At 41.3% G+C, this 288358-nt stretch overlaps 2 protein-coding genes and 1 long non-coding RNA gene across 14 annotated transcripts; 1 reads left to right on the top strand and 2 right to left on the bottom strand.

The window, feature by feature from the left end:
* Nucleotides 1-67313: 67313 nt before the first annotated feature.
* Nucleotides 67314-72493, bottom strand: RAP2C (RAP2C, member of RAS oncogene family). 3 transcript variants are annotated; one of them, XM_081793336.1, is made up of 3 exons: nt 72381-72493; nt 70052-70830; nt 67314-67624 (listed from the first exon to the last, which is right to left on the bottom strand). In XM_081793336.1, exons 2-3 carry the CDS (start codon nt 70322-70324, stop codon nt 67346-67348), a joined length of 552 nt encoding a protein of 183 aa, XP_081649462.1. In that variant the 5' UTR covers nt 70325-70830; nt 72381-72493; the 3' UTR covers nt 67314-67345. The 3 variants fall into 3 exon arrangements, with proteins under 3 accessions (XP_081649462.1, XP_081649463.1, XP_081649461.1); XM_081793337.1 differs by lacking the exon at nt 72381-72493 and adding an exon at nt 71145-71241; XM_081793335.1 differs by lacking the exon at nt 72381-72493 and adding an exon at nt 70929-71130.
* Nucleotides 72494-100751: 28258 nt separating this feature from the next.
* On the top strand, nt 100752-172526 carry LOC145713630 (uncharacterized). 2 transcript variants are annotated; one of them, XR_014136664.1, is made up of 5 exons: nt 100752-100896; nt 106327-106508; nt 160691-160770; nt 162198-162287; nt 172097-172526. It is a non-coding gene; the product is annotated as an uncharacterized LOC145713630 (long non-coding RNA). The 2 variants fall into 2 exon arrangements; XR_014136663.1 differs by having other exon boundaries at nt 106327-106558.
* Nucleotides 172527-175336: 2810 nt separating this feature from the next.
* On the bottom strand, nt 175337-288148 carry MBNL3 (muscleblind like splicing regulator 3). Of its 9 annotated transcripts, none has more exons than XM_081792513.1 (10): nt 287741-288148; nt 243760-244631; nt 207555-207719; nt 194780-194971; nt 193476-193712; nt 189952-190102; nt 188257-188292; nt 185247-185341; nt 184211-184284; nt 175337-182564 (listed from the first exon to the last, which is right to left on the bottom strand). In XM_081792513.1, exons 2-9 carry the CDS (start codon nt 243934-243936, stop codon nt 184228-184230), a joined length of 1110 nt encoding a protein of 369 aa, XP_081648639.1. In that variant the 5' UTR covers nt 243937-244631; nt 287741-288148; the 3' UTR covers nt 175337-182564; nt 184211-184227. The 9 variants fall into 9 exon arrangements, with proteins under 9 accessions (XP_081648639.1, XP_081648638.1, XP_081648640.1 ...); XM_081792512.1 differs by lacking the exon at nt 287741-288148 and adding an exon at nt 286793-287110; XM_081792514.1 differs by lacking the exon at nt 287741-288148 and adding an exon at nt 279302-279725.
* Nucleotides 288149-288358: the final 210 nt, after the last annotated feature.

The following is a 288358-nucleotide window of genomic DNA, read 5'->3' as shown; positions in this document are numbered from 1 at the left end:
CAGCAGAGAAGGAGGAAGTGGGTAAAGAAGAGAGGGAATGAAGAAAAGGGGGCTGGAATAAGACCCTGTGGGGGTCAGTAATTGCAGCTTTTGCAGAGCAGCTGTGTTTCGAAAAGACAAGTTATACATCAGGGAGTTCCACGGCCCCCAGAGAAGTGCCCCCCACCCCCCGAATGCCTGTCACCTTCCATTCTTCCTCAGCTTTGCAGCCTTCTTCTGCAGATCTTCCCTGTGGTGCCTTGCGGAGGCATTCCATTGGCCAACTCCCCGTTACCTCCTGAGGTGCAAATGATCTACTGAGTACTGAGGGTGGATCTCCCAGCAGAAGAACTGGTCTCGCAGTTCTGACAGTCTGGCACGAAACTGCTTAGTGGCACCTCGTATCACAAAGGCTGGTCCTCCCCTCAACTGCTGGGATGGCAAACTCCAGGTCCTTTTAGGAAATTGCTGGCTCAGTCGCCGCCTCCCAGGTGGTTCTGCCCCTCAGGCCACCCCCTTTTGGTCCCCAGACGACATTCAGCTCAGTCAGTTTGATGAATTTCTCAGTCTCCAAGTTGCGGTTGACAACGGCATTGTCTTAAAGCACAAGCGAAAACCAAGCTCTTATTTGTGTAATATGTTTGTACTTGTGACGGGACAATGATGCAAATACGGGGTAAAGGGCATTTGAAAGAAAGAGAGAAAATCCTATAGAATTCAGAGGAATCTTGCCCTTTGGCCGGTTTCATGGGGAGAAGCCCTACAGAGGGCTGTAGCTCCACTGCGAAGCCTCAGCTAGTCCTCCCCAGGCCTGGGCTGATGGCGGGCCGCGCACCATGATGAAAGGTGAAGGGGTGGCAAAGCCCCAACCCACTGAAACCCTTTGCAGAGATTCCCACGAGTGCAGACTTGAACAAACACCCAACCACCACCCACCCAGCTCCGAAGACGGTTCCCAGTCCCCGCCCCCAGCATCCCCAATGCTCTGGAGTGCAGGTTCCCTCCTCCTCGCAGCTGCAGGGGTGGGGAGAGAAGAGGCAGAGGAGGAGCAGGGGCGGGGGTAGGGGGGAGGGTGGGAAGGCTTGAGTCTGGGCCTCTCCTCTGAGATGGAGCATCCGGAGGGCGGCCTGGCAGCCGGGTGACAGCAGAAGGTGCGGGGCCCCTAAAGGGGCGGGACTAGCACACTTGGCCTGCAGCTCAGCCTGGCCCCGGGCCAGACAAAGCACAAGCACTTCCTTTCTTTTTCAGTTCAATTTATTCTCTGAATCAACAAACCTTAGGCTATGAAGGGCAAAGCAAACTCAGTAGTTTAAACAAAGGCATTCATCAGGCAGCTGGGGCCCCCTGCAATGACAGATCAATTCCCACCCCCCCCACCCCCACCCCGGCCAAGAACCAGCCAACCTCCGCTGGGCTGGGACCCTAGGATTCCAGGATGATTTTTCTGACGTGGTTTCGAAGCTCCTTCTCTTGGACTTCTTTGTACAGGCAAGGGGTGGTGATGAGGTGATAGGGGCAGTGTGTCAGCCAACGCTAACGGAGCATCTAGTGTGGGGCAGGCTGCTTGGAACTAGAGGGAGGGTACATCACGAGGTCTCCGAAAACCAGGAAGCTTCGCCACCCGCACAGAGACCCCACTTGAGCCATAAACCTACCAAGTAACCAGTTACCAGCCAAGGTTTTAAAGCTACACAGACTAGGGCTCGAACCCCGGCCAACTCATTAACTTAAATAGCAACCTGACCTGGGGTACGTGGACCTCTCTGCACCTCAGTTTCCGTGCTGGTGAAATAGAAAAATAATATACCAGGCCTCATCCTTATTCCAGGCCTTATTGCCGCTTGGACACAAGTATCAGTACGTGTGTTCACCAACTACATTTGAAGCCAGGTTCCATAAGGCATTGGTGTGGCAAACACTGGCTCCCGTTCTAAGTGTTTTACATATTCATTTACATGTTCATATTTGCTTATTACATGTTCATTTACCTATTCATTTAACCTTTGTAGCAATCCTATGGAGTGGGTGCTAATGTTATCCCCATTTAACAGATGAGAAAACCCACCGCACAGAGAGCTTCTGTAACTCCCCTAGGCAGTGATACTTCTTCGATTTGTGTGAATGTGACACCTGTAACATAGGCCGTCCATAAATACGATCTGTGATTATTAGTCAGTAGTACTGTTATCATTACTATTAACTATGTTAGCATAACTATGAGTGGTTACCGTGGACTAAATTAAAATGTAGGTAAACACAAAGGGTTTGGCTATTTCCATCTGCTTCCTTAAAGGAAGCCCAGCATTATTTTAGGTAACTCTAGACAGTTATAATGGACCCTCCCAGGATTAATGGCTCCAGGGGGAAAGAGCAAATCCCCTGGGGCTACTGACTAAGCAAAGGGCAAACCGCTAGAAAGCCACGATGAATTAACCCTGAGAAGCCCTGAAGGAGGAAGCACAGACCAAGGCAAACAGCTCTGTTGCCTGGCGGTTGGCGGCAAAATCAAGACTTATCCAAAGAGACTCCAAGTCGAGGGTGAAAGACATTCTGTGTCGGTTTGCAAAGTGTAGAAGTAAAGAGGTCTGCAAGCAAGGGAGAGGGGAATTAACATACCTTGACTACCTTCTTTGGGTCAGGAATCGGGTAATTCATTTATCTTCATAGCGACTTCATGAGCTAGGTACTATGATTATCCCGATTTTAGTGATAAGGGCACAGACTCAGAGAAGTGAAGTGACCCACCTGACATCCCATGGCTCAAGACTGCTAGAGCTGGGACTAGAACTCTTTCCACAACCCCATTTTATAAATCCAAACAGAACTCATTATTGCCCTCCCTAAACATGCTCCTTTTATTCTATTCTCTGTCTTGGTGAATGGGGGCCACCATCCAAGCAGTCACCCAAGACAGAAATTTGAAGCTCATTCCCATATCCAGACCAGCATCAATTGCTTCTAGAAACTCTACCTCATTAACATCTCTTGTATCCACCCTTCCTGTCTGCCTCCACCATTCCCTATCGGGCTGGAATATTGATACTGGGGAAGGTATGTTAGGACATAGGCTGCCTGTCTAACACTGGAACCACTGAACTTGAAGATATCATCCAGATTCTGCCTGGTATCTCCAGCACTTAAAACACGTATTTCATGAAATATTGGCTGACTGAGTGGATGGATGCATAAATTAATGAGTAAGCAGATGCTAATATTCCAACTTTGAGATTCTTTGTTTTAATAATTGTTGTAAAGTTCACGTAATTTGAGAGAGAGAAAGAAAAGGCACGAGTGGGGGAGGCGCAGAGAGAGAGGGAGAGAGAGAATCCCAAGCAGGCTCATTGCTGTCAGCACAGAGCCCAACTCGCGGGGTTTGAACACAGGGCTCAAACTCACGAACCGTGAGATACTGACCTGAGCCAAAATCAAGAGTCAGCCACTTAACCGAATGAGCCACCCATATGCCCCCCACTTTGAGCTTCTTAAACTCCTCAGTGATTGTCCACCACCTTCAGGATAGAGCCCCAAATTTACATATAGACTAGTTGGCTTCAACGATCTAGCTGCCGACTCCCTCTGCTTCAGCTTAATTCTCAGATTAATTTTTTTTCTTTCCCATAAAAGAGCCACATTCTCTTTTGCATTTTGGCCTTCAGTCTTTCATTTGTGTGGACCACCGCACATCCTCCCCACACTAGCTCCCACTCTTCACCTCCTTAGCTCATGCTCAGCAACATAAATGGTTTATTCTTTGGAAAGTTTTTCCCGACACCCCAAATCCAAGTTTTCGGAGTTGCCACAACTCAGTCTCAGATTGGCCAAGTGACTTGCCCAAGGCCACACAGCTTGTAAGCATCAGGGTCCAATTTTCCCTGCTTTATGAGATTCCAAATGCACGTTATATCATTTGCATTACTCCTCAACAACTCAGGGGGCTAAGGGGTTAAGTGACTGGCCCAAGATTACACACCTAAAGAGATGCAATTTTGTAGCCCTAAATCCAGCTGCATTGTGCTATACCAGATCAATTCCATCTCATTGGAGTTGAAAAAACTTTGCGTTATGAAGGGGTAGGGTATCGATTTCACTACTGACAGAGGTACAAAAGATCCCTCATCATTATAAATTGACAAACCAGCTCCTAGACAAACATCCCAAGGGTACATACCACTACCAATACAAAAATCCCTGGACAGTTCTTTGCTTTCTTGTTTAGCTTGAATAGTGCTCCATCTTGGCACTGTCCCCTCTCTGCGTCTGTCAGAAAATGAGGCACGGTGGCCTTTATGATGGGTTCCCAAGGGAATGAAGTGAGCTGACTCACTACATTCTCTCACTGGGTAAGCCACTGGGTACCCACTGCAGTGGCCAATACCTTCACTTAGCAATCAGGTAAGTGTAAGACTTGAAACGACTCAAACCTCTAGGGGTGCCTGGGTGGCTCAGTCAGTTAAGCATCCAACTTCGGCTCAGGTCATGATCTCACAGTTCATGGGTTCAAGCCCTGCGTGGGCTCTGTGCTGACAGCTCAGAGCCTGGAGCCTGCTTCAGATTCTTTGTCTCCTTCTCTGTCTCTGCCCCTCCCGTGCTTGCACTTTGTCTCTCTCTCTTTCTCTCTCTCTCTCTCTTTCTCTCAAATAAATAAACATTAAAAAATTTAAAAAAAAATAAATGATTTAAACCTCTTCATTTGACTTTAGGCTCTAGAAACCATCGAAAAGAAGTGTGCTTTTGGAAATTCACAAACAGCAGATTTTCTTCCCTTCCATCATATGCTTCTATAAAGACAGAATTGCATCAGGCGGGGAGGATATCAGACAGGACTGTGTCAGATATGGTGCTGAGATTATTATTAGCCTTGAAATTCTCCATCTAACCCGGAGATAAACAGTTCAGGCTTAAAAGAAGGTCACCCTACAATGACACTACTGCTCCTGGTACCTGTAGGTGTTGGGAGGATTCATCCTCAAGCTGGACGCCTGACGTCCCCTACTCTTTTTGAGAGCTCAGAAGCCTCCAGCTTCGGTCTCATCCTCCCTTTTTCTGTTAAGAAAAGTCCTGGTCCTGGGGCACCTGGGTGGCTCAGTCGGTTAAACGTCCACTCCTTGTTTCGGCTCAGCTCATGATCTCATGGTTGGTGAGTTCGAGCCCAGCATGGGACTCTGTGCTGTGTCAGCTCAGAGCCTGCTTGGGATTCTCTCTCCCTCTCTCTCTCTCTCTCTCCCTCCCCCACGTGCTCTCTCTCCCTCTCTCAAAATAAATAAATAAACTTAAATTTTTTTTAAATGTCCTCATCCTCAGGTTGAAGAGGCACAACTGAATTTATTCTAAAATCTGCCGTTATTTAAAAAAGTAATTGCCTCATTTCCTTTCTCCTCCTGCCTGTCCAGTCTCATCATCATTCTGTAGAGTCCTTCTTTATTGCTGAAGGACGCAGCCCATGATCAGTGCAACACTAAGAGTGGTGTTGATATTTGACCATGATCAATTTTATTAAATAAATATGACAGCTTGAAAAGTACGATGAGGTTTTCACTAAAACACATTTTCCTCATTGGATTACATTTCAGTAGGCACATTCCAGCAAGTCTGCAGTCCCATATCTATCCTGCATCCCCCAAATACTCTTGGGAGTGCGTAAAGGAAAAGGCTGGCTAACAGCCTCAGAAAGTCCATCTATAAAATCAAGGCATAGGGCCTCGGAGTAGAGATATGCAAAGAAACCTCAAAGATCCAAGATGTCTCCGGGGCCAACCACTTTTCCCAGCAAGCTAACTGACAGCATTAACAAGTCAAAGACAGGTCAATAACCCAGGAAGTTTGTCAATCTTGCAAGGGGAGTGAAAGGAATCTCTGAAGCCAAAACTGGTAGCACTGTCCAGGGGAGAGTGTGACCTTGTTCAAGAACTTTACCTACCCGTATGGTACGGTCTACTGTATCCAGAACAGAGACTATAAGACATTAAGACCTCAGGAATAATTTGTTAATGAAATTACTCAAATGAATGAGTGGGTGCCTTAAAGGTCTCAGTGACAGGGCATTTGTGGAAATGTCTGCATTAGCAGCCCATCGAATATTAGCATCGTGGGTCTGATTCCTTTAAATCTGACTCTTCTGACACATGGTATCCAATGTAACTGATTGAGAGGACCCTAGTGTCCCAAGTCCCACCGTAAATGGTGCCACTGGCATCCCCATTGTAAATATCATCTCTGACTTCTGTTCTTGTGCAGTGCTGACAAATCACGCTTCTGAGTCTGGAGCCCTAAGCCAGATCTCGGACACCAGCAAATTCATCAAGATAATGTTACCGGGGGTGGAGTAAACACAAAGGGTTCTGGATGTCAATTAGTCTTACCCAGGAGACATTATCTGATCATGGGTCCTTTTTGTATTTCTACTACTTCACTTTCTGTAAAATCAACACCAATGCCCAAGACTCCATTATTTTTCCCCATGCAGCCAATTATTTTCTTAAATTTTATCTTAAAGAACAATTCTCCCTGGGACTGATCCATGCCTCTTGAGACTTCAGTCAATTTTGGTATCCAAAGCCCCTCTGTGCGACTCTCTTTAGCTGCTAATGGTTCTTTCCACTATGGTTCCAAGTATTTCTTCATCCTGTTTAAGAAATTAGCACTAATGGAAGAGAATATGTTTAGGTTGCTTTTTTTCCTATCCCCAACCAAAGTCCCTGAGGGTATGGTGCTGGGGTGCATTTTAAGGAATTATTAACAGGGCTGAGGGACCTTTTTTAAATATTTATTTTTAAGTAATCTCTACACCCAGCATGGGGCTCAAACTCACAACCCCAAGTCACATGCTCCACCGACTGAGCCAGCCAGGTGCCCCCTGAGGGACCTTTTAAAGCTTTCGAATTAATGAAAAAATTCAGACCATGGTGTCCTTGACCTCTAGAAACCACTTTCTCAGGTAAGGAAGGAAGGATCTACTAATTGGCTTACAATAGTCGTCGAAGGCTCACTGTATACCAAATTCTATGGCCTTTGATGGCAACAGAAAATAAATAATGTGCATGAGCCATATGACAGGACTAGAAGGCTACTGACAGATGAGTCTTCTGGATTCGATTGTACATGGAGTAGTGGAGAGACTTCTGCATTGGAAGTCCCAACTCTGCATTTACCTGCTGCATAATCTTGCACGAATCACTTAAGCACCCTGAACCCCTACCTCTTAATTGGCAAAACGGGGAAAGATGAGCCTTTCCCCTACCTTCGCTCACAGGGCGGAATGCAGGATCAAACGAATGAATGGACGTAAGATTGCTTTGTAAATTTTAAGGTGCGGTCCATTGGTGACTCACTACTATCACCATCATCATCATCATCATCATCATCACCCCTCCTCCTCCTCATCAGTCTACTGTTGTTAAGGAGAAAAGATCCTGTTGGATGAATGGATGCTAGCCTAAGGTTCCACTCCCCTCGGAACACAGCTGCTCATGGGACTGCAGTCAGTGCGCTTGCCACTCTTGGTGACACCACGATTGCTACTTACAGAGCAGCCTTCCCAGGGCAAAAGGGATCAGATGCTGTGACACCCGAATTGCTGGGTATCAAATCTCTCCCATTGTCTTCCAAAGGAACACAATGTGTTGCAGCTGGAAAGAGACAAACCGATCTGAAGCGAAATCATGCTGCCTCCAAGTTGCTGGAGTCAGCTCCTCAGAAGGTGAATGTTACAAAGCTACGGTACTCTGCCCTCCCCACCCCCCCACCCCCGCCCCATTTAATTGGGTCTGAATTTAAGCTACACATTGAGAAAGCTCTTCTGTCACTTTTTGTCAAAGAATTCTCTTTGAGTTGCTTGGAATATCTATAAAAAATGTAGCCTAAAGCAGTGTCTTTTGAATACCCAGCTCGCTAATTCGGGTCCTGGAACACTGTGAGCAAACACCACCGGCCTGCGATGGATAAACTACCAAAAAGACATTTTCCGCCATTCAAATAGCGTTCCAAGAAAGAATAGGAAATGCCTCATGCCTCTAATGGAGGCTATTTGCTGCAAAAACAAGTCATTCGGGTCTGTGGACCTAGAAATGCCTTTTGCAAATAAAAGCGAAAGGAAGAGAGAGCAAAACAGCCACTGAAGCCATGAAGTCATCACCCACAAAGCACATGATTCAAATAAAAATGAAATACTCATTTGAAAAGCGGGTTACCCACACACCCAACAGCAGTTGTTAGTTTATGTGTAAAAGAAAACAACCAGCATTTTGTACGGATCTCAAAGAAAATGAACAACTTGTTCCTTGTTAGTGGCTAATGTAAATATCAGAGCAAATAGCATCTTTTGTTCAAATAAAATCATAGAACATTTCAAAATGCTCCTACATAAATCCTTACATCAAAATGTACATATCTTAAGATTCTGGAAGCTGAGCCCCAAATGATGTGCTTAATACATTTGTTCTTCCTTCAAGAGATGAGGTATAATTGTACGCAATCATCTCGTAGCTAGGAATTATATTAAGAACCCTGAACTGTAAGTACTAAATCAAACTAAATAGTCTCTTATCCTATTTTTCTCTTCATACTTGTCATTACTTCCTGAAGTTCTCATTACCGCTGCATAAATTCTACCCCCTTCCGTAGGTTTCCTTCAGAAAAGGAGGGTAGCCTTCCCCCTTCTCCTTTCCCTCAGAACCACGGTTTTCTCTGCACAAATGTTCCTGAGGTGAGGCTCACAGATTATTTCAATGCTCACTAATACCTTTCCGGGTTCGATGAATCAGTTCTTGCTGCTTTGTCTTTTTACAAATATTTAGCGTCTCTTCCAAACTCGCTTTTGCTGTCCCTTGAGAAAAGAGAACCTGTTCTAGAAGAAAGGTTAATGGGAAAACACGAGCTACACTGTGATGTTCAATACAGGCTTCTTTTTCCAAAGCTAAAAACCACAGTCCTCCTTCATTCGGTCCTACAGAAGACCTAACATCGCCGGCTAATGGGCTGCCCACAAATGACCACTATTGAATGAATAATAAAGGAATAATAGCAATGTGATTTCCACTTACATCAACCACAAAAATCTTCTGGGAATCATCCAAAAACTGCACTTTTAAATGTAGCATTCTTGGAGAGGCCGTTGGGCTGCAAGCGGGCTCCGAGTGCTGTGGGAGCTGTAGACAGGAAGAGGGGTTTTCTCCAGCTGCATGCGGTGAGCTGGGGGTGGGGTGGGGGGAGTGCACCCCCACCCAGGCGCCCCCCCCCCCCCTCAGCAGGGCATACTTCGGTTTGCTCCAAGTGATGCACACCCAAGGGCGTTTGTGCTGCGCGGCGCTGGCGATCAATTTGGTCAACGTCAAATCCAAGTGGACTCTCTCTAGCCCTCTTGAACTAGTTCCTTTCTTCAAGGGAAAAGAGAAAGAGGGAAAGCACTCGCAAGCCCTGGGGATTTTCTGTATTTCACAAAAGCACCATGTGAAAACCCTAGGTGAAGCTTCGATAAACCGGAGAACAGCCCTGTCTCCAAAGTAAAGGGATTAGAGTTGGTCTCAGGTTGTACTAGAAATTTCGTGGCCAAACTAGGAGGCTTTGTACATAACGATTTTAATTGCTTGAATTTCCATGACTTCAAAATGAAAACTGTGTTAAAAGGAATATACAGAAAGGCTTTCACTCCCACTCCTGCCCCCTCTCTTCTGGGCAGAATAGTGCCCGGCGAATAGTGTCACGGGTTGCTGATAGTACACGTCTAGCAGTAACCAACTGTATTAGGGTTTTGCTGTTGTTATTTAGCTTGCAGTGTGTCTTTAAGCAAATACCGTACAAGCAAGTACGAAAGTATTTCTTATATGTAGGTAGCGTGCTGTTGCACTGGTCCCTGCCTTCCTTTTCTTACTTCGCATATCATTGTGTTCTCCCTTTAGCTGTGCCTGGAGCGCTTCCTCGCTTCTTTTGACAGCCATATGATTTTGCATGCCGTAGGTAAAACAGCTTACTCAAACGGTTCCCTATTGGTGGACATGGGTTGTTTCCAACCTTTGGCTATCGTAAACAAGGCTGAGCTGAATATCTTCAAATGTATGTCATTTTATATGTGTGCAGGTATAGCTGTAGGACAGGTTTCCAGAAGTAGGATTGCCGGTCAAGGATTACAGATTGGTAATTTTGATAGCTATTTCAAAATTTTCCTCCATGAAGTTTGTCACGGGTTGAATTGTGTCCCCCCAACATTCGTGTGTTTAAGTCACAGCCCCCAGTTTCCTGGAATGTGGCTGTATTTGGAGACAGGGTCTATAAAGAGAGAATTAAATTGAAATGAGGCCATCGGTGTGGGCCCTAGTTCAGTATGATGGATGTCCCTGTAAGTAAAGAAGATGAAGGCACAGACACGCTCAAGGGAAAGACCGTGTAAAGGCACAGGGAAGAGAAGACGGCCACCTACGAGCCAAGGAAAGAGGCCTCAGAAGGAAACGACCCTGCCAGTGCCTTGATCTCAGACTTGAGGCCTCCCGGAAATTGTGAAAAAATCAATTTCTGTTCTTACAAGCCACCCTGTCTCCGGCACTTTGTTACGGGAGACCTGCCAAACTAGTACGAGGGTTGTCCCAGTGTGCAGTCCCACTGGCAAAGTGTGAGAGTGCCTCTTTTCTCCAGGCTCACTGACAGAGCATGGTGTCAAACTTTGGGGTTCCTGCCAAATTGACACGTGAGAAAAAGAATCTCAGTGCAGTTTTTTTTTATTGTTTTATTTATTTTTATTTAGAGAGAGACAGAGAGAAAGACCATGCGTGCGCAGGGGAGAAGGGCAGGGGAAGAGAGAGAGAGAGACGATCCTCAGGGCAGAGCCCAACGTGGGGCTCCACCTCACGACCCTAGGATCACGACCTGAGCCCAAATCGAGAGTTGGTCGCTCAGCCGACTGGGCCACCCAGGCACCCCATCCGTGCAGTTGTAAATCTGAATTTTATTGTTCATTTTATGAGGGAAGTTGAGCATCTTTTCAGATGCTTAAGGGCCGTTTAGAGTTGTTTTTCTGTGAACTATCTGTTCATGTAGTTCCACAGCCCCTCTTTAAAATATTGGCTATTGCCCTTTTCTCTTCAATCTGGAGGAACTAGTTCAACGTTAGCTTTGTCTGTGATATGAGGTACAAATATTTCCTCCCATTTGTCCTTTGCCTTTCGACTTTGCTTATGGTGTCTGTGTGTTGTTGTTTACCATGGGAAGTTTTTGATTCTGGCGTTGTGAAATTTGAGTCATAGTTAGAAACGTCTTCTTCACTTCAAAGTTTTCTTTTAGTACTTTTATGGTATTGTTTTTTTTAATTTAAATCTTTATCTATTTGGATTTTATCTTCATCTATGATGTGAAGTGTGGATCAAATTTCATCTGTTTCCAAATGGATACCTAATGGTCCCTATGTCATTGATTAGAAAGTTCCTTTCTACTCCCATCGATTTGAGAAGCTGCCTTTATCATATATATAAAATTGCCATCGTCTGTTTGGTGATTTTTATGCTCTTCTATTCATGTTCCAATTCCACACTGTTTTAATTTTTTTCACACTGTTTTAATTTTTGAGGCTCTAGAGTATGTTTTTTTTCCCCTAAATTCATTTATTTTTTAAAGTAATCTCTATACCCAATGTGGGGCTCAAACTCATGACCCCAAGATCAAGACTCAAGCACACTACTGACTGAACCAGCCAGGCACCCCCCTAGGGTATGGCTGCTCCATACCACATTGCTTTTCATTTAGAGTTTTCCTGGCTTTTCTTGTTTACTTATTTTTCTAGACAAGCTTGTGAAAAATATGTTAAAATGATAAATTTACTTGTGGAAAGTTGCTATGTCTCCGATGGTGATTCTTCTTTTTCATGAGGCATGTATGTCAGTTTGCTCAGATATACTTTTATGTCCTCTTCTGGAAAGTTGTACTTATAAACATTTTCAACCATATGCAAAACCAAAGAGTTTAGTACAATAAACTCCCATACACTCATCGTACAGGTTAAATAGTGTTATGAGCTGAATTATATTCTCTCATAATTTATATTTTAAAGCCCCAACCCCTGGGCCCTCAGAATGTGTCTATATTTGGAGATAGGGCCTTTAAAGAGATAGTGAAGTTAAGTGGGGTCTATGGGTGGGCCCTAATCCAATCAGACTGGTGTCCTTATAAGTAAAGGAAATTTGTCCATACAGATACCAGAGATGTCCATGCACTGAAGAAAGAGCACTTGAGGACATATGGAGAGGGCAGCCATCTGCAAGCCAAAGAGACAGGCCTCAGAAGAAATCAAACTTCCTGAAACCTTGATCTTGGATTTCTAGCCTCAAGAACTATAAGAAATAAATTTCCGTTGTTTATGCACATAGTTTGCGGTATTTTGTTGTGGCAGTCCTAGAAAACTACTACAAATAGTATTAAGATTCTGCCATTTTTTCTCTCTTTCTCTCTTTCTTTTTCTCTCTACCTCCCAGGAATTATTCTAAAGCAAATCCCAGACATCATGTCATTTCACTCCCTTCATACACTTACTATTCATCTCTTAAAGATATGGGCATTTTGGGGCGCCTGGGTGGCTCAGTCGGTTGAGAGTCCAACTTCGGCTCAGGGCATGATCTCACGGTTGGTGAGTTCGAGCCCTGCTTCAGGCTCTGTGCTGTCAGTGCAGAGCCCGCTCTGGATCCTCTGTGCCCCTCTCTCTCTGCACCTTCTCCACTCATGCCCTTTCTCAAAAATAAATAAACGTTCAAAAAATACATGGGCATTTTTTTTGTATAACCCCAAGACCATAATCACAACTAAAAAAATTCTTGTTATCGTATTATACACAGTCCATATTCAAATTTCCCTAATTGTTTTTTTTAACAGTTGGTTGTTTGAATCAGGATCCAAACAAGTTCCATATGTTGCATTTACTTGTTACGTCTATTAATTTTCTTTTAACCTATAGCAGTACCCTTCCTCCCGTGCCTTTGATGTAATGCCTTTGATTAAAGCAACTTGGCCAATTGTCCTACAGAGCGTTCCACATTCTGGATCTGTCTGCCTGCCTCATTGCGTTGTCATTGTATTTGTTATCCTGCTCCTCATATTTCTCGTAAATGGAAGATAGCTATAAATGCTTGATGAGATTCACATTCAACTTTTTTGGTAAGGAGACTTCATAGTTGATGCTTTGTGCTTCATATTCCATCACATCAAGAGGCTTATGTCTGGTCGTGTCTAGTGAGACGAGGATTGATTAATGGGTTTAGGTTATGCACATCAAAGTATTTGAAAGTATTCCTCATATGGGCTCTGTGCATTTCTTACACATGCACTCCTAGGTATTTACACTGTGTGGCTGCTTTTTTCAATGGGAGGGGGTTCTTCTCTTCCATTAAATCTTCTAAGTAGAAACTGTTTGCATATATGAAGGATATTCTTATATATTAGTATTCTATCTTGCTAACATACTGAACTTTCTTTTTTTAAAAAAAAAATTTTTTTAACGTTTATTTATTTTTGAGACAGAGAGAGACAGAGCATGAACAGAGGAGGGGCAGAGAGAGAGGGAGACACAGAATCTGAAGCAGGCTCCAGGCTCTGAGCTGTCAGCACAGAGCCCGACGCGGGGCTCGAACTCACGGACCGCGAGATCGTGACCTGAGCCGAAGTCGGCCGCTTAACCGACTGAGCCACCCAGGCGCCCCCATACTGAACTTTCTTAAATGTTTGTGGTAGTTTTTCATTTGATTCTTGAGTTTTCGGGTATAAGACCATTATATTACATGTGAATAGAAATGGTTTATCTCTTCTCATACAATGGTAATTTCTTTCTTTTGTCTAATTGGATTGGCTAATAGCTCCAATGAAAGGTGAAATCCTAGTGGCAATTGTGGGCATCCTTTTCTTTCTCCTGAGTTTAGTGAGAATGATCCCGGTGTCTCTCCATTCAGTAAAACATTGGTTTTTGAAAGAGACATTTAAAAAAACACATTTATGGGGTTCCTTGGTGGCTGAGTCAGTTAAGCGTCTGACTCTTGATCTCCGCTCAGATCATGATCTCTTGGTTTGTGAGATCGAGCCCGGAGACGGGCTCTGCACTGACAGAGAGGAGCCTGTTGGGATTCTCTCTCCCTCTCTCTTTCTGCCCCTCCTTCATTCACACAAGGGGACGTTTCTCTCTCTCTCTCTTTTAACCTGAAAAAAAAGTACACGTAAACCTGATTGGGCAAGAAGCCCAAAACACCACCCTTTGTCTATATTGAATTAACTTATTCTATGTCACTAAGTAAATAGGCTGGTAAAATTAGACCAATCAAATGCCGGCATCTGATGGACAAGCGTGCATACCTTTGCTAATATTTTGACAGTTCACAGTACAGTCTCCACAACAACTCCAAGTGGGGAGGCAGCTGCGAGGCTGGTGGAAAAAGCAGTAGCTCTGGTGACCAAAGAATCTATTTTAAATCTTACCAGCAATGTGACCTGAGGCAGGTCACATCAAACTCCCGTGCCTCAGTTTCCTAACCTATAAAGCAAGGTGACAGTTCTAATCCATAAGGTCTTGTGCAAGTGCACACAGTTGGCACTCAACAAATGTTTGCTGGATGGGTGAATATTAAGGAAATAAATATGAATAAGTCACTCTTTGCTGAAGTTTAGAGTGGTAAAAGAAGAAGGAGTTCTCTCTTTTCCTCTCTTTTTCCACCTAGACTTTATTCCTTTAGTTATTACTGGCAATGTGTTACTAATAGACTGTGATCCAAAACAGGAAACTGTCCTAAAGGAAATTTTCATATTCTACTTTAAAGTAAAAATCCAAAGTTGAGCTCACCCTTGGAAAACTTAGGCTGGCTGGTCTGTCTTCACTTAGTTCCTCCACACACAGGGAGGCGGAGAGGGAGAGCTGGGCAGGAGGCCAGAGTAGGAGCGAATGGGGAGTGAATTCCAGAGTTTGTGAGCTAGGATGGAAATAGAGGACTATAGAATGTAGCTTTTACCATTATCGTTTAGAAACGAATAGAATCAACCTAAACCAAAAATAAAAAGCACCACACCATTGTTTTTTCCTGAGATCCAAACAGTGATCTGTGGCAAGACTTAAGGGATAGAAGTAAAGAATTCTGACCAAAATTATGACCCCAGTTCCTGTCATTTCATCATTCATGCCTTATTTTGGAGGGGTTAAAGTTATTCTTTTCCAGGAGTCCCTTATTTTTTACCAGCTTTATCGAAATACAATTGACATATAATATTGTGTAAGTTTAAGGTGTACAACGTGTTGATTTGATATACTTATATATTGTGAAATGATGACCTCAGTAGGGTTATTAACACATTCATTACCTCATCTAATAACCATTTAATTTTTGTAACGAGAACATTTAAGATCTACTCTACTAGTAACTTTCAAGTATACAACATAGTATTGTTAACTATAATCATCATGCTGTACATTGGCTTTCTAGAACTTATTCATTTTCTTTTTTCTTAAGGATTTTATTTTATTTTATGTTTAAATTTATTTATTTATTTTGAGGGGGGAGGAACAGAGAGAGACAGGGAGAGAGAGAATCCCGAGCAGATTCCACAATGTCAGCTCAACACTTAATCAACTGAGCCACCCAGGTGCCCCTAGAACTTAACTCATTTTCTAATTGAAAGTTTGTATGCTTTGACCAACATTTCTCCATTTCACCCACCTCCCAGCCCCTTGCAACTACCATTCTATTCTGTTTCTGTGATTTGGCTCTTTTAGATTCTACATATAAGCAATATCATACAGTACTTGTCTTTCTGGCTTATCTCACTGAGCATAATGCCCTCAAGGTCTATCCCAGTTGTTGCAAATGGCAAGATTTCCTTCTTTCTCACAGCTAAATAATATTCCATTGTGTATATATGCCACATCTTCTTTACCCATCCATCTGTAGACTGGCACAGCCATATCGTGGCCATTGTGAGTAATGCTGCAACGAATGTGGGGATACAGTGTCTCTTTGAGATCTTACTTTCATTTCCTTTTGATACATACCCAGAGGTAGAGTTGCTGGACAATACAGTAGTTATACTTTTAAGTTCTTGAGGACATACCATACTGTTTTCCATAGTGGTTGCACCAATTTACATTGCCACCAGCAGTGCACCACGATTCTCTTTTCTCCACATTTTTGCCAACACTCGTTATCTCTTGTCTTTTTGATAATAGCCATTCTAAAAGTGTGAGATAATATCTCATTGTGGTTTTGATGTACATTTCCCTGATGATGAATGATATTAAGCATATTTTCATGTACCTGTTGACCCTTTGTATATCTGATTTGGAAATATGTCTATTCAATTACTCTGCCCATTTTTAAAAAAAAAAAAATTTAACGTTTATTTATTTTTGAGACAGAGAGAGACAGAGCATGAACGGGGGAGGGTCAGAGAGAGAGGGAGACACAGAATCGGAAGCAGGCTCCAGGCTCTGAGCTGTCAGCACAGAGCCCGACGCGGGGCTCGAACTCACAGACCGTGAGATCATGACCCGAGCTGAAGTCGGACGCTCAACCGACTGAGCCACCCAGGCGGCCCTCTCTGCCCACTTTTTAATTAAATTGTTTTGTTGGTGTGTGTGTGTGTGTGTGTGTGTGTGTAGGAGAGGTTTTGCTATTGAGTTGTATGAATTCCTTATATACTTTGTATATTAACCCCTTATCAGATACATGATTTGTAAATATTTTCTTCCATTCCATAGGTTGCTTGTTTGTTTTGTTAATTATTTCTTTTGCTGTGTGAAAACTTTCTAGCTTGATGTAGTCTCACTTATTTATTTTTGCGTTCGTTGTTTGTGCTTTTGGTGTCATATGCAAAAATATATTCTTAAGACTATTGTCAAATAGCTTTTTCCCTACGCTTTCTTCTAGGAGTTTTATGGTTTCAGTTTTATCTTTAATTCCTGAATCCATTTAAAGTTAATTTTCATAAGTGGTGTGAGATAAAGATCTATTTCATTCTTGTGCATGTGATTATGCTATTTTCTCAACACCATTGGAGAGGGTATCCTGTCCTATTGAGTATTCTTTTTTTTTTAACTTTTTTTAATGTTTATTTTTTGAGAGACTGAGACAGAGTGTGAGGGAGAGTCAGAGAGAGAAGGAGACACAGAATCCAAAGCAGGCTACAGGCTCTGAGCTGTCAGCACAGAGCCTGATATGGGTTTAAACTCATGCACTGTGAGATCATGACCTGAGCCAAAGTCGGATGCTCAACTGATTGAGCCACCCAGGCATCCCCCTATTTAGTATTCTTAACTCCCTGGTCAAATATCAGTTGACTGTGTAGACAAGGAATTATTTCTGGGCTTTTGATTCTGTTTTAGTGGTTTATGTATCTGTTTTTAGGGCAGTATCATCCTGTTTTGATTACTATAGCTTTGTAGTATAGTTTGAAGTCAAGAATTGGGATGCTTCCTGCTTTGGGCTTTCTCAGGATTACTTTGGTTACTCAGGGCCTTTTGTAGTTCCATATAAATTTTTGGATTTTTTTTTTCTCTTCCTGGGAAAAAATATCATTGGAATTTTAATAGGGATTGCATAGAATCTATAGATGGCTTTGGGTAATATGGACACTTTAACAATATTAATTCTTCTAATCCATGGACATGGGATAAGTTTCTATTTGTTTGTGTCCTCTTCAATTTTTTTATTCAATGTCTTATGGTTTTAAGTTTACAGAGCATTCACCTCTGTTAAATTTATTCCTATGTATTGTATTGGTTTTGATGCTATTGTGAATGTGACTGTTTTCTTTACTTCTTTTTTAGGTATTTTATTGTTAGTGTATCAAAATGTAACTGGTTTCTGTATGTTGATTTTGTATTCTGCAACTTCACTGAATTTGTTGATTAGTTCTAATAGATTTTTGGTGGAGTCTTTAGGATTTCTTTATATAAGATTATATCATCTGCAAACAGTGACAATTTTACTTTATCCATTGTGATTTGGATGTTTTATTCCTTTTTCTTACCTGATTGCTCTGGTTGGGACTTCTAGTACTGTGCTGACTAGGACTGATGAGAGTGGGCCCCTTGTCCTGTTCCTGATCTTAAAGGAAAAGCTTTCAAACGTTCACCATTGAGTATGATGCTAGCTGTGGGCTTGTCATATATGGCCTTTAATATGTTCTTATGGTCCTTCTATACATAATTTGTTGAGAGTTCTTACCATGAAAGGATGATCTATTTTGTCAAATGCTTTTTCTGCATCGATTGAGATGATCAGATAATTACCTTTCCTTCTATTAATCAGTGTGTATCACATTTATTGATTTGTATATGTTGAATCATCCTTGCATTCCAGAGATAAATTCCGCTTGTTCATGGTGTATGATCCTTATATTGTGCTGTTGAATTCATTTTGCTAACACTTTACTGAGACTTTTTGCAGCTATATTCATCAGGGATATTAGCCTGTAGTTTGGTATCAGAGTAATGTTAGCTTTGTAAAATGAGTTTGGGAGTGTTCTCTCCTCTTCAATTTTGGAGAAGTGTTTAGGAGGATGAAGTTTTATTACATATTTTTTACATTTGGTAAATTTCCTGGGAAACCCACTGCTCCTGGGTTTTTGTTGGGAGATTTTTGATTACTGATTGAATCTTGTTACTTGTTATTGGTCTGTTCATATTTTCTATTTCTTCATGATTTCGTCTCAGGAGGTTGGATGTTTCTAAGAATTAACCATTCCTTCAAGGTTATCCTATTGGTTGTTGTATAATTATTCAGTAGTCTTCTGTGATCCATTGTATTTCTGTGCAATGTCTCCACTTTTACTTCTGATTTTATTTTTTGAGTCTTCTCTCTTTTCTTATTTAGTCTAGCTAAGGTTTGTCAATTTTGTTTATATTTTTTAAAAGAGCTTTTAAGTTTCATCTTTTCTATTCTTTTTCTGGTCTCTTTCATTTTTTTCTGCTATGGTCTTTAATTTCCTTCATTCTACTAAATCTGGGCTTAGTTTGTTCTTTTCCTAATTTTTTGAGGTGTAAAGTTAGGTTGTTTGAGATCTTTCTTTTTTTTAATGTAGGTATTTATTGCTATAAACTCTCTCTTAGAAGCGTTTTTGTAGCATCTGATAAATTTTGGTATGTAATGATTTCATTTTTGTTTGTTTCAAAGTATTTTAAAATTTCTTTTGATTTCTTCTTTGACCCATTGATTGTTCAGGAGTGCGTTGTTTAATTTCCACATGGTTGGAAAATATAGTTGGTATGATTTCAATCTTTGTAAATTTGCTAAGACTTATTTTGTGCCCTATCATATGATCTGTTCTGGAGATTATTCCACATGAACTGGAGAAGAATGTACTGGTGCTGTTGGATGGAATGTTCTGTATGTCTTTTAGGTCCATTTGGTCTAGAGTACAGTTTAAGTCCAACATTTCCTTACTGGTTTTCTATCTGGGTGATCTATTGTTGAAAGTGGAGTACTGAAATCCTCCATCATTGTTGCATTTCTGTCTATTTCTCCCTTCAGATTGGTTAGTATTTGCTTAATATATTTAGGTGCTCTGAGGTTGAGTGCGTATGTATTTATAATTGTTATATCCTCTTCATGAATTGACCCTTTTATCAATTATATAGTGATATCACTGTTATATAGTGACCTTCTTTGTCTCGTTATAGATTTTTGCTAGAAGTCTATTTTATCTGGTGTAAATAAATATAGCCATCCCTGTTCTCTTTTGATTTCCATTTGCATGGAATGTCTTTTTCCATCCCTTCGCTTTGAGCCAATGTGTGTCCTTATAGCTGAAGTGAGTTTCTTGTAGGCAGCATATTGTTGGGTCTTTTTTTTTTTTTTTTTTTTTTTTTAATCCATTCAGTCACTCTATAGCTTTTTAATGGAGAACTTAATCCATTTACATTTAGGGTAATGATTTATAGGTAAGGACTTACTAATGCCATCTTGTTAGTTGTTTTACAGCTGTTTTGTATTTCCCTGTTCAGGAGTCCCTTATAAAAATGCCAGTAGTCTTTGATGTTAATCCACGTTATTACAATGGATTTAATAGAATTTCAGAGCTGAAAGGAACTTTCTTAAGTGTATTGACTTATTCATTTCCTATATCTCCCATGGAAATAGTTTTTTATGAACATATAAAAAAATAAATGTTAATTTGTTTCAAAGTTAAGCAACATAAACAAGGAAGGAATTTGAGTCACCTGAATTTAATTAAACAAACCTCAGATAATCACCATTGACATATTAGTAACCATCTTTAAAAAAATTATGGTACTGGTACTATGATTTGCCAAGTGGGTAACTTTTGATATTCTCTGCACCTGTTCCCTCACCTATAAAATAGGAATAACACACATTTGGTAGCAAACGTTGTCAGTGTGTCAGTCCTTTGCACAGATCCCGTCAGATCTTTTACTACTTTTGTGTACCCATCTTCCTAGCTTCTATGTACTTTGCCTTTATTTTATTCTATTTTTAAATTTTTTTTTCAACGTTTTTTATTTATTTTTGGGACAGAGAGAGACAGAGCATGAACGAGGGAGGGGCAGAGAGAGAGGGAGACACAGAATCGGAAACAGGCTCCAGGCTCCGAGCCATCAGCCCAGAGCCTGACGCGGGGCTCGAACTCACGGACCGCGAGATCGTGACCTGGTTGAGGTCGGACGCTTAACCGACTGCGCCGCCCAGGCGCCCCTGTACTTTGCCTTTAAAGGCCAGCACTTCCAACTCTTTTTAAGAGGATGACCCTTCAGTGACTAGAACCACTTTCCCTAAAAGTGCAGAAAATGAGAAAAGCCTGGGAGGTTACATCCCCCCCGGGGCAGCCCTTATCCAAAGACTAATGCAGAAATATCAAAGTCCAGCTCTGATGTGTAATTTACATGCCAGAGGTTCCCTGAAGGACAAAACTAAGGCTGGGGTTAATGCAAACTTGCACCATTTTTGGCTTCTTCTGTATCCCATTTCCTCCATCCTTTCTGGTTCTTATAGGAGCAATTGCTTAATAAACTACGTGCATGTGAAACTTCATCTCAGTGTCTGCTTGTGGCAAAATCAGCCTCAAACCCTCCAGTTGCTTATCTCAGAGGTTGTTGTCAACAGAACTCAAGAAAGTGAAAGTGACCACCCTTGCTAGGTCATAGATGCACCCATGGCTATCCTTTCTGCTTTCCTCTTCATGGATGAATTCTACATACGACTCTCAGTACCCATGCAGAACCACCTCTCTAGAAGTGAGTCTCTGCCCCTGCTTAGAATTGAAGAAACTGCCACTTTTTCTAGCCCATTCTTTCTTTCCAGGCATTTTAATCCCAAGAATACTAATGGTTAGAGCTACCACGTACTGAGCTCTTACCGTATTCAGAAGGTTTGAATATGTTATCACATTTTATCCTCACAGCAGCCTCTGAAATAGGAATTCTTTTTATTTCCATTTTATAGATGAGAAAATGGAGGTTCAGAAAAAAGAAATGTCAGCAAATACCAATACTGGGATGTTGACTCAGGTCACACATTCATGACTTCAGTGCCCAACTCTTGATCGCTACACATACAGTCTCTCGTTTTTCACCTACCTTTCTCTCAGGGAACTCAGGACTCCTGGTTTTTCTCCCCATGTGCCCATCAGAATCTCATCACTTAAAATATGCTTCCATTAGATCCTGACATTCTCCCCTGATCAAGTCTCTGAATTTCTGTAATGTCCATCCTTGATCTTTGCTTTGAGATTTCTGTATAAAATAGTTTATCTGTTTTTTTTTTCTTTTGAGAGAGAGAGAGAGAGAGAACAAGCGGGGGAGGGACAGAGACAGAGGGACACAGAGTGTCCGAAGCAGGCTTTGAGCTGACAGCAGAGAGCCCGATGTAGGGCTCGAACTGACGAACTATGGATCACGACCTGAGCCGAAGTTGGATGCTTAACAGACCGAGCCACCCAGGCACACCTAAAACAGTTTATCTTTGAATGATTGTTTTGAGACTTCTGGGAAAATGAGCTTTTCTTGAGTGTTCATTATGAGTTAGGTACTTTGCTAATCAGCTAATCAGCTCATTTAATTTCCACACAAACCTATCATGTGGGTACTATTTTTATCAGATAAGGAATAAAGATTGTTTTGCAAATGAAAAAGTTTGAATTTGTTTTTTTTTTCCATCAGGTTGCCTGTTAACTTTATTTGTCCTAATCTCAAATTTAACTCGTTGGCTCCAGAGCTGAGCATGTGACCTCACCTCTTACTGATGTGCTATCATTGAGGAGGGTGGCACACACTTGGGGTACATACTTGTGTTTCACCAGGTGCTCCGTCTGATTTTTTCAGGCTGTCATTTGCCTATAGGGTTTCGAGAAGGGAGGAAGGGAGTGAGGAGGCCAAAGTCATGCCATCTTGTGTCTTTTTGCTCCCATTATACACCTAACCGTCCTGGAGAAAAATAGCAAGAGGGATGACAAGGTAGGTGGGTGACAAAGGAGGACATGTTTCTTACCCCAGCTGGAAGTTCTTATTCTCACACCAACATGTCACTCAATTTCTTGCAGGTGTTAGTTAGGTAAGAGGCACTAAGATTTTTGTCAGGTGCCTATTATGTGCCAGCCTTCTTCATATGCTATCCACCCATCATTCATTCAAGAATACCTGTTGAGCCTTGTTAATGTAAGGGATTGTTGTAGATATTGGAGATGCATCATTGAACAAGTTAGGCAAAAACATCTGCGATTGTAGAGCGTATATTCCAGTGGGAACCAAACAGAATCTTGCTTTCCTATCCCCTGCCTCCAGCCCCAGCTCGAACCCCTGCATCTTTGCTTTCATTTATTTAATACATAGGGGTTCCGAGTGAGAGTTCAAGTGAAAAAAGGACCTTGCTGCCTAGACAAAAGTGAAGTTTGAGAAAGACCACTCTAAACAAGTCAGATAATTGAAGCTAAAGTAGATCTATCATTTAAACACAGTCCTTTAGATCTTTAGAAACTCCTTTTTTTGGAAGCAAAATGGGTGCTTGTTTTTCAGAGAACGTCATTCCAAGTCTGAATCAGTTCTGAGTAAAGGCTTTTGTCTCAGCAAGTAAAAGATTTGAACACTTTTATTGTCAGAACTGCAACAAAACCTCAAATAAATTATCATGCTGTATTTTAAAATTACCAAGTGAGGGGTAATTACAGCAACATTGCTCTGTCATTTCATTTTCATTGCAACTGAGTAAAGTAGCTGCTATGATTACCGCATTTAGCAGATAAGGAAACTAAAGCTCGGAGAGATTGAGTTACTTGCTGCCAGGAAGCAGCGGTAACAGCGTGTGCTTAGAGATGTGTCTGTGTTTCATCTACACAGCCCAGATGTGGAAGAGCTGGGATTTGATTCTCAGTGTTTAACTGCAAATCCCAGACATGTTTCACTTGAGTAGACACTCTCCTTTAAGACCGAATGCTCCTGTGTTTCTGCTCCCAACACTGACGCTGATGAAAGACGGTGTTGAAGAGACTTCACTAAAGCTTTGGCTAAGAAACAGGAAGAGCGGTGTTGATGCCACAGCATGTGTCTCAGCTGCACGTCTGGGGGTCATTTGGCCCGAGGTCCCTAGGATTGACCATGCCTGTGTTTGAAGGAAGGTCATCTTGCCTCCTGTCAGGTTCCAGGGATTGAATTTCAATCAGCTATGGAGGAAAGGACAGCCATTAATTAGTTCCCTTCCACGCCTTGAAAATTTCCTGTGATCCCTGCAAAGGCAATCCAGGTTCACGGAAGCGCAATGAAACTCTTCAAGAGAAGGGACATGGGGGCATATTGTGTTGCTGAGAAAAGCCAAGCAAGCAGTATGTATCCCACTGACTGTGTGCCAAGGTTTCAGCTTAGAAGCATGAAGCATACTACATTCTTCCTTATCTGCCCCTCAACTCTGGCTTCCTCAAACACCAATCCCAGAGTCAGTGTACAGCTGAAATATTCAGCACGAAATGGATGCCCTCAACTGGCAGAACACAGCCAGGTCTTTGAGAGCAGATACAGTGAAATCCACCAGATGGTGATGTTTCCAAACAAGGTGATGTGGAGCGTGACTTGGAGCAGCCTGGGAGGTCTGAAGTGTTTACCAATGCCAAACTAAAAGACCGCTTCACATGTTGCTCCAAAGTCAAAGGGCATCTCTAAAAACTATGAAGATGATGGGTCTACGCAGAGGGAAAAAACAACTTAGGGCAGGCTGCTTGGGGCCAGAAATCAATCATTCCTCCTCTAGACAGACAAGGAACTCTTTAGCTTACCGGGGAATAAGCTTGCCCCCGCCCCCACTCCAAGGCCCCCAGGACTCTATGCCTTGGAGAAAGAGATACATGACTAAAAATCAAGGCTGATGTCAGACATTTCGGCAAGAAAGCAAGTTCCAACATACTGTCCTAAGATCAGCCCAGATGAGGCCCCATGTCCCACATGATCTATATCAGTGGTTGGCAAACTTTCAGAAAGGGCAGGCCACAGCTTTATTTAGCCCCTCTAATTTAAGGTTGTGCATGCCAGGAATACATTCGAACATTTGAGGTCTCTTGACTCAACCCTTCACATATGTACAGTAAATATGATTTCTCAAGTGTTCGAGGACCTTCTTTTAAACTTCGGCTGCAAAGGCCTTTTGGCCACTTTTGTACTATTCCCTGCCTTGACTTTTCCTTGCAGAACCTCATCTTGGATGCTTTAATCTACCTTGACAGAACGTAGCACCCCACAGTCACCTCTCCCCCGGCCCTCGGCCTGTGCCCCTCTGCCTTGCAGTTTCCCTCAAGGATTAGAGGATTCGTTTCCAAATCGCAAGCGACCAGTACTGTTTCCCCTGGCCCTCCAGACCGTTCTCTCTCAGTTGTGGAACACATGCAGTGTTCTTTCCTACACTTTCCCTGTAGGCCGCCTCGATTCCTGCTAGGAATGTTGTCCAGGCTGAGCACTCTAGACCTACCAGAGACCACCGCAGCATCCTGGGTCCTCCCACACTCCTCCTCTTTCTCTTAGTTCTCTTCCCAGGCCAGTTCACCCATTCTCCATGCCACTGCTTAAATGTCACTGCTGCGGCAGGGATGTCTTGCCTGATTAGCTGGACCACAGTAGATTTCCCTCCTAAACGCTCATAAGACCCTCTGTAGCAATAACCACAACTCTCAATTAAAAATTATTTAAATACGGTGTAATGTCTGTCTTCCATACTGGACCGTATGATCCTTGAGGACAGGGGAAGTATGTGTTTTGTTCACCGTTATACCCCTACTAGGTACTAAAGTTTATAATCATAACATTTGCTAATAACAAGCACTTACATGCTGCAGACACCGTTCTATGTGCTCATGTGTGTGCTGTGCGTATACTGATTCAATTATTCCTCGCAACAATCTTATAAGGTGCTCCCTGTTATTACCACTATTTGAGAGGTGAGGAAATTGAAGCATTCAGAAGTTAAATAGCTTGCCTAAGGTCTGGTGGCTGGGATGTTATAGAGCTGGCATTTAAACTCAAATAATAAGGCTGCAGAGTCCACATTCTTTACTGTTACACTCTAGTGTCTGTCCCTGAGACTAATACATGAATGGAAATGAGTGAAATGAAATGCTCCACCTTAACATACTCCCAAGTTATGATCAAAAAGCACTGCTCTTCGCAGACCTCAGAAATGGCCTTTTGCGTTTGAAACTGGAAGCCATATGGAAGTAAGCACACGTTTGTTCCAATCTCTGTTTAGAGGAGTCCATCCAAGTAGAATTGTCCTCTGCCAGGCTTGCAAGAGAACCCTTTGGGCTCAGTGCACTTTATACCACACATTGAAAACTACATTTCTGAAAATCCAACAGAGATGTAGGAAGGCCTTATCTTTAAGACGAGACAGAGAAAGGCTGAATAACTGTATTTATTGGGATTAAATTTAGTTGTGAGCAAGAGAAAAATCCTCAAATAACAGAAACTTATCTCTCTTTCTTGTTCAATAAATCCCAAGGTCATCAGTCCAGGACTGGGGCATGGTGTTTCATGGAGACAGGGGCTGTGGATGGAAATGTAAATCAGGAAGCAAGAAATAAAAGACTGGCATGCAAGGCAGATGTCTGGGCTAGTTATACCGAATGGAAAGTCATCATCATAGAGATGGTAACCGAAATCCTAGCAGCCGGAGTCCAAGTTCCTTCTTGTCACAAAGACAAACTATCCTCAACTTCTCAGAGTTATCTTATGGTCCAAGATGACAGAGCTCCAGCCACCATTTCCTGCTCTGAGCAGTAAGAAAGAGAAGAAAAGAAGAATGGCATGCCCTTTAATCTTTTTACCTTTAACGACACCTCCCAGAAGTTTCATGGTCACTTTTGCCTGTATCTCATTGACCAAATGGGCCAAATCTATCTGCGAGGGACGCTAGGAAATGTAGCCTTTATTTCAGATGGCCATGTGCCCAGCTTAAAACTGCAGTTTTACTGTTAAGGAATGAGAGGATGCCTGATATCATGCAATAAGTCATGGTCTCAACCACAAATACAATACTTTCTATACAAACAGAGACCCAAGGAGTCTAAAGGAGCAAAGGACACATATGGTGAAGGGATCAGGAAAAACTCGATGGACAAGTAGATGATTGAAATGGGTTTAAAACATGGGACGAATTTTGTTGGGGTAGATGTGTTGTAGGAAAGGAATTTTGGATAGAGAGAAGAGTAAGGGCAAAGGCATGGAGACTGAAACGAGCAGAATCAGTTGTTTTGTTTGTCGCTTAAGGTCCAAGTTGGGGAGCAGTGGAAGGTGAGGCTGTCATGGAAAGATGGGATACTTTGGGGAAGGCTTTAGATCAGTTGGAGCAAAGAGTCTGTGTTTAATTTGCTGGCCAAAGGGGAATAACTAAAGGCTTTTGTGCAGAGCAGTAATGTATTCTGAATGCCACCACAGCAATAGTGTTGCAACTTTTGAGCAGAGGAGGGATGGGATCTGAAGACTAGAGCAGCAAAAATATGGAATTTGGAATAGAGGAAGCAGAAATACAGTGAGGCTATTGTAATAGTCAAAGCAAATGGTAACATGAGCCTGAATCAAGCAGGAATCGTGGGGGTGCAGAGAAGGAAACACGTACATGGGCAATGGAGAGAGGGAATCTCCTGAAATTTACTATTGATTGTGGAATGGAAGATGTGAGTGAAAGATAATGCTGAGATTTCAAATAAAATTGGGTGGAAGAAAATAGAACCATTCATCGAGTAGAGCACACACAAAAAGAAGAGGTTGGGGGGGGGGCACAAAAGGAAGATGGTGAGGTCCGTTTGAAGCATGTTGAGTTTGAGGCACCTTTGGGATACCTATATGAACATGTGTATCAGGAAGTAAGTGACAAGCATCTACAGCCCGGGAGAGAGGGCTGGACTTCAGCTACAGATTCGAAAGTCTTCGTCATGGAAGCGATTAACAGAAGCCCTTGGAAGGATAAGATTTCAGAATTTGAAAGTATGAAGAGAGAAGAAACTAGGCCAATGCCATGAGGTTGCCAAAATAAGAGCGAGTTTGGAGAAGGAGAAGGAAGATGGATAATGTCAGGGGCTGTAGATAATGTGCAGGCTGTAGACCATGCATTAAGTCTTTGATGTGTGAGTGAAGGTGGGCAGCAGATAGGCTCACTTTCAAGAAAAGCATGGGCTGTCAGAACCGGAAGCACCCTTAGAAACTTCATCTAATCCCCAACTGAGTGGTATTAAGAACAAAATCTGGGGGCACCTGGGCGGTTCAGTCGGATAAGCGTCCAACTCTTGATTTTGGCTCAGGCCGTGATCTCACAGTTCGTGAGACTGAGCCCTGCATTGGGCTGCATGCTGAGTGTGGAGACTGCTTGGGATTCTCTCCATCCCTCTCTCACTCCGCCACCCCCCACTCACAATCCCATGCTCTCTCACTCTCTGTCTTAAAAAAAATTAATAAATAAACTTTAAAAACAAAAAGAACAAAATCTACGTCCACAGAGGAAAACCTAACTGCTTCTGCCCTGGGCTTTTACTAACCAAGGGGATAGCCTTTCCTTGACTCCCTAGGAACCCATGTGAACAAGACCTGAAAAACTATCCTCAATCTCATTTAACAATGTAGGAATTATTTCCAAAGATTCAAAGTCTCATATCAGGGAATGAATTGTCAGTCTTCTCCGTGGTGATACAATATCCCCTGTGGGGACACCTATAGAGAAACATGTTCCAATTACTAATTTGGGACCAGAAAACATTATAGTCAGGCAGAATTTTTGGAGCCCTAGCATCCTTGAAAACTAGAAAGTGGGCCCAGCTCACTCACTACGACTTACCACAAGGCTCACTCAGATCCATCCTCAGGTATCAGCGAGGCAGTCAAGGATGGAAACGTCCGTGGGTTTCCAGAAAACACTTCCATCTAGTTCATGGTGAAGGACCCAGACAACAGACAAGAGCGTTGTTCTTTACATATGTTTCTTGTAGAGAGCAGACTGAGGGTTGATGGGGGAGTGGGGGAGGGGTGAAATGGGTGATGGGCATTGAGGAGAGCACTTGCTGGGATGAGCACTGGGTGTTGTATGTAAGCGATGAACCATGGGAATCTACCCCCAAAACCAAGAACACACTGTACACGCTGTGTGTTAGCTAACTTGACAATAACTTATGTGTACATATAAAAGAGAAATTGCAAAGAAAGAATCAGACCTCAAGGCCCAGCAGACCCTGATAAAAGGCCATGTGTGCTCTTACAGGGTGAAATAAGGGCCACACACAAAGAGCAATGTAATTCTTTTTTTAATTCAGAAGATTTCCACTCACCTGATTTTCTTTTATAATTTAGAAGGGTAAACATAAAACTTCTATCCAATAAGTTAAAAAACAACAAAAAGCATACCTTAAGCGACCCCAAACAGAACCTCTGTACCCATTAAACAATAACATCCTGTTGGCCCCTCACGTCAGCCCTGTTAACCTCTAATCTACTTTCCATCTCTGTAAATTCGCCCATGCTAGATATTTCATATAAACGGCATCACATGTTATGGGGCCTTTTGTGTCTAGGTTATTTCATCCACCATCATGTTTTCGAGGTTCAGATGAGGGGAAGTAAGTGAAATATGGTATGGGAGTAGGGGGTCACGGAGTGAGAGAAAGGACACACAAGACCTTTGTGTCCTTTGATAAAAAGAGAGAGATGGAGACAGATTTTACTAAACAAAGACAGGCAAAGAGGAGACCGGAGAGAATTCCATCTTGGAGTTGTGGGAGGATCTGCGGAGTGGGTGGCTCAAGGTAAGCGCTAGTCCCAGAGTTAGCAAAGATGTGTCAGAGTAATCACCTGACCTCTGAAATACCCACAGGCTCCACAACATTTCAGGAACCATCCTGTTCCCACTGGGAGCATATTACTGTACTTAGTCTCAAACTGAAGGTTTATATTTGAAATAAAGCCGCATTTATCCATGGAATGCTGAAAGTTTCACATATTTATGTAAGAATGACTCAGACCGTAGAAATCTCCTTTAGAATCTTAGAGGTGTTCGGGCGCCTGGGAGGTTCAGTCAGTTGAGCGACTGACTCTTGATTTCGGCTCAGGTCATGATCTCCCGGTTTGTGGGTTTGAGCCCACGTTGGGCTCTGTGTGGAGCGTGCTTGGGAGTCTGTCACCCTCTCTCTCTGCCCCTACCCCACTGGCTCTCTATTTCTCTCTCTTTCTTGAAAATAAATCAATAAATAATTTAAAAAGTTCTAGAATCTTAGAGGTGTCAATTTCTAGATTTAGTCTCGAGAGAGAGAGAGAGACAGAGAGCGAGGGAGAGGGGCAGAGAGAGACAGATTATCACAAGCCGGCTCCCCATGCCCAGCACAGAGCCCAACTTGGGGCTTGATCTCACAACCCTGAGATCATGACCTGAACCAAAATCAAGAGTTGGATGCTTAACCAACTGAGCCACTCAGGCGCCCCTCTAGCTTTAATCTTAAATTATGTTTTCCTGAAAAGTTGATTTCCTAAAACAATAATGAGATACCCCTACGCACCTATTACAGTGGCTAATATTCAAAACACTGACAGCACCAAATGCTGGTGAGGATGTGGAGCAACGGGAACTCTCACTCACTGCTGATAGGAATGCAGAATTGTACAAGCCACTTTGGAAGATAGTCTGTATTTTTCTTCTCAAACAAAACATAGTTTTACCATACTGTCCAGCAATTACACGCCATGGTATTTACCTCGACGAGTCGAAAAGCTCCATCTACACAAAAGCCTACACACAAATGTTTACAGCAGCTTTATTTATAACTATCCAAACTGAGAAGTAACCAAGATATCCTTTGATAGGTGGATGGATAAACACACTGTGGCACATTCAAACAATAGAGTATTATTCAGCACAAATTAGAAATGAGCGATTGAGCTACAAAAAGGCGTGGAGGAAACTTAAACACATTGCTTCATGAAAGAAGCCAATTTGGAAAGGCTACATACTGTATGACTCCAGCCATATGATATTCTGGAAAAGGAAAGACTACAGAAACAATAAAAATGGCATTTGTTGCCAGGGTTCTGGGGGGGAGAGGCATAAATAGGTGGAGCACAGGGGATTTTTAGGGCAGTGAAATTATTTCTTATGATACCATAATGGTGGACATATGACATTACCCATTTCTTAAAACCTATAAGATTGCGCAACACATAGTGAGCCCTAATATAAACTGTAGACTTCGGTGAATAATATAGTGCTCTTGGTTCATCATTGGTAACAAATGCAACATACTAACATAAGCCGTTAATAATAGGGAAAGCGGGGGGGGGGGTAGTGGAGAGAGTGAGTACATGGGAACTCTACTTTCTGTTCACTTTTTCTATAAACCTAAAAGTATCAATCTGTTAATGTAAATTAATTAATTTACATTAATTAATTAACTTACATTAATCTAAGTCTATTAATGTAAAAAGAAAGGCAAATGAAAAGGCCATTCACCCCTCCCAAAAATTTACTTCCCCTTTACATATTTTGTGGTTGTTGCTATTCATTATCTCTCCAAGGATACTACCTCGACCAAAAGTCTGGATTTGATTTGTGAAAAACTACCTACCACAAGGACACAAATTTTGATTTTCAGTTCAACCTTTAGGAATGATGAGGTAGCTTCAGTCTCTCTAAGGGCAAAGACCATCTAAAATTCTTGGAATGGCACCCAGACTTTCATCTTGTTTCACAGCTTGTCAATTCTTCTATCAAGTAGTCAGAGGTGTGGGTCTGAATGGGATCTTTAGAGCAACCCCTCTTATGAGGGTTTATTGTCTTGACTGGAAGCTTGTCCCTGGAGCAATGGGATTCTTTCACACTTGCTAACTGTATTTGTTTCTGAGGGCTGCCCTGACAAATTACCACAAACTGTGTGGCATAAAACAACAGAAATTGATTCTCTCTTAGTTCTGGAGGCCAGCAATCTGAAATCAATGTGTCAGCGTGGCTTATCCTCCCCTGAGTCTCTGGGTAGAATCCTTCTTTGACTCTTCCTAGCTTCTGGTGGTGGCCACCAATCCTTGGTGTCCTTGAAATAAAGCTGCATCATCTGAACTCTGCCTCTGTCATCTCATGGCAGGCTCTTCTCCTGTTAAAAGGACACTAGTCATATTGGACTAAGGGCCTACCCTACTCCTATGACCTCATCTTAAGTTGATTACATGAGCAACAACCCTATTTCCAAATAGGGCCACATTCTGAGATACCGGGGGTAGGACTTCAATATATCTTTATGGGAAACACAGTTTAACTCATAACACTAACAGAATCATGAGGTCAAGTTGTGAACAGGTTTTGGCCTTTGGCCTGAAGCAAAGCCTCCTTCGGAAATGACACCTTTTACTTAGAATAGCCCTAGACTCTAGATAGACCAAAAACTCAACTGTCACTATCATGTCCAGTCATGTTTCCTCAGACATGAGGCTGAACATTCATTCAGAGATTCCGCCTAGGCCAGGAGCTCTGAAGAGGCTCTTCTTCTCAGCTTCACTGGGCAGGACTATACAGCTCCTTCAGGCCATACAGACTGACAGGTCACACCACATAGGTAGCACCATCCGAAATAGGCCTCTAACTCTCTAAATTATTTACAGCCTTTGTTCTGAACTTCCTACCCTAGACATTCTTCTCTACTTGTTTCTGGTTCTTTCAGCTTCTGATCTCATGGTGGCTCTCACTGATTATGGTGATACTTGTCACCATTACTCTGGCTTTGACCAATATTTTTCCCCCGGTGTCCCAATTTGAACTTACCAAAGACCATATTGTCATCACGCATGGTGGGCCAATTCTCTACAATGTCCGTCCATACGCTGACACAGTCATCCACAGACAGTGCTCCCAATGGACCATAACACCTTCATGAATCAGAGCCAAACATCAAGCCATGACCTCTAAGGTTCTAGGCCACCCCTCATGCTGCCATGAGAAAGTTGACCTTCTGTGACCCAGACAGGACCATCCTTTTTCCCACTGGGAACACATTTGTACACTTATTTTTAAAACTGAATGTATGGGGCACCTGGGTGGCTCAGTCGGTTAAGTGTCTGACTTGGGCACAGGTCATGATCTCATGGTTTGTGAGTTTGAGCCCTGTGTTGGGCTCTGTACTGACAGCTCAGAGCCTCGAGCCTGCTTCAGATTCTGTGTCTCCCTCTCTCTTTGTCCATCCCTGGCTGATATGCACTCTCTCTCTCTCTCTCTCTCTCTCTCTCTCTCTCTCAAAAATAAATAAACTTAAAAAAATAAAACTGAAAGTATATTTTTGAAATATTTATTTGCCCACGGAACTCTGAAGGTTTTACATAGTTATGAAGGAATATCTTAAGACATAGACATGTCCTTCGCAAGCAGTCTTCTGCCCTCATACCTGCCCTGGAACAACCCAAGAAAGATTGCCAATAGCCTCCTAATTACTGCATTCAATTGATTTTTTTTAGCCTTCACCCCTCTTGAATTCACAGTGCCTTTTGACACTATTGACCACTCCCAGTTCTGAAAAATCTGCTCTCTTGACTTAAGAGATGTAATCGCTGCTGTTTTCTCCAACTTCAGTGACCACTCCTCACAGTCGCCTTGACTCTCTCCTCTTCCTCAGACCAGGCTCTCTCCTTGACTTTGTCCTTGTGCTACACCCTCTGTGGCTAATCCCATTTATTATCACTGTTCCAGTTTTACATTAATGATTACCAAATCTATATCTCCTGCCCCAGCTTGTTTTCTGAGCTTCAGACCTGTGTTTCCAATCACTGACTGGACACCTCTACTAGGATAATTTACAGGCACCCTCAGATTGACGTGTCCGACCAAACCTCACTCACAGCTTGTATTGCCCACCTCAGTGAAGGTACCACCAGCCTCAATTTGGCCCCCTCTGACACTCCTTACAGCAAATCCACAAGTTCTGCTTCTCTTACTTGACCCTTTCTCTCTTTGGACTCAATGCCTTCACCCTAGTTTCAGCCTTTATTATGCTTTGTCTGGACTATTATAATAGCCTCTTGCGTGGTTTGTCTCTCACTCTGAACCATTCTCCCCCTGACATTCAGAGTGAAGATGCCACAGCACGAAACTCTGCTGTTGTTTCCTTAGCGAGGCATTCAAGAGGTGGCCTTTTGCCCTCTGAACCTCATCTTTTGATTTCTATACCTCCTCCCCAAAGCTTCAGTCATCTCAAACTACTTATAGAATCCCAACGTGTGTTATTTTTTATGCCTTTACCTAAACTTCTCTCTCTCTCTGCCTGGAAGGCTTCCCCTTCTCCATCCCTGACCACTTAGAAAAAGCTCAGGGCCAGATCCGCTGTCTGAAGATGAGATCAGAAAGGTGACCTATGTGAGAGCTGAGCCCTGCGGGAAGTTCCAGCGGACACTCTGTTGGGCAATCGCTCCCTTCGCATCTGGGCCCTGGAGCACTACAGCACAGTGACCCTGGATCCCTGCCAGAGGCTGCAGGGCAAAGACAACGTCTGTGGTGGACCCTTCCGGATGTGTGTCAGTTCCGGGTGAGGCTTTGAGGCTGCCAACTTCTCAGGCTGGATCTCCTGTTGGCAGACTGACAGTTTCTCCACGCCCCGGGTGCCAGCACTGTGAAGGTTTCTGCCACGGTCTTCCAGTCTTCCCCAGTTCCACACAACAGCTAGACCTACCTTTGTCTCAGGGCCCGACTCAAAAGCAGATGGGCGAATGGGACTGTTATCCCCCTTGGCTTTTGGGCTGCCTTGTGGCTGGCGCATGGTATTTAATCTGCAAGGGGCTTCTTTCTCTAACTTATAAGATGGCTCCCCTCTCTCTTGTCCCTCTTCCTCTCCCTTCCTCTCTCTCTCTCTCTCTCTCTCTCTCTCTCTCTGTCTCAGCATTGATTCCAGCAACCAATATTTACTGTCTGAGAACTATACACAAAGCACTCTACTAAATACCAAGAACACAGGAATGTACAACACACACACACACACACACACACACACAAAATCACTGCCTTTGAGCTTACAGTCAGTGTGGGAGACAGATATTAAATACAAAGAAAGACATACAAAGATTTCCTTACTACCAGTAGTGAAGGAAAGAGTACACTGAAGGGAGAGCACAGGTTCCATGAAGGAACCTTTGCCAGCCCGATAGGTTGGAGAAACGAGGTTCCTCAAATGATACAAAGCAATTGCCTTTTGTGCTCGCTTCGGCAGCACATATACTAAAGCAATTGCCTTTTAAGGCAATTAAGTTTTAAGTTTGTGTTCTCTATTTGTATGAGATCTGAATACATTAAAGCTATGAACCTCTTGTCTATCATATTTGTCACAATCATTTTCCAAGTTCAGTAAATCTGAAAACCTGATACACTTGAATATTACAGGCCAGTTGTGTGGATGTCCCCCCATCTGAGTTTGTCTAATGTTTCCTCATAATTAGCTTCCATTTATGCATTTGGGTCACAGTTACCGCACAAGGGGACACATGATTTCAATGTCTCCTCTTATTGGTCATGTTCACCTTGATCACTTGGTGAAGGTGTTTCTGCCAAGGCTTTTCCACCATGAAGTCACTCCTTACCCCTTTGTCTTGCTATCTTGTGGACCCCTTCCTCACCCTGCATGGATGCCAACACCCCACACCAGGAATGGATGACGTCCTCACCGTTTGGGCTCCGACACCCCACGCCAAGCCTTCCCTCATGTGGATGCCCGTTCTTACCCTGCTTTGGCCCTGACACTGGGTTTTCCCCCTTCATAGATTTCCTTGGCACCCATTTGCGTCCAGCATCCCATGGCAGGTGCCCAGCTCACGGATGGACGCCCTCCGTCTGGGCCTCACGCCGCATCCTTCCCCTGCCTGGACCCCGCCCACCCTGCTCAGACAGACTGACACTCTACCTCTGCTTGGCGTCTGACTGCACGGATGCTGGGGCTCCGCAGGAACAGTCTTCTTGCCGTTCTCTGGCTCTGCCTCCTCACTCTAAGCCGCCTCGACACACCTCGCTCCATCCGTTTTAATGGCATGGGGACTGAATTGCTCAGGAAGGGAGGCAAAAGGAAGGAAAGAGAAGTAGAGTTCTCCCCACTTAACTCTTCCCACTCTGTTATCCTCAGAGCCTAAAGGCACTGTCACCTCTCACCCTCCACCTTTTTAAAGGGTTCACTTAGATGGCACCTCTTCACGAGGCATTTCTTATCAATTCATCCAACTACATGTGATCTTCCTCTTAGAACCTTCTGAACTCCCACAAACACTTCCATTCATTCAAAAAAGCATTTATGGGGCCCCAACTCTGGTGCCAGGCACTGTGCTGGACGTGGAAGATACTTTGGCTAGTGAGAGCCCCACGCCATGGAGTTTACGGTGTAGTTAAGAACCCAGGCAAGCGAAAGGGAAATAAATGCTAAGCAACTGATGACAGAAATGCAGTCTGTGGTGCATGAAGGGGGAGCAGAGAAGTGAAGACTGAAGAGGTAGGCGAGGCCCGATCACATAGGGCCTTTTCAGCTACTCATCCAACATACACTGACCTGGGATTTCTTAAGTGCGGCCATGGTTCTGGGCACTGGGAACCCAGTTATCTGAAACAAAACGAAACAAGTGAATTGTATAGGATATCACTTGGTTTTAAGCACTAGGGAGAAAAATAAAGCAGGGAAGGAGATAGTGTGAGTGTGGAGCCGGGGAAATGAGCAGGTGGCAGGTGGTTACAACTTAAGTAGGGCCAGCAGGATAGGCCTCACTGATAAGAAGGTATTTTGCTTCCTTTATTGAAGTAAGTGCAGGGCTAAGCCATGCTTATATGGGAGGCAGGCATTTCCACCAGAGGGAAGAGCAAGCATAAAAGCCATGAGGCAGAAGTGAGAAAGAACAAGGCTACCATGTTGGAACAGAGCAAGGAGAGGCAGGGGGGAATAGGGCAGCAACTCATAGGAAGCCAGGACCCTTAGGGCTTTGTAGGTCAACAATAAGTCTCTGGATTTTAGTTCATTCTGAATAGTCATTGGAGAGTTTGGAGAAGAGTGGCGAGCTCTGGCTTCGATTTTGCAAGAACCGGAAGAGCAGCTGTGTCGAGAATAGACCATGGACGTGGGGGCGGGGGGTGTGTGGATGGAGGCAAGGAGACTGGTTGGGAGTCTATTGCAGTAATCGAGGTGAGAAGTGATGGTCGCTTTCTGCTCTGGAGGGAATACAGAAGGTGGTTTTTCTTTCTCTGTTCCTCTTTCCTACATGGGTTCATAACCTGCATTCCAAAGATGGGCTTCAAGAATCCTCTGGCCTGTATCAAAATTTTCCATATATGTATATATGTATGTCTGTGCATTTATCTAGATAGAGAGTCCATTGCGTTTACACTTCCAAAAGAATTTGACACCTTAAAAAAAAAAGTTTAGGGTAGCACCTGGGTGGCTCAGTTGGTTAAACATGTCTGACTCTTGGTTTTGGCTCCCGTCATGATCTCACGGTTCATGGGATTGAGGCCTGAGTCAAGCTCCATGCTGACAGCACGGAGCCTGCATGGGAATCTCTCTCTGTCTCTCTGTCTCTCTCTCTCTGTCTCTCCTTCTGCCCTTCCCCTGCTCGTGCGTGCACTCTCTCTCTCTCTCTCTCTCTCTCACTCTCTGGCTGTCTCTCAAAATAAATAAATAAACTTAAAAAGAACTTTAGGAGGTGCGCCTAGGTGGCTCAGTCGGTTAAGCAACCGACTTCCGCTCAGGTCATGATCTTGTGGTTCGTGAGTTCAAGCCCCACATTGGGCTCTGTGCTGACAGCTCAGAGCCTGGAGCCTACTTCAGATCTGTGTCTCCCTCTCTCTCTGCCCCTCCCCTGCTCATGCTCTGTCTCTCTCTCTCTTTCAAAAATAAAGAAACATTAAAAATTAAAAAAAAAAAAGGACTTTGGGAATGATGGCACTAAATGATACTCACAAATATGAAAAACAAATAGCAATAATGAATCCGATAATAATAACTCATGTTATGAGAGCTCAGCTGGTTCCTTAATGTCACTTAAGTGATGCTTTTCACACTTCACTCCCATTAAAAGTTCAGGGGTAGGAGAAATTTGAGGGCAAAAATACTCACAAAATGATATTTGGGGTTGATTCTTTCATTTATAGATGCTTCTCAAGGCATATTAGATATTCATCTAGGCAGGGTAGAACAGAAAGAGCATGAAATCAGGAGGCCCAAGGTCTAGTTCCATCTCTGCCTAAAACTAGTAGTGTGTATTTGGGTAAACCACCTAACCATCTCTAAGCCTCAGTTTACTCATCTGTAAATAGAGATAATAATACCTCTCAAAGTTTTTTAAGGGTCAAAATGGTAACCGACATATTTAAATGCATTTTGCACATATCTAAACTACAAACCTCATGTTGAAAATGAGAAATAGCTAAATTTTCAAAAGTGTGGCATTTCCTCCTTTGAAACAAATTGAGAGGAAGGGTCACCAGGGCAAACGCCTGGAAGCAATATGAAGTGGACAGAGAATTCATAATTAGCAATTGATTCAGTGTGTTTTGCTGTGAACACGCTCCTGGAGATATTTTGAAAATCTGCAGCTCTAAATCTCTAGGCACTGAGCTAAGCCAAATAGGGAGGGGTTCTCCTTGGGTGGATGATGAAATCCAGGATGTCTTTCTTGGCCCCCATCACCCATTTCCACCCCCACACACCATCCCTGCCCCAGGGTCCCCTGCCGGCAGTCAGAAAGTATCTCGCTCTGCAGAAATGTGGGAACAGGAACAGCCTGAGGGCAGAAAGGGGCCGAGAGAAGACAACTAAGCATTCCTGCTAATTTGCCCTCCCTTTGCCTCTTGCCCCAAAGAAGTCCTGTCTCCCCCTGGATCTCTCCCTCCCTGTCAACTTCCCTTCTACCAGGGAGGTTTACAGTTTCTTAAGAACTCGAAGACCCCTAATTTTTCCAGACCCCAGTGAAGGAATTTTTCATGATGTCGTTCTAGGCACTGCGACAAGCATTGGAAGCAATACTTTCTCCGCACATTGAAAATCCAGCCCGATATTTGCCTGCCGGTCTTCCTGCTCTGATGATCAGCCTTGGTGACAGAAAACAGAGCTACAAGTATTGAAAGTTCTAGTCGAACCATTTCTCAGAATCATGAGTCACTAGGGTGGTTGGCTTGGCTAATGAATAAATGTTGAAGCATTGGCTTCTTGTTGAATCCTTGTGGTTGATAATTCTTCAAAAACAGATAATCCTAAATAGTCCATATATCAAATATCATTGAGATTGTGGCGTAGCACAGTGGGGCTCAATGCAGGGTGCACACTGGAACCTCCTGAGGGAGGGGATTATTGGAACCAACCAGGACCCAACCCCAGAGAGTATGATTCATTTGGTCAGAAGGTGAGGGATGGGTGGAGTGGGCAGGGCATTAATGTATTCTAAAAACTCCCCAGGTAAAATAGTCTAGCAGGTCCTTAAATGATCAAACACAGAGTTACCGTATGACCCAGCAATTCCCCTCTTAGACACATAGGCAAGAGAAGTGAAAACATATATCCACACAAACACTTGTACATGAACGGTTTATAGCTGTATTATTCATAATAGCCAAAAGGTGGAAACCAGCCAGATGTCTATCGATGGATGAAGAGGTAAACAAACTGCTATATTCATACAACGAAATATTATTCGGCCATAAAAAACGGAATGAAGGACAGACACACGCTACAATTCGGCTGAACTGTGAAAACGTGCTGCTCAGTGCAAGGAGCCAGTCACAGAAGTCCTAATATTATATGATTCCTTTCATATGAAAGACAGGAAGAGGAAAATCTATAAAGACAGCAGGTAGATTAGTGGTTGCATAGGGCTGGGGGCGGGGAATGGGGGGGGATAACAGGGTGATAGCTAATGGGTATGGGATTTATTTAAAATATTATTATTGAAGTATAATTGGCATACAATGTTACATTAGTAATTACATTACATATAATGTAATATTAGTTATATTAGTATATTAGTACAGCATAGTGATTCAACAATTCTATACATTACTCAGTGCTCTCCAGAGGTGTAGTCACCACCCTAAGTGTTGCAGTATCATTGACTATCTTCCCTATGTTGTGCTTTTCATCTCCTTGACTTATTTATTTTATAACTGGAAGTTTGTGCGTCTTGATCCCCTTCACCTGTTTCACCCATCCTGCCAACCACCTCCCTTCTGGCAACTACCAGTTTGCTCTCTGTATTTAATAATCTCTTTGGTTTTTTGTGCATTTGTTCACTTATTTGGTTTTTTAGATTCCACATATAAGTGAAATCATACAGCATTTGTCTTTCTCTGTCTGACTTATTTCACTTAGCACAATACCCTCTAGGTCCATCTATGCTGTCGCAAAAAGCAAGAGCTCATTCTTTTTCACAGCTGAGTAATATTCGTGTGTGTGTGTGTGTGTGTGTGTGTGTGTGTGCGTGTGCGTGTATGCATGCACGTATACCACACCTTTTTATGCATTCATCTAACAATGGGCACTTGGATTGCTTCCATATCTTGGCTATTATAAATAATGCTGCAGTAAACATAGGGGTGCGTGTATGTTTTTCTTTTTTTAAGTTTATTTGCTTATTCTTGTGTGAGAGAGAGAGAGAGAAAGAGGCAGAGAGAGGCAGAGAGAGGCAGAGAGAGGCAGAGAATCCCAAACAGGCTCCGCGCTGCCAGTGCAAAACTTGACACAGGGCTCAATCTCATGAACCGTGAAACCATGACCTGAGCCGAAACCAAGAGTTGGATGCTCAACCAACTGAACCACACAGGGACACCATGTATCTTTTTCAATTAGTGTTTTTGTTTTCTCTGGGTAAATATCCAGTAGTGGAATTACTGCATCATGTGGAATTTCTGTTTTTATTTGTTTGAGGAAACTCCATACTGTTTTGTTGTTTTTTTTTTTTACAATCGTTGCACTAATTTGCATTCCCAGCAACACTGCACTGTGGTTCCCTTTTCTCCACATCCTCACCAACACTTCTGATTCTTTGTATATTTGATATCAGCCACCCTGACAGATGTGAGATGACGTCTCATGGTTTTGATCTGCATTTCCTTGCGTCTTTTCATAGGTCTGTTGGCCTTCTGTATGTCTTTGGGAAAATGTCTGTTCAGATCCTTTGCCCATTTTTTAAATCAAATTGGTTGTTTTTGGTGTTGAGTTTTACAAGTTCTTCATATATTTTGGATGTTAACCCTTTATCAGGTATATCATCTGTAAGTATCTTCTTCCATTCACTTGATTGTGGTTTTATTTTGTTGATGGGTTTCTTCGCTGTGCAAAAGCTTTTTATTTTGGTGTGGTCCCGATACTTTTGTTTCCCTTGCCCTGAGGAGGCATATCCATAAATAGGTTGCTAAGGCCTATGACCAAGAGATGGCTGCCTGTGTTTTCTTTCAGGACTTTTACGGCTTCAGGTCTCACATTGAGGTCTTTAATTCACGTGAGTTTATTTTTGTGCACAGTATAAGAAAGTGGTCTAGTTGCATGCTTTTGCATACGGCTGCCCAGTTTTCCCAACACCACTCATTGAAAAGACCGTGTTTTCCACATTGTAGATTCTTGCTTCCTTGGTCATAGATTAATTGACCACACAGGTGTGAGTTTATTTCTGGGTCTGGGATTTCTTTTGGGGATGATGAAAATGTTCTAAAATTGACTGTGGTGATGGTTGCACATGTCTGTGGATAGATTAAAGTCAATGCAATGGGTGAATTGTATGGTGTGAATTACATGTAAATAAAGCTTTTTGAGAGAGAGAGAGAGAGAGAGAGAGAGAGAGGAGATACTCCCTAGGTTATTTTAACGTGCAGCTGAGGTTGAGAACCACTGATATGGTTGAAGGCACATGCACTTGAAGTTAGACAGACTGAAACCAAGCGACTGTGTCATTAGGTGACCCAGCTGTGGCTGTCTCTGAGCCTCATTTTCCTCATCTGGAGGATGAAGATAATAATTTCTGTCTCATAAGCTTGGAAAGAGGATTTAGTGTGGAAAACAAATGGAAGTGTGTGTAGACTCTGACACTCAGCAAGCCAGCACTCCATTCCAGGAAGCTATTGCCAGCATTGTTTCTCTTTCCTGCCTGAGGGCTCAGAAGGCCAGCATTGGAAATATCAGTTCTCACTGTGCAGGCTGGGTGAAGGCGATCTGAAGAGTGGAGGGGGACCTAGCCAAATGCACTATCTGAACGTAGACTCCATAAATGTCCTCTGTGCTGGTAATAATGTTTTTGGCCCCATCACAAAGCCCACATTCTTGCCATGAGTAAGACTGCAGTGTCATTGTTCACGAAGATGTGTTGCTTCTTTTGTGCCTTTGAAGCTTATGAAAGACCAACAAACACAGGCCCACAGTGGGACCTACTGGTATTCCCTTGCCTTTCATAATACATTTGCTATCAAATTCTGTCCAAGCTCCGGCTGGAATATGCCTCCCAGATCCGCTCACATCCATGGCCGCTGCCACTCCCCTAGACCAGACCTCTAACACCTCTTGCATAATGATTGCAACAGCCTCCTTAACCACCTCCACCCATTTGACCCCAGCTCCTCCACACCACAGCCAGAACGATCTTTGCAACATGCCCTTCTGATGGGATCTGGTTTGTTTAAAGAATTTTGGTGGCTTAAAGCCTTTCCATGCTTCCCTGTCACTCCACAATCCACCCTCTGTCTAACCCTCCAGCCTTATCTCTCGCTACTGGCTGCGTCCTAAATCTCTTTTACAATTGTCCATTTCTCACCAAGCCCAGTCTGCCACCATGTTTAATCTGGGCTCTTGCACAGCCTCCGAATGGCTTTTGGCTTCAGTCATGCCCCCTTTCAATCCACCTTCCACACAGCAGCTTGTGTGACTCCTTAGCCTAAGACCCTTTTGGGCTTTCCGAGTTTCCTAAAGGTAAAGAGGAAGCTTCCTAACAGAGCTACAAGACCCTTCGTGTCACTTCCCCGTAGACGCCTGAATTCCTGCTGTTTTCCATATACATCACTCTGTCCTAACCTTGGACCTCCAGTCGTGAGCATTCCTGCCTTCTCCTGGAATTTCCTGCCTCTGTCCTTGTATGTCCAAACCCCCAGAGCCTACAAGGCCCAGTTGAAATTATACCTCATTGAGAACCTCTCCCCTAACTCACGCCAGGGCAGTGCTATCTGGCTTTTTAGAACCAGCATTCTACAGCATTTCTGTCTTTCTCTTGTTTAATGTATCATCATGTCTAGGAGGCGTCTGTCTAACTCAGCCAAAGAGTTGCTAATTGAGGCACAAACAAGAAAGGAAGAGGACCGGAATGATCCCTGGACATGCTTGGATGGGATGGCTGTGCCTGGTGTGAGGGGTGACGCACGAGCTTAGATGTAGGGATTCTGTGGATTCCTGAGGTGATCAGAGTCGTCCCTGCTAGCGGGCCCACAAATGAATTTTGACCGGGTGAGTTAGTCAAAAGGACAGGAGCTGTGACAGACTTGAAGAATGGGATCAAGATTCTTGGCAAGGGACCAGCCCTGATTAGACGTGTGTTAGAAAGGGGTGCTGGGGATGCACGATGCACATGCGTCTGTCAATGCAGCGTGAGTGCGTATTTTCTACAGACATGAGTGATCACCTGTGAGCTAGTGTGTGAATGTGTACGTCTGTGTGAACGGACGTGTATGCACCTAGGGACGATTGTGAGTACCTTATGTGGGGTTATCTGTGTGTGCATAGTTGGGGGATAGGGAGGGTCTTAGCTGGAGCCTAAACTGTGTCAGTCGCTGGCATTCACACATGCCTGGGCATGGCTAGGAAACTGGTGGGGTGAACCCGTCAGAAATGTATTTGTACCGATGGACTAAGGAGCCTCTTGGGAGAGAATTTATTCTAGGGAGAGAGTCAGGTATACAAAGTTGCCCCAGTAAGAAAGCTTTAGTCACAAGAGGGGAGGGACGATTCTGAATAGAGCACAGTGATTGTCACTTGAATTTGTCTCTAGGCCTACCTCCAGGGATTCAACATCTGAGCCTTATGGGAATGCAGGAAGGTGCAGTCGATAAAAATGCAACGTGCGATTTTACAATAACAGTTTGCTATTAGGGCACAAGTATGACTGCTTTGGGACTCCAGTAATTCACTCACGGATCCAGCCAACAAGTATTTACCTAACACCTGCTCTGTGCCAGATAGTGTGCTGGGTGTTGGGGTGATAGCGGTTAACAGAGCAGATAGAACTTACATTCAAGTGTAGCCTGGAAAGGAGAGAGACATTTTCTACCAAATATACCAAATAGCATATACTTTGACATTTTCTAAAATATTTATTTATTTTGAAACGGAGAGAGAGAGAGGGAGAGAGGGAGGGGAAGAGCAAGAGAGACAGAGAGAGAGAGAGAGAGAGAGAGAATCCCAAGCAGGCCTTGCACTGTCAGCCAAGAGTCTGATGCGGGGCTCGATCTCACGAACTGTGAGATATATCATGTATATATCTCATATATATATATCATGTATATCATGACCTGAGCCAAACTCAAGAGTCAGACGCTTGACGGACTCGACCACCGAGGCGCGCCTATGTTGACATCTGTAGGCAGAGTTGCAGCTCATCTATGTTGTATCTTTGTCTGAATTAGAAAATGGCACCTGCTCTAGGCAGCCCTGAAGCTTGCCCTCTCTGAGCAGGTGAATTAGAAATAGGCAGCCACCCCCTTTCTCTGGGATAGATTCAACAACACAGGCATACTGTATGGCAGGGGAACACAGATTGGATTTTAGACTCCTCCTTGGTCTTAGTCATCTCTTGTGCAGTGTGCAACATGTACAACTGTCCACGGTGGCCTTGCTGCACGGCTCCAAGTTGTCAACAGTTGCTCTGGGCTCAAGATAGTGGTACCCAGCACTAATTTTGGTGGTATCTAAGGAAAGCTACGACCAGGAGAAATTATTACCCCATGAAAGTAGCAGCTGTCCCCAGTGTGAATTGTGGAAGCCAGTGGAGGCAGCTGGTACCCGGTGGATGTGGTACAGTACTTTCCAAATGCAGCATTATATAGCATAAGTGTCAGCTCTGCAAAGAAAATATAGTGATGCTTAGATCACACAAGAGTACCCAGAGGATATACGCTGGAGCAGAAGAATAGGAAAAAGAAAACACAAAAGTCACGTTGAAACTGACAGTATTTATTCATGAGCACATATGTGATTCTCCCTGAAGACATCTAAAAAAATGTATGGTGGTAGGAACCCTTCATGGGGCTGAAAAGGCAAGAGCTAGGAAAATGTGTGTGCATGTGTGTATGCTCAAGTGCATGTGTGCACACGCAGACCAGGAGCTCATATCTACATCTCATAAAAGGCACAGAGCTCAAGATATGTACCCATAGCTTTCCTGCCTCTCCAAGAGGCGGGGTGGTTTCCCCTCCAGTAAAAGAAAATCCATTTGTTCAGCAAGGCAGAAAGGGTTTTCTTCAATATTGGTTGGACCATTGAATTTAGGTCCACAAAACTCAAAGTGCTATTGACAGCAACATAAGGACATCTTTATATCTGGAGTCTTAGGGCTTTTCTTAGATTTATGTCAGTTCTTTGTATAAGAAGAGTATCAATCATTTAAAGAGCTGCTGTAAATATTCACAGTTTATCCTAATTTGCTGCTTTTTAAAGAACTTTTTTCTGATTATGAAAGATATATGCTAGCCTAAAGAATATATAAATTTCAAAAATTCATAAAGAAAAAAATTAGTTACAATCCCCATTATATATATAGCTAATTTATATATATATATATGTATATATATATTCATATATATCCGTTAATGTTTTGATATGTTTATATGTATATGGACACATGCATATACATATATAATAGGATTATAGTGTTGTATACAATTTGATGGTCTCATTTTATCACTTATATCAAGAACATTTCCCCATGTCATTATATATTCTATAAAATATATTTACTAATAAATGACTGCATAATATTTCATTTTATGGATATGCCATAAGGGTTTTTTTTTTTACTATCATAAATAACATTTCAATAAACATCCACAAATATACAATTTTGTGTGCCTCTTTGCTTATTTACTATTATGTATTATTGCAAGTGGAATTATTTGGTGAAGCTTATTTAAAAGATTCTAGATACATATTACTAAACAGCCCTTAAATAATGAGCTAATTTACATGTACAGTCCTACCACTGCTATGTGAGTACTCTTTTCACCACATGGTTGCTAACAATGAGGATGATCTTTTTTTTATGTTTATTTTGAGAGACAGAGCACGTGCAGGTGTGAGCGGGAAAGGAGCAGAGAGAGAGGGAGAGAGAGAATCCCAGGCAGGTTCCACACTCAGCACAGAGCCCGACACGGGGCTCAATCCCAGGAACAGTGAGATCATGACCTGAGCCAAAATCAAGAGGCGGATGCTCAACCGACTGAGCCACCCAGGTGCCCCAGGATTATCTTTTTAGAAAGTTCTTTGTTAATTTCATTTATAATAAAATACATATTTTTGTTTCCAATAATATAGCTGTCTAGGTATTCTGCAATTAGAAAACAAAACTGCTGGATAAAGTAAATACATATATATAAAATATATATAATTATATTATATTATTATATTATACATATACATATACATATACATATACATATACATATATCTTCTTAAAAGCATCAAAATGTTGGTAAGATAGTAAGGAATTATCAGGCCCAAATCTAAGTGAAGGCAATAACCCAAACAAGTAAGCTGAGCACTGAAGCTAAGTTTTGGTAAATAGCATTTGCCAAACAAGTCCAACTTGAGATTTGCCTTGTGTGTGTGTATGATTTCTCCAGATAGAAGGACAGACTATAAGGCTTAGGGCTCTGCCAAGATAGGGAGTCTAGTTAGGAGTACTTGCCCCCAGAAACCTAGTGTCCCAAAGGGTTACATCCTCAGTGTAATGGTGAACCACAAATGAACACCTATCCTCAGAATATGTATGCAAAGTTGCTTTGCCTATCACACCCAGTTGTTAGGGAAGATGTGGTTTATATATACAATGGAATACTATTTGGCAATGAGAAAGAATGAAATCATGCCAGTTGCAGCAACATGGATGGAAATGGAAGGTATTATGCTAAGTGAAATAAGTCAGTCAGAGAAAGACAGATATCATATGTCTTTCACTCATATGTGGAGCTTGAGAAAACTTAACAGAAGACCATGGGGGAAGGGAAGGAGAAAAGAAATAGTTACAAACAAAGAGGGAGGGAAGCAAACCATAAGAGACTCTTAAATACAGAGAACAATCTGAGGGTTGATGGGCACGTCCATACAGTGTAATATTACTCAGCCTGAACTAAGACAATATGTAAACATTTGTTTCTATTATAGAGTGTATACAAAGCCTAATAAGAAAATCTTTGTATGTTTGTTTCTTTTTTTAAAATTAAGAATACAGGGGTGCCTTGGTGGCTCAGTGGGCTAAGCGTTCAACTTCAGCTCAGGTCACGATCTGGTGGTCTGTCAGTTCAGGCCCTGTGTCAGACTCTGTGCTGACAGCTGACAGCAGGGGTTTCGGATTCTGTGTCTCCCTCTCTGCCCCTACCCCACTCATGTGCTGTCTCTGTCTCTCAAAATTAAATAAACATAAAAAACTTAAAAAAATAAAATTAAGAATACATTTGGAAAATGCAAGGAAGAATTACAGGAAAGTCAGATCCTTCATTAGCAGAATGTTTGTTTTGTCCCTGTCCAAAATAGCACCTTGACTCCATCCATAATACCTGCTATTATGTGCTATCCCAACTCAGTCTAATCGGCAAGCAAGGAAGATGAGCAGCCTAGTATGATTTAGAAGAAATAAATCCATCTTGTTAAAAAAAAAAATGTATCTTTATCCAAGGCCACAAATAATTTTCCAAGGACCGTGAGCAGCTAAGAGCCAAAAATAAGCACACACACAATGAAACAAGATACCATGAGTGAGAAACAGGCAAGAGGAATAGAGTCATGAAAACTTTAGATACTGGGATTATCAGATACAAGTTATAAAATAATTCCATTTAATATGTTTAAAGAAACAAAATACAAATGTTAAAATATCTTCCTACAACAAGAAACTATTAAAAATAGCTAACAAATATGAAAAAGAACCACACAGAACTTCTAGAAATCAAAATAAGAGTAATGATTAAAATTTTAAAAATCAACTTATGATGTTAACAACAGACTAAAAACATATTAGCTTTGTAGGAGAGACAGAATGATAGTTGACTTTTCAATAGTAATGAGAGAACCCAGAAGACTCTGGAATGGTATGTTTGATTACATTTAGTAGAGTATACAATTCTCAAATCACTATGTTGTGCACCTGAAATTAATATAACATTTGTATGTTACCTATACTTCAATTTAAAAAAAAAAAAAAGATTTTCTGGGGCACCTGGGTGGCTCAGTCAGTTAAGTCTCTGACATCTGCCTAGGTCTTTATCTTGTGGTTCATGAGTTCGAGCCCCACGTCGGGTTCTGTGCTGACAGCTCAGAGCCTGGAGCCTGCTTCAGATTCTGCGTCTCCCTCTCTCTCTGCCCCTCTCCACCCCCCTCTCAAAACTAAACATTAAAACAATTAAAAAAAAAGATTTTCCTTCTGAGGGGAGCTGATGAATAGTCGTCTTGGTTTTTTTTTCTATTATTGTTATTCAGTTTTATATTTCTTTTTATTTTCTTCTGGGTTTTCCATTGGTATATGTTATGAGGTGAAGCTATAAGTGACTGCCCAATCGTTATCTAATTACTCGGCCGCATTTGTTGTATAATTTTTCACTTCCTCTTGTATTTCTACTTATTTTTTATTTAAAAATTTTTTTACTGTTTTTACTTATTTTTGAAGGAGAGAGACAGAGCATGAGCTGGGGAGGGACAGAGAGAGAGGGAGACACAGAACCCGAAGCAGGCTCCAGGCTCCGAGCTGTCACCACAGAGCCCCACACGGGGCTCAAACCCACAAACCGCAAGTTCGTGACCTGAGCTGAAGTGGGATGCTTAACCGACTGAGCCACCAAGGCGCCCCACTTCCTCATGTATTTTTTAAATTTTTTTTTTTTTTAACGTTTATTTACTTTTGAAACAGAGAGAGACAGAGCATGAACGGGGGAGGGTCAGAGAGAGAGGGAGACACAGAATCCGAAACAGGCTCCAGGCTCTGAGCTGTCAGCACAGGGCCCGACGCAGGGCTCGAACTCACGGACCGCAAGATCATGACCTGAGCCGAAGTCGGACACTCAACTGACTGAGCCACCCAGGCGCCCCTCCTCATGTATTTTTAAACACTTTCCTATAAATATTAAGTTATATGGACAAGGGATCTTTTTGGGCGGTGGTCCTTGTATTTCACTGATCTGTTTATTCTTATGTTGTATTGAACTGGTTGAAGTACTATAGCTTTGTAGTATATTTTCATGAATGCTAATGTCAAGGCTTCTGCTTCCCATTACTCTTTTTTTGTTCCAAATAATGTTAAAATAACAAGGAACAGCAAATCGGTTTCCTGAAGTACATTGATTGATTTGACCTTGAGGCCATGTGATTTAACTTTCATAGATCAGCAAGGAGATAGGTTACAAGGTGATTAGCATGTCTTCACAGAGTATGACAGAATCAGAATAAAACATTCGATCCAATCTACCTGTTGTAGAATACCCAGAAGAACATGAGATTTGGGGGAAAGAGACATGGCCTTTCCTTCCTTGTGCTAACTTTTAGGATCTTGTGCAAGTATGACAGAAACAGACCTGCTGTAGTGAAGGGTGTCCGTGACCCTGAAAGTGGAGAGGCCTGATGCCTGTTCCGGTAGTCAAAGAAGGCCTTTTAGGAGTAGTTGCCTTGTCTTGTCTATGACATATTTCTACAATGTCATTCACTGGGTCTCCTAATTAGACACATTTAGAGAACAGTACACAATAGGATGAAATCCTGAGCTACACAGCACAGATGTGTTCTATAGAATGACTGTCCTCTACAGGGTGAGTAAGCTCTACACTTGATTTGGTAACACTGCTCTGTATTATTTTCGAGTAGCAAATAAACAAACACATCAGAACACGAATTCTTTGCCAAAGGCATTGGATATATTTGTTTCTAATGCCTCCATGGAAACCTTAATAGGAAGCCGAAGCCTTTAACTCGGCATACGTCAATGAAAGATACATGGCTGCTGATGTGGGCACCCACATAAAAGATGGGAAAGTACCCATCCACTCCATAACAGACTAAGAAGCGTCTTGATTTGGGGGAGTGAGGTGGATGTTTACTCATACAATCTGCAAGGGTTGCAGGGATCACAAAGCTTGAGTCTGGCTAAAACCACACTTCAGGCTGATGGAAGAAAACAAGTCCTTATCCTCCTGTTTCAATCCCCACTTTCAGGCACAGAGCCAGAGGCAGAGAGGACTAGAAATTTGACTTGGCTGACCTTTCTGCATTGGGTGTGGATTTGGTATTGATGGAAGTCGGAGGCTGACATCACCCTGCTTAAATAGAAACAGTGGTTGGATCTGCTTTAAGAGTGTCACTCCAGGAATGGGCACAAGACGTAGGCCTGGCCTTAGAGATAATCCTGGACACTGCCCCCTGTACGTCCCCACCTGTATATCTTCCGGCATGTGCCATTCCACATGCCCCGGGCTGAAATCACATCCCCCGTGGCCCGCAATCCCATCTACCCCACAACCTCTTCCTGCCCCTGACACATCTTTACTGATCATCTGCTTTGGGAGAGGTACTGAGGTAACTGGGAAATGAGCCATAATCCTTTCCTTTTTAGAGCTCACCTCCTAGAAAAGGGAGACAAGCAAGCAGTTTCAATGCACGAGTAGGAGATCTGCAGTGAAGAAGAGGGAAGGAATTTCAGATGGAAGAAAGAATGAGCAAAAGCGTGGGAGCGTCCGCCAGAAAGCACAAAGCCATTAGATATCCAAGGGAAAGATGGAGGGAAACAAGGATGAACCAGCAGGCGGGGGCCAGGCCAAGCTGCGAAGTCTGGACTAAATGTGATGGTGATTAGGAGCCATTGCAGAGCTTCAGGCTGGGGGCGAATCCAGATTATATCTGCATTTGTTAAAGATGGCTCTGGCTGCTTCATAAAGGAATGGTTAGGTGGGTCCGGAGTGGGGCAGGGGAACCTCCGTGCAAACTAGATCATGTAGGACTGTCCAACTGGACAGCTTTTATTTCCCCCTCTTCATCATAACCAATAATCATATTAAGTCCTGCCAGTTCTACCACCAAAACTCAATCACTCAGCGTTTATTGAACCCTTGTATGCATCGAATGCTGTGCTTGGGGAAAAAGAATCCACTTCTCTTCTATCAGGAACTGATTGCCTTGGTGGGGAGACAGATACATAAATAGATAATTTTGAAATAATTATCTTGATAATTGCGAAGTGTTCACTGGGTGCTATCTGAGAGAGAGAGAGAGAGAGAGAGAGAGAGAGAGACTGAGAGAGAGAGGATGAATCTCTGCCTGAGGGCAATGAGAGAGAAATCAGGGATCCATGGAGATGACATATGAGTTATATCTTGCAGGACGAGTGAGAATTTCCTGGAGGAAGGAGGCTGGGGAGAGGGTATCACACACGTGATGGAAACAGCTCCTGCAAGGGCATGGAGATGTCACCGAATAGGGCCTGTTCAGGAACCAGCAGGAGTTTTGGGGTCACTGGGACTGGAGCTTATGAAGAGAGGCACAGAAACAGATGAGGTTGCAGAGGTGGCCCTTGTTTAATGCACTGGGTGCTGGAGCATCAGGAGAGTTTAAACTGAAGAATATGATCCGATCATTTTTACGACTCGGGTCCATGTATTGGACCACTTTATCCCCATCATTTCATTCTCTCAGGCTTTGCCCCATTAAGGTGCTTGCTCTTTCTCATTCCTATAGGATTACAGTGGTCTCCTGACAGGCCTTCTGGCCCCGGGCAAATTCCCTCCAACTTCCCTTCCATTTTGGGATCTTTCTAAAACACCTGTGGGTTCCTGCCATGCTCCTGCTTCATCCTGCCCCGCGGCTGCCTGGAAAAATCCTCACACCCTCAGTGTGACAGTCAAGCAAATTCCTGCTTTCCAGGCCTCATCTCCCAACCCTCCTTCCCCCTCTGATTCCCGCCGGCCCCTTTGGCTATCCTTGCTGTCACAAGGTCCCCGGGCCTGCCAGGCGCTTTCAGGGTTACTCGCCTCTGCTCAGTGCCCTCCTTCGGAGTCTACCTGAAACGTCCCTACCGCAAGTTTCTCCTCGGTCTCCAAGAACCAACTCACAAGGCAAGTTCCTCCGACCTTCCCTTGACCCTTACAGGGAAACAAATCCCTTCACTTCTCTGGGCTCCCTGGCATCTTGCCCGTGCTGATACTAGAGCATATATCGCCTTGTGTCATAATTATTGCTTGCGAGGCTGTCTCCCAGGCTAGAATGCAAGCTGCACCGGGGGTTAAGGCCATGGCACATTCCTCTTATAAACTCAGCTCACAGGGAAGTGCCTGGTACATACATAGAAGCTCAGTTACATGAAGTTAAATGAAGGTGCTGCTCTTGTCCCTTTTTTGTCTGCAGTCGTTATCCTCACCAAGCGACTATTTATCGTCAAAGGGAAATCACTCTGTTTTGGGCCAGGTTCCCATTCCTAATGCATTGCAACTATTCTTTTTAGCCACCTGAAGAGCAAAAAGCCTGTCGCTCGGATTCCTCTTAGGTTAGACAGCAAAGGCTGCAATCTCCACACGCCTGCCATACACTCGGCTTGCAGCGAAGCAGTGCGGTAAAGCCTCACGTTGGCCATTGACATGTCCACCGCTCTTGGGGCGCCTGGGTGGCTCAGTCGGTTAAGCGTCCAACTTCGGCTCAGGTCATGACCTCACAGTTCGTGGGTTTCAGCCCTGCGTGAGGGGGCTCAGAGCCTGGAGCCTGTTTTGGTTCTGTGTCTCCCTCTCTCTCTCTCTTTCTCTCTGCCCCTTCCCCCCTCACACCCTGCTCCCTCCCCCCTCTCTCAAAAATGCATGTTAAAAAAATTTTGAAATGTCCACCGCTATTTTCTTCTGTATATCTTGAGGCCTGAGCAAAAGACCAAAAGTACTTGCAGAGGTATCTTGGAGTGGCATAATACATGGCATAATGTGTATTTCAGCTGGGATTCTTCTAAGAACAGCCATAGAGGTGTCCACAAGAAGGGTCACAGGAACCAGAGAAAATTGTGTTCACCGGTATCAGGGCTTCTGGGGGGCTCCCTCTCAAACAGGTGAAAAATGGACCTTCAGATTTGGATCACCTGAGAAGGTTCAGAACCCTCAGGGACCCTTATATTTCTCAACTGTAGATTTAAAGTCCGCCTACTCTCAAGCCCCAACAAAAGTTCTGCATGGGCTTAAGTCCTTCCCTGCCTCCCATGTACGCCCCCACCAAAACTTTAAAGCCTACAGCAACTGGTAGGAGCTTCAAACTACTGAGTCCAGGGCATTCCCTGGGGCTTACAGCATGAAGTAAAAGTATCCAGAACTTCGGGAGCCAGTTCCTGGAGGGCTTCCTGGGACATCTGGGAGACTCTGGTTACATGGCAGACCGCACAGATCATTGGTATTCAAGCACATACAGGGAGCTGATATTTTGAAGACAACCTTACGTTGGTTTAAGGCCAACCTGAAAATGTCTCCCAACTATTGGTGTCAAAGGATTTGGAGACTGAGTCTGAGAGCTGGGGGAACCATAGTGAAAACACCTTACTTCCATTAGTTTAGCTACTCATAAAACTATCTTAAGAGTCATAGAAGAAAAGGAGAGGGGGCAGGGTAGTTACATGCGGTAGAAGTTAGTCCTTAGGTACAATGAGGGAATCAGGTCAAGGGTTAAAGGAAAGGCTGGTGGGGGGTGACTCTACGAGTGTAGGTGGGGGATTACCTGAGGTTTTGCAGTGAGAATAGAAATTATTGCCTCATTGAAGGGGAAACACTGGGGAGGTTTTTGGGGGTCAGTATGAACATTTCTCTGAGTTGCCTAAGAAATTGACTGGGACAGGCCTGGGTCAGCTTTGGAATCTACTGTAGAGGAAATTCAGGCATGGGCGGTAAATACCCGTTTTGATTATATTTTTCTCTCTAGAGTTTTGTGGGACTTAGGGTTAGATTCAAGGCCCTTAAGTCCCTACTTACAATATGCCTGTATGGACCATCTCTCCATGGTGTCCATTTCTCTCGGAAGTGGTTTAGAAACAACTACTTCAATTATAAACAAAAACGGAAAGCAAAACAAACAAGCAAACAAATTACCTCAGTTCTGCAGAGAATGAAGGAAAACAGCGGGGAGAAAATCAACAGGAGATGGCAAGGTTAGGGCTTTCTAAGCGAACACCCATCTGCCGTACTGATTCCAAGACTATAATTTCATAAGATAGTTATTGAGCACCTATAATGCACTAGAGATAAGCACTGAAGATGAAGAGGGGACACGGGCAAAGCCAGACCTTCAAGGAGCTCTCAGTCTGTAGGAGAAGACTCATGAATTATAATACAATGGCATGACAATTGGGCTCGGGAGTAGAACAGCCTGGGCCCCAGAATAACGCCTATAAGCACAGCCATAAGCACAGCCGCGGGTCTCTGCTGATAAAGGATGTGTCTGGGATCAGCTGCACTTCTGGTCCTCCGTTCAAACTGTAAGTTTAGATAGAGAAAGGGTGCAGCTGAGCTCTGCAATGGATTCAGGATACAGCTGCTAAATCTAACGACAGTTCTTTTGGCATGGCTAACCGGGCGGGATTCTGCCTGGCGGCCGAAGGCTGCCAAATCCTGATTGAAGACATTGCCTTTCCAAAGAAAAATAGCCATAATGAAAATAGCTTATGTCTTACAGAAACTCTTAGCAGTATAACAAACACATTACGTTTAAATAGACGCGTAGTATTTTGTTACATATGGACTGTCACACTGACTTGAAACAGTTACTTCTTTTTTTTTTTTTTTTTTTTTCAATTTTTTTTTTTCAACGTTTTTTATTTATTTTTGGGACAGAGAGAGACAGAGCATGAACGGGGGAGGGTCAGAGAGAGAGGGAGACACAGAATCGGAAACAGGCTCCAGGCTCCGAGCCATCAGCCCAGAGCCTGACGCGGGGCTCGAACTCACGGACCGCGAGATCGTCCCGGGGCTCGAACTCACGGACCGCGAGATCGTGACCTGGCTGAAGTCGGACGCTTAACCGACTGCGCCACCCAGGCGCCCCGAAACAGTTACTTCTTGCCGTGTGTCTTGTTTCCATGAGTTTTATAATTTTAGTAGCACCAATTTGCCTCTACCCAATGATAAAACGATTAAGGCAAAACTTTCCTGAGCCTTGGCTTCACCGACAACAAAATGGCAACAAGAAAATCCCAAACACCAGCTAGCAGTATGGGCAAATGAGATACATGTGAAATCTACGTGAAAGCAAGAGCTTATCGGAAAAACTGCCCCCGCTTTGAACCCGAACAAGAAGTCTTAGAGCTTTGGATCTTGATCCTGGAGGAGTGTAAAGACTAGATGAATCTTGTCTGTAGGTAAGAGTTACATGAAGAGGGTAGGGAGGGGTGAGAGAGAAAAGTGCCCTGACGGTGACAAAGTACCTTTCAGATATCCAGCACTGATTTGGCTCATCAGCCTGGAACCCCTTACCTCTTACCCTAGGCCATCCTCTCACCTTCTCTGTTACTCGGTTAAAAATGTTGACCTTTCTGGATGAAGGGATACTACATCAGTGGAAGAAAAAGGGGAGGGCCTGGAAATCATGAGCACCTTCGTTGTAGAAAAGGGTTTTTGGGACTTCAAGGACAGCATCTAGTACAGCATATGTGAGGTGTTTGGAGCCCGACTCCAGACCAATAATCCATGGTAATGAACGGTAAGATACTTTCTATGTATTATGACAAGGGTATATAAACCTGCCCATTTTTACACATTAAAAAAAAATCCAGTCCCTATATGTTTGGACAGAAAGAACTATCCAATTTCAAGGAAAAGATTATGGGCTAAAAAAACATTTACGTTAAAAATCTTAGTTCAACAATTTAAAAATATGGAGTTGGTCAGTGAATTAAAGTGACTGGCAAAACCTTTCACTGGATAAAACAAAGTGGTAACTTAAAAAACAGTTTATTTGAAAGAGAGAGAGAGAGAGCACACACAAGCAGGGGAGGGGCAGAGAGAGAAGGAGAATCCCAAGCAGGCTCCACGTTTAGCATGGAGCCCCATGTGGGGCTTGATCCCATGACCACGAGATCATGACCTGAGCTGAAACCAAGAGTTGGCTGCTTAACCAACTGAGCCACCCAGGTGCCCCCAAAGTGATAACTTGATTGTGTTGAATGTTCTTAATTCATTTGGTAGTTCAAAATTTAATTGTATTGCTTAATACAGTCTGAAATCTACACATGGATAATTCCCAGCCAACAGATTTATAGTTGGGACACTTTCTCCAAATGGGACAAGATATGTATATTACTTTTTACACATTTCTACTTTATTTGTAAGTTATTCAATTGATTAAATGTTACATTTTAGGATATGTGTTGGTTTTCCCACATGTGCCAGAATGGTGACACAGAAATGACACAAGTGAACGTTTAACTTTTTAAATGTATACAATACACATAATCATTTTGATAAAAAGTAATGGCTTTCAGTTATGAGAAAGAGATTTACAAGTCAGCAAATCTAGAATTAGTAACACACCAAAAAATTCAAGAAACCAACCTCAGTAATACAGATGTCTATTTTATTAAAAAAGTTACAAACAGGTGGACTGCAGGGTCATCTTACAAAATGACAAGAATGAAATCTATTGGAAAAATTTTACTTTTACAAATCTTTATAGGTCATTGTTCAATGCTTGTACTTGTTACTTGAGATTTTTACCTTTCATTGATAAAGTTACAGTACGTTAGATCCATAATAGGTTACATGATTTTATTTGCAGAGCCCTACTGCAGTGATTTGAACAACTCCTAAACGGATGCCATAGTAAAGACGAGACATATATTGCATTTAATATTAATTTATTATCCTAATAAGCAACTTGACATGCAATCTATTGAGGAAGCTAAAATAACTTTTGGTCCCTTTTCTTAAAATGTGCTGAAGAAACCACCTTTAAATCACTTTCCCCTGATTCCTGTGATCCTAAGTGAATTCAAGATAAATTTGTTGCTGAGGTCAATGCTGTGGGGGGAACTATCCATAGGAAAGAAATACTGGATATATAAAAAAAAAAAATCCATCTGCAGAAAATTGTAAATCATCATGAATTATTTGATTCCTTCAGAATTTCACACAGCTAATAACGATGAACCATGATCAGTTAACCTACTCTGAACTGAGTGTTTGGTTTTAAGTTTGGTATTAAAGTGCAAACTTAAAATAGGTATTCATTTCAAGCAGTTTATAAATAAGGAACAATGTTTCAGTTGCTTCCACCCTTACAATCTCACCATAAAATTCAAAATCTAAGATCAAAAGTTCGCTTTGAGGGAATTTGATTAGGAATCAAATGCAACACGATTTTAAAAAAGGAAATCAAAGTTTAATCAATTTCTACGCAATAATTAATGGTCATGCTGACCAATAAATCACATGAATGTAGATATCACTTTATTGGAACATCACACACAATATAAATTTAAAATTGCCACACCCTTCCATAAACCATCACTGCATATATTAGAGCTTTCCTTGACAAAGTTATTGAGCTAGTATTATAGATCAAAAGTATAGTTTTGGTTTTTTGTTTTGTTTTTATTTAGAAGCATGTTCAAATGACTAAAGCTGGGCTCCTAAACTCGAGAACTTTGGTGCAGTAGGTGAGCTGCAGTTACTAACTTCTGCAAATTAAAAGCACACAACTACAACCAAATAAAAACCCAACAAGAAAATACTGTCAAACTTACAAAATTTTAAAGTCATTGCTAGAAAAAGCGCTTGTGGTCAAGATGTTAAAACTGAACCAAAAGATTACTCTTAAGAAAGTTTCCTTTCTGTTTCTATACCTGTGTTACTGTTAAAATGTTCAAGTATTCAGACAAAATGTGCTGATTAGGTAAACAACATGGAAGGCAATGGCTATTAGAAGCACATTTGGAAAAAAAAAAAAAAATCCAAAAAACAAACAAAAAGCCCAGAGACTTGGCGCTATCCTCTCCTGTTACACAGATTTTTGTCTCTACTACGAACATGCTTCTTGAGAAAGAACTAAAAAGCAACTGTGATAGTGCAAGAAAACTTTAACAAATATTGCTTTAAACTATTATTCAGAAAGACAAATATTAAGAACTAGAAAGCGTATATGATTTTATTTGAATTCAATTTTACATGTGCAGAAGTCTACTAGATGTCAATTACAAGCCTGACAGGCAAAGCTGAGCGATCTGTTTAGGTATACAATTAATTTACCATGGATACAATATCCCTTTTCAAAGGCATTGCTAAGTAGGTCATAACTAAATTTAGAACTTCACAGAAAGGAAAATGTTACTGCTGCAATTCGATGCTGTAAATGAGATTAACACATGTGAAAACCTAATGGAATCAAATGCTTAACTCTTCAGCTAGATGCTCTACAGTCAATTTCAAATATCAATTGTAACTTTCAGAACATGTTAATTACAAAAACACATCACAAACTGCACTTGAAGAAAAGGGATACTCCATCCATATAGGTAAAACGTGATCTTTAGTTTCTTTTTACAACACTGCCACACGTAAACCAAGTCTCAAAGTATTAACCAACCATTTAAAGGAGAAAGATTTTACAAATAGAATGAAGCACTGGTGCGAGGTAATATACAGAAGTAACCATTTGTTTAAGGCTCAATTTTTTTCTCCATTATAACTTTCTTTTAAAAGGCATTGAGTAGGTAATACTGAGTTTGAGTATTTAATAAATACAAGTTGAGAAACTGATTAAAGAAATCAATTAAAATATTAAAAATTAATTCTTGCATATTAGCCATCAATAAGAACTTAGAAAGCTACAAAAGGACTGATTGATAAAGAACAGATTTTAAACATATGGTAAACGTGCTAAGCATTCCTGTTGAAGGTCGATGGATCTTGAAGGCCAAAGACCTTATGCACTTAATTAGATGTATGGCAACATGCTGTAATAGAGACAGGTTTACCAAGGCTCAGTTCTGCAACCCAGGTTGTAAAGTTCTCCAAAGCAGCATCTGTGCAAATTTCCTCTGAGTTTTATCTGCAATTAAGATTAAAACGTTGTAAAAAGATAGAAATATAGATCACAGTTTAAAATGAGAACACTGACAACAGGTCTGTATACACATGGAACTAGTACCAGAATAAGTATCTGAAGGTGGAATTTCACTGTGTTCCCCGTCAGTTTCAATTAAAAAGTGATTTTATGTGGTCAAAAAAAGCCACTGAGGGGCGCCTGGATGGCTCCGTCGGTTGAGAGGCCGACTTCCGCTCAGGTCATGATCTCGCGGTCCGTGAGTTCGAGCCCCGCGTCGGGCTCTGTGCTGACCGCTCGGAGCCTGGAGCCTGTTTCAGATTCTGTGTCTCCCTCTCTCTGACCCTCCCCCGTTCATGCTCTGTCTCTCTCTGTCTCAAAAATAAATAAACGTTAAAAAAAATTTTTTTTAAAAGTCACTGAAAATTACCAACAGACACTAATGATGCACTGGATATAGTCTATTGTGTGTATGTAACTCTGGCTTCTTTTTAAATACGTTATTATACTTTATACAATATCAACAATGTTCTCACTGGTTTAAAAGATTTCACAGTATAAAAGTGGCAGATAGTACTTCTACTTGGAATCTGATTTCTTCGTATTTGTCATGGGAAATGGCACTAGAATTAAATGCATATTAATTATGAGCAAACTTGACAGTATGCACTTTTCAAAGTTTAGGGTTTTTTAGAAATTTTAAAATAAGAAAATGCCATTCCATCACGGTCTAGCTATTGAGCACCTCCTAAGTGCCCTGACTTGGGTTAGATGCTAGGTGACAGCAGTAGCTCAGCGGCTGCCATTCCGGCTGCCCTTTTTTCGGACACTCCCCACCCCTCCCCCCCCCCCCCCCCCCCCCAACCACAGGCACTTCTATGATCGGGGTTTCTCTGTCTCTACTCTTACAGTTGATATACTTCTGCCCTTCTAATTAATACCGAGGGGAAAGAAAATCTATCATTCAGACACCAAGTCCTTTAACTGTGTTGGATCATCAAATGGCTTCAAGGGGAGTAGAATTACATTTGTCTTTTAATGTAAAAGGTAAAAGTTGTTAAATAAAGCCAGAAACAAAGAGCAGAATAGGGACTATGAAAGAATGCCAAGTGAAACCAATTTAAGATCATCTAAAGGCTCTACCAATATTTATACCTGCGTAATTTTAATTTCATATGACACCTACACTTCTCGAAGTGTCCAAAGAGCCTGAGAGAACTCTTTATTAGCAGCTATATCATAAAAATGACTTGTAAAGAATGTCTCTCTGCTCCTTATTGAAATTCTGCCACCTAAACACATGAGGAAAAATAGAAACATTTGCCTCCTTTGAAATTACTATAAAACATTTTTTTCCAATTAAAATTAAACCTTTTTTGCATCAAAGTAAATTGTTAATTAGGACACTGGTTATTGAACCTTGAGCAAGTCCAGTTTCCTCCTCATCAAAATAACCATAAAAATTCTTTCCTCAAGGACTGTGATAAGTGTCACATAAGGTGATATGTGACAGCACCTTACAAAGTATGCAAATGTCAGGTACCTCTCCTCATTTCTCGACTATGTTATAAATTCTAGAAGAGCAGAATTATGTCTTTGATATCCAGACTAAAGACCTCTATATTTTGTAGCCTTGTTTGAATTTTTATACCTATTATGAAGACAACAGCATTTCAATATATATACGCATTTCAAGGGGAAGACTTTTCAGTAATTCAGACTAGACTTTTCTCAATTGATCTCCATTAATACCATTTGTTGTAACTTTTTTAATTTTTTTTTTAACATTTATTTATTTTTGAGACAGAGAGAGACAGAGCATGAACGGGGGAGGGGCAGAGAGAGAGGGAGACACAGAATCGGAAGCAGGCTCCAGGCTCTGAGCCATGAGCCCAGAGCCCGACGCGGGGCTCGAACTCACGGACCGCGAGATCGTGACCTGAGCCGAAGTCGGACGCTCAACCGACTGAGCCACCCAGGTGCCCCATTTGTTGTAATTTTTAATCTACATTTTTCAAAATAAATTATAAAGAGTTTGAGATTTTCAAATATGATTACGTCTCTTAAATAGTGAAAACTTGTAATATATGGTGTTTTAATAGCTCAGGCATTCTCTGAAATCAAATTGAGGATGTAGTAATTATTTGTTTCTAGCCAAAATAAACACTAAGAATACAAACTGGCTTATTAACTGTAATCGACATTAAATAAAAGGTGATACATACATCATTTCCCACCCTCTAAAAGCTTGATTAACATTTGGTCCATCCACATTCTGCAGGATGACAATACTCCAGTGAAATCAAGAGACCTAGATAAATCTCAGGTGAGACTCAACAATATTAACATGAGGCACACCATTAAACAAAGTATGAATACCAGCTCTTTTTCAGAAGAGTAATAAACTTTGATTCTTTGCAGTAATAAATCCCAAAGCAAAAGCTTGCATTAAGCAGAAAGGACAGTCTCCCTCAGATTAGAATTTCGCAGAATGCGAAATATAAATGTTATTGCTCCACACTGTGACAGAAAAATTTTCAGTGTACTAACAAGTCTCATTCATTTCAAAAACATTCCAGAAGCTTTAAAGGCAGCTGGTCAAACTCATACTTTTGAACTCCCAGGATATCACATCCAGACAAGTTGCAGAAGTAGAACTTGCTGCTTGGGAGACAGAACACAAGTGATCCTTGTCCTCAACTCTCGAGTTTCCAGCAAGGCACCCAACAAATCTCAACTCTGGAAGCTTCTGCTCAAACTCTTGCTTAACTGGTTTCACTTTTTCACTTTCTTTCTAAATTAGATTTTGTTAAGGAAGAGCGCACACACGCGCGCGCGCACACACACACACAATCTGAAACAACAGTCCAAACCTTTTGCTCAAGAAATTATGAAACAGGGTCTACCAAGCAGGGCAAATTGGTACCCGAGAGTACCAAACACAGAACTTAAAGAACAAAGATTGTTATTTCTGTCAGCCTGAAGAAAGGGGAGATTCTTGATTCCAGACCAGCACATCATTTCACGTGGCAGCAGAATGCCTGGGATATTCACAAAGACTCCTGAAACGCATAACAGTCATAGAATGTCTTTTTAGCTTGGCTAGATTTACCATTTCTAAATACAATGGTATTCCCTAGCATTCTTTTTAGCAACTATCAATATGCAACCATAATCAATTTTAATTTTTTTCCAGTTTTAGACATGTGATATTCTGGGGACTTAACTGAAGGAATTTTTTTAAGAAATGAATTCCCCATCACATTTTTTACTTGGCATTTCTATATCCAAGTTAAATATCAGTTATGTTAGCAAAACACTAGGTTAGAATTCTGATAGATGTTATGTTTTTGTTAAATATCTTGTTTCTTTGTCTAATTTGCATAATACTCATGAAACTTGTTGGCGGGTAGAGAGGGGGATTAGGTCACTAGAAGTGTTCACCTGTCATCCATTAAACATAAACAGCACAGGCTGGAACTATGGCATCGCATCTTTGAATGAAAGTGGAACCATGCTTTTAGGAGAATATGCACTCTAAAAGTTTATGGGAAACCGAGAGTAGAAAGGAAGGGATAAAATATTTTTCTTCTGTCCTAGACCTGAAGTCTCCTTAAGTTTAAATTAAAGAATTCAATTCTGAGATCTCAAGTAGTAGGACCTGTCCACTGCTAATAAGCAGAGTGTGAGCCTAATGATCTGATTCCTACTGCCAGCTTCGAATTAAACCAGGTAAGGTACTACTCCCTCAACTCTAAACAGCTTTTTCTGAACCTGATGCTCTTACAACTGTGGCTAACCAAAAGAATTTGTGAGCATGTTTTTGGTAGGGTAAGTTTTTCCAACAGCTGACAGGACTTAAGTTTTTCTTGGTGATATTATCTTCTGGATTTTAGAATTCCACCCAGAAGTAATCCCACGAGGAGAATCTTTCCTGTAGTATGGCTAGAATACTTCCTCGGTGGCAATTCTCCAACTCTATGATGCAATTTTTGTTAATTCTACTGATGGTTCATTCTAAGCCAGAGAGGTAATGGAGTAAAACTGAATGGCTCATATGCATTTCATTCTGCAATAAAAGCCTAATCTTGAGGTTAAAAGGAAGCAATTAAAGAGGGAACAGATATACAAAGAGTCATTCTAATCACCAGACACCTCCACACCCAGAGCAGGTCTAACTAGGCATCTATTTCACACTGAACAGTCCCAGACCATGAACCTTTTGGCAGGGACAGGGGGTGGGGGGTGGTCTGGGAAAATTAGGAGAGGCAGAAAGGATGCTTTTACCCCAGGTCCAGTGACTGCAGTTCCTTAGGGCACACACTACCCCCCAAAGCATGCTCCCTGCTCCATCCAGGGCCGGGCTCTATTTTGGCTCACCATGTGAACTGGATGACAAATGAGCATTTCAAAATAAGCTGTTTTCCTTACTCAAGGTGATATGCAAAATAGGGCAGGGGAAAAAAAAAAAAAAGGAAGTATCTAAACTGTAACTTCTGCAACAGAATTCCACCCCAGTGTTTTACTGATACGATTAATATTTAACTTGGATATGAAAATGCCAGCATTTGAAAGTACACGATGTAATTTAATTTTCATGATTTTCCCTTTGCCATTTGCTAAATCCTCGGCATATCGTATCTAATTAAAAGCCGGGGGGGAAAAAAAGATTAGAAACAATTCTGATTCCACATATTTATTTTAAAAACCCTGAAAATGCTAATCAATCCCACTGTGTTTAGAAATGGTAAGGCCAGCTAGACTAAAATGACATTCATAGATAGTTCAGCCTTTCAGGAGCCTTTGTTAACATCCCGGGCATTCTGCTGCCACGTGAAATGATGTGCTGGTCTTGAATCAAGAATCTCGCTTTTTCTTCAGGCTGACATATATAATGAACTGAGGGTGACATAAATAATGATCTTTGTTCTCTCAGTTTGATTGCTGGTGTTTGGTACTCTTATGCACCATTTACTCTCTTTGGGAGAACCCATTCCATAATACCCGGAGAAAAATAGGATAAAATCTTGCAGGAGACCTTCAATCTGTAGTGAAGAACACCTTTTTTATTCTGGTTTTCTTTCTCTCTTTTTTTTTTTTTATAACTTTCATCAATACTGGACTGAGATACAGAAATCCTTGAGAAATAATCTTTAAAAAAATTCTATCTGCCAAAAGGTTATTTACCAAACTGTCACATTTAAAGGATAACTTTATGGCATTTCCCACCTTCCTTTCAGGGAATCAACAGACTACTAATTTACAATATTATTTTGCCCCTTTTTGGCATTCCTTCTGTTTGGAAGTCACCTCTACCCCCACCCCACCCCACCCCCTCCAATCCTACCCATTCTCCAAGACCTGAGTCAAATGCTACTTGTGCCCCAATCCCTCTAAATCGGTGGTTCTTAGCCAGGGGTGACTTTGCCCCCTAGGAGACATTAGGCAAGGTTTGGAGATATCCTTGCTTGTCACAACTAAGGGGCGGGGAGAATGCTACTGGCATCTAGTAGGTAGAGGCCAGGGATGCTGCTAAGCATCCCACAATGCATAGGGCAGTTCCCATAACAAAGAGCTCAGAATACTGAGAAATCTCCTCTCACTGACCATAGTCTCTCCTTTCCCTGAATGCCCACAGCGCTGTGATTTGCTTCTTTTATAGTATTATGGGATGATTAACAAAACACCCATCATTCTCTAGAACAGTAGAGCAAAAGAGCCGATTGTCAATTATTTACAGCAATATACAGAGGAGCTATGATGTAGTTAATAAAGGCAAAACAGGGCTTCAACGCTGACCTGGGTTTCTATTACACTGCTCCTGCACAGTAAAGAAGTCTCCCAAGGCCCTTGATGGCAGGCTCCTGGGGTCAGTAAGGAAACCCACCATGAAAGCAGCACATAAAGAATCTGGGTATCCAAAGGCACTCTAAGACTCCTGCCAGCAGGAGGGTGAAAGGTGAGGAAACAATCCTGGGAGCCATGCAGATAAACAGGTGTTGGGCAAGAGACCCAAACTGAAGGTGACCCAAATTGAAAGGTGGTTAAGAAATAAACATGAGGAGGGGCGCCCGAGTGGCTCAGTCGGTTGAGCGTCCGACTTCAGCTCAGGTCGTGATCTCGCGGCTTGTGAGTTCGAGCCCCGCGTCGGGCTCTGTGCTGACAGCTCAGAGCCTGGAACCTGCTTCGGATTCTGTGTCTCCCTCCCTCTCTACCCCTCCCCTCCTCAGGCTCTGTCTCCGTCTCAAAAATAAACAAACAAAAAAATAAATAAAAGAAAGAAAGAAATGTGAGGAATTCTCAGAAGCAATTTTTAGAGCATTACAATTTTCCCTTTCAATTAAGAGCAGCCAACTTACATCAATCACAGGAGTCCTCCTGACTTATTTGAATATTATCATTCCTCACCTGGACAAAAGGTACTCTTCTAAGTATTAAGGACAAACATTTCTCAAGCCACCTGTACTTGTCAAAGTTTGATCTTCCGTCTAGATCTGGGACTGACAGACGTCAGAGCTGCACACCTCAAGCTGCAGGACTCGGAATCCATCGCCTATTTTTTAGATACATTAGTGAGCAAGCACAACCACAAACTTTACGGGCCTCAGGTTACAGATGCCCATACACATCGATTCAACTTTACTTGATTTCAGGAAAGAAAATGCATATGGTGTGCTTTGTTCTAAAAGATCTTGCTCAGGGAACTTCCTCTAATATTTTCAGACACTCAGCTGATTAGATTTTTTTTCAACGCTCACACCTACAACTGTGTATTCTGCTTACAAAAATGAAAACCAAGCAAAAAAAAAAAAAATCACACAGGCAACTTGCCTATTATTATAAAAAACGAGCAATTTTTGGTGTATTTTCTTGTTTCTAGTACATTAACACAAAACTTAAACACAGTTGGCTTGAGATATAGAGCAATTCGATTTAATCATTCCCGTAGGTAACCAAATGGATTCAAAGCCATTTAGATCACAAGCTGCAAAATGAAATAAACCTAAAGAGAACAGGGAGTAAGAAAGATCTAAAAATCGCTCTGGAAATTATCCATCTGCCAATCGGAATTTTATTCAAAGTTTACTTCCTGTAGCTGTCTACATTAATGATGCAAAGAAAGCTGGGAACACTTTGTGGCAACTGGTTAATATTTTATAAAGGTGACAACACTAAAATGTGTACACTTGTGTCACTTGGCCGGTAAAAAGTGTCAGAGGGAGAAACAGAGTGCAATGGTGAAGACGCAGTCACCACACAAAACTTGCTCAAACTTGAAATCGGCTTACGATTTAGGAAAGATTACGGAAACACGAACACAGGACTCAATCCCCTACATACGTCTGTTCCTGCTTCAAAAAACTATACCGCAAGTGTGATGCCACCAACCAAACATGTGCCGCAGGGAGTCTGAACGGCGACGCTGTAACAGAGGTGGCTGGGTGGAAGAAAATAAATGTGTTCTCATCATATTCCAGTATGCTAAAAGGCTGGTGTGTGAAAGCATTTGGAATAAAGCACTGCTGTCATCCTTCATTTTCAAAGGTGACACTACCTGACAGAGGATCTTGTCTGAAAAGATAAATTAGGGACCGTTAGTCTTTTCTCCAGGGAGCATATATAAGCCAGACCTTTGATTAGGAATCATCACTGCAATCTGCAATGCCCGCTGCCATTTGCAGCACTGCCTCCTAGACTTGAGGTCAGTCTTGGCTCCAAGCAATCAATTCCATTCCTGAGACCGTAAGGCCAGTCTGGCGCTTGCTGTGGCTTCCCAGTCATCCAGGCTATTGGTTGTTTTATCTTATTATCTAAGTGTTACTGTCTAAGTGGGACTAGCTACCCAATGATAATCTAGGTTAAGAGATGATGATGTGAATACAATAATCCCACTTAAAATGCTCAATAACTTTTACATAACCTTGCTTTTTCAAAAACTCATTTAACAAAACTTTTATGAAGTTATCCATGAAATGTTTGAAGGTTTTGTTATCGTTCCAATCAACTCCATCATTTACTAAACTAAATAAAAATGTTGCCTGGGCTTGGGTGCGTCTCTTCTAACACATCGCAGATGATTTTACCAGACTCTCATTTGGGCCATACGTTCATAATGAAGTCAAGATACATGTGGCACTGTAATTTGTTATTATCAGAGGTCACTTAAGTCCCTCAAGTGCAAGGTACAGACGAACTTGATTAAATAATCACCTTGTTATATCAAGCACTTGGGTGATTAGTAAATTGATGATTTCAATTACAGCAGCTCTCTAGCCTGGGACAGAAAAGTGTAGGAAGCCTAAAACCAATCACGTTCTGAAATTATTATTGGATGTAAAATCACCAGAACAGGGGAAAGGTGTAGCATCCTTTAACTCACTGCACCCCAAAGGAACGTTATCAATGAAGCAGAGAACATTCAGTTTTAAAAAATAAATCTTAGTGATAGGAATACATGCAATTTCTTACCTTCATTTTGCTTATCTGTATCTGTTTTATTTTCTTCATTGAATGTTGACTATTTTGTGCTAAGGGAAATGTTATTTTAAAAACAAAGAGATTGAAGGTAGCACAATGTGTATTAATATTAACCAGCTTTTTGTTACACTTGATCAAAAACAATACACTCTCTGGCTCATAAGCTTCCGTCAACAACTAACCTGCTCGGTATGGCCATGATTGAGGTTCTTTTTTACTGGACAACGCAAGTTGTACAACACTGATCTTGCTTCTCCGGCAGGGATGAATAGTTCATTTGCCTGACGATCTCGGCAAAAAGTTCATCCACCATTGATTTACTTTTTGCCGATGTTTCCATGAAAGGACAGCCCCATTCTTGAGCCAGAGCTCTGCCTTCGGAAGACATAACCTCTCTTTCTGGTTCCAGATCCACTTTGTTTCCTACTAGGATTAGTGGGACTTTTTCATATCTCTTCACTCTGACAATCTGATCTCTCATTGGCTTGATATCCTATTCAAATGATCACAAAAAGAAAAAAAGTCATGCAGTTTGCATAACCATAACAGAAGCTATTACAATATCACAAGATAATAACTCCTCGGGAAGTACAGAAAGTTTAATCCAAAATAAAACCATACACCTAAACCAAGAAAATGTTATTTTCTCCATTGAGGTAGGAACTAGATAATCTCCACAGACCTCAGCTGCTGGGTTTCTGTCTAGAATATAAAATGTAGGCTGCACACTAACTTTAGGATTCATTGAATCCCTTCTTTCCCCCAGTCTATGCAGATTTAAAAAGTTCCCAAATATGAGGAATCCATTTGTACAGAAGGATGTTTGGCTAGCTCCTTAATCCTCCCGGCTTGGCATCATTCCTGAAAACACCTGTTATCCCAGCACAGGACTGCAGCATCTATGCATTCCTAGCCATTTAGCAAGAGTGCTTGAGAGAAAGTGTTTCAGGTGGGAACAAAAACACTGGTGCCTAGAAGACCAATTCAAAACAGATTCATACACTTAAACATTTCCTTTTAAATGTACTGGTAGGCCTTTATTCCAGTAAAATCAGACACCTTAAAATACACGAGAAACGAATGTAACAGTGAGCAGCAGCTCCTGGGAGAGACAAACGTACTGAGGAGTCTGGGCGGGAAGAAAGTCATACTTTTATTTGCCTATGTTAGGTTTTACAGCTTGAATTTTCCTCCGACTGTCTCTAATTACAATTAACTAGGAAAGATAAGAGCCTCAGCAATTCTCAGGTAGCATCAATTTTTGGGGGGTTATTGATTTACGGCAATTTCATAGATTTAATACTAATTGTGCACTTTTTAAAAATTTTTCATAACTTAAAAGGATTGACTTAAATGTTAAACACGTTTAATTTGAATAGTTACAGTGAATTGAGTATTCACATGCAAGACGAAGGAAAAACAGACAACTGAAAATTTATGAAAACAATTATTTCATGTTTGCAACAATTTCATTTGCTCACGTTATCAATTCCGTCTTCCAGGTTAAGCTTTTTTCCCTGTGTCCTTATGGAAACCCAAGTTCAAATTAGAAACCGAATGTATGACATTTAGGCTTGCAAGAGTTTAAGTCTCTGCTGAAATAATGACAGTTTTTCACTCCCTATTTATGCCTACAAGAGAAGTAGATATAATGGAAATCATATGAAAAACCCTCCAAAAGGCTTCCAGCCTCAAGAGAGTCAGCTAATAGAATAACAAATCTCTAGAGGATCCTTTAGAAAGAAAATGCCTGTCAAATAGCACCTTTGGTACTTTCTGGGGAAAAATGCTTTTATGATACTATTACTGCTTTGGAATTCAAGCCTACATAAAAAGTACTTTAGTTTGGTCACAATACTTATTATCCGTGAGGAAAAATATCCTGAAGTTGCTATACGTGGTTACTGGAAAACTTCACTATAGTACTGCAATTTAAATACTAAGAAAAGTGGAATTAGCACATTGTATTTGCTAGAGCACTTAACGTCTCTTAAGTAAGCAACATTAAGCACATACCTTTAAATGCAGAAAAAAACATATCCATTTCCTAAATCAATGGAGGTCAATAGAATGGGTCAATATGAGGTTATTTATTTTCAAGGAATAAATAGCAACATTTACTGCATCTCTTAAAATAATGTTAAACTTTCAGTCGGTCTCCCAGTGAAGGACAGGGCAGATATTCGGAAGAAACTGGACCAGCCCCAGCTTGGCCACCCAGCCAGGGTTAGAAATTTGCACTTGTTCAGTGTTCCCAGATCCACATATTTTGTATAAATACAGTCCGTGTTATCAGAAACAACTCGATCAACTGCAGGAGCGTCACTGCAGATTTTTGTTGGTTATATTCTAGGTACCAGTCTTTTCAATTAGTAACTTTCCTTCACACCCGCAAAGTAAAATGCCTAGAAGGCAGGTCTTCGGTTCTTCATCTTGCACCACCAAGATTTATGAATCTGGTTGAGAAACTTGGGTGAGAACAGAGGAAAAGGCGGGGAAGGCAGCCACAGAGGAGTTACAGATACCGGCTCCAAATAATTTTCCTTCCAAAGTGCCCTATTTACCTGAGACCGTCTGTTAAACGTTGTTGTGTTAAGTACGTTAATCAATACTTGTTGAATTGAACCAGCAATTTTGGAAGGTTCTACCCCAGGCTAAACACAAACAGCCCGACCTATTCCTTTCTCACTTTTCCTGCGACTCAGAAATAACTTTAGAATATTTGTTGACGGTTGTTACTTTAGACTCTCTATAGAAACAACCCGATACTTTTCCGTGCCAGAAGTAACCTCAAAAATGCGCCATGTCTAACTTTTCAGAAAGCAAAACATAGTCATTAACGCACTGCTCAAGCACACCAGAAGTAAATGTGGGATCACCACACCCCCTTGTAACAAATTACAAGACTCGGTTTGGTTACCTGGAAAGACTGTTGATTAACCAGGCTATAAACCAGGATGAAACCTTGGCCGTTTTTGATGTAGAGATCTCTCATGGAGGCAAACTGCTCAGTGCCCGCGGTGTCCAGAATTTCCAGCACGGAGGGGGAAGAGTCCACTTCGATCTCTTTGCGGTAGAAATCTTCAATGGTGGGGTCATATTTCTCAATGAAAGTCCCGGTGACAAACTGCACGGTGAGGGCAGATTTGCCAACCCCTCCGCTCCCTAACACCACTACCTTGTATTCCCTCATGAGTCTCACCTTCAGCAACTCCTACCAGAGGGAGGGAAAAGAACACCCCGCTAGCTGCGGCGGCTCGGGGAGGCGGAAGGTGGGCGGAAATCTGCGAACCGGGGAGGAGAGTGCGGAGAGGCAGAGGGCCCGACGGGGGAAGAAGAGGAAGTTAAAGGAGGGGGGGAGGGGAAAGAGCCAAGTGTCGGGTGGGTGGGGATGGGACGGTGATGCCCTTCCTATAGGAACTGCGGCCCAGGCAGGGGGCGTGGGGAGGAGGGCGAGCCCGGAGGGGCGGGGTGGGGAGACGCGCCGCGCCCCCGAGGGAAGCGGTGGGGGCCGCGGATGGGGAGGCCCCCGCGGCCACGGGCGGCCCGGCACCCCTCCCCCGCCCTTCACACAAAGGGGCCCAGGGACCCCGCTTCCTGCTCGCGCCGCCGGGCCGGCCCGGGCCTGTGGGCTCGGCTCCACTCGCTGCCGCCCGGGCGGGTCTCTGGGCCGCGCGGCTCCCGCGGGCGTCGTCCGGCCTGTGGAGGGAGAGGGGGCGCGTTACCCGCCGCCCCCCCCCACCCCCCGCCGCAGCTCCCGCCCCGACCCGGCCGCCTCCGCCAACGCCGCCGCTTACCCCGCAGTCCGCACCCGCCCGGCCGCCCCCCGGGAGGTTCCGTCACGCCGAGGCCATGGCCAGCGGCCGGCTCCTCCGTCTCACCGCCGCCCCAGCGCCGCTGCCCGCGGAGGGGAAAGGGGCGGGGGCCGTCCGGCGGCGGCGGCGGCGGCCACTCCAGGCGAAGCCACCTCTTTTTTTTCTCACTCCCCCCCCCCCCCCCCCCCCAGCACACACCCGGAAGGGTTTCCCTGACACACTGGCTGAGGTGCCCCAGTTCCCCGAGACTGGCCGGGATCACTTCCGGTGGGGAAAGTCCCACCTCTCCGGGGCGAGCCGGGTGGCGCTGGGGCCGCGCCCTGCCGAGCGAGGCGGCCGGGGACGCTCCCGGGTCGGGGCCGCGGCCTCGGCATAGGGCCTCGCTGAGGAGCTCCGGCGGCCTCCCTCTCCCCGCCCGCTGCCGCCGCCGTCCCACCCCGAACCCGCTGCAGCCCCTGCGCGTCTCCGCGGCCTGAGGACTCGAGCGGCTGCTTGGCCGGAGCGGGAGGGCCGGCGATCATCTAGCCGCCGGGAGAGCGCCAAACATCCCTGGACTAGAAGTGACGAGGAAAATAAAGCAGCCAAGAAAGTTTATTCTCTTTGCTGGTATTTCTTCCACTTGACGCTTGTCTGAGAAACGCGTGCGAACTCCCTCTAGACTTCGCTATTGCACGGCTTTCGTCGGTGATGGCTTTTACTTAGCCGTGCCTGACAAATCATTAAACACACACGGTACTTTTATCATCCGGCAGATCTGCTCAACTCCACCAGCAAATGCCAGAGTCACCCCTTTCCTTCGTATCACAAGGCTCAAAAACAACAGGAGTAGAAATACACTTTATCTGACAGTAACTCAGCTTTGCCCCCCTATTTGATTCCAACCGCTACACAGCAGGAAAGGTAAGCAACGCTCAGGGAACAGTTGATTGGAAATGTTTCAGGCCGACTAACTGCTTTGAATCTTTTCTTACGTGCATGCACTGCAGTTTGCGTGGCTGGCTCTTCCACGCTGAAGTTTGTTTTAACGGTCATCCTTCATGGTCATTGAAACGCACAAGGGAAGGACTGGTGTTAGACACTAAGTTTCTATTTTTAGATAAAATTGTTACTTCTTTCCTATCTTTCCCTCTGCTGACTTTCTATTTGTAAACTTCGTGTCAGCTCCACAGAGCCCCGGGGCCAGAAGGCTAGGTTATATTTCAGGCACGTCACTCCCTCTTTGATTCAAGCATGCACCCAGAAACCTGAGATACTCGGTGGCCAGTCGAGTTAAATTGATTCCAAATTCCCTGACTTGCAAGCCCCCACCAGCCAGACCCTGTACAAAGAGATTTATGACCAAACCCGAACTGGCAGACATTAGAAAGCAGGCAAATCACGGTAGTGTGAAGTTCCCGCTGGGTCTTTCGCGGAGGATTCCCCAATGTCACTTACAGTAGCCAAAGGACAGTTTAGTTCAATTTCTCCTCGGCTCAGGGCTGCTGCAATCTGTCCAGCGAAGTCCCCAGCTCTGGCTCCAGCTGGCCCGAGTCCCGCCTGATATCTGAGGCACTGCCCTCTGCTGGAAGAGGCTGGTTTAGGAGGTAGGAGTCCCCTCATAGGTCACTGCTCCTTCCACACGTGCCTTTGCCCGATTTGGAGCTCTGCTGCCCATCTCCCTGTCTTGCTGTCTCCAGACTGTCTGGTGGGACCCACAGCCCTGCACCAGCCCTGATTGTAACTGAGTCTGCAAATTCCTCTTCTGACCCAGCAATCGCTGTTGAGCAACAGCAGCAAGCCTCTGCTCTGTTACTAAACTGTCACAATAGGGAACTCTTTGAGGTTGTCCCACCTGTTGGCAACTCTCATGGCTCTGATTGTGTTGGCCAAAGTGTTTTGGAGAGAGTTCTTTGTTTCTCCACACAGTGGAACATGCTCCTCCCTTCACTACAGAGTCCCACTGGGTCACTCTTATCAGCTACAGGGTTGACAAATGTCCCACTCAGTGTGAAGCTCCCTCTGAACTTTCTTGGGAAGGGGATTCATTACAGCAACACTTAGGAAAGCAAACAGTTGGAAGTAGCTTAAATGTCCTTCAGTAGACAATGCAAAAAGTAATTGTGTGTGTGTGTGTGTGTGTGTGTGTGTGTGTGTTTGTGTGTACATTCGCAAAATGGATACTATTCAGCTATTAAAAAGAAAATATTTGTAAGTGCTGATATGAAAAGATGGTCAGGATATGTGATAAGGCTGAAAGCAAGACACTGAGCAAATATACAATTGCTCACACCTACGTAAAATATGTGGGAGTGTGTGTGATATATAGTTACATAGACATTAAAATCTAAAGGAAGTCATGAACTATCCATGTGAGGTATTCTAAAAGGACTTCCATTTCTCCATCGCATTTTAGCTTTTAAACAATGATCAGATGTTATTGGGGACAGGGGGAATAAATATAATTTTATAATATTTTTAAAGGAGAAAAAAAAAGTGATTGATCATTACTTCCCCAAAAAACAAAATCCTGACTATCTAGGGGTCAGTGGACAGGTCGGCCCAAGTTAAACTCCCTCCCGCTGCCTGTTCTTTCCTCCCCAAACATCTCTATACTTAGAAAAGTATTTTCACATACATTATCTCATTAGACTGCAGTTGTTCGCCAGTTTACTTTTATTAGGCAATGAGAGTATAAAAACCAATTCCAAGGGCACAATTGAGTGCCAAGGGCTCTGAACTGAACACACAGGCAGTGAAACCGCAGCTTGCCCACCGCCTTCGCTGGGACACCTCAAGCAAGTGATTTCACCTGCCCAAGGGTCTAACTCCTCATCTGTAAAATGGTGCTAACCATTCAATGTGAGAATACAGTGAAGCAGTGTAGGTAAAATACTTAGCTCAGTTCATTGCTCGTGAGGAACACTGAATGAATGCTAGCTGTTTGGTTTTATTTAAAAGATTTAATAAAGTGTTATTTTTTTAAGGCAATGAACATAAAGAGGAAAACAAAACTTTAAAAGCCCAAGTATCTCCCAGTGGCACAAAAATAATAAGCGAGTTACTCTTTCCAAAGATATTTGTCGTTAAAAGCTTTTTGAGTTTCAGGGGAAAATGTTATTTAGATGCTGGTATATCTGTCAATCCATCTACTATATGTATTTTTAAAACATATTATAAAAGTAATCTTAGTATACACACCATTCCCCACCTTGCTTGTTTTCCCTTACCCTATCTCGGTAATTGAAAGAATTGCAACAAAACGGTATTGCATTGAAAATTCTCTGGTGAGGGGCGCCTGGGTGGCGCAGTCGGTTAAGCGTCCGACTTCAGCCAGGTCACGATCTCGCGGTCCGTGAGTTCGAGCCCCGCGTCGGGCTCTGGGCTGATGGCTCGGAGCCTGGAGCCTGTTTCCGATTCTGTGTCTCCCTCTCTCTCTCTGCCCCTCCCCCGTTCATGCTCTGTCTCTCTCTGTCCCAAAAATAAATAAAAAAAAAAAAGTTGAAAAAAAAAAAAAAAGAAAATTCTCTGGTGAATATTGCTAAATTGTCCTTCAGAAAGATCATACCAATTTACATTCCTACCAGCACAGTATGACCGTATGTGGTTTTTTATAACCTCACCCTAGGTATTACTAATTTTATAGCTGTTACTTGCTTCAGGGTATGCTCAGGACTAAGAAATGTAGGGTAGTATCATAGAAGGAATTCGGGCTTCAGAGTCAAATCTTCCTAACGTCGTTTGCCAGCTAGATCTTCATTCCCTCATTTGTAAAGTTGGACATAATAGCAGTATCTAAGCTCATAAGGCTCCTTTGAAGAATAAATGAGACGATGCAGTCAAAGCACTTAGTCTTCTAAACACTAACTGCTTAATACATGTAAACTGCTCAGATAATAACTTTCCACTCCCAAGGTTCAAGGATGGGGGAGGGCAATTTCTCCAGAGAGTATGCCCTTGAGATTTAGAACTTTTGCTTTAATTCCGTATCAGCCTCCACTCCAAAGTAACTATTGCTCGGGGAATCATCTGTAAGAACACAGCTGATTTTTAGCGTTGTGAAGAAATCATAGGGTATAAACTGTATGCAGAACATGTAAGTTACAGGTACACAATCCTGTTTTATGCAATTAGCTTGGCACAAGTTTAAAGTGTGAACGTTTGCTTCGGGCACCGATTGTTCACTTCTGTTATCCCTCCCTTTCCAGTTTATACCTCTTTCGGTTGCAAACCCTGCAGCCATGAACTGTTCTGGATCGTTTTCCCTCACTTCCACCCTCCCAGTGAGCCCTTTCACCTTCCAGATCCTGGGAAGAAACCCAAGCCCCGTTCTATTCGTGTCCCAGACGCTTCCCTCTCTTTGGCTTGAAGTTGACTTTGGATTAGCAGAACCCGTGTCAGTAGTGTCCTACTTCGGCAGGGCATCACCTCTTCTTATTTCAGTGCTTTAGGGAGGCCCCTTGATACATATTGTTCTGGGTTCTTCCCAGCTCCTTCTAGCCTCTGAGATTCCAGTCTTCCTTTTCAAATCCTGCGTCCAGCTACACCAGCTGCTGGTTCTGCATATCAGTCTCCCCAGGTACACAGAACCAATTTTATAACTTTATTATCTCTTTCTCATTATAAAAAAAGTTCTTTGCAAAAAAACTCTTTTCTAAAAAGGTGAAATACCACTACCCAAAGAAAATCACCATAAAATTTTAATTCCTTTCACAGTATTTTTCCCTGAGAGTGAAAACATATTTTTTAAACTAAGAATGTGGTCGTGTAATTTTGCACACTGCATCTTCCACTGACTGAAACTTCACGTCGGCATAAAGAATTAAAAATACTCACGTACCCCTCAAAGTCTGGGTATGCCTTCTTGCCCATAGTGTCACCTCTCCTACAACCCCAACTACGATTTAATCACATCCCAACTTTGCCCACCTGGAATACTTCACTCAACCAATGGGATTTCATGGGAAGGGCTACTTATCAGAAGTCACTTCTCCAGCCTGGCCAGGAAAACACTCCTATAGAGGCACAAAACTCTTCTTTTCCTGATGTGACAGCTGAGAAAGTTCTCTCTCTAGGAACTCAGGGTCCTGCTAAATAAGAGTGTAACACACTGATCTGAACTCCTTAATCCTTCTCCCTCTCTATTCCATCTTTCCTTTCAAATATAGTAGTGAGGAAAGTATTTTGTAATCCGTTAAGAACTAAATACATTTAAGGACTTAGTATTAATAATAAACATAATCTTTTTTGTTGTTTATATATGCATGTTTATTGGCAATTTAAATCTGATGTATAAATATACTCGCAACTTACAGACACTTGAAGGTAACCTGGAGGATTGTAAAATACAGAAGGTGGGGCCCCACCCCCCAGTTTCTGATGCTGGGGTAGGGCAGATAATTTGCATTTCTAAGTTCCCCAATGCTGCTACTGCCGGTCCAGGGACCCCACCTTAAGCACTGCTGTTGAAAAAAAAGTGGTGGGACTTTATACTTGGGCCTTCCCTCCTCAATATTCAACGGTTTACCTATTCATTCATTCATTCAGTCAGTCATTCGATACACATTGATTACATTCCTACTCTGTGGCAAGCACTTTGCCAGATAATGGGAATAAAAAGATGGATAAGACACAGTGTCCTAAGGAGTTCGTGGCCTTTTGAAGAACACATACCATGAAATCAATAGTTACTACAATGTGACAAGTGTCATGATACAGATATGGCCAGGGTGCTCTGGGAGACTCAGGAAGGGCATTAGGGAAGGTTGTTTTTTTGTTTTTTTGTTTTTTCAGGAGGTGATTGGGCTGTAGGTGAGGAGGTCAGAAGGGTCGGTGGGGGGGGGGGGGCCGGGGGGCAGTAGAGCCAGATAAAGCAAAGCCTTGTGTAGTAACCTGAGGGGTGTGACCTTTCCCCTGAAGGCTGTTGGAAGTCATGGAAGGTGATTTTACAAAGGTCAGGGAGTACTACACTGAGCGAAAGTAGGGGATTCGGCACCCAGGCCCAGGTTCAAATATTGGTCGTGATGCTTATATGACCCAGGGAGAGTTACTTAACCTTCTCTGAGCCTCCCTTTTGGCATGTGTAAAGGGGAAAATAATGTCTGCCTCATTTAGGTGTTGCAAAGACTAAGAAAAAGTACCTAAATGCCTGGCATATGGTAAGTGTTTAATAAACGGTGATTATGGTCAGGTTTGAACTTTAGAAAGCTAAAGACAGGGAAGACGTACTTCTCAGATTATTGCAATTCATTCGAAACTACCAGGCTACTTCAAATATGAAGGCCATATTTGATGTTGGGGCAAGTTGGATGATTTCATGGTATAATGATAGGGATTTATGGATGACAGACTCTATGACAGGCATTGTGATTTACACCACATCATTTTATTTAATTCTTGCAATAGCCTCAAGAGTTAAGTGCTATCATTATCATTCCCAATTTTATAATGAAGGGAGTAAGGCTCAGAGAAGTTAGGTAACTTCTACAAAGTTGCATAGCTTATTGGTGGCAGAGCTAGAATTCAAACTCAGGCCAGTCTGTCCCCAGAGCCTACAATATATTCACCACCTTGTTTCACAGCAATAAGTTCTGTTTCCCTGGAGTATAAAGTAGCGAATGGGTGGTAAGACAATGTTAAAGAATTCGGGCTTTATTCTCCTGTTTCTCTGACCTTGAGCAAGGCTGGTTGTTCCTACTGATTCCATGTCTTCTCTGAGAACATGCTTGCACGACCTGCCAGGGACCACCTGACCTTGGGTCTGTGGCACCTGCTGCTGATGCTGAGGTTGCCGCAATTACCTTCCCAAATGCCTTGGAGCATTTACAACAGGGAGCCTCTTTCTCTTCCAGGGGGACCATATTTAACTCCATGGGAGGAGGCGAGGGGTAAGCTTAATTATTTTTAATGCTATTATTACAAATAGCAGTTATTATTTATCGGGCACTCGCTAGGTGTCAAGAATCTGGTGGAACACTTCAATCCTCACAGCAAGTACTATTGTCATCATCCCTCGTTTAGAGGTGAGGAAACTAGGCGCAGGGAAGTTAAGTAACTTACATAAGCTCGCACAGCTGGTGGACGCAGAAGATTCAAGCGGAGAACTGGTACATTTATTTTAACAAACCTTATACTTTTCATGTCTTACTTTGCCCTTGTAACTACACCATTTACAAATACAAATGTAATCCTCTCAAATGCTTCTACCACCTACACGATTTATTACCACACAATAGTTCAAACCCTGGTTGTAATGATATGTATGCAAATATGCCAGTTTTCTCAAAATTACCGCATGCCATAGGAAGTCATTCTGTGGCCATTATCAGAGAGACAAGAGATGACAAGTGTCGGAGGGGATATGGAGAGAACAGAACCCTCGTGCACATGGATGGAACTGGAGAGTGTGAAATGAGTCAGACAAAGACCAATATGCTACGGTCTCGCTTATACGTGGAATCTGAAAGAACAAGAAGAACCCAAACTCATAGAAACAGTAGGTTAGTGGTTGGCAGGGGCAGGTCGTTGAGGGAAATGGGTAAAGATAGTCAAAGGGTACAAATTCCCAGTTAGAAGATAAATAAGTTCTGGGGATGGTGACTACAGCTAACAATACCGTATTGTATCTTTGAAAGTTATTAAGAGAGTAGGTCGTAAAAATCTTCACCACACGCACACACACACACACCCCTACACGTGTGTGCACACATACAAATAAGGGAACTATGCGAGGTGAAGGACGTATTAACTAACCATATTGTGGTAATCATTTCACAAAGTACACACATATGAAATCATCGCGTTGTACACTTTAAACTTACACGATGTTATAGGTCAATTATGTCTCACTAAAGCTAGGAAAAAAGTCATTCTTCCCCTCCTCCACTTACTATTTTATTCTTCTTGAGAAATGGCAATTTATGATAATTACATTGCAGGCTAAATTTCAGCTATATAGTGTAAACCCTTAATCTGAAATTGAAGATTCTTTAAAAGTTGCCAAGTATGGGGGCACGTCGGTGGTTCAGTTGGTTGAGCGTTGGACTCTTAATTTAGGCTCAGGTGGTGATCCTAGGGTCTTGGGATCGAGGCCCACCCCAGCATGGAGCCTGCTTAAGATTCTCTCTTTCTCTCTGCACCTCTCCCCTGCGCAGTCTCTCTCTCTCTCTTTCTGACAATAAAATACATCTTTAAAAAAGTTGCAAATTATGGTTATGAGACCATTATAGACTCCAGTCCCATTTGACTCCCCTTCCCAGGAGAATTTGTGCAAGTGCTTCACAACTAACAGAAAGTGATATTCTGACCTACTTGGGCCTCCAAGTGCTCTCAGGAATCCCCCCAGCAGGTAACCAAAATTGAGGCTTAGAAAGAAATTGCCTGAAAATTGAATTCTCAGTAATTTAGAAGGGCTGGTGCCTGAATGCTTAAAACGGCTGATCTATAAGTTTGAGAAATACTGGGGAGCCTGGCTGGCTCAGTTGGTGGAGCCTGTGACTCTTGATCTTGGGGTCAAGAGTTCAAGCCCCACCCACCGTGTAGAGATTACTTAAAAATCAAATCTTTAAAAATGTGAGAAACAATGTGAAAAATTAATTTAAAGATAGATACTGTTTGCTAAAATAGCTCATTGTTATTGTCTGTTTCGAATTGGTGGCGATGCATTAAACCTTGTTAATTTTTTTTCTTATCTGGAGCAGCTAGCTGAATATGCCGAGTTCTGGCACTAGGTGGCAGCAAAAGATTAAACTAGAAACGTCCCCCTTTTGTTTTCTCTTTATTTTCGAAATTTTGATAACAATAACAATAAAATCCATTTCCTGGATTTAAACAAAGAAGGCACAACACACATCCTTGTTGCTGTGACAGCGTCACTGAGTGAGAGGCTGGGTTGCTGCTGCTAAGTGGGCCCCTTAGAGAAACCACCAAGATTTGAGGAATTATAGGTCTTAGTTTGACCTCCAGCTTTTAATGGTCTGGACTCCGTTTTGTGTCACCTGGAAAGTTGAGGGATTAGAAGTTTGAAGGTGAGGGTACAGGGGTGAACCCACTCCTGTGAACCAGTTACTAAAAGTCTGGATAATAAATCATTTTAAAAAGAGAAATCTAATTTTCCTTTTTAAAAAATGTGTGTTTGTTTTTGAGAGCTAGAGAGAGAGAGAATGAGAGAAAGAGACAGAGAGAGAGGGAGACAGAGGATCCGAAGCAGGCTCCACACTGACAGTGGAGAGCTTCATGCGTGCTGGAGCTCACAAATCTGTGAGATCATGACGTCAACCGAAGTTGGATGCTTAACTGACTGAGCCATCCAGGCGCCCCAAGAAATCTAATTTTCAAGCTGATGACAGCACTTGGGCTAATTAATTCAGTGAATGCTCTTCCCATGTGGACAAGATGAACAAATTTAACCCAGACGATCATTTTGAGAGCCAAGGGAGTTGGCTGATGGTAAGGGCATCTCAAACTTACTATGTCTGATATTCAGCATATGTGTGTGTGTGTGTGTGTGTGTGTGTGTGTGTGTGTGTGTTAAAGCAATCTCTACACCCAAGTGGGGCTCAAACTCATAACCTGGATATCGAGTCGCATGCTCTACTGACTGAGCCAGCCAGGTGCCCCTCCTTGTTTTTTCTTTTGATCTCCAGAACTTCCCCCTCTTGTGTTTCCTATCACAGTCAATGGTACCACCATCACCAGTTATTAAAAATAGGACTTTGGGGGGCGCCTGGGTGGCGCAGTCGGTTAAGCGTCCGACTTCAGCCAGGTCACGATCTCGCGGTCCGTGAGTTTGAGCCCCGCGTCGGGCTCTGGGCTGATGGCTCGGAGCCTGGAGCCTGTTTCGGATTCTGTGTCTCCCTCTCTCTCTGCCCCTCCCCCGTTCATGCTCTGTCTCTCTCTGTCCCAAAAATAAAGAAAAAAAATAAAAAATAAAAAAATAAATAAAAAAAAATAAAAATAGGACTTTGGGTATCATCCTATATATACACATACATATACATATATGATGAGGTAAGGGTCTGATTTCATTCTTTTGCATGTGGCTAACTAGTTGTTCTAGCACCATATGTTGAAAAGACTAAAAACGTGATTCTAATGGCCTGTTTGCTAGAAATGGTATGACATAGTCCATACCCCAATGGTTCCAAAGTATAGTTTCCAGAGAGATAGCATTGATATCACCTGCAAACTTGTTAGAAATGTAGTCTCAGATCTCATCAAAGACCTACTGAATCAGAAACTCAGGGGTTGGGCCCAGGAATCTGTGTTTGAATTAAGCCCATCAGGGGATTCTGATGCAAGGTCTAGTTTAGAACCGAGGCAAGTCAAATCAAGTGATGAAGCACATGTACTTAATGAGTATCTGTGTATGGATTATCTCCCTTTCCCTCTCACACTTGGTCAGGCCACCAAATTCTATTGATTCTTCCTCATGAGTATTTCCTGCATGCATTTGCCACCACTTCTTCCTATTCTCAGCCTCATTATCTCAGCTCAGGTTCTCATCACCTCTCACTACAGCAGCCTCCTAATTCCCCTTTCTACCTTGCACTTTCTCCCTTCCAGGTCAACCCAAGATTTCTAGAATGCTGTTCTCAAATACTACTTTGCATACATCAGTCAGTGCCCCACTCAGACAGGAAAGTGGTAATGCCTCATTGCTTCCAAGATGAAGTACCTATTCAAGGATCTCCTTAATTTGGTTCCAAAGAGACTTTAAAACATTTTTCACTTATGAATTCTCAGCAGGAACCACCCCCTACATAAATTATTCCTTAGACAGACCATGAGCATATTTGCCTCTGTACCTTCCTCTTTTCCAAATTCTCCCACCCCATACTCATCACCTCTCCCATTTAACGCCTACTCTCTCCCCTAGATTTGAGCTTAAATGTCTTGTCTTTGAGGATGCCACCCTTCAGTGCTTCAGGGAAGGTAAGGCACCCCTCTTCTTTGCTCCCATAGAACACTATGCTTACGCATTGTATTTTAATTGTCTGTTTGTCTGCTTTTTCATTAGTGTATAAACTCCCTGATGACAGGAACCTTGTTCATTAACTCAACAAATATTTCTTGACCAGTACTACGTGTCGGGCCCTGTATCCCCAGCATCTAGGGAGTATTTCATAACAAATTTTGATAGATTAAAGTGAGGTTTATCCTTTGTTTATGCTGGCCCCTTCAGCCACCTATTATACTGTAAACCATGTTTTGGGGGATGAATTTTTGGACACTTAGGGTGACATCTGAGGTCAAGTATGTGCTACAAAAAATATAAGAGCAACAGGCCTAATGACAAAGAAGAAGGTAAGGAAGGAAACTTGTACTCACCAATGACAGCATGCCAGGTACCTAACAGGAAATAAAGCCCTTTATTTTCTCCCTCTCTATAATTTATGTAAATTTGAAAACTGAAATTAAATATGTGCAAATAGGAGAATTCAGCTTGAAAAGTAAATCCTTTTTTGGCACATTTTTGGGTGTCAGAAAAGATGAGCGTTAGGAAAATGTCGGGGTGCCTGGGTGGCTCAGTCGGTTAAGCGTTGGACTTTGGCTCAGGTCATGATCTCATGGTTTGTGGGTTCAAGCCCCAAGTTGGGCTGTGTGTTGACAGCGTGGAGCCTGTTTGGGATTCTGTATCTCCCTCTCTCTCTGCCCCTCCCCCACTCACACTCTGTCTCCCTCTCTCTCTCAAAAATAAATTTTTAAGAGAAAAAGGTTAGGAAATGTCTTTTAAGTGTGAACTGAGTCCCACTATTCATAATTTACAGGGACATTATGAATTATTTTCCCACTTCTTATCCTATTCTCCTCTAATTAATTAAGGGCCGTAGATCCTTTAGGGGCTTGCAAATCAATATAAACAACGAACCTTTTGCACAATGAATAGATCTGGTACACATATGCAATGTTTAAATGTATGCAGATGTTCTTGTGATGAATAAAATATAGATTCACATACTTTTAGAAATAGATGTTTTGGGCGCCTGGGCGGCTCAGTCAGTTAAGCCTCCCACTCTTGGTTTTGGCACATGTCATGATGTCACCATTGTGAGATCAGCCTCACGTCAGGCTCCGTGCTGGGCGTGGAGCCTGGTTGGGATTTTCTCCCTCCCTCTCTCTCTGCCCTCCCCGCTCATATGCTCTCACTCTCTCTCTCTCTCTCTCTCTCTCAAAAAAAAAAAAAAAAAGAAATTCTCGTTTCTTCTTATTACTAAAGCAATACACATATTGTAGAAAACTATGAACTGTGGAAAGGAAGAACATAAAGTTTACCTAAAATCCTTCTACCCAGAGGTAGCTACAGTTGTGTATTTTTCAAGAAACTTTTCTTTTATAATAGATTGACATTTGTAGAAAAATTGTGAGGATAGTGCAGAGAGTACCCATATAGCCCCCACTTAGTTTCCCCTATTATTAACGTCTTACATTAGTATGGTACACTTGTTAAAATTGATGAATCAATATTGCTTCATTATGATTGATAGCAGTCTATATGTTTTTCACACTTCCTTAGTTTTTAGCTAATGTCCTTTATCTGCCTGAGATCTCATCTATTAGTTACCACATTACATTTGGTTGTCCTATTTTCTTAAGCTCCTCCTAGCTGTGACATTTTCTCACACCTTCTTTGTTTTTGTTGATATTGATAGGTTTTTAAAATGTTTATGTTTATTTATTTATTTATTAAGAGAGAGAGAGAGAAAGAGAGAGAGCGAGCCCAGGAGGGGCAGAGAGCGAGAGGGAGAGAAAAATTCCAAGCAGGCTCCACTCTGTCAGTGCAGAGACCAACCAGGGGCTCGAACTCAGAATCATGAGATCATGACCGAGCCAAAACCAAGAGTCAGCTGCTTAACTGACTGCGCCATCCAGACACCCCGACATCGACAGTTTTGGGGAGTACTGGTCATGTATTTATAGAATGTCCCTCAGTGGGGTTTGCTTGATGTTTTTCTCATGATTAGACTGGGGTTATGGGATTTGGGGAGACCACAGAAGTAAAGGACCATTCTCATCACACCAAATCAACCGTACTATATTTAAGATATACCTATTTTCTCCACTACCCAAAACTAGAGCATCCCTATGAAGTTTTTCATAAGCTGAAATGGCTTAAAGCTAAGAGACAACTGCCATTCATTATATGGGGAAAAATTTGAGCATTCCCAGGTCCAAAAAATCACCTCTCTTAGGATTTTCTGGTAACTTAGTACACATCTTGCTAATGGAGGGACAAAATAAATCCAGATAGAGGACAGATGCTCCCAGACAATGGTTCAAAGCTTTGGTGGCTGGATGCTGACATGCTGAGGGTAGTCGCCAGGGAAGGGGCTGGGAGGCGCCACTCTCGCTGCTCCGGGAATGAACCACCTCTACAAAAGCTCACCGCCAAACCAACACTCAACCCTCTCCTTGTGTTTCCTCTTTTTTCCTAAAAGCAAAAATCCGCTTTGGATTTCTATCGCTTAGCAAAAATGGGTATCAATGTATGTCTTTCATAAAAGGAAAGTGGTGTGATGCAAACTTTTGAAAAGCAGGACATACCTATATATATTGTTACACTGCACACAGTGTTTTGTACCCTGTTTCTTTTTCATTCAAATGCCTATCGTGAGAGCCTTCCATACCATTAATAGCAGGGTAGGAGTATGTACAAGTTCATGTTAAAATTTGAATGACTTCTGAGGAGTATTTTGTCTCTGTGTCTTTTATTTTTAAAGCCTTTTTAAAAATTTGATTTTATTTTAGAGAGAGAGTGCAGGAGTTTGGGAGAGGAGTAGAAAGGGGGGGAGAGAGAGAGAGAGAGAGAGAGAGAGAGAGAGAGAATTCTAAGCAGGCTCCATACTCAGCACGGAGCCCAACGCAAGGCTTGATCCCACCACCCTGGGATCATGACCCCAGCCAAAATCAAGAGTCAGTCCCTCAATGGACTGAGCCACCCGGGCGCCCCTCCATGTCTTTCTTTAAAAGATGGATTCCCTGGATCCAGTTCCTACAGGGATTTGTTTACATTATAAAGGGAGCTCTAACTGAAGAGTCTGCTTCCTGTATCCTGGCATTGCACATCAAGGGCTCTTGGTTGAATTGGACTTTGTGAGCTATTTTCAGGCACTCATTGAATTTGCCTTGGGGTCAGCAAGATGAGAGCAGGTAAGAGAACCATATAGGGGATGGACTAGGTAGAGAATGAAGAAAAACAGGAGACTTAGACTTCTACCTAAAGGGGGAGAGTCCAATTCAGAGTCACTACCTGGGATAGTATCAGAATGGAGAGTATCGGAAAGACTCTTTCTTACTAAACCACAGCATATTCCCATGAATTAAGAGACAAGGGGCGTGGCAGATTTGTGACAGTGGATAGTTGGGTCATTTAGAAGTGATATTTTTATGGAGTGGAAAGTGACCCCAAACAACTAGCTGATTTGTCCTTTAGTCAGCATTTTAGTAGATATTAAAATTTAGTTCATCTGGTTGGACTTTTGCCTCCCATAACCATCACACAATCACATCACAAAATCACATCATTTAAAAACCAACACTGTGGCTGAACACAATCTCCTATTTTGGGTGTTACTGCTAATTGGACAATATTTACTTACTATTCTATGTGGGCTAGAGGTAAACCAACTACATTATTAGTTTTAGATAACACAGATTGTGCTGATTTTTGCCTATGCATCCAGAAAAATACATTTGTAGTATCATGCTAGGAAGCGAGGGGCAGGGGGCTTAGACTGGGAGCATCATACCAAAGTATAACGTATTTGCAGCAGTAAATCAGGGTTCAGAGGAGGCTATAGAAATAAGACTGCCAACCCATACTAGATGTCCAAATTCACCCAAATAATAAGCAACCAGGACATCTGAGTTTATTCATTCAAATGTGGTATGCTGGCTACAGCAGTAGACTAAGAAGTATATAACCCAGATTCATCACTTCCTGGCTTGGAGTTTCAATCTCTGAAGGTTCTCTTTAGCGCTCCTAGTCTATGAATCTATGATTCTACTCAGTATGAGGCACTATTCTGGGTTGTTTGTGGGAGTCAAGGTTGTATAAAACACTGTCCATGTTCTTAAAAATCAAAGTAAGGAGTTGAATGGTCCCATGAACACTTAGCAAACATTTGCCACCAGAAGTCAAGAAGGCCTCTAGTACAGAGATAGAGATAGGGCATATCAGGGAGAGTGACACATTTCCAACAACAAAACAAGGCTATGATGTTTGCCTTAGCTTCAACTCCAATTATTCTGCTCCAAATATCCCCTTAGACACTGCTAATATGAAGTGATGACATTAATTGAAAAACAAATACACCGGAACTTAGGCATGTGTGTAGCCTCTTTGAAATAATATCCTTGAAAGATTATTTGAAGATACTTGATAACTGCCTTCACAGCATGTGGCACATGTTCAAATTTACTCAGTTGGAATAGACTTTGGTCATTGGAGAGCAGACAATGTGTTTGGGAATGGCCACATGCCATTTAGAGCCAAGTCAAATGAATAAGACAAGTGATAGAGCTAGGCCATAAATTTTGAGTTAAAAATGAAGTGTGACAATTAAGAAATGAGATTGACTTTCTTGAGGACCTGTAGTTGGCTCTGAAGGCAATTCTTATTCCTAGAGATAGTTTGAGCATCACAAGAACAAGTAGATGTCCTCCCAAGGGAAGCACTTTGAAAGACAACAGCACATGCCTAGCATACTTATGATTTCACTGTTTGTTTACTTAGCAACATCAGCTATGTTATCAGCAGTTAAATATTATACCCAACTATTCCTTGTCATTACGTTTTTGTGACAAGTAATATCTTTCACTTCTGAAGGAAGACATTTTCAAGTAACACTTACTTTCAAGCGATTTTCGTTTGCCCCTCACCGGTGCCTTGCATTATGTGCTAGACGTTGAGCTGCATAACTCCCGCAGCAACCCACTATGGAATAACCATCATTTCCCTCATTTTATAGATGAAAAAACCGAGGTCCAGAAAAGTTATGTGGCATCGTGATAGAAATCAGGATCTTCCTTCAAGTTTGCCAAGGATCATAAAAGAACCCTTTTCTGTAGCGCGTTGAAGAAGTTCTTGTGCAGTGAGCAATGTACGAAACATTAGTACAATTTATTTTCTCTTTTTTTGGTATTGCAACACCGTTTGAACCAACCAGCCAGAGCGCACCGTTGCCTTCCACACTTGCCTGCCAGAGACTAATGTAATAAAACTGACATTTCATTTATTTGACACCTGTTTCTCAACAATAACCCTTCCGAATTTGCCAGTTAGCCACACGAGGGTTTCCCCTCTTTTGTTGTGTGGTTGGTTGGTTTGATGGAGCTTCAAGTTGTTTGACTCACAGTGCATATTCACCTTGGTTGCTGATAAAAGTTATTTTAAATAGTCTCCAGGCTTCTCAATTTTTTTTTTCACAGCCAAGGAAATAGTAACTATCCAACCCGAGGTAATTAATCATTCTGGACTGTTTTCTTATCTTTCACCTGGGGACGTTGAAGAAATATTTCAGGGAAAAAACTGTGCACAGTATTGTTTTTTTCACATCAATTATGTGATTGACTAACCACTAAGCCAATGTGTATTTTGATGTAATTAGATCTAGGTTCTGGGCTGGCTCCAGAGAAAGATTACTTTCTTTGTCTTAGCTCCAGAAAACAGAAGAGGGTCGTGCATCACCAAAGGCCAGGCCCTGAAAGATCTCCACTACTCACTGTCAAAAGCATTTGATTATATTTCACAATGTATACAAATATCAAATCATTATGTTGTACACCTGAAACAAATGTCATGTTACATGTCAATTATATCTCAATTAAAATAGGTCAAAAACTGCAAAGTACAGTTTTGAGTTGAGAAGCTTTCTTAAAATCTAGATTGTAGCTGTCTCACAAAAAGATATAGAATGCTGTACGAGGCTTGCTTTATGTTATATTGCAAGCTAATAGAAGTTGAAATTGGTAAAACAAAACATCAAAAATTCCCCGAAACTCCCAAACCCATTCAATTAGGTGGTTTACAACAATGAACCAAATGGGGAGAACCAGGGGAGGGAGCAAAAGACCTCTCTGCAAGAAGTGGGAGGCCTTTCAGCCCTGATCCTTGCCCACTCTTTGAAGATAGGTGAGGCTCTGGTGCATTCTGACCATCAGTTTCTTTTTTTTTTAATTTGTTTATTTTGAGAGAGAGACAGAGAGAGAGAGAGAGAGTTAGAGAGAGAGAGAGAGGCAGAGAGAGGGGGAGAGAGAGAGAATCTTAAGTAGGGTCCGCACTGTCAGCTCAGAGCCTGATGTGGGACTCAAACCCATGAACTGTGAGATCATGACCTGAGCTGAAGTCAAGAGTGGGATGCTTAACCAACGGAAACAGCGCCCCAATCAGTTTCTTTAATTAAAGTAAGTGAAGAGGTGAAGAGAATAGTGCTTTGCTTATCTCATTGGGTTACCGTGAAGAGCCTTGCCAACGGTAAACAGCTATGCACAAAGTAAGGAATTAACAAATGTTTATTGAGTGCCTATTGTATACAGTGCACAGAAGAAACATCCCCTGCCCTCCAGAAACTGAAAGTCTACTAGAGAAAGAATAAATGTTTAAAAATAAGGAATTGAGAGGGAGACAGTCGTAAGCGCCAAAAATAGAGGTAAACATCACTGTTACAAATGAATCAACTAGGTGGTGAGTGGAATTGATCAAGAAGACGATTGAAATGAGGAAATGATTGTTTTTAGGCACACTGCTTTAGCATCACGTTTGCTTTATACCTTGTACTTAAAGCGTTTTTCATTTGGCAAACATATTGAGCAACTGCTATGTGCTGGTTCCCGTACTAAAGACTACAGATATATAGGGAGTTACAAACGCGTGCGCCTGCTTTCACTGAACCTATACTTTAGAGAAGAGAAACAAAGACATGATGCAAAGACGTGATGAAAAGCTTTAGGTGTAATGGTGGACATGTAGACAGGTCCCAGTAGGCGTAGCACAAAGGAAGTATTGGGAGTGTGAGCAGAATCTGGGAAACTTCATGGAGGAGGTGCCCCTCGAATCTTGAAGAAGAGGTCTCCTTCAAGTGGACAGGAGGCAAGGAGGGAAGGACACCTCTGGCAGAGGGAAGGGCATGAACACAAAAGCAGAGGTACACAGAGTCTGGAGAGTAAAGGCCACTGTTAGTGGCTCTGAGTGTCACTACCGAAATGAGACGTGGGAGAGGAAGGGGCACAGACAAAAAGATGAGATAACTTTTATTTTTGTCACAACTTTGGCCAGATTCAGGCCTGTAACCACTCTATATTTTCCCGTTTCATAAAATAGCTTTAAGTCCTACCCGCATAAAGTTGGAAGCATCTGTATTTGCAAGAAAGTTTTGTTTCCAAACTTGTTTTACTGGTATTTTCCACATAGACAAGGCGCTGAATGGCACAACAGGATTGGTTGATGCTTTACTATTTACTGTGTATCCATCTGAACTGGTTAAAGACTTTCTGTGTGAACTCCTTCTCTTCTTAGAAAAAACAACAGCCAAAAAAAAAAAAAAATTCGATTAGCCATCCAGATTTCTGGGACCCCAGAGCAGTTGTTAGCTTCCTAAATGTTAGCATTATTCTGGAATATTTTTCACCTAAGGTCTACACCATCCATGTTTCCATTCCTTCCTCCCCTCCCCTCCGCCCCACTCCCTGGCTGCACTTGCAACATTGGTTACCATCTGGTGAGAATGGGTCCTTTTTATTTTGCTGTGGAATCTATTAGCTATTGTATTAGAGCTCACAGGAATGAATGCTTGGTGCTCCTAAGAAGCTGACATGTGATATATTTCCCTCTCAAAATTGGAGAGTCTTTATCTGCTGTTGACTACAGGCTATCTTGCATGAGCATCATTCCTGCCTTTTCAACAGGAGCTAGTCTAGTGCAATAGCCATTTGCCATAGGGAAACTCCATTACCTCCCCTTACCAGAAGGATAGATCCTGTCTGCTGTTTACACTGAAGATGGGAGAAATTTAATTAAATTCTTTCAAGTGCTAGATTTACTTACACTATCAATTTACTGCTAAGCCCACCATTCTCATTTTGGAGAAAGAGAATAGGACCATATGTCTCCGAGTTATCAATTGTCGGCACTTCCAGTAATAGTTTTCTGCTTAGAATCAAAAGAAAGATTTGGGTTTTTGAGTCCCCAAAGCCCTCTAGTGAGAACCTTACGGACTTCGTGATTTGGAACTGAATTTACTATGCACTTTTGTTTCTTGGAATGAGTTTTGCAATAAATCCACTATCTTATTTGCAAAATGTCTTAGGGCAAAGTCTGGCAGCTTCTCCAAAGAGTAGCTCTCTTGCCCCATCACTGCCTGGTGAAAAACTATGCAGCAGTCAGATCAAGCAGTAATAAATCATCCACATCTTTGGCCAAGTGACAAAATACTGGCCTGTGAGGTAAAGCTAAAGAGAACAATGATAAGGACACGCATCCATTGACATGGAACCTATGTAAATATTAAGGGAAACTTGGTTAAAATTTCTGATGCCAGAGATAAAGATTTCGTAATCCTATCTAGAAAATGATATTATGGGAAATCTTCTCCCCTCAAGTTTCAGTTTAGATGACTATTTAATTTAGAGATGGAACAGAGATACATGTGCATTTTCACATTTCTCAAATCTGTATCCAAAATGTCTGATATTTGGATCACAGCTGAGAAGAATTCTATCCCAAATTAAATGGGGCATGGGGCCTGTCTACAAGTAGCTTATAGTGCAGTTGGAAAGATGGGATTTCCACACATGGCATCGTGAAAGTCAAAGAAAGTTTGTGATGAGGGCGGTGCACCTGGGCGGCTCAGTCAGTAAAGCGGCCGACTCTTGGTTTCAGCTCAGGTCACGATCTCACGGTTCGTGAGATCGAGCCCTGTGTCAGACTCTGTGCGGGCAGCATGGAGCCTGCTTGGACTGCTCTCTCTCCCGGTCTCTCTGCCCCTCCCCTGCTCAGGCATGCACGTGCTCTATTTCTCTCTCAAAATAAATAAACTTTATATTAAAAAGGAAGTTTGTGATGAAGGGTGAAATGTGTTTAACTTAGTGTAAACGTGCAGGGTACAGTCACATATCAGGAGACATGGCAAGTTAGGAAGAGAAACAAGGATTAACAATGGCTCACGTCTTGGGGAAAATTTCATGAAGAATGTGCAGTTTATGCCGTGTCTCAGAGGCTGGGCATGTTTTGGATGCACAGAGGGACGAAGAAGGAGTGACTATGGTAGGCAGAAGGCAAAGAAGAGGCCAGGCTGCCTAGGTTGGAGTATGTGAGAATGTTGGCCAGGCAGGGTAGACTCAGACTTGGCAATGCTAGCTTAAGAATTTGGTTTGGGTTCCACTGGCAAGAAAGTGCCATCAGGATCCATTGAGCAGTGTAGTGACACGATGCAAGTAGTGTTGTGGGAAAATTAGACCAAGATTTGTGGGATTACATATGGCTGTCCAGATGGCAAATGCACCAGTTGCAAAGATTCTTCCTTGCCAGTACGGGGAGCAGGGAGCTGACTGTGGAAGGAAAGAGGCTGAAGGCTGGCATGAAACCAGGCCACAACGGAGGCTAGGACCAGCCAGGAAAAATTCAGATGGGGAGAACAGAGAATTTCAACTGGCAACATGGAAGAATTGAAATGAAACATTCTGATCATTCAGATACAGTGTTTCCAAACGACTCAGGGGAGAAAGGACACTAAGGAGAACAGGAGAGTTGGCATAGTGAGGCCCCATTATTATCTGGCCACTGCTTCTCTCTACAGCTGTAACTTTTGTTTTTGAGAGAGAGGGAATGGGGTGGGGGAGGGGCAGAAAGAGAGAGAGAGAGAGAGAGAGAGAGAGAGAGAGAGAGAGAGAATCTCAAGCAGGCTCCACATCCAGCACAAAACCTGATGTGGGGCTCGATCTCATGACTATGAGATTGTGACCTGAGCCTAAATCAAGAGTCGGAAGCTTAACCGACCGAGCCACCCAGGCGCCCCTCCAACCTAATTCTGACACATGTGCCATTGTATTGAACTGCCTGTGGCTTCCTGAAGTCAGTGTTTTCTCACCTCTCTAGGCCTGTGTCCAGAACACTCTTTCCCTCATTTTTCCTGAATGAAATTATTGTAGGCAGAATGGCCCCCAACAATATTCAAGTCCTAACCCCTGGAACTTGTAGCCATATAGTAAAAGGGACTATGCAGATGTAATTAAGGTCACATTCCCCAAGATATGGAAGGTAATCCTGGATTATCTAGGTGGGCCCAATCCAATCACATGAGCCCTTGAAAGCAGAGAACTTTCTCCAGCTGGAGTCACAGAGATGTGGCGAAAGAAGTCAGAGAGATTTCGAGTGGGAGACAGACTCAACTCAGTGTTGCTGGAGGGAGGCCACACGGAAACCATGAGAAGGAACGAGGGTGGCTTCTGGAAGCAAAGACTGGCCTCTGGCTGATAGCCAGCAAGGAAACAAGGACCTCAGTCCCACAACTATGAGGAGCTGAATTTAACCATCAACCTGAATGCTTGGAAGTGCATTCATTTCCAGAGCCCCAGAAAGGAATGTGGTCACTGACATCTTGGCATTGACCTTATGTAACTCAAAGCATAGGAAGCAGCCAAGTCACACTGTACCCAGACTTCTAGCCCACAGAGCTAGGAGATAATAAATGGAGGCTGCATGAAGACAATGCATTTGTTATAATTTGTTACAGTGGCCCTAGGAAATGAATATAGTGCCCTTTAACACTCAGCTCAAACATCCTACTTCTGGGAATGCTTTCCTGAGCCCCTCTTCTGGGCTTGCATAGCGTCGTATATGTTTCTTTATAATGGCAGGGAAGACATTATGTTGATGTCATCTGAGTGTGCAGCTGTCTCCTCCCCTAGAGCATGAGGGCTTTGAAGGAAGGGACCATGTCTTATTCATTTTGATACCTGTAGCACTGTGTACTTAGCAAAGTACCTGGCAGCAGGTGCTCACTAAATTATTGAGGGGAAAAGAGAAAGAAGATAGGAGAAAGAATAGGTGGATGAAGAGGCTGAGAGAGAGAAATGGAAAAAAAGAAAATGGAATGGCATTTATGGAATCAATACAGCACGGGAATAAAAGGTCAATGATATAAGAGTGTTGTGTGGTGACAGATGGTAACTACACTTGCGGTGAGCACGGCATAACATATAGAGAAGTTGAATCGCTATTTGTACACCTGGAACTAATGTCACATTGTGTGTAACTACACTCAAAAAATGGCCATAAACGCATTTTAACAAAAAAAAATGGAAAGGCAGTCAAGAATTGTGGACTCAGTAGAGCTTAGGAACAGTGTGTTGGCCACAGTGGCTGGAGATACAAATAAATACTAAAAGGAGACTTAAGTGTTATAAAGGAATATCAACAAGCTTAGAGGACTCTAGAAAAACTTAAAAATTGTAGGCATGACACAGCAATCACTTACTTGACACATCTCCAAAGGCAAGGGAATTAAAAGCAAGAATGAACTATTGGGACCTCATGAAGATAAAAAGCTTCTGCACTGCAAAGGAAACAATCAACAAAACTAAAAGGCAACTGACGGAATGGGAAAAGATATTTGCAAATGACATATCGGACAAAGGGCTAGTATCCAAAATCTATAAAGAGCTCACCAAACTCTGCACCCGAAAAACAAATAATCCAGTGAAGAAATAGGCAGAAAACATGAATAGACACTTCTCTAAAGAAGACATCCGGATGGCCAACAGGCACATGAAAAGATGCTCAACGTCGCTCTTCATCAGGGAAATACAAATCAAAACCACACTCAGATACCACCTCACGCTGGTCAGAGTGGCTAAAATTAGCAACTCAGGAAACAACAGATGCTGGAGAGGATGTGGAGAAACGGGAACCCTCTTGCACTGTTGGTGGGAATGCAAATTGGTGCAGCCACTCTGGAAAACAGTGTGGAGGTTCCTCAAAAAATTAAAAATAGACCTACCCTATGACCCAGCAATAGCACTGCTAGGAATTTACCCAAGGGATACAGGAGTGCTGATGCATAGGGGCACTTGTACCCCAATGTTTATAGCAGCACTCTCAACAATAGCCAAATTATGGAAAGAGCCTAAATGTCCATCAGCTGGTGAATGGATAAAGAAATTGTGGTCTATATACACAATAGAGTACTACGTGGCAATGAGAAAGAATGAAATATGGCCCTTTGTAGCAACGTGGATGGAACTGGAGAGTGTGATGCTAAGTGAAATAAGCCATACAGAGAAAGACAGATACCATATGTTTTCACTCTTATGTGGATCCTGAGAAACTTAACAGAAACCCATGGGGGAGGGGAAGGGAAAAAAAAAGAAGTTAGAGGGGAGAGAGCCAAAGCATAAGAGACTCTTAAAAACTGAGAACAAACTGAGGGCTGATGGGGGGTGGGAGGTAGGGGAGGGTGGGGGATGGGTATTGAGGAGGGCACCTTTTGGGATGAGCACTGGGTGTTGTATGCAAACCAATTTGACAATAAATTTCGTATTTAAAAAATTAAAAAAAGGAATAAGGGATATCACTGAATTTTAATCAAGGTATAGTTTTCATATTGCATCATCTTGCACATCACCCTGAATATAGAAAAAGAAAGCCAAATTCTTCATTTTTTCTCCTATAATAAATCTTAACGTCCTCAAAAAAAATCGTAGGCATGAATTTCTGCCCAAACATTACTAAGCCCCACGTATGCAGCACACCTTCAAGCGTTTTTTAGTTCTTCATTCCTAAACAGGAATGGATGGCCAAAAGTCACCAGTCTTTGGAAAGAAAGCTTCAGCTTGAAAGACAGAGACCAACGCAAAGGGAAAAGGTACTGAAGCATTTTAGAGAGTGGAAGAAAATGTCTGTGAAACAATAATTTATATCCTCAAAGAAATAAGAGATCATACATCACTAAAACAAGAACATGATTATATAAAAGAAAGTTAATCAAGGAATACGAAAGAGTTTTTGAAAGTTAATATGATAGCAAAAAACAAATTTAGTGAACAGGTTTGAAGATAAAATTGAGGAAATCACACAGAAAGTTGAACAAAAAAATTTCATTTCATTCATCAAAATTGCTTGAGCGCTTACTATGTGCCAGATACGGTTCTAGGCTCTTGGAATATATCGTTACATTATCATCATCAACAGCAACAAACTGACAAAAATCCCATCTTTATGTAGCTTACAAAATAAAAATAAGGTAGAAGAACAATCCAACCCATCCATCATCAAACTAATAAGAATTTCCAGAAAGAAAACAGAAAATGGTGGGAGAAAATTATCAATGAAATAATGCAAAATTCTTTCCCCAGCTGCCAAGGACACGAGTCTTCAGATTTAAAGGGCCCACCTAGAATCCAGCATGAGAACATTGTGAGATTCAAGAACACTAGGGATAGAGAGAAGAACCTGAAAACTTCCTGAGAGAAAAATAAAATAAGTCACATATCAAGTATCGGGCTTCTCAACAAGATTTTATGCAATGGGGTAATTAATGCCTTTGAAATTCTGAGCAAGTGATTATTTTCAACCAAGATTTCTTTCCTCAGCAAAGTCTCAAAAATGTTGGGTATAGGGGCGCCTGGGTGGCTATAGGGGTGCCTGGGTGGCTCAGTTGGTTAAGCGTCTGACTCCAGCTCAGGTCATGATCTCACAGTTCATGGGTTCGAGCCCCTCATTGGGCTCTGTGTCGACAGCTCAGAATCTGGAAGCTGGAGCCTGCTTCAGATTTTGTCTTCCTCTCTCTCTGCTCCTCCCCACTCATGTTCTGTCTCTCTGTCTCTCTCAAAAATATAGAAACATTAAAAACATTTTTTTTAAATGTTGCCTATAATGCATCCCTACTCAGGTGGTGACACTCAACCAAAGCAAGGATGTAAACCAAGAGAGAGATTCACAAAACAAGGTTCCCATCCAAGGGAGAGGTGAAAGGAATTTACAGGATGACAGCTTTTCGGCGAGCTCAGAGCACAACTGTCCAGGAGGGACACTTATAGGTAGGAAAGTCTTCAAAACCCACACAAAAGTGACAAACCTGAGAGATAATCTGAAAGCTTTGCTCATGTGACCATAAAGACAATTGGACTGACAAGCATTTTCACAAGACCATTGGTAGGTATGGAAAGACTTGGCTCCAGGTTCAGATAAACTATGCAAAGGAGGGGAATGAATCAGGTAATCATTAACTACTGAAAGAACAGAAACTGTCTACGGAAGGAAATGTAATCATACTATGTATCTTGGCTCATCGGTTGATATTTGTGTAACCATAATGATGCAAACTTTAAAGTACGATATAACAATTGGTAGAATGGGGGGGGGGTTGTAAGGAAATTGAATCCTCATGGACCAGACCCCAACAGATAATTATAATGAATCAAAAGACAACAATGCATGCATGCTATTTAACAATATGGAAGTAACTATCAGAAAAAAAAAGTTAAAACTTGAAAGTGAGATAGGCCAAGTGGTGGGGAGGGGGGACAAAGAGACAGAGGTCTTGCTTTTTTTTTTTTTTTTTTGGTAGTGTAAGCATTTTAGACACAGTAATATACCATAGTAAATCAGCATATAATATACTTCGATAAAAATTATGATTTATTTGACAAAGAATCAGTGGGGGCTAAACGTAAGGACAGCAGGTTATTTTCACCACCATTTTCTGAACACTCTGCCCACAGATCTCCTGTGGTTACATCCTGGCTATAATCAGACAGGAAAGATCCAAAAAACTCTTTCGCACTGAGATCCTAGACACTTAAGGGTCTGTCTTTGAGGAGGAGTGTCCCTGGGGTTGGGGTATGCATTTTAAAAGAGGAGTTTAGAGCAGGGCCATGCTAAGCAAGGAATAATTTCTAAATATGGAAAAACAGACATTAGCACAAGTTGTGACCAGGGCAGGGTCTGGTTACATGGGTGGGTGGAGAGGTGACGTCCTTGTTAGCATGGAAACTTTCACTACGTTCTCAAATAAAGTCATGTAATAAAACCAAACATTTGTATCACATTTATCAAATGCTTTCACCTAGGTCATTTTATCTGAATCCCATGAGGTCAAGGTCATCCAGCTAATACACGAATAAGGATGGAGCAAGAACTAGGATCCAGAAGTGGCTGCCAGTGATCCCAGCCACTGTATCACTCCACCGAGTGCTTCCATGTGAATTTTCTGTGGCCCCCTCCCCACTGCCCTTAAAACACTCACTTGGCCACTGTAGTGCTTAGTGCTGCACATGCCCCAGCTGTTCCAGAATTTCTGCACTAACCTGCCCTGGCCCCTGATTCTTTTCTTTCCACGCACTGAGCAAAGGTGGGCAAAGGAAAGGCAGGGGCATCAGCAAAGAAAGGGGAGGAAGGGAGGTGAGGTTGAGTGGAGAAGCAGTGGGGTAAAATCAGGGCTCCTGCGCCCTTTCTGTTCGGTGACTGGAATTACAAACATGTGTAGTGCTCTGTGCTCTCAATGTTCATCTCCTCAGATTCACAGAACCAAGCCCCTTCCGCTGCCTAACACTCAAGGCAGAAGACAGGCATTTAAGATCATGTGGGCTAACAGAACACGTGAGGAGAGGCATGCTCCTGGCCCTTTGATCCACAAATAACCCGAAGTGCAAAGGCGGCAGTCTTAAGAGGAAGTTTCTCAGTCTTCTCGGACTGACAGGGAACCACAAACCATGTGCATGGTCTGCCCTGTCAGGGCTTCTCTCATTGCCTCCAACCAGACACCTAGCAAGTTGGATGCCATCCAGAGCAATGTCCCAATCGCTCCCTCAAGAAAACCGGCCACCCCAAGCCTAGAGCCTGAGGAGGTGCCCCGCTGTGGGAATATTAGGAGGGGCCACGCTCAGGAGGTGGAAGACATCAGTGATGGGAACTTAGCTCCAATGTTCTGGGAGCCGCAGCCTCTGGGAATGCCAACCCTCCCCCCCCCCCCCCCCCCCCCCCCCGCCTTTTGGCCCAGTTTGGGGAATCTGGGTGGGTTAACCTTCGCCCAGCTAGTTTACATTTCCTCAGGCAGGCTTGCTGAGAGATGGATGGTGCGTGAGCGATGGGGATGCCCACACCGCATTCCTTCCTTCTCCTAATGGCCCCCCTTTCTCTGTGTTTCACTTCGTGACTGCTCTAGGAGGCCGTGGGTCCCAAATTATCTCTTCAGTCCATCTAAGAAAAACAATGGGATTGCCAGAAACACATTCACATTGAGGTATTTGAGATTTAATGGGACGTTCCCTGCATGCTTTGCCTTGTAACAGAGGAGACAGGAGAGAGCAAATCTTTACAGAGAACTTCAGGCACTGACATACAGCCTATGGCTGCCTTCAAAGACACATAGAAGTTTTGGGTTAGCACAGTCCCTGAAATCACCCTCACTTCACAGAGGAGGAAACTGAGGCCCGGGTAGGGAAAGGGACTTGCTCATAGTACTTAAAGAGTTAGCAGCAGAGAACTCAAGTCTTTGTATCTTGTGGTTCTATCATCCCCTAGGATATTTTCCTTCTCTGCATAGTCAAGATCACTTCATCACCCACTATGACTGTGTTTTAGCTCCTAGGAAGAGAGGAAGAAAAAGTACAGGGTAAGCCATTTTCTTTGTTTTTTAAATTCAAGTATAATTAACGTCCAGCATTACATTACTTTCAGGTATCCAATATAGTGATTCAATAATTCTATACATTACTCAGTGCTCATCATGAGCACTCATCAAGTGCACTCTTGATCCCCTTCATCTCTTTTACCCATCCCCTCAGGTAACCATGGATTTGTTCTCTATATTTAAGAGTCTGTTTTATTGTTTTGTTTTTCTGGTTTTTCTTTGTTTCTTTGTTTAATTTCTTAAATTCCACATTATGAGTGAAATCATATGGTATTTGTCTTTCTCTGACTGACTTATTTCACTTAGCATTATATCCATGCATGTGTTGCAAATGGCAATATTTCATTCTTTTTTATGGCTGGGTTCATACATATATATATATATATATATACATATATATACGTATATATGTATATGTATATATATACGTATATATATGTATATATATATATATATATATATAGTGGGTGTGGGTTAAATGAGTGACAGGTATTAAGGAGGGCGGTTTTCGGGATGAGCACTGGATGTCATATGTAACACATGAATCACTGGGTTCTACTCCTGAAGCTAAGACTACACTATATGTTGACTAACTTGAATATAAATAAAAATAAAAAATAAAAATAAAAATGGAAATCACTCTTCTACTTAAAAAAAACATAAATAAATAAAGGGGCACCTGACTGGCTCGGTTGGTGAAGCATGTGACTCTTGATCATGGCATAAGTTCAAGGTCCATGTTGGGTGTAGAAATTCCTTAAAAATAAAATCTTAAAAAAATGTTTCAGGGATTTATGTTGAAATAAAGCAAGAGAATGGGCAGCGATAGGAAAGTGGCAGTTTCTAAAACATGCCAATTTGATTTCCCATGTAGAGGAAAGGCAGTTTTAGAGGGGAAGTGGGTTGCTGCTAGGCTAGGGAGGGTCTGAGACAAAGCCAATGAAGGAGGAACAGTGTCTGAAAGTTGCCAATTTGGGTAAAGGGCAAGCCAAAAGTATGTTTATGTATTCTGGATTGGCTACCGATAAAATTTACCAGAATGGGATACAGAGATACAATCCTGATCAGAATGTCCCTGGTAGAGTCACTTCTATCTCTAAGCTGTGTCACTCTGGCCTCTTTACTCAGTTCCACTTGCCTGACTTGAGATGTTAGGTTAGTCTCCCTATCTCATGTTCTTTGAGAAGGGCATCTTCTCTAGATTGACACAGAAGTCTGAGAAAGAGGAACTGAATATTTCTAGACTAGTTCAGGTCAGTGCTGTCATTCTCTGAGGTTAGCATACCAACTGCTGGGAGTCGATAACAAGGCATTGCAATACACTCACAACTAGACAGAGGCAGCTACTCCAGCTGCCATCAGTCCATTGAAATGAGGTGTAAAGCAAAGACAGGTACATGTTCAGGCAAGTGATCACCACCAAAAGGTCTAAGACAAAGGGGAAACCCGGCCCTATACAGGAGTCCTTGGACTAGAGGAGCCCAGTAGCAGACTGGTGCCATGGAATAAAGAAGTCCAAGAAGCTGGCAACTACCTGTCCATGGGGAGCAAAGCAAAGCTACTGAGTCTAGCTCTCTAGCCCCAAAGTGGTGTGACAGGTCTGAGCATTCTGGGAACTCAAGGAATAAGGAGTCAGGATGGAGACCAGAACAGATGCAGAGTATTATCAGCTATGGTGTTCACGTAAGGACAGAGGGAAGGTCAGTCAAGAAGCAGTATCTCAGGGTTTAAGCTTTATCATAAAATTCAAGAGAGAATGGAGGTTACACCCGCATCTCTGCCCAATCCATGTTATGTCTATATCCTCTACTCCATACTCAAATTAGAAAATTGGGTATCATCCTTGAGTCTTCTCTATTCATAATTACCAAATTCTATCTGTTCTATCTTCTGATGTTCTCTTAAAGCAATCCAAATATCTCCTGCCCTTCTGCCATTAGTTAGTCCAACCTATCTCTCTCTCTCTCTCTTTCTCAGATTACTGCAATAGCTTTCTCATCAGCCCCCAATTCCACTTTTGCTGCCCTAAAACCCATCTGTTATGCATTGAGTTGAATACTCCTCACCAAAGAAAATTCATATGTTGAGGTCCTAAATCCCCATAGCTCAGAATGTGACTGTATTTGGATACAGGTTCTTTAAAGAGGTAATTAAGTTAAAATAAGGTCATTAAGGTGGGCCCTAACACAATTTAACTGGTGTCCTTCTAAGAAGAGGAAATTTGGACACAGGTAGGCACAGAGGGAAGACAATGTGAAGGCACAGGGAGAAGATGGCCATCAACAAACCAAGGAGAGAGGCTGCAGAAGAAACCACAACTTGATCTTGGACTTCTATCCTCCAGAACTGTGAGAAAATTAATTTTTGTTGTTTCTGCCACCCAGTCAGTGATACTTTGTTATGAAAGTCCTATCAAATTAATACACCATCATCCACACTGCCTTCAGAGTGACCTTTATTAAATGCAAAGTTGGTCATGTTAGTTTTCTGGTTAAATCTCGCAGTGAGCTCCTGCTTTCAGTCTAACAAAGAACAACCAAAAACCCTGGGTATATATGTGTGCAAGCATTGGAAGTTGCAAAAGCAATCATCATCAGAGAAGCCAAGATTTTAAGAGGGTTGAATCACTAAAGGAGAGTTATTTTTTCCTAGGGGACATTTGCAAATTCTGGGTGCATAGTAAGAGACTGAGAATCTGGGCTTTGGCTAGACAGAGGGCCCCTACTGGAGGACACAGGAAAAATAGCCTTTGTGGTTATTAGGGGCAGATTTGAGGGGCCAAGACCCCAGTGAAAACAGAAATGGATTTAGTATCGTAGGTCAGGATTTACTTCTTTATTTAAGGCTGAATAATATTCCATTGTATGTATATACCATATTTTCTCTATCCATTCATCTATTGATAGATATTTAGGTGTTTGCAAATTGTGGCCATTGTGAATAACACCGTGATAAACATGGGGGTGCAGATATCCCTTCAAGGTCTTGATTTCAATTCTTTTGGATAAATGCCAAAAAGTGGGATTGCTGGGTCATATGGTAGTTTGTTTTTAGTTTTTTTGAGAAACCTGTATACAGTCTTCCATAGCAGCTGCATCAATTTACATTCCCACCAATAGTGTACAAGGGCTCCAGTTTTTCTACATTCTCACCAACATTTTTATCTCTCTTTTAGAATAGCTATTTTATTTATTTATTTTTTAAAATAATTTTTAAAAAATTTTTTAATGTTTTTATTTATTTTTGAGACAGAGAGAGACAGAGCATGAGTGGGGAAGGGGCAGAGAGAGAGGGAGACACAGAATCTGAAGCAGGCTCCAGGCTCTGAGCTGTCAGCACAGAGCCCAACGCGGGGCTCGAACTCACAGACTGTGAGATCGTGACCTGAGCTGAAGTCGGATGCTTAACCAACTGAGCCACCCAGGCGCCCCTAGAATAGCTATTTTAATAGGTGTGAGGTGACATCTCATTGAGACTTTGGTTAGCATTTCCCTGATGATGAGTGATGTTGAGCATCTTTTCATATACCTGTTGTTCATTTGCATGTCTTATTCAAGAAATATCTATTCAGGTCCTTTGCCCATTTAAAATCAGGTTATTTCTTTTTGGTTTTGTTTTCTTTTGGTAATTAGTTGTAGGAGTTTCTTGTATATTTGGGATATTATCTCCTTATCAGATATATGGCTTGCAAACATTTTCTCCTATTCTGTAGGTTGCCTTTTCACTGTGTTGACTGTTTCCTTTGCTGTGCAGAAGCTTTTTGGTTGATGCTGTCCTACTTGTCTATTTTTGCTTTTGCTGCTTATGCGTTTGGTGTCATATCTGAGAAATCATTGCCAAGACCAATGTCAAGAAGTTTTTCCTCTATGTTATCTTCTAGGAGTTTTAGATTTACAGGTCTTATGTTTAAATTTTTAATCCATTTTGAATTTATTGTTATGTCTGTTGTAAGGGTCCAATTTCATTCTTTTGCATGTGAATATCCTATTTTCCCAAAACCATTTATTGAAGAGACTCTCCTTTCCCCATTGTGTATTCTTGGCACAGTTGTTGAAGATCAATTGACTGCATACATATAGGTAATATGGTTTTTTTAAGTAGGCTTCATACCCAGGGTGGAGACCAACACAGGGCTTGAATTCATGACCCTGAGACCAAGACCTGAGCTGATATCAAGAGTCAGATGCTTAACCAACTGAGCTACCCAGGCACCCCAGTAATATGTTTTGAAATTAGAAACTGATCCCTTCACAATTGCACCAAGAATCATAAAATACCTAGGAATAAACCTAACCAAAGCTGTAAAAGATCTGTATGCTGAGAACTATAGAAAGCTTATGAAGGAAATTGAACAAGATACAAAAAAAGGGAAAAACATTCCATGCTCATGGACTGGAAGAATAAATATTGTTAAAATGTCAATACTACCCAAAGCTATCTACACATTCAATGCAATTCCAATCAAAATTGCACCAGCATTCTTCTCGAAGCTAGAACAAGCAATCCTAAAATTTGTATGGAACCACAAAAGGCCCCGAATGGCCAAAGTAATATTGAAGAAGAAGACCAAAGCAGGAGGTATTACAGTCCCAGACTTTAGCCTCTACTACAAAGCTGTAATCATCAAGACAGCATGGTATTGGCACAAAAACAGACACAGAGACCAATGGAATAGAATAGAGACTCCAGAATTGGACCCACAAAAGTATGGCCAACTAATCTTTGACAAAGCAGGAAAGAATATCCAATGGAAAAAAGACAGTCTCTTTAACAAATGGTGCTGGGGAAACTGGACAGCAACATGGAGAAGAATGAAACTAGACCACTTTCTTACACCATACACAAAAATAAACTCAAAATGGATAAAGGACCTGAATGTGAGACAGGAAACCATCAAAACCCTAGAGGAGAAAGCAGGAAAAAAACCTCTCTGACCTCAGCCGCAGCAATTTCTTACTTGACACATCTCCAAAGGCAAGGGAATTAAAAGCAAAAATGAACTATTGGGACATCATCAAGATAAAAAGCTTCTGCACTGCAAAGGAAACAATCAACAAAACTAAAAGGCAACCGACGGAATGAGAAAAGATATTTGCAAATGACATGTCAGACAAAAGGCTAGCATTCAAAATCTATAAAGAACTCACCAAACTCCACACCTGAAAAACAAATAATCCAGTGAAGAAATGGGCAGAAAACACCAATAGACACTTCTCTAGACATCCAGATGGCCAACAGGCACGTGAAAAGATGCTCAATGTCACTCCTCATCAGGGAAATACAAATCAAAACCACACTGAGATACCACCTCATGCCGGTCAGAGTGGCTAAAATGAACAAATCAGGAGACTAGAGATGCTGGAGAGGATGTGGAGAAACGGGAACCCTCTTGCACTGTTGGTGGGAAAGCAAACTGGTGCAGCCACTCTGGAAAACAGTGTGGAGGTTCCTCAGAAAATTAAAAATAGATCTACCCTATGACCCGGCAATAGCACTGCTAGGAATTTACCCAAGGGATCCAGGAGGGCTGATGCATAGGGGCACTTGTACCCCAATGTTTATAGCAGCACTCTCAACAATAGCCAAATTATGGAAAGAGCCTAAATGTCCATTAACTGACGAATGGATAAAGAAATTGTGGTTTATATACACAATGGAATACTACTTGGCAATGAGAAAGAATGAAATCTGGCCTTTTGTAGCAATGTGGATGGAACTGGAGAGTGTGATGCTAAGTGAAATAAGTCATACAGAGGAAGACAGATACCATATGTTTCACTCCTATGTGGATCCTGAGAAACTTAACAGAAGACCATGGGGAAGGGGAGGGGAAGAAAAAAAAAGAGGTTAGAGAGGGAGGGAGCCAAACCATAAGAGACTCTTAAAAACTGAGAATAAACTGAGGGTTGATGGGCGGTGGGAGGGAGGGGAAAATGGGTAATGGGCATTGAGGAGGGCACCTGTTGGGATGAGCACTGGGTGTTGTATGGAAACCAATTTGACAATAATTTTCATATTAAAAAAATTAGGAAATGTGATAACCCTAGCTTTATTCTTGCTCAAGATTGCTTTGGCTATTCAGGGTCTTTTGTGTTTCCATATGAATAGTAGGATTTTTTCTCTATTTCTGTAAAAAATGTCATTAGGATTTTCATAGGAATTGCATTGAATCTGTAATCAGTTTGGACAGTATGGACATTTAAATAATATTAAGTCATGTGATCCATGACTTAATGACATGGGATGTCTTTCCATTTATTTGTGCCTTTTTAAATTTCTTTCATAATTTTTTTTGTACTTTCCAGTGTATATGTTTTTCACTTCCTTGGTTAAGCTTATTCCTAAGTATTTTATTCCTTCTGATGCTACCATAAGCGGGATTGCTTTTGTAATTTCCTTCTTTTTGAAAGTAGGCTCCATGCCCAATGTGAGGCTTGAACTCATGACCCTGAGATCAAGAGCTGCATGCTCTACTGACTAAGCCATCCAGGTGCCCCTTAATTTCTTTTTTGGATCGTTCCTTGTTAGTGTATACAAATGCAACTTATTTTCATATACTGACTTTGTACCTTGCAACTTTACTGAAATCATTTCTTAGTTCTAAGTGGGGTTTTTTTTGGTGGAGTTTTTAGAGTTTTATATACATAAGAACATGGCATCTAAAAACAGAGATAGTTTCATTTCTTTCTTTCTGATTTAGATGTCTTTTACTTCTTTTTCTTGTTTAATTGCTCTGGCCGGGACTTCCAGTACCACGTTGAACAGAAGTGGCAAGAGTTGGTGTCCTTTCCTTGTTTTCATCTTAGATAAAAGCTTTCAGTTTTTTACCACTGAGTATGATGTTTGCTGTGGGCTTGTCGTATATGGTGTTTATTACGTTAAGGTAAATTTCTTGTATGCCTAGTTTGTTGAGAGTTTTTTTTTTTATCATGAAAAGATGATGAATTTTTGCAACTATTGAGATGATCATACAATTTTTAAGTTTCATTCTGTTATTATGGTGTATTGCGTTTATTGATTTGCATATATTGAGCCAACCTTTAATCTAGTGATTAAGAAGGTAAGTATAAAGTCTCAAAAAAACACAAAAAACAAAGTGGTGTTTTGGGCAGTCTCACTGTGCTGAGTAGATAAGAATTAGAGTTCAAGATCTGCCAATGGTAAGGGCTTCATTGAACACACAAGATTATCAGCTGAAAGTTCTGCACAGTAATGCTTTAGAAGCAGGGGCAAAAGAGAAGTAGAAGGGCTTTACCAACATTGAACCTGGCCTTGATTCAACTTAGTCACTGATTCAGTAAAAGTGGTCTGCCCTTACTTGATCTGCTTAACAGAGAAAAGAGTAAATTCTCTCTGAGGGAAGATAACATCATCTAGAGTCTATATATTTATTTATACTCAATTGGTTGACATTCATTCAAAATTTTCTAGGAATTATAAAGAGACAAGGGCATATGACTTAAAACCTAAAAAACAAAAACAAAAACCAGACAATAGATACAAACCCACAGGTGGTCCAGATATATAAAGAATAGAATACAAGGAATTTCTAATAACTATATGTTCAAAAAATAAACGAAGAGATGGGAAAATATATGAAAAGAAAAATTCAATCCAGTCATTAGAATCCATAAAGAATCAAATTAATATTTGGCCCATGATTAGCAATATCAATAGAATGCAGCATAAGTGAAGTTTTGCTGGTTCTAGGCATATTCTTTAAGAGCAATGGCAGTTTTTACTCTCTCTCTCTCTCTCTCTCTCTCTCTCTCTCTTAGGACACTCATTTTGGGGAGCCCTGTAAGAAGTTTGGCTCCCCTGCTGGACACATCAATAATGTGGAGAGGAGAGTCTCTGAGATTTTATGTACAGGAAGAGAGGGATAGTCATCCCAGAGACCCAGTCGAGTGTCTAGATGACTCCAGTTGCCATCTGACTATAACTGCATGAGAGACCCTGAGTAAGACCAGCAGAAGAACTTCCCAGTGGAGCCAGCTAATTCACAGAACAGTGAGAGAAAACAGATTGATGTTTTAGTCATTAAATTTTGGAGTAGTCACCTAACAAGGTGACAATAGATAATAGAAATACTCTCCTTCCTAATTGCCCCATAGCCCATACTATGAGGTAGGGTCATGGAGATCTGATATCTGACCATCCCTGAGCACACAAGGCTAGATTTCCTTGTTGGAAACCTGTTCAAATCTCTGTGAAAAAGACTTTGTTCCTGTATCATCCACACTTCTGTGTGAGCCAAGCCTCACACAGATACCATCCCAGAAGGTATTATTCCAGGTCTTCTCTTGAATTGTGTAAGAAAGACTTCAGTCCCAGATCTTGGCAATTCTAGTATCAATGGGCAGGTGGGGAAACCTCTCTGGCTGACTCATAATCAGTAACTCAGATAGGTGGTCTCCTCCCTCTACATGCTTGCCTGTCCAGAGGTTAATAATTGCTCAATAGTATTGCCTTTCAAGGGAACCATATCCACCCACCCACCACCACATGCCCTTACAGGTCCTGGTTTCGCTCAAAAAAAATCTCCCATATGAATGCATGATATCCTCCTGAGGTTTGCATCAGATCGAGTTCAGGGCACATCCCCTCTCCCCGGCATCACTCTGCTTCAGACTTAGAAGACATATTGCCTCTGGCTTTATGTACTTATTTTCATTTTGTTAACATTTCCACCTGAACAGGTCCTGTGAAAATGTTAATTTGCTGTCATAATAATTTTAAAGTACATTTTGGATGTAGCTGCTGAGCATATCATCCAAGAAGACCACTTGTATAAAGCAACCCACCTTATATTGTTTTATTTACAATGCACATCCTTGTGGTATAAATCTAGCCAACTCAGTTATCCATCCAGGCTACTGAAAGGGCAAGGTGGTGTAAATAATCTAAAACATAGGAGAAAAGGTCATTTATATTTGTTTTGGGACTGTATGATAGATTTTTCCAGCGGCAGCAGGTGTTCCTAACTATGATTGTGCTTAGGCTAATACTAGAATTAGCGTTCACACTCTGAGCATATACCTGTCAAGAACATGTTGGGTATCTGAGCAGGGAGAGCTGACCAAAGACTCAAGAAGGTGTCTGATGTAAAATTTGCCTGCCAAGTCTTGAATCCTCTTTTTGTAACTGAGCTATCAGACTTTCCGTATGAAATGAGAGCTGTTCCTCAATTTGACCGGCTGCATACCAACCCTAAAGGGCATCATTTCTGACATTCTCAAAATCTCTCTTTGTGATTCGCCTCCAAACTCTGTTCTCCTTTTCTTTTGTCATGAGAGAACCTGGGCTGCTGTATTAATGCCTCCATTGCAATGTCTGTCCCTGATGGATTTTTGTGGCCAGATGGGAGGCTTGATAGGGAGGCCGGGAAGAATGCGCTGGAATCAGCCATGATACTTCTTTATCCCGATTACTCCTAAATTCCCATCCCTGGCTCAGACCTCTCTCAAAATCTAGTGCTGTGTCAATCTGCCTATTATCTCCCCCTGAATGTCCCACAGGACCTTCTCCTGAACTTCTCTTCCTCACTCCCTTCCAAACCAACTTCTTCTATGTTTTTTGCATCGGTGGCAGGTACCACTATCCACTCTTCACGCTTCTTTGTCTTTCCTCATCTTCTCCAATTCTTGTTTTTACCCCAGTTATCACTTCTGTCCACCTACCTCTCTCCACCCTCTCTTCCACTCAGACTAGGGCTCTATCACCTCTCGTCTGGTCTACTCAGTCATTCCCATAACAGGCTTCCTTGCATGGAATGTTGCTCCCTGCCGCCATCCATCCTCCACAGAGCAAAGACAGGGAAGAGTTGTTCTTTTTTTTTTTTTTTTTTTAATTTTTTTCTTAACGTTTATTTATTATTGAGAGACAGAGAGAGACAGAGCATGAGCATGGGAGGGGCAGAGAGAGGAGGAGACACAGAATCTGAAGCAGGCTCCAGGCTCTGAGCTGTCAGCACAGACCCCGACGCTGGGCTCGAACTCAGGAACCGCGAGATCCTGACAGGAGCCGAAGTCGGACGCTCAACCGACTGAGCCACCCAGGCGCCCCTCCTTTCTTTTTTTAAATGTTTATTTGTTTTTGAGAGAGACAGCAAGCGGGGAAGAATCAGAGGGAGAGGTGGACAGAGGATCCAAAGCAGGCTCTGTGCTGACGGCAGAGAGCCCGACGCTGGGCTCAAACTCCCGAACCGTGAGATCATGACCTGAGCCAAAGTCGGACGCTCAACCGATTGAGCCACCCAGGCGCCCCAGAAGAGTTGTTTTAATATACATATCTCATCAAGTCACTCCTGTGCTTAATGCTTTCCCATTGCCCTTAGGGCAAGGTTTAAGGTTTGAACTCCTTGCCTCCTCCACAAAGGCCTTGCACAAATGTGACCCCTGCCAACCTTTCTAAGCTTTATGTCATGTGTCTCTTCTCTTCGGTCTCACCACTTCAGCTGTGCTCTATTTTTCTCAATCTCAGGCATGCCAGGCTTTCTAGTCTCTGGGCCTTCATCGAGGTCCTTCTCTCAGCCTGGAGCACCCCTTCACTTTCCTCTTCGTCTGAGTCCTCTCCATTTCTTCAGATCTGAACCAAAATGCCACCGACTCAGGGCAATTTTTTCTGACACTCTTGGTGTTCATGTCTCCCTGTTTTATGCTCTCCTAACCCCCTGGACTTCTTTGTGGCTCTCCTCAGACTGTGGGTGCCACAAAGGGATAGGACATAGATGGTTTTTTCCCTGCTCAAGTTGTTAGCACAATGGTTGGAACAGAATAGCAACTCAGTAAATACTTTCTGGCTGGTTGAATAGCCCCTACCTGGCCTCCCTTCCTCCAGGCTCTTTCCTTCCAACCTATCCTTTCTAGCACCCCTAGAGTGGTTTCCACGCCTGGGATCTGAGGCACAGCTCCACTCAAGTCACATTTGAGCTAAAAAAGAATAATCAGTTTCCCCCTCGCTTACAGAATGAAGTCCAAATGCTTTTGTATGATACGACGTCAAGATCATCTGTGATTTGATCCTAAACTCCCCGACCAACCTTATTTGTCTGCGTTAGCTTCTGCTTACAAGAGTCTACATTCCAGTCAAATGAAATTGCATGCTCTTTCCTGCCCAGGTGTCTCGGTGTCTAGTCTCTGTGTCTTTGCCTGTGGAGATCCATCCATCTGGCAAGCCCTTACAGCATTTCTGCCTGGGTCCCGCTCCAAAGCTTTGTCCTCTGTGCGGTGTTTGCAGTTCCCCTCCCAGCTGGAAATGACCATTTGTTCCCGTGAACATCGCTGTCCTCTTCGCTTCTCTTGTGGCACTGATCTAGATTGTAAACCGCGGGAGGGAAGGACCAGGCCATTTCTGCGTAGCTGACAGGACTCAAGTGACACGACAGGTGCGGGGCCTATTTGCAAGTCTACGCTCGTTTCATAACCTTGTACTGGAAGTGTGGGCCAAGGACTGGCTGCCTAGGTGTCATCAGGGACTTGTCAGTAATTCACAATCTCAGGCCTACCAGACTCACCAAATCAGAATCTGCATTTTAACAAGATCCCCGGGTGATCTACGTGCACATTAAAATTGAAGAAGTCGTGCGCTGTCTTATTACACAAGGGAGCACGCGTCCTCAAAAAAAAGACAAACACCGCATCTTGTAATTCAGTGCTCTCGGACCTGGTACCAATTTACAGACCGGCTGCACAGTGTGCGTCTCCGCTTCTGCATCACCAGCCCAGTTCCATCTGGCTGTTAGTTCGGGACCCTCCCCTTCTCCAACAACATGGTTCAGAGCCCCATCCTAGAGAAGGGAAGCCGTTTCTCCTCTTAGAGATCTGTGAACGCACAAAGCTGGCCCCAATCAGGGAGAGAAGCTGCTATTCTTTGCAGCTTGCCTTAATCAGTGCAGTCTCTGGCCAAGCTGTGAGTCAGGCCTTGTGTCCTCTGTTAATCATCAGTGAAAGGAATGCCACGGAGTGATGTCAAGTGAGTTTTAGAGCAAGCCACTCCTAGAAACATCTGGAGCTGGCAGAGGATCGCGATTGTGAATACGGATGAGGGGAACAATCGAACGATTCGAACGAATCACGGCTTTAGGTGTCTCGTACAAAATGTATTTGTATTCGATCTAAAGAGGCAAACAACTAAGCAATGCGTTGGCTTCTTAGGTTTTGGAAAAGAGGTCGTGACTCCATTTAAAGGACTTTGTCTCCTGAACCTTCTCTCTCCCCAGATTGAACAGGAAGAGCCTTGTCTTCTTCCCTAGGCCCCGCTTAATTATCGCCACGGCCCAAGTGTTAGGTCCAGCACCCACCTTGTCTGCAGATGCTGACGGTCCCGTTGAGCAGATCCTCTCACTTTGCCTTGCGCTGCGGAGAAACGTGGTAATTGGCAAGGCCCTCAAGTCCAGGCAAAGCTCAAACCGGGAAGCGGCAAAACCCGTCGATTTTGCCTCGGGCACGTATTTGCTGAGGAATGACTGTCCCTCAAGCCTCCTCACTCTCCTTTGAGCTGCCTGGCTTCTCATCAGAGCCACACCCAGACTGAGCCGGGAGTGGCTCCAGACTGGCTTCTGTCTGACACTGAGAAAGAGAGTTATAACTGTCCTTCCGTCGCCGAGACGACAGAAAAAGCAGGGCTTGCTGGCAAGTGTTGTTGCAGGCCCCTGACTGTGTGCACTTAATCAGAAGTGTCTGTTGTCAAATAAGGCTTTGCCAAGCAAGGAAACAACTGTTTTGCATCAGAAACCGAATGATGACAAACAGGCCACTGATGAAAGCTATCCTTCTCATGAGAAAGTTGCCCCTGGACAAAATGGTGAAATGGACTCATTTTCTCTTCAATGATTTCTTCTTTTGCTGGGAGTATCAGTCAAGGTTCTGTAAATAAACAGAACCAACAGGATACACACACACACACGCACACACACGCTCAAACTCTTTCTTGAGATATTTTATATATAGAAAATATAAACCCATTATATGTTTATGTACGTAATATAAATATAAAATATCTTGAGAGATATTTGAGGGAATTGGCTCACATGTTTGTGGGGGCTGGCAAGTTCAAAATCTGTAGGGTAGGCCAGCTGGCTGAAAACTCAGGCGGGATTTCTATGTGGCAGACTTGAGGCAGATCTCCTTCTGTAGTAGACTAAGGCAATTTTGGCATTGCAACTTCATTTCGTATAGGCCATTTTTGGTCCGTGTTTCATCCAAACAAACAAACAAACAAACAAACTCTTAGAGTGGGCTACGGCCAGCTGGCCTTTCTGCTTATCCAAGGTCATTGGTCTGGAAATATGATGGGGTTCCCTGTAGAATTAGAAGCCGGGAAGGGTAGACGGGGCTATTTGATGCCGCCAGCATGCATAGCGGGAATCTCTGGGGCAGTGTTGAAAGAGCCAAACTCCTAGGAGAGGTCCACGGTAGGCAGTGACTCAAGAGTTATTCTAAGCTCTTCCTTTGCCTTTGAAGCCGCAATAGTTTGGCCCTCCCTGTTCTGTACCGCCCTGTCCTGCAAGGCTGGCCAACTCCTCTGAATTGGAAGAGTACTCACTGGTCTCTTCCTGCTGCTCACAGCTCTAGGGAGCCTAAGGGAACATCCGATTGGGCCTGGATGCCCCCTTGCCTTGCCATGACCCTGAGACGCAACCAAAGATCTTCCGTTCATCTCACTTCTACTTTGTGCCACTCTGTGCTGGGCACGGGGCTTCAGAAAAGAATGAGACATAATCTATGCCCTTGAGGAGCTCACCACGAGGAGCTCGTCAGTGATTTCAGGCAAGGGGTATAAGAGGAGACCTGCCTTCCTCCCTGGGTGCGGATGTTCCCTCCCCTTTCTATCCTTTTCTCCAAAACCCAGTGACCCTTACATCCTCGCTCTCGGCCACAGGCCTTTGTTGGCATTCTGGTTTCCCACGGTTCTGCACTGCAGCGTACTGGGAAGGCTTACCTTCTCCTTGCTCCCCAAATAGGTCTGCCCTACTCTTCTATGTGTTCAGACCTTGTTGTTAGCTCATGGGTCATTGGCCATCACTCTGATAAAGTGGAGTGACAACATGGTATGAATAACTGATACTCTACCTAAATTCATTCATTCAACCAACAAATATGTGCCTAAAGCCTACCATGTACCAGGCCCTGTGCTCGGTGCTGGGTATAGAGAGGTAGGTCTGACATGGTTCCTGCCGACAATGAACTTATCATCTAGTTAAGGACACAGACCAACAGGTAAACACGGATAACTGCCACACAATGTAAGGCATGCAATAATAGCAGTGCGCTGTGAACAGTTGTGACAGATGGAAAGAGTGACTCTTCTTGGCCTAAGAGAATGGAGATCAGGGAGAGAGAAGAGGACGAGTTGCTTCTACAAAAATAAGTAGCAGTTCACCAAGTAAACAAGGCAAAGGAGACTTTCCAAATAGAGGAAACAGCAGGAGCAAAGACATAACAATGTGGTCATACACAGCCTGCTGGGAGAATGGAGATAAGTCAATCCAGTGTGGCTAGATGTGATGCAGTGCATGCCAGGGATTGCACATGTATGAAGGCTATGATGTTTCAGGCGACAAACCTTGGGCTTACTGCCAAGAGCAACAGGGAACTATGGACATTTTTGTTTTCTGGTAATAGCTTTATTTTTATTTAAAAATTTTTTTCAATGTTTATTTATTTTTGAGAGACAGAGAGAGACAGGGCATGAGCAGCGGAGGGGCAGAGAGAGAGAGGGAGACACAGAATCCGAAGCAAGCTCCAGGCTCTGAGCCATCAGCACAGAGCCTGACGCGGGGCTCGAACTCATGAATGGTGAGACCATGACCTGAGCCGAAGTCAGACACTTAACAGACTGAGCCACCCAGGTGCCCCATAGCTTTATTAAAATATAATTCATATTCCATGTAATTCACATATTTGAGTATACACTTTGGGGTTTTGGGCATATTCACAAGGTTGTGCAGCCATCACCACTATCTAATTCCAGAACATTTTCATCACCCTAATAAGAAATCCCATACTAATTAGGAGTAACTCCCCAGTCCCCCTATTCTCCAGCCATTGGTGACCACTGATCTGCTTTTTGCATCTCTATATTTGCCTATTCTGGATACTTCATAGAAATGGCATCATACAATATGTGGTCTTTTGTGACTGACTCCTTTCATTTAGCATCATGCTTTTGAGGTTCATCTATGTCGGAGCAGCTATTAGTACCCCATTTCTTTTCATGGCCAAAGAACATTCCACTGTGTGGATGTACCACATTTTACTTATCCATTCATCAGTTGATGGGCATTTGGCTTGTTTGTACTCTTTGGCTCTTATGAATAATGCTTCTGTGAACATTTGTGTGCAAGTTTTTGTATGGATATATGTTTTTTGTTCTTTTGTGTATATACCTATGGGTGGGATTTCTGGATGATATGGTAACTCTACGTTTAACCTTTAAGGAGCCACCAGACTGTTTTCCAAAGCGACTATACAATTTTACTTTCCTACCACCAATGTAGGAGGATTCAAATTTCTTTATATTTTTGACAACATATATCATCTTTCTTTTTGATGATAGCCATCCTAATGAATGTGACATGGTATCTTGTCATTTTTCTTTGCATCTCCCTGATGACTAATGATGTTGAATATCTTTTCATGGACTTAGGAGCCACTTGTACACCTTTTTTGGAGAATTGTCATTCAGATCTTTGCCCAAATTTTTGTTGGATTGTCTTTTTATTATCAAATTATAAGATTTCTTTGTTCTGATACAAACCCTTATCAGATATGATTTCCAAAAATTATCTCCCACTCTGTGGGTTGTCTTTTCACTTCCTTGATGGACTCCTCTGAAGCATAAAAGTTTTTATTTGGGCGAAGACCAATTAATCACGTTTATGTTTTATGGATAGTGCTTTGGGTATCTATATCTAAGAACTCTACCCAACCTGAGGCCATTCAGCCGTAGCCTTAAGGAAGAGTTTAAAACAGGGAAGTGAAATGTGAGGTTTTACAGGGTAAAAAGATCAATGTAGCCATTGCATGGAGGAAGGCCTTTGTAGGACAAGTCTGAAAGCAGAGAGACTAGTTAAAAGGCTCCGGAAGTAACACAAGTGAAAGATGATGGAACTATGAATGGGTTGTTGAAAACCCAGTGAAAATGAAGAAAGTTGGATGAGTCTGACATCTATCTCAAGGCCATTTCCATTCTCATAACACCAGATCTAGGAGAGTGTAAGTAGAAAGGGAAAATAATATTTTAAAGAGATATTACTTTGGGGGTGCCTGGGTGGCTCAGTCGGTTAAGCATCTGACTTCGGCTCAGGTCCTGATCTCACGGTTTGTGAGTTCGAGCCCCGCATCGGGCTCTGTGCTGACGGCTCAGAGCCTGGAGCCTTTTTCGGATTCTGTGTCTCCTTTTCTCTCTGCCCCTCCCCCAACTTGTTCTCTGTCTCTCTCTGCCTCTCAAAAATAAATAAATGTAAAAAAAAATTTAAAGAGATATTACTTTGGAGCAGCTGCAAAGATTTGGTGTCTAATGGGAGAACTGGAGTACGTGGAGAGGAAGGGAGAGGAGCATTTGGGTCTGAAATGCTGGTAGGGTGAAAGCACATGACACAGAAGGAGCAAAAAAGTGGGGACAGGTTGTGGGGATAAAGGAGAAGGAAGAACACTTTGGAAAAAATTAGTTGTGAAAAGCCATGGAGACATCCAAATAAAAATGCCCACTAGCAGTAGGAAATTTAGATCTGAAGCTCAGGAGCAAGGAAAGGCTACAAATGTAAGAAGACAAAAGACCTTTCACATTTAATATTTGGGTTTAAATGTGTTCAGTGCTCTGGAGACTTCTTTGGTGTAACCGTTTTCAAAAACCATGTTTGGTCCTTTGTAATCTCTAATACTTATCTGCAACCCCAAGAAGAGTTTTTGTTGTTTGACATTTTTTTGTTTGTTTGTGTTGGGAGAGAGTTGAGTAGAGAATGGTCATGAGGGCAGGGACATAGAGAGACTAGGTGAAAGAATGAGAATTTGGCACGAAATTGAGATCACAAAGGAAAGAAAGCACATAAGGCCTACAAGAAGCTTCTTCCATAACCAGCCTCCTAAAATTGCGATGGGGGTGCTGGGTCAGGGTAAAGTATCATGTTAATGCTCCCCATCCACCACCTCCAATTTTTAGTGAAAGGATCACTTAGCTTTATAAATACATGTATCTGACTGTGTCTCACTTGCTTTGTCTTTGTCTTTCGCTGTCTTAGTGTCTCTTAGGTTTTTTTAATTGATCTTTCCCACAGGGGAATTTTTTATTCTTCATCAGGTCAATATTTCATCTTTGGGCTGACCCGTGTTTCTCCAAAAGGCTGGCAGCTCTCTCTGAGAATGCAAAAGCCAGTTGCCCCAAATAGCTCTGGACTGCCACTAGATGGCAGTGTCTGGGAATTTTGCTAAACTGTCCTAGCCATTCATGACTGCCTGATAGCTGAGTGGAGGGGAGTTTCACTTGGTTATTCCGCCTTTACTGTGCCGCAACCAGTTGCTAACAAAAGGCATTAGACCTTGCAGGATCCCTTTGTCCACCACCAAAGGAAATTCGTGTTTGTAAAACACATCTGGAAAAGCCTGCTCTGTAAGTGGGTGTTTTCCCCCCATCACAATTCTCACCCAAATTCCTAGCCATATAACCTTCCCCTGGATATTGTGTTATTCCATCTTTAGCTGTTGTTTGGTTTGGTTTTTAAGGTAGATTCATTTCTCCCTCCCTCCCCAGCCTGCTTAGCAAGCCTGGTTGATCCTTTTGCCTCGCTTTCAACATGGGCTTGTAGAATCACATGCTGTCAAGGCCTGAAGGGTTCCTTATACTTCATTGCAGATGGGGTGTCTGAAGCACATAAAAGAGCAGAAACTTGTTCAAGGTCATATAAAGAATTTGGGGCAGAGTATATGGGTCAGAGGCTGTTGATATATTTGTAATAATCAACAAAACAACCAGAAGATCATTTTGATCCACCGGTTGTGCTAGCATGGCTAGATGCCTGGGGAAGGGGAAGGTGGCAAGGGATACATGATACCTGTTCTCCAGGCACTTAGAGTCTAGTTGGAGAGACAGACTTATCCACAATAAAAAAGAAATAATGCTTTCTAAGACTAGGTGGTGTAAGAGCGGTGCTGATGTGTGTGAGTGGCTCAAGGATTCAGAGAAGAGAGAGCTCTAGGGAGAAAGGGGTCCACCATGGATGAGGGTGGAGGGGTAGAGAATTGGGTGAAGCTTGGAAATGGGAAATCCAACAATTCCAACTATTCACGAGTCAAGGCCTACATCTAAAGTAGAGGGTGATGGTCAAAGAGAGGTAGAGATAAGGTTAGACTGGTAGACTGGCACTAGACTGTTCAAGCTCTTAAATGTCAGGCTAGTTTCCTACTAATGCTGAACAGGAATTTGCAAATACTTTCACTCTTCAGATTTTCTGTTTTCAGTGGAAACTTTCCACTGTTTGATTCCCCCAGAAGATGTCTCTTCACTTTGCCCAGCTTTCCACCATTAGTCTCAGCCACTGAGAGATGCAGTTGAATTGAGAAGTGAGGCTGGTGCTTATTTCCACTGCCTCTGTTTCTTAGCAACATAACCAAGAGAGAGCTGAACAATCTCCAGCTCTAAATCCCATTTACTTTGTTTTCATCTCCCACCCAGTCAGAGGAGTCCGGGTACCCTCTGCATCCCATGGATCAGATGTCACAAGAGGACTTCCAGGAGGGTTGGAGAGCTCTTGACAGCTAAGCAACATCTATAGGTAAGTATGACTTCATACAAGCTCCAAAAGAGGTCTCCATACAGAAGGGCTCTTGAAAAGCAGCCAAAACATGGGAGCAATCTGAGAGTCCTTTCAGATTGTCAAGAGCTCATCAGTGCCCACACAGTCTGACTGGCAACATTACAAAGCTAGACTAGCCTGCTCTTTCCCCTTCTGAACTCCTGCTTCATATTCCCAAATGGCTTGAGGTCTGTTTTTCTACCAGGAACCTTCCATCCAGTTTTACTCCTGCCATTTGCTGCCTCCTGTTTCCCACCTGGAATGCTATGCCTTAAATCTTGGCTTCTACTTGGTCCAGGGCCTGGCACATAGTAGGTGCTCAATAAATGACATTCTCTTCCTTCAGAAGAGCCTTGGAGATTATCTAGGCATTAGACTCTGTGGAGTCACTTCAGGAGCCACTGAGGTACAAGTCTTTGGAGAGCAGGCAGGCTGCAGACCCTCAGGCCTGATTCAACAAAAGGAATTCTATTTGTATATGTTAATTTATAGTTTGGACTTCTGTATCAGATTTTGTTTTGGAGGGAGAAAGGAATGTTCTCACTGATACAATGTCTTCATTTTCTAGATGAGATCAGTGAGGCCCAGAGCCACTTTAAGTAGAATCAGGAAAACAATCTCACTTTCAATAGCAATAAAAATAATAAAATACTTATGAACAAATTTAACAAAGGAAGTGGAAAGACTTGTACACTGAGAATGATAAAACACTGAGAAAAAATTAAAGAAGACATCGATAAATGAAAAGACATCCTATGCGTTCATGGATTCAATGACTTTATATTGCTAAAGTGTCCATACTACCTTAAGTGATCTATGTATTCAATGCAGTCTGTATCAAAATTTCAATGGCATTGTTTTTTTACACAAATAGGTAAGAATCCTAAAATTCATGTGGAAATAGAAAAGACTCTGAATAACCAAAGCGTCTTGGGTAAAGAGAGCAAAGCTGGAACATCACACATCTTCACTGCAAAATATATTACAAAATTATGGTAATCAAAACAGTACAATACTTGCATAAAACAGACATGGAGATCAAGGGAACAGACTAGAGACCCCAGAAATAAATTCATACGTTTATGGTCAACTGATCTTCAACAAAGGTGCCAATAATACACAATGGGGAAAGGAGAATCTCTTCAATAAATGGTATTGGGAAAACTGGATATCCACATGCAAAAAAATGAAATTGGACCCTTATCTTACATCATACATAACAGTAGACTCCAAATGGATTAAAAATTTAACTCTAAGACCTGAAAATGTAAAACTCCTAGAAGATAAGAAAGAGGAAAAGCTTCTTGTCATCAGTCTTGGCAATGATATGACACCAAAAGCACAAGCAGCAAAAGCAAAAATAAACAAGTGGAACTATATCATACCAAAAAGTTTCTGCACAACAAAGGAAACAATCAATAGAGTGAGAAGGCAACCTATGGAATGGAAGAAAATATTTACTAACCATATATCTGATAAAGAGTTAATAACGAAGACATATAAGAAACTCCTACAACTCAGTAAGAAAGAAAGAAATAACCCAATTAAAAATGGGCAAAGCAATTGAATAGACATTTATCCAAAGGAGACATACAAATGATTAACAGGCATAGGAAAAGATGCTCAACATCACTGATCATCAGGGAAATGCCAATCAAAACCACAGTGAGACATCACTTACACCTGCTAGAATGGCCATTATTAAAAGACAAAAGATAGCAAGTGTTGGCAAGAATGTGGATAAAAGCGAACCCTTCTACGCTGTTGGTGGGGATGCAAATGGCTCCGTTTACATTATGGAAAGCAGAATGGAGGTTTACTAAAAACATTCAAAACAGAGCTACCATACAACCCAGCAATCCCACTTCTGGGTATATACCCAAAGGAAATAAAATCTGTGTCTAGAAGGGATATCTGCACTCCTGGCAGCATTACTCACAGTAGTCAAGATGTGGAAACCCTCAATTTCTGTCAATGAATGAATGGATAAAAAAGAAAACTTTGGTATAAATATACCGTAAAAAATTATTCAGCCATAAAACAAGGGGAATTCTGCCATTTGTGACAACATGGATGCTGAGTGAAATAAGCCAGACACAGAAAAAAGAAAAACTGCATTATCTCACTTATATGTGGAATCTAAATAATCAAACTCATAGAAGCAGAGTAGAATGGTGGTTGCCAGGGGCTGGGGGAGGACAAACTGGGACGATGTTAGTCAAAGGGTACATTTCAGTTATTCCAGTTGAGTAACTTCTGGAGATCTAATGTACAGCAATATAACAATACTGTAAGTTGAAATTTGCTAATAGGGTAGATCTCACCAAAAAAAGAAAGAAAATGGTAACTACGTGAGGTCATGGATATGTTAATTAGTTTGATCATGGTGGTCATTTAACAATGTATACACATATCAAAATATAAGTTGTATACCTTAATTTCTATTATTATTCCTATTAATTATTATAATTATTCCTATTAATGTCAATTCCTATTTAACATTCATACCTCAGTAAGGCTGAAAAAAAAAAAAAAAGAATTCCGGGGAATCTTTATCTGTGTTCATCACTGGCTTTTACAAACTGTGGATCTTATAAGCCCCAAGGTTCAGTGGAAATGCCTCAAGTCTCACCAAGGGAACTATTCTAAACTCTCCCCCACCTCCTTATCCAAGCAGCTCCCTTTTTACTTTGTAAACATTACATTGTAATTCTACATAGAGTTCATTTAAACAAAGAGTTCCATCCACTGCTAAACATTGATTGCCTCCCACCATGGATCAGCTTAGACCTAAATACTGAAAGGACAAATACCTAGACATCAAAATGGAAAGGAAATTTCCAAATCAGGGAGCAGACTGACTCCAAGGGACCACCTCAGAGATGATTTTCTAGACTGATGAACCAACCAGATGCATCTGAGATAATAGGAAAAAAACTAAAAGACGTTGTTATTGGTGCCACGGCTTTACCTGTGAGGCAAAAAGGGTGCAATCAAAATGAGGGAGCAAAAGAAACAGGTACAGTGATGTTAAACTAGTTGATAATTATATTCGTGGGACCTGTGAGACTTTGAATATTCTCTGTCTGAAAATAACCAAGCCAAGGCTGTCATGGATAGGGGCATGGGTAGCAGGAAAGTGCCATTACATTTCCTACTTGGTACCACTCCACCCTTCCAATTTTAATCTTCCTCATTTTCAATTGATAATAAAAATCCCTGTTCTGGTGCCTCACAGATATTGAGGTAAGAAACTAAATGTAAATGAGCTAAGGGAACTTTTAAAGGGTGTGTATATGGTAGCTACTATTGTGGTCGAAGTGTTATCCCTCTGCTTTGTTATAAAGTTGATACGTAGGTGTAAACTTCAATGGCCGAGAAGGGTTCTCTGCTCTTGACCCATCGTATCCCCTAGTCTGAAATTCTTAATTATTTTATCCATCAGCCATCAACACTGTATCACGAACGAGCTTATCATATGGCTGGGCACTTGGGGGCTGGCTCAGCGGTGGGAGAAGAGGATGCTGCCTAGAGAGGTGCCCTGCCTGGAGAATGTTCAAGATCTGGCATGAGAAACAGAATCACCCATTTCCTATTTCTCTCTCCCTCTCTCAACAAAGGTCCCTGCCGTGTGTGCGTGCGTGTGTGTATGTACGTACATACAAACATATATACAAACCTTGATAACAGAATAAGAAGGACAGAAACCGGTCATGTAGCCATAGCTGGTATTTATAACAATCTTCTTCTGTTTATTCCATATGACCTTTGCGTTCTGCAAGGATGGTCATAGTCATAGTCCAGTTTCTCCTTGGTACTGAGGATCAAGCACCCCAACCATTACAGGCACTCTCTTTGCTTGTTGACTCAAAGCAAAGTGGCTGTGGTGTTATAGCTGCCCATTTCTGGGTAGTGCAGAATCATCTGTAAACCAGGTCTGAATCTCTTCTTCCTTTGTCAAGTGATCCTAGGGAACTCTCTATGAGGCCATAGGTACAGACCGGGAGAGGGAAGGTAGTGTGGCAGGAGTGGGGATCATGGGCATTTGGGCCACTTCTTTATGTAACGTACTTGCCATTTTATGGCTTGCTTGGGCCCAATCATGTATATACCACTTCCATTTGATGATAGAGTGCTTCTGAGCATGCCTGATTTTATGGCTTAGTGGGTCAGATAATAGTTCATGACAGGCAGCTCAGGTTGTATGGTAATTTGGTGGCCCATGGTTAAGTGTTCAGTCTAGCAGTAGGTCAAGAGCTGTTTCTCAACGGGAGAGTGATTATCTGCAGAGGATAGCAGGGCTTTGCTCCAAAATACTAAGGGTCTGTGTGGTAATTCACCTACAGAGATATGTCAGAGTCTCCAAATAGCATCCTTATATGCACTGACACTTCAAGAACCACTGGGCCTGCTGGGTCCTATGGCCCAAGTGGTGGACTTTGCATATCAGCCTGGACCTGTTGCAGATCCTTCTCTTGTTCTGGACACCCCTCAAAACTAGCAGCTTTTCAGGTCGCTCAGTAAATGGGCCAGAGTACACACCCAAATGGGGAATATGTTGCCTCTAATATCCAAAGAGGGAGGCCCACCAGGTGTTGTGCCTCTGTTTTGGTTGTGAGAGGGACCAGATGCAACAGCTTATCCTTCACCTTAGAAGGGATGTTTCGACATACCCCAAACCACCGGAAGCCTGGAAATTTCACTGAGATAGAAGATCTCTGAATCTTTGTTGGATATATTTCCCGCTCTAACAAGATGTTGCTCCATTGCCTACCCAGTTACAATTTTCAATCTGCTGTCATCTATACCTCCGTTCCTCTAAACATAGCATGTCTTTTCTCTGGTTGCTTTTAAGATTCGCTATCATTGGTTTTGAGCAATTTGATTATGATGTGCCTTGCTCTCATTTTCTTCATATTTCATGTGTGTGGACTTCATTGAGCTGCTCAGATCTGTGGGCTTATGGTTTTCTTCAAATTTGGACATTTTCCAGCCATTAGTTTTTCAAATATTTTTTCTGTTCTCTCCCCCCTGATGCTCTGATTACATGTATATTAGGCCACTTATAGCCCCAAGCTCACAAATGCTCTGTTCATGAAAAATATTTTTTCTTTGTGTTTCATTTTAGATAGTTTCTGATGATACACATTCACATTCACTTATTTTCACTTCTGCAGTGTGTACTCTGCCATTAATCCCAACCCAATGCATTTTTCATTTTAGACATTGTAGTTTTCATCTCTGGAAGTTCATTTTGGCTCTTTTAAATATCTTTTATGTCTCTACTCAACTCTGTGAATGTATGAAGTACACCATGTACAAATTCCAGATGACCTAAGATAATTTTCAAAGAGACAATGATATATGTTTATGGAAAATTGTTCTTTAACCACCTATCCTTACAATACATATGGTGGACAACATGGGGCTTGGCTCTTCAGGGTACAGTAGGATAAGTTCAAGCAAAAAGTCTTGGAAATGACTACAAGAGTATGAAGCAGGATAGACCATTGTGAATTGCATGACAAACAGTGTGATAAACATGTGATAAACATGTGATAAAAATGTGATAAATGTGATAAACAAAAGATAGGCTGCAGAGTCAGGGACCAAGAAGAAACTAGATCTCAGTAGAAGCATGTTAAGAACAAGCAAACTTTCTTGGACATCAGTGGGTGTTCATAGTTCACTCACGGACCAATGGATATGTGGTACCTTCATGAGGTAAATAAGCCAATTAATATCAAGAATTAGTCAGTTAATGAAAACAAAACCCCACATATCCCCAATCTACCCCTGTCCATGAGAGTTGAGCATTATTACTCTTTGGCTCTAGCTTTTAAACACATCTTTAAAAACCTGAACTTTAAGCAAATTAAAGAGAACTTCTTTCAGCAGCAGCTAGCAATGACTAGCATAGAGTTAAAGTTCAGTGAATACATGTTGAATCAAATCTATTACTCTGTGTTATACTAATCTGTGCATTTTTATCATTCCCACTAGACAGGACCCATTCTTATTTATTTGTTTTTTCACCTCCAGTGTCTAGCCCTATGCCTGGAATTTTATACATTTTTGATAGATCGTTTCTTAATAAATCATTTTCTGGATAAATGGAAAACCTTGGAAGTGCAGTGCAGTGCTTTATGAATCACATCAAGGCAACACTGGTGTCAGTGTTTAACACTCTGCCAAGAATCTAGCCTAAGAATGTTCCCTCTACCTCTTGAGAAGAAGAGAGCTAAGGATGGTTTAAATAATAGGGAGAAATGGATGAGTTGAACCAGAATTTCTCCACCATAGCTCAGGTGCCCAAAAAGGAGTTGGAACCACCCTATACTCAGCTGCTGTCACCTTCAAGGTCACTGATCTTTCTCTTGTACATCTAGTAGGATGCTAACCTCATTCAGTGAATTTTTCACTTTAGATATTGTTATTTTGCATTATGGAAATAATTTCATTTAGGTTTTTTTTCATATCTTCCATTTTTCTCCTCTTTATGTTCATGTTTGCCTTTGAGCATTTAAGTAATTTGTAATATTTTTTAAAAGTCCTTGTCTGCAAATTCTATCATCCCTGTAATTTCTGAGTCTTTGTATATGGAAGGATTTTTCTCTTGGCTGCAGTTCACATTTTCCTGCCATTTTTGTGTTAGTAAATTCTTTAGTATTTATTTATTTATTCTGGGGGAGCAGAGAGAGAGAGAGAGAGAGAGAATCCCAAGCAGGCTCTGTGCTGAGGTTCAACATGGGGCTCCACCCCATAAACTGTGAGATCATGACCCGAGCAGAAACCAAGAGCCAGATGCTTAACTGACTGAGCCACCCAGGCACCCTTGTGTTAGTAAATTTTTTTTTGAATGATAGACATCATGAATATCACCTTGTTGAGGGTCTGGATTTTGTTATGCTCCTTCAGAGTGTTGAAGTTTATTCTGTCCGGAAGTTATTCGTGGATAATCTTGGTCCTTCCAAGGTTTGTTTTCAGGTTTTGTTTGGGTGGTTCTAGTATAACCTCTAGATTAGTGCTAATTTAGCCCATTACAAATGCAAGACAATTTCATTCTTTACTGAATGCTCCAGGTGTTCAATGTGGTCTCTCCACTTTGACTGGTTAGAATTCAGATGTCTCCTAGCCAGATGGCGGCTCCCTAGTAGTTTTTCCTTGCCTTGGACTTGTGAATTTGCACCATATGCACATGCAGCTTTGTAGTCAGCAAAAGGTTCAGGAGGATCCTAAGCAGTTTTCTGGGGCTTTTTCTCTGCATATCTCCCTCTTCTCTGGTATTTTGTCCCACGAATTTCAGATGTTTTGGTTTCAGTGAGCTTTAATCTGTGTCGTTCTGACTCAGCGAGGCTACCGTGCTTGAGTTTCCCCTCCCAGCCGATGGTCTAGAAAGTACATCAGTCAGAAGGCTGAGGCGATCGCAGGGCCTACCTTATTTATTTCCCATATTTAAGGAATCACAGCCCTGTACTTTTTGAGGTCCAGTGTTTGACAACTGTTGTTTCATGTACTTTGTCCAGTTTTATAAGTATTTGTGTAGGAGGTCAAATCTGCTGCCATTTACACTGTCATGGCCAGAAGGACTTTGGTCACCTTCAGAATTCATTAATCCACACATTTTTATTCAATGGCTTCTATAGTCTCATCCTGTGCTAAATCCCAAATGAAATACCCAGGAGAAATTAAAAAAAGCATTCCTGGATTTAAGGAGCTTACAAATCAGCAGAAAGGAGAACAGATATCAAATCACTGTTCCCTTTACTCAGAACATTCTCTTTAGTCTCCCTTCGTGCCTGGCCAACACCTCATATAGCTCAAATACTACTTCCTACGAAGCTACTACGTGGGCAGAACAATGAGGCTATCCTTTGAACAGAACTATGTCCGGTACATATTCTGTCTTTGTTCTTTAGACACCTTCTTGTATTTATTCGTTTATATATTTGTTTCCCTCACTTAAACAGTGAGATCCTTTAAGACAAGGGACATGTCTTTCCCTAGCACCCAGCGGAGTAATTAACGTGGAGCAGACATGCAAGGCAATAAATACCAGTTAAATAAAGGAATTAACGAGTAAATATTTGGATATGAGCTAATTAAAGCATAATCAAGTGCTTAACAGTGGTACTGTTATGCAAGAAAAATTGAACAAAAAGAGATCACAGAGCATTAGGAAAATCAGGCAAGGCTTTGGAGATGAAGTGAGTTGGTACAGTAGGTAGAACGATGCCCCCCGAAAAGATGTCCATGTCTTAATCTTTAGACTATGAATATATTGCCGTACATGGCAAAAGGGACTTTGCAGATATGATTAAGTTAAGGGCCTCGAGGTGATGAAATTATCCTGGATTATCGAGGTAAGCCCAAGACAATCACAAGGATTCTTAAGAGTCATAGAAGGAGATGTGATAATGAAAGAAAAAAAAATCCAGAGCCATGCAGTGTGAGAAAGACTTGATCAGCTATTGCTAGTATTGAAGATAGAGAAAAGATGACATTAGCCAAAGAATTTGGGAAGGGGAAGCCTCTAGAAGTTATAAGAAGCAAGAAAATAAACTCTCCCTAGAGCCTCCAAAAAGAATACAATCCTGCCAACGTGTTGATTTTGGACTAATGAGACCCATTTTGGACTTCTGACCTCCAGAACTGTAAGATAATAAATTGGTGTTGTTTGAAGCCACCGAGTTGGTGGCAATTTGTTCCAGCAGCGATAGAAAATTAACAGACTTGGACATGGAGAGCTAGGCTGAATTCTCTAGGCCTATAAAGGAATCTGGGCTGATGCAAGAATTGGAGACATTTGATTAAGATCCATGGGATTGTCACAGCAGAGGTTGGCAACTCAAATGGAATACTTCCAGACAACAGGAGATGAAAACATAAACAGAAGTGACCCTCAAAAGTCATGCAGAAGTCAGACATTGGCTCTGACAGACAAAACGCAGGCACGTAGACCAACATTGCTGTGTCCAGAGATTACACTGAGCGCATTATTATGTCCAAAGATTTCACTCTTTGGGAGAGTTTTTGGAATCCATTTACAAAGATGAATCTCCTTGCAGCCAGTCTTCACAAAGAAGTGGGCTCATGGAAGATTCGTTCATGTACTCATTCATTCCCTGCACAATATTGTTGAGCTACTAATGTTTTCACTACTGTAGACACAGTCCCTACCCTGTAGGAGACCATGTGTAGTAGGAAAGACAGATAACTTTAATATAAGTATTGTAGGATGGGGTTGTCTTCTCAAACCTCTTCATTTCTTCTCCTTATTTCTAGTGGGGAGAGAGCTTTTAGCATAATGATGCATCAAAGTCTTGCCATTAAAGACACTTCAATATTAGCAAGAAAAAAGGTCTTATGACTGCCCCATGCTAAAGGCTTTGAAAAACACATGCCTGCTCCCAAAAGAGACTGTAAGGAGCCATTGGATAGAAGGATCTACCATCACTCCTCTCCTCATAATGAAGAATGCCTGACCTTGACCACACTGAAAGTTCCAGATCATTTGAAAAGCTGGGACCAGCTTGGGTGGGGGGGGGGGGCGGGTGGAATAGGGAGATCCGGGACTCTCATCAATAATGGGCTTTGATTACACTGAAAGGAAAACCCATGGGTACCATCCTCTGGAATCTGAGTGTGTTTATGATGGGTACTAGTTAGAAATGGGCTTTCCTTGCAAAGCATGCCAAGACATTACCTAAAGCAAAATGTGTCAAGTGTTAAAAGAGTGGCAAAGGGGCATGGGGGTTCCACATTGGTGTGGTCAGAGAAGTAATAAGCATGACTTCCAACCCCCCAAATATCTCTCCACCAAGAGCTCAGAACCTAAAATTCTACCGTCAACACCTAAAACATTTGTCTCACACATTGCTTTCTTTCCACGTTATCTATTTGAGAGGGCTAGTCTCCTTCATCTCAAAAAGTTGATGGAATAACAGATGGGACTAGCAGTAAGACGGAAGATGTGGCTCTTTGTTCCCATTTGAAAAGGCTCTGCTTTTCATCATTTATAGAGATCTCACTATTTACCGCCGCTGCTGTGGTCTTTGCTCTTCAGCATTCCCTGAATATGAGGCAGAATGCATGTGAACATAGAATGCAAACAATTGCTCTGTGCTAGCTTCTGCACAAAGGAGATTGCCGCTCAGGCTTTGGCTTAGTTGAAAGTAAATCTCATTCTCTGGGTGATAGACTCTGCCATTTTAACTGGCACAAGATTTTCATTTTGTGTGCTTAAATGATGAGGTCCCTGAATAAAACCGGCTACTCACAAGAAGGGTGGCCATGACGTGCACAAGATGCTAACATGTCCAGGGCAGCTTTCGGCGCCTTCCAGAGATAGTGGGCTAGATGCTGGCGGTGGAGGCTGCTTTTGGTGCTTTTAGAGTGAGCTTTATTCAGGTTTTCCCATCAGACTTTCCTAGAGCATTGGTGCTCATCTAGTCCCACAGGCAAGTTTCTCTTTTCTCGTTCTCTTTACGTGTGTACCTTTGGTGACCGTTTGGGGTTTTCAATGCCTAAATGCCCCTCTTGGGGCAGAGGAAGCACAGCAGAGTGTAGGGAGCAGCTCACATCGAGCCAGCCAGTGACCCTCAAGTACCCCACCCAAGTTTCTTCCGCTTTCCACTCTCAATCACGTCAACCCAACGTAAGGGACCCAGGGCTGAGTTACATTATGAGACCAGGCTGTCATTGGTCAACGTTACTAAGTGATAGTAATGGAGACAGAAAGTAACCAATAGCAGAGAAGTGGAACCATAGAGACAAATTAAAGAGAGAGAAATGCCTTCAGAACCCCGTTGGTTTAGCCTTGCTAACTCCAGCTCACCTGACATTTCTGGGTTAGGGACTTGAGGACAGCCTCAGGATAGTTTAAGAGATTGGGCATCAATGAGCCCCAAACTTCATTTCCTTACTTTGAGTCCAAGAAGTGGCACCATATAGAGGAAGAGCATTTGTCTGGTGTTCAGAACACTGGGTTCTAATGCCTTGTTGAACTATTGCTTAGTTGTGTGACTTTGAACAAACCTCTTTTAATTCCTGGGCCTCAGTTTCTCCTTCCGTAAAATGAGGGGAAGAATAGGCTACACTGGCAAGGACCTTGAAAGCACTGACATTCCAAGAGTCAAAATAAAGCTCACACCTTTGCTCTACCATTTGTATTTGACCTTGGGTAAATCACTTATCCTCTTATCCTCTCTGAACTTAGTTTCTCCATCTATAACAAGAGACGCTGGCAGTCAGAGCCCTGCCAATCTTGACATTGAATGCAAAATTTCCCGAGGCCAGAGCAGGTGCTGACTTTCTGTGACAAGGAAAATCCTCATTAGACATTTTGGGAGCAGAAAGTTATCTCTTGCTTCCTAGTGCATGTGCTCACGTGTCTGGCATAACTCATCGGGTGAGTCCAATTTTCCAACAGTTGCATTTTTGCTTGTTTGATTTCTTGTCAGGACAAGCGTGCAATCCATTCTGAGAATGTAATTAAACAAGCAGCTGGAGATTCTAGAGATTCTAGTTCTCCCCCAAGAAGGAAATATATTTGCATTGGGAGCTAGGTCCCAAGGGAAGCCTTCCAGGAGCTGGTAACTGCTTGGCATGACAATCGGCCCGAAGAGGTCAGCACCTACATGCTGTGCCCTGAGGAGCAATGGCGGGGGGGTGGGGGGTGGGGGGTGGGGGGGGCATCTGGCCATTGCACAATGGGCCTCCTCCAGTGCTTGTCACCATGTCTCTAACGATCCCATTTAGAATACATTCATTCAGTATTTGCAGATTTCATTCAGGGTGTGAAAAGGTTGGTGGCCTGGAGGTTGGCTGCAACCTGCCAACACATGTGGCCAACACAGTTTTAAAGAGGATTTGAGGGGCACCTGGGTGGCTCAGTCGGTTGAGTGTCCGATTTCGGCTCAGGTCATGATCTCGCGGTTCGTGAGTTCGAACCCCGTGTCAGGCTCTGTGCTGACAGCTCAGAGCCTGGAGCCCGCTTCCGATTCTGTGTCTCCCTCTCTCTCTGCTCCTCCCCTGCTCACACGCTGTCTCTCTCTCTCTCAAAAATAAATAAAGATTAAAAAAATTAAAAAAAAAAGAAGATTTGAATTCAGCACAATGTCTCACCCGTGAGCCATAATCTTCGCCAACCCCTTTTGTATTACAGTTGCTCAGTGTTTGTGCCCCAGGATACTTTAACACCAGTGATTTCTGTGGTGCCAGGTTTCTGCTCCTCACTTTGTAGTTCTTCCTCAGCTAGGAGTTAGGTATTTGGAAAGTTGAGCCTAGAAACAGGGTACTAGGTGGGAGCTGAAAGGTTTAAAGACACCTGGTATGTTCCAATGCCTTCCCAAGTTCCAGGAAGGAGTTTATATCCAGGATTAACCTGCTTACTCTGTTCAGTCCATCCAGAGGATTTTAATCTGTGCCCCTTGGGGCCTGGATGTGGAGCTCACCACTGTGGGTAACTGCTGGCTCCAGCACAGAGGCTCCAGCAGCTTCTTCCAAACCCAGTCCTGGCTGGGGAAGAGAACAATAACGCAACGGCCCGTGGCCACAGAAGCATTTTCCAGGACTGGCCTTAGGCCTCAGAGAGAGGAAGGTGAAAAAGAACATTGAAAAATTGTTCCATGTTCGGTATCACTTGAACTTCTATTTAATTTCTCAGAGCCCAGAAAGAAGTCTCTGGAAATGTCTTGTGGACATAAACGTCAAATTTTCCTTGGAGTGGAGAGAACTCTTTTAGGTCATGTGCAAAAGGTTTCCTTTCAGTTTACCACTCACTTAACTGCTGAACCTGTTTTTCCAGCTCACCACCTCAAAGTTCCCTCCAAATGAACCTGGAGAGACTTGACAGGAGATAAACAGTGCTGTCCTGCTTCCCAAGCAAACCTGCAGCTCACCTTCTGCTCTAGAGGGGAAGGTCTCTAGGGAATGGGGAAAAGTGAGGCTGGGGCTGGTTTCAGGGAAGTTGGTAATGGCATCAGAACCTCAAACTTCATGACCATTTGTGCACCCCTGCCTACACCAATCCATTGGCATTTTCTCGTCTTTTTCCTGGATAAGGCTGAGGAAAGCAATACTATTTCCCAGCACAACAGGCCTTTAGAAACACCTGGAAGTCTAGGAAGTTTGTCCTCAGTGATTGGCACCCACATCTACCCTCTAGCCCTGCTTCCTGCTCTCCAAATTCCCATCTCTAGTCCCTCCGCTCATCAGGAAAACGTTCAGTGATGTTTCAACAAGGCAGAAAACTGCACGATACGTTTAATAGATTCTCAGTAGGCCGGTTTCAATTAAAAAGAAAAGTTTGCAGTCTTAAAGAGCATGGCTCAACTCCCCCAGGTAACCTTGCATCTGATCCCTGTATGTATATTTATCAAGGTTCCACCTCTGGCCACCTTTTCCAGTCACAATTTGTGTCTCATATACTATCTTCCCATGATTCTGAGACACCATGGATTGTATGACATTGTATTGATAATAGCTTTACACAACTTCACTGGAAGGTGCATTCTTATTTCAGAAATACTAAACAGAAAAATGTTCCCTTAATGTCAAGAAGATATGGTATCACCCTTCTCCTGATACTCGAACTTTTTTTGAAAAGCGTTTTTATTTAAATTCGTTAGTTAGCATATAGTGTTATATTAGTTTCAGGTGTACAATATAACGATTCAACACTTCCATACATCCCCCGGTGCTCATCACGACAAGTGCCCTCCTTAATGCCCATCATCTATTTCACCCATCCCCCCACCCACCTCCCCTCTGGTAACCATCAGTTCTCTCTAGTTAAGAGTTTATTTCTTGGTGTCTCTCTCCTGTCTCTCTCTCTTTCTCCCTCTGCTCATTTGTTTTGTTTCTTCAATTCCACACATGAGTGAAATCATATGGCATTTGTCTTTCTCTGACTGATACTCCTGAACTTTTATCTGCACCTCTGACCCTTCTTTTTTTTTCTTAATTTTTACTTTTTTTAAATTTAATTTTATTTATTAAAATTTTTTTTTGATGTTTATTTATTTCGGAGACAGAGAGAGACAGAGCATGAGTGGGGGAGGGGCAGAGAGAGAGGGAGACACAGAATCGGAAGCAGGCTCCAGGCTCTGAGCTGTCAGCACAGAGCCCGACGCGGGGCTCAAACTCATGGACTGTGAGATCATGACCTGAGCTGAAGTCGGCTGCTTAACTGACTGAGCCATCCAGGCACCCCTCTGACCCTTCTTTAGAAGTATGTATCTTAACCATCCACTGAAAGTCTTCATTTACCAATTGTTTACTGAGGACTTATCATGAGCCAGACACCATTCCTGGGGCAACAGCAGGAAGTAAGACATATGAAGTCAGTGCTTTCATGGAATTTGCCCTTCTAATGGTTAAAAACAGGTAATAAATAAGAACACGAATCAACCAGTAATAGTAATCATAAAAATTGCCATGCCAAGAATGAGCCCACTTCTAGAATGGAGAGTGCAGAAAGAGGCAGATGCTGTAATGAGGGTGGTTAGCAAAGAATTTAAGGTGAGGGAATATTTGAGCAGAGATCAGAATTATCAAAAGCAGCCAGCTGTGGGGTGACCTGAGGAAGAGCAGTCCCCACGGAGGAAATAACAAATGTAAAGGTCTTGAGGTGCGAATACATCTTGGCATGTTTGTGGAACACAAAGGAAGTCAGTGTGACTGAAGGCCGGTGAGCAATGGTGGTTGTAGGAGAAGAGTGTACGAATTTGGGGTTTTATTCTAAGTATGTTTTGTACAGGCATTATTAGTAATAGCCAAAAGGTAGAAAGAACGGAAATGTCCACTGATGAACAGATAAACAAACTTTGGAGGAATCAAGTGCTGATAGCTGCCACCTTGAAAACATGATGCTAAGTGAAAGAAGCCAGACACAAAATGACACATGTTGTATGAGTCCATTTATATGAAATGTCCAGAGTACAGAAATCTATAGAGGCTGCACGTAGATTAAGTGGTCGCTTAGGGCCAGGCGTATGGTGGAATGTGAGTGTGATAGCAAAAGTGTTGAGGGTTTCTTTTCAAGGTGATGAAAATGTTCTGAAGTTGGCTATGGTGATGGTTGGCAAATTCTGCGGCTTACTAAAAACCATTGAAATGTACGCATTAAGTGGGTGAACTGTACGGTTTATTAACTATATCTCAATAAAAGTTGTGTTCCCTCTGCTTGTACTATGGACAAGAAAGTAGGGCACCGCTTGATTGTTCTGTTCTCTTATGGATCACATCCCTGTGCCTAAAAACAAGAGGTTTCGTGTATTTTGTCCAGTTTACTATGGGGCAGCAAGTTTTGGTACCAATTATCTCACCACGGAAGAAGCAGAAACCCTCACAAAGTATTATTATTTTTCGAAGTGTTATTTTTGGGACACATTCCTAACCTGTTTTCTTCTGGTCTCTGTGATTTTCTCCTGTCCACATCATAGCTATTCTTGAAGACTCAGGGAATGGTATCTCCTCAATGCAATCTTTCATATACCTCTCAAACAGAAGCAATCTGTCTTTCCTTTTGTCACCAGAGTGCATTCAGACACTCCTTCACTTAGTACAAAATTAAACAGTCCTATAATGAGCACTTTCTGTGTTCCAGGCACTGTGAGAAACTCTGAGGTTACAGAAATACAAAGTCACTCTTCTTTAAAAACCCACATTTCGTGGAGAGTGGAAGGCCATACTGTGATAATCTTGAGGAAGGGCGCCAAGTTTACCGGGTGGAATCAAGACACAGAGAGTTTCTCGGAAGAATGGATAATACCTGGGAGAGGTGGAGGGGAAGAACGTTCCAGATAGAAGGAATAGCATGTGCTCTTAGCTCTTTTGCTTTGTATTCTCAATGTCTGTGTATATCTGACCTATACACTATTACTTTGAGTCTTCATTGACTGATAAACTCCTGAGGCCCAGGGATTGTTTGTTCATCACTCCCCCCCTCCCAGTACGCACACTGTTCACACATAGTAACTATTTATGAAATATGTGAGGTATAAAACTGGAATAGCTTGTTTTCCTAGGATGGAACTATAGTCGGAAAATGACTTGGAAATGCAAGATGCTCTCACATAGGGTGCACCACTAGGTTCCAGGGAGACAGCCACTGTTCCCCTGAGCCTCACTGATCCCTAGGACATAGAGGCATCCTTTTTTTTTTTTTACTTTGGTTTTATTGTTTATTTTTTAAAATATAATTTATTGTCAAATCGGTTTCCATACAACACCCAGTGTTCATCCCAACAAGTGTCCTCTTCCCTGCCCATCACCCACTTTCTCCTCTCCCCCACCCCCCATCTACCCTCAGTTTGTTCTCAGTCCTTAAGGGTCTCTTGTGGTTTGCCTCCCTCCCTCTCTGTAACTTTATTTCCCCCTTCCCCTCCCCCATGGTCTTCTGTTAAGTTTCTCAAGATCCTCATATGAATGAAAACGTATGGTATCTGTCTTTCTCTGCCTGGCTTATTTCACTGAGCATAATACCCTCCAGTTCCATCCACGTTGCTGCAAATGGCCAGATTTCATTCTTTCTCATTGCCAAGTAGTATTCCATTGTACATATAAATCACATCTTCTTTATCCATTCGTCACTCATCAGAGGCATCCTTTTTTGAGCATACAGTAAGAAGCATCTCCTATACTCATCTGAGAAATGGTATCCATACTAGGCTACTGTAGAATTTGCAATGGCTTCACAAATTCCCTGTATACATCTATAAACCATGTCTGCAGGGAAGCAGTCAAGCAGGCAGATTGTCCTAGGTCAAAATGAATCTGTTGGCTAGGACTGATAATCTGGCTACACAGATCCATTCTTGTATTTCTGTCCTGATTATCCAGGTGATTGCCTGAATCCTTTGCTTGGATTCTGACGTGACTGCAGCGCACGTGTAAATATTCATACTTGTTGCCTCCCCAATGGTGGTGTGTTGCACTAGAAAGGGGGTTGCATACCTGGGTTCTGTGTACACCTCTGCAAGTCATGTCACCTCTCTGAGTCTGATTTCAGAGAGACGATGACACTTTGAAGCTCATTAGTTATGCCCATGCCTCACATTCGATGGGAAAGTGTCTTTAAATCATTTAGAGTGCTTCAAGATGTTTGAAGATTGATTATATATTAACATATATAATATAAATATAATATGTAATATATTATATATTCTATTTATAATATATTATATATGGTTTAATATATAATGATTATATGTTACATTAGATAATATACACTATATAATATAGTATATAATTCTAGTATATGTTATAGTATATAATATACATTACAGTATTGTTATATATTATATATATATTTATATACTTGTATATACGTATATTCATATGTACATATACATATAATACATTTATGTTATATGTAGTATATTATTATATATTTATAAAATAAATTTATAATTTATAAATATATTATATCAGGGGTGCTTGGGTGGCTCAGTCGGTTAAACATCTGACTGTTGATGTCGGCTCAGGTCATGATCTCATGGTTCATGGGATTGAACCTCACATAGGGCTCTGCACCAACGGAGCAGAACCTGCTTGGGATTCTCTCCTTCCTCTCTCTGCCCTTCCCCCGCTTGTGATCTCTCTTTCTCAAAATCTCTCTCTCTCTCATTAAAAAAATAAACATATCATCAATATATGTAATTATATATAGTATATCATAATAGAATACATATAATATATATTATTTATAATATACACAAAATATGTGTAATATAAAATATATATTATGTAATATATAATATCTTATTATAATGCTGTCAATATTATACATTTTTATGTTATATATAATTCATTATATATAATCAAACATTATATATATTGTATGCATATTATTATTATAAGCATTATCATATGTAATTAATTCTATTAATTATTATAGACTATATATTAATTATATTACATTAATTATATAGTAACTATATATTATCCTATATGAATTGCACATTCATTAATTATAGAAAATAATATAATAATACAGCACATATATAGTATAACATATAACATATAATTATATATAACATAAACTATATAATAATATTAATAACATATAATGATGCAATATTAATAATACACATTATATGTATTTTTTATATATAGGCATTAGTAGAGATAACACAGTGGGGCAGAAAAATTAGTAGCCTTCTGGTTGTGACTGTAGAAATTAGCTTTGTGCCCATGAGAAAGTCATTTTCTTCCTTTGAGCCCTAGTTTCTTCATCTCTCTGTTGGGCCATTTCTGGGTGCCTTAAGTGAAATGTTATTGTTCTCTGGCATACATACAGCTGTTAGGATTCTAAAGTAGCCAAGTGGAAGCCCAACCTTTTTGGATGTCCAGATCCGGTGTTTCCATGTTGAGGTCTAACCTTTTAGCCTTTACGTGATAACCTGAGACTCCAAAAGGAGGAGGCAAAGTGGGAGTTCGAGATGCATAGGACTAAATCTGTTGACCCAAACCCAAAGATCCAGCTAAGAATGGTAAGACAGACCTGTCTAGGGAGAAGAAAAGGATGTGATTCTGAAAGTTAGGTTTGGAAGCTCAATTTTATTTCTCTGGAAAAATAGGCAAAATATCCAGGATGTAGGACAGGAATACTTATGTCCAAATTTGTCCCTCACAAGTGAGGGAATTCCATTTAGCCATCACAAAAATAGTGGGCAAAGTTTGGCTGGAGGCTTCCTCACAAAGATATGAATAACCTAGTGCCACTGTTTTGAGGAATATTGAGAGGGCCAGCTAGAGTCAGTCATTGCTGGAAATAACATTTCTCAGCGGGGATGGCTATTGGGAATTTTGATGGTGACAGCAGGCATTAGAAAGTTCAGTGGCAGTTGGTACCAACAGAAACAATAAAAAAAAAAAAAAACAGTCCACATGAAACAGACAATAAAGCAACATTGCTCAGCAATGGGGTGGACCTTCCTGCTGTACCTGTAAGAGATTATCCACTGTATCTTTGCCCCCTTCCCAAGCCCCCAGCTGTCTGGGAATATTATTGCTTAATCTTTGTGTTCCACTATCCGTTAAAGCCAGAATCCTTTGATCTGTCCTGTTCACTAGATCCTATATCATGACATATAAAACTCCTGACAACTACATTTTTATTATATTTGTTTTCTGAGGTTTTAGCCATTGCACTAAAATCCAATCCCAATATACCACTAATTTAAAAAAAAAATCTATTATTTATGTGCTTTTACAGTTACCATAGCAGTAAAATTTGCACTCAACAACATTATTGCAATTTTCACTTATTTAGAGGGTATATCTGGTTCATGTTGTAAGGCAAAGGAAGGAAAAACGGAAATAAAATTATTGCCATCAACACTACTGCAATTTTTTTCTATCCTTAAAACCTACCACCAGTGATACATATGAAAACAGATTGCCTAAAAACACATAAAAGCACCTTCTCGGAAAATGTGGGCATTTTGTTTCCATCATGGTGAAACTTAGGTCTCTTGATAGGATGATTGATGACAAAGCAGGTAGGAAAGGGTGAGAAGGCCTACCTTTGTGCACTCTACACGAGCACCCTGTGGATACGTGAGCATGAACAGTGGCCTGACTTCTCTTAGCTTCCAAAGATCAAGTGACCCTGGCTACAATTTGCTATTGATAGATGGAACAGTCCTGGGCTCTGGCAGGAGCAATTGGGTGATGGAATCTTACCCACTCTTAATTAATCTTTCATTTTACAAAATGACCCTTTGGGCTGGAAGGTTAATGGGATAGTGAATTGGCCCGACGGTTTTTATGCCTGTTGCATTTACTTCCTAGTCTTAGTTCTCATGGTTTCTGAGCAGCTGAGTATCTGAACATCATCTGGTTCTCCTTCCTATACACTTGCAGAGGATCAGGGATCATCTGTATGGAGAAAGCTAGTTTGGGGAATTGAATTTTGGGTAATCCAAGCTAGAACTGGGCTATTCTATCTGAAGCCACATGGGGCATTAGACAAGAAAGTCAGTCAACACTAAAGCAAAAATCCAGAAGGCCAGGGGCAGCATGAAGGTTTAGTTTTAGTACCAGTGGGAGACAGCCGATGGAAAACAAGTCAGTGGGTCTTACTGGGTCTTCCGTCATAGCCTTGCAGGTAGTAGACGCATGGTGTGTGGGTTCATTGGGTTGGCCATGGTCCCTGAGCATCTAAAAGCCTTATTATACCAATTCTGTATATCTGTTGCCTGGCTGGCAAATGTCCACTCACCAGGCATAACACTAGGACTTCAGGGAAGAAAAAAAGAGGATCATTTTAAATGAAGTCCTTTTCACTGTTTTCTTTCAAGAGTAAAACCTAGGAAACAATACTTTAGTTCTCAACTTGCCCATTTTTCTCTCTATCCCCCAACATGTTTCAGTTTCAATAACTAAAACAATACGTTTTTGTTTGTTTGTTTGTTTGTTTTGTGGAATGGCCCTTTATTTTGAAAGGCTCTTTTACATTTAAACTCTTAGGGACTTATAAAATATTTATTTCTACTTCATATTCTTCTGAGAGGAAAAAAAAAAGGATCAAAAAGGAGCTAAGCAGTCATAGAGCTAGGAATGATGAAAACTCCATCTCCCTTCTCTCCTGGAGTCCCCTGAAAAATGGATTTTGAAACCTTTCCACAGGGCTTTCACGGAGTTGACTCTAGATAAACTTTTTATTAAACCTGGCTCACAAATACTGAAACCCAAAGGGAGGCGTGGACTGGAGCATTAACAATTTTTCAAATGTTGTATGCCAAGAAAAGACTCTGTAGATGTGTGAATGATGTGACTTTGCGTAGAGACTCAAGTGAAATTCATCAGTATAGAAAAGACAGGCTTCTCCATGGCAGTCTAGGTTTAGGAACAGTCAAAGGCTTTAAGATAAGCTCAGTGATATTTTTCTCTGATCCCCACTGATTTTGGTTAATAAACTCCATGGCAGGCCCCTCATTTTCCCTTCTAACCCATGGGGCTCTTTCTTGGCACGAACCGTTTCTCTCTGTAGTGTCAGCTCTTCCTCTGCTGGTCACTACCTTTGCAGTTCTACTTCCCAGGATCTATTTCACTGCTCTCAACGTCAGAGGACAATTATTGTCCCGCAGGGATTTCAGATTTCTTCATCAAATATGGGTTGTCTAGCATTCGAGAAACCACAACTTTTATGCTCCTTCTGTCTACCCTTTGCTCCCAAGAGTACCTCTCAAGTTTGTGGTCTTCACTGAGGAACACTGGAGCAGTTTACCACGAACTGTTTGTGGGGACATTTTAGTCGCACCTAACCATGCTGCCCCGAGAATATTCCTTCCATCCTGATTTGGGACCATAATATAGAATGTTCTGACTTCCCAACCTCATGGCGAGTGATCTGACTTCTAAGGACACCATTCCATCTTCCTTCCAGAGGTCTTGTTGGAAAGTATTTTTGTCAATTGCTCTTCAGTGTTTAAATCCCCTTCCCTATCTGTTCCAGGGAATAGATTGTAAATCAGAGTCCATTTGGCTGTCCCTAATATCCTCAAGTTACTAATGTAGGTTTCAAATCAGGACCAATAACAGCCTTGCTGTAGACTCTGCCCTGTGCCACTTTCACGGTCCCTCTAAAGTTTTCACATTTACCCAAGATCTCCTCTTTTAAATGATGGCCTTGAGAGCATTCCTTTAATCTCAACATCTGCTGTGAACCCAGCTCTTTGGCATAAGTAGCTACTCAAATATTTGCTGAATGAATCAATCAATGATAAAATAGTGGAAGAAAGGAACGATTGAAACAGATTTTTAACTGCCAAATAGTACTGAACAGGCAGTAGAAGCGAACCAAGACAATGGCTCACTTTGGGGTTCATCCTTCCCGTTGTTTCTGTTTTTATGTGTTTGTTTTTTAACCCATGGTAGAGATAGCCCCGGTAAAACTAGTTAATAGGCGTGCTCTACACTGCCTAGGAGGCAGTTGATGTTTCAAAGTTGATAGTGTTTTTGGTAAGTTAAAAAATTTTCCTGATCCAAATCATTAGCCACTGTCAGTCTTGAATTTGAGACCATAATCACTCCCTGGATTCAAGATAGCCACAGACTGTGACTCACATGTTCCACTCCTGGTTCACAGTGCCAAGCCGAAGGGACTAAAATCCTAGATTAGAAATATGGCAAAAGACAATTATGGCAAAGTCAACTTCACTCTATGTGCTGATCCTGTACCCTGATTATTTTACCATCTCTTTATAAAGGCCACTGAGTTCAGGCTCAAGAGAAGCAAAGGGATATTTATCATTTCGGCCTAATTTCCCGAGGGCCAGAGAGATGTGGATGTCATGCTTTTCTGCTATTTTGGCCTCTCCCAGACACATATGGTTTCTGAAACACCAGGGGTGAATTGCTGATGCAGCCAGCCAATAGATAACAAGCATTATCATAAGAACAATATAACAGGATGTTTGCCCAAGAATTACTTGCCCCGTATATTGGGGTAATTAATGTCTGCTCAGTATTCCTTTCTTCCTTTTTCTCAACAGAACTTTTTATTCAGGGCAACCTCCCCTGCAGCTTAGGTGGCCACGTTTAACAGAAGTCTAATAGATAAGGCTACTAAGAAAGCTGTTTTCTTTCTAAGAAGATAAAAACTCAGCTATCATGCACATTTTTGCCTTTGCTCTTTTCCCCTTTTCCTTGTTGGGAAAATTGACGCCGTGCCTGGAGCTACAATAGCTATCTTAAACCCGGAGGGAAAATAAGACAAACAGCAAGACTGGCACAAAAGGAAGATTGGAGACACGGCTGATCTCGAGCAACTAAACCAACCCTGGGTTGCCATCCACCAAACTCCTTGTAAGAGGAGAAGGAGAAAACCATTACTTGCAGCCAAACACCTCAAAGTGATATCTGTCTCTTTAACTCTGAGAGCCAAAGGGCCCTTGTCAGGGCTCACCTCTGCCATGTGATGTTTTCATCTTCTATCCCCCTGTAGAGAAAGCCCTGTTGAGTGTTTCCATGATGGTCTCAGTTACTTTGTCCCTCTTCTCATTCCTCTTCTTCCATAGGTAGCTTGGTTTTAACTGAAAGAGGTTGTGAGGCACCCATTTTCATCCTGCAGATGGAGCTCACACCGAAGTTGAGAGGAAGCTAACCCCGACCTAATGTACAGACTTCTTATCTCTGGTGAAGCAGAAGAACAGTGATTCAAAGGAGAAGATACTACCTGCAGAGAAAGTTTCTGTTGGCCTGCTCAGTGTTTTAAGACACTTGATTCCATTGCCAGCAATTAAAAAGCAGAATATTTTTCATAATATCCGGGTTTCCAGCATCTCATGAAAAATCCAAAGAACTGACAGCACTGGGCCCTTGTGGCAACAGTTGACTAAAGTGGTAGCCTCCTTATTTAGAAGGGAGCATGTACTCTCCAGATCTCTTCAACATGACCCACTAGCTGCTGACTGCATTTGCCACAGCGGGTGGCAGGAAGATGTGCACATGGCTGCATCATCAACAGTGGCTGTACAGATGGGTCAAAACTCACTGAACTATATATTTTCAATGTGTACAGTTTAATTTTTTAAGTTTATCTACTTACTTTACGAGAGAGAAAGAGTATGCGAGCACAAGCAGTGGAGGGGCGAGGAGAGAGAGGGAGATAGAGAGCAAGAGCGAGTGGGGGAGGGGCAGAGAGAGAGAGAGAGAGGGAGAGAGAGAATCCCAAGCAGGCTCCGCACTGTCAGTGCAGAGCCTCATGCGGGGCTCGAACTCACGAACTGAGAGATCATGACCTGAGCTGAAAACAAGAGTTGGATGCTTAACTGACTGAGCCACCCAGATGCCCCATTCAGTTATACTTTAAAAAGTTGTTTTTGGAAAAGGAAGGAATGTTGAACAGAGTAGATGGTAAGCATGCCTATCAATCTAAGTAAACATTTTATGTATAGAATATTAATCAGGTCTAATTTATTGGAATATAAAAAGGACAAACATATTGGATCAAATGGCATGTAAGTTGTTATTGCGGTTGGCAGGGATGGGAAGAGGGTTGCTTGGTGTTAGAATGTACTAACATCCATGTTTTGTTTGGTAGAGAGACTGAAGTATTGTCATTTAAGATTTTATTTTTTTAAGTGTCTCTACCCAACATGGGGCTTGAGCTCACAACCCCAATATCAAGAGCCAGCCAGGTGTCCCGTAAAGTATTATTTTCAACTTTAGGCTATGTTAAGAAACAAAATTTTAATGATAACCACTTAGAGAATGTTATCTGATGTACAAATTACAAACTGTTACAGGAAAAGAGAATGGAATATGAAAAGAATAAAATACAAGAACTGTAATCAGGGGAGAGAGATAATTAAATAATTAGAAGGAGGTATAGAAAAAGAAGTTTGAGCAGAGATGAACCAGTAAGATGATAGAGATAAATCCAAATAAGTAAATGCCTCCAGGAAGGGCTGAAATAACAGATTATGAAAAAGTACACCAGGAGAAAAAAAGACGGACCAGACAAAACAGTGGACAAAAAGAAAACTGGGATAACAATATTACTAAAAAATGAAAAAAAGATTAAAACAAAAAGCATTATTATTGATAGAAAGGGTAACCGCAGAATAAAGGTCAACTTGACTCAAAATATATAGCAATTCTGGGGTACGTGGGTGGCTCAGTGGGTTAAGCGCTTGAGTCTTGGTTTCAGCTCAGGTCATGCTCTCATGGTTCATGGGATCAAGCCTCCACATAGCATGGAGGCTGCTTGGGATTCTCTCTCCCCCTCTCTCTGCTCATTCCCTGCTAGTGCTGTCTCTCTCTCTCTGGCTCTCAAAATAAATAAATACATAATCTTTAAAAAATATATCAATTAAAAACTTGTTTTCATATCTAGATGGCTTTGAAAAGGCAGTAATGGAAGAATAGAAAAAGAAAAAAAACATAGAAAACAAATAGCAAAATGGCAGACATAATGCCTTCCTTATCAATAATTACATTAAATGTAATCGACTAAGCATGCCCAACAAAAGGTAGAAACTAGCAGAACGGAGTAAAAAACACACAATTCAATGATATGCTGTCCACAAAACACACACACGCACACACACACACACACACACACACATGCACGCACACTAAATCCAAAGGCACAAATAGGTCGAAAGGAAAAGGATAAGTCAATGACTTAAATGTAAGAACTAACATTATAAAACCCTTCAGTGAAGATCTAGAAAAAAATCTTTGTGACCTCTGGGTAGGCAATAGCTTCTCAGAGATGACACAAAAAGCACAACGTCAAGAGAAAGAAGTAGCTAAAGTGGACTTCATCAAAATTAAGAACTTTTATGCTTCAAATGATACTATCTATCAATAAAGTGAAAGCAAACCCACAGAATGAGAGAAAATATTTGCAAATTACATATCTGGTAAGACTTGTATGCAGAATATATAAACAATTCTCACAACTCAGTATTAAAACCAAATAAATCCATGCCAGTCTTTTGGCTTCTGGTTCCCTGTGTAGGGAACTTGGAAGTTAGCACTCCGTCCTAACAACAGGTAAAAAGCTAGCCAGATGGAAAAGTCAACTCTTCTTAGATCCAGAAGAGAGATAAGGACACAGGACAAATAGCCGCCCCCAAGATTGAAGAGACAAAAAGGCAAAATAAGGAATTGTGGCTTACTACAGCAGATTCACGAGTGGAAACTACTGTGGGAACCAGTGCCAGGGTAGGAAAATCTGAACTGCAATGGACACATTGTTAGAAGCTCAGTAGACGAGTCTGATGATTCAAAACTCCAGGGGGCCCGAGTCATTGAGGGGGCCCCATGCTCTTGTGAGTTTTACATCCAAGAGCTCAACCAAGTTCCCACAGTAAATATTGGACAAAAATTTCTATGTGCTTCTGGCAGGGGCAGAGGAAAAAAAAAACATTTTGAAATATGCCAGACATTCTTTTTTTCTTAACAAGCCCTGCCCTCAGGGGAACTAGTTAACAAGAGCCTAACCTGCTGGCATATTATCAGAGCCTTGCTGATCTGGGTAAATGGAAATTCAGCTGCAGTCGCCCCTAGGGAACCTGTTCCACCTAGGTGGGGCAAGGTACTGAGGAGCACTTGTGGAGTTCACAGTCATGAGGACAGGCTCCCTAAAAGACTGAGAAGTAATCATAGGACTCAAGAATGCTTCCCTTCCCCTCTCTCCTCATCACAGTATTACTAAAAGCTTATTTACTACAGTTCTTTTTACCCAATACATCATACATGAATACAAAAAAAAAATTACAAGGCACACCAATAGGCAAAATAACACTATTCATAGTGACAGAGCAAGCATCAGAACCAGAAAGGACAACGATGTTGGAATTATCAGATGAGAAACTTATTCTTTTTTTGGGGAGAAGGGAGAGAGAATCTGAAGTAGGCTCTACGCCCAGTGCAGAGCCCGACGCGGGGCTCCGTCTCACCACCATGAGATCATGACCTGAGCCGAAATCAATAATCGGATGCTTAAGTGACTGAGCCACCCAGGCGCCCCCAGATGAAGAATTTAAAATGACAGTGAATAATATGCTAAAGACTCTAATAGATAAGGTAGACAGCATGCAAGAACAGATGGGCAATGTAAACAAAGAGATGGAAATTCTAGGAAAGAACCAAAAGAAATGCTAGATATAAAAAAAATGATAAAAGAAATCAAGAATGCCTTTGATGGGCTTATAAATAGAGGACATGGCTGAGGGAAGAATCTTTGAGCTTGAGGGTATCTCAGAGGAAACTTCTGAAATTGAAAATCAAAGACAGACAACAGACTTAAAAAAAAACCCAACAGAATATCCAAGGACTGAAGGACAACTACAAAAGGTGTAACATGCAGAATGGCAATGCCAGAAGGCAAAGAGAGAAGGGAATGGAAGAAATATTTGAAACATAATGACTGCAGATTTCCCAAATTAATGTCAGACACCAAACTACAGATCAAGGAAGCTTACAAAACAATAAGCAGTGCCTAAAAAGAGACACCTGAGTGTGTTATTTTCAAACTCTAGAAAATCAAAGATAAAGAAAAAATCATGAAAGAAGTCAGAGGATAAAACCACTTCACTTATCAAAGACCAAAGATATGAATTTTATCTGACTTCTCAGAAACCCCGCAAGCAAGAAGAGGGGAATGCAACATTAAAAGTGTTGGGAGAAAAAAAACCACCAATCTAGATTCTGTGCCCTGTGAAATTATACTTCAAAAGTGAAGGAGAAATAAATACTTCCTTGGACAAACAAAAATTGAGGGAATCTGTTGCAGAGAACTACCTTGCAAGAAATGATAAAAATTTAGAGAAGGAAAATAATATGATCAGTATAAAATAATAGAGAGCCCCAAAACAGAATCATGTATAAATTGGATCTTGGTATCTGACAGAGGCACTGAAATCATTGGCTAAGGAAGATTTTGTTGTTTAATTAGTGAATTGGTTATCCATATGGAGAATGAAATAAAACCATTTTTTGGAACCCAACAGCTAAATAAAGTCCATATGGATTAAGGGGTGAAATGTGAAACAAAGTAAAAAGTATAAAACAAAACTGTTTTTATTTGAAATTCATAGGATTTTTTTTCAGAAAATGAGAAAAAATCAATGTGAAAATTATTAGAAATAATAATAAGAATTTGCAAACATGGCTCAAAATATGACCTAACATGTAAATCTTAACTGTATTTATATAGTCTAGCAACAAACAGAAAGCATAATTTTTTAGAAGATACCATTTATAATGGTCAAGAAGCTACCAAGATACTTAGAAATATGTATAATAAAAGATGTGCAAGATTTCCATGATGAAATTTCTGAACCTGCATTTAAAGATACTAAGGAAAATTTAAATCAGTGGAGATCTATTACATGTCTGTGAATTTCATGTTTATGTTGTCACACTTTCAGAAGACACTATAGGTGAATATCTTTATGATCTCAGGCTAGGTTAGACTCAAGACCAAAATAAACTACTAATCCTAAGAACAAAATTTGATGAATTCAACTACACTAAAATGAAGACTTTTTGTTTATAAAAATATACCAATAAAGAAAGTGAAAAGACAAACCATAAAAAGGGAGAGGATATTTGCAACATGTTTAATAGATGAAGTTCTACAAATCAGGAAGAAAATCACACAAAAAAGGTAGTGGACAATATCAGGAAGGGAGAGGTGAGGAAGACAGAATTAGGCATTTCATATTAGCAGAATTTTTAAATTTGAAAATTCATTCTATCTCATTAGTAATCTGAAAAATGAAAAGCAAGACCTCAATAAGGTGCCATTTTACCACTGTTTGATTGGCAGTGATTAAACTGACAGTCCCAAGTATTGGAGAGGATGTGGGCCAATAGGAACGCTTGTGCAGTCCGGCTGATGGTATAAGTTGGTACAGTCTCATTGAAAAATAATTTGGCTTTATCACTGAAGGTGAGGAGTCGCATCATCTGCTACCCAGAAATTCTATTCCTTAGATTTTACCCTAGAGCAGCACATTGCGATAGAAATCTAGCATGATACACAAATGCAGGCCAAATACGTGATTTTTAATGTTCTTGAAGCTACCTTAAAAAGTAAAAAAAAAAAATGGGGTTCTGGGTGGCTCACTTTGTTGAGCATCTGACTCTTGTTTTTTGCTCAGGTCATGATGTCATGGTTGTGAGACCCAGCCCCATGTTGGGCTCCCTGCTGGGCATAGAGCCTACTTGGGATTCCTTCTCTCCCTCTCTGTCTGCCCCTCTCCTGCACACTCTGTCTCCCCAAAAGAGTAAAAAACAAACAGGTGATAGTAATTTAATAATATATTTAACTTACACAATGTAGCCAGTGCATTTCCATATGTAATCAATATAAAAAAAAAATATCAGTGAGACATTTTACATCTTTTTTTGGTGGTAACTCTCTGAAATCCAGGGTATATTTTACACTTACAACATATTTCAATTCTTACCTATCCATTTCAGATGCACAGTAGCTAAGTGTAGTTAGTACCTACAATATTGGACGGTGCAGCACTAGACAAAGTCTTGTACATGTATATCAGGAGATATGTACAGGAATGTTTATAGTAGCACTGACTGTAGTAACAAAAATGAGAAATAATCTATATTGCCATCAATAGCAGTATGTATAATAAAAAGTCATATAATGGAATACTATATAGCAGTAAAAATGAATGATCTATACCTATACAACAACATGGATGAATATATAGTATGACTACATTTTTATAAAGCTCCATGTAAGCAAAACATAGCAAAATAACCTATGGGGAGGCACACATATGTGATTAAACTATTTTTTAAAAGCAAGAAAAACAGATTTAGAGAACAATGATGACTGCCTAATTTTGAATCTCCTCCATGCTGTCCTCTCAAAAACCCATAAAATCCACAACGAGAACATATAAAAACATACATAACCCACGCGTTCAGCGTATCTAGGAGACAGAGAACACTGTAACCTTAAAATTACCCTTAAGGAGAAAAAAATAATTCCAACAGAGTTCTCTCTGCCCACTTGCTGCCGCAAGCCTGTGGGTACAGAAAACGGGAAGGTTTAAGAAGCTCCTTGCAAAAGAGTTGATGTGACCAGAAGAGTTAGATGAGGCACAGATAAAATCAGCCCTGAATGTGAACATTCAATATTAAATGACAAAATGTTGAGCACAGGTAGGGACCTGGCAGTTCCAAGAAGCGGCTCACAAGAGTGGGGGACCAGCAGGGGCAGCCTCCTACCCTTCCGTGGGAGATTCAGAGGGAGACAGAGAGGTGTCAGTACCTCGTAGAGGTGAAGCTGTGTGGGGAGAGAGGACGGTAAGAAGGGAAATTAAGGACGCTGCAGTAAAGAAAGGAAAACAAGACACCAACCCCTTCGTCTCTCCCTTGCACCAATAACACCACATGGAAAAGAATCTTCACAGAAAAGGGTGGAACAGGCAGAAGAGCGCTCTCTAACTAGGAATCCTGTCCATGAAATTAACGGAAATTCAAAAAAGCAGATCACATGCGTGCAAATCTAGTGCAAAACAAATCAGAAAATGAGAATCAAAGGATTTCTGGTGGTGAAAATTATCTCCCCCAAAAGCCACAAAGTTAAATAAAATTAAAAACAATACTCCAAACTGAATTTTATATATCCTTGAGAAAGCTTTGCAATATATGAAAAAAACACCTTGAATCAGATATACAAACCCAGAGAACATAGAGAAAGAAAGAAAGAAAGAAAGAAAGAAAGAAAGAAAGAAAACCCAGTAAGATATAAGAGTTGATGCAACTAGGTACTCAATGGAAAATCAATTTGAATAAAAATTGAGAGCATACAACAAAAACACCTTCCGTAGACTAGAGGAAAAGTAGATTGGGTCAGGTAATTGGCACTTACTCTATGGTCTGAGTGTTGAGAAAGAGTTAAATAAATGAAAGACTAGCAGAGAAGAACACTGGGAATCATCACAAGCCCTTTTGGAGGGGGAAGCCCATGGGTGGGAATAGCTTCTGATGATAAGATAGGAAATGACAAGAGATGAGCCTGGGGAGGGTGGCAGAGGACAAACCATGAGAAGCTATGCAGCCACATCACAGACTTTGGTTTTTATCTTAGGAGCAATATCAAGCCACTGAAGTATTATTTTAAAAATGAGTGATATGATCAGATTTGCTTTTTGAAAAGCAGACTCTGGCCACAGTTCAGAGTATGTACTATAGGGGAGCCAGAGAACATTCAGAAAGGCCAGATACTACTTCAGGTAAAGTAGGCTGGTGGCAGGTGGCATGGAGAGAATTGGATGGATTTTAGTAATCTTTAGTGGTAAGTTAACTGGAATTTGTCATGTATTCAGTGGGAGAGGATGAAGGACAGGGAAGAGTCAAGGCTAACACTTAGCTTTTATTTTGGCTCTAGGAACTAGGTGGATGATAGTTAACACTGAAGGAAGATTAGATTTATAGAGGTGTTTAGTTAAAGGGTCTTTGGGATATCAAATTGGATATATCAAGTGGATCTTACAGGCAAGATCTAGACTAGACATTTAACTTGGGAGTCATTGGTACTTAGATATATAGTTCAAGGTATGGATGTGGATTAGGTCACCTAGGGAGTGAGTGTGGAGGGTATTGGGGAAGAAATACTGGGACAGAACCTTAAGGGACTCCAACATTGAAGGCCTAGAAAGAAGTGCATGGACCTGCCAAGCAGACTGTGAAGCATGGAGCAGAGTGATAGAAGGAAAAGCAGCAGAATGCAGCATTAGGGAAGCCAACAGAGTGCTTTTTAAGGAAAAAAGTTTAATAGGGTCAAATGATGCTGAGCAATCAAATAGGAGGAGAATGGTAGTGTCCATTGGAGTTGGTGACACAGAGGTCACCGATGACTTTCATAAGGGCTGTCTTGTCGGATTGGTGGAGGACCGACTAGAGTGAGTTGAAGAATGAGGAAACGAATAGAATTCGTTAAAAAAAATTTTTTTTTAAATTTTATTTGAGAAAGATGGGCGCGGGGCCACAGGGAGAGAAAGAAACCCAAGCAAGCTCCACGTTTAGTACAGAGTCCAATGTGGGGCTCAAACCCATGACCCTGGGATCATGATCTGAGCTGAAATCAAGAGTCGGATACTTAACCAACTGAGCCACCCAGGTGCCCATGAATAGTATAAATTTAGACAAATTTTTAGAGAAATTGATTTATGAATTGGAGGAGAGAGACAAGTGGGTATCTGGAGAGGGTTGTAGAGTGTAGGGAAGGATTTTTAAATTAGGAAGGGACTTGATGAGGCACAAATATTGATGTGGAAAGTCACAGTGAAAGAAACTGGCTTTATAGAAGATGGAATGGATTGTTGATGAAATAAATTTTCCTAGAAGGCAGGAACGGTGCGAATATAAAGACAGAAATAGGGATTGCCTCACACAGGAGCCGGGACATATTCTCTATTGTTATATAAAGGAATGGGGAGTTGCAGATTTTAAAAAAAATCAGGTTTCAAGAAAACATATCCGATGTTATCTTAGGATTACTCCATGAACAAAAGAAATGCGTGTCAACTTAAATATAGGATAAAATGCAGTGAATATACTCCAGACTGAAGTTGGGACCAGAATATCAAAATGGTGATTACCTGGACATTCTATATTATGAATGATTTTAACCAACATTGATTAGGGACTTACTATATGCCTTTATTTTTACATATCTACATTTACCGTATGTGTTATTTTTTAATAAAAATGCAGTGTTCTTAACACTTTCATGCATTATCACACTTAATTCTCACGAATAACCCATGAAGTCAGTATTCTTGTTTGCCCCAATTTAGAGGTGAAGAAACTGAGGTTCAAAAAACTTAAATACAATATTTTACTTTATTTTTTTAAGTTTATTTATTTATTTTTGAGAAAGAAAGAGAGCATGAATGGGGCAGGGGCAGAGAGAGGGAAAGAGAGCGTCCCAAAGTCAGCTGACAGCATGGAGCCCAATCCAAGCTCAATCCCACAGTCCGTGACACCATGACCTGAGCCGAAATCAAGTGTCAGACACTTAACCAACTGAGCCACTCAGGCACCCCCAAGAGCTAAGTATTTCACCCAAGATCACAAAATTAAAATATGTTTGAGTCATGTTTCAAGCCCAGATCTATCTGATTTTAGAGATAAGCTTTTCACCAAAATGTTACACTGCATTTCTGTAAATTGTGTTTTTGTGCCTCTTTTTTTTTTCTTTTTCTTTTTTTTTTTTTTTTATGGCAAACACGTATTGTTAGGTCAAGGTCTGTCTGAACATGACACTTCTTTGATGGCCCGGCAACACTTTGTTTTAGGAGCTGTTTCTTCCTCACTGCCTTATATAGGTTGTTTGCACAAATGACACATTTCTCCCATGGACACAGAAAGGGGAACGGTAGCTAGACCAGGCCAATCTTGATACTAGATTTCCCTTAGACACAGCGATTTGTACAGAGAACATCTCATGAACCAAGACGAGCCAATTGGAATCCTTTCTTGAGATTTTCTAGGAATATTCTGGGTGAGAGGGAGAAAGGTCTATTTACCTTTTTAATTGGGGATGTAAAAAATATAGCCAGAGAACTGCCAGCAGTCATCTCTCCTGCCAAACTGAGACACTCAACAAAGAAATGAGCAGCATGTAGAGACACACAGGCTAAGACATGAAAAAAGAACCCAGATGTCATTGTTGAGCCCCTGGCTCTGGCTCTGCCAGATCTGCCCTTGGACTTTCCAGTTACGTGAGCCAATACATCTCTTTGCTGCTTAAACCATTTTGACATTGGTTTCTGTTGCCTTTATCTGAAAGAGTCCTGATTAAATCAAAATTGGAAGCAGAACTGGCATGCAGAAACTGACAGACCAACAATATGAAATTTGCTGCATTGAAATAGGAAGGTGGGCAGGAGGATCCGTTCATCTCCAACTGGGAAAATGGTAATCTTTATTATAAATTTGCAAACCATCTGGTTAAGCTGGTTTTATTGCATCTTGTAGATCAGTCCATGTAACTATTGGTCTGAATCTTGGAAAACATCAAGATGCTGAAGTGGTTGCTACTTTTTGTAGCTTTCAGTAAGTATCTGCGTGGATAGGAGCTTTGATCCACACTGGCCCATATGTAAGTGGAAAGGAAACAGCACAAAATTTTCTTAAATGATGACATATCTTCCTGCTGCCAAAAATTTTAGATGGTTGAGAGTCACGGTAAATGTTTAAATCTATTTCCTATGTTAAAGTTAGAGAGAGAGAAAAAAAAAATACGGAGTCTGGAAATACTGGTAAACCAGACTGGGACCAGGTGGGCCTGAGAATTGAGAAATACTTGATTCCTTAGCTCCATCCCCAACACTGGCTTATATTCCCTCCCTGAAACAATTTAATAATTACCTGTATTGCAAAGAACCATTCATTGGAATACACTAGGAGCAAGGAATAAATTATTCCTATCTCTACTCCAGCCCATTTGTCAGAGATGGAGACTCTTGTTTCAAAAAGACAGGAATCTTCTTTTTAATGTTTATTTATTTTTGAGAGAGAAAGAAAGATTGAGAGAGAGTGCAGGAATGAAGGAGGGCAGAGAGAGAGGCAGACAGGATCTGATGCAGGCTCTGAGCTGTCAGCACAGAGCCCGACGCGGGGCTCAAACCCGCAAACTGGGAGATCATGACCTGAGCCTAAGTCAGATGCTTAACTGACTGAGCCACCCAGGAGCCCTGAGACAGAAATCTTTAAATGAGAGTTGGTCCACATTTAAGGACTAAGATTCAGTATTCTCTTTAGTTTTGGTTACTAGCCAGTTGATTCAAATTACACATTCACCAGCAGCGGTCTAAAGACATACATACATACATATATAAATGTTATGTTATTATATTCACATATATTTAGAATTATTATACCTTCCTATTGAGTTGAGACTTTTAGAATAATGAAATGTTACTTCTTACCTTGCATAATAATTCTTTCCCTAAAGTATATTTTGTCCGACGTTAAAACTATCACGCTTCAGGATGACTGGTGGCTCAGTTAAGCATCTGACTTCCGCTCAGGTCATGATCTCATGGTTTGTAGGTTTGAGCGTCACCTCAGGCTCTGTGCTGACAGCTCAGAGACTGGAGCCTGCTTTGGAGACTGTGTGCCCCCCTCTCTCTCTGCCTCTCCCCTGATGGCATTCTGCCTCTCTCAAAAGTAAATAAACATTAAAAGAAAAACCAAAAAAAAAAAAACAAAACAAAACATAAAAAACCCAGTCACACTTCTTTTGGTTAGTGTTTGCATGGTATATCTTGTTCTTTAATTTTGCTTTCAATCTATTTCTGTCTTTACATTTAAAGTGTGTTTCTTGTTTCTTGTAAATATACATAGCTGGGGGGGGGGTGGGTGTCTAAAAACTCCAGTCTGATGACTTAGTTTATTTGGATTAGAGTGTTTAGTGTATTTCTATTTAATATAATTCCTGATATAGTTGACCTTAAGCCTACCGTCTTGCTACTTGCACTCTTTAGGTCTCCTCTATTTGTTTCTTGGTTCTTCCCTTTTCTTCCTTGTTTTAATGAAGTGTTTTTTAGTTGTTCTATTTTATCTCTTCCATTAGCCTTTTTGCTATGCCTTTCTGAATTATTCTTTCTGAAGTCACCCTAAAAATTCCAAAATGCATCTGTAGCTTATTACAGTCTACCCTAAATTAGTACCTTTGCCAGTTCTCATACCGTGTGCTCTCATACCACAGAGCAATGAAAGAAACTTCTAGCAGTTCAGGTCTGTTTATCCCTCCCATCCTTTTAGTTATTACGTAGTATATTTAACCCCAACAAAATACTATTATTGTTTTTTAAATACTCAATCATCTTTTATAATTACCAAAATATTGACCCTTTCTAGTCCTGTTCATTCTTTCTTTCACTTTTACATTTGTAGCTGCAATAATTTCCTTTCAGCTTTTGAGAACTTTTTTTCGTAATTTTTTTTACTGTTTGCTGTAAAAAAATTCTTTCAGCTTTTCTTTTGTCTAGAACTCTCGGTTGTTTCGTTCTTTTTGGTTCTTTGATTATTTTTTTAGTTGCTTTTTAAAAATTTTAATTCCAGTATAAATAACATAGTGTTATATTAGTTTCAGGTGTACAATATAGTGATTCAACACTCACGATAAGTGCACCCTTAATCCCCTTCACCTATTCATGCAACCCCCCCACCTCCCCTCTGATAACCATCCGTTTTTTCTCTAGAGTCAAGAGTCTGTTTCTTGGTTTGTCTCTTTTTCTCTTTGTTCCTCTGTTTTGCTTTTTAGATTCCACACGTGAGTGAAATCGTATAGAGTTTGTCTTTCTCCGAATGACTTATTTCACTTAGCACTATACCCTCTAGATCCATCCATGTTGTTGCAAATGGCAAGATTGCATTCTTTCTTATGGCTGAGTAACATTCCATTAGAGATATATCCCACCTCTTCTCTATCCATTTACCTATGGATGGACACTTGGGTCCATAATTTGACTATTGTAAATAATGCTGCAATAAAGATAGGGGTGCACATATGTTTTTCAAATTAGTATTTTTTTATTCTTAGGGTAAACACCCAGTAGTGGAATTACTGGATCTTAGGCTAGTTCTATTTTTAACTTTTTGAGGAAACCCCATACAGTTCTCCACAGTGGCTGCACCAGTTTGCATTCTTACTAACAGTGCACAAGGGTTTCCCTTTTCTCCACATCCTCACCAACACTTGTTGTTTCTTGTGTTTTTCATTTTAGCTATGCTGACAGGTGTGAGATGATATCTCAGTGGAGTTTTGATTTGCATTTCCCTGGTGATGAGCAATGTTCAGCATGTTTTCATGTGTATTTTGGCCCTCTGAATGTCTTCTTTGGAGAAATGTGTGCTCATGTTTTCTATCCATTGTTTAATTGGATTATTGGGTGTCTTTGGTGTTGAGTTATATAAGTTCTTTATATATTTTAGATAATAATCCTTTATCAGAGAGGTCATTTACAAATATCTTCTCCCATTCAGTAGGTTGTCTTTTAGTTTTGTTGATTATTTCCTTTGCTGTGTAGAAGCTTTTTATTTGGATGTAGTCCCAATAGTTTATTTTTGTTTTTGTGTCCTTTGCCTCAGGAGACACATCTAGAAAAATATTGCTATGGCTGATGTCAGAGAAATTACTGCCTGTGCTTTCTTCTAGGATTTTTTTAATTTCAGGTTTTACAATTTTTAGTTTATTTTTGGGTGTGGTGTAAGAAAGTGGTCCAGGTCCATTCTTTTGCATGTAGCTGTCCAATTTTCCTAACATCATTTGTTGAAGGGATTGTCTTTTTCCCATTTAAATATCACACACACACACATACACACACAGAGACTAAATGTTGTTCCCTTGGAAAAGTGTCTGAGATATCTACTCTACTCCAAGAACTTATTACAGAGGATGTACCAGAAATAAAAAGATAAAAATAGAGTATGCACAAGAGTATATATTCTTGTGCAACAGCATTTACCTCAGTGGATACCAAGATTAAAATCAGTCTGTATTTAGTCACAGAAATATGTTCTCTCAAGCCTTCATCGAACTCATTAGATTTTTTTATAAAGTTTTTTATTTTATTTTTATTTTAGAGTGAGAGAGAGAGAGAGTGAGGGAGAGGGGCAGAGGGAGAGAGGGAGCATCTCAAGCAGGCTCCACATTAACCTAGGAGCCTGATGTGGGTCTTGATCACATGACCCTGGGACCATGACTTGAGCTGAAATCAAGAGTTGGACACTCAATTGACTGAGCCACCCAGGTGCCCCTGGTTGGATGTTGAATCTACAAAAGCATAAAATGAAGCAAGACTAATACTTGTGTTTACAAACAAAAACAAATAAAACAAATATTTTATCACGACTATTAAGACCTACTGGATCGGCGTATGTTACGTTGGCTAAAGTTAAAATTTCAGATGCCTATTGCACACTCAGGCCTTTACAAAGCTCTTAGTAGGCTGACTCAATGAGTTTGTTTTTTCTGTCGAGGTGTGTGAATTTGTTATATATTTGGGGTATTAATACCTTATTAGATATATGACTTGAAAATATTTTCTGCCATTCTATAGGTTGCTTTTTCATTTTGTCTAGACAAATACCGTATGATCTAACTTATACCTGGAATCTAAAAGAAACAACTCACAGGGACAGTAACTCACAGAACTCACAGAAGCAATAACTAACCTTATTGTGGTGATCATTTCACAGCATATACATATATTAAGTTTTACACCTTAATCTTACATGATGTTATATGTCAAATATGTCTCGATAGATTTGGGAAATAAAAAAAGAAAATAAAAAACAAGTGTAAAACCTTATTTCTGGCATGCAAACACAGACTAACTGGGAAGGGGGAAATGCATGCATTGAAAATAATCGTAAAGAAGGAGAGTCAAAAGAACTGATTTGTGTCATCCCAATGCTAAGTTGATGGATTTTGAGATAGGCAAAGACTGTTGATCAGAAAACCACAAAAGTGAGAGGAAGTAATCTAGCCTTGTCAAAAGAGAAGATGTTTTGGGGGCGCCTGGGTATGCTCAGGCAGTTAAGCATCCGACTCTTGATTTCACCTCAGGTCATGATCTCATGGTTTATGGATTCAAGCCCTGATTTGGGCTCTTCACTGACAGTGCGGAGCCTCCTGGGTATTCTCTCTCTGCTCCACCCCTGCTCGGACTCCCCCCCACCCCCTCCTCTCTCTCTCTTTCTCTCAGAATAAATAAACTAAAAAAGAAGAGAAAAAAGGTGTTTGCGTGAGTAGCTTTTTAGTTATGATAGAAACCCTATTCCAGATTGCTAAAATATTATATGGAAAAAATGTTTCATTTGCTCATGTAGTGAAAAAGTCTGGAGGTCAATCTGGTTTAGGGAACAATCGGGTACTGGGGCTCAGTGATATCATCAGGATCTTTCCGTGTTTTTCCCTCTGTCGTTGCCTGTGTCTCAGCTCTGCTTTTTCCTATGTTTGCAACATTATGAGGCAGATTCTTCCCACATGATGACAAAGATGATAATCAGCAACCCCAGGCTTACATTCTCAGGCGTTAACAAGCCGAGCAGAAAGAGAGTGCCATTTCTTTGCTAATAATTCCAGCAGAGTCTCAATTTGACTCATATTGGTACAGTTTGTCTTAACCTGCCCATTTTTAAATACACTGCTGTGCCCGTTTGGTCTGGTCTAGGTCATATATCCACCTCTGGAACTGGGTGAAGGATGGGGTAAGGGTATCCACTCTACTACAACTACATTAATGACTTAAGAGGAGTTGTGATTTCCCAACGGGAAATCAAGAAGGAGAATAAGATGTTGGGCTCATTTATTGACTTATTGATTTATTGATTTTAATATAATTTATTGTCAAGTTACCTACAGTGTGCTCTTGGTTTCTTGGTTTTGGGGGTAGATTCCTGTGCTTCATCACTTACATACAACACCCAGTGCCCCCCTTCCCTCCCCCCCAATCAACCCTCAGTTTGTTCTCTGTGTTTAAGGGTCTCTTATGGTTTGCCTCCCCCTCTGTTTAAATAGCAGTTGTTCATTTCCAGTATCTACTGACAAAACAGAGCCCCAGATTTGAGTCACTTGCAAACTTGTTGGGAACAAAAGATCATTAGAGGGAACCATTTTCCTCCTCACGTCTTCCAACCTTGGTCCTTAAAAGTGGGACTTTGACCTCTTTATAAATATTGAATAGAGTTTGTGCTATTTTTTCTACCTCTCACTGTTTTTATCAAAGAGGAGAGGTGACTTCTATGTTTGGTGAGATCAGGAAGAAAGGTTGAGTATGTGGGGCTCAGACCTGCCTTCCCCCCGACCATGATGTTGCCATGTGGTAACTGCTTTGGGCCTAGGCTTCTTGGTTCTTTGTCTTGGTTCCGAGTTAGTCCAGTTTGACGTGGAGGAGGTGGAAGTGACAGGTATTAGAAGCCGCTTGTGACCACAGATCCAGGCCACATTTTCCAAGCCTTATCAGCAATAAAGCTAATATTTTTGTCTTTGACTCCATATCTATTTTTCAAATATTTGTAAATGTAGCTGGGCAAATGAATATGCCTGATGCTTCCTGAGTTGGTGTGCAGGGGTAAGAAGTGCACCAAGTTAGGAATCAGATTACCTAGGTTCCAGAACTAGTAGGTAGGTCACTTCCGTACTCTGGGATTCAATTTTCTCATTTAGAAAACAAGTGAGTGGGCTCTGGAGAGCTCTGAGGATATTTCCAGATCTAACATGTCATGATTATCGTTGGGCAGTGAACTGAGCCTTGAAAGAAATACATGATTCAGATTTTGAAAGAGAAGGAACAGAAGAGTTACCGAGAAGCTCTCAGGGATGAAAGCATTTAAAAAACTTAGCATGGTAAATATGAAGAATAGAAAGAGGCAAGGCACTTTTCCAGCCCAGACATTTGCAGGCTGATTCACCTTGACAACCACTTAAGTTTATGCACATAAAAGGATATAGAGGATTTGACACAATGGCAGGTAGGAGGAGTTTCACTGACGCATGACTTGAGAAATCCTCTACTGATCTTATGAACTGGTCCACACTTAATAAAGATTCTAAGCAGGAAGATGAAAAAAATCACTAGATATAAATATTTAGATCTCTATAATTTATATCTTAAAGAACAGCAAAGCAATGGGACCACGGACTAACCACTTATGATTACTTTTCTTGTCTGGACTCCTTGTCCAATGAACATAGTAGCTTTTTTTTTTTTTTTTTTTTTTTTTTTTTTTTTGCTTGGCCTCCATTTTATAAGTTTAACATTGATTGTATCTGGCTTCTCTGAGCTTGTCCTATCTTTGATTCTGATTCCAGATCTAACATGTCATGATTACGATTGGGCAATGATAAGAAAGCATAATATTTTATGTTAAAATGTAAAATTAAATGTAGAACTCAAGTTCTGCACCTAATGGCTCTGAGGGACCCATCTGGGTGGATCACACTTATGCACCGGAAAAGCTATGAATGTGTTGACCGTGTCTCATCTTGTCCTCATATTTTCAGGCAAAAGCTCTGACTTCCTAACTTAAAGTCCTTCTGACTGGTACAAGTATATACTCAGAGACATCTTTTACATTTGTGTTTAGTGGTTTTATTATTGAGTTACTGAGTATAAGGAACTCTTATATGTGGCCATAGTTAACACGTGAAGGAGTAAGAATGGCAAGAAGGCATTTGTTCACCACCGGAGCCTATTATCTGGCTCAGGGTTCTTTCTGAAAATTACAGCAGTTCACCAGCCTAAGGTACATGGAAAGGAGGGCCTGACCTATTATCTAGCCTGACCTATGACACTAGAATACTTGCTAAGCTCCAGCCAGAGTTGCCACATCTTCATTCTTTAGCAATGACCCTGGCCTGTAGTCTTGGACAGTCTTAGTGACTACCACTCCCACAGCCCCTTAATGAAGAGATTGGCCCCAGGATTCTTTCTGCATAAAGTTACTAGAGCCTATGCCATATGCATTGAGAGAGACTAATGCTAGGAATATAGTTAACTCCAGCCAAGATAGGTTGAACCAGAGATGTGCACATTATCAAAGCCAACCGTTATCTAAGACTGTTTGGCTTGAAACACTGCCTTATAATCGCGCTCTATACTAAAAAGTACTGATGGCAAGGGCTAACATCCATAGAATGGACACGAAGAAGGTTATGTGTCCTTGTGGTGGATTATTGAGAGATCCAGCTCTTAGAGGCCCTATAGATATAGAGGATGTAGGGAAGAAGGAGCTATAACTGAGGTTCTGAATGAACCCTGATAATCCAAATCTAGGAATTACTTGGATTTAAAATACCTACATGGATAAGAAGATGATATGTTCCACTGAAAGACCGTAGAAATAAGGTTGGGAGCAGTCTCTGGAGCCAAATTGCCTATGTTTGGATACTATTCCTGCCACTTAGTAGCTCTATGACCTTCTACCAGTGACATCAATTCTGTGCTTTAGTTTCTCCATCCGGAAAACAACAATAATAACAGCACCTACCAGATCAATTTTGAGTCTGAAATGAGCTAATACACATTGAACACTGAAAACAATGTCTGGCACATAGTAAGTGCTCAAAAATATAAGCTTTTAGTGTTATTTTATCCCGGTACGTAAGTGAGGCAGAGTAATTTGTTGAGATACTGTGTTTATTCTCCCTTTACTTTCCCTTTCTTGTATTCCAAAAAAGGAATGGAATATTTTCTTTCCTGGGGAGAGAGTGGGTTGCGTTGCAGGGTCCAGAGTCTGTCTTACCTGGAATCCTAAGCATATTGTAAGGATTATGCTCAAAGGAGGGGAAGGAAGTAGTTGACTTTAGAGTAGACAGAAGAAGGAGTGAGATTTCTCCAAGCTTTGGGAAGGACTGACAGTTGACAGTTGGGGAGTAGTAAGATCTGGGGCCACCTCCTGACAGAACCCCTGAAGGTACTGTATCTTTGGTCAACTTTAGGAGCTCGATTCTAGGTGCTGTGGCTCTCCCCTAGGCGTGGGAGAAGCGCAACTGCTTGCTTTTACAACACCGTGCAGGCTTGGACGAGAAGGCATGACGGCCTGACGATTAGAGATTCTTTCCCTATTTGACACTTGCCACACAAAGCTCCTGAGTATCTGTGTGATCCTAAGGAGTGTAGAAAGCTCCAGAAAGTGATTGGAATTTAATTTTTTGCCAGTCTTGCAGCACAGAGATGCGCAGTTGAAATACATTTGGCTTAAAGGAAATGAAGAAATATGATAGTTCTCCCATCCCCAAGTTTGTGGCGTACCACTCATACCAATTACACAATAAATCATCATTACGAAGAGTAATTTGGTGGTTTTGTAAGGTCTTTTCTTTATAATGTTAGAAAGGCTAAATTATAGATAATTTTGTGCTAGTAAATAAGTTACAAGGAAAAGATCCTTAAAGGGAATGAATGAGAGGTCAGAGGGGTGGGATGAGTAGCAGTGAGGATTCACCCATGTGAAGTCATTGTTTGTACTGGCGAAGTTAATAATTAAGATGTCCTTCAGAGGTAAGGGAGGGCTTTGGAGCACATGGTATCTGTCACTTTAGAGTGTATATTAGTTTCCTAGGGCTGCAGTGACAAAGCACCACAAACTGAGTAGTTTAAAACAAGAAATTTATTCTCTCACAGTTCTGGAGGCTCTAAGTCTAAAGTCAAGGCTTCAGTAGGGCCATGTTCCCTCTGAGACCCATACTGGAGAATTCTTTTGTCCCTCATCTAGCTTCTGGTGTTTGTTGGTAATCCTGGACATTCCTTGTCTTGTAGATATATCACTCCAATCTCTGCCTCCATCTTTACTGCCACGAAGCATCTTCACTGGAAGAAATCTCTTTTTCCTTTATGCTGGTATTGCATCTAATTCTTATCTTTCTTGTGGTATTTATCTTGCATCATAGTTATTTATGATTGCATCTGTAGTAGGCAACTTTTCAGCTGTCTACCCAGACAACAAAATCTCTACGTGGGGAATAACAGTCCAAAATAGCAGGGGGGAGAGTTCTGTATTCATAGTACCTAATCATTGCCCTCCTCCCTTCATAGCTGATTAATGATGCCTGGGCAACTGACCAAATGGAATCAGTAAGATTCTCTCCCTAGGAAATCTGAATTTGGGACTCAAGCATTCTGTGGAGTCCCATTGTTTTTGACTACACTGAGGATATGTTAATCCAAGAATTGTTAGGGCCAGCAGAAAGCTCAGAGGAACAAAGAAAGTTGTTTTGAACAAAGGAGAATAAAGAAGTGTAGAGGGGAATGGCTGTAGTGTTAGAAGAAATTATAGGGAAAAATCAGGATGTTGAAATTTAATACTTCTTGTTGCTTGCATCAAAGTTCTGCAAGAGAGGAATTAACTCAAACTAGAACTGAGGAGGTCTGCAAGGAAACGTAACAAGAAATACAGCATTTCTAAGGTAAGTGCTTTCTGCTTATGGACTATAGTCTAAATTGACCAATTGTTCCATAATTTGGAGACTTACAGGAGAGAAAAACAAATGGCTTCTGTATCTCAAAACTGAAGCTGGTACAATCAGTGGCAAGGAATTGGCAGCCATAGCTGAAGATACAACTGATGGTCTACGTCTTTCTCAAGTAGGTTCTCTTTAACAGTTCTCTGTCAGACCAAGGGCAAAACCCACTGACAGTGATCTAGTTATGAGTGACAGCTCACTAAGGTTATTTTAGGAATAGGGAAATGGGTAGAGTGCAGACATTGAGCACATAGAAAAGATAAAAGAAAACTTAAAAATATATACAAAAGGAAACACAGTGGAGTATTAGAATGGAGCCTGAGAAAATCCAGAATCCCCTGGTATTCCTCAAGGGCCTACTCCTATTAAAAGGAGGGCCACTACCTCAGATGCATCTTAAATGAAAGAAGAAGATTAGCCGCGTCTCCCTTACCCTAGGGTGATTTTTTTGTGACCTCAATGCAAAAGCCAAGATGGAGGTCGTTTAACTGAGGGACTAGGGGCCTGGGCAGAGTCCTGTAGCCTATTGCTCAAGGACAGAAACATCTAGGCTAGTGTGAAGATTCAAGAACATGAGTTCACATCTTTTCCTTTGACTACCACCCCATGAAATGCGATTTAAATCAAAACCTATTGTGCTAGAGTACAGAATGCTAGTTGCCTACCGCAATATCTCTTTTTCTCTTTCTTTAGTAACCGATTTCCAATTTTTATCTGGGCACACTACCATTTGCAATAAAAGACTAGACTACATTTCCCAACCTCCCTTACTTTTAGGCATGGTCATACCTTTAAGTTCTGGTCAGTGAAACATAGGCAACAGTGTTTCATGGACCTTCTGAGGAGTTTCCTTAGAAAAGATGGAGGCATGTCTTTCTTCACCTTTCCTCATCTTACTGCCTGGAATCTAGATATGATAGCTGGAGTTTCGTCAGCCATCCTGGGCCATGAGGATGATGGCCATACCCTAGGAAGTGAATTGCTACAGAAAAGCCAAGCCTGGCCAAAAAACCCCAAAGGCTTTTGATTTTCAACCCCTAAGGCAATCCCGACGTCACTGAACTCACATCCACAGGAAGAGGGTTTCTGAAATGGTGCAGTCTCCAGAAGGGTAAACCTCCCTAATGCCCCTTTCAGGAATAGCCAAGTAGGACAATGCACAAGGGAGATGATCTCAGAGAAGAGAATCCGAGACATGGAGCTGGGCTGACCAAGAACGCACTCTACTGCCAAGGAGTTCTTGCTGTTTATGTACATGATACGTAAGTCAATATATTGATTGGCAAACTTCATGTATTGTATCAATTTTTTTTTTGTATTTCCAAATGGGAGGTTTTATTTAGTTCATCCTGTTTTCCCTCTATTATTAGACACTGACTGTTTTGGATATGGTCAAATGTACAGTTTACCTATAGATGTGAAACCATGGGGAGCTACATCAAGACCTGCTCAAGATGACTGTAAGTCACTGAAGGATCTTGGGCTTAATGTTGGGTGCACTTGGGATATACGAGTTTGGATTGTCTTTCTATTTAGAAGGCATGAGTAATGAGTACATTTTCGTTTGTGTATGGTATAGTGGCGTTATATTAGTTGAAGACCTTCTGTAAATTGGGTGGACTATCAAGTTTGTATGTTACTTTTGTCTGTCCAACATACGTTCCCGGTTGTTCTGCAAACGGCACTTTGGCTTCTCTTTGAGGGACCAACTCTTTTTTGCTCTCTCTCTCACTCTCCCCCCCCCCCCCCTTTCTTTTTCAATCTTCAACTTCTAAGCAGAGATGTCCCCTTCCCTGGTTCAAAGAATAGGTGCATAAACTCTAACTCTAACCTGACCAATTAGAATGTCCTATCCCCTGGCATCAGGAATGGGCATGTGATCTAAGCAGATATAATCATGTGCCCAAAACCAGGCCAATGAATCAGCCATTAGAACGAGACTGGAACTACTGAGAACAATGCATTCTCTTCTTTTATTTTTTTCCAGCTTTGTTGAGAAAGAATTGACACATAATGTGTAATTTTAAGGTGTACATTGTGATGATTTGATACATGTATATATTGTAAATTGTTCACCACAATAGGTTAGTTAACATATCCTTCACCTCACATAATTACCATTTTGTTTTTGTTGTTATGGTGAGAACATTAAAGTTCTACTCTCTTAGCAACTTTCAAGTATACAAATATTATTAACTATAGTCACCATGCTCTACATTAGAGCCTCAGAACTTATTTACCTTATAACTGACAATTTGTACCTTTTGACCAACACCTCCCCATTTCTCTCACCCCTCAGCCCTTGACAACCACCATTCTACTGTTTCCATGAGTTCAATGTTTTTAGATTTTACATATAACTGAGATCATACAGCATTTGTCTTTCTCTGTGACTTATTTCACTTAGGATAGTGTGATCAATGTCCATCCATATTATTGCAAATGGCACATTTTCCTTCTTTCTAATGGCTGATTAACATTCCATCACACATACACACACACACACACACACACACACCACCTTCTTTATTCATTCATCCAACAATGGGCACCAAAGTTGTTTCCATGTCCTGGATATTGTGAATAATGTATTAATGCCATATGATCTAACAATTCCACTAGTAGGTATTTACCCAAAGAAGATGAAAGCACTAATTTTAAAGATATACGCATCCCTAAATTTATTGCAGCATTATTTACAATAGCCAAAGTATGGGAGCAACCTAAGTATCCATTGATAGATAAATGCATAAAGAAGATGTGATCACATGCGCGCGCACACACACACACACACACACACACACTTGAATATTGCCCAGCCATAAGAGGAGGAGATCTTGCCATTTGTGACAACATGGATGGACCGAGAGGGAATTATGCTAAGTGAAATAAGACTGAGAAAGACAAATACTATACAATTTCACTCATATGTGGAATCTAAAAACAAAACAAATGAATACACAAACAAAAAGCAGAATCAGATACAGAGCACAAACTGTTTGTTGTTAGAGAGAAGGGGGTGGAGGGATGAGCAAACTGGATGAAAGGGAGTGGGAGATACAGGCTTCCAGTTATGGAATAAGTCACAGGAATAAAAGGTACTGCATAGGGAATATAGCCAGTGGTATTGTAATAGCACTGAATGGGGACAGATGGGAGCTACACTTGAGAGCACAGCATAAACTAGAGACTTGTCCAGTCACTATGTTGCACGCCTGAAACTAATGTAACGTTGCGTGTCAACTATATTTAAAAAAATCCACAATGAGGTATCACCTCGCATCGGTTAGAGTGGCTATTATAAAAAAATAACAAAAAACAAAAACAAGAGATAACAAGTGCTGGTGAGGATGTGTAGAAAAGGGAAGCCCTTGTACACTGTTGGCGGGAATGTAAATTGGTGCAGCCACTGTGGAAGACAGTATGGAGGATCCTTAAAAAATTAGAAATAGTACTGCACTTTCTTTTAGGTTGCTAATCTAGTTAGATGCAAGGGCAGACCTTCTAATAACAATCATGGAGGGAACTGGAGCTCGGAAAAGGAGAGTGGTGGATCCCTAACATCACAGCTTGAGCAGCAGCATACAGCTGTGCTTGAAGCCAAACCGTCCCTGGATCTTTCAACTCCTTGACCTACTACTATGATGTCCTCTTAATCTTTATTTTGAATTTTGTCACTCATAACCAGAAGAACTCTGACAAATAGACACCCATATCCTTATAATGTACTACTGTTATTACCATTTTACCTATTTTGTTTAGTTTTGAGAGAGAGAGAGACAGAGACAGAGTACAAGCAAGGGAGGGGCAGAGAGAGAGGGAGGCACAGAATCTGAAACAGGCTCCAGGCTCCGAGCTGTCGGCACAGAGCCCGACGTGGGGCTCAAACTCATGAACCGCGAGATCACGACCCGAGCCGAAGTCAGACCATAAGATCGTGACCTGAGCCATTGCTATGAGCATTGAGCTTTAATGTTCTCAACATAACAACAATGACAACAAAATGGCAATTATGTAAGGTGAAGGACATGTTAACTAACCTTATTGTGGTAAACATTTAGTGATATATAAGTGCATCAAATCATCATATTGTATACCTTAAACTTGCACATGTTATATGTCAATTATATCTCAATAAAGCTGGAAGAAAATGATCATATTAATAATCTTTAATTGTACAGTTTGGTGGCATTAAATATATTCACATTGTTTTGCAGCCATTACTACAATCCATCCCCAGAACTCTTTTCACCTTTCAAAACTGAAACTATGTCCCCATTAACAATACTTTCCCTATCCCCTGTCCCCAGCCCCTGGAAGCCACCATCTATTTTCTGCATTTATGAACTTGACAGATCTGGGTACCTCATATACGTAGAATCATACAGTATTTGTCCTTTTGTGAATGGCTTATCTCACTTAGCATAATGTTCTCAAAGTTCATCCATGTTGTAGCATGTGTCAGAATTTCATTCCTTTTTAAGGTTGAATAATATTCCATTGTATGGATATACCATTTTTGTCTGTCCATTGATGGACACTTGGGTTGCTTCCACCATTTTGGCTGTTGTGACTAATACTGCTAAGAACATGGGTGTACAAAAATCTGTTTGAGTCCTTGCCTTCAATTGAGTCATCTGCTTTTAAAGAAACATGTAAGCTACGGGGCCCCTGGGTGGCTCAGTCGGTTGAGCCTCTGACTTCGGCTCAGATCATGATCTTGCAGTCCGTGAGTTTGAGCCAGCCCCACGTCGGGCTCTGTGCTGACAGCTCAGAGCCTGCAGCCTGCTTTGGAGTCTGTGTCTCCTCTCTCTGCCCCTCTGCCTCTCATGCTCTCTCTCTCTCTCAAAAATAAATAAACATTAAAAAATTTTTTTAAGAAACATGTAAACTTGGATAGTGAGCATATTGAATAGTGTGGACATAAGACTAGAATACCTCTCTCTGAACGTTTATACTGTGTAAAACTCTCAAGGTCCTTGAATGAGCATCTGGGGGAGGAAGAGGGAAAGGTTTTAGATTATTTATCAGTCCATCAGATGGAGACTCAGAGAAAATTCAATTTAAATTGGAGAAATAAAGAAATTCCTTATACTCATTTTGTGGAGTATCTTCCTAGCTGCTATACTGATTTGACTAAATTTCTATTATTTGCCACAAAATGAGATTTAACTCTAACATATTTTCTCCTCTCTTGGTTTATAAGGTCTTTTATAATGGAATCTATATCTGAGTAATTTCTTTTTATTCTCCACAAAAGAAGTATCAAAAAAAGGTTAATTATATGAAATACCACTAGGAGATCTGTGATGCTCTGGAGAACAGTATGGAGGTCCCTCAAAAAATTAAAATAAAACTACCCTATGACCCAGCAATTGCACTATTAGGTATTTACCCAAAGGATACAAAAATACAGATTCGAAGGGGTATATACACCCCAATGTTTCTAACAGCATTATCAACAATAGCCAAAGTATGGAGAAAGCCCAAATGTCATTGACTTATGAATGAATAAAGAAGATGTGGTATATATATGTATGTATGTATATACATATACATTCTTTTTAATGGCTGAGTAATATTCCTATATATTATATATATGAATATATATATGAATATATACACTCATATATGAATATATATATGAATATATATATGAATATATGAATATACTCATATATATGAATATTACTCAGCCATTAAAAAGAATGAAATCTTGCCATTTGCAAGGATGTGGCTGGAGCTAGAATGTATTCTGCTAAGCAAAATAAGTCAATCAGAGAAAGACAAATACCATATGATTGCACTCATGTGTGGAATTTAAGAAACAAAACAGATAAATATATGGGAAGGGGGGAAGAAAGGGAAGGGAGAGAAACAAACCACAAGAGACTCCTAATGACAGAGAATTAAACTGAGGGTAGATGGAAAGAGGTGGGTAGGCGATGGGCTAGATAGGTGACAGGTATTAAGTGGGGCACTTGTGATGAGCACCGGGTGTTGTATGTAAGTGACGAATCAGTGAATTCTACTCCTGAAACTAATATTGCACTGGATGTTAAGTAACTAAAATTTAAGTAAAAAAAGAGATCTGTCATATATCTGAAACATAAGGTTACCAGGGAGGCCAAAAGGGCATTTCTGTGATCTGTTCATTCAACACATATTACATTCATTCATTTATTTATTTATTTATTCATGTTTATTTTTGAGAGACAGCACAGGCGGGGGAGGGGCAGAGAGAGAGGGAGACAGGATTGGAAGCAGGCTCTGAACTGGCAGCACGAGATCATGACTTAAGCCAAAGCCAACTTAAGACACTCAACTGACTGAGCTACCCAGGTGCTCCATGATACTACATTAAAAAAAAATACGCTTATATATATCATAAAATTTACCATTTTAGCCATTTAAAATGTGCAATTCACAGAAGTATATTCATAATGTTGTGCAATTGTCACCATTTTTCAGCTCCAGACCTTTTTTACCATCCCAAATGGAAACTCTCTACCAACTAAGCAGTAACTCCCTATTCATTCTAACCCTTGGTAACCTCTATTGCATTTTCTGTCTGTATGTATTTACCTATTCTAAGACCTAATGTAAGTGAGGTCATACATTATTTGCCCTTTTGTGTCTGGCTTATTTCACTTAGCATAATGTGCTCAAGTTTCATCCATGTTGTAGCATGTGTTTGAATTTCATTCCTATTAAAAGCCAAATATATTCCATTACATATATATATATGTATATATATATATATATACACACACACACACATATATGTATGTATGTATATACATCACATGGTATATAATATATATATATATATATATATATATACACACACTACATTTTATTCATCCATTAATCTGTTAATGGACACTTGGATTGTTTCTACATTTTGGCTATTGTAAAAATGCTTCTGTAAACATTGGTGTACACGTATCTGTTCGAGTCCCTGCTTTCAATTTTTAGGGTATGTACCCAGGTGTGGAATTGCTGATTCTTATGATTCTGTTTAACTTTCTGAGGAGCTGCCAGACTGTTTTTCATAATGGCTGTGCCATTTTACATGGCTACCAGCCAATGCACAAGGGTTCTAATTTCTCCATATCATCATCAACACTTCTTTCCATTTTTTGAATGACGCCTATCTTAGTGAGTGCGAAGTGGTAACCTATTGTAGTTTTAATTTGCATTTCCCTAATGATTGATTGTGTTGAGCGTTTTTCATGTGTTTATTGGCCAATTGTATATCTTCTTTGGCGAAATATCTGTTCAAGTCCTTCCTTTGTCCGTTTTTGGATCGTTATTTATTTTTTGTCGTTGTTGAGATGTATGATAATACTTTTTCATCACTGTGTTAGGTGCTGGAAATATAGCCATGGATAAGACACAGACTCTGTCCTCAAGACACTCCCAGGCTAGTGGGAGAAGCGGACAATATTCTAATGAGGTGTGGTAAATCCAACGACAGTTTTATGCTGAAGGTATTGCGAGAGTTTCAAAGAGGGGCACACTAGTGGAGGTGGGAAGCAGACATGGAAGTTTTCCTGAGGGATATGGTGCTTTGGGACTATCCTGGTCTCAAAGGATGCTAGGCAGGCAAAAAGGGGGAGGGTGGACATTCCAGGCAGAAAGGAAACCGTGAGCAATGGCTTGCAGGCATGAAACAGCAGGTCGTGTTTTGGAAACTACAAACATCTACCTGCTGTTGAAGAAGCAAGTCCAAGGCAGGCAGTGGCGAGAGATGAGCCTGGAGAGGTAGATGGGAACTGGATTATGCCACATGTTATAGGCTGTTGTAAGGTGTGTGTGGGCTTTATCCTGACACCTACGGGGAGTGACTGAAAGGTTTTAAGCAGAGGAGTTACATAGTCAAACTTGTGTTTTCGATCAGAGCTTCCCAATTTTTTTTCATAGCCCATCATAGTACACGTAGCCTGAGAAGTCTTGTCTGGCATTGTGAGCTGCTCCTGACCCATCACAGCTGTCCCAAGAGGTGAGACTGGGAAGTTGTCTTAGAGAGATCATTGTGACAGTCGTGTGAAGAACACACTGGGGGAAAATGACACTGGAGGCAGGCTGTCAAGTTCAACTAACCAGGTATGGTGGGGATAGAGAAAACAACTCAGAGATAGAATTGATAGGACTTGATAGACTGGGTATGGAGGCAGGGAGGCAAAGGTGATTCCCAGGATTCTTGCTTGGACAACTGGGTGGAGAAGCCGCATGTTTGAGAGAGATTATGAGTTTAGGGATGAGAGTAAAGGTTTACTTTGAAATGAGTGGCTGCGGATGCCCAATAGGCCATTAAGTCCTTGTTGGCTCTATTGGCCATGGAGAAGTGAACTCTATAGACCCAGGAGCTAGTTCAGTGTGGAAATTCTTGTTTAAAATATTTTAATGTTTTATTATTTATTTTTGAGAGTGAGAGAGACAGAGCACGAGCGGGGGAGGGGCAGAGAGAGAGGGAGACACAGATCTGAAGTAAGCTCCAGGCTCTGAGCTGTCAGCACAGAGCCCAATGTGGGGCTCGAACTCACAAACCACGAGATGATGACCTGAGCCGAAGTCGGACACTTAACCAACTGAGCCACCCAGGCGCCCCTCCGTGTGGAAATTCTTACAGCTTTGAAAGGAACCATGGAGGTGACTGTACTACAGACCCACCTCCTTTGAAAACTTTCCCAGCCCACAGCCTCAAGGAGGCAACCTTTCATATGTACCATGAGACTCCAGCCTTTTGGACACAACTGAATGTTATAAGGATGAACATTTGACTCACCAATCAAATTCTCTCTCATGAGAATCAGGCACTGGGGCCCAGTGACTGAGTCAATTGTTTGTGGGGAAGCAAGCCTGAAGGTCAAGTAGATTATTCCTTTTTTTTTAAGTTTATTTACTTATTTTGAAAGACAGAGAGAGAAAACACACATGGGCACAAATGGGGGAGGGGCAGAGAGAGGGAGAGAGAGAGAATTCCAAGCAGGCTCCACATTCTCAGTGCAGAGCCCTGTGTGGGGCTTGAACTCACATACCATGAGATCGTGATCTGAACTGAAATCAAGAGTCAGACACTTAACTGATTGAGCCACCCGGCTGCCTCTCAAGTAGATCATTCCTAAACTGTGCCCCCAGATTATCAGAATTGTTTGGGAACTTGTTAGAAATGCAAATTCTCATACCTCATCCCATATCTACTGAATCAGAGACTCTTGAGTGGGTCCCAGCAATCTATGTTTTACAAGCCTTCCAGGTGCTTCTGGTGCAGGTTATCATTGATATGGACTCAGGATAAGACTACCATTCTGGGAGTAGCCCTGATCAACCACAGGAGTGTGATAAGTAGGCATAGAAACCTGGTTTGCAGAGAAGTAGGAGACTGGAGGGGAGAGAGAGAGAGAGAGAGAGAGAGAGAGAGAGAGAGAATGGAAAAGAAGACAGAGACAGGCACAGACATACACACAGAAAGAGGAGAAACAAGCTCCCCGATAACTTTCCAGTTACATGAGGCCCAGTTGTTCTTCCTGCGATCGGAATTTGTGAAATTTCCCTATATCCTTGCATAAATCTTTTATTTGAATGAAGCTTTATTTTTTTTATAATAAAAGTGCTCTGATGCCCTAGTTATTTCTCCAAAAATCTATTACGCATTTACTGTGTGGCTACTGTTCAAGGCATCATGCGGGATACGAACCTGGTTGTTGCCTTTGCGAAGCCCCGTTTAACAGAGGAGGAATATAGACAATACCAGAAGGGTACAGGGGGGTAGCTACTGAGGTTTGAGATTATTTGATAAGCACTGAATAAATATTAGCTGCATCTCAGTGGTATCTGGTAAGGCCAAGGAAGACCTCAAGAGACTTGATAGTTGATATATACCTTGAATAATGAGTTTTCAAAGAAAAGGAGGAAGAAGATGGGAAGGTGTTTCAAGTGGAGAGAAAAAGAGCACAAAGGTATGGGAAGCCATGGTATGTATCCGGGAAACATGAGTGGTGTAAGGGCAAATACAAATTAAAAATAAGAGGCTTGGGGGTTCCCTGGGTGGCTCTGTTGGTTAAGTGTCTGATTCTTAATTTCAGCTCAGATCATGATCTCATGGTTCGTGAGTTCGAACCCAAAATTGGGTTTTGCACTGACAGCGCAGAGCCTGCTTCGGATCTCTCTCTCTCACTCTCTCTATCCACCCCCCCCCCCGACTCACGCAGTCTCTCTCTTTCTCAAACTAAATAAACTCTTAAAAAGAAGAGGCTTAATTTTCCTTGTTGGAAATAAGGGAAGAGACTTCTCCTTCATCTCTCTCTTTTCTTACAAAATTTCTTTCTGTGTCCTTTTCAAGTGTATGTAAATCTTGGTAATGGCTAAATAAGCCTTAAAGTAGCCTCACAATCTCCCATGCTTCCTCAAGGACCTGGGAGTCACCTCTTTGAAATGCAAACATCAAGGGCAATCAAGCCCCAGATCTCCATTCCTGGAGGGAGGTCACAGCCTAACTTCTGGGGACCTGCCTCCAATTTGCAAAACTATCTCTTTGAGGTAAAGATAGGAAAAGTTTGTTTCTCCTAGGGATAAAGTCAACTGGGGAGGTGGTCTCCCCAGTTACACTATAAAGTTAAGGCGAACTATGAATGACAAAAGGTGCTGTGAGTCCTCTTGAGGACTAGTTACCATTTATCTTGAAAACATGTCTGTAATGGGTTGTATCTGCTTGGCTAGATAAGGGGGTGATTCCTTTCTGGCTTTGCAGTTTCTTAGTGGATTGCCTAGGGTGTGCATCCCATTTTGGTTCAATGTTCATTCTGTTTTCTTTCACTACTGCCTTTGTGGAGAGGATTTTTGGGTTGGAAGATCTCATTTTTAATTATATTTCCCCAACAGTGGTTTGGTTCGTCTGGAGTTGTACTGTTACAGAAAGCAAGGGGAAAGAGGAAGCTTGAGAGCAAGCCCAAGGCCCAAGATTGCTGCGTTGGAGTGTAGGCTTTATCCCCTAAGGCAGTGAAGAAATCTGGAAGATTTTAAATCAGGGAAGCGAAATAATGAATTTTCGATCTTAGAAAAATGATCCCAGTAGGAATGTGGAGAGCAGATTGGGAGGGAGATGGGTCAAGTGGTATAGCACTAACTGTGGACAGGATAATAATCTTAGAATACTATTTAAGGGCTTTCTTGCTCTGTTATTACTCAAACGTTATTCTTGGATTGACCTTTCCCTAAGCCCCCTAACAGTATCTGGACCTGTGTATCTTTATTTTTACCACAGGGACATTTCTCCGGGATGTGGAGACTAGAGGACGACAGTAGTGGTTGTGGCTGCATGTCTGACACTCCTGCGCCACTTTTCCTGAACGGTTTGAGTGCCCCTCCCCTCTGGCCCCACAATCTCATCCCAGTGACTCCTGAGGTCCGAAGCATCTTCAGGATCTACAGCATCTCTGACGATGTCCATCAGGAGAAAGGAGTTGCTTATTATAGAGGTCTCTACCATTGGCCGGTGCTCAGTTTGTGGCCAACACTTGCTTGATATTCAGCGAGGCCCTGAACAGCCACTGAACTGAGGTGTTACTGTCAACAGAGGTGCCTCGTTTTCTTAGTAGCCCCTACCTGGACCCCTAAATTGTGACCGTTGAGTGCCTGGATTCAGGTGAGCTCAGGTGTTTCCTTGTATAACAACCCATAAATGGTTTTCTTTAACATGAGACTTTGTAAATAGAAATTGAGAAGAACCCAAACACTTTGAACTACACACGTTTATTAAATAGTTAACAAAGGCACATCAATAACCACTTACTACATATATGTGTGTGTGTGTGTGTGTGTGTATAAAATTAACACAGATATGTTTCTTTCTTAACTGCCAATTTCCCCAAGAAAGAATTGTTCAACTCTTCAAGTCATGAAGGCTAAAGGCAAAGTCTCAGTCCCGATCTTAATCTTCTCCCCGCTCTTCTTGAGACCTACATTGATCCTCAATGAGTTGACCATCATCTTCTGTGGCTGTAATACTCTTAGAAGCATGCTGACGGCAGAGACTCCTCCTCAGATTCCTTCTGCATTCTCTCAAGTCCTGTTGGTAATCAGCAGGCTGTCTGCGTTAACAGGTGCTGTTGCCACTGCTTGTCGCTGTTCAACCACTGACATTCTGTGATCTTTCACCGATTCCTCTCTTTGTACTTGTACATCCATGCAATGCACTGAATCATTCATGGGGGAAAACCTCCCTCGTTCACATCAGGAAAATGTATCGTTTTTCCTGCGTCTCTTCTGCTTTGCCCCAGATGCCCTGCCTGCCTCTGCGCTGACCACAAGTTCCTTCTTACACAGATTGCCTCTTATTCTGATTTCCACTTTGGAAGGCTATGCTTTTGCTTCAGGCGTCTGTTTCTAAAGACAGGAACCGGACCTCCTGTTCCTGTCACAAACCTCACCATTCCATCCAGGTGGCTGGCCTATCATTACCACTCTTGGCTTTTGTTCCCCCACATATCCATGGTCTTCCTGCCTAAGGGAGAAGTGTAAATCCAGGTACTGAAAGGAAAATCTGGGAGGGCTCGGTTAGATGAGCATTTCTAGGACAAGAAAGACTAAAGAAAAAAAAAATCTCAGTATGTGCGTCCATCTGTTGAATATTAGCAAGTATAGGCATTAGGCGATTACAGAAATGTGATCACGCATCAGGCTTATCGCAGGTCATGCTCTTTACTACAGATGCTGACCACGTTGAGTGGATTCTGGCCTGTGGAACTGTGCAATGTTTACTATCTTGTCACTATTTTGGGTTCATTATTATAGCAGAACTTTCCTGACAATAACAGAATTACAAGAGCCTTCTTTTTTGGCCTTCTTGAGGTCATAAATGATGGTACCACTTGTCCATAGGAATTTGATCGCTGCCCAAATGCTGTTTGTTTCAGTAAAAACATATATCCCTGTCTAGGCAAGTGGCTGTCTGCTATTTGACCACTGGAGAGTCATGCCTTTTTATTTTTTAAGTAAACTCTACACCCAACGTGGGCCTCAAACTTACGACTTGAGATCAAGAATCGCATGGCTCTACTGACTGAGCCAGCCAGATGCCTGGAGTCATGCCTTTTAAAATACAAACATTCCCAGGGGGCAGCACACAAACACTGCCAGTCTAAAACCATAGCGTGAGTGGTCTCTTAGATCTCAGCTCGGAGCCGAGCCGCTCTCCATAGCCTGAGGTGCCCAGCAGGGAAGTTCCCGAAGGAAAAAAGCCCAGATTTGTCCGGGTTAGCAGGCCCAAGTTGCTACCTGGGGCTTCTAGGGAGCCAGAAGCCACCACAGAGAGACTCTTAGAAGAGCTGAACAAAGAGGTTGAAAAGCACCACGCTAACCTTTACATCCATATCCGGTTTTGCCTGTGGGTCAGCTTCCCTCTGGCCAAGAGAAACTCCATTTTGGATTGTGGTTGGGAATGCCTGCCCTGAATGCTTATCTATCATTCAGCAGCTTCGAAGAGGAAAACATAAACTGGATTCTGAAGGGGCCAAAGACCTTTTGTAAATGTCCAAGTGAACTGGTATTCATGCTGGGATTACCACAGACTCACAGAAGCATGTACCACACGCCCACGGGCTCAAAGTCGGCTTATCGAGAAGTGCCATAGTGGGAGGCACACGCAGCAGAAAGAGGAAAGCAGGGAACAAGGGACGAGGGAGCTCTTAGCTCTGTATGATTCGGCCGACACTGGATTTCCTCCCTGGCTCTTTGCACAGTTACAGACACGTGAAGAATACTTTAATCTGCCACAGCCTCTCGTCTCAGCCAAAGCCTCTTCGCCTGAGTTTTCTACCAGCCCGACTACCAAACAGTGGCCAATCCAGAGAAATTCCCAACTAGCGTTTTTTAAGTAGTTAGAAATCTGTCAGAATAAAGTATTATCAAGTTACATTTTGCTTTCTTAAAGAAGAAAAATCATTATCTGTTCATTCCAGTGCCATTTGTTGGAGAAAACCAATTTTAAGTGAGAGAACATTTTGATGGAAAAATTCATGCATCTCATTGTTATGAAACCATTGATGCCCATCTTGAAAAAAAGGAAATGAACAACACTGGTTTCCTATGTTCCACTGAAGATGCAAGATAGAAATGAATTACCAGAAAATACAAACTTCTAATAACGTATCTTATAAAATGCCTCAGGATTTCTGAAGCACAATAGAAGCCAGTAAGCATTATCTCAAAATGTTTAGTTTTCTTTTACTAAAATACAAATGTGCCTTTCCGGTGTTAGTAACTTCACTATCAAAGAAATAATATGTCTAATACAATGAATGTATTATCTATATAATTCATAATACTGAAGGTATATCTGGAAATAAATTTCTTTTATGCATGAAATAGATCTTTGAACCAAATCATAAATTTAAATTTTGTATTAGAATTACTAAATATTAGGGTTGATATACTAGAACAGGAGTAGCTTTTAAGTAAACTCCTAATGTGTGAATATGGATTCATAAAAAAAAGACATAACCAAGACATTTACACATTTTATTAAAAGAACCAAAAATAAACAATGCAGAAGTAGCATACTAAAATGACTGCATAATGCACACTTCTAAACACAAACAAGCAGTAGAGCACTATAATTTGGGGGGGGGGAGAACAGAAAAAAGTCAAAGCATCTAACCTATTGATAGCAGTTGAGGGAATGAACGATTGCATTTTGGAGGCAAAATATGATGCGAACAGTTTACATTTCTGAACTATTGTGGTCATTATTTAAATTGTTAATTGTTGCATGTGGCTAATAATTTTCTTCTCCACGGGGATCTCAAAATGGGCATTCTTCTGCCCCAAATGTGTGCTTCCATTTTCTACATCATACTGGAACGTTGTTATACAAACATTACAGAAAGCTCTTTTAAAAAGAGTACATTTAGGAACATCTTTACATTTAAAAGATTGTAACTTGGGGCCGTGATAACAAATGGCTCATTTGCAAATAATCAAGCACTAACAGTAATAATAAAAGGAAATTTATTTTGAAAAGGGCAACCCCAGAACCCAAGGGTATGATGGCCAGATCATTCTCTCAACTGCTAGACACAAAAGACACAGCAACAGAATAATTTGGTTTCCATCATGAACAAATAGCATCTGTATACAGACATAAAGCTTTGCAACCATGCAGTTCTATGACAGATAAATCTTTAGGTTGTGTGTTTGGGAGAAAAGAGCATGGCTTAAAGTTGGGTTACTTTTAGGTCTTGTTACAGAGGTATTTTTTTTTAATTAAAGTAATACAATGTAGAAGGTGTACAATGTAGAAGGTGAGAATTTTTGCAATACTTTCAAATAGTTGTGGCTTATTTTATAGTGATATATTTTTTCCTTTCGGGTACGGTATAATTGAGGATGGGTTCTATTTAAAGATCAAATTTCCTGGACTAATCCTGCTTTGGAGTAGTAATGGATGGTTCTTTCCAGGCCAGGTGGAGGCTCTGGAAACTGTACGAACTAGTCAAACTGAACCCTTTCCCGGCTTTAATAACAAAGGTCCCTTTTTGGCCTCGAGTCATTCACATTTTGTTATACTTCATTCTCTAATTTGACTTACTGAGATAGAGCCACTGTGTCTGAGCTCCAAAGAGCGTGACCCAACGGCTGTCAGTGTGCACAACATGCCATCAACTAATCGGTTATCTTTTGTGATGCTTCTAGGTTCATTCTTACTGTTTTATAGATGATTCTTCACTTAAAATCTTACATGTCTATTGACCTCATGACAATATATTCTCGTGGCGTACAGATGCACAAGGAAGTGTCAACACAAGAACACAGGGTAAGTTGGGAAAGTATGTTGGCGATGAGGTTGGAGTTGGGAGTCCCTAACTACAGAAGGCATGAATGCTTACATTTTATACCAGTGGAAATGCTGGTCAGACGGTCGGGCTGTTAGTTGTACAGCCGACTCTAAATGATTAAGGGCTGAAGGGAGAAAAAGAGAAATTGCCAACCAACTGGCCCTGAGCTATTGGACAACCGTTAAGGCTTGGTTGCTTGCTGGCTTTGGCGTATCTTCCTGTCTCTGTAAATGAGGACCATCAACATGGGTCAGTGATACTAATACCAACTCCCTTAATCCCAGGGTGGGTAACTTCTCCAAGGCGAGGGTGACACACCCCAAGACGCGAAAGACTCCAAGTACCAATGGTCATCCATCTAACCTCATTGCCTGGAGACGACAAAAAGTGAAATGGTGACTGGTACGTGACAGGGGAGCTCCAATTGTCAGGGACGGTCTGGTTAAAACATTCTTTTCCAGCTCCGTATGTAAGATTGGGACTGGTTCTCTTCTGTTAGGTCAAGCGGTGGGAGGCTGTGGCGGCACAGTGAAGCACTTTCTAATCTGGTAAAGGGAAGTCAGAAAACAGCTTCCACTGAACAGCTGTGCCAGGGGTATTTTGTTGTTGTTGTTAGAGGGAACGAAATGCCCCAAGCTGGCCACACTTAATTGTTAAATTAAGTCTTTCAATGGCTGCCGATTTGGTTTTAGGATATGGATTTTAAAGGGGGAAATAGTGGTGAATGTTAACAATTTGATTGTCACTGAAGTGGGTATTAATTGATGTAACTGATACCTCTCAATATGGAATTTTCTATCAAAGATGAAATCTCTGTTGATCAGAATGGAACTCTCCATCTTGTAACTTACAGGGTGTTTTACTGCTTGCAACCATTGAAAAAAGAAAACCTTTGCCAGAACCCTGCCTGGTGTGTGTGTGTGTGTGTGTGTGTGTGTGTGTGTGTGCGTGTGTGTGTGCGTGTGTTTACAATGGAGAGTAACCAGTTACCAGTCTTTTCTTTTGGTGACCTACCTGTAGCAAACCAGAAAGCTTCCGCAACAGCAAAGCAACATCAGGCTTTAGTTACATCTTCTTAAGCAAAATCCCCCTCTTTCTCAAGGCCTTAGAAATACCTCTATCTTACTAACTTTTCCACTATTATCACAGATTTCTTATATTAAAAAAACAAAAAACTCCAAGCATAGTGTTCATGGACTATGTACATAAGTGCAAAAAAGGTGTTTCTCACACAGTCGCACCCTAACTGAGACCATCAGTTGGCTGCAGCATATGCCTCTCAAACACTGTTAAGGGGTCATTCCACAGTATCTTTATGCGTGGTTTTACAAATCGGAATTCATTTCAAAATAGGCTTTCATCATTCTTCAATCCTCACTTGGGTATATTTGTGTGAGTACACAATTCCAGAAAAGAGAATTTTTGCCGTGACAGCCACGCCTCCTGCACGGGGTAATTTGGAAAACACAACGTCATGAAAAAAGGTCAGGTAATAGATTATAAATGCAATAATTGTGTTTTGAAGTCTAAACACTGTGGAATAACCCTATCCACACAACAAATTCTATAAGCTATAAAGCTGACTCTAGAATCCATGTGTTGTAAACTTTTTGATCCAAAAGTCATACAAGGACACACATTCAGCGTTTGCGTGGCAATTTGGGCTTCAAGGAAAATCCCGCTAGATCTGTTCTCTGAGTTTTGAGCTGTACCTTCTACAGGCTCATACTGTCAAAAACCATGTATAGTTTACAAGTAAAATTATTATCAAAAAAATGTGTCTAAAGGTAGCCATGTTGTAGTTTTGTTGCTCAAGCAACGACTAAATATAGTTAAAAATTATTATTTGTATATAAAGTTAAGTTTGTTCTTAAACTGTGAGCTGTAAAGAATAACTATGGACTATAATCTCTATGTTGTCATGCTTCAGTATCAGTGTCAAACCTATCTAGGTGGGTTGAATACATGTAGTAAAATCCAACTTTCTCTAACTCTCCTTCAAAATTAAGTTCATGAGTTACTTAGATACAAAAAACGTAGTGAAATGAAAACCTTAAAAACTAAAAAAGAAAAATGAAAACATGGCACCAATCGGTGACTTGGTGCTCAGAACCCAGATCTTGTAATTAAATCGACAGTTTGATGACGCAATCAACTAAGTTTGCAAAAAAAGTTGTGACACTCTTTTCGATACTATTCATTCCGGTGCCTTCGACAGGCACTGACTGGTACAATGAAAAATTAGGCCACTATCTCCCTACATCTATTCAACAGAATTGGGGAATCAGATTTCCCTACTTCTAGTTCAACGTGTGTAGAAATGGAGAAGAGACAAAAAGAGGACAACACTTAACGGCAAGATCAAAGTGCTTTCACATGTTCAAAAAACGGATGGCGAAGGTGGATGGAGGAGGGAGAAGATGGCTTTTCACATGACAACGAACTACAAATTAGACTCTAGTCTAGACAAGTGAGATGAAACGCAACAGCTGGTTAGAGAATCATGCTCCAATTGTCAAAGTAAATACTGTATTTAAGTAGCAATTTTATGAATCCATTTGGTTTTAATTTAATCTTTATCCCTCTTTAAGATATACTTATGGTCACATAGTGCCTTTTGAAAAAAAAATTTTGGATACTACTAAAACCCTCTTAACAGATAACTTCTAGATGATTTTCTCTGTATACCTGACCTGTTTTATCCAAGTTTCAGTACTCTGGCCTAATTTTGCAAAAGGCTGAGTGAGAGAAGTGGACAAAGACAATAATTTTGGATAAATAAGAATAGAAGCCCTTGTCATATACAAAGCTTATAAAATGTTAACTAAGAATCACAAGTGGTTGGAATTTAATATATACAATTCATCCAGTAAATTGTTGTTTAGAGTCACTGATTAGTCTTGTGACTTGGCTTTTGAACTGCGAATTTATAGTCTAATGACTTTCCTTTCTTCTTTTCTTGAATAAACATAATTTGAATAAGACATTGCACAACTAGTTTAAAGAGTGCTATCTTAAAATTGCCTTTTTGTCAAAGTTCTTTCACATCTGATCAAAACTTTAGTGCTTTGAGTTTTCTTTCTTTAAATTCATTTACAAAGCAACTTGTAAAATGCCAGCCATTATCAAATATTATGGCACCAAATCTACAACTACCCTGAATATCCTTCACGGACCCTCTTACTAAAAAACAAGTCACTACTGATGTCTTCCAGTGCTCACAGCATCAGAAACACTGCTGTTCTCTAGGTTTCTTGTCTATGTGCATCTTCGCCAGGAGTTTCAAAGGTGAAATGAGACAGCATGCTTTCGCGGAACGTCGAATGACACAAAAAGAGTTCGTTCTGCATTGAAAACATCTCTAACCCCTTTAAGGAATACAACCAGTCTGGCTCAGGTGTATCCTTCCCCGATTTGTGGGATTAGCTCTGCCCTTCCGGAAAGGGACTGGCACAGTTACACAAAACTCAGCTCTACACACAAGTCATTTCACAAAGGCATACACTACTTTCTTCTCTAAGAATGTTAAGATTTCGGGAAACAGAAATTAAGTGGTTCAAGGAATCAACAGGTAAAAGTCAGGACACCTCTTATTCTGTAACCCCAGGCAATACTGTTAACAGATGACAATATCTTGAAATTACCGATGACCGGGATCTGGGATTGCGAATTAAGAACAACAGGCTATCACATACCAAACAGCTATTTTTTGCTCTTTTGTATCCTGAGCTATACTGATCTGCTTCGGGATGGGGTCTCAAATGTTCCGAAGCACAAACAATGTGAAACAGAGGAACAACAGAAAGTCAGGAGAGTTGTTCAGGGTCTCACTGTCACCGATCAGGTAGGCAGGTGGCCTTGAGCAGGTCACATGCCCTAGGCCTCGGTTTCATCGATTGTGAGAAGGGTTTGCCAACTCCATCGTTCTGTGATTCAAATGCTGCTAGCCAGCTTAAGGTATCCTAAGTGGGAATTTTCTCTTTGCCTGTCATTTTCATGCAGGAAAATAAACCTGGTTTACATGTTAAATTTGATGATTGCATGCTTTCTAGTGAAAGAATAAATATTTAGTAGCAAATATTATATCCTACGGTTCCAGCACTGTGTAAGAATAGTAACTTTAATCGCTGAGTATATGGAGGAGCTACATCACATGCCATAGGAATCACTATTTTACTTGGTTATAAATTATTTCATAAGTATTAGTAATGTGAATTCAGCTCAGCTCTATGGGGTATAGCTGGTCTGTTTCATCCAAAGGGTGCTAAAAACCTCTCTATTATAATTTTCAAATACATATAAAAACAAACAGACCTAAATAAAGAAACAAACAAATGGCTGGGTTATGATAGGAGAGACTCTTGTCAATCAAGTCTGGGAAGGGCAGCACTTGGCATAGGCACCTGCTCCTTCACTGAAGTGGTCAGCAGAACTGGAAATTCAGTCGAATGGAAGCTAAAGACAATCGTGGACAGCCCTCCTATAAGTTTTAAGTAAATCAGAGAATAATTTAAAATGCCTTCCTACCCCGCCTCGCCACCCCGCCATTTCTCCAAACCCATACTCGGGCTCCAACTGTGATCAGTTGGAAAGACTGTCCATCTGGGGGACAAGGGCCTCCCTTTGAATCAAATCTCCTTCACCCTGACTTTTGCAAGACTGGAGCTTACTTATTATTCAAAGACAAGTCTAAAGAGCACGAGCCATTTGTATTCAGAGAATGGCACTTGTGTAAAAGGTTACGTTGCAATGGTTTTTTACACACTTTCCTCCAAAATGTAAAAACTATCTCTACCCCTCCGTCTCTCTGTTTAATTTATAACCTACAATTAGCATACCTTTAAGCCTCCAAGTAACAATTTTCAGCTGAATTTGACAAATGGCTGAGCTTTAGATGCTCAACCTAGGAGATAGGATCCTTGAACCACAAAAAATGTAACGGGCACCTTACATAATTCTTTTAGGATAAATGCAGACAAATTCACTTACAGGTAAATTGTAATTTTGCAAGCTTCTTAAGGAATGAGATTAGAGGTTCATATTTCAAGAAGTTTCCTGGGTTTTTTTTGCAGGTAATTATTTCTCTCTCACCAAAAATACCTACTCACGTGATTGTATTATGCAAGGTCAGATCTGCAGGTACAAATTATACACATGCATGCTTATGAACAGGCTTTGCGCACACTCAAAAGTGAGGCCTTTTAAAAGTCTGCCCCAAGAAACCTACAGACATGTTCTAAAGAGAGAGAAAGCATATTAATATTAATCTGTAATGGTTTTAAACACAGACATTTCTGCTTCCCATTAGTAATATTTTAGTTGAAATCAAACACCACACATCTAGAGGAAAACACTATAGTATGTAAAAACCTAGCACAACACATCACACCACAATACAATACAATACAATACAATACAATACAATACAATAGTGGGAAAAACGGTATTGGATACACTTGCTACATTCTAAATCAACCCAATAGACTATTGTGTAAACAAAACAGTAAGGTAACACTTCAAAACAGATGAACATTTATCCACCAAGAATGCACAGTAAGCCAACAGTCCACTGTAGAGATTCACTCAGCATATTTGTTATTGGAAAATCACAAAGAATAATGCAACAGATGACAAAATGTTACGGTCATGTTCTACCTAATAATTCAGATAAGATAAATGGTAGTTTTCTATTCATGTTTTAACATCTGCACTGATTGGTTAATGTTTTATTTTTGTTTGAATTTGTTGGTTGGTAAGTGGGTTTTGTTTAATATATTGACTGTACCACACTTATTCTTGTATTGGTAGAAGACCTATGAGAATATATATAGAAAGGCCATATGGAGGTTCTCACGGAGAGATCCTGATACTCCATAGCTCTGTTGTTCAGAATTTCGACTGAAATGGAAGAAGAAAGAAAGAGTGAGAAACATTAAGGGGTTATTGAAGCAGGAGTCGGGATACTTGTCTCTTGTGCCAGTTCTGTACATGAACTGCCAATAAATATATTACCCACCCTGAGTTTCGTGCTCTACATCTGTGGAAATGGGGCTGTCAGAAATGGTCGCCAAGAGTCATATACCATGACAGTTTATGGTTGCCACTGAGCGCTAATGTACAGAATTGCCCTAAGTTAAGGCATTATCCGCACAACGCTTAAACGTTTTGATGAACATCCACCCGTCTCTCTACTTTCTTCAACAAGCAAATATTAACCAAACTTTAAACTTTTTAATCTGAACGTTTTGGAGCCATGTGGAAATAGCCAAGGTGTGAAATCTAGGTATATAGTATTTTACAAAATTACAGTTTTGAACTTTGGGGAAATGTTCAACATCTGTTACACATTGAAGTGATTACGGTCTGCCAAATACCTCTACGTTTTCTAATGGAATCTGGCAGAAAGGAATCACGATTCTCAAACATGTACTGTTGGAAAGCTAATTATATTTGACCACTTTTGTTTACCTTGATGTAAAGAAAGCAGCCCATGAGAATCAGGCAAGTGAGTGCAAAACCTATATTCTCATGTTTGGTGCTATTCCCAAGTTGCCATCATCCCAAATGGTACCCCTGAACACAATTACAATGTACAGGTACCTCAGTTATTCCATGCCCTCGAAGGTGTCTTTTTAAAACACTCCTTAGGGTTGAAGGGACTTGTTTATCTAATGTGCAGTCAGCTGTAGGCTCTGCCCAGGACGGAGTGAGTGTTTGGAGCCAGTTCTGAGAGCCTCAAATTTTCAATGACTAACAAATGCCATTCAGAAGTGGTACACTTGTTGAATAAGTCCCTATTATTAATTAATTAAGATACCTAGGAGTCTTAAGTGGCTTGAAAAGTCACATTTTCCAAGTCAATGACTGCTCAAATTAAGTATGTGCTAGGGCTGCCCCGGACCAGGCAAAGAGGAGATCAAAGGTGGGGGGGTGGGGGTGGGGGGGGGGAAGGGGAATCCAACAACAACACATTTCTTTAAAGCCATGATTTGAATGAAAATAATGATTACATTACTAAATTGTGTCACTCAAATTCAAAACAGCTGAAGCAATTCTGATAGACTTACATGGAAAGCAACACATAATGGCAGACTTTAAAAGCACTATCTTCTACAACATCATGGGAGAAGCATACTGCTTACTGGCTTTAAGATATTCATCTTAGTCAAACTGTGACAAAATTGTTTTGCTTTACTTCAGCACTAACAAAAAAAATGAAGCTAGAAAAGTGTTAAAGGATTAAAATTCAAAAGTGATCTGTGCCTTGGGCTGACAAATCATACTCCTTTAATAACAGGAAAACATTTCAGAATTTGTAAGCTCATTGGGAAAATACAGTACCGGCTGTCATTTTTCATGGAAAAAAACTGCATTATTTGCTCCCCACATTTCAATTTGGACAGTTGAGGATGCTTAAATAAAGCTCTAAGTTATAAGCAATATCTATCAATGAAAATATTTACCAAAGCCCTTAGAAATGCAATTGTGTAAATAAAAGATACAACCTATACATATTATTCATATTAGTACTTAAAGCAACTTACTGTTCTACTGGTAACTTCTACATCTGTGAAACAAACATGCTGCTATTCAGTTCATCTATTGATAATGGGGGTATCTATAGTAGTAAAAAAGATTTTAGATTAAAATAGTTTCTCGAGAGAATTCCATTTATTTTGTTCACTGTTGGGGCATGGTAATTAATAAGCAGAATCAATTTCACAGAAAAATTTAGACATATTCACCATATCCGCTAATAGTTAATTGTCCAGAGCACAGGTCTGAATGTGGTTTGTTTCCCCAATGGGTTAATGCTCTATGTGCCGTGTGGTTATCGTACTTGTAAATGGAAGCAGCTGTGGGATGTGCAGTCTTGAAGCATGGTTACCACCTTCGTAAGGCAAAACAGCCATAACATTACACGATAGTTATTCTACGTATCTCATTACAGTTTCAAGACTCTCCCACAGCCTAGAATTTGTCTTGCGACTCTGCCTGTAAGTACCTAAAGCGAATGAAAACCACAACAACACAAGCACATCTAATGTCAGTGTGAGATCTCTGATGTCATCACTGTGTGTCACTGAGCGTCAGTATGACATCTCTGATGTCATCACTGGGCAATGATAAGGATCTCTGTGCCCTGGAGAGAAATGTGTTACCTCGCTTTCTCTCCAGCAGATCTGAAGGTAAAGGTGATGACTGTACTCAATGAAAGTTGAAGCGCAATGACCAGAAAGATGGTAGTAAAAGAAAATAAATTCTTCTCCTGACCCATGAGGAAGCATTTAAGGAACCCCCAGTATATGGATTTGAGGATTGGTGTGACAGCAACAATCGTGGATACGGCATATGAAGGGCAACCTCTGGTACCTGAGCGAACATGAGAAAACCGGATTCATCTGAGGATGTGTGGCAGATTCATTCTGCTAGAATATACGCAACGAGAAAAATTCTAAATGTCACAACTGCTCAACAGACACATAGGAATCTGGATCATCTCGCGCCAATCCAAAAAGCATATACTGTGCCTTACCAACACGCTGTAGTTATCTGAACAGGTAAAATAAATGGCCAAACCTGATTGCCTGCGGCTGTTGCAGCGAACGGAACGCTGGCGGCAGGTGGTGTTGCTGCAGACACAGTGGTAGGTGTTGCACCGTGCATCATGGGCACTTTCAGTAGGAAACCATGGAAGCAACACACGGAAGGGTGGAGAATTTATGCAGCCATGACATACACGATGGAATGGGGCGTGGTAGGTATCACAGCAACAAGCCATGTGACATCATCACGATGGATACACCAGGGTGCAACATGCAATCACAGTCAGTGCAAAGCAACACAGCGTGGAAGGGGGAAAAATTTAAAAAGAGAAAAGGGGAAAGCCAATTATAGTTACCATTAAGGAAAATGGAATCATTCTCAACCAGTTAGTTTTTTTTTGTTTTTGTTTTTGTTTTTTTTTTAGCAGAATCACATTCTAGTTGACTTAAAAGGCCACATTTTCAGAAAGGGTTACAAGGAGTACATATGACAGAATCTGATTTTACCAAGGCTATCTATAGGAATACCTAGTGAAGCAGACAAGTGGCTGGTTTGCACATCTGAGTGTGAGTAGGGAAGTGTGGATTGGTGTTTGGGTTCACTAACTTATAGACCTGAGTATCGTCACTGCATTTGCAGGTGCAAAGAGACAACTATAGATGTACTTACCTGATCTACATGCAACAATAACAACAACAACAACAACAACAACAACAACAACAACAAGGCAGTTCGATTGGTGGGCCTGTGTATGGTAGGGGAGCAGATATGAAGAATACAGTGGACTATGCACGCAGATTTTTAAGTACGGCTTTGGCAAAGCCCTTGGAAATCTAGGCTATTTACCAAACAAACACACAGGGTGCTTCATGGTAACTATATGGCAAAATCTGGTCTTCATCCCAATTAGTGCAGCCATGACTGTATGGCTAGCAGCTGTAACATCTCTCTCAGGACGGTTTCCTTTTGCCTTTTCTAGTCTCTAGCCCATTTTGAAAGCTTTTTAGATGCTTTTCTCATTCCTAGCTCATTTTGGAAAGCAAACGAAGGAATTAATGTGTGAATGGTGAGCGTGCATATATAATAATTTATGTCTACATCCATTGAATTCAGATTTTCTCAAAGTCTACAGAGCAAGTGAATGGCACGGAGAGAGGAAGATCAATATACACCATGTCACAGAAACCACAGATGTACCCCAAATGGTGATCAACAGAAATCCTGTACTTAGCCCTTATGTGTATCTCCGGTTAGCTGTTACCTATAGACACCCCTTACTGTATCACATGCCGGTTCTACACTCTTGTTTTCCCTTTAGGAGCACAGCAACTATACAGGATGCAGTGCCACTGAAACACGCAGTTTGCATTCCTACACAGAGCTCTTAGGTGCAAAGACAGGGGTACGGAGTCACAAAACGTGAAGACACAGACACGTTTTCCCAACTTGCAGAAGTCTGTTCTAACCACATGCGTACGATGCTGCCGTCAGTATCAGTGGAAATGTTTCCATTTCCTTCAGGGGACAGCCAATCCCTCAGTAACACTAGTCCCTTTTGGGTTCTGCATCTACTCTGGGCAACCAACAGGATGAAGGTTAAGCCGTGGCAAGCTCTCAAATAGGATGAAAAGCACTGGATTGATATGAGATGGTGGGGGTGGGGGGGGTGGGATAATTCCTCCCGGTAGCACACGGAGCTATTTTCTCCTGGTCCGTGCCTGGTTCCCATGGACTGTAGGAGCTGGGAACTCCTGTACCAGAAACAAGTCACTTTCTTATCTTCTGCAGTAGGGGCGATGTAAAAATGGGCTTTTATTGATTTTTATCACGTGCGTGTGTGAGAGTGTGTGTGCACCTGCGGATGCACGAGCAAGGGAAGGGCAGAGAAAGAGGGGGAGAGAGAATCCCAAGCAGGCCCTGCGCTGTCGGTGCAGAGCCCAATGCGGGGCTCCGTCTCGTGAACCATGAGATCATGACCTGAGCCGAAATCAAGAGTCAGACACTTAACCGACCGAGCCACCCCAGGTGTCCCTAAAAATGGTCTTAAGAGGGACACCAGATTGTGTTGGTGACGAATTAAAGGATCTGCGTGTAACTGACTGTTAAAAATTACATAATCCTAAAGAATCATTTTGAAAGGGTTCTGTTGGGCCTGGTTTCCATGCACATGGCACTTCATTCTAGAACACTACAGAATGCTCTCACTCTGCTTAACTCATCCTTTCTCAACATTTGAGTATTGAATGATTTAGATCTCATGAATAACTTTTTTTTTTGGGGGGGGGGAGGGAAGGATCATTTTGTGATACTTTACAAATTATACATTTGAAATCTTTTAAAATGTCTTAGTCACAGATGTAAAGCTAAGAACAAAAGTGTCCACTCTGGCTAGATAAGGAAATGTTTCAAAATATTTCAGCTGCAATTTGTAGGACGCAAACAGACACATGGCAGGGTTAGTGTTTGGCCACAGTGGCAACCAACTAGGACCCCAGAGTGTAGCAGTGTTGAGATTCCACAAAGATATGAAACAGCACCATATTACATCTTAAATCCTCAGAAAATGTCAAAATGCAGCTAGGACATCAGCTTTAAAATACAAAAGTGCAGAACTGTCTTATTTTCTTCTTAGTTGGGACGAGGTGCCCTAGCCTGCCTATGCTCAGCAATGCAACTGCTTTTCTGAGATATAATGTGTACATATAAACTGTTACGATCACAACAGAGGTGCATCAGAACAGCAGGAGAGGGGAAGGTCTGGTAGCCACAGTGGCGGAAACGGAGACAGAAATAGCTTCTTGAAACTTTTGTCATAAGTATGCTCAGCTTTCCTGATGGCAAAGGTAGACTCCAGCAACATTTTCAACCTGCTTTACCTTGTCTGTTTTCTCTCTTCTTTGTGCCCCGACTCCACATGCCCTTCCCCCCAAGCCAGTGGCCCAGGAGCCACATCACTCAGTCACTCATCTCTTTCACAGTCATGACAGAAAAACACGTTTTTTTTCAGATTAGAAAAAGTTGAGAATGTTTGTACAAAACCTACCAACACTTGAAGCGGGTGCCATGCACAGTATGGGCCCTGTACACCATGCAGAAAAGCGTGAAAAGTAAAGGAGAGAGATTTCATTATTACATCTTTACTGAGAGAAATAATTTTTAACCCGAAAGATATTCTTTGCAATATTAATTAATGAGCACATGCAAGTCCAGTAATTTCCCATGCTTATAATTATAGCTCAGTTTTAAGATCACCAACCCAGGTAATCAAAGTAATTCTTGGATTCTTAGGTATAAGAGCGAACATTAAGTTTTCTTTAAAGGAATTACCTCACTTCAATTACATATTTATTTTGGGCACATTTTACCACAGCCTCTTCTTTCTCACAACCGTGGACTGGACTATGAACATACAGCAAACAGGCTTTTTTCATCAAGAGGGGGCGCTCAGCCCGACAGGTTTTAGTTTTGTTTTTGATTAAGGGGAAAGGGAGTCTTCTGACATTGTGCTCAGGAAACCAGACTTTGAATTAGCCAAATCCAGCAAAAAAAGTCTAAAAACTGTGTTTTTAAAGTGATATCATAAAGAACTACTGTGGTTAGTAAATAAAGACTTTTTTTAGGTCTTCTTTCCAAACAAATTAGCTGATTAATTTATCAGTTAACCAACAGGTTGTTTCAAGGGCAGGTATATAATACCATGTGCTTAGTATGTTTACATAATTAATAAAGTTTTCTAAAATAACTTTAAAGCATGTCAGTATCACTTCATAATAGTTGCCAAACTGGGGCATTTATGATTCTGGCAAAAACCAAAAAACTACTCTACTCTCAGTGATTAGGATTTTCCATTTATCCCTAAGAGATTATATGCTCACTCTTAAAGTACTGAACCATAGGAAGAAAGGTATTTCTCCTCACATATGATATTTATTTGAACAAAATTTTCTATTCAATTTGGTATAAAACTGTTATGCTATTAGATACAGTTGAATGTAGAAGGTAACCAAATATCCTGCATAGTATCAGGAAAATATGATAAGCTGCTATATTTTTTATATTAACTGCTATAAGAGTTAAAGGCTAAAACTATGTGTTTTATACATATATATGTATGTACATATATATATGTATATACAACTATACCTACAGTGTCATAAGATAGTATATGGTACAGTTATAGGACAGTGTATATATATATATATATATATACACACACACACACATATTTACATATATATATTTACATATATATATATATTTACATATATATACATATATATGACTGTATACTGTCATATAACGACACTATAAGTTCCAGGGTAGTTTTATTATAACTATCTTTGGCATATCAAAGATATATAGACTATATATTATTGCCATGCTGAAACTGTGAAATATTTTTTTTGAGGGGTGACCACTGTCTTTCAAAGGGATACCTAAGAGTCAAGGAATTAGTTTGAGACTGAACCAAGTGAATCAATCTTAAGAAGCAAACGCTAAGACATGCCAAAAAGAAAAATGTTGACCATTTTGCCTAGTTTGATTTCAACCCATTCATTTGCAGGAATCATAGCAAAACTGGGGTTCTCTAGACTAGCAGATCAAGTATAACTGCCTTGTCTGATTTCCAGACAAAACACCTGTCGACGGTCCTCGCATCAAAACTCTGGCAGCTGGTGCGCACTCTATACATTCACACCATCATGAAACCTGTGCAGCCCAGAGTCCCTGTTCTCACCTGCAGGGATATATGCTGGTGGCTGGAGCTGCAGGCCAGCCAGAGCCTGCTGGCAGTGGAAAACACTGGGATTAAAGACCGGAGTGGCACCATTGGTCTTTTCAAGCGCCGATCTCTTTGGTATCAGTTGAAGTGCACCAGGCTGAAGGGCCTGCGAGGGAGAGATGGAATAATAAATAGCATCAAAGAAAGTAACAAAATGTCCTCAAGGCAAGCAAAGCAGCAGTTAGATAAAGGTATGGCCCGGGAACCCTTTGCAAGGGTATCTGTTGAGCAATTGACTAGATAAGTACCTAGCCTGACACAGAAAATAAACAGACAAGGAAAAAACATACTGGTTTTCAACTTCACTCATTTAAGCAAATAACAAAGGACCTCATCATTTGAGCAAGATGTGACCCAAAGCTGTGAACAGCAAATACTCATTTAAAATTAACATCTCCGGGATGTCCATCCATTAATCTATTACGATGAGATGGGCAAAAGCAACAGATATAGCAGGGAAGAGATTTTTGTCAGTTAAAATTCCAACGTGGATCTAGGAGATAAATGGTATACAGGTGATAAAACAGATGTCAGGAGGTCAGAGTTTGATCTTGTAGCTCCGTAAAGCAAAATCCAATTTATATAAGGACTTCCAGTGCAAATTCTAGAACTGTGCTTCTTCCAACTAGCATGTAAGGGAAAAGTAAATAATTTTCTTCTTCACGACGCACCTCACCCAGATAACACAGTAAAATATGTGCAATTTTCATTTATAGATGCTCACTGTGCATTTCGGGATGTACCATCAGCTTCGTTAAGTCCTTGTAAGGTTTCATTCTAAAATGTATTAGAATTTAAAACTCTCCTTTCATGTCTACACTTCTTTCAAAATCTCACGGTGCCCATGATACTCGGTCAAATTTGCTCCTGGATCAGATTCATTAGAGAAGTTGGACATGACTTTCTACATTTTTTTTTCTCTCAGCAAATTGCATGTGACTTAAAAGACATGTCCCAGCAACAAGAATTAGGTATGCTCCAAATTCTTAAGGAGACAGGAACACTTGTGTTGAGTAATGAGCATTCCATATGCCAAAAAGGGGCATGCCATGACCTTCTTTCTCCTGTGGATAAAGAAGTCTAAAGGTATCTCTATTTTTTTTTTTTGAAACTAAATATTTACTCTTCATGTCTTTTGCTTTTAAATGCATACATGCTGCTTCAGTGAAGTCAACCTGAGCTACGCACATGAATACGAAGAGGGTCAAAAAAAATCCTTCTTTTATGAAACATTTCAACTCTGAATCCTTCAAAATATAGAAAGCCTAAATTTCTTCAGGAAGCCTCCTTTATTTGATCTTACCTCAAACCAATTCCTGTGGGCCAATCTGACCACACTACTAAGACTCTGCTCTGACCAGCTACTCAGAGAGGAATGTTATATTGATATTCACAAGTACCAAATGAAGGCCTACTAGATAGTATTTAATTCTCAACAGATTTGGAACCGACTTACATGCATCCTACCAAACACACTCAAATCATGAGAAATGGACACATACATATGAAGGCCCCGTGACTGAGCACGGGACAGGTGCACAATGGTACATCCCATGCATATGAGAACCTTTATTTTTAGGGGAAACTGTATTTCTCTTGTGTATCATAGACGCACACTGCTTCTGAACTCCATGCCACTGACCCAAGTAATCAAAAAAAATTGGAGGTTTAAAATCTGCAGTGAACACTCTGGATACCTTGCTATTTTCATAGCTTAAAATCCTCTCCTTCGAAAGAACTTAAGACCAAAACCATTTGGTGAAGTCTTTTTAAAATTCATTAACAGACTGTTTTACAGATCAAGGGAGAAAATAAGTTTCTTCTACTTTCATGAAGTGATGGGTTCAGTTCTGAGAGAACAGAGGAGGTGAAGCAAGTCCAGAATCTACAAGAAAAGTCTGGAGAAATCTGGAGTATTTGCCTTAGAAACAAAGACACTAGAGTCCCACTCGTATGGAATAGGGACTGACTTATTTTGTGGAATAAAATAAGTGTAAGTTCCAGTTACACCAAGATCAACTTCAACTCAATAAGGAAAACCTGAACAAATAGGGATGTTTGAAAATACAGTAAAACCTTGCATTGCGAGTGACTTGTTCTGTGAGTGTTCCACAAGACGAGCAAACATTTCTAATACATTTTAACTTGATAAATGAGCGACGTCTTGCAATACGATTAGTACGTGATGCCGAATGTCACATGATCAAAACTGAGCCAATGGTTCTTGAAATTCACTTTGATACATGAGTGCTTCGGATTATCAGCATGTTCCCAGAACGAATTATGCTCACAAACCAAGGTTTTACTGTAAATCTATCTCTTTCATGAAAAGGTAAGGTCCTGTCATGGGCTTCAGGATCCTGTAGGTGGTTTTTTTCTCCACGGCCAGGAAACATGAGGTTTCCTCAGGGTTTTGTCCCTTATTGAGATTATTATACCCTATTACATGAGGAAAGGCCCACATTAAAAAAAAGGAAAAAATTACAAGCTGATTTTCTTTTTTTTTTAAATTTTTTAACGTTTATTTATTTATTTTTTTTTCTTTTTTTTTTTTTTTTTTTTTTAATTTTTTTTTCAACGTTTTTTATTTATTTTTGGGACAGAGAGAGACAGAGCATGAACGGGGGAGGGGCAGATAGAGAGGGAGACACAGAATCGGAAACAGGCTCCAGGCTCCGAGCCATCAGCCCAGAGCCTGACGCGGGGCTCGAACTCACGGACCGCGAGATCGTGACCTGGCTGAAGTCGGACGCTTAACCGACTGCGCCACCCAGGCGCCCCAACGTTTATTTATTTTTGAGACAGAGACAGAGCATGAACTGGGGAGGGTCAGAGAGAGGGAGACACAGAATCCGAAACAGGCTCCAGGCTCTGAGCTGTCAGCACAGAGCCCGACGCGGGGCTCGAACTCACAGACCGCGAGATCATGACCTGAGCCGAAGTCGGCCGCTTAACCGACTGAGCCACCCAGGCGCCCCTACAAGCAGATTTTCAAAGTAATTGACAGCTGTGACAAACTTAACTAATCATAATTTCTATTTCTCAACCTATCACACTGTAGTGTTATGCATGTATTTTTCCCACCTGCTACCTTACTGACAAAATGTCCATGAAGGTGGCTTAAACAGGGTAGAGAGACAACTTTCTGCCTTTTTGGGATATTAAGATTAGCTAGGCTATCAAAACTACTCAAAAATAATTTACTGTTTAAGTGATAGAATTTACTCTTTTCCAAAACATGGGAGAAAAAGCACAGTAGGTTAAAATCATTAGCGAAGCTTTGAAACAATTATCTTTAGAAAATTTGAGCAGATGAAGCAGAATAAATAGGTTTTCTCTTTTCCAGCTTATAACCTTGGCTATCCATACTACGATCCACTCATGACTATTCAAGACTATGGTTATAAGGATATTAGACAAGGTGAGGAATGTACTAACATTTCCCCCCAAACAGCCTACAACCCCTGGTCCGTTCTTACCATCGCGGCGGCAGCTGAGTGGTTCATCTGGTGATGAGCTGCCCTGAGTTTGGCTTGCAAGTGAGCAGGAGGATGAAAGTACTTGCATTTCTCCCGGGAGCATCGGCCTTTGATGTAATCCATGCAGATGGTCACAGTATTATCGCTTGCCTCGATCATGGAAACATCTGTAGGGTGAGCGTAGCGGCAATCGTTCTCACCACGGGTACAGTTTCCGCGCTGGAATTCTCGGCAAACCTTAAATTACAGTGACAGTGACAACACATATCACATGGATGCCTGGAAGCTGATTAGCTTTTATTTATTTTGCCAGTGAACGTAAGAGCAAGAGTATACATGATTTCGTCATCTATCTAGGAAAATTCTACAAAAGCTGAAGGATAATGTGAAGCCATATTCCCGGTGAGACGTCCACATAGATGTTTCTATTCCTAGAAAAAAAAAATATTCCGCTATGCCCAAAGGAAAGTTGTCTGCTTTAAAAGTATTGTTGAAAACCACTTTTTAATCTTCCGCTTAATTCACAGCCTGAAGTGTAATTAGCCAAATTTTCAAGAGGGGGTTATTTTGCTAAAGTCCAAGATGAGTCTTTGTCACACAGCAGTGCAGTTTTTCCCAGCAAAATTGTGGATCACAACTGAGTTGCGTGTACAGTCAGATTCCATTACGATACAAATGCCAGGCATTTAAGTCAGCCAGTGGAGTTGCCTTTGTATGAAATGGACTAGTTATTTATTTCAATGTAGGAAGAATGACAAGGGAAGACTGAAGGACTTCCATAAATCAAAAAAGCTGAAGTTTCTTCTAGATTGCCTTTTCATAAGCAGCGGGGATATTCATTATCTAGTCCATCATTCTTAAGATGGAGAAAAAGGTTTGCATACTATGATACTCCCTTAATATTCTGCATTCATAGAGACTTAATCTACTTTTTTTTTCCCAGTTGGATTATTATAGCAAGTAGAGACTCATTAACAATACGGCGATCCCAGTCTGTAAAGCTGGAGCCTGGGTTAAAGGAACATTCCCACCAGCCCTCTTGTGCCATAGCAAAAGGGATGCAGTGTCCGTATCTGGGCACACTAGGACACCGTGTGACCTGTTGTACAACTGAATCAATGCGTTGCATAACAGGCTACAATGGCAGTAGTAAGACATTTAACATTTTTCTGAGGTTATACTTCATAAGCTAAAAACTCAGGTGTATTTACTGAAAGCATTCAAAACGCTGGGCCCTGAGAATGTTGCTTTCTGCGTGGGGTTGATACTACCCTACAGGTATTTATATATTTCCACATCAATACCTCCAGTTTATCTGAACGGATCGGTTTGGGACCGGCAGCTCCTGGCAATGCGAGAGGCGCGTTTCCAGAAATCAGAACAGGTGCATTCGGTACAAGTTCAGCAGGAAGCAGGCCCATCCCAGGATGAGGTAAGTAAGGATTGAAAGCCATGGCAGGATTAGCTGCAAGGGGTGGATTCACAGGAAAAGAAGTCTGCACGTTGAAAAGAGAAAAAAAAAAGCCATTAGAGGTAAATAGATTCTTTTCTATTATTACACAGGAGGCATTCTTTCAAAGAGCCTAAGCCATATCCCAATTTACCATTGTTGCTTTTGATTTCTGCCACAAGTGACATCACCTGTACAGGCAATCTGCCTTGTCTCCTTACACAGGCATGGCCCTTGCAGGCAGACTTCCAGTTCTCCCGAAAGCCCCTCTGTTCCACTCTCCTCCTTCCTCTTTCCATCAGCACTGCCTGGCCCGAAGGCTGCCGGTCCTACCAAAGTTCCACCAGCCCCACCACCACCTCACTCCTCTTTTTGGCCCACTATCAATTACAGAAGACAGAAGGGAAGTGAGGAAGAAAGGGGTAGATTAAAGAAAGGTGAAAGCTCTAACAACTTCTTGCTGTCCACCTAAAATGAGATTGGAATGGTCGTTTTTTAAAAAAAAATTAGAGGTTCTATTTCACAAATGAATCTGACTTGCCCAGCCTCGTCTTTACCTAGGGGGCCAGATGATATCCATAACTCAAAAGGAGGCCCTAAAAAATGTTCCAAGGATCCCTGTTAGGCAGGGAGACATAACATAATAGGACTTGAAGGTATATAAACTGGAGCACAACTTGTCAAGAAAAACATTAGAAATGCAAAGGGCTCTCACAGGTTTTTCTCTCTTATGAAAGTCCTCATCTCAAGAGCTTGATACATGTATCGCCTTTATTATCTGTAACCATGTAGTTTATCCCTCTGTGTGCTGTTTTCCAGTTTGTTCCACATGTGGGAATCTTTTCTTTTCAATGTGGTTCTAATTTCTTTGATAGTTCTCTTTTCTCCACTGCAATACCCCATTCTTAGTAAATGACTGATAGAATCAGTGATAAGGTTTAAAAAGAAATGGAAGCATTTAATGAATTAATAACAAACCATGGTTAAATGCAGTACATTTCTAGCAGGGACTCTATAAGGTAGCTAGTGCCTTGGTGTGCACCTGGTGGTTTCTCTCGGTGCATTATTAATAGCATCTGTTCTTTCTTGCTTTCTTGTGATTTCTTTCACTAAAGAAAGGATGAATCTTTTGCCCCGTCAAGCTGTATCCATATCTTCTGCTACATCACATGAATAGGAACAGCCCTAAGTATAGGTAGAATGGGAGGCTATGGAGTATGAAGTGAGGGCCAATATATATATTCACCAACCCACCCCCTAGTCTGACTTGAAATTCTCACCTGCATAGCCTTCTCCCCAAAGCCCATTAAAAACCACACGCCAGGGGCGCGTGGGGGGCTCAGTGGGTTAAGCATCCAACTTCGGCTCAGGTCATGTTCCCACAGTTTTGTGGATTCAAGCCCTGCCTCGGTCTCTGTACTGACAGGGGAGAGCCTGCTTGAGATTCTCTCTCTCTCCCTCCCTCTCCCTCTCTCTCTCTCCCTGTCTCTGCTCCTCTCCCACTTGTGCTATCTCTGTCTCTCTCAAAATAAATAAACTTAAAAAAAAAAAACAAAACCACATGCCAACATGGAAGGAAGGGGCTTCCCAAAGAACACTCTACTGTAGATGATTTTCTCAAAGTAGCTAATTGGCACATTAGGAAGGACAGAAAGAGCTTGGCCCCTCAAAACTGACAAGACTCACTAGGGTGAGTAGAGAATGCATGGCAGCCAAGAGCTTTCAGAGGAAGGGGCAACACCAGGCACCGGGAAAGATGATGGTGCAGTCAGGGAGGGGCTTTAAGGTCTGAGGACCAGGTCTAGGGCTGACCCAGCCCAACTAGGCATTGGGATGTAAGGCTGTAAGGACACGCCATACTTCTCACTGAATGAGATGTGAAGCTCCAGGAATTAGCTGATGTGATATTGTTATATAATGAGATGGAAATCTCTTGGAAACTGCCACCCAGGCATGCTTCCACGATAAGGCACAGTTTATCAATTTGATGACTCATGGTTGTCTCAAAACCAGCAAGAATCTCTCATTGTAAAAACTCTGCATTTGAACCACACAACAGTACTTTGTTTTACTTCTCTTTTCTCTCTGACTTTCATAGTAAATTTCTCACTGAAGTCCCCCTGCTGTTTCTCCCGGATGCTTTCCGCCTTTGCCTTTTACAGAAGTGAGAAGAACCATTATTACAATTCTCTTCGAAAACTACTGAATTAAAAGAAAGACCTGTAGGTGAATGGGTTTTCCAGATTAAAAATCATTAATCACTAATAAATAGTGATCAGTTAATAATGTTTAAGCCTAATGCATGTAAGTGATGCTTCCTATTTGCAGTAGCTCTGAACTTCTGTAATTTTTTTCCTTCCTTTTTCGGGGAAATTTTCCTGGTTAACTTCTGCTTTCTTTGGAATATATTGTAACTTGTTTAGGTTTGTTACAGGCTTCAAGTGTATGAAAAGAAGTTGCAAATTACTTAGAAGTCCATATAAAAAGTGCAAAGGGCTTGCTGAAAATGTTTGGATTTTTTTCAGGTTTTGCCACGAACTATACTGTGCCATCTTTACGTTCTAAAATGAGTATTAACACTTTTGTAACCATTTTCTCCTTGAGTAACAACTTCATTCTTTAACACTGTTTATTGAGAAGAAGCAAGTTCTTCTAAGCACAACCCTTGGGCCTAGGCAGGGACTCCTGAGCTCCTTATTTATTTTCAAATGGACATTTTGGTTTTCTTACCACCACCTCTGCCCCAGGGTAACTATTCCATTGAGTTTGAACATTTCAAGGGCTTAGCTTTGGCTAACAGCCACCTGTTAAGCAGCCGGCAAGCTCACACATTCAGTTTTAATAAGCAGTTTTAATCCTGCCTATACCTCGTCTGCAGCCCTGCCTGACAGTTGAGCTAACAAGAACCCATCTTGGGGGTAAAGAACCTTTTAAAGAAAAAAATTCCTAGCCGGCTGAACCTGAAATGGTCTGGGCACTTAAATCTGTTTCAGATACTCACTCGAACCTAAATTATTTACTAAATATTTGAAAATATGAGAAGGTTTTTCCTCCGAGAACCAGAGGGGTGGAATTTCAGCTTTCTCGGGGTCTTATAAAAACAAACCGTGAAGAATGGTGGAGACAACTGATTCATGAATAACAAGGTCACCTAGACAGTTATTTACTCCCAACGTCTCCAACAGCATTAGCTGGTAGGGTAGGAATTCCCAAGAGCGATCGCACGGTACCTAGGAACTACCAGGGCCTTAGAAATACCTCGTAAAAGTCAGTGATCGCCTCTAGAACAGTGGCCCCTAATCCTGGACTTCACTGAAAGCTGTGGACTCTGAATATGGAACTTGCTCAGCAACTTAAAGCCCTCACAGAATTCCCGCTGGGGCTGGGTTATGGACTAATCACTGTCAAAGAGTGTGTGTTGCAGGCTAAGTAAGGGTAGGCAGACTCCAGCCCCTGGGCCTAATCCGGTCCCCCTATGTTTGTATGGTCAGGATGACAAACCAGGATGGTTTCTACATTTTTAAATGGTTGAAAAAAATAAAAGATGGAGACTATTTCATAACACACGAAAAGTGTGTGAAATTCATATTTCACTGTCCTTAAATAAATTCCACTGTGCTCATTAGGAGATCTGTATTGATGAAAAGTTGTACATATTTGTTTTTTCTCTTTTTGGAGAAGTACCTACATAGTATCCTTGACGTTGCCTCTTGTGCCACAAAGCCTGAAATACTTACTAGTTAGTCAATTACAGAAGCAATTGCTGACCCTCATTCTAGAGGGTTCCAAGAAAGTAAAGCACTCCATCCATTTCTGGAGTAAAGCACTAATTTTATATGTATATAAATTTAATACTTGTGGCATGATTCCACAAGTTGAAAAGGTTTGGCTTGAGAAACCAATACTAAAATATTCACTAAAATATTTTCTTAATTGGTACTAAAATTAGGATTCTTCACTATTTATTTATGAAACAATAAGTACTCAGTGGTTAAGAATGGGGAGATAGATAGAATCTTCTGAAAGGTAAAATTTTAGGAGCCACCACATTTTGGGTCTTAAAGGATTCTGAAGCACCTTTTTAAAAAATGTTTATTTATTTTTGAGAGAGAGAGAGAGAGAGAGAGAGAGAGACAGACAGACAGAGACAGAATCCCAAGCAGGCTCCAGGCTCTGAGCTGTCAGTACAGGGCCCAACGCAGGGCTCGAACCCATGAACCACGAGATCGTGACCTGAGCTGAAGTTGGATGCTCAACCAACTGAGCCATCCAGGCGCCCCTTGAAGCAACTTTGAATTGTAATACAATCCACTGAAAAACTATGCCTGAAATATCTCTAGTTTACACATACATTTTAGGAACATTGAGTTATCATTTAAAATGGGTTATCCCTCAAACTAGTATAAAGAAAAAAATGTGAAGTGCTATGTGAAATCAATCTTTGTGTCTCCCCAACAGCTTAGATCTATTTGTAGTTACTTCAGTAATATCCAAGGTTCATTACAATTATTGTGTGATGAATGCAAGACACTCTAAGTCAATTATGCCAGTCCTTGCCTGAAGGCAACATAATTGAGGCCTTCCCTCTCTGAGCTCCTGTCTAGAGGTGGGCGACTAAACATTTCCTTTTATAGGATGGCAAACATTTGGTAATAATTTGTTGACTAGATTTTAATACCAGAAAAATAACACTCTTTAACTTTTACTAGCACTCATAATACCTTAATTTTATTGCTCATTGACAAGCATTTATATAGTATAAAAGGAAGCCCTGCTCACCATCACCATGTGAATTTCTGTCCTTAGCTAACCCCAAAGCACTTTGAAATCTATAAGTCTAGTTTCCCCCAGACTTTACTGTCCACATGGAGCACAACCGAATAATCTTTCTTTCAGAGTTTTTGCTTGGTCATCTCCACACTCTCTGAGTGATGTTCTGAGTGATGCCCGCATAACCTCCAGACTAGTTAATTGGTCCCTCAATAATTGAGAGTTAACTTTATAAACAGACGCAAGCTGATAGTGGTGTTTATGTACTAATCCTACTTGTTAATGAATAAGTCACTGTGGCCCAAGAGAGAGCTAGGCAAAAAAAAAAAAAAAAAATCACCAAAAAAATACATAAATTCAATGGTCAAAAGTGAATAGTTGTCCTCATCTACGTCTGGCTTTTCTGACCTTAATCACAGAAGGTAGGCAATGGATCGATACCTTGTTGTGAGTGTTAAAGGTGTAAAACATAGCATGTAAGGGAGGGCACAATATGGTTTGGATCTGCCCATATTTGGCAGAAAAGAAGCTGCAAAATAGGCCAGCAGTTACGACGGAGTGCCCAAAGACAAATCTGTGTAACACCAGATGATTTTACAGGTAAGAATATGGCAAGAGGGCAAATGACTTCTTTAGACGGGCAAGGCAGTTTTGACTCTGTTCCTGAAAAGTGAACAAAGACTGACCTAAAAATTGTATGTTGGTGAACTATATGTGATAACAGCGGCACTCAAGTAACTAGTACTCCACCAGGAAAGGGAAAGTATGGAAGACTCAAGTGGTTACCCAATTTTAACAAAGGGGATTAAACAAAACATGAGTGGGGGAGGGATGACCAGAGCTGAGAAAAGCAGAGAACCGCAGCAAGTCTGGAGACTATAAACATTTCAATGCAAGTCCAGGGTAAATAGATGCTAAGGGTTATTATAATTATCAAGGGTTCAACAAACCTCCACCACCACCACCACAACAACACAACAACACATAGTTAATAGAAAGATAACTCTACAGAGGAAAACCAGAAAAGGCGAAAGGTATAACAAAATGTAGAGGATCAGGTAGAAATCAGAAACTAAGAGTAGCACAAAAATATTAATTCACCATCTTACTATTGTTAGATCATACATTCCTAGAGGGCAGATGCTCGATAAGTATGTACTTGGTTGAATGAAAAGAGATTCCTAAGCCACTGATTAATTTTAGGATTATCAGTTAGAAAAATCAAATTCAAACATCACAGCACAAAAGAAACACTCAGGGATCAGAAGTGCTGTCTGCTAAGGAAGACTTGAGGCAGAAGGCTGCTCCCAAACGGTCTTTTCACATAGATGCACATTGTGTGTCAGCAGCACAGGATACTTTATACACACGTGTGTGCCATGCAAGCATACACACATACACAAATATAGGGATGTGTGCATTTTTAAACTGGAGTGGCTGAATCGTCAGTATCAGAAGGTATCCAATGTAGAGTTCTGAAACAATGGCTTTGTGATACTATAGATCAAAAGATGCAACTTCTTTTTTTTCCTTCCTTCCTTCCTTCCTTCCTTCCTTCCTTCTGTTCTTTCTTCCTTCCTCCCTCCCTCCCTCCCTCCCCCCTCCCTCCCTCCCTCCCTCCCTTCTTTCTTTCTTTCTTTCTTTCTTTCTTTCTTTCTTTCTTTCTTTCTTTCTTTCTTCCTTTCTATAAGTAGGCTTCATGCCCAGTGCAGAGCTCAACTTGGGGCTCAAACTCTCAGGGCTTGACCCTGAGATCAAGACCTGAGCTGGAATTAAGAGTCGGACGCTTGGGGAGCCTTGGTGGTTCAGGCGCTTAAGCATCCAACTCTTGATATCAGCTCAGGTCAAGATCTCACTGTCGTGGAATCAAGCCCCGCATCGGGCTCCTTGCTAAGCACAGAGGCTGCTTGGGATTCTCTCTCTCCCTCCCCCTCTCTCTCTCTGCCCCTCCCCCACTCGCTCGCTAGCACCCACCACGCACACCACATGCTCTCACACTCTCTCAAAATAAATAAATAAACTAAAAAAAAAAAAAAGTCGGATGTTTAACAGACTGAGCCACCCAGAAGCCCCGACAGGCAGCTTCTTAATGCGTGGTTCCAGACTAGTGAATTGTTAATATGACTGGTATCCACAGAGTGGCATAAGAGCAGAGACCAGGGAAAGGAGAGTTTAAAATATTCAGTAGATGCATAAAGGATATGAAGGCAAAATAGGATTGTGTGGGCGACCAGTTTAAGATTATTATCAGGTGCCAGGGGCCACCACAGGCGTTACACTAAGTCTCCTGGTGGTTCTCCCTACTGAACTCTATTGATCTGAGCAAGGGGATGGTTTTGCTGAGAGAAAAAAAATCATCCTCAGTAGGTGAGGCTGTCAAGCATTGATTTTGTCGACTGTTGCTTTTGTTTTATCTTCCATTCAGAGAAAAAGATTTTCCCAGAGCCCTCCAAACTTCCTGCCTTCATCTCAGAGAAGCTAACAGGCCCACACGGTCTCATTAGCTCCAGGCTCTAACCAACTGAGCCAACCAGCCCCAGAGGAGAAGGACACACAATGGGCTGAGAGGAGATTACGTTGAATTTATCCCGTGGGCATATGTGAGGGAGGCACATGGGAGAATGTTGAGATTAGTTACTATCAGAGGAATGGGCACTGTAAAAGATATCATGTACCAATGCTCTCTGTCGGGCTGCAAAAATTGTAGCGCTTCTGTTTAACCTCGGGAAAGACAAGATTTCACATTGTGCGTTAACAGAGTTGGGGCAAGGCAGAAAACCGACTGCTGGTGAGACTTCTTTCGTTTTACTACAGAAGGAGCTTCAAGCTGTGTGACAGGCACGGCCTAGGCAAAGGACCTGAACAACGGCTCTACTTTGGCCCAGCAACTGCAATCATGAGTGAATCCAGGGTCTGGGGGGCCTGAAGTTGAGGCAGTTGAGTAGGGTAGGGGAGTCTTAAGAACAAAGAATACACGGGTATCTTTTGCAAACCTTACAAAGGCATTGCAAACGCATTGCTAGGGCTCCAGCACATTTGCCAGGGCCTTGGACGGAGCCCATGCAAATGAGGGGCCCTGAGCCTTCGCTAACCTCAAGGTAAGTCTACCCCTGGGAACAATTTGTTGAACAAATAATGTTAGGCTTCAGCTGCGATATCTAAAAGTAAAATCTTGTCTAACCTTTTAGCAAACACGATAAAATCCGGATGCAATTGGGGGACTGGATGCATGGTATGACTCCATACACTCCTGTGATGCGATGTGGTCAACCTCAGTTAACGCGGAACTTCACATGATAATGACAGTCATAATTACATTAAGAGCACATTAACGTGATAATTACATAATGCCTGTCATCGCCGACTTAAACGTTTTGCAAAAATCACTTTACAAAACATTTAGATGTCAGCACATTGAGATGAAAGAGCTCAATGTCATCATGTATCGTCTCAAGAGTAGATAAGCTGAAAAATCCGCCAAAGAACCTTCATTAAAATACATTGTAATTTCTGTACGGATCATGAGACTGGTCATCTGCAATACGGAAGTGGTTTCCTTTTCCATTAAATCTACAAAATGGCTTGCCCACCTTTTTTTCATGGTAATTTTTAACAAAAGAGCCATGACAATAGGGAGATAGAAGATACTTCGGGCAATAAGGTTAGTTTTGTGTGTGAACCATATGAACTATATGTGAGCTATGTGAACCAGAAAAAGTGTAACTCTGATGAGAATATGCTAAATGTACGATGTATTCTGGTGAGGGAAGGATATCCTTTGTCTTTAACTACTTACGCACTTAAGTACTTAATGTTTTCAAAAATTAAAACGTCAACAAATTATTTTGCAATTCTACTTCTGTTCACTTAAAACTGCCCCAGTCCAAGTTTCAGAATGGAATAATATTATACTTTATCAGTCCTACTTAATTAAGGAAGAAAAATATTGAAAATGCTGGACTCTAGACATTATTCGTTATCAGTGTATCCACCTTCCTTCTATCTACTGGAACTTCCTATTTTTTCCCCTTTTGGCTCTGAAGTGTTACATCACCTTCACTCCTTACTATATTAATGTCAGGTAAAGATATAAGCTGGTTTATGGGCAATGTCTGTGGTAAACAGAATTATAAAATTGATGTAAAAAGGTGGGGGGTCCAGACAGACATCAGATGATTCTGTCTGCAATGAAGGAAAAGTCTGGAGGGGAACCCATGTTTATAGGCTCTGTGGTTTGGAACACCGTAACTTGGCCACAGGAATGCGAGCCATGAAAAACATACAGCGGACCAGAGGACTTGGCACACCCCAATAGCTGAACCAATAACCTGTATATAAATCATCAGGTGAATACACTTGACTGGGTGAAGTTCACCTGCGTGTAAAGAACTGCCTCCATGTGAATCACCACATTCAAAGAGAGAAACTAAAGGAGTTTACTAGATACAGACAGGTCTAGATTATGCAAAATGTCTACATCAGAAATATTTTTAGTAGACTTACAACATCATATCCACTGAACACATGCACACATTACATCCAGCAGTGAGAGTCCTTCCCCCCCTCCATAACGAAAATTCCTAATTGTGAAATTGAAATTTTAAGACATTAGCTTTGCTTGAGAGCAATCCCAATCCAGCGTGCCTGCTTTTCCCTAAAATTCTTCTACGGGGCTCGTGTTTGCCTCTTAATTATGCCAGGGGGAGTTCTTAAACATGATTTTTCTTTTTCTTCTTTTTCTTTCTTTTTTTTTTTTTTTTTTTTTTTGCTGTGAACACCAGCAACTCTCTCTCTTAACTGCATTGAAAAACACTGGGGAGTCACGCCCTTTGTCTCACTTGCTAAACTTCCTTAATAAATCCAATAAAAGCTTTCAGAGGTAGAATTTTATACTAGCAAATGTCAATTCAGACCTGTTAAATACAGTGAGCAACCCTGCCTGCTACAGCAAGCATTCCACCCAAATTGACTAGGTGTGGCTTTTATTCATTGTTCAGTCACAGTGAACAGAATCTGTCCTCTAGCTACCATCCCATTTAGGTTGGCATTCCCTTTATCTGGGGGCTTATAATAAGCAAACCATACTCAATTTTCCAAAAGCAGATGTGCTCTTTTGGTATCCTAGAAACGGATCGAAGTATGCTTCGTGGAAAGACCTGAAGTTCAAGCCAGTGATACCAAACGGGTCTTAATATGCAACCATATCAGGACTGGAAAAAAATATCAACATTGGAAATTTAAACAAAAGCTTGACTATTTTAGGGAAGAAGAACCAGATTACCAGGGTGGTGGGGTTCAAAAGCATAGAGAGATGTTTGGGGAGCGTAGGTACAAGAAAAATTAAGTAAAATCGTATGTTATTTCTATAGTACTATCAAGATCCACGAGAAAGAACATTTCTTTCAAACCAGACCGGTAAATGTCACTTAAAATTGCTCACACTAGCGCAATTACAACACGCCTACAAAGCTTTCTAGACCACAAAATAGAATCATATCAATCATCTTGGGGTGAGTTTTTTGTATACATAATAACTGCAGAAATTAATCTTTTATCAGTTTATCACATCACAACAGCTATTGTTAAATAATCTACAAGGTAGAAAGCAATTTCCAATTGTTCCCTGGGGTCTTCTAAGTAATGTCTTGTATCTTACGATATGCTATAAAATAAATTGTACTCCTGTGAGTCCTATCAGTCATATTCTGCAGCCTGAAATCTGAAATTACCCTCATTGAAGAAAAAAGGGAAATGTATTCTATTACAGAAAGCATGGAGAATCAAATTAGAAAGCACAAGAGGCTGGAAAACTCAATGGATCTCTTATTGGACTCTAAAAAAAGCCACTCCCTATTCTCCAGGGTGAGGCAGCATGATCAATAATGCATGAATGGTTGAGAGGGGAATGGAAAGATTCTCCTGGAGGTTGAATAGAAGATGAATAGTCTGCCTTCTGCCTTTACCCCTACTTTATCCCAGGCTCTGCTCTCTGATTCCCTGAAACAGGGCATTTGATTGATGCTCCATTGCTGTCCCTTGACCTATGAAAAAAACAAAACAAAACACATGCGCCGGCACTGTAGGAAATATTGGGCTCAGGTGTGTGATACAATCTGGCCCCTATTCTTTGCTCAGTCTGAGATTGGGACATCCTATGAGAGGCCAAGAGTAGTAATAATGGCGGATGAAAAGCTCCCTTGCCGTATTGTCCTTCTACTCACATTTTCTGGACTCACCACACATGTCATTTCTCTGCGGCTCTGTTCATGCTATTCTCAGTATCTAGAGCACTGCCTCTTCCCTACCCCTTTAGAAATAGCAAAAAATGGAAATCAGTGCGTGAAAGCTAATGAAAGAGTTTGGAGAAGGAGTTCAACAATATGAAGTATTACTAAAGGTCAAAGAAGAGCTCTAAAGAGCTCACTAATGACCTTCTGGGAACTAATTTATGAATATAATTTATCACCACTGAGTTCCAAGGCAAATGTTTTTGGCAAACTAATAGTACAGGAGATGAAATCTACTCATTTTGCTTAAATTTGTCTCGACTTTCTGGAAAAAGAGGATCATGGTGCAAAATTGTAGCAACTCATCAATACCTCTACCACCTGTTTTGTGCACTATCTAGAAAGATGTACCATTTAAGGGGTGCCCTCTCCCTATTGATTTCCTTGAATTCTGATAATCAGTGCTATAATAAAATAGGCTTTGCTGAGTGCAGGTTAACCTACCCCTACATTTTTTTGTTGCATCTAAATATCATGTATGCCTTTCAGCTTTCAGTGAGTTTATTACATAGTCACTGATGAAATGGGTAACAATGACAACGTAACACTTTCGAATTAGCATCTAGGTAATGGTTTAAGGGAATGGGACACCACTGAACTAAACTTGAGACCTGAAAGGGCTCAGTAGAAAAGGGACAGTTTCCAATTCCTCCTGGAAGGTCTCAGACTAAACCGTAAAAGGGACAAAAGCACTTTTTTAAAGGATCCATTTCAACTCAATGATCCACAAAAATACTAGACGCTAGTCTAGAATGACAACATAATCTTTGTAATTTCTGCAAAGGGAAACTCCGTGGCTGGGTTATGTTAAACCACCATCAAATACCTGGCCAGGATTCGTCAAGAATGTCAAGGTCACGGGAAACAGGGAAAGACTGAGAAATGGTCACAGACCAGGCGAGAGAGGGGAGACTGCAGTCAAATAAAATACACGGTGGTACCCTGGATTCGGCACTGGAACAGAAAGGTGACACACTCATGGAAAGACTAATGAAGTCTGAAAAAATTCGGGAGTTTAGTTCACGGTAATGTGGAAAATGTCACTTTCCTCATTTCATATATCACGAAAACATAAGAAATTAACAGTGGGGGACACTGGGTGAGGGGTAATATGGGAACTCTCTGTACTGTCTTTGCAACTTTTCCTTAAATCTGTAATTATTTCAAAGTAGAAAGCCTATTAAAAAGGAACAAAAACCACCATCAAAGAGCAAGGACATTTCAATTAACATCCTAGAATTCAACGGTTTACTTGTAATAATCATCAAACCTCCTCATCTTAAAATATTAATATTCATATTCTTCTATAAGGTGAAATCATGGTAAATGCAACCCAGGTTTTAAACCCAACACACCCAAAGGCTCCCTTCACGTGCGCAACAGCTTTGTAGTGTCAATGAATACATTAACAGGCATCCTAAATCCTTCTGGAACTAAGTTCCCGAAGGCCCGGCAAGGTTATTCCGATGTAGAGCGATATTCTTAAAACAAAAACAAAAACGAAAACAAAAACAAAAACAAAAACAAAAACGCATAGATACAGTTTTTGCCCAAGACACAGCCGTGACTTACAAGTGATGCCATCTGAGCATTCTGGAGCATAAACTGCATTTGCTGGGCGAACATGGCTGCGGCAGTCTTCTGTTGAATCAGATTGTTCCGTCCATTAATTTCCAGCTGCGTTTTTAGGTGTGGAGGAGGGTGGAGATACTTGCAGTTCTCTCTAGCACACCGACCCTACAAATGAAGAGTCGGATGAGCCTGCGCTGATATTTACACAAAGCTGGCAACAAACTACCAAGTTTATGCAGCTCCAAGCTGTGAGTGGAGGAGTCCGGTAAGGAGGGTTTTACATCCATTGGCTCATTTAGGCTTTAAACCAACCCTCTAAGATGGATACCCTTGTAACCTTCACCTTTGAGATGAGGAAACCAAGAGAAATGCACACAATTAAAAACGTGACACAACCGGAACTAAAACCCAGGGAGGCTGATGCCAGAACTCGTTCTCGTAGGCACTTTGCTCTGCCCTACTTTGATATGCATCAAATTATGTGGAAAACATGAAATATTAGGAATACTGTGATACCATCACAACAGGACAAAATTTAATAACATTTTAAATAAAAATTTCCTGATGTGAGATGTAAAATCATGCCTGTGAAATTAATTAAGATTCCGGATTTGGATCTACATCTACAAGCAATCAAGAAAATGGAGGGAGAATGTTAGATAACCACATACACATAAATATACCTTACACATTTTCGATCCACTATTCTGGACAATTTGGGCTCTAAAGTTCTTTTTCCTGAATCCATACCATGTGAGAACCATCCTGAAATCCCCCGACGTTGTGTTCATCAAAGAAGAAATCTCTACATCTGGCACTCATGTTGTTCTTCAGGTTCCAGAAGCAATGGTCCTGGATCACTTGGGTAAATGAGACCAAAGTGTATTTTGGAGTCTCAGCTCTTTCAAAGTTTTATTGATGTGTTTAAGCACTTCCAGACAGGATAAGATGTCAGTCCTGGGCAATCAAATATGCCTTTGGTGTTGCCGAAATGCTGACCTGGCTGCTAATTATGGTGTCTACTATGTGACAGCAAAGGACGTCACTGGACAGGGATTTATCACATCATCAAAAGTGATCTGTTGTTGTATTTGTTTAACTCGTGAGCACTATACAAAGATGCTAGTGATCCTCTCAATTGCATTACCAGGTCCACTATAATCCTTTTAAGACAAGCACAAATGTCAGCAATTCTTTTTCCCACAGATGCTAAATTTTTTTTTTTTTTTTTACAGTGCATGAGCTTATTGGAGAGAGGGGTGGAGAAAAAAAAGGCAGCTTTTAAAAATTTATTTATTTTTTTGGACCCGAGAGTGCAACCTGCTAGGCTGCCTGAATCCACAGGAGAAATGGGTTAGTTCACTGCGTGTTTTTTTTTTGTTTTTTGTTTTTTGTTTTTTTTTTTTACTGTTTATTCATTTTTGAGAGAGAGAGAGAGAGAGGGAGGGAGGATGGGAGAGGGAGAGAGACAGTGCAAGCGGGGGGAGGGGCAGAGAGCGAGGGAGACTCAGAATCTGAACCAGGCTCCAGGTTCCAAGCTGTCAACAGAGCCTCATGCGGGGGCTGGAACTCACGAACCGTGAGAAGATGACCTGAACCTAAGTCGGACGCTCAACCAACTGAGCCACCCAGGCGTCCTAGTTCACGGAGTGTTTTTAGCACATGCTATGAATTTTCCTTACTTAACATGACTAAATGGTGTCCACAATCACTTCTCCGTATTTAGTTATCTCGTCACTAAAGCATTCCTAGAATTTCACTGGGAATCGAGGTGTGAGATTCAACTTTAAAGAGCCACATTTAATGCAAAGCCAGATGCACTGCAACAGCCCTTTTAAATACCAGATCACAGCCACAAAGGGGCTCTATCATTTTCCTTCTGGCAAGAAGCTGAGTATAACTTAACACATAGCTTGAGAAATTACAGGAGCCACTATTGTTTTCTGTCAGCTTTGTCCTTTCGTTTCTTCCGATGATCAATTTATTTGCGACCAAATTAAATGATTTATAAAATCAAATAATATCTTAATTTCAATGTACCTTCACATTCCTCTGCATATCCTGGAAAAGGAAGAATTTGTTGGTACTAAGAGTTTTCTGATTTCATAAAAGTAGCTTAGGAATCCTTACGTGTGCTTAAAACCACAATAATAGTGGGTTCCCCCCCGCCATTTGTGTGCCTCCTACGAGAAAAACATACAGCTTCATTTTACACCTACCACAATCTGCACCAAAGCAAAGTCACAAGGATTTCAGCCTCCAGATTCTCCACCCTCCACCCAGTATAACCGAGATCCTCTGGCTCCGAGTTAACAGCCCCGCGGGAAGCAGGGATGCTTGGTGGCTTCCACAGCCAAGCATATGCTAGTTTACACTTCGGGGTCTCTTTTCCTCCTCCCACACCCTAACATTAAGAGTTCCCCAAGGTTCAGTCCTAAATCCTCTGCTCTCCTCTCTAATCTCTTTCTCTGGAGAAATGAAGTTCTTGTCAAGTTTCATCTATCACCACACTGGCTCAGATTGTAAATCTCCATACCTATCTCTGCTCACTCTTCTGAGTTTCAGTCCTTCCTCATCACTAACCACAGCTGCATTTGGAGATCCCGCCCCCTAACCAGATCTAAAGAACTTACTCCCGACCTTCCTTCTCCATAGACTAGGTTTCCTCTTCCCGCATAGTCCCATTTAGGACCACCGCTCCAATTCCCAGGCTGAGCAGGATCGCCTTGGAATTGCAAACCCACCTTGACAGCTTTTCCAGATGAGTGGCAAACACAACCATAGACGTCTGCACAGAACACAGTTTGTAACCCCTTCCTGAGACAGCTTTATAAGGAGGGCCGTCTCTTATATTTGGGAGTTCCAAACAGTAGATCCGTTTAAACAATAAAAAGAAAAGGAATACATTAGGATCTTACCATTGTTACAATTTAGAGTTTTAACATCGTTTACACTGAATGCAATCAGAGAGAGGGGGGGAGGAAGCCAGGCAGAGAGAGAACACCGTGTATTTGGCACCTTTCCTGGCAATCTACAGATAGAGAATTACTGCCTGCCTTTGTGCTTTGAGATTACTGTCCCTTACATATAATAACTTTTCTTAAGCCTCGTCTTGGAAAACTAATGACATTTGGACGGAGCAAAAACAGTACACAGAAACAGAAAAAGAAAAAAGAATCACACTTTAATAATTACATCAACTTGGGCTCTAAAACTAAAGTATGGAACATGAGGCAGCATAAGACTTAAAAATACTTATTCATCTTAGTTATGAGATTTTACTTGATTTATAAAGCATTCTGTTTTGAATGGCAGAGTCCATAATTTAATTCTATAACAATGCAAATGTACAGCAATACTACCTTACCAGAGACTGCCGCTTACGTTAAAGAAGGCTTATAAAAGACCAAAAAATCTGCATTTTCTATCCAAACAATAGATGACGAGACCAAATAATGTAATATCAACGTTATCTGTGGAACACAACATTTCAAAAGAAAACCAAGCCCCTTAAGTTTTTTCAAAACAACTCTGGAACTCAGAATGACATATTTATAGGCACAACATTTGGTGGTAACAAATCTCCGCTGTATAGTATTCATTCTTCAAGAGGCCCAAACTTAATTATAGGCCAAAATACTTTAATTGGAGTTGAGAGCGGGGGGAGGGGATACACTTTGTTTTTGGCATTTGCTAACATTTGCTTTTGGTCCTCGTAGGGGATTAAGGCTTTGGTAAACATGTTGGGATGGGTTGGGGTGGAGGCAGGGGAGGGATGACCCAGCACAGTCTGTAATGACCTATTGTTCTTGGCCTTTGGAAAACCAATGACTAGGGACTAGAAACGTTCCAGTGTTTTCTTTAGACCAGCTAAGCACTCTGAATGGATGACAAGATATCCTATCACACTGGGTCTGTAACAGCCCAGACACTATCTTGGTCTGAAAAAAATCACCCCTCAGGTTTCCCAAGCTGAGTTAATGGTGTCCCAAGCCCTCTTTCTAGACCCACATGTTCAGAGTTGCCATGGCCTCAGTGCAAAGAAGCAGACCATGTCATAAAGGACTCTACAAGTCTTGTCCTTGTGACAGTTGCCATCCACCAGTAGAGCTGGCACTACCTGAAACAGCAGCTAAGGCCAGTGAAGACAAAGAACTCTCTCTCTCCCTTCCCAAATATACATGGAAAATTAAAGAAGCATTGCAGAGATTAGCACATAAGTTCATTGATGCTTGCCTGAATTTCACTTCTTTTCCATTTCCTTTGGCCTTAAAAACAAATCATTCTCATCTGGTCGTTCACTATGTTACTGAGTTAAGAAAACAGCAAAGTGATCCCATAGGAAAGTGGTTCTCTGCTGAAGGATGTGCTACTACACCCATGAATCTTCCAGTCCCCCCTTCCCATCTACTCACTTTGAAATTGCACCCAAAAAGCAGCAGGGGGAGAAAATGGCCAGTGAAATTTCTGAAATGCATCTGCCTCAAAAAGCTGATGACAAAGGAAAAAGTTGCAGAGCATGTATAAAACCTCCACAATTCAATCTATTTCCTTTTTCCTACCTTCAGGCTTTTGACAAATGAGTACAAAGCCTTTGACGGAGAAGAGAAAAGTAGCATTGTAGAGATTCAAATCCCACCTAAGTCTTGGGAGTTATGAGAGTGAGTCTGTCAGATCCAAGATTTCCCAGGCACTTGGTGGTAGAAAAACCCTGTGAAGTGTACTTTTTCATGTTTCGAAGAGAAAGCTCCACCATCCATCAGAATAAGAAAAGGACCCTAGGAAGCTGAAAATTACCCTTTGTCAGTCACAGTATCTTAACAGAAACAGCTGTTTGCAGAATGATGGGCTTCTTCAAATACATTTGGTATTGTGGCGGAAAAAACCTCCCCTCAAATACAATGATAACTGGATTACTTTTCAAAGACACCTCACACCTCTGTTAGACTATGAAGAGTTAAAGTGGCAACAAGCAGATGACTTGTTCGATGAAAAAAAATATGGTATTTCATTTTAATGATCCTGTGTTAAATGAAAAACCCTATTGATCAGTGCCCCACTGAAACATACTTACGTGCATGGACATGGCCTCTCAGAGGAAGTAATGGTTATTTGAGAATTACAGACCACATGTCCAGGGTTGCCTGGCCCCTACGACCATCAAGACCTATTAAAGGCTAGGAACCATCTAAAAGAGCAAAAAGTGGGGGGACATCAACATAAACTGAGTATTAGCCGGATGTCAGCTTACTAATAGTGGCTAACTGTTCACTTTCTCCCTCTTTGGGTTCCTTCTTTCTAAAAATGGATATAATTTGCATCATTTTCTCCTCCAATATTATACCATCTATGAACATTGATAAATAGGCATAAAGAGCATCCTTAAATCTTACATCCAGCTTTTAATTTAAATTTGGGATGCGGATGAGAAATCTTTTCTACAAAAAGTCTTTAATAAGTCATTTCCTGAAAATATCGAAGGCAAGATTAATGAGGCTGAACACAGACCCCCATGGAGACGGCCACCCAAGCACCACCCCCCCACTGCAGTCAGCACTGTATCTCGTTTCCTTATGCTACCGAACTCAGCTTTCTTGATCCCATTTACACATACACAGGGCAATGACTTTGGTGCTTAAGCAGACACCACGTCTGAATAAGTAAGAGGCTGGGAGGAGGGCAGAAGAATTCTCTTGACTATCTGCCTCAAGAAAGCTTTCCAATCGTGACCTCCAAAAGATGAAGGGAGTAGGCTCAATGATTACTGCTTGTTCTGAAAGAGTCCACTAAGATAAACGTGCTTACCAGACTGTAACATTGAGGGCTGACCCAGATTTTTCAGAACATCTCGTGGGCCTTTATCTTCTTGAGAAAGTAAAGGCCAAAGCAGTGAGGTGGCTTGTCCTAATTAACAAGCAACTCAGGAAGGACAGGAGCCAAGTTCCCAGGCTCTCACTACCCAATATGGATTTTCAGTTCAAAAGACTCTTCCTCTGTAAAAATTTGCCTGGACTCATTTCCCACCCCCACTCACCTTTGCCTCCCCCCTCTTTTGTTCCAACAACTGCCCCTTGTACTCACAGTTTTATCATAGCACTTATCACTGTGTACATCGATAAATTGTTTGCATGCCTATCTCCCCATTAGACTTTGAGCTTATCTAAAGGTAGAAGTATATCTTCTTCATCTTTGAACCTCCAGGGATGTTCTGTGCATGATGAATAGTGGCCACTCCGTAAGTTTGCCGAATGAGTGAATAAATTTTGTGAGAATGACTTTGTAGGGAATAACACTAAGTAGGCCTCAGAAGCCTAATCGCTGCTCTTGCTATATTTCCTTCCATTAAGCTCTTCCTTCTTCCTCCAAGAAGGGATCAGCAGCCAACATATGAATTTGGCTGTTCCTGGTTGTCTGTCCCAAATGATTGGCTATTCTTCTATTCAGGTCAGAAAATGGCTAATTTATACCATCCCCCCCCCCTTTTTTTTTTGCTCTGAATATATACTCTGGGCTGTCTGTGACCACCATGGCTGAAAAATTCTGGTAATTCAGTGCAACTGAACCAGAAGTCTCGGGAACCCATGAGGCACACAGACACAAACCCTGGTCTAATTCCAGGGGTGTGTAGCCACAAGAACCCCCAGGACGTGGGACCCCACAGAGCCAAATAAAGAACCCACAGCAGACTTATATTTAATCGGCACCCCACCCCACATGTCTCTGAACAAGCTGGAAGTCAAATTCCCTGAAGCCACTTAGACAAAGGTGGAATACATGGGGCCTTCTTGTGGATAGCGATTGCATACGCTGCCTTCTTACAAGAAAAACATACCCGCTACACTTCAAGACCCCCCGTTCAGGTGCGTTCACGTTAAGCGTTTATTTTCGAATAATCACGAGCTCAAATTTTTCTGTGAAATTTTTTGAGGAGAAAATAACGCTAAAAATCACAGTGGCTGTTCGCAGTGAAACCAAGCCTGCCTCACCCATACCTCAAATCTGCTTCCTGCCCTCTCCTCGGTCTCCCGCCCTGGTCTAATCAAATACCTTCAGTTGCGTTAGAAAAACATTAACGGAGTATCTGTTCAATAATAAGCTCCTCAAGAATGCACCCCCCTCTGTTTACAAAACAGCTAAACCAGAATCAAATCAAATCCCAAAGACAATGAAAGCACACTGGTACCAAATTACCAGAAGTCAGAAGGCATTTCTCATGCTAACTATTCATGGAAGCTGTCTTTGAAGTAGTTCGAGGGCTGCGACGTAAAATATCATTAAAATGCAGAAAAAAGGAAAGAAGACATCATGACGTTCAATTTGTTACTCCAAGAAACAAAACACATATGAAGTCATGCAACATAGGCTTTGTTACGAAACAACATGAAGGAAGGTCTGTCTCGGCCCATGGCCAAATCTCAGGCTGTTAGGGTTGCTGTCCCTCCCTTTTTTAGACACCCCACGTAGTCACCTACCATAGTGATACACCCCCAGGACAAAGAGGACCCCAGTGGCTTCCTTTCACCCTCTCTTCCCCAGCTAGGGCTTCTGCCTAGAACCCCATTAAGGGTTGCCAGATTTATCAAATGGAAATAGAGAACGCCCAATCGAATCTGAATTTCAGATAAACAATGAACAATTTTTTTTAGTATAAATATGCTCTCCCTTTAATATATTATCTGGCAACCCTCCCCCTATCCATTCTTCTACCCTGGTGAGTTGAGCTAAATAAAGTCAAATCCCCAAAAACCCATTTTACCCCCTTTACCTTAAGGACATAAGGATTTCCCTCCATGGAAGCAGCCCAGGCTCTACCGGGCCTTCAGTTGCCCCAAGCAAAGCAGAGGCCCTCTCAGTCCCAGCTTACCTGACCAGCTGCAAGGAATTTAAGGAAGTTGGCTGTTGGAGAAAGCAATTTTTTAATCCATGGCTCCTCCCACCAAAAGCTTCACACAGCTCCTTACCTGTCAGTCGCTCTACTTTCCCACCCACAGTGGCGCAACAGTATATTCAAATGACTTTGTGCCTGCCTGGGGCTCCTCCTTTAGGTTAGGATCAAGAGGGGCATGGTCAGTGACCACCATACTTAGCTCCCGATTCTGAATTTATACACATTTTTGGAACATATAAATTATCACAGGAAGATGAGGCTTTTATGTTTGTAAGGTTTTATTTGTGTGTGGGAGGGGTGACGAGAGTGGGTTAACTTTTTTTTTTTTTTGGTCTTCAGCCTTGTCTGTGGAATACTCAAATTCAAGCAAAAGTCATCCATTAAAGCTGGGGAAAATGACGGCTTAAGCATCACATTTCGCTACGCACACATTAGATCTATGCAGATACGTATTCGAAGCATGCAAACTAATGGCATGAATAGCCGTTATTTGCATAGATGGTTTTTTTCAGCCAACCCTTGATTACTCATATTAAAAGACTGGGAGAGGTAAAAGGGCATAGTTAATTCTAATGAACACAACAATATAGTCAGGAAAAATGGCAATCCGTAATGGCCCCACCTTACAAAGAGCATGTATATTACAAAAGTGGTAATTGGGAACATTTAGGAATCAGTTACTAGACATGGTCCTGAATTTATTTTTTATTCATTAGCAATGCAGACTCCTCTCATGCCTGTTTTTGCATTCAATTGTTGCAACATCACTTATCATGTCCTCCCTGGAAAACTCCACTCTTGAGAGAATGGAAGTGAAACTAGCAAATGAGGTCTTAATATAACCATGAGAACAGTTTTGGTCTCTAAGACTCCAGAAAGGGTTTCAGTGACTCCCTAGAGTCCTTGGACCACACTTTGAATACTGTGATCCCTAGTAAGAATACAACAATCTCTGGTGTAAGGATCAGTCACTAGTCCATAAACTCTCTGAGGGCAAGGTGCCTGGGTGGCTCAGTCAGTTGAGCGTCTGACTTCAACTCTAGGACGTGATCTCACAGTTCGTGGGTTCGAGCCCCGTGTCAGGCTCTGCACTGACAGCTCAGAGCCTGGAGCCTGCTTTGAATTCTGTGTCTCCCTCTCTCTGCCCCTCCCCTGCCCCCTGTCTCTCAAAAACAAATAAACTTAAAAAAAAAATTTTTTTTAACTCTCTGAGGGCAGAAGGCATGTTTTATGTGCGTTCGAGTCCCAGAGCAAAGCCTGGCAAGGGACTGCTCATCTGACTGATTTCTGACCCCCAAATTCCAGTATTTCATAAACTTCATTAAGTGTTTTCATATTTTTCCTATAACTTTATTAGCAAGCTCTTTTGAAACAAAACTGTTTTTTAATTTGCACTGTGTATTCCAAAACATTTACATTCCATAAGTGCAACAGAAATAAGAATGGAAAAATTAAAAGAATAAAAGCAAATATGTCTTCAACATTAAAAAAAAGTATGCAGATGCCTTTGTTGGAATTATCAAAGATTCAGAATTCCTAAGGTCAGAAAGAATGAAATTGTACCACACTAGGGAAGTTTATATGGTTATAGCGCAACAGGTTAGGGAAACAGGAAAGAGTAAAGCTGGAAAGCATCTGACAGAGTGTGGACCACAGATTGCTAATTCCAAGAGGGGAGCCTCAGAAGCTGAGTTCCCTGGTTTACTTGTTGTAAGAGTGGTATACTATATTCCTCTCTTGGAGACCGCGCATATTAAAGGTTCTCTCTTGTCTTGGTGGTAGTAGGGAAAGAAAGAAAAAAGAAAGAAAAGAAAGAGAAAAGAAAGAAAGAAAAGAAGAAAGAAAAGAAAAAAGAAAGAAAAAAGAAAGAAGAAAGAAAAGAAAAAGAAAGAAAGAAGAAAAGAAAGAAAGAAAGAAAGAAAAGAAAAGAAAAGAAAAGAAAGAAAGAAAGAAAGAAAGAAAGAAAGAAAAGGTTCTCTCTCATATGTCCTCCGGTAAAGAAACCTGCGATCCCAGCATAGTTCATCACAGAAACCATGGCTCTTTTTCTCATAAGACACCTTTTGCCATACATGTCTCATTAGACTGTCCTTATGAACATACTGACTCCCTCCTACCAGAGCTCAAACCAAGTCCCCTGGCATTTGACAGATCCAGTTAGTTTTTCCTTCACACTTTTCCACTTCTATTTCTCCCCGAAATAGAAAAATATAGTTGAAGTACAAAGAATTTGATGTCCTGTTGAAATGACATTTAACATTTTTGCCTATCCTGGATCTCCCAAAAGCTAACAAGATGGCGATTTTTCCCTACGATTGCTACAAAGAAACACCCCACGATCATCTTCCCGGATTTCTTTCTTTTCCTTGAATGCTTCAGGCAGGCAGCTTCAAGACTTCTCTAACGGGCTCTCCCTATACTATGTCTTCTGTCCCTTGGAACCATGCCAGTTACCTTAGGTTTTCCATGACCTAAACTTAAGGGTCTCAAGTGAGTTTTAACTGCACTAAAACTTGGGAAGTAAGAAGGTGTTTGGCAATCCCCTTGATTACTAAGGGTCTTTGTTTTGTACTAAACTTAAACCTTGGGGTTTCCACTTGGCAAAATCAAGTTTCCTGACCCTGAGTAAAACGAAAGTTTTGAAGAAGGAAAGTTTCAAATAGGTCGCAAACTTCTAAGGTGAGTATAAAATGGGAAAGGCCGTGATTATTGTTCAGATTTAAACAATTTATCTTTGCGGGCCTCAGTATGGTGCTAAGAATACATTAAATAATTACATCTCTCCAGCCAGCGACAGATCCCTCCACCCAGAGGTTAGGCAAAGGGCACATATGGTTATTTACTTTTGGATTTTGAAATTACAGGCACAAAGATGAAAATCAGTCCCTCTTTTGCTAAACATAAGTCCTTTTTCAAATGAAGACATTTAAAAGCATGATATCAAAATGGTTGTTCATGGGCGCTTGCTAAATTCACACATGTGAGACCGCGTTTCAATCCCCAAACAGAGCCAAATGTATCCACTTGAAGTAAGCGTTTTCCTCACACACCTACCCAAACACCAGACTAATACCGAAGATGTAATTTCCAAGCAGGAAGTCTTACTTAGTGGCATATGCACTGCCATTGAAATACTTTGAGGCATGGACTGAACTTGCATTTTGTTAATGGTAATATATTTTTATCGCCAAAAGTCTTAATGAAAACTCTGTGCTAACTTGTTATTAAAACTGTAGGCATTTTAGACAAATCCCCCAAGAAAACTCCAAACTCTAAATGCACACTGTGTATTTAAATCGAGTGGCATTTTTGACCAAGTGATTATTATTATTTTTTAAAGTATCTGAAAATCAGGCTAACTTCCTGTTTGGTTTTGTTCTGCAGACATAAAAACAAGCAATTTCACTGATACAAACGCTTTCTCTTTTCTAAATAAAGATCTATTCTGCGTGGCCTGAATATCTACCAAGTATAGGAAGCTTCATTCTAAAATGTGTGTCAGAGATGTGAACAGAATTGAGAAAGTTCCACATGAAACTACTGAGATTACGCTTTTAAAAATATAGGTTTTAAAGTGAGTCGCTCTACCTTAGTAAATATAGCAACCTTGTTAAGCTCGCCTTCTGCTTTCAGTGAGGAGTTAATATTTGATGATGATGAAGAAACTTCCTAGTATTTAAAGAACCAAACAAGGGTTAGTTTAAAGAAGATAAAATGATAAGTGGAGGTTTTATGTTTTAAAATAAATCAATCCCTCAACCGTAAATGTCTCCTAATCCTTACTCAGGAGAAGTTGAAATATGATCTCTGCCAAAGAATGCCCATCCCCAAATCTAAAACAAGGACAAAAATAAAGCAAAGAACAGCAAAAGGTAATTAGTTTTGAAATCTATTAATTGTACTCTTCGAGTCAGTTTAAGCAGCTGGACCACGAGTTCCTCGGGGGTGGGAGGTGGTGGGGAATAGTATACTTGTAAGCCTGTACCCTCTATATGAAGCACAAAAAGGTTAGTAGAATCCTGGTGAGAGTCTAGCCAGTGCCTTTCAATTACTGGAAAAATAAAACAAATCTACTCTAGCTTCATTGTGCCTTCCCCGAAAATCAGAATAAAATTAGAAAACTTCAGAAAACATGTCTTTCTGGAAAAAAAAATAGTAAAACTTCAGTTTATGTGTCTCTCTTACAAGGTAAATCAAATTCCATTCTAGAAAAATATTTCAGAAAGTGATGCAGTGAGGGGCGCCTGGGTGGCGCAGTCGGTTAAGCGTCCGACTTCAGCCAGGTCACGATCTCGCGGTCCGTGAGTTCGAGCCCTGCGTCAGGCTCTGGGCTGATGGCTCGGAGCCTGGAGCCTGTTTCCGATTCTGTGTCTCCCTCTCTCTCTGACCCTCCCCCGTTCATGCTCTGTCTCTCTCTGTCCCAAAAATAAATAAAAAACGTTGAAAAAAAAAATTTAAAAAAGAAAGTGATGCAGTGAAATAAAGTAGGTAGTAGAAAACATCAGTCTGCCAATCCTTTACATTTGTTTTTCCACTAAACAAAACTGGAGCGTGTAATTGGCTTTATTTTGTTTCAGGTTTTACATCGACTTTATTTTCTTTTAATATTAAACAAGATTTTTTTAATGTTTATTTTTGACAGCCAGACAGCACCAGTGGGGGAAGGGCAGAGAGAAAGGAGAAGGAGACACAGAACCCGAAGCAGGCTCCAAGCTCTGAGCTGTGAGCATAGAGCCCAAGGCGGGGCTTGAACTCACGAACCATGAGATCATGACCTGAGCCAAAGTCAGACGCTTAACTAACTGAGCCACCCAGGTGTCCCTACATTGACTTTATATACTAGACTCTAGTATATAAGTCAAATGACCTTTCATATGTGAACTAATTCTGACCATCTATGAGGGTGCTGGAGAATAACTGTATATACAGTTTTAGCGCATGTCACTTGGCATGGGACAATGGTAGGCACACTTTTGGAAACCAGGTTGAGGCCCCGTAAAATCATAGTTTCCATTAATATCTTGAAAGTAGTCATAATGACACATCCACTGGAGGGATTTACAGAACACTTTTCACACCACGTCCACCTGAGCAACAGCTGACTTTACCGTGTATTTACCATGTGCCAGACACTGTTCAAAGGGTATTTAATCTGCACAATAACCCTGGGTCAGTGTTTAACCGAGGAACTGAGGCACAGTGAGGTGAAGAAACAGGCACAAAGTGACAGCACAAATGTAGCCGACCTAGGATTTGAACCGAGGTGCTCTGGGTCTGGAGCTCGCATACTTAACCAGTACAGTATCGCCTTGCGGTCCTTCGGCATGTGTTAAGCTGAGGAATGAGCTAGTTCAAATATTTCTGCTGTCCGGGCCACTATTTTCCCTCTAAGATTTCAACAAAGATTGCACATCAACTGGCTGTGAGGCATGTCCAGAACTGATTTAATAGATAAATGTATGGCAGTGGGATGTTTTGTTCAGTACCTAGGGATCTTGAGTAACTTAGAAATGAATAAGATAAGGTAACTGAGTGTCCAAAGGTTTTTTTTTACACCATGTTCACCTGAATAATCATGGCTAACTTCATTGTGTGTTTGCCGTGTGCTGGGCACCGTCCAAAGTGCTTTATATGCATTATTAAGTCTTCCCTCCTTAACAAAGCAGAGCAATTAGTACAAACACGTCCTCTCTTAGCACTGATTTTTTGGTAAAGGTTTGCCCGATAGGATTTTTCCAGTTGATCTGGGGGAAGCAGTGTCACATCATCAGGAGTTGGGTTAAGGGAGCTTATGCACAAATGACCACAGCCTGAGCAAAGCGATGGTCCAGCAAAAGCCTAAGGACACAGAATGGATGGAAGTGGGCTAAGCGAAAGAGTTGCTCAGGTGCATTTTGTGACTATTCTCACCACCTTAAAAGAAGAATCTTTGATAAGCACAGTAGTGCTATTTAGAAGCAGGTTGACTCAGACCACAAAAGTCTGAGTGCTGTAGGTTGCACACTATCACAGAGCAGAGAAAATGTCGACACAATGACAAAAGATCAACCTTATCACAAAGTAGTACCAAAGTGTTCTTCGGAAGCATTTCATTCCACCAAAAGCACAGGCAAATGATTTACATTTACATACATACACTACCCACACCACCTCACAAAAGTCTGCACCGCCCAAAGCTCGGTTTTAGTGGCGATTTGATTTAAATGAGTAGGGAATGGGGGCACCTGGGTGGCTCAGTGTGTTAAGCGTCCGACTCTTGATTTCGGCTCAGGTCATGATCCCCTGGTCTGTGGGTTCGAGCATTGCATCGGGCTCTGTGCTGACAGCTCAGAGCCTGGAGCCTGCTTCAGATTCTGTCTCCCTCTCTCTCTGCCCCTCCCCCCTTTGCACTGTCTCTCTCTCAAAAATAAACATCAAAAAAAAAAAAAATGTAAAAGACAAAGCATTGCAGGTATTTGCTGGTGAAACTAGGGAACCTGGATCTCATAATAAGAGACAAAAAACAATGGAGCATGCAGACTCCAAAAGTGTACTTATATTTTTAAAGACAGTATGATAGGGTAAATAATAAGGGTAACAAATCCAGTGTTGAAATGAATCAACTATCTGGAATCAGGTCACAGGCTATTCATACATTTGACTTTGAATGCATCTGTTCCTAGACAAGGCAGTAATAAATCTAAATTTTAAGATGAAAGCAGTATTTTATCAGCAAGTGTTCTAACCTGGGATTTAAATGCCCTGGATTCTACTTATCATTAGATCACGGCTAAATTATTTTCCAGTTATGGTAATCAGTTTGGCTAGGAATAATTCCTGCCCTTGTATACCTCATAGGTACTCTGAGAGAATAAAGGAAGAAGATGAAATTTCATATGCTTTGGAAATAAAATCAGTACAAAGTGTAAAAAAAAATATGAGTGATTTTTCTTTATTCTTTACAACAGAACGAAAATTGTTACTGTGAATTATGTATGAAAAATATGACAGGGGCACCTGGGTGGCTCAGTTGGTTGAGCATCTAACACAACTGATTTTGGCTCAGATCATGAATCCAGAGTTGTGGGATCAATCCCCACTTTGACCTCCATGCTGAGCGTGAAGCCTGCTTGAGACTCTCTCTCTCTCTCTCTCTCTCTCTCTCTCTTTCTCTCTCTCTCTCTTAAAAACAAACAAACAAACAAACAAAACAAAACAATAGCTTAAAAACTATGCTTTACCATTCCACTTCTGCACAAAAGGTACGGCATTACTGTATGAGTAATCCTTGATTATGTGAGTCATAGAAGTTTTCATGTGCCTGCTGCTGGAATTTATACACAATGTTAAAAATCCAAGGACGGTTGTCTTCTCAGAACCGGACATTGTGAAACAGTTGCTACTCCCACGCTCAGTGCTCAAGGGTATGGCAGGTGAAAGACCAGAGGAAAAAGAAAAAATTCAGGCTTTAATTTTATGCTTGTAAATAACTGAAACAAGAAAAGTTATTGCTCCCTTTTCGACTGGCCATAAGCCAGTGCCTACTTGGGAGACCAGTTTATCTAGTCAAGAGAGGCTTTCCTACCATCACAGGCTTCTTACTTTAAGATCTCACAGAACACAAATTCACTTTAGAATCTTAATGAATAAAACGCTCAAAGTAATTTCTATTGTACGAAAAATGGGGGGGATCACACTTTTTGGTTGGCACTTGTTAATTTTTGACATTGCCACAACTGCTGTTATATTTTATTTATAACGTATGTTGAAATGATCAAAAGGAATCAGGCAAGTCATTTTTTCCTGGTAAGTTAGGAGGATAAAGCAAAACAAATAATAGATTACAAGAGAAGATGGTAAAGGGTACCTAAAGTACTAGCAAGTAATTGATCAATGGGATTTTGAATATTATTTATATAAATTAGTAAATTATAAAATTGAACATTGTTACAAAACTGTTTATACATGTTTGAGCTAATTTTTCAGTTTTCTTATTTTGCTTCTCAATAAACCGACCTCTTTGAAGCCAAGACTGACTCATATAAATGTGAAACATGTTTGAATATGTGATATATATATATATATATATATATATATATATATTTCTATTGTAAAGAACTAGTAAATATATGATGTACATTATATAGAGGCGTATATAGAGGCACATATTGAAGGGGAGCAGATTTTGCCATGCCAAATTATGCCTCTTTGGCATATTGATGAAAATGATTATTATTATTAGTTTTTAGACGGGGGGAGAGAGAGAGAGAGTGTGTGTGAGCCGGGGAGAGGGGCAGAGGGAGAGAGAGAATGTTCATCAGGCTCCACACTTAGCATGGAGCCTGACTCAGGGCTCGATCCCACACTCCTGGGATCATGATCTGAGCTAAAGTCAAGAGTTGGATGCTCAACTGACTGAGCCACCCAGGCACCCCAGCGTATTGATTATTTTAAGCTGCTTATTTTGAAGAAACAGCAGACACAGGTGAAGCTCTGAAAACTGGGTAGAAGTTGCCCTTTTGTACGGGACACTGACATTTGCACTATCTGTGAGGGTGTCCTCCTGGCTGTACCCAGAAGAGGAGGATGACTCAGTCTGTAGAGATTTCGATCTGCATAACAATCGCACCCTTGCTTCTTGTGATTTTCTTGGTCATCTCCCCACCGCCACATCTCCTTTGGTCATTAGGTAAACATAGTACTTAAGGCCACTTCAGGGAGTTACTCAGTTTTCCTGGGTCTCTCCCATGTATACAGGAGGAACACACGTTATTGAACTTTGTTTGTTTTTCTCGTGTTAATCTGTCTCATATCAACTCATTCTTACACCAGCCAAAGAACCTAGAAGGGAAGAAGGGAAAACTTTCTTGCCCTTACAATGTATGTCCTTTTTATATATATAAGCAAGTCCCCCATACTTGCTGCATATACAACAAAGTCCACTTGTGGCAGCTAGCGACACCTACAACAGAGCTTTTGAGGTATTAAAAAAGTCACTATGGCTCAGTCCGTAGACTGTGTGACTCTTGATCTCAGTCAGGGTTATGAGTTTGAGCCTCACATTGGGTGTATAGATTACTTAGAAACAAAATAAAATAAACAAAAAGAAGGCCAGTCTGAGTCATGGAGTAAAAAGACTGGGCTTTTGAAATCGTATTCTATTACTCTTAGAAAACATTCATTTTCTGTTTACAACGTGGTGCTATTAGTTCTAAAGGTGTGTGTTTCATGTTGCTTGCATTTGCTCTACAAGCCTCCCCAGAGCGTCTTTCTAAATGTTTGCTAGGTACCCAAATGTAAGCGACAAAGAGTTTTCTAGTAAATTCTTCTCAGCTCTCCAAGAAAGAAGTACCTTTACTCACTGCAGAAAGCACACTCATTTGGAAACATTACCCCTGCTCCTCACTGACCCCCTCCAAAAGACGTCTGGAAAAAGAAAGCCCAAAGGAGCGAAATACTTTTCACATCCAAATAAGCAAACTACCCAATGCTAACCATGGCATTTCAGCATGGATAATCAAAAGCCGAAGTATTGATAGACTCCCAAACCTCAAAGCAAGTACCGAATACAAAGCTCATCAGTTGTACGTGCAGTGTTTCGGTAAGGAAACAGTATGTCTCATGCAACACTTTCCCTCCTTTTCACTGGAAGAAAATAAACACCCGTCTAAGGACGTTCAAGTACTTGTTACTTTCCCTTTTCTGTATGATGAGTACTCTCAGCAGCACTTGGTTTACTTCTGAGTATTGCTGGAAGCCTATTTCCAACCGAGGCCTCCAGTTTCCAATACCAGAATGACCAGAATGCATGAACACGTCGAAATGAAAACCAGATAGCTTAATGAGCTGCAAATCATAAATTTGGACATAAAATTAGCCCCTTTTTTTGCTCCCTTGTGTTCTCACTACTTATGCAACTACATCCTTCCCCAAAGACTTGGCAGTAACTCACAAGAAAGACACATTTCCAATAAGATCATTATCACAACCCTAAAGAGTAAGCATGATACCATGTAATGGGGAAGGTGGGATGATAGGAAGGATGATGTGAAAAACTTCAAAACTCTAGACTCAGGTTAATTGCTTCAGCTGGGCCCTAAATGCAGCTCTGAGCTTTCTGGCAACCACAGTAAATAGGAAAATGGATTGAACCGCGTTGGTCTCACTGCCTGATGAAATAAAGTCTACTGGTTAATAAGCACCTCTCTACAAAGACTGCTGGGTACCATGGAAGGCACACAGAAGAACAAGACATGGATCCTGCCCACAAGGAGTTTACAAATCTTGTCCCTCCTGGGATTGCAGAGGCATGAGGGGCCCTGGCACTTGACATAATGGCAGTAGAAATCAAAGAAAAGCCATGGGGTAGAAATCAAAGGTGAGTAACGTGCACTGAGTAGCGGTGCTACTGAGAAGGAGGAGCAAGTCTGGTCGGGAGAATGAGACTTCTCTGAGCTGCAGTTAATCACAGCTCTTCATTTTTGCTTCAAGGAAAGCCAAGGAGTTTATCATGGAAAGAGCACATGTGTGATAAAGAGCACAAATAATGCTCTCTGGGGTGTCTCACTTCCTGTATTACCCCTTTTCATTAGTATATTATTTTATTCATTATACCTTCAGTCTGATTTTGTTTCAAATACAGTATTATTGAGCTGAAATATTTCAGAATGAAAAGCCTTTCTCAATAGGTGTCTCTGAGTTTCCTTCCTTCCTTCCTTCCTTCCTTCCTTCCTTCCTTCCTTCCTTCTTTCCTTCCTTCCTACCTTCCTTGCTTCCTTCCTTCCTTCCTTCCTTCTTTCTCTTATCTTCTCTACAGTCTCTGGGAAGCAATGTCATTTTTTCTCATGTGTTTCTCTGGTGGGAGAATAGGAAATTTGGGGAGAAACAAGGGAAATATGATTAAATATGTTTTAGGACTAATACTTCAAAGATGGAGTAAATGTCACATGATGTTTTGTCACTAATACCTCAAACATGGAGTACAGGTCACGTGCCACTAGAGCGAGGTCTTGAGAACTGAGGAGAAATGAGTCTTAGCTTTGTTTTAGCTGTCAGATGTCCATTAACATATGCAAGTCACAATTACGGATGTTACTGCAAAATATTAATGACACCAGGTGAATGCTGCTAAATACTTAAAATTATTAAAGTTTCCTTCGTTGTTGAAACATTTTTCTAAAATATTCCAGGCACCTTTCCTGTGCTTGGAAATAGGTGCCCAAACCTGAATATCCTGATTGCTGATGATTGCACCCACAGCAGTCTCTGTTCTGAAAAACAGATATCACTATGCAGAAATGGAGAGCAAGATGGAGGAGGTGTAAGAGACTGGGCTGACTACACACACAGACTCCAAGAGATCGCTCATAAGCCTAGAGAACCTTTTTACTTTATTTGTTTCTTTTTTTTAATATGAAATGTATTGTCAAATTGGTTTCCATACGACACCCGGTGCTCATCCCAACAGGTGCCCTCCTCGATGCCCATCACCCACCCTCCCCTCCCTCCCACCCCCCATCAACCCTCAGTTTATTCATAGAGAACCTTTTTAAAAACACATGTTGAAATCATTGTCCCATTTCTTACTATTTTCCAATTTCTTTTCAAAGCCGATTACTTGGACTAAGTTTTAGCTATTGAGGGCTCTAGTTAAGTTGATTTAAACATGTCCATGCATGGGCTCTCTCTATGAGCAGTTTTCTTTGCCTTTCTATGCTCAAACTCTTTGGACTTTTAAAATATCACTGTACATTCAGAGTAAGTTATTAATTAAGCTTCAAACATATTTTTTTTATTGGACTAGGCAGTCGCCTTTTACACCAAACCCTTTTCTGCAGATTATGACCTTGTACTTGACTCAGAATGACCTTATTAGCACTAATCATGCTTCCAAGAATACTTTGGTTTGCAAGCTAGCCATCTGGTATAAAATTCTATTTCAAACATTCTAAGGCAAAAAAATAATGCTTGAATATTACTAGATTATCACACTAATTACTGTACAATAATATCTAACAGTGGCCACTCAGCAATTTTTTTAATCCATATATAGGGTAAAAGCATTCAAAATGCAACATTTGGAGAGCATCCAACAGCGTTTGGCCAAGGAACATTTCTATAATGCGAAGGGATGAAATTAAATTTCAAAAATCAGCAATGTGTAAGCCATCAAATCTAGGTTAAAATGTGGTTACGTGAAGAAAGTCAGCACATGGGTGTATACAATTTTCATTCATGTTTAAGTAAAGACTGAATGGGGGGTGGAGGTACAGATGCAGAAGGAGAGGTGACAGGACACCTTGCAGGCGGGCCCATATTTACTCTCCCTTTCTCAGAGTGATTCAACAAGGTTACGCTTCATTCAACAAATACTTTCCAAGCTTGCAACGTGTGCTACACATGTGCTATGCACAAAAGATGCAGTGGTGAACAAGACGGTATCGGACGTGAAACCAAAAAACGTACAGCAGACCTTCACTGAAAATTCCATGAAATCAGGGGCACCTGGGTGGCTCAGTCAGTTAAGCATCTGACTCTCGATCTCAGCTCAGCTCATGATCTCATGGTGCGTGAGTCTGAGCCCCGCGTCGGGCTCTGCGCTAACAGCACGGAGTCTGCTTGGGATTCTCTTACACCCTCTCTGTCTCTGCCCCTCCCCCAATTGCACAAACTCTCTCTCTCAAAATACATAAACATTTAAAACAAAATCAATGAAACCAATTATTCAAGTGAACACAATGGCAGTAGCTGGAGTAGAATGTCGACCCCCTCCTAATCAACCACGTTGACTTCAGCAACGCCTCGACTCCATCACTGGCCTTCTCTTCCTGCTGCCACAACTTCCAGATTCTTACCATTTCATATCTTCAACACTTCACCAGCTTTCTAAGACGCTCTCCATCCCACCCCCCCGCCCCCAGCACTTACCAGTCTCTTGTGCTCTACCAATTCATCTCACAGAGGCAGATGATGTCACTTCTCTACTTAAAATCTGTCAGATCCCTCAGAGCTACAAAATCAAGTTCAAACTCCTCACTGACTTTTAAGGCTACTCCTCTGCCAACACAAGCTCTAGCTTCAGCCTGGCCGACTTAACACTTAAGTCCCTCCACACACATCACAGCGTTCCCTCTCCTCTTCGCTCAGGTTATCCCCGCTGCCTGGACTCTCTTCCTATCCTTCCTTCAAAGAATACCTCGAACAGTACCTCTCCCAAGACTGCATTTTTCAACACCACAGCTGCATGTAATCCCAGCCCCTGCCTCTCCTCCTGGACTCTTTAAGCGGTTAGTTCGTACCTGGCTTATGGCACGTAACACAAGCGGCTCCATGCTAAGAGGGCAGGCAGGGACCATGTCTTCCATAACTGTATTCTGCACGGTACAGAGCCCTGTGCCTAGCAAGTAATGGGCTTCAATAAATGCTTGTTGAATGAATCATGTCTTTGGGGAATTGAATGCATATAGAATTCTTAATGGATTTAACAGGACTTTCAGCATTAAATGACCCCTGACATGTATAAAATCCTTGTGGTAAAACCACAGCCAATAGTCCTACAAACTGAGTGCTATTGCTAGCTCTTGTAGGAAGAGAAAAAGAGGTAGTAGGATTCCTATGTCTTGCTCAAGGCCACACAAGGAGCCCTTGTTTGAGATGCCATTACCATGCTTTGTTTCAGCTATTTCCATGTTTACATCTGTAGTTTCCCCCAAGCACCCAGGCGCGCCCCTATCAAGATGACTTCTAAGGCTTCTCTGAAAAAGAAGACAATATTCCAAAATATATACAATGGAATATTATTCAGCCACGCGAAAGAAGGAAATCCTGCCCTTTGCAAAAACATGGATGGACCCGGAGTGAAATAAGCCAGACACAGAAAGACAAATACTATATGATCTTATTTATACAAGAAATCTGAGAAAGATGGATTCACAGAAACATAGAGTAGAATGGAGGTTACCAGGGGCTGGAGGTGGGGGGGGGGTGGGGGGCAGATGGTGGTCAAAGGATACAAATCTCCAGTTATAAGACGAGTAAATTCTGGGGATGTAATATGCCACATGGTGACCTTAGTGAATGATAACTGACGTATATACTTGAAAATTGCTAAGAGAGTAAATCTTAAATATTTGCACCACAAAAAAGTAATTATGGGAGTAACGCAAGTGTTAAGTAACCTTATTGTGGTAATCATTTCACAATATATACTTGTGTCAAATCATCACGTTGTACACCTTAAACAGTGTTGTATGTCAAATTATATCTTAGTAAAGTGGGGAAAAAATATAAATCCTTCCTCCATTGGGGTACTAACAAAATAAACACAGACAAGGTTTCAAAAATTGTCAGTTACTCATATGTTAAGATTTCAGTTACTCATATGTTAAGAATGCTTTTCTGGCGAACAGAGAAAGCAAAATGACCAGGAAATTGCAAAAACTCTACAGATCATGTTTCTACCGAAGCTGTAAAAATTTTAAGTTTGTTTAATGGAACGTGTGATAAGCACAAACATTAACAACAGAGAAACAACTTCTGAGATAGGTATTTATCAAATGTTTCAAACAAGAACACAGAGTTCCTGAAAACATCAAACATTCTCCAAGTGTTCCTTCAGTGTTACTATCTTTCACAAAGAGGACAAACAAAAATTTTAAGGCAATGTGACAATGTGGTTGGTCTAAAAAAAAAAAAATGTCACCTTTAAAAATGTAGTCTCCAAGTTTATTTATTTATTTATTTATTTATTTATTGTCTAAAAAATCGACAAGAGCCGACTGATACTACAATGCTTGCTGTGTACTCAGTGTACCTAGATGCATATAAAAGATGGGTGAAGAGTTTAAAGTTCCAGAGAGAAAGGTTTCTCGCTTGCATTTCTGTGTGCTAAAGGCAGAAATTAGAACCTTACTACTGTATAGTTAGTTGGCAAATCATGGCTGACACACAGGATATGTCTTAGTTTAGGGAATTTGTCATATTCAACACATATTCAACAATTATATCGCCGTGGGCTCTACCTTTTCAAACTTTAAAAAAAAATGTTTATTTTTGAGAGAGACAGAGAGGGGGCATGAGTGGGGGAGGGGCAGAGAAAGAGAGAGACGAAGAATCCCAAGTCAATTCTGCACAGTAGCGCAGAGCCTGATCATGACCTGAGCTGAAACCAAGAGTCGGACACTTACTGAGCCGCTCACGCGCCCCTCCATTATCAAACTTACGGGTGGTTTCCACAGTGTGGAAACTGCTTTCACTGTCCACTGTGTACCCACAAGAACACGAGTAAGAGCAAAAGGCAAATTTCTTCTCTACCAATTTCCTGTGAGTAAATAAAAATCTGAGTTTCAACAAAAAAACACATGTGCCCACTTATGACAGAAAAAAAAGCAATTTACAGCAAACATTTAAATGCCTCTGACCAAGTTATACCTGCAAAAATTGATGGGTTCTCTAGCCATATCCACCACACTTAAATAAATCACAAATTAAACCAAGCAATATCATGCAAACTCATCACGAACAAGATACTGAAAAAAAAAAATCATTCTGGAGACAAGATAGCCGAGTCCAACTAGTGGAGATGATTTAAAGAATAAAAGGTTGAAGAACAAATGGAATCATTTACTGACTTTTAAGAAAACAATATCAGGAAACACAGGAAAATGAGCACATTCAACTTCTAATTACATCTAGCAGTAAAACTTGACCCGGTGGCGACAACAAAAGGCACAGAAATAGAAGCATTGAAAACCCAAGCAGGATGGCAAATCTGGATTCTACAGCAGCAGCGACAGAAATCATCAATTTAAGAAACTGAAAACTGATTACGGAGAGGAGAAAATACGGAAGAAAATGAAAAGATTATTTAGAGATAATGAGGAAACAGCGGATAGCTAAGATTCCTCTGGAATATACAACCCTACAGGTCAATAATGAAGCAGCAAACTGAGACGGAGGAAAAGAGGGTAAGCTCAGGGACGTGACAAGCAGAAAGCTAATCTGTAAGGGCAAAAAGAGCAGTAAGTAAATGATGTTCTACGAATAAAGTCATGTTCCTTGAAAAACTAATTGCTATTTCCAGATGCACAGAAGTACCCGGTATCCACATTTCACAAAAAGTTACAATAGAGAAAGAGACAATATCTGTAATGACTTCACACAGCTCCACGACATAAAGTGAATTATCTAATAATGAAGTAGGAGCAGGTATGGATTTTTCTAACATATAAGTTTCTTCCAAACAAAAGAGTTGACGTATAATAGATAGCTCTCAAACTTCTGATGTTCGGATCTCTCATACTAATCAGGGTTCCTGTGGGAAGGGGTTGGTCTTAATGGCATCAAACTGGTTGAAAAATACAACCGTGGCCATATCGTAAGTTCTTTCTCACCTGGTAGCCAATGGCGACTTTGGATTTGAGGTGGAGACAGAAATGACCTTCAGCTATGCTCCCATAAAACACCATTTAAAATGAGCTGGGTTAGATTACAGGTGATTTCTACAAACCAATATTTGACCCATAATAAGGCTGAACTACTACTACAAGATTTTGAGCAGCACTGTGACAGGTACCTCCTTAGCTAGCCATTGTGCTAATAATGAGTGTATAATACAATCGGACATGAGAGTTCCATGCAGCAAAGATATACATGATCCACAGCCAGTTATAATCCCCAACTCTAGCTAAGTTACTAAAGCAGGGCTTGGGGAGAAAGATAGACAAGGGAGTTGATATAGTTTGGTGTCCAGACTCTCAGCCATGAAATAAAGCAATTAAATCAACTAAATAAATCACTGTTAGTTGACTTGGTCTGCAAATAAAAACCACCCAGCCTTTCCTCCTCTTCTCAAAATGTATAGCCCCAATGACTGTCAAAGGCCTAAATATGAACCTTAATTTGAAGTCTTCATCTAAATGCAATGCCATGAAACAAGAAATGAGGGAAGGACTAGGGAAGGCAAAGTTGGCTTCCCCTGACCTTTTGAAGTACAAAAAGTGGGAAGGAGAACCACAGAACTTCGCAGACAGTGCCTCCCAGTGTCATGTGACACAGTCTGACTGAGGTAAGGGCAGGGTGATTTTGGTTTAGTAAACTAATAATCTAATTGTTGTTTTCTCCATTTCCTTCTTCTCCACAGGGGAGAAAACCTGGCATGATTAGAAGAACGCTGGAGTCTTCGGGCTCTGGGGTGACTGGGTATTCGACCTTGGGCAATCTACTCTCCTTCACTGCATCGCCCCTTTCCTTATCTGTAAATGCTAACAGTTTGAACTCAGTGGTCTTCCTTGTACAGCTGAAATTCTTGATTTTCTAGGTTTCTGAAGTGCTACCATGGGAACGAATGCTTTCTTAACTATTTAACTATCTGACTCATCCGACTAGTTGGGGTCAGTCCCAGGATCGGCCATTGCACGAATTTTAGTGTTTTCTCATTACCATACTCAAAGTTGAAGAGAGAAAAAAGAAGAAGGCAAAATGAAAAGAAACAATATCCCACTGTATTTCTGAGCATCAGGATACAGGAGATGCTTGTGTAAGAACAAAAAAGCTAACTTTTAGAAACATTTTATTTTGAAATAACTTCAGACTTACAGAAAATTTGCAAAATAGTACACAGAATCTTCACTCAGATTCCGGTCATGTCAACAACTTACATACCATACATAGCAGTGTTATCAAAAGCAGGAAATTAACTCTAGTGCAATATTAACTAAACTAGAGACTTAATTTGATTTTCACCAATTTGCCCCCAAATGTCCTTTCTCTGTTCCAGGATGCAACCCACGGTCTCACGTTGCATTAACTTGTCCATGTCTCTTTAGCCTCCTCCATTCTGTGACAATTGCTCAGTCATTCATGACCCTGACACTTGGGCCATTACGAGCTCCTTGAGACTGACTCCTGTGTCCCCTTGTCATGCCCCACTCTTTTTTGAGCACTTACTTTCTGGCATCACAAGACATTACAGGCTCATCTTTTATTTTCCCTGCCTCGGTCCAGCATCAGTTATGACTCCAAGGAGCCCTGATCCCTTTATTGAAGAATGGTCTTAGAAACCAAGATCTGGGTGATAGGTGTGCTTTTTATTATTGGGGTGTCCTTGCTTGTGGGTCCTCCTCAGACAGAGCTAGGAGATATAAGCATGTACAGTAACCCATGCATACACTCACCTCCATGTCTATTTCTGTGTCTATCTGTGTACACATGAAATTAAACATACCAATGTCTCCACTCTGATCCACACCACAGGATTCATTCTAGCCTTCCCCTTTTCCTTATTTTTAACTCTTTTCTCGGATGATGAGGAACCTGGCTATCTTTATCTATTCTCTATCCACCTATTTGTTCAACCTCAGCATCCATATAAAGTACATACATATGCCTGGGAGTAACAGATTTACTAACCAAAGCCCAGTACTTGTGTTGTGTAATTATGTTTATCATTAGTATAAATGTCATGTAAATATATATACATATATAACACACACACACACACACACATATATATATATATATATATATATATATGTAATATAAATATCACACTTCTAGGTTTCTTTTTATTGTCAGCATGGTATATCTTTTCCTATGCTTTTAACATTGTAACTAAAAAAAAGCAACGATAACAGTATGCCGCTATTTGCATAAAAAAGTAAGAACAGGTATGTGTATATTTGCATTATATTCATAAAGTATCTGTGGGAGAGAGAAAACCAAATACATTAGTTGGGGGGTCAACAGTTAGCTGCAGAAAAAAGGAGAGATGTAAACTTCACTGCATACCCTTTGTTTTTTTCACTGCGTACTTTTTATGCTTAGTTGTTTGTTTTGGTTTTTTTTTTTTTACTTTTCTGAGCTATTCAGGTACCATCAAGTTCACCCTTTTAAAGTGTACACATCAGTGGTTTTTAGCGTATTCATGAAGTTGTGCAAACATTACCACTATCTAATTCCAGAACATTTTTATCATCCCCCAAAGAAAACTTGTATCCAATAGCGGTCACATGCCCCTGCTCCCTTACCTATTCTCTCCTTCCCACCAGTGCCCCTGGAAACCACTAATCTGCTTTCTGTCTATGGATGTGCTGACACTGGCCACTTCATATCAATGGAATCATAACAATACGTAGTCTTTCTGAACTGGGCTTTTTCACTTAGCGTAATGTTTTCAAGGTTGAGCCACATTGGGCATATATCAATACTTCATTCCTTTTTATAACTATATAATATTACACTGTCTGTATAAAACACATTTAATCTATTCATCAATTGATGTGGTGATATATATATATATATATCACGTGCACGATGATACATGTGATGTATATATTTAACAACAATGGAGTATTTTTTTGAATTATTAAAATATACTATCCATTCAAAAATTACAGCTTAAAAAAAGGGAAACAACACACTCAAACATTTTCTAAAAAATAAAAAGTAAAACAATCATCAAGTAAATAACGTGTGAAAAAGAGTAATGTATGGAAGAGCTTTGCTCGGTGATTTGCCAGAGGACTTAGAAGACTCAATGGCTAAGATTTATTGCAGCAACAAACACAGAGCAAAAGCGGCAGGAAAAAGCTACACATCAGGAGAGTCAGTGACGCCTCGCACAGGCTTCCAGTGTCCTTCCTCATCCGAGGCTACACGGGACATGCTCTCTGGGTCTTTACCATGATGTACACAGCCCTACGTGATCTCCTTCCACTCATGACCTCTCTGACCTCATCTCCTACCGCTGTCCCCCTTCATCCCCCTGCTCCAGCCACCCTGGTGACCTCAGGGTTCATCAAACACACCAGGCTCAGTCCTGCTTCGGGGCCTTTGCTGTTACTGTTCTCTTTGCCTGGAATGAAATCCTCATAGCTCACTCGCTCACCTCCTTCACACCTCTCCACAAATAGCACATTAGATAGTGTGGCCTTCCTGACTAATCCAAAACAGCAGCCCCTGCCATTCTCTGTGTCCTTTCCCTGCTTCATTTTTCTTCACACCTGACAATATGTCATCCACCTGAATATCGACTTCCTTTCTGTTCACCCCTCCCCCAACCAGACTGTCTATTTCAAGGGGGCAGGGACTGTTTCTAGTTCACTGCTAGGTCCCCGTGCCTGACACGATGCCTGGCACCCGACAGGTGTTCCATAAGTACCTATCCAGTGAATGGATGAATAAATTGCAACTGTCTGTCTGTCTGTCTGTCTACCTACCTACCTACCTATCTATCTGACACTGAATGGAGGGGAAGGAAAGTATTTAAAGCACAAAAGATTCCTTAGTCTCAGCTCCAGACGTAGAGGAAATGCTCAACGAAATTCCCAACTTTTCTCTCAGGATTAGAGTATGCAAACATTATATTTAATACATAAAACTTCTTTTATGAAGATGATTTTAGTTTCTCCTTGGAGGTTTACGCTGTATAAAAGATTTTTTATTTTTATTTTTTACGATTGGAAGTAACACTTTTGTAGAAGAAAATGTAAATAGTGCAGAAAGCACTAAAATACAAAGTGAGAGTCCTCTGGACTGCAGGCTGGGGAGAGAGGGTAGGTGGGGGCGTGCACTGTGATGGAGACGGCTGGAACGGGCGGCTGCGTCACAGCGGCTGTGCCGGTGGGGCTCATCAAAATGTCCCCATGCATAAATTGGCCACATTGGACTCCCTTGCTTGACTGTTTCTATCCTTTGCCTGTTTTTCTACGAAAATACCTTTAAGTGTTTGTATTTATTTAATCTGTAAAGCTTGTTGTATATTAAAGACCTTTTGTCTGTCAAATCAGTTACATCCCCCCCCCCCAAATTATTGCTTATCTTCTAACTTCTTGGTGTTTTCAGCCATGATTTTTATTGTGTGGTTGGTCCCAATAATTCTTTTTAATTTTTTTTAAACATTTTAATTTATTTTTGAGAGACAGAGCACGAGCGGGAGAGGGACAGAGAGAGAGGGAGACATAGAATCTGAGGCAGGCTCCAGGCCCCAAGCTGTCAGCACAGAGCCTGATGCAGGGCTCAAACCCACAAACTGTGAGATCGTGACCTGAGCTGAAGTCGGAGGCTCAACCGACTGAGCCACCCAGGTGCCCCCAATAATTCTTCTTTTTTTTTTTTTTTTTTTAATTTTTTTTTTTTAACGTTTATTTATTTTTGGGACAGAGAGAGACAGAGCATGAACAGGGGAGGGGCAGAGAGAGAGGGAGACACAGAATCGGAAGCAGGCTCCAGGCTCTGAGCCATCAGCCCAGAGCCCGATGCGGGGCTCGAACTCACGGACCGCGAGATCGTGACCTGAGCCGAAGTCGGATGCTTAACCGACTGAGCCACCCAGGCGCCCCTAATTCTTCTTTTTTAATGCTTCTTTATTTTTGAGAGAGAGAGAAAAAGAGCGTGAGCAGGGGAGGGGTAGAGAGAGAGGGAGACATAGAATCCGAAGCAGGTTTCAGGCTCCGAGCTGTCAGCACAGAGCCCGATGCGGGGCTTGAACTCACAAACCGCGAGATCATGACCAGAGCCAAAGTCGGATGCGTAACTGACTGAGCCACCTAGGTGCCCCTGGTTCCAATAATTCTTTGTTTGATGTCTCTGCCTCTGATAGCATGCTTAGAAGGTCTCCCCCACCCCCAGGATTATCAAAGTGTTCAGCTACACGTTCTTCGAGTACTGTCATGGTTGCACCTCATTTTTCGTGTTTAAATTGCCAGGGCAACCCGAATTTACTTGATGAACATAGACATCTCCTGAGTGCTTATGATGAGCCAGGCTCCGTTCCACATGCCTTATGCGGATCGTCTCATTTGAATGCTCAGTAACCCCAGAGGTTGGCGCTAGTAGGTTCTTTGTTTTCACAGCTGAGGAAACTTAAGGACGGGGAGGTTGGGTACTTATTCAAGACCACACAGCTGGCAAAACCTGGTCCATCCAGTGGTAATGCCTACACAAGGTTGTAGTGAGGATTAGAGTCAGCATGGGTGACTTTCTGGAAAAAAGGAGGCATTCAATAGAAGATAAAGTTCATTATGATTGCATACTTCTCAGAAGCATAATTTCTGATGGCTGCATATTATTTGAAAAATGGTATCTTTTACATTAACTATGTTTCTAAAACATTATTTTTTCACAGTTATGAAAAGCCTTTGGAATTCCATGGAATGATTGAAGCCTTTTTTTCTTTTTAAAGAAACGGTTGTCATTGAAAGAAATTTTGAAAGGACATACATGTTGAAGAGATACATCAGGTAACAGAGTGATAGATTTGTTTTTAAACAAATCTGGAGAGCCTAGGTGGCTGGGTGGGTTAAGCATCCTACTCTTGATTTTGGCTCAGGTCATGACCTCACAGTTCATGAGACTGAGCCCCGCGTTGGGCTCTGTGCTGACAGTGTGGACCCTGCTTGAGATTCTCTCTCTCTCCTCTCTCTTTCTCTGCCCCTCCCCCACTTATGTGCACTCTCCCTCTCTCTAGAATAAAAAGTCTTTGTTTCTATATTAAAGTTTTCTAGAAATGATGTTTTTATTTTCTGACCAGAAAAATCATCCCAATAAGTGGTATATTTTTTAAAAGACTCAATGAGAAATCAGGCAGTATCCAGATTTTTTTTTTTGGTACCCTGGGAAGAACATGAGGCTGGCAGGAGGGATAAGGAGAGGTTGTGTCTCCAGGATGGTTGGGGGAGGGAGTGAGGGAGTGAGGTCTGTGAGGATGCAGGAGGTAAGGCAAAGTTTATGAGACATATAAACAGTCATATAAAAGATGGAGGAAACACTTAGACATGTTAACGATGATATCGGTGTAGTGGGGATGATGTTTCCATTTTCCTTACCTTTCATTACATTTTATTTTTATTACCTTCTTGTGCATGATTTTGAAGATTTCTTTTGTATTTTCATTCCCCTTCATAAAGATGGATCACTTTTAAAATTGGGGGAAATATTACTTCTCTTGGAAACAAAGGCAGAACACCTGTTTCCTGATGCAAGAGGATCATAAGTTTAGAGGTGGCCAGGGGCACTGACTTCAGCACAAGGGTCACCCTTCAGTAGGTCACACTTCAGATGACAGTGACACACACACCACAAAACTTTTTGGGCTTCTCATTCTCCAGTGCTCTGTCATTCTGGTGGCCTGTCACTGCTTCTTTCTCAGTCCTGCCCTTGGTCTATTTTCGCCTCCCTCCCCTTCTTGATTGACCATAATTATAGAAGTCCATTATGCATCACTTCTAACATAGACAGTTGTTCACATTTTAACAGCTTACATATTAGCATGCCCCTCATCATCAACAGCGTGTTGTAGGAGATGATGAATAAATGAAGAAGTTAATTTGTCAATCTGCACAAAAGGAAAACTGATCACCTTACAGCAGAGAAACCCAACAGACATCATGCTAATCAAGTGATTGAGGTAACATAATGAGTGATAAGATACATCAGCATCATGCGCTCTGGGACACACTGTACATCTTCCCTGCGGTGATCTTGCCAAAAATGCATGAGCTTAATCAAACCACGAGAAAGCGTCTGACACACCCAAACTGAGAGGCGTTCTACAAAATAACTGACCAGTACTCATCCAAAGTGTCAAGGTCATGAAAGATAAGGACAGACTGAAAAGACACTGCGGGGAAATTGGTGAAATTCAAAGAAGGTCTTTAGTTTAGTTAATAACGTCGTACTAGTGTTAATTTCCTGGTTTTGATAACTGGGCTGTGCAAGGTATGTAAATTGTTGACATTACCATAAGCTGGGTGAAGGGTATGCAGGAACTCCTTGTACTATTTTTGCAACTTTTCTCTAAGCTTGAGATTATTTCAAAATAAAAAATTGTTAAAGTTAGGCCGAGCTATCAATATGTACTTGTTTAGGTGCTAATTGTAATTCCATTTTTCTTTCAACAGAAGTGTTTGAAATGTCCAAAACAGCATTGACTTCTACCAGCCAAAGTTACTGCCTTTTCAAGGTCAGTATCACAGAAGGTAGAGATCCTTAAGTACAAAGTTACTTTCGATGAGTCTCAGGACGATAGGTGCTATCTATGTATCTTCATAGTGCAGTCAGACCTCTCTGATCCATGGTTCTAAGTCTTGCATAATCCAGTGACCTTTGGGATTATGCTGCCAGGAGTCTTCTGCTCCCAGTAAGCTTTCCCTTAGAAAACAGGGATGAGGTCAACATTCAGTCAAATTTTCAACTAGTGAAAACTGCTGTGACTAGTGATACTGATAGAGAATATACAGGTAACTCAGGACCATCTGACCCACAAGGATGGACTCACATCCATATGCCTAGACAACAGCTTTCGCTTGTCAAAACGGGATTACGTTTGTGATCATATGCGATGTTTGAAGACGTAGTGTGCAGCTATTTTACGTGCGTTCTGCATTCGGTTCCCATCTTTTGGGAATGTAGATGGGTTGACACGACTGTCGTCTGACTATGCCTGCTGCTAAGGTCTTTTCCGGGAATTTTCGTTACAACACTACTCAAACAGGGGGAGTAGGGTGGGCAGATGTAATGGGTGTTGATCTGCCATAATGAAATAACGACAGCATTCGCATCCTTCTTGGATAATAGGTGGTCAATGTTACACTGCTTCAAGTATCGGACGGAGACTTCAAGACATCATGACGCCGTTGAAGCAGAATACATGAAGGTAACAGTCTTGGCTATGGAAATAATCACAAAGATTCTAGTGTAGTATTTTTACTGATGATCTTGCATTAAATGTAAGGGACATTCGCTGAAAGAATCAAGCTACCTCAATGGCAACCTGTCATAACAAGAAATTGGCACAGAATGGGTTAAGCAATATTTTGGAGAGATTCTGAAATAAATTGTGCCGAGCAGACTAGGCAATTGGATCTAAAACAGCCGCATATCCACATGACACGAGACTCTTTTATGTAGCTGGAAATTAATCTACGGGCTGCACAGTCTAGATCTCTATCTGAAGATGGTACAACCTTCATCAATGAACACTCAACATTCATGGCGTGATGGGCTCAGCACTTCAGCACAACGCACAATTAGCCATCAAGCTTGCCCTCCTTATTTGTACAACATTCCCTCGTTATGAGGTAAGTGTAGAACATTGTGTCTATTGTGCCTATTACGAAGGCAAAGTACCATCATCATCTGGTAGAGTACCTAGTGCTAATGGAATCCTTGCAAAAACAAAACACAGAAAACCAAGAGCAGCAGCCCAAAACTCATCAAATGATTGCTTCAATTATTTGACCACTCAGGGAAATAGAAACAGCGCACAGATGCATTTCAAAGGTGTTTCAATTATACATACTCAAGGAGGGTAGTAAATGTTGCAATAAACACAAAGGTATGTTATTTGTGTATTATAGATATGATAGTCATACAATCCACATAGTTCAATTACCCTCAACTTTGTATAGCATTCATTCATAGCATGGATATGGAATAATATTAAAGCAGAGAAACACAAAGCTTTTGGGCAGACAGGAGACTGTGACAAATGTGCCGTCTGAGAGGCAAATTAATTAATTGTTTGAAAGGCTTTGTGTATTTGAAATATTAAAGTTTTCATTAAAATTTGAAAATGTGAGGATTCTGTAAATCGTCTTCATCCTGTGTGATTGGTCGTCAAGGTATTAACATAATGTAAAAATTGTTTTAAAAACACTGGATGCAGTGAGTAGACATGTATTTAAATAATTCAATGGCTTATTACTATTCATTGCCTATTATCTATGTGGTCTCTGAATTAAACATTTTCCAAGCTTTAAAGCGGTAGTGCAGTATGTGTTTTGTTAACAACTGCTTTATTACTTTTCTTCAAAATGTTTCCTTTATGGCACTCTTTAAGTGGGTGAACTGACCTAACGTATACCAGTGATTAGAAGGATCACATATCTCCTTCCACCACACGTCTGGAAAGATAGAATTTGCAAAGCCTGCAAGGAACTCTCTATCAAAGAGTAAACTAAAAAAATCCGGTGATACTCGGCTTGAAGAACTAAGAAGATACTTGTGGCAACTGGATTAAGGCATGTCTATTTGGAACATGCGTTTGCAGTTTTCGATAACAAGCCCTAACTAAATAGAACTGCTCTGAAGAACTCCTAAAACAAACATCTTAGTGAACTGCGAGAAAATAATCTTTCATTTAACTCACTCTTAGAGTGATACATCAGTTCTCATTTATGTCACCTCGTGGCCTCTCCAGAGTAATCCTGGAAGTTCGGCAGAGAGGAAGTAATTTAAGCCTTATCAGATTGAGTAGCTGAGGTCAGCCACAGTGGTGAGGCTGGGACCATACCCCAGATCGCCTGAAACAACATACGCACACTGCCGAGTGTTGTGCCAGACCCTCTAGGTGGACTGGATGAAAGACATCTCCTTTCCCTCCCCAAACTAGCCCCATGCTCTTTTCTGCTTCAAGGCATTGCCCAGTAATGCAGCAGGAGATTTAAGTAACACACGAAATAATTGTAGATGAAACTTGAGTGATATGAAGTGTAAAGAGAATAAGCTCTTTAATTATAATATGTGCTGCAAATAAGACCAATTCAGACATTTTCCATGGTAAAAATTACTGTTTTTTAAAAAAAAATAAGTTTCTAGGGGTACCTGCGTGGCTCAGTCAGTTGAGTGTCCCACTCTTGATTTTGGGTCAGGTCATGATCTCATGGTTCCAGCCCCATGTTGGGATTCTCTCTTTCCCGCTCTCTCTGCCCCTCCCCTGCTCCCTCCCTCCCTCTCTCCCTCTCTCTCTCTCTCTCAAAACAAATATACATTTAAAAAATGACAAGTTTCCATTCTTGAACTGGGAGGGTCTGCAACAAAAACTAGTAACCACAAAATAAACCAAGGTAACTAGTTATGTAGGATGTCACTTGATAAAATGCTCTCTGAAGAAATGATCACACAAAGGAATACGTCTCCTTTAACTGATGAAGCCACAAACAATAATGTTAATGAGGTCAAACTGGTCATGATGAGGCTAAAACAATATCAAAAAACTGAAAAGTTTCTTATGAAGCTTAATTCATTTCGATGTATTTTGACAAAAATAAATCTCAAAGGCATCGTAGCGAATCTTATCAATTTCAACCAGGAATCTACTACCACTTTTACCTCTATGCTTTAATATATGCATCTTTATCCTTAATTTAAAGATACCTATGAATAAAACATGAAGATCAGTGCATTCTCTTGTTCCGCAATCATACATGTTCCATTCTACATAATATCTCATTGGCCTTCATATTTTGTTTATACTCTAGTACATAATGTTCAGGGTCGATGACCCTGGCAATAGGACATTTCTTATAAAATGTCCTCATAAATCTGAAATTGGTTAATCAACGGTTCAGGAAGAAAATTAAGTGAACCTAGTTTGCTAACAATGTTTAAGTTAAAGGTTCAAAATATACTTGACTAAGAAACTTTAAAATGTTGGGGGGTGCCTGGCCCGCTCAGTGGTAGAGCATGTGACTCTTGGTCTTGTGGTTGTGAGTTCAAGGCCCACACCGGACCTAGAGCTTACTCAAACAGAGAATAAAAATATGAAATAAAACTACCAGTTATTTGGGACACCTGATTGGCTCAGTAGGAAGATCTCAGGGTTGTGAGCTCAAGCCCCACGTTAGGTATAGAGATTACTAAAATAAACTTTTTTTTTTTTTAACGTTTATTTATTTTTGAGACAGGGAGAGACAGAGCATGAACGGGGGAGGGTCAGAGAGAGAGGGAGACACAGAATCCGAAACAGGCTCTAGGCTCTGAGCTGTCAGCACAGAGCCCGACGTGGGGCTCGAACTCACGGACCGCGAGATCATGACCTGAGCCGAAGTCAGACGCTCAACTGACTGAACCACCCAGGCGCCCCACTAAAATAAACTTTAAAACCCATTTTCCTCCCGCATGGTGAGATTTCCACCTCATACTCTTTCAGTCTGACTTGTCTTCTGAAAGCTGACTGGCCCCTGACAAGTATATTTGATAACATAGGTAATAAGCTATAATTCAGCAAAGGGCTTCTTTAGGTTCTGTGAGAATTATGATCACTGTGTTCACAATTTAAACCATATACAGACAAGTAAAAGTACGGTAAGGCTGCAATTTCTCACTCCTACAAAAATTCTTTCATTTTCTTTTTCTTCAACTCTATCTTGATCACTGGGCTGTGATGAGATTAGCTGTAATCTGGCCTAGTTCTACAAACCCAAAGTCCATAGCCTGTCTTAAAAAACAAACAAAACTTACCATGTCCATGCTATTGTTAACTTTACTCATTTAAAAGCACATCACACAGACATCAAGAAATTTACATTGGATGTTAACATGCATGGAGAGGAGACTCACCTTTAAAGAATCAAAGCATGCCACCACACGACCATTTTCCACGTGGCAAACCCTCGGCGGATGGGCAAACTTGCAGTCCGCATCAGCTCGCGAGCAGGTTCCTCTCTGAAATTCTCTGCAGACTTCTAAAGTCAGCCACTTGGTGTCACGAACCAGGGTGACATTGACAGCCGTCATATTGAAAGCAAAGTTAAAATCAAGGGCACCCTCTCTAGGACAGCTTTACTGCTGTTAAAAGGTCAAAAATGAATTCAAGCTAAATGTGAAGAGACAACAGGTTGCTTTGGTGAAATGCTTCTTTGTTAGCACTTAGGTTTTCATTTAAGCCAAAATTTGGTCCAGTCAAACAAAGAGCCAATCACAAAATAAAATTTGTACCGGAGTAACTAAAAATCAAATTAGAGACCAACTCCTAAGAAGGCAACCAGAAAGGTTAAGATATTGAGTGTTTAATTTGTTCCTCTGCTGAAGTTCCTTCAAATAACTGGCAGGATTTCAAAAGAATTCTGTGCTCTCCGGTTGATGTTTTCAATTACTCGTGCAAAAAGCATATGCTGCTGGCTGCCCTTCAATTTGTGGAATGGTCTCAGATCAAGGGGAGAAAACTTTTTCTTCCTATTTCTTTGATTTAATGATTAATATTGGTAAGGATGTCAGGACTGTAAAAAAAATTGCTGCAAAATCAGGAGGAGGGAAAATGACCGTGAAAACGGAGAATCAAAGGAAAAAAGAATGGGCACGTTACTGAGAGTGAACTACAAGCACACCAGGTTGGGAGAGGGACAGGTCGGTAGGGGGGGGGGGGGTCGTAAAGAGACAGTTCTAGAGTGGAATCCAAGCAGTAGTTTTCAGAAAAGGCACTTTTCAGAAACCTGCAAGAAAACAAAAATGAAATCAGCTGATATAATACTTCTGTTTTAAACCTTAGATTTGGAAAAGAAGTATCATAGCCTATTTAGAACAGGAAGCATCTAGGTAGGGGGGCCTGGGTGGCTCAGTCAGTTACGCATCTGACTTTGGCTCAGGTCATGATCTCACAGTTCATGGGTTTGAGCCCCGCATAGGGCTCTGTGCTGACATCTTAGAACCTGGCGCCTGCTTTGGCTTCTGTGTCTCCCTCTCTCTCTGTCCCTGCCCCCACCCCCATCTCAAAAATAAATAAACATTAAAAAAAACCAGGAAGCATCTAGATACTGCCAGTGCAACAGTTGCCCACTGTCAATAAAAGGAGCATTTCCCAGTGTAGAGCAAAATGAGGCAGCCACATAGATTTGCTGTTGAAATACAAGACTGGGCAAAAGCCCAATTAAAAAGGAAAAATGATGGTTTCATTTTTATCTGTCTGGGGACAGAAACTCATTTGGGGGTTCACTGCACAGCAAATGCCAGAGCTGGACAGGACAGCCCCTTATGTGCGTCTCCAGTTTCCAGAGGCTACCGAAGACTTGTCATTATCCTGCCTTTACTGTGGTATGATTGAAGGCTTGATTATCTGCTCTCCAAACCCAGAACAGGAATTGCTAAGAAAATTTAACTTGCTCTCAGAGGTAAAACTCTATGTGTATATTTGAGATGTAATTGTTGACAGTCACGTAAAATGGTCATGACAGAACTCGCTGGACCCCCAATGGTAAATGTGGTAGGGGAGAGGATGTGACATGTAAAATGTGCTTCAGATAAGAAAAAAGAATCCTTTGAAAAGATGCTGGTGTTTTTTTTTTTTTTTAGGTTAATTTATATATTTTGAGGGAGGCAGAGACAGCGTGAGTTGGTGAGGGGCAGAGAGAGAGAGGGAGAGAGAGAATCCCAAGCAAGCTCCACACTGTCAGCACAGAGCTCGATGTGGGGCTTGAACTCACGATCCATGAGATCATGACCTGAGCCAAAACCAAGAGTTGGAGGCTTAACTGACTGATCCACCCAGGCACCTGTTTTGTTTTGTTTTTGTTCTGTGTATGTTCTATTAGTCCTTAGTCCCTTTAAAGGGATTTTGGAACAAATCAGAAGGAAGTTTCGGCATATACAAATGAGTGAGACAGAAAGCATGGTTCAGTCATACATTAAATACTGTGCAGCTTTAAGGTTTGCAGTTTAACCCAGTGTCAACCGGCAACAATTTTCAGGAACTCAGCTGAGAGAGTAGATAAGAAGTTAATTTATTAGCATCATGATGTGAACACATACTGAAATAACAGGGATTTTGTCAAGGAAAAGTAAGCTCTGAGTATCAGGCAAACCAACTAATTGTCAACTTCATCCAAAAAGCAGAAATAAGTTCTTGAGAACATTTAATTTTTTGAACAATATCTTTACAGGGTTTGGATTTTCTGTTTGTTTTTCTGCACTCAAGATGAGACTCAATATTACCTAAGTTTTTAGATATCAGTGGGAAATTAAGTATGTAGACAATTCATGCAAGCTTATCCGATCATTCAAGGGCAAACGTATTTCTCTAAGTCATTCTTTACAGAAACCTTTCTAAAATGTATTATATGTAGTGGCACCTGGGTGGCTCAGTTGGTTAACATACGACTCTTGATTTCGGCTCAGGTCATGATCTCGTGGTTGTGGGATCGAGCCCCCATTTGGGCTCCGTGTTGAGGGTGGAGCCTTCTTGATCTCTCTCCCTCACTCTCTCTCTCTCTCTGTCCGCCCCTCCCTCTTTTCCTCCCTCCCCGCTCCTTTCTCTCTCTCTCTCCCAAAAATAAACTTAAAAAATAAAATAAAGTGTATTATATGTAGTTTTGCCTTCTTACAAAATACTGAACATAATTTGACCTCTAGTTGAAGACTTGGGGTCATAAATGTCCTACGAAGTATCACAGTTTTCCTCCTTCAGTGGCAGATTGTTACCTGTCACTTCTCCTATCGCTTCTCTTCCAGCCACAGTATCTGCCATTGTGGATTGCCCAGCTCCCTCGTGGAAAACATAACAGCCAATCACGAATGCTGAATACGAGTTAGTTTCCCACTGAACACGGGCCTAAGGGGCAAAGTGCAGGGCTTTCGTGCAGCAAGTCTGTGACTGCTGTTGCTGGTTTGGGGGCCCTTTTGCAATATGTTCCATGTGGGGTCATGTTCTAGAAGGTTAAGGCTGTCAGGCAATGACCTCTAGGAAAATATTTACAATATTTAAAAAAAAATTAGCCAGATGGGGTAAATGTAAATGAAAACCCCAATGTGATACTGCTTCACATGCATTAGCATGGCCATAATAAAAATGAGAAAAATTGGAGAAATCGGAACGATCACACATTGCTGGTGCGAACAGTCTGACAGTTCCTCAAAATGTTAAACAGTTAGCACATGACCTAGCCCTATGCCTCGGTATATGCCCCACACGACTGAAAGCAGGGCCTCAAAGAGATATTTACGCACTCATGTTCCTAGCAGCACGATTCGCCATAGGCCACAGGTGGAAACAACCTGTGTGTCCACTGACAGATGAACTGGATACACAAAATGTGATATACCCACAAAAGGGAATATTATTCCGCCATGGGACATACCTTGAAAACATTATGCTAAGTGGAAGAAGCCAGTCGCGACGGCCACATATTATATGGTTCCATTTATATGAAATATCCACAAGGCAAATCCACAGAGTTGGAAAGCAAATTAGTGGTTGTAAGGACTATGGGGAAAGGAGAAAGTGGGAGTAACTGCTTAATGGGTACAGGGTCTCCTTGGGGGGTGATGAGAATATTCTGGAATTAGATAGCGGTAACAGTTGCACAATTTTTAAATATGCTAAAACCCATTCACAAAATTGGACACTTTCAATGGGTGAATTGGATAGTATGTGAATTACATATCAATAAGGCTATCATATTAAAAAGAAATCAAAACATTATAACCAAAAAAAATGTCTCATGAGTGATAGACGTGGCTACCCCCAATTCTCCTTAGACTCTCCTTTCTTAGATTCTTTCTTAGATTCTCCTTAGACACAAATTCTAAGTAGTGTCACTAAGTGGAATTTCAAGAGCAAATTAGTTTCCATACTGTAGTTGACTTAGTATATTATGGAAAGTACTCTAAAAGAGACTATTATCTAAGTTTGTAAGTTTATGTTTAAAAATAGATTCAAATTTAATCCTACGACTAAATTATATAGGCTGCCTGAACACATTTGAAAGAAAAATAACCAAAAAGGAATACACACACGCGCGCACACACACACACACACACACACACACACACACACACACTATTTGCTTAGAACGTAAACAGTGAGGGTCTGGAGGAAGATTTTTCTTCAGAGGTCCATCGCGTATAGAAACAGATAACAAATAATGAATTTGAATTTTGAACTTTTAGAAAAGAAAAATGCAAACAGAAATTGGACTCTGGCCATGCGTTTTATGTAACATGGGGCAAAGGGAGAAGAAATTTTCTTCTTTTTGAAATTGGCCTGTCACCTCTGAGGGGACCCTGGCCAACTCTTCCAAACAGTCCTAGCCAGCGCATGTCCTCCTTCACACTTGGAAATGGATTTGGAGCTGGCACAGAAGAAGTGAGGTGCAACAGCTAAAGGGAGCTGGTGTGCCGAGAGAGAGACGCTTCTCTCATGTAGCTCTGCTCCTCTGTCCGTATACAAAAGATGGAGGGGGCCATTTCCCCTTGTATTTTTTTTTTAATTTTTTTTTTTAACGTTTATTTATTTTCGAGACATGGAGAGACAGAGCATGAACAGGGGAGGGTCAGAGACAGGGAGACACAGAATCTGAAACAGGCTCCAGGCTCTGAGCTGTCAGCACAGAGCCCGATGCGGGGCTCGAACTCATGGACCGCGAGATCATGACCTGAGCCGAAGTCGGCCGCCCAACCGACTGAGCCACCCAGGCGCCCCTCCCCTTGTATTTTAAAGAAGATAAACTGTGGGGAACAATACAGCTTTATGTTTACTAACTTACTGTTGAGTAACAGGCATATAATTTTGCTTTTTAAAAAAAAATGTTTATTTATTTTTGAGAGACAGAGCACGAGCAGGGGAGACGTAGAGACAGAGAGGGAGACACAGAATCCAAAGCAGGCTCCAGGCTCTGAGCTGTCAGCACAGAGCCCAACATGGGGCTCAAACTTGCCAACCATTAGGTCATGACCTGAGCCGAAGTTGGGACGCCCAACTGACTGAACCACCCAGGCGCTCCACAAGTTTGCTTTTTATGATTTATGGTCCTCTAATGTAGAACACGAAGAGCTACCATTTCTTGGTATTTGCTAGTTCACAACTGCTTTTATTTCCTTGATCTTGGGAGTTCTAAAAAATAATACAAAGCAGGAGGGATCACCCAAAAATACCAACGAGAAAATGAAGCCCAAAGAGTTTAAACAACTTGAGGCAAGATCTGACTTCAAATCTCATGCTTAGATCCTGGCAGAGAAACGTAGTAGGGATCATTTCTTATTTCTTATCTCTCTTGGGAATCTTTCATTTTAATTTTTTTAGAGGGGGGCATGAATGGGGGAGAGAGCAGAGGGAGTGGGAATGAGAGACAGAGAGAGAGAATCCCAAGCAGGCTCCACGCTGTCAGCACAGAGCCTGATGCAGGGCTGGATCTCACAACTGTGAGATCATGACCTGAGCTGAAATCAAGAGTCAGACACTTAACTGGCTGAGCCACCTAGGTGCCCCTCTCTTGGGAATCTTAAACAAGAAAACCAGTCATATTTGTGTAGTGCTTATGATTCCTTCTCAAAATTATGTTCATGTCTGTTGTATCAACATCTTGTTAATTTCCGTGAGTTGTGCTGCACCAATATTTATCCAGCATCTACTGTGAGCAAGTCACTGTTCTAGATGTTGAACAAGATAAAGCCCAAGCCGTCATGGAGTTTCCTAGGCTCATTTAAATGTAGAAGAAAGCTAAGGCACCAAGAAGTGAAATGGTTGTGAGAGTTTATGAAGAGCTGGAGGCAGACAGTAGGTCTTCCAACGTCAGCATAGGCTTCTAATTCTCCATCAATGGTACACCAAGCACTATGACTTAAGAACACTCTTAAGCACACAAATACTACTACTGCATCAAAATGCATCCCCAAAAGGAAGACCTCAAAATTACTCACACCAAGTCTTACGGCTCTCTGGATTCCTCTTGGAGATGGTATTATGGTCCCATTTTACAGATGGGAGAAACAGAGGTAGAGGAAGAGGAATTAATTTAACTTGTACAACTTCCCATAGCTCGTAGGTGATCAAGTCATGGTTCAAACCCAGGCAGTCTGAGTCCGGAGTCCTCTCTTAACCATGTCACAATACTGTGCCTGTCTTATGGCAGATATCCCATTCATCAACATTCTTCCTCATTATAGGCCCTTAACTTCTCCCCCTTACTAAACTGTAAATTCCTTGAGGACAGACATCATGTCTTACTGAGTTCTTCTCATGGGAAGTTACAGCCTTGCAGCCGTCCCCAGGATTCCAATTTTGAAAGGTCAAAGAGTAAACGGGAATTTAACATTAACCCTTCTGTTTACCATGCCAGCAAGCAAGGTTTGTCCATTGAACACCCTCTAGTCTGGCTGAGCTTTGGCCACCTCTGTCGGTTTCAAATCAATGGGACCTGTAAAGTCGAACATTTTCTCGCAATTCTAGCTTTCAAATTGGGCTGCTAATACCTGGCATTCTTGTTATCTACAGCATTCAGTTTCTATCAGGCATGGTCTATTCCTGCTCATTTGATTGCGGTAAGATCTTTTCCTGGATTTAGAGTAAAAATATGGGATACCCAAATGATTTCTATTATCTTCAAAGAGTAGGTTAATCTTTGGCATGTTTTTGCCCAATAACTGGCGTGATGAAACTGAACTGGGAGGTGATTTCACTTGGATCCACAGGAAGAAACATTCCCTCTGTATTCCCCTTTGGAAATAAAAGGGTTCATTTTGACTATTAATTAATGCTCATCTATAAGAATTCTAGAGAAGACATAGGAAAGTATAAATGTTTTTATAGGAAAGTATAAATGTTTTTACTTTATAATTATAGATACACTAGGTTCATTATTTAAGTGCTTCATTTGAAAAAGCAGATTATAGCTTTTTAAAGGATCCATACCTTCTCTCATGAAGTTCGCCTTGAAGGCAAAACAAAAGAAATAGATACTTTGTATCTGACGGATCTGATGGAAATAGTAACTCGTTCCAAAGCTGTTTGCAAGGCCACTTCTCCTATACTTTCCTTGTCTCCGCCTCTCTTCTCCTTTGCTGCACAAGCCAGCACAGAACATGGAAACGTTGCCAAAGCCTGGTTCCGAAGATCACAAAGATACCATTTGGCACCTACAGCAATATCTGAGGAGGCATTTCTTCCAATGCATTTTATCAACCTCCTGAATAAACAATGAAAGCCATGTTTTCTTTCCTTCCATTTTAAGCTTTCCTTACATCTACACTACCTTGGAATTTCTCGTGACCATTTATTTTGGCTCTATGAATATATGCCACACCGGCCACACACTGCTTGAGTTGGCAAGTTGACAAGGTTGAAAAGCTTTCAAGCTTTCGATTTTGCTTCAAGTTCTATTGCCCTCATGTGCTTTGGTGAGTGGTCCACCAATACACGTTCTTTAAGGCATATGAGGAGTGTTCAGCAGTGCAGATGATCTCATAGGCATCCTATGGAAAACAGTTGACTGTCTGAAAGAAAAGGCTGTGAAAATAAGGATATTTTGCCTCTGTGCAGAACTTTCTCATTAAGTGTTTTTTAATTAAAATTTTTTTCTTTTATTTTTTTAATGTGTACTTATTTTTGAGAGACAGAGACAGAGCACGAATGGGGGAGGGGCAGAGAGAGAGGGAGACACAAAATCGGAAGCAGGCTTCAGACTCCGAGTTGTCAGCACAGTGCCGGACAGAGCCTGACATGGGGTTCGAACTCGGGAACAGGGAGATCCTGACCTAGGCCGAAGTTAGATGCTTAACCAACTGAGCCACCCAGGCGGCCCAAGTTTTTTTTTTTTTTTTTTTTTTTTTAAAGCTTCATTGCATTTCCCCCCACAATACTCCTAGGGCAATACATTTAATATACCTTTTACAAAAAACAGGTAAGCCAAGTTATCCCATTTCATAAAGCAATTAAGAGACCCTCCCCACCTCAGTTCATACATATGGTTTTGTCTGAGGAGTTCACCTATGTTTTTTTAAAAAATCTAATGTTTATTTTTGAGAGAGAGAGAGAGAAAGAGTGTGTGAGCAGGGTAGGGGCACAGAGAGAGGAAGACACAGAATCTGAAGCAGGCTCTACAGGCTCTGAGCTGTCGGCCCAGAGTCTGACACAGGGCTCAAACTCACGAACTGTGAGATCATGACCTGAGCCAAAGTTGGATGCTTAACCAACTGAGCCACCCAGGTGCCCCCCCCCCCCTTTGTTTTGAAAAGGTATGCCTCTTTTCAATAATACATGAAATTATGAGAACTCACTAATAAATGCCATTTAAATAGTTTAAACAAATCCAATTTAATATAAATACACTAAAACCTGGATGCTAAACACAGTTATTGTTAAACAACACTGCTTAATTGCTTGCTTGCATTCATGGGACAGGAGGCCCAGTGGCATTAAAAGTTCTTCACTCATGAACTGGATTTGAACTTGAAGTCAATGGGAATGTAACATACTTGGCAATTCAAATCCTATAACGCTCAAGCGTTTGAGATGAATGAGATAAAAAATGAGTCCTAAGACTGATGGCATTTAATTATATGCAGGATGATTTTGCCAAAGATTCATTCAACAGATATTTATTGGGCATGTAATATGACCAGGCATGGATCTAGGTATTGGCTGGCCATGGATGGGGAGGGGGAGGGGCAGAAATAAACAAAAAAACCCATATCCATTATTCATTTTATCCATTTAAGAAATATTTAGGGGCGCCTGTGTGGCTCAGTCAGTTGAGCGTCCAACTTTGGCTCAGGTCATGATCTCACAGTGCATGAATTTGAGCCCTGCATCAGGCTCTGTGGTGACATCTCAGAGCCTGGAGCCTGCTTTGGATTCTGTGTCTCCTTAACTCTCTGCCCCTGCCCTGCTCTCTCTCTCTCTCTCTCTCTGTCTCTCTCTCAAAAATAAAGATTAAAAAAATTTAGTAAAAAAAAATATTATCACCCTCTAAAATTCAAGCAAATGAGGCCTTCAAAAATGTTCATGTGTGAAAATATCAATCAACCAATAAACATTTATTGTACACCAACTGTATGCACAGACTTGTGTCACTGCTTCTGGGGAATCAATCAGGAGAGGTGAAGGACATCGCTTCTGAACCACAGAAGCCTCTATTGAGTTGGGGAGGCAAGAACAACATAATGTGAAAGACAAGCAAACAATGTAGATCATTGAGAGGAAACTTCAGGAACACTAACAGCAAACGCAGTGAGAACTCTGAGGGGAGAATGTCACTCAGGCCTGGCATAGTCATCGTTTTCAAAGAGGAGAAAGTGGAGTTGGCCCTTACAAAATGAGAAGGACGTAGGTGGGAGGTGAGGGGCAGAGAGCACTCCTGGAAAGAGAAACCATGTGAATGAGGGCAAGGAAAGAGAACACTAGATGCAGGTTTCTGTAAGATGGCGGGCAGACAGGGGCTGGCTAGAATGGCTAGTTCACACTGCGGAAGGGAAATAATGTGTGGGTAGTTTCCAAAGGACGCAGAGAGCCACTTGAGGAGTATATGTTTGTTACGGAGATAGGAAGCCTCCCTCAAAGATTTTAAGCAGAGTAGACATTTAGTGGCCATAAATGTAGTAGTGACAATGATGTGCCCCTTGGAAAATTGTTTTATTTAAGGAGCCCACCGCACAGAGCCAAGTATGCCTCCGACATACTCCGGAAGAACTAAAGCTCATAGTGATCCTCCCCACTTCACAGGCGGTGTTAGGCCAGGCCAGGCAGTGATTAAGTCAGACCTGCATGAAAAGTAGGTAGAGAAACAAACTGAAAAGTGCAGCTTCCTGTTTGCATTTTGCTAACTACCCATTTGTCAGTGACCCCGGTCGTTAAGGACATGTAACTGTATTCCTATTTTCTGACCTGACTCAAATACTTTTCAATCTTAATCTCTATAATGGAAATTCCTTTAATGAATGTGGTGGAGATTTCAAGGAGGATTTTTTTTTTCCCAGTTACATTTTGTTACAGAACTAGCTAGTGCCAGGAGTTAAATTTACATAGTAACTTTTTGGCTAAACTGGCATCCTATAAATTCCTGCTACAGGACTTTAACTAGCAGCCCAGGGGTTTGAAAGCGTTTGTGCTCCTCCCGAAGTACATAGTGAATTGAATTCAATTGAATTTTCTAGGCCAATTAATCACTGATAAGACTTGGTTGAAAATTCCCTGTTTTACCAAGACACACACACACACACACACACACACACACACACACACACACACACACACAGTGCAAAACAACAATCAAAAGCTATCACTAAATGTTTATTTATCCTTTAATACTTATAAACAGTCAAGTAACTGTCTAGGGAAACTTGTGAGTCACATAAGGATGACCATTTATCAGAGAAATAAATGGAAGTAGCATCTAAGCAATTTAATGGTGTAAAGGAATTCATCACTGTATCTAGTAGGCATCTAGTGAGGGCTTCCTTACCTGAATTCATCACTGGTATTATAGCCAATAAATTAAGGTCCTCAATCTCAATACAAAATCTCCGCTCCCTATTAGAAGTGCTTATAAAACTAGTAAAAGAATAGAGGACAAAGCTTTGTGGCTGAAGATGTTGGGAGAGGAACAAATGTATCCTGATTTCAAGGATTCAGTAGTTTAACACATCAATGTCAAAACCTCTGGTAGACTTGAAGGGAGTTTTCTCGGAAAGTACATTTTCCAGGCACACGTACACACGAGTTGTACCCTTTGTGTCTGAAGTTACTTCTGCTAGAGGCATTATTTGTCATTCATATGATAACACCTGACTGAAATATATCTCTATAAACCAATTGGCTAGAGTTGATTGGGAAGCGGGCTGCTCTCGAAAAACAGTTAGTAGTGAAGAGTTGGGAACACAGCCAGGACAGAATCTTACATTCAGCTTCTCCCAATCTCCACACAGGCCTAAGAGTATCCTTCCTTGAACGCCTCTGAAATAAGAAGCCCAGGGGTGCCCGGCTGGGATTGGGAAGCGGGCTGCTCTCGAAAAACAGTTAGTAGTGAAGAGTTGGGAACACAGCCAGGACAGAATCTTACATTCAGCTTCTCCCAATCTCCACACAGGCCTAAGAGTATCCTTCCTTGAACGCCTCTGAAATAAGAAGCCCAGGGGTGCCCGGCTGGCTCAGTCAGTGGAGCGTGTGACTCTTGATCGCCGGGATGGTGAGTTCGAGCCCCAAGACTGTGCAGAGTTTACTTAAAAATAAAATCTTTAAAAAATTTTTTTAAAAAATAAAATAAGAATTCTATTTTTCTCTTGATATTTCAGAGAGATTTCTGCTGGATTAGAAATAAGGGGGCTTTCTTTATGGAAAAGTTTAGAGGAAATGTAAGCCAGGATAGCTTTTTAACATCTTTTAATTGCATTTTGGCCAAGCAGTCAATGCCTTTGCTAACACCAAAGAAGACATGTAACTGTCTCTCAAGGTCAACCTCAACAAGTAGAGGGGATTTAGAGAGAAAATTGGTTTAATTATACCATGAAAATGGAAAGCAACACCTTAACCGTGAAATGGAATATTCATCTTCAAAAAGAATAATTCTGTGAAATCTATCAATTTCAATTCCGGTTTGCCTCAAAAAATGGGGGAAATAACTTCTGTGCCTTCTTCTGTAAGGTGTGTGATTTAAATCCAGATTTCAGGTTTTTAAAAGGAGGGTGCGGAAAATCAAGTTCACATCAATTATGAAAATACTCCAAATAACTCTAAATGAGCTCGCAACAGTTATCAAAGCCAGTGAGGAACAAAGTAACCTATTGATTACTTCGACCTTGAATGGAGGCCCAGAAAGGTTCATCTACTTGGCTAAAATGCCTGAAATTGTTAGTGCACACATGAAGAGCTTGTGATCCAATTTCATCATATCTTCTATCTTGGCAACCTGTGATCAGAAGTTGAACTCAATTGTCCTGTCTCATTTAGTTTCTTTCACTGGAAAGAACTCATACCCATATTGCACTTTAATGTGGCTGTGGAGGCATTTCATACTACTGAAAACCAGAAGGGTCCTCTCTGTGGCTTTGAGTCTTTGGGGAAAAGCAGTCCCTTGCCTCTGAGATTTTATAATCTGAGATTTATTGACCCCTGGGGGTCTGTGTCTTCCGTTAATTGCAATGCAACTTCTTTGACATCTTCTTTCACTTTCAGAGAATACCACCTTCTTTGCACACATGATTTTGACCCAGCTGCCTCTCTACTGGAGGCTGCCCAAACTTTGGACTGTGTGTTTCTACCATCAGGTCTACCTGATCCTCTCTAATTTTGAAAGTATTTTAGAATCAGACTCAGTTTACCTGCTTCTAACCATCTGATGCTCCTGGCCACAATCTGCTGCTAGCCAAAACATACCAGCTCACATACCTCTCCTTTAACCAAATGTTTGGTTTGGGCTTCGCTTTCTACATTTCTACCCATGAGGGCCCATTTCTCCCGCTGTCCTCTGGCCAGGATGAACATATGTATGAAACATTCCATAAAGATACTCTCTGCATCAATTTCCAATCAATTGGGATACTGGGGAATTTTACTGAGTAAAAATTCCAAGAGTGAGTGTAGGGTTCACCCCCAAACCACTAAAAACACAATGAGGAGTATAAATTTGCTTTGCTGAGCCCATTTTATGATGTATTCTAAAGCAGTATCTTGGTTATTAAAACAATTGATATTCCTTGATATTAATAATCGTTGACATTTATGGAGCTCTTATTCTGTGCCAGACACTATGTTAAGTGTCTTATATTCATTATCTCATTCAACCATTCCAATTACCTACTGTGAAGTAGGTAATATTAAGGAGCAACATTACAGTCTAATTTCAAAACAAAATCGGTCACGAATCTCAAGTCTACACTTGTCACCAAATAGTGCTATTGAGTTTTTTCAATACTTAAAATCCTCAAATGTCATAATAATAGAGTCCTGGACACTAATTAAAAAATCTCCAGTTTCTCAATTTTCTTCCCAGCTTCCTGTAATTACAATATGAAAGCTCATTATTGCCTATCCATGGAAGCCAAGGATCCTGAATCGCTCATGATTTTTTGAATATATCTTCTCATGCATGTCTGGCAAATAAGGTAGAAAGTGCTTGATACGTAGGGTTTAAAATCACCCGTTCAAGAAAACATGTGGTCCAGAAATCTGGCATCCAGCTGGCAGAAGGGAGGCATAAAAGCCTTTGGGCATACTAAATCCCTCCCCCCAATAATAAAAATTCTGTACAAAAAAGTGATCCAAATCAAAGTGAAAATTTTGAAGCAAGTTTTAGAAATCGTGAAAAACTGTGAAGCTATAATACTACAACAAAGTAGCCAGCACCTTCAAAAACTCCTCTCTGTTGCTAATATGTAAGCTTGCTGTATCAAAATCTGAGCATGCCGATAATAAAGAGAAGGAAAAATAAAACAGATTTCTTTACACGAGGGCTTCAGGATCAGAGCTGAGTAAGAACCTGAAAAGAAAGCAGGGATTTAAAAGCAAAACTCCAGGAAAATGCTGAAGTCAAACCAGCAAGGAAGTCTGTACACTGAGGTAAGCACCAACATATGTGGAAAGTAAGAACATACCTATAGATTAAGAATCATTTAAAAAGTGGGGCACCTGGGTGGCTCAGTCAGTTTAGCGTCTGACTTCAGTTCAGGTCATGATCTCGCGGTTTGTGAGTTCAAGCCCCGTGTTGGTCTCTGTGCTGAAGCCTGCTTCCGATTCTGTATCTCCCTCTCTCTCTACCCCTCCCCTGCTCTCTCTCTCTCTCTCTCTCTCTCTCTCTTAAAAATAAACATTAAAAAAAATTTTTTTAAATCATTAAAAAAGAATCGACTCAGCTTAAATGGCCAAGGAAAAAGGAAGAGAAGGAGCAATGGCCTGAATATTGAGTTAAAGAGACCACTTACATTTATACTAAGGTGAACAGAATGTCCATCAAAGCTGATGAAATTCTATACTGTAGTTACCATGTTGTGCTCGCCAATTTGAAATCATTTAAGTATGCCTTATAGAGATGAGGCTGAAATTAAAGTTAACATTATAACATCTGTATCATCGAGTACTGATGGACTGATTATGATTAAATTTGTCATATAATTTAATATATTGGTGGAGACCAAAATGCCTTGATTCTATTTAAAATAATAGTGTCATAAAGTTTCTCAGAATCATAGAAACTTTTCACGTCACACTGACATAAAACGGAGCTTAAATTCTCAGGGTCCAAATATGGATGGCATTATCAATCACATGTAATACCAAATCCTGTTCCACCAAACACATTCAAGCCTCAAGCAACAAAGGAGCTTCCACATTAGTAATCACTGAAACAACACAACTTGGTTTATCAACTTTGCCAAAGTCAAATAAAACTCTCTTATGGAACAATATAGATTTTGACAATTCTAGAATTGCAAGTAATCCTGAAAGATCAGGCTAGTGTATTATGTTCAGGCAAGTAAATGAAAGACTCTAACCCCCTCAGGGTAAATGGCTCATATCCAGTTACAGAATGCATGGCGAGAATAGTTCTCTGTAATTTCTCTTTCATAAATACATTCCCTGAATAAACATTTATTAAGGACTAACTTGGGGCCACATAACCAGAGGTCAACGGCATAAACAAGGATAAGCCAACAGCCCCTCATGTTACATTTTACTTTCAAAATTTCAAAAAAATTTCTAAGAGAAAATCTGAGTGAATAGACATAATTTTAGGAAACCAGATGTTATATACCCTTTGTTTTTGAAAAACTTATCTTTATACCCACAAGGGTTTCTGATGAATAAGCCAAACCATAATATCATTAGGAAATCAGCCATTCCTTGACCATCACCCTTGGGTACCTTCCCATTATCTCTTAAGCTGTAATTCTCTCTCTCTCTCCTAAAAGATCCACGTGACTTTTCTATATTCCAGTTCTGCCTCTTTCTCAAGGAGGGCTTCCTAAGCCTTCATTGCTGGAATATTCTCCCCCTGATGTCTCCTCTGCCTCACTCTCACTCTTGTACACACTACAATATGGCTTCCAACCACACTATTCTATTAAACCCCCCTAAATTCAATTATTTCATTCAAGAACAACACTAATTTGAATTAAACATTGCTAGAACTGTAGGTATATTTACTATTACCCCCCCCCCAGCACAGTACCTGACCTGACTAGGTTCTTAATAAATACTAGCTGAGTTGAATATTATATAAATAACAAAGGTGGCAGTATGCATAGTATAGTAGTTACTCATTAAAAATCTTGTCAGCCGTGTAGAGGTAAGAGTCTGTATATTTAAAAAACAGTTTTTCTTTGTTTGCTCTACAAATATGTATTAAGTACTGTGTACAAGGTATTGGGCATGGTCCCTATTCTCATGGACTTTAACGGTCTAGCAAATATTTCTATGCTACACCCTTAAATTTGTTTTTTAAATATACATATTTTAGGGTTTTATAGAATTATGGAATGTGCCTCCTTAGGAAGGGAGAATTCCCACTCATTCTCCTAAGGCCAGCTTCCCGCCTCCACCAAGCAAAGGGGATTATCAGGCTCTCAAAGCACTGGTCAAACAGAACTCTCCACCCTGAGCCCATTGTGTCATAGCTGTGCAGCTATTTTTGTGAACCGCTTCGGGGCAGGACCTACACTGGCATCGTTCTGGTAGGAGATGTGGTAGATGGATTGTCGGGAGTTTGAAGACAATGAAAAAATACAAATGAGCAAATTACGGTATTTATTTGACGTTTCAGGCTTGACTTGCACCAAAGTAAACATTTAAATAAATCCAGTGTGGGAGAGTGCAAAGGACCTAGATGGAAAACAGTAAAGGGATGCCCTAGGGACAGAAAACAGAGCTGATGTAACAGCATCCTTAGAGGCTAGAGTGAAACTTGCCCAGATATTAGCAACATCAATTAATTAAATGGGAAAAAGTTTTATATAATCCAAATAAAGGTACAGTGCTTCAAGGTAGCAAAACAAACAGAATAAATGACTTCCATTCAGGTCTTTCAAAGCTGCACTTTCCCCAGATCTTGAAAAAGGAAATTTAACTTCATAATAAGTAAAGTGCCATGAAAAATGGGAAACTTTAAACAACAGGGTATTTACTTATGGGAACAGAAAAAGGGAAACAATGAAATGTCCCTGCCTTTTTTTATAAACCCATCAACAATACCCCACTATAGCACTGTGGTTGAGTACTGGATTTTGGAGCTACTAGTTGGAAGACCTGGGGCAAATTACCTAATCCGTGTGTACTTCTGTTTCCTCATCCAGAAAATGGTGCCAATAAGAGCATCTATCTAATAAGGTTGTTTTCTAGCTTGAAATGTGTTAATATTTATAAAGCCCTTACTATGGTGCTTGGCACAAAATAAGTAAGCAGTAATTAAGTGCTTCTGAAATAAATCACCTCATCTTGTTCAATATGGAAATAAGACTCTAACAAACTTCATCCCGTTACTTAAAAATAATTACAAAAAATTTGTAAATGTTTTGTTATGAAGGAAGCCATCAAGTTCCTGACATAAATACTTTTTAAAATAAGGAACTCTGGAGATGAACAAGAAAAAGTAAAGGCAAGAGGTCGACCTGTTTTCTCTTTCTCTGGAAGGATCTGTAGGCAGAAACTAGAGAGTCAGAGAGAGGCACATTTTAGCTAAACACAGCAAAGGGCTGGCTCACAGCTTGAGCTAACAGTATGCCGGACTCCTTCACTAGGTGGTACACTCCTCTTCGCTGGGTTTCTATCGCATGGCATGGGAAACTGGGCTAGAAATAGGGAAATCACCATATCGGGCGAAGATGCCATGAGCTGGTAACTTTATTACAGTATCAGGGAGGAAGTGCATTGCCAACTTGTGTGCTACGTGCATAGCACTACATTTGGTCTTTGGATGACAAGAAACGCCTACAAGACAGATTCTCTTCTCTTGAGGAGCTTATACTCTAGTGGGAAACATAATCTTGCACCCCCAGATCACTAGAGGTAGCATACAATTCAGTTCTGAATCTCACTTGCTTTATAACCACAAACTCCTAGAAATCTAGAATGACAAGCTGTGCCCTCTTAGAATACTTACTCTTATCTGAAGGTAATATTTCTTGTCAATCACAGTGACTGGGTCTCTGCAAGTGAGAGAAAGAAATACCCACCACAGAGTTCCAGTTTTCCTTTAATGTGCCTTCGAAAGTGTTGTCTACCAATGTCTCCCAAATGCGGAGTACCACATTGATAGCAGCAGGTCCAGGAAACGGACGAAACAAAGACAAAGACATTTTCATTATGTATAAAGATCTGTCCTTTTTATTGCTAGTTGAGTTGTTCAATCATGAACCCAAGCAAGACCCGAAGCAAAGACGCATTCCCCACATTTCTGCTTTAATATGAGCCTGAGTCACAGACTCACAATGTGAGCAGTGATGACCTACAGGCCAATTCCCTCATTTTTCAGGCAAGACAATAGGACTATAAAGAATAAATGACTTGGCCACAGTTACAAAGAGAGTCAATGACACTGCCAGCACAAGAGCTCAGTTCTAATAACCAGAGTTGAATACTTAGCTCTATACCTTGGAGAAGTTTTAATCTCGGTCTCTCAATATCTCCCTCCCTCCATTAGTGTCTGATTCCTTCTTTCTCCCTCTTTCTGTACTCCTTCCTCACATTTAAACTCTTAATTTTCATGGCATGAGAATATACATGATCATAAGAACCGAAGCCACTATGTCTCTACTCAAAACCATCCTTTTTATCTGAATGGGAAGTTGAAATAAATGCTTTCAAATGTTCAGAAGAAACAGAGTAATGGACTGTTTTTACAAAGCAGACTATAAAACTGCCCGCAACCTGCTAGGGAAGTTAATAGATAATCTTTACTATTTGATGCAAATGAGCTTTTAAAACAATCCAAGCATCAAAGTCCAAAAGAAAGCAGGAGTTCGAATGAGTTATAAAAGCTGGCTGGTGGAAGAGAGACCACCACAGGATTTTTCAGAGACCAAAGGAAGATACAGCTACATATCTAGCATGTATATTACACTGCTGGAAACCAGTGTGTGTGGGGTATGTGTGTGCATGTGTGTGCACCTGGGGTGTGTCTGTGCATGTATACGTTTGTGTATACATACGTGAGTGTCTGTGTCATTGAGGGAAGGGACAGAATCTTAAGACTGCTAGCTAAAAAGGAGCTAAACCTAGTGAGACACTGGACTGAACACATGACATAATTCTTTCCTATATAAAAAGTGCCAAGAACTTTGGGGCGCCTGGGTGGCTCAGTCAGTTAAGCGTCCGACTTCCGCTCAGGTCATGATCTCACAGTTTGTGAGTTCGAGCCCCATGTTGGCTCTGTGCTAACAGCTAGGAGCCTGGAGCCTGCTTCAGATTCTGTGTCTCACCCTCTCTCTGCCCCTCCCATGTTCATGCTCTGTCTCTATCTGTCTCAATAATAAATAAACGTTAAAAAAATAAAAAGTGCCAAGAACTAATAGTTCACCTGAAATCTAAAGAAATAAGACTTCAGTCATCTAGGGCAATTAGAACTAGCAGCAAAGCAATTAACTAGAGCAGAAGGGAAATCTATAAGCAGAAAACCTACAGGAAGATGTATTTAGGCATATGGCCCAGAGATTTTTAGTACACAAAGTATTTTGATTGAAAGGAAAAGTTTTCCTTAAGGAAAAACCAGAGAAAACACATGAGGTTATCAACAACGAAGATGGTGAGAGAAAGGTATTAATTATGCACTTTCATCTCTTTAAATACTGTTTTAAACTGTGTATCAATCTACCATTAATTGATAAGTGAATATTTATATTGACCATTTTAATAATAATTTTCATTGAAAAAGACCTGATTCAGTTGAATGCTATAAACCTGTTAGCCACAGATGGGAAGCTCAGATGGTGACAATTTACAATCGGGCACCACCTGGTGGCAGCTTGTAGAATTACAAGCATAGTGGCTTCCCTTCCTAAGGCTACCTCTGTAAGCATAATTTAAGAAATACATATCCAAGAGCACACTGTACATGCTGTACATGCTGTATTAGCCAATTTGAGAATAAATTATATTAAAAAACAAAAACAAAACATATTTATCTATCTAAATAGATAGATAGATAGACATAAAAGAAGAAATACGTATCCCATAAAATGTCACCAAAAAACCAAAACCATGACTTTACAATGACTGCTTTACTCACCTTGGTGGTATTTAAACTATATACAGATTATTACAGCTGTATCAATTGCATATGAATTCTTATCAATAGATAATGTTTAGAAAATGAGTGGATTTCTCATTCATAATCCAACAAAGATAATCTGTATAGATAGTAAATTTAACAAAGGCTCAGCCATCACTGTACCTAAAAGCAGTTGGCGGCACCTGGCTGGCTCTGTTGGTAGAGCATGCGACTCTTGATCTCAGGGTCATGGGTTTGAGCCCCAAGTTGGGTGTACAGATGACTTAAAAATAAAATCTTTAGGTGAAGAAATGGGCAGAAGACATGAATAGACACTTTTCCAAAGAAGACCTCCAGATGGCTAATAGATACATGAAAAGACGCTCAACATCACTCATCATCAGAGAAATACAAATCAAAATCACAATGAGATACCACCTGTCAGAAGGACTAAAATAAACAACTCGGGAAACAACAGATGTTGGTGAGGATGCAGAGAAAGGGGAACCCTCTTGCACTGTTGGTGGAAATGCAAACCGGTACAGCTGCTCTGGAAAATAGGATGGAGGTTCCTCAAAAAATTAAAAATAGAACTACCCTACGACCCACCAATTGCACTACTAGGTATTTATCCAAAAGATACAAAAATGCTGATTTGAAAGGGCACATGCACCCCAAGTTTATAGCAGTACTATCAACAATTTCCAGATTATGGAAAGAGCCCAAATGTCCATCAACTAATGAATGAATAAAGAAGATGTGGTACACACACACACACACACACACACTGGAATATTACTTGGCAATTAAAGATAATGAAATCTTGCCATTCGCAACAACATGGATGAACTAGAGTGCATTATGCTAAGTGAAGTAAGTCAGTCAGAGAAAGACAAATATATGATTTCACTCATATGTGGAATTTAAGAAACACAACAGATGAACATAGGGGAAGGGAAGGAAAAATAAGATAAAAACAGAGAGGGAGGCAAACCGTAAGAGAATTTTAAATACAGAGAACACACAGTGTTGCTGGAGGTGGGGGGGGATGGTCTGGTCTAAATGGGTGATGGGCATTAAAGGAGGGCAATTGTTTGGATGAGCACAACACTGTGTGTTACGTGTAAGTGAGGAATCACTTGTTTCTACTCCTGAAACCAATACTACATTGTATGTTAACTAATTTGAACTTAAATAAATTTTAAAAATAAAATAAAATCTTTATATAAAATAAGATAAAAGTGGTTGGCTGAATTTTTTTAAATGAAAAGGGAAAAGAAATGAGGCATGAAATTAGGAACATAAAAAGTGGATGCATGAGAAGAAGTAGCTTTTCTTCATCAGTTTTATGCAAAGATAAAACATGTTGTTGACTGAAATCAGTAGATCATAAATTAGATTCAATTAATGAAAATACTGGGAGAAAAAAAATTTTTTTAAATCGTGGTTACTAGGAGCCACTTTTGGTACAAATCTTTTCAGTACAAGTCCTTTTTTGTCTTAATAAACAACATAAAATAAACCTAATTAAATCTTTATCTCATTACTAGAGCTGTTATAATGCCTTAAGCATCCCTGGACATCAATTCTTATTAAGTTTAATAGAAGCTGTTGGGGTTTGGCTTCAATATGAATCGACCTTAGGCTATAATACAGGTTATTTTTTCTTATACTTAATCTCTGGTAAATTCATATTTTATTTCTCCTAATGACCAAATGCAGCAAAATTCTTATTGATTATGGGTTTCAGACAGTTGAGTTCCACTTAATTAATATTTCATTGTATTTGAGAAAATCTATCAGCAAGTCCTAGTAAATGGAAAGATACGCTCCTATAGAAATCCAAAATTAAATATATCTTATACACTGTTGGCGAAAATCAAGAAAACCCACTCCTAGGGGTGCCTGGGTGGCTCAGTCGGTTAAAATGTCAGAATTCAGCTCAGGTCATGATCTCACAGCTTATGAGTTCGAGCCCCGCGACGGGCTCTGTGCCGACAGCTCAGAGCCTGGAGTCTGCTTCAGATTCTGTATCTCCCTATCTTTCTGCCCCTTCCCCTCTCGCGCTCTCTCTCTCAAAAATAAAATAAAAACCTAAAAATAAATAAAAAGAAAAGAAAACCTGCTCCTTACAATTGCAAATGTTGATCAGATAACATAAATAGAGGGATTCTCCATGTTCACATCTAGTGAAAACTAGAAATGAGATTTAAAACCCAAGGAAAACACTAATTCCATACCACATTCCTTTGTTGGGTTATTTACACCAAGAGAAAAATCAGGAAAACCATTAGTGATAAATGGAACAGTACTGTCTAAGCTAAAGATGAAATCACACACACACACAAAATGTCCTATTGTGTTTCCTATCCAAATGCACTAGCTATGCTAAACAGAGGTAAGAAGAACATGCTTTAAAAACCATCTGATGCAACTGAAATGCCATTCTTCTAAAAGTAGATGGAAGCTGAAATGAAAGAACAGGCTTAACAAGGAAATAGAAAAGGACTGATGCAAAAAAAAAAAAAAAAAAAAACTGAACCAAAATAGTTTTAGTGCTGACTGCATAGTAGGTTTTCAAAAATATATGTTAGCATAAGTATCAGATTCTAATATGGAGCCTATCAAATAGGCCCCCTCAAGTAAATTACTTTAAGTATATATATTTGCACATAGAAAATTCTACTTCGGGCACATTTTGTAAGCTACTATGTATTTATTTTGTCATGATAGTGGTAACTCTTTTAAATAAATTAAAATATTTGTTGCTCACTACACTGAATGATACAGAGCTGAACTTAAGTCTTAAAGCTATGCTTTTGAAGAAATTGATGTAGTTTTCCCCTAAGCACACACAAGCAACATTTCCATCTGTATAATGTTCTTTTCAGGAGAATACTACCTCTAACGCACATCCACATGGCATTTGCAAATCCTTGCAGGATAAAGAAAGTGTCACCGTTAAATTTGAAAAAATTTCCACTGGCGAATTGAACCTCAAAAAACATTTTAAAGTGTTCTTTATCTTTATTGTTCTTTTAGTCTACATTGCTATTTTCTAAATAACGCAGAAGTATTTTGAAGCATGTATGATTTTGATAGGAGAATAATTCTCCCTCCAGATACAAATGCATTTTTATGAAAAAAAGGTGCATGTGCAAAAATTTAATGGTGATGCCAGTTCATTTTAGAACTCTTCTTCACCAGGCTCCCTTAGACAATGAGAAAATAATTCTTCAAACATTTTTCATTAAAAAAGAGAACACAGAAGATTAATATTCTATATTCTTTTCCCGCCATCAACTCTGAGTTTGGAAGTGCTTTCACGGAAAGTAGCTAGTTGTTTATAATGTTGGTTCTGATCCCAAAATAATTTTCTCAACACCGTAATTTCTATGACAAATAATTCTTATTAGTATGGCTGGCCCATCAAGATACTACAAAAGTCCGAAAATTCATGTTGAGGTCTTATTATGTTAACACCTCATTTATTGGAACCATCAGGCAAGGAAGGGGATCAATAAAAATGAGATTTCAAAAAGCAGAAACTCTTACACATTAATATTTGTCTCTCTTAATCAGTCAGGACAGAAATCTTCCTGGAATGTTTTTTCAAACGTTGTTGCCCCCTTAGACATAGAACAGAATAGAATACATAGAATAGTACAAACAAAATCACGCCTTTTTTGGGTAATTCTGGCTCATGATTAGAAACACCAGTCATGCTTTGAGGGATATATTGGGCACGTGGTTAAATTTTTGTTGCTGATTCATCAGGGTGCCCAGGAACTGTGCAGTGGTGCTCTGGTCAGTGTTTATGTTCCAACCAATAAGGCAGAACTCAAGTCAGTATTTTATTTTATTAAATTTTTGTTTAATGTTTATTTTATTTGGGGGGGGGGTGCTAAAGAGAGGAAGATACCAGATCCGAAGCAGCCTCCAGGCTCTGGGCTGTCAGCACAGAGCCCCACGTGGGGCTCGAATCACGAGGTCATGACCTGAGCCGAAGTCAGTGCTTAACCGACTGAGCCACCCAGGGGCCTCTCCAGTAAGTATTTTAAGAAGCAGATGCGTACTGTTGGCCCATCCCATGGTCGTTTTGTGCTAGGTGCTTGCTAACGCACACCACATGTTCAGATCTCCTGACGTGCGCAATGTAAAGGGATGTACAAGAGCCTGGTTGGACTGAGGTTGATCAGCAAGAGGGAGGTTTAAATTTTCCAGCGGGTCAACAAGGAGAAAGCATAGTCTGGATTCCTAGGGAGAGACAGAGCCTTCCTTAGGTCTAAAATATGACTAAACGGCATGCCAAAGATTAGGAAATATAAGGGAACTGGTTAGTGCTGCTTCTGTTTATTTATCTTAGTAAAAGCTCTGGAGAGTTAGTCACTGAACACATGATGATTTCTGGAGATAATTACAGTAGGTTATAAAGGCCGTTTGTTGGTGAATTTCTAAACCCAACTTAACTGCTTGTGTATTTTATGTAAGGCAATTTCTGAATAAAAATGGAGAATAATCGTACATGTGAAAGTTAATTAACCCACTTACTTATTGCTACTAAGGAAGCTTTCTTGTTGGGCACAGTATTAATATGTTGCCACTTAATGACAAAGATTAACTGTAATGTAAATATAATAATGAGGAAATTGTACCAACTTGGTCCATAAAGTGGATCTACCCTGGGACCCTGGTCTGAGCTGCACTTTGTATAGCATCCAGTCCCACCAGTGTCCTGCTTTCTGTGCCAGACTGGCTTGCACACTCCTCTGTGTCATTTTCAGCAAGTTTTCCCCTGTGCTTAACCCTGAAAGTGACTATATCATCACTGCCCTGGAAATAATGAATGTGAAACAATACAGAAAGATGAGAGGCTAAAAACCACCCACACTGAGGCCAAGACAATAATTCCAATGTTAATTCATCGTTGCTCTGAAGGACTTTGTATTTGTCAATTTGTCTTGGCTGCATAGAATTCCTGAGCATTGCCAAAACCAGTTATCAGCATAAGACTGAAACTCACCATTAAATTTTGGCCCCTAGACAGTATGCTGCCAAAGCTGTTACTGGTGGACTAAAGAAATACCCATGTAAATCACAAGGCTGGCCAGCAGCTCTGTTGTATGCTTTGTTTCTTGTAGCTTTTAAGCTACACATCAAGCATGCTAAAAGCACTTATCCCTCAGCATGGGATAATGTGTGAGCCAGTCATGTAATTTGCTGTAAAATTCTGGCCATGTAAAAGGAGCAGAAAGTAAAGTCAAAGTTGGTGTCTCATTTCCAAGTATAGATGAAAGTGAACTTACTTGGCTTTTGGTGTGAAAAGACTCAAAGGACTATAGACTCCATGTAAGAGACACCTTCACATCAATCTCCAGTGTCTTGAATGTCATTTAAAGATGAGTATGTGGGTGCCTGGATGGCTCAATTGTTAAACATCCGACTCTTGACTTTGGCTCAGCTCATGATCTTGCAGTTCATGCGATAGAGCCCCACGTCTGGCTCTGTGCTGACAGTGCAGAGCCAGCTTGGGATTCTCTGTCTCCCTCTCTCTCTGCCCCTCCCTTTGCTCATGCTCTCTCTCAAAATAAATAAACTTAAAAAAATTTACAGATGAGTATGTACCATTTGTGAAAAACAGAATAAAGCACGTAATTTCAGTTGAATTGAAATTATAAGAGCAAATGTGCACAGTAGTTACTGTGTGCCTGGCACTAATCTTACCTTTTTCACATACATCAATGCATTTACTGCTTGTAGCAATCCTGTGACGCAGGTCCATTATTGTCCCCATTTTCCAGATATGGAAAGTGAGATAGAGAAAGATTAAGTAACTTGGTCCAGGCTCACACAGTGAGTAAGAGCAGAGATCAAATTCAGGCATGCTCCAGAATACGTGCTGCCCATCTCTACTCTGTACTGTCTCCAGTGGGCACAAAAATGCAGAAACATAACCTAAGATTTATAGGCATATTACTAGGGATTTGGACAGATAATGAATCCAAGTACTTCCTAAAAAAATGTAAAGATTGGGGTGCCTGGCATGGCACTCAGTCAGTAGAGCATGCAACTCTTGATCTCAGGGTTATGAGTTCAAGCCCCACATTGGGCATAGAGGTTACTAAACAAACAAATAAATAAATAAATAAATGTAAAAAAGATTATTCACAGTTCTATTAAGATGTGATTTATGGAGGTACCAATCAATATCAACAACAGGCTCTACTTACGTTTTATTTACCAGTGAAACGTGTACTTGCACTGTATGCATAAAGTTGAAGTCAAGTACGTGGGCATCTGAGATTTAACTTCACTGGACCTTCTTATTGGATGGGTTCAAAGTGGAGGGGACAATGCCCCGGAAGTGATATGCATATCAGATGAGTGGACGAATTAGATCCAGCACGGAACGCTACTCAGGGTTTCAGCATTCCCCAATACGTCTGTCCATCTCCCTGTCACACAGTAGTGGAACTCTGGATCAGCTGTGTGCTTTATGGTGAGCGCCTCAAGGACGTGTCGCATTCATCTTGTCACTGGCTCAATACCTCGCATATACTAAGTTCTCAACAAATACTTGCTAAACTAATGGAAGTGGTGAGCACCTGCTCTGTGGAAGACATTGTGCTACCTGGTGGTCCACACGCAGGGTGGCACGGAACAGTGTCCAGTACACGCTGGGACCAAAAAGGGAAGCAAAGCCAAGAACAGAGCGGGTGAGTGTGGGCCTTCATATAAGAAATCAACTTTCTCCTTAAAGCTGATAGAGTAAGTGGGAGTCCGAAGCTGTCTCAATTCATTGCTTCTCTTTAAAACTAGATCAACAACCCCCTCAATTTAGCTCTTATTTTGACATTCTTTATAGAAAAATGTCTAGGTTCCTTACCTTAATATTAAAACTTATTTGAATACTTGCTCAGGGTTATATCGTCAGCACCTAGAAACACGGCTGACTCATGTAGTGTGCTCAATAAGGGTATGCTGAATGAACAACCAATGCAGAGAGAGAGAGAGAGGCAGAGAGAGAGAGAGAGAGACAGAGAGACAGAGAGACAGAGAGGAGAGGAGGAGAGGAGAGGAGAGGAGAGGAGAGGAGAGGAGAGGAGAAGAGAAGAGAAGAGAAGAGAAGAGAAGAGAAGAGAGGGGAGGGGAGAGGGGAGAGGGGAGAGGGGAGAGAAGAGAAGAGAAGAGAAGAGAAGAGGAAAGGAAAGGGAAAGGAAAAGAAAGAAAAGGAAATGAAAAAACGGAACTGCAAGTGGGATGGAAAGTTGAAACAGAAAAGTCTTGTGAGGTCAAATACCAGAAAAACCAACCGGGGATTTAAAATGTGCTGTGAGAGCTGCACGCATTCAGCACAGTTTATGGTAAAATCTCCTAAACAAAAGATTCCTATAAAAGGATCAGGCACCACCACTATTAAATAATAGTATATCTCACCACAATATAACTTTCAAAAGTCTGGTTGCTGTTATCGACAGTAGTGTGCAGGGCAGACTTATCCCGCACAAGGGTACTGTAAATTGAATGATGCTTTCTCCCCTCCACTTCTAAGAGTTTACAGTTCTCGAATTTGGAAAGTCTGCAGCTTTTGGACATTCCAGATGTTTACCTCAGTCCAGCAGCACTGTCTTTATCCAGTACTCAGTCTTAGGTCACTAATGCATTGTGAAAGAGACGGACAGCAAACCCAAGTTCCCAACGAAACCTTTTTTATATTTCCACAATATAACCACAGAGATTTTAAGCACAGACTGTGGAGTCAGTGGGTTAAGTTCAAGTCTTGACGCTGCTGTTTACTAGCAGAATGTCTTCAGACATGCTACTAATCTCTCTGAGCCTCAGGTTCCCCATCTGTAAAAAGGAGATAAATAATAACACCAACACCATAGGGTTGCAGTGAGGATTAGATGAGAGAGTGTGTGCAACGTGCTTATCGCAGTGCTTAACACAGAGTAAGTAACTGTTGCCATCAGAAAGGAGTACAGGGCACCTGGCTGGCTCAGTTGGAAGAGCACGTGACTCTTGATCTCGGGGTTGTGTGTTTGAGCCCCACACTGGCCGTAGAGGTTATTTAAACAAACTTTTTTAAAAAGCACAAAATTATACTACTTCTTCCTATCACTTCTTTTTTTAAAAAATGTTTATTTATCTCACTTTGAGGGAGGGAGGGAGGGAGGGAGGGAGGGAGAGAGAGGGGGAGAGAATGAGTGGGGGAGGGGCAGAGAGAAAGAGAGCCGAGAATCCCAAGCAAGCTCTGCACTGTTAGCACAGACCCCGACTCCGGGCTTGAACTCATGAACTGGGAGGTCATGACCTGAGCCAAAATCAAGAGTCACACATTTAACCGACTGAACTACCCAGGCGCCCCTTCCTATCACTTCTTAATATGACCTTAACATTCCTTTCCTTTCCTTTCCTTTCCTTTCCTTTCCTTTCCTTTCCTTTCCTGTACATTGTTCTATAGTTAGGCCTATTCTGGTACTAAAAACTGGTTATAATCAATACTAAATTTGAATAAAAAGGTATGATCGATTGATTTTAGGCCAGATATTACATGGAAAGGTACAATTGCAAAAGATCCACAGCCTCTGCATATCTATAATACAACTGCACTCTACTATAGAACTCAGGTTTAAATATCAGTCAAAACTGTCCCTGTGTGTGTTTGTGTGTGTGTGTCAGAGGAAAGGCACTTAGCACTTAGGATGCCCTATTATAAACTAATAAATATGCAGTCTGTAAATATGCTTTCCAAACCAGAAGAAGACATGTCTGATATACTTTATTACCAAAGCAATTTTCCGAAGTTATAGGTATAGTGATCACCTGGTCAAAGACTGCTTTGGAAGGATGCCAGGGTCGACATGCTGTAGAAAGCCAATTGCAAAAGTCACACACAACCCGGATACCTGATTTCTGCCCATGCATTTTTGTAGATTTGCTTTTTTTTTTCACGTGAATTTGTGTAGCTTGTGGACTGGAGTCAGATAAATTGGCCTCCCTCCCCCTTTTTGCTAACCGTTCTACACATACAAGGCTGCAGTTTTCAATGCAAATACTGGGAGAATCGAATTCTTGCCAAGAGAAGAGGTTACAGAACCTCTGAATGTCAATATGCGTATTAAGGAGCATGAATGCTGTACCGGGAACTGAGGCCAAATGGAAGCTAACCTGTTGAGACGAGAGGGAGCTGCAATGATGAACAAACACAAGAGAAATCAAATGGAATTCACATCTGAAGACGTGAATACCCCTCAAAGACAGTAAGTCCGACAAAACCAGACTCCCCTGACAGTTTTCTACATTATTTTGATTTTAATTATTCCAATATTAATTATTAATAATTTTAGTTATTTGAACTTCACTGTGCAAACCTCAGTTACAAAATACGAGTTCGCTGTGCAAAAGGACTCTGAGAATGTGTTATCACTGATACTAGTGAAACCCAAAACGGATCCATTTGCAAATTCCATTTCTTTACTGAATCCAGTAAGTAACTGTAATAATAATAAACCAGAGAGCAGACCCTGGAGGAGGAACTGAGGTACCAAAGAGGTGTAGTTAATTGGTAACATGGAACAAACTTTTGAAGAGGTATCAGACTAAATTAATTCGTTGAGAGGCATAGAGTTCACAACTTTGATTACAAAGCTGTTTGATTCCCTCAACACAATAGCCTTAATTTAAACCGGCCATATGAACTTGCCTTCTTGTGCAATCCTTCCAATTATCAAGCAAAGAGTTAGAGAATGTTGATCACAGATTGAATAAGCTCCTTTACGCTATTATTTTAAGTTTGGATCTGCTGGGTGTTTTTACTTGAACAAAGTAAAAATACATCCCCAATAACTTAAATGTAAAACCATTTAGTTTGCTTCTCTATTTAGGGTACTATAGATATCTATTTTCTCCAGGCTCAAATGGTAAGGAAGACATTTAAAGCAGAAATCATTAACCGGAAATTAAAGGCAAAAATTTCACAGTTATTTTAGAAATCTATTTAACAAACATTTTTCCTGGGGATGAGGGTCTTTTAATCTAAGTCACTATTGATTTTGTGCAGTATACTCTGCTGGTAGGAAGATGTTATGACACTATTTTGATTCCTGTTGATGGAATATTCTTAAATTCTTATCAACAAGTAATATTTGCCCAGTAACTTGAAATGCAGCATAAAAAAACAAAAGCTAAAATTATAATCTTATATATATGTATATATACATGTCCTATCACATATATATGCCTAGATATTTGGGGGGGGGGGGGATAGGGAATATAACTGTAATGCAATTTAATCCTCAGAATGTGGTATTCATTGTAACCATCAATTCCCAGGCATTCCATCTAAGAATCCCTTCGGCCCCCCCCCCCACTTTTTTTTTTTAATCTGGAATATGTGGCAAAATAAACACAGACTGGGAAATGCTGGTGTAGATCATTAGTACCTTTACAATAACTTCAAATATTTAAGTTTTTCAACATGTCGTCAAATTTGCATCATCTTCTTCTTTCGAATAAAAAGCATTTTTCAGAACCTCCAAGCAACAAGCCTTTCTCTTTGACTAGAATCAACATTAACCCAGACATTAAATACAAGCTTGCATTCAAGATATTTTGTACCAATAACTGTCAGCTTCTGAGAAAGGAAGAATAAGATGTGTTCTAAAAGAGAAAATGGGGATGGTGATTGCAAGAAGGGGAGCTGAATCTGGACCCGAGGCTTATTTTTTTAGTTACACATTAAAACAGAAAATCTACAAAACACTGAAGTTGCCACATGCAACACAGGGAAGGTGCTGCCCGTGTTGAAATTTCTAACGTTACGAAGGACTGACCCGGGATCCTAGTCTAAAGGTACATCATAAAGTAAAAGTACATCCTTGGCAGTTACATTCGCATCTTCATTATTCTTTAGAGCTTTCCTCACCTTGCCTTTCATTTGCCTGGAGCCTGACCTATAGAAAGATGTCAGTCACATTTACAGAAATTCAGTAGCAAGGACAGGTCTCTAAAGAAAGCCAATTGAAAAACAATCTTACCTATTCCTTTGGCTGAATTCCACTATCTTGGTGTTGTTTTGTTCAAACCTACCCCAGTTCTTTTGTGACAAGCTTAATCCTATACCTTAAGGGCAAAAAGAATAAAGAGGAGAGTTCTTCAGGGTTTACTTACTCAGACTGCACAAGTACTACTGGGCATATTACCACAGACGCTGTGCCAGCAGGGGAGACACTCCGTACATATTTGGTGATTTACACACACTTCTCATGTTCTACGTTTGGTGAGTGAAAGGAGGATCCAAGATCACATTCCGCTTCACCTGAGTGTCCTTGTCAGTCGGTGAGCATTACCTATGACACTCCTACCTTAAAAACACAACAAAACTCTTACTTCCCTCGATCTTATTTCTTTGTGAAATTCCAACATTCCTCTTCTTAGTCCTCAATCAAAGAGAGTCCTCCTCTGCTCTTCTCCTTAGGCTGCCTCGTCCGCTCCTAGGGGTAAATGACGGACTCCCAAGGTCTTGCTCTGTTATTTTCTCTACATTCTGGACAAGTTTAATCCAACTTCATTCTAGGGTTTTCCACATGCTCTTTCACTCGACATCATTTTCCTGACCCCTCACTCTTCATTCTCTGGTATCTCCCGTCCCACTGCAGCACCATCGACCAGAGAGCCAAACCAGTTTTTCTCTTCTATCCAAGTGAGTAAGAGATTAATGTTGGCTTGACTTATAAGGAAATAAATGCCTTCGCTGATGGAAGAGGCAGGCCACAGGACACGAGACGGTCCTCAAATGATGAAGAGAAACGTGACTAGACAAAGAAGAAATTATTGTGTGCCGGGGGTAGGGCTGTCTTGAAAAGCGAGTGAAGAACTGAAGGTGTAATTTTTAGCTTGGTAACTTTCAGGTGCCAAGGAGAGCACTTGTATTTCATAGTTACAGGAAATTTTGCCAGAACAAAATGAAAGCACCTAGCAGAGCATCTGGCATACAGTAATTGTTCGATAAATGTCAGCTGACTCTAAATAAACACCCTATTATAGGACGTTTTTATTGGGTGTGAAAGTGGGGGTTCAAATTTTATTCCTGGATATAAACTCCTGCCCAGGAATATTAAGACTGATTTAAAAGTATAAGACGTTCCTGGAGGCGGTGGTAGTAAATGCTGCCCCTTGAGAACTCCAAGAGCCCGTGTCACCCGGTCTGGACCTACCAGCACAAGGAAGCGTCAAGGGAAGTCACAGGCCTCTGACATCCCACCTCGTTACCTTCTGTGCCACACTACTCACACCAAGCAAATTGGAAAGGAAGCCTTAATGACACAGAAGAAAGCCATGGGTGTCGACTGTATTTTCTGCCTTCCTATTTCCTAAGTCTGCTCTGCTTTGGGAAACCTAACTCATTTTCACTTAGAAACCAACCAGCCTCGCATTCCGAAAGGGTTTTGTTTCATTTGAATCGTTACCCATCACGAGGAACAGGACGAGCCGGAGCTCTGACATCACCGGGCTTTTGCTTTCCTTACGCCTAACCACCGCAGGCTTCACTTCTCACTTAGGAAAACCTCTGCCAACAGCAATACCAACGTCTGAATTTTCTTTTGGCCAGCAGGGTTCCCCCCAGATGAGGAATATGGTATAAGGGATTATCCTAGCCAAAGACAAGCAAATCTATCGTTTCTCTTCCCTTCCGCCTTCCTTCCTCATTCTAGAAGACACTTTGCCCTCACAGTCTCAGTGCCTTCTGGGGGGATCTTTTGTTCACAATCAACAAAATGAATTCGCCCGTTGAAGGTCTTGAGCTCTGTGTATACCTTAAAGTTTAAAGTGTAATTTGGCAGATGTGGCCCGCGAGGGATCATAATATCTCACCGACAGACTGAGAAAAGTAGAAGGCCGCATGAAACGAGCGGTCGCTTGGGGTTTAGTTGGCTTTAGCATATCTTCTTACATAGCTTTTTCTGATCACCAATCATTTGCCCAGTGTTCCCTAACCAAAAAAACCAGAAGGCTTCAGTAAAAGAAGGAGCTGATACCCCAAACCAGTGACTAATCTTGTTTGCCTAAAACACACAACCAGCCATATGCTTGCTGCAGCTGGAAACCCTGAATGACTCCTGCTCTGTACATGTTGTTTATGGTGAAAGCGACGCTATAAGCAAACCTATCCTCTGGCCTAAAAACATACATATTGGTGCTTCCTAAACAGCTTTAACAGAGCAAAGAAATAGCTAAAAAGCTGTCACTCCCAGGATCTGGAAATGTCTGTAATGAGGTATTTTTTGGGTTTTTTTTGGTGATGGAGTAACACTTTATTATTGTGCTTAATTTGTTTTTCATCTCATTTCATAAATTGATTGCTAATTACACAACTGTTAGCCATGTAAGTCTTTTTCTCTTAAGTTTTAAATATGGCTTATCTGAAGAGGGAGATGAGAACTCATTTGTGACAGAACTTAGTTACCAACTCATTAGAGCTGAGATTATATTTTCTTTTCAGAGCAGTAACTTGAGTTTAACATTTAAATGTCTATGATGAAAAGCCTAATTTCATTTCAAATTCTCCGAGTTGAGAAAGCAGCAGTGAGATTTAATCACACTGGCAAGGAATTGGGGCGGCGGGGGTGGGAGGGGGACAAAGACAAGATCCTTATGATCCAACTGGATGGAGATGCAAAGTGCCCCAGAAAGCAGTATTTTCCTCCCCTCTAACAATTAGTGAAGTCAAAGGAATATGCAGAAATTGTGCAGGCTTCTAAGGGTGTTTCCAATCTCCTAATAGATCACACTCAGTACTTTGTGTGACTAAATCTTTTTTCTTTTCTTCTACCGGCCTCAATTCTCATTAGAATAAAATAATAAAGAGAAAGCCTATGTGGCTATTGTCTTCTCTATTTGTATAACCATTCGCATCAATATCCTACGTGTATTTAACAGATGCTTGGCTTCTGCCTCCCATCCACAATTTTTAAACTAATTTAACGTGCGCCTTTGTTCACTGCGGAAAACACAGCCACGCTCAGGTTTTCTTCCAATGTATGGTAAATGTGCACATTTATATTTGTTTCAAAATCAGCTTTTTTTTTCTTGCAAACATATTCTCTCTGGATATGACCATTTTTGATTTGTAAAAACCAGAAGCAATTTTGTTAACTCTTTCAACTTACATTTAACTCATCCTAAAATAAGGTGGGCTTTTTCCTACATTAAAATTTTTTTTAAACAATTCTTTTGCTGCTAAGAGCAACTCAGGCCCACGTATCTCAAGATCTTTAGTGGTTCCCCCCCCCACCCCAAGACGTCCTTTTTTGGCTTCTGTTCCCAGCGAGCACTCTTTTCTGTGTCTCGTGTTTTAGCAATACCACTTGGTAAATGCATAACACTTGCACAAAGTGTATCTCCTCAGGATTACAAAATACCATGGACACTAAACCTTGTCGCATTCCAAGAGCAATACATCTCACTTCTCAGTTTGAAAAACAGACGCACAACTCTCAAGGTACTTAACTAACATCGCTCAGTATATCAGCACCCTAGCCCCCAGTATCCCTCGACCACCTTCCCCTCAAAAACAGAGGACAAAACATTTCTGATCCGGTTTGAAAGAACATCCACTAAAACACTGACTTTTAAAACTTTTTGACAGCAACAAATAGGAAGAAACACATTTCATATCCTAAGTACCTATGTGTATGGATCTGAAAAAGTCTCACCCAAAATAGCCAACGTTACTACATGATATATTCTGACCTTTTCTTACAATTGTATTCAATTTTGTTTTAAAGAAAATGTTAGTCACAACCTACTAATGAATTTCATTATGCACTAATGAGCTGTTGCCCACCACTTAAAAACTACAACGATAAAATGAATAGACTTTTCTCGTACAAGGTAACGTTGTTGGATCCGTATGCAGTAGGGTAAATCCTCATTAATTTTCATGCCATTAGTACAGACTGTGGTAACTAAGCCTGAGCCAGCTTGAAATATGTTTTTGAATAACCTATAAGGAAAGATTCTGTTAAAATAATAATGTCAAGATGGAAGGGGTTACATACCCAAGATACTTCTAACGTTTCGGGATCATTATTTAAATGCAGCTGTGTTGTTAATTACAAATGAGTGTTAATATTCAGGCCAATAATCTGCTTAGAAAAATCTTGTCTGTTCTCAGTCCAAAGTGTTTTGTAAATCAGAATATGGTCTTTAACGTGAGCTAGCAAAATTGTAGTGTATTTTCACTTTCAAACTCAAGAATGTTCAAAAAATAAACTCATGTTTGAAACAAGCTTATTTTTTAGTTCATGCAGTCACTGTTTATAAACGTGCTGATAGTATCTTCTAATGGTATCATCTAATAATAACAATGGTAATGGGTATACAGTCCGTTTGTAGAGTGTTTTAAACTTCAGAAAACTCTTTTGTGAGCTGGTAAGGACCAGAAATCCTTGGATTACTGAATATTTTAAAAAGCGTACAATGACATTTGCCAGACCCAAAAATGAAACCTAATATTTGGTTTATCGTGCATGTGACAGATTACTCAATCCCATGAAGAAACCCAGGTGTCTGGCCTATAATGATTGCCCGTATTTGAAAGAAATTAACATTTCAAGGTAAAGGATCAAGCTAAGTTCTGAAGTGGGGGGTGTCATACACCTCCCTTATGTGGTGGTATCTATTAAAGAATTCAGAAGAGATGTTTATCTTTCGTGAACATCGAACATTTTGGCAACTCGAAGGCTTAGGAAGCTACGGGAGTGAAGGACAGGCCAGGAAGTCAGGAATTCCTGGATGTGAACCTAATCTCAGTCTTACCCTGTTTTTGCTCTAAATCAATGCCAAACTGTTCACACCTCAGCTGCTTTATAGCATGCAAGAATTATACTGGGGACAAAACTGTTTCCTGGGAATGTCTTAGGTTAAATGGTTAATATTACAGCCCTCAAAGGTACTTCCATGCAAGGCAAAGTACTCCTGTACCTTATTTACCTTCATTATACTACGGAATCAAAATGGGATACTGGTGTCCTGTGAAACTGGCCTGGGAAAGAGATCATTCTTTCCATCCCTAAGTTCTTGTCCACTTTAGCAATGGCCAGTTATTCAACCAATTAGGAAAGTCAATCATGTGACCTTAAAGGTTTTTAAGATAGCTGTTAACACCTGTGAGCGGAGCATTTTCCCACAGTTACTACCTGGCAAGTTCGGGGCCATCATCTTTATCTGTCCCTTCTCCGCTGGGTCATCAACCGAAAGGAAATGCCCTACCCAGCGGAGTCTTGATTTGGCAACCTATGGGCAAGTTGGTCAGCTCCTGTCAGGGAAAGAAGCTCCGTTTTCCATCCCGTGAGGCAGCACATCCATATGCAGCTCTGGGTTCTTCAAAAGGCAGAATGTGGTTTCACTTTCTCCTCACCGCCTCGTGATAAAAGGGCCCTGGTCCCTTCGTGGCATTTAATGAATGGTCCTCTCCTCCTGGCTTTGGACTTTTGGCCTTTCCAACCAGTCATTAACTGGCAGGAAATGCCCTCCTCAGAAATCACTATTGTGTAAATAGAGCTATAAACTTTCGAAGGCCAGTGCAATCCCAGACCCTCAAGCTGCACGTGCGTGTGTGGGGGGGACTCCTGATTATATAAAAGTACTGCCTTCCAAATTAAACTCAAACCACATGATACAGTCCATAAAATATACAAAACATGCAGTCCAGTGACAGATTTATTGTGGCCTTACAGAATAAGGCAAAAGAAAATTTCTATATGGAAAACACTGCTACTTTTGACCCAAACAGCCCCTAAACAGGAAGTTAAGAGCAAATCAGCCAGCTGTGGTCTGAGTTATGAAGGAGACCAGCACAAGCGGCATTTCCTGTCACTGCTTGTCACCGTTCCTGGGTGCCTCTGTCTGAACTGTTGTCTCAGATGGCTAAAAATACGGAAATTTCTTTGGGGAATAGATGGGAGGCAACAAGGAGGCCTGAAAGTGAAAAAATGTGACTTTTACCAAAAAAAAAAATTTTTTTGTTTTGTTTTTACTTAGTACGGGCCACACAACCAGTCACTTGAATGTGTGCATTTTCATGCCTACAGGAATGGGCCACATTAGTCAAATAAGCCTTTAGAGCCAGATATTAGACAGCCTTGTTGTTTCCTGTTCATTTAGGATCAATTTTCAGAATAGCAAGTTCATTAGTAAAGGGAGAAAGACAGACGACAACCTTCCAGAGAAGAGGGACTCACTTTACTTAGAGTTGGTTTCTCTCTCCCCCGCCTCTCTCTCACCATCCCATGACGGGACTTCAAAGCGTGTGCACAGATGAGAGCTTTCTAAGGGAATCGTTTTTCAGGTCCTTTTATTAGTATTACCATTATCACACTCTTTGCAACACGTGGAGGTATTCCCGTCTTTTTCCAGCAATGTGACATGCCAAGACCTATGCCACATTGTTCCAGCCTGTCAACTTCTCAATTCAAAGGAGCTTTGGACGGGGAGTTTGAGTGGGAGAGTAAAAGCATCCTGCCCTCCTATTATCAGTGCGTTGAAGCTCTCAGTATGTACAAATGGGTCCCCCAGTAAAACCAGGTTTCTCTCTCTGAGAGGGAGGATTTATACATGGCAGCAAGGCAGCGAGTTGCCCAGTCAAAAGTTCCGCCAAAACCTGAAGTCTTTCTCAAACAGGCCCTCTCTCGGGGTGCCTGTCAGTCAGAGCCCAGACCCTGGCTCCAGAAAGCTGGCAGAGCGCTTATTGACACGGCCTCTGACTGCAGCTGAGACCACTGCCACAGGCATTCGTGAGACAGATTGGGTTACGTGGTACCCCGGTCCTTCCCTCTCCTGTTTTCTGTAGTTCGAAGCCCTTAGCGAGAAAATGGGACCCTATAATGGGTCCTATTTTTCGCTTCATCCTTCTGGGTGAAATAATGTCTTTCTTCACGCTCTCCAATTGCTTAGGAAAAAGTGCTGACACAAATGAGTTAAGAGTTTAAATTTTTGTCCGAATCACTTCTGAAAAGAATGCACTCCTCTTCTTTGGGATCCTCGTCCATCACAGACAGCAAGAATTTTGGGAAATGTCAACGCGCCCTTTAACAAAAGAGCACCCACAACTGGACCATTTCTCGAACGCGAACTTTTTGGAGTACGAGCACAACCTCCACACGGGCACTGAGGGGAAATGTCCCCACTGTGCCATGGATCCTGTTGAATGTGTCCCTGTACATTGTTTCAACGTCTCAGGAAAAGTGCTACACAGTCCATGAGTCCAATCATAATAAAGCAGCTACCTTAATAACATGTGACAATCTCATTTTTCTCAGTTTGTAAAGCACAAAATAGAAATTAGACTGAGGGGTGTATGCCCAAGCTAATATATACACAGTGCTTGTGTTTTGCATGGCTTTGTTTTCCCTCCTGAAGGTGGAAGTCTGCAAAACAAAAGGTGAAATACGAGCTCTGTGGTTGTTTTGCGTGTTTTGTTTTGTTTTGTTGTTTGCTAACAGGCCACTTATCCCCCCACCAAAAAAAAAAAAAAAAAAAAACCTACCGCCTTGCTTGGTCTCTTCATATTCCCACATCAGGGGAGACAGCAAAGGCTGTACTTAAAGACCGATGGTCCCGCGGGCACAAAAGATGATTGTGGTAGATGTGAAATGGCAGCTCGTGTCTCTTCAACCGTGTGGACTTTGCTTTCTGGATACGGTAAAAAGAGCTGCCATTCATACCTGTATCTTGGTAAATAAAAACCTATGCAAATTCAACCTCCAAATAGGCAATCAGTGCTTAACTGAAAATGAGACCGCTCTCAGTGTCCTTTTGGTTTGTGTCTGTGACCTCATCGCTTTATAAACTACACACGGCATGAGGCATCCAAGTCCCATTTTGTTCCTTTTTTTTTTTTTTTTTTAATTCTGGTGCAATGGTTTGAAAACTACTTCTACATAACTTGTTGTTGAAGACTCATTTCCCTGGGATGGGAGGGAGATACGGCAAATGCAACTGCAGGTGGCAGATTACCAGCTGGCTTGCAGGCCACTCCTTGAGGACTCAGCCCAAAGGCTGCCGCTGCTGCTTGCTCTTCCCTGAGCCTGTTAGAGTTGCTACTGGACATTCGACCCAGGCTTCAGTCTGTGGTTGTTGTGGTCACTGATTTGTTTGGACAGTAAAGATAGAGATAGTGCTACCTGAAATCATGGGACAGGTGCTCATAAAATATACGAAAAAGGCAGACTAATCTACGCTTCTGTGTGTTCAACACGCTTTTCCTGAGAACCTACTATGTGCCAGGCACTGAGGCTATGAGGTAAGGAGACCCAGCAACCTGCCTAACGAGTGACCTGTACATTCAGGGAAACTTGAAGAAACCCGAAGAAACAGTTCTCAAACTTCCACACCAATTGCAGGGAATGCCAAGAAGCTCAGGATTCAAAGAATTCGATGGGGATGGGTTTGAGGCAATTTGAGTGATCCAAAATGGAAAAGAAGAGCCAGCTAACGGCCAGTCGCTACGACGCTCCCATGGCCGCTGGAGATCAAATAGCCTGTCGGAAGTTTCTAGTGCCAAGCCCCTGCATTTCTGTGCAGACTGCTTTTCTCAATTGGAAAAGCCCTTTGAGTTCACCCACTGTGCAGGCATAAAACAAACTCCTGCCTAAAACTGAAAACAAATCACTCCTACTCATAAGCCAACTTAGCACTGATGGAAGTGGGCCTTGAGAGTGGACCTCGTATTTAACAAGCGTGCCTAATTGATTCCTAAATCTCTAACCAGGCTCCTTTCTTACCCTTACCACTTTGTTCTCACGGCTGTTATAGAGTTCTGGGATGACTATGCTTGAGTTTCTTGAAAAGCATCATACACATGCAGAGGGCGAAGCTATATGTGTGTTGTATACGTATGCACGGGAATCTACATGTGGATATATATGTATCTCACATTCACGTACATACGTACGCCACATACGCACGCACGCGTGCACGCATGCATTTAAATCAGGCTTCCTTTCATTCTTCCTTCCTCTTGAGTATCCTTTTTCTGAAAGTTAACTGCCTGGAATTGAATAGGTATTTTCCCATAATCTTCCAGGCAGAAATCAATGCATAGCTGTATAAATTGCTCGAAAATGCAACTCATTTATGCACGCGTGCACTTGTAAGCTCGTGTCGATGTACCCAGACAACTTGGGAATACGTTTATTTCTCACATGAAAATAAGGTTCCTCTTCCCAGATTGTATGATGCTTCCCGCCAATCTTTTAAAAATACATTTGATACAAAGTTGAAATAAATGATGGATTGATCCTGTGTTTTTACTAGAATGATCTGAAAAAAAAAAATCCGTCTGATCCCTTGCAGGTCACATGGATGTCATTAACACCTGATAATGTAATTGATACCTTATTTCTCCTAATTCTCAAAGTTGTCTTTCCAACACCGTCATGTGGCTGTCTTGAGGCAATACATAACCATTCAGGAAGAGCAAGATGCCTCAGAACCATCTGGTTTCCTTAAGATCTGAAAGCCCACATGAATACAGATGTAATTGCTTTCTGTTTTGGCCATAATTCGTGTTTGTTCGTTGTTTGGTTGGTAATTAAAATTAAACTACTTGCTCCCAAACACGGTTTATTCTCCTAGAGAGAAAAAAAAAAATTCCTACCTCATTTTACCTGAGGTACAAATTCGTTGCTATTTTTGAAGTAACAACTGTATCACACCGAAGGAGGGGCAGAAATAGCCCATCGGTTCAGCCTGCGAGACACTGTTTAAAAAAACTCAACAGCATGGAAGGAAACTGAACAAGCAAAGGTGAGTGTGGCCTCGTGCTCTTTCAGACACTTGATAGTTTTAACATGGCAGTGACTTTTATCTACCTTTAATTATGGGATCGTATTACTTGTCAAACATGTACTGTATCTTATTCTTGTCTGCCGTGCCCCAATCCCTGTTTGTCATCCTATCAGACAACATGAGTTATTTCCAAACGGAAACATCCTGCCCCCTTCCTGAATCTACTGCAGGCTAGAAGGAGGAGAAATGTACAATTTTAGGAATGAAAATCTTCATCGCTGGAGGGCTTCTCACCCCCTTCCTCCTCTCACCTCCTTCTCACATCTAAAGACAGCTGGAGAGAGAACAAAATTGTACCTCAAACTATATTGTCAGCATCTGCACAGCGGCCAAGAGACCGTCACTGGTCCAGCACGTGCACTACAGTACAACCTCAAAAGACAAAACCTTCCCCCCACCACCCCCCCCCCCGCCCGCCCCCAAGTTGCTGTGGTTACTTTTTCATATTGTAGAGCTGGGCGGATAACGATACACCTACTGGTCAGGAAAATGAATTACACCAGTGTCTAGAGGTACAGAGTGAGAAGCAAATCGAATGCAGACAAGTAGGAAAGTGCACATGCTCATGCACTTGAACTTGTTAGGTTCTTGCAAGTACACAAAAAAAGGGACTGTTTCAATAAAAGCTGTGCACGGAATCTGCTCCTTTGTGAGTTTACAGATTACTCACTTTTCTTTTTGATTCAGTATTTCTGAAGTATCTACGTTGTGCAAAGCACTGCTTAGGTAAAGGGTGGGTGCAAGAGAATACCAAAGATATTTTGGGTACCAGCTGACAATCATAGGTTTTATCCCCCTTAAAAAGCAGCTGTAGTGACAATGCCTGGAGTGGACAGTTAAAGGAAAAAAAGGTACTTTATAATAGTCCTGGGAATCGTTGGGAGTGCTTAAAGCAGCAAAGGAAATTACAGAAATGAAGTAGTTCTTAGAAGTAGAGCAAACCATGCAGTCACCACCTCCAGCCCAGCACTAGATCAATTCTCTCTCAAAATATTTTTTCTTTTCCTGGCAAACTCCTTCACTGATGTTTTCACATAAGGTCTCTAATCTCACCACTACATAATGCTGCAGAATGTTCGCTGGCAAAATTTCCCCGTAACGTCTCTGACACTCATTTAGCTTGACTACTCTGGCCCTAAGGTTTCGTTTTTTCACTTTTTTTTTTTTAAGGATTCATTTGGTCCAAAGTCACTCAGCAACAAGGCAGCACACCAGGAGGCAGAGTTGGCTGAACTGGGATCCAGGTACATCATCTCTAAAAACGGGAGTTGTTTTGGGTCACTACTCCAGCCCCTTCCCTGGGCAAAATGCAGGTATCTATTTACCTGCAGGAAGTCTCCTTTCGGATGTGAAGCAATGAAGTCACCGCACACTTCTCTCAACAATAATCTGGCAAAGCTGATGCAAAATTTATTATATAGCAAATTCCACTGTAAACAGTTTAGCTTTGTCTTTCTAGGTACACCACGGCACCTGGGCAGGAAAATTGCACTGTCTTTTAATAGGTGCAAAACAATCTTTTTCACCCCTTCCCAGAGGCTTGCTAAATTTAATAGCAGGAGAGTCTGCCCAGCCAAGTAGCTGTTATTGCTTGGGGAGAAGTAAAAAGTGGACAGAGGCAGAATAATATCGGCTGGCTATGGGCAAAAGCCCTTTTAGACTATGTTTAGGGAAGTTTCCATAAACATGAAGGCATTCTCCAAAGGTATTGGGAAAATTTTTAAAAACAGCTTTAGAAAGTATTTAAACATTTGCAGAGGCAAAAAAGAAAATACAAATATAATTAGAAAAATCTGAGGTCTCTGGTAAAGCCTCATTGTCAACATGCCTTTTCTCAGAGGGGGGAAAAAAACCAACCTTGGATGAATTGTATTAAGGATTTCCAGTCACTTGGTCACTTGTACTGCTATTTCCACAGTCCACTTTCCAACCATTATATCAGTAACCACCCAGACTTATTGATTAAGCCGGGGAGTCAACGTAGTAAAAAATTAGCAGGCATTTCAAAATTAAATCTTGCCATAATTTTGTTTTAATTGATGCTTTCCCGTGAAGTTAATGCATGTGTAGAGATAGGATAGCAGCTAATAATCATGGGCTTTATTCCATATGTAGGGATCCATGGCCAATTAAGCAATTTAGGAACATCTAGGAAAAAGGAACTCCTTTAAAACACACTACCTTAATTACATCAATACAGTAAACTCACCCTCACTGTTGTATCTATATGTATCAATCAATGAACAGTAGTCAGAAAAACAATAGGTCCACCACAGTAATACTAAAACTACACAAATGAACCACCTAAATGCTAAGTTTCGTTATTCGTCTTGATTTAATTTCGTTTTCTTACCATACCAGCTTACTGTGTGAATGCTAAAAATAAGGTTACCTTTCAACTGTCTTCTAAAATCTATCCTCATGCCCTTCAGATGCCGGTAGCAAAAGCAAGCTGCCAAACGTGTCGATCCAGAGCGGGAAAAGACACGGCTGTGCAAGGAAGCTATGGCACTGCTCACGGTATCGCTCGAACACGGGGAAATTAGTTGTTCAAAGCATTTGCCCATGATACGCCACGCAAGAAGTCCGTTTGAATTAGAAACAAATAGAAACATGAAAACAAAGAAGAACACCCCGGCGGGGGAAAGTAGAAAACAAAAAAGAAAGACGGAAGGGCAGGAAGACGCAAAGATGAAAGCCATAACATCGCAACAAAGTTGCAGGATTACTTTTCCTTCTACTTGCCATTTGAAAACTAAAGTTTAAAAAAGGCATGTGATTTCGTCGGCGTCCTAGGAAGGCAGCCGCTCTCACACACCCCAACTCGTCCCCAGCCTTACCTTCTGCTGCTAGCGCAAACCCAGCGGCTAAGGGGTCCCGCTCTCAGCGGCAGCGGCGGGGGCAGCGGCAGCGGCACATGCCATCTGTTAGCGGCAGAAGCAAAAGCAGCGCTGCGCGAGGTGGCCCCGGTGCCGGGAGAGCCTCTAGCAGGGGTGCGTACTGAATGCCGCCATTTTAAAGCGAGGCTCCTGAAATCATTAGATATAAGCAAATTAAAGCCCGCCCCACCCACACAACTTCAGGGCTGGGACGTGCAACCCTCCTCCGAGTCGCCGCTGTGGGGTGTAAAATGTCAAGGCGAGACACACGCGCACGGGGACTCCCGGACGGAGGCGACGATCCCTGCGTTCCCCGGGCCCCCCTGCCCCCGCCCCGGGCTCCCGCGAGCCTCCACTTCAGACCCCGAGGCGAGGGGTTCTTTTCTCCCCAGCGCGGGGACCCCCGGGGTCGGTGCAGGCCGGAGCGCTGGGGGGGGCGGGGGGCGCCCGGGCCGGGGCTCTCCGCCCCCCCCCCCGCTCCCTCCCCCCTCTCCCGGGCTCTTGGTTCAGTCCGCGCGGAGCACACCTCGGAGCTCCCGGCTCCCTCTCGGCGGCGGGCGTGGGGCTCCCGCCCGGGCGAGCGGCTGCCATGGCAACCCCGGCCCCAACCCCGCCCGGCCGCGCCAAAGGCGTGCCCTGCACCCGCCGGCGCGGCCGAGCCCGCCGCCGCCGCCGCCGCCGCCGCCGCGGGCCCCCCGGTGCCCCGCGCTCGGCCAGCGGGACGCGCAGCGGCAACGGCGGGGGCCCGGGGGGCTTCGGGTGCCAACACGGAACTCGCGCGCAAGTCCGCCGGCCGCTCGAGCGGCGCGCGGACTGCCCCAGCGCGGGACGGCCCTCGGCCGCCCGGCCCCGCCCCGCCCGGCCAGGTAAGCGCGGCGCGCCCCGCTCCACCGCCGCCGCCAACCTCACCTGGCTCGGCGCGCGCGGCTCTCGGGCCCGGCTGGCCGCTGCCGACCGGGCGCGAGTCAGACGGCGGGCGGCCCCCGCTCCCGCGCCCACCCGTGGCTGTCCTCGGCCTCCTTCCCGCCGCTCCCAAAGAGCGCCAAAAGTCGCGCTCCCGCTCCCGCGCCGAGTGCGGGCACTTTCTTCCTGCAGGGCGCTGTTGGGTCGCCCGATGTATTCTTTGTGTGCTCCGTTCATTCGTGCGTGGTTCTCGGAGAGCGCCGCGCGGGCTTTATTCTCAGGGGGTGTGGCGCCTCTCCCCCCAAACCCGGCGGCCCAGCCCCCGCTGCAAATGCTGTCTGCAGTTTCTTTATTAAGGCAACGGGGGACAAATCGTAGCGCTCAGGTTTTACAAAAGCGAAAACAAACAGAGCTCGCACACATCCCCGGAGAGGGGGGAGGGAGGCGGCAAAGTTTCTAGAGCTCCAGGAACTGGAGTGCCAATGAGAAATGCAGTGTGCTTCAAAGCTGTACGCTCAGTGTCACTTCAGATACGGATAAAGTGAAACAGGTACTTGCAAAAAGGACCATACTCAATAAATATATCGGCTGAATGAAGGCAAAAAAAAAGAAAAACAAAACCAA

The sequence above is a fragment of the Panthera onca genome, chromosome X (assembly GCF_046562875.1).
Source record: "Panthera onca isolate mPanOnc1 chromosome X, mPanOnc1 haplotype 2, whole genome shotgun sequence".
NCBI lineage: Eukaryota > Metazoa > Chordata > Mammalia > Carnivora > Felidae > Panthera > Panthera onca.
The sequence above is the reverse complement of the archived record's forward strand: the minus strand, read 5'-3'. Positions and strand labels throughout refer to the sequence as shown.

Bases quoted from the DNA above. Each gene is read 5' to 3' on its own strand.
- RAP2C (XM_081793336.1), bottom strand. From the start codon at position 70,324: ATGAGGGAATACAAGGTAGTGGTGTTAGGGAGCGGAGGGGTTGGCAAA. The intron at 67,625-70,051 runs GTAACCAAACCG...TCATTTGAATAG, and splicing joins TTAATCAACAGTCTTTCCAG to GATATCAAGCCAATGAGAGA.
- MBNL3 (XM_081792513.1), bottom strand. From the start codon at position 243,936: ATGACGGCTGTCAATGTCACCCTGGTTCGTGACACCAAGTGGCTGACT. The intron at 190,103-193,475 runs GTAAGAACGGAC...TCTCCCTCGCAG, and splicing joins ACTCAGCTGCCGCCGCGATG to GCCCTTCAGCCTGGTGCACT. The intron at 184,285-185,246 runs GTTTGGCCATTT...TTACTACTATAG, and splicing joins CAACAGCCGCAGGCAATCAG to ATACCCCCATTATCAATAGA.